This window comes from Mustelus asterias, chromosome 2 (assembly GCF_964213995.1).
Source record: "Mustelus asterias chromosome 2, sMusAst1.hap1.1, whole genome shotgun sequence".
Classification (NCBI taxonomy): Eukaryota; Metazoa; Chordata; class Chondrichthyes; order Carcharhiniformes; family Triakidae; genus Mustelus; species Mustelus asterias.
In genome coordinates this window covers 109,853,742-110,142,099 of record NC_135802.1, presented here as the reverse complement: position 1 = coordinate 110,142,099, position 288,358 = coordinate 109,853,742, and the positions used below count along the sequence as shown (strand labels likewise).

Genomic DNA, 288,358 nt, shown 5'->3' with positions numbered 1-288,358 from the left:
GCTAGACCTTTGAAACGGAAGAGTTGAACTCTCTAGTGGGGGAGACAGAATTTGTATGAGATTTTGTGACTCACAGTGGTCACTGACATCAGGGTAGGTTACTGAAAAATCCATGGGATCTGTCTCAGTAACATCTGTCATTCAATGTACAGTGTGGTGTGTTCAACTACATTGGCCTTTTAATTCATATTATTCTGAATGTTGGAGTATAAGATAGATACTGTAAATTGTTTTACTTTTCTGACTTTGTATGCTAAAGTTTATTTTGTTGCTTTAATCTCCTAAGATAGCTAGGGTTTCAAAATGTGTTTACAGTATTTAAATAAAATGTTACTAGTCCTTAATCAAATTGTAACAAATTATTCCCATCATCTAAACAGTGAATCTTCTCAGGAGCAGGTGTGGCATTTCCTGTGAACAGACCCTTACAGGGCATTATCATGGAGGAGAAGGAAAATAAGAACAAGCTGGAGGAAAATACAGTTGTGCAGCATTTAAAGGAGGATGGACCCATTCACATCAATGTCCAGTCTCTTCCTCACCCCCCAAGATATTAGACCACTGCATAGAATATGCAGAACATTTATGGTCCATTGGAAGACTGTCCAGGTGATAATATTAAGAAGTCTCACAACACCAGGTTAAAGTCCAACAGGTTTATTTGGAATCACGAGCTTTCAGAGTGCTGCTCCTTCATCAGGTGATAAATCAAGGTATATATGCCGTGTTTGTGAAGTAACCTCCGCTCACCTGATGAAGGAGCAGCACTCCGAAAGCTCATGATTCCAAATAAACCTGTTGGATTTTAACCTGGTGTTGTGAGACTTCTTACTGTGCCCACCCCAGTCCAATGTCGGCATCTCCACATCAGGTGATAATAAGGAGGTTTGTCACTTATTACACAAGAACTTGTAGAGAAAAATCATCTGGCCATTCTCTGCATTGCTAAAGCTGATACCTAATCATCATTTATAGCACAGGTTTAGTTTCCTTGTCTGGACATGTCATGCAGTTTCTGCAGTATGCTGCACACGTGTCAACAGCCAGAACATTCTATACTTTCCAACAGGGAGTGTTTCTGCCACAAATATTCCCCTGTGCAAAATAATCCATTTCCCAACATCCCATTGCATAAATAAATTTTAACTAACCTCTCTCCTCATTCCTGTTATAAAAGTTTTTAAAAATACGACCTATCAAAAGAATTCATAAATACCAAAGAAGTTCCTACAATTCAAGATCTTGTGGGCACCATGGATACAAATCTTATTTTTGATCCACAGCAACTTCTGAAGTCTATTCTCCTGCTAGACCTAGCCCAAACCCTTTGCTCATCCATTTCTTTGTTCACTTAAATATTTCAACGCTTTACTAACATGTCTCACAACTTTTTTCTTCTGTAAACGTGACCTTATCTAATGCTCAGCTTCCCATATCTGAACTCATACCGAGGCCTGTTCACCCATCGTTACTGTCACTACATTGGCAGCAGTCCACCAACTTTAAAATTCTCATCCTTATGTTCAAGTCCTTCCATAGCCTCATTCCTTCTTACCTCTCGAACACTCCCCGATCTTTGCAGCCCTCCCAGATCTTTGAGCTCCTCAAATTATGACCTCATCCTTTCTTTGTTCTTTTTTTCTTGCAGAGCCCTGATTTTAATTGCTCACAGTAAGGAGTCTAACAACACCAGGTTAAAGTCCAGCAGGTTTATTTAATTGCTCCACCATTGTTGCCTGGGCCTTGAGCTGACTAGGCCTTAATCCCTTAAAGTTCCTCAACAACAGTTTACAGTATGGTTAAGTAAAGCTCTCTACCTTTCTTCCTTTAAGACACTTCATAAAAGCTATCTATTGACCAGGCTTTTGGTCACCTGTCTTAATGTCTCCTTAATGTAGCTTTATGTCAAAGTTTGATTGATAAATCTCCTGTCAAGAGTCTTGCGATGATTTACTATATAGGCAATAATGACAGTGGTCAGCCAACTGCAGAAATAGGTATATTTAAGATTTTCATATTTTCAAATTATGCAAGATTATCCTTGTGCAATGTACTGTCACTACAAGGGGAAATTATGACTGAATGAAATCCAGATATGACTAGAACAGCTAACCAAAAACAGTGAAATATTTAAAGATGACTTTTTTTAATATAAGAAAATACATTAACCAAAGATGGCTTCCACTTCAAAAAGGAACTATTGAAATGATGGTAGTAAAAATGCAAGGCCTTTAATCAACGATAATTTCATCAATTCAATGGGAACTGCTAATTAGCCAGATATATAACCGACACTCAGAAAGCCCCTGTGGAGGACAAAATGACCCCATCTCCTGTTGGTTTCCACCATCTCAAATGTGTCAAATGTTTTGGCAATGAAAGGTCAAAATGCAATTACGTGTTTGACAACAACGACCACGAGATATGTTCATCAAATTATTTTGTGGAATATATAGACAGATGGTTCAAAAATTGGTTTTGCCAATCTAGACACAGCTACTCGGTCTCTCCCTCTCTCTCTGAAGCCAAGAATGTCTCCAGTAAAATGCAGTTACCTGAACTTCAATTCAACTCCAGGATTTTAAAGGAAACCAGTTAACTTCAAATGATCACAATGTTCAACAGACTACAGCTAAAGGATAAGGGAAGGACTGAATCATTTATTCTTTTAACTTTTATTTGAACTCTAACTTTTCTTACTTCTGAGATCTCTGTGTGCGTAAATCACATCTTTTATTTTTTGGGGGGTTTAGAAACTAATAAAATTACTCTTTCTCTGGCTCAAGAATGTCTGTTTTGATTGGCTTATTAAAAAGTAAATATATTTGAATTGCAAAAGACACCTATGGGAAAATAAATTTATATTAACAACCCTTGTTGCAGCTAACTGAGGGGGCTGAATAAAGGGGAATGAGTTCACTTCTCCTCACTCATTTGTAACAAAATTGAAAGCCGTTATCCAGAAATGTTTATTTATTAGTGTCGCAAGTAGGCTTACATTAACATTGTAATGAAGTTATTGTGAAAATCTCTTAGTTGCCACACTCCAGCACCTGTTCGGGTACACTGAGGGAGAATTTAGCATGGCAAATGCACCTAACCAGCATGTCTTTTGGACTGTGGGAGGAAACTGGAGCACCCGGAGGAAACCCACGCAGACACGGGGAGGATGTGCAAACTCCGCACAGACAATGACCCAAGCCAGAATCGAACCCTGGTCCCTGGCACTGTGAGGCAGCAGTGCTATCCACTGTGCCATCATGCCATTCCCACAGATGAAAGAATTAGAACTGGCTGCAGGATGACAAGGATTGAGTCCTGAATATTAAGGGGTACATGAAATTCAAGAAGAATAGGAAGCTAGGTAAAGGTGCATCAATAGCACTGTTGATCAAAATGGCATTGATGTAACAGTTAGAGATGACCTGGGTTCAGGAGATCAGGATGTAGAATTGGATTGGGTGGAGATGAGGAATAGTAGGGAAAAGAAGTCACGAGTGGGAGTGGTCCACAGAGCCCCCTAACTGTAACCACAATGTTGGACAAAGTATAGAAGAAACTTTGGGAGTTTGTGATAAAAGGATGGCAATTATCATGGATGACTTTAATCTACATAGAAACTGGAAAATCAGATTGGCAGTAGTAGCCTGGATAAGGAGTTTATAGAGTGCTTTCGAGATAGTTTCTGGAACCATCCAGAGAACAGATTATATTAGACTTGGTATTGTGTAAAATGACAGGATTAATGATCTCAGAGTAAAAGCACCCCAAGGTATCAGCAACCACAATATGATTGAATTCTACATCCAGTTTGAAAGGGAAAAGAGTTGATCTAAGATTAGTGTCCTAAACTTAAATAAGGACTACTATGTGGTCTTGAAAGCTGAGCCAGCTGAGACTAACTGGGATACTAGGCTAGGGGATAGTTCAATTGAGAAGGAATGACAGACACTGAAGCAGACATTTCAGAATACTCAGAATAAATATATTCCTCTATAAAAAAAGTCCTAAGGGGAAGACCACACCCCTGGTTAAAAATGTTAAGAAAAGCATCAAACTTAAGAAAAAAGCACACAACTGTGCAAAGATGAATGGCAGGCCAGGTGATTAGTCAGAATATAAAGAATGACAGAGAATAACTAAAATAGAAGCTAGCTAGAAATATAAAAACATAGCAAGAGTTTCCAGGAAAAGAGTAAAGTGAATGTTGGCTATCTAGAGAGCGAGAATGAGGAGTTAAAATAGATAATAAAGAATGGCAGATGAAATGAACAAACATTTTGTTTCCTTCTGTGTTCACGATAGATGACACAAGAAACTTTCCAGTAACAGCTGTAAATCAGAAGATAGAAGGGAGAGAGGAGCTTGTTGAAATTACAATCACTAGGGAAGTGGTACTGAGTAAAATGATGGAGTTGTGGGCTGACAAATCTCCAGGTCCTGATGGACTTCATCCTAGGATCTTAAAAGAGGTGGCTAATGAGGTAACAGTGTTGTTGTCAATTTGCTGAAATTTGCTTGATTCTGGAAAGGTTCCAGCAGGCTGGAAAGTATTAAATATAATTGAAGGGAGGGAGGTGGAAAACAGGAAACTATAGGCCAGTTAGCTTGACATCTGTCACGAAGAAGCTGTTAGAATCAATCATTAAGGAGGTAATACTTGGGCACTTAGCAAAACTCAAGATAATCGGGAAGAGTCAGCATGGTTTTGTGTAAAGGAAATCATGTTTAATCAATCACAACTCATCATCTCAATTACTCTCACATCGGTGGGTCCAGTTAGTGGTGAGACTTCTGGGTCACTCTCTGGTGAGCGCAAGACATCTGATAATGTACATCGGGTGGAGGAGGGAACATCCGAGGCCTCTGGCATGCGGGGGCCTGCCGGAGGCAAGGACACAGCTGGCCCCAGGCTACACGCTGGGCCTTTGAGATCACTTCTCCCGCACCTGCTGGAGATGCAGCAATAGAGCCAGGGAATGCAGGAGGGGCTGACGTCAACACTAGACCAACTGAGAGGCTGTTGGGAGGAGTCCCAAAGCTTTCAGGCAGACCAGCTATTGCCTGTCTTGCGTGGTTCCCAGGTCAATACTGCAAGCGTGGCGTCTGCAGTGGAAAGCCTGGGGCAGGAGATCCTCACTATGACTGGCAGGCTCCAAGCAATGGCTGAGCCACAGTGGGCCACAGCTGAGAGACTCAACAGACTTCTCGAGGATCTGTGGCCCATGGTTGAGGGGCTCAGGAGCTTGCACGAGACAGTGCTGACACACATCGGGCTATGGCAGCAGCCTTTGAGAAGGTGGCCCAGTCTCAGAGGGTCATGGCTGAGGGGCTGCAGAGTGTGGCCCAGTCACAGAGGGCACTTGCTGCTGCCATTGACAGGTGGCCACCAACTCAGGTGGCCATCGCAGAGGGCTCAACCAACATGGGTAGGACGCAAATGGTCCCCCAGGACTGGTAGTGTCAGGTGATGCCAGAACTTCTGGAGCTCACTGCAGAAGCACTGCCGTGCCATGGAGTGACCCAGGGGCCCACAGGAACCCTGAGGGAGGAGGAAGGGCTCGAGCACATGCCAGGCCCTTCCAGCCAGGAGACTGTGGGTGTGGCTACACCTTCTGATTCCCTCCTTCCTGACACTGGGGCATCTCAGGGCCAGCAGGATGAAGAGGGTGTCATGGAAACGTCCCAGACACTTTGAAACTGGCAGGGCCCGCAAGGTCCAGACCCTCCAGAGGACACCCGCCAAAGGCATCATAGGCCACAGGGCAAGGTAGGCAGTTGGCCCCCCTCCACCTCTGATGTATATTTTGGGGAGACACCAAGACGTAGTGATAGGCCACATAAGGTTAGGAAGTTGTAGTTGCACAAAAATGGCACGGTTGAAAGACTATACTAGTTAGATAGATTTTTAAGCACCTTAATGTTTTCTGTTCACACTTTTTAGGTTAGCATTTACTATTTAGACACTTTTATTGGAAACAATAAATGTTTTTTCACCACCCACCTGTGACTAATTTGTCTCAGATTTGCCTCGAACAGGAATGCTGTTACCCTGACGGTCGCCTGAGGGATCCTTCATGTTGATGTCAGTTGAGGAGGCCCCTCAACGCTGTGTCACTGGGAAAATGAAGCCATTAGTTCCCCAGAACCTGTGAGTGATTCCCTCCCCTGCCCACGCCACCCACTCCTGGGCCCTGTTTGAGGGTTCACTGATCCCTTACCCACTACACAGACGTGGGCCCAGGTGCCAGCGAGCATGTGGAGCTCAGGTAGGAGCCGTTTGCACCAGGGCATCATCATAACGGCGCTTAGCGAGTCATCATCACCCTGCCAAAGAAACTCGCTAACACAGAGTACCCAGGCCAATCACTCTGGTGTTACAATGCTGCAGGAGATAATCGGACTTTGGGGAGGGAGGGGGGGGAATGGAACCCATGTGCAGAAACACAGGCCCCAGTGAGCAAAGCGCCTGGTGATCAGGGCCTCCCTCGCATGCCTGATTCTTGTTGCCAGCCCTGGGTAGTGTTGCTTGGCGTGGTCCTCTTCTTCTTCCCCCTTCTCTTCCTCCGCCTCCTGCTGGGCGGCCTCCTCCCCAGTGACACCCGGCTGGTCGGCCTCCACATCCTCCTGCTCCTCCAAAAGGTCACCTCTCTGCTGCGCCAGGTTGCGAAGGACACAGCACACGACCACAATGTGGAAAGAAATCAGGGGGCTATATTGTAGGGCCCCGCCAGAGCAGTCCAGACACCTGAACCGCATTTTCAGGAGCCCTATGCATCTTTCCACTATAGAGCGGGTGGCAACATGGGCCTCATTATACCGGGTCTCCGCCTCAGTCTCAAGCCTCCGCACAGGTGGCATCAGCGGGTAACCCATGTCACCCACGAGCCATCCCTGCACCCTGGGCTCCTCCTCAAAGGTTTCTGGTATGACTGAGCTCCTCAGGATAAAACTGTCATGCTCGCTGCCGGGGTGTCTGGCGCAGACATGCATGATGTTCATCTTATGGTCACAAACCAATTGCACATTTAGGGAGTGGAACGCCTTTCTATTGATGGATCTTTGTGGATTCTGATGCAGAGCCTGGAGGGCGATGTGGGTGCAGTCTATAGCCCTCTGCATATTCGGCATCCCTGCAATAGCCATGAATCCTGCAGCCTGGACTACCTGCTGGGCCTGGTCCAGGTGAAACTTGATACACTGGCCAGCTTGGGCATACGGGGCATCCGTGACCTCCTTGACACAGGCATGGACAGTTGACTGGGAAATGCCACATACATCTCCGCTGGGGGTCTGGAAGGAACCAGTGGCATAAAAGTCTAAAGCGGCCATCAATTTGACAGCCTCCGAGAGTGGGTGTCCCCGTGCCCATCCCCCCTGCCCACAGGCACCAGGTCCTGCAACAAATGGCACAGGTGTTGCACTGTCTCCTTTCAGAGCCGGAGCTGTCGGTGGCACATGGTGTTCAACATTTGTTCAAATGAGACTCATGTGGGGAACCGCTGGGGTCTCCGCTCTCTCCTTCTCCTATGCCCCTTCCCCCTCTGGGCGAATGGCAGCCACTTCCTGCCTCGACTGAACGTCTCCCTCTACTCCTGCGAATGGTATGGCCTGGGCCTCCTGTGCCCGCAATTCATACTTCTGCTCCTCCTCCTGAGCTCCAGCAGCAACCAAAAGAACAGCAAGATCGATTGGTTGCATCGCAAAAGCCACCTCATCAATCTGAATGGGGGAGGGGTGTGGATTTGGAGAAGGGGAGAGACAGATGGAGAGGTTAAGGAACATTGCTTGCTTCCAGCCCAGCGACACACACTGCCCATACTGCCCTCACCTCCTTCCCACCCCCCCCCCCCCCAACACAACCCCTCCATTTCCACCCACAGGTCCCATGGCAACACAGCCCCCCATCCCCCAGCAACACACACCCAGACTCACGCAGTAGTGAGCGCAAACACTACTGCTTGAAAAGTCCTGAGGCTGCAGCCCTGCCATTTCAAAGGGCTTCCAGCACATCCCCCACCTGGAAGAGTGCCGTGTGCACTAGGATCCAGTAGCATCCCCAAGACCCAAGGTCAGTGCTGAGACCCAGGTCGGTGCTGCAAATTGGACATTGGACACAGTCATGGGCAACAGCCCCCCACTCACTCGCAGAGCCCTCCCGACCCAAAACACAACATGGCCGCCACAAAATGACCCCCTGTGACTAGCACAGAGCCGTCCGACCGTAGGCACTTACCTCCTCACTGATGGAACACCAGAATCAAACTTTTATTGAGCATGTCTGTTTCAGACCCATCTGGATTGGGCGAACACAATGGTAAAGGCAGATGCACTGGTAAAGTGGGGCGTGCAACTCACTAATTGGATTATGAATGCAAAATTATTTAAATTGACGTCATGCCTGTTTTGGGTAGGTTCCCAATCGTGCTGATTTTTTGGGCTTTGGTAAAGTGGGAACTGGTGTAAAAAAAATGGCCTCATGCCTGACTTTACCAAATTTTCACGCCTGAAAACGCGATGGTAAAATATCTCCCCACATCCCTGTTGGGAGCACCAGAACCCAGACTGAACCCTCACCTTGCCTTTATCTTTGCTTCAGAAATCCACACACAAACACTCTTATTAGATATTACTGAAAAATAAACAGGAGTGAGAGCCCGGCTGATTTATTATCCTTCAGCAGCCTAAAAATCATTCTTAATATTGATCCTGGCTGAGATCAGCTAAGGTAACACAGGCCAAGAATGCAACACCAAGCTTTACTCGTGTTGCATCTTCAGACTTTAATTACTGTCATGGCTTGAAGCAAAATGGAGCAACTACTTTTTCTCTTGTGTGAAGCAGCCAACTTCCACTTCACGTCTCCTCCAACTCTGTTAATCACTGGAATAAATCCACATCCCATCACATGCAATATATTGCCACACTTGTTCTATATGCCACTTGTCTATTGAATATTTCAATGATGAAAAATACCATTGGAGTGGGATTGAGTCTTTTAAATAATTTTTCAGGCAATAATATTGACTGCCAGTGTGAAGGATGATGCCACATAATAACGGCCAGGTTCAGCAATTATCTTAACACCATTTTCTTCAGGAAAGTAAATGTCCAGTGCAGGATTGATCACCGCTGTTCCCTGAAACAGGTAAAATATTAAGAGGCGAATGTCAGATAGCTAGCACTTTAATTTTAAGTGAAGTAGTTTGGAGAGTATGCACATTGATAAAGTTCTCATGTGATTTGATGATACATAATAGACTAATATATTCATTATTAATAATTATTAGCATGTTGTCCTGAAGAGTATGATGTGGGCGGCATGGTGACACAGTGGTTAGCACTGCTGCCTCACAGCACCAGGGACCCAGGTTTGATTCCAGCCTTGGGTCACTGTCTGAGCAGAGTTTGCATGGTTCTCCCCATGTCTGCAGAGGTTTCCTCTGGGTCCTCTGGTTTCCTCTCTCAGACCAAAAGACGTGCTGGTTAGGTGCATTAGCCATGCTAAATTCTCCCTCAGTGTACCGAACAGGTGCTGGAGTGAGGCGACCAGGGGATTTTCACAGTAACTTCATTGCAGTGTTAATGTAAGTCTACTTGTGACACTAATGAATAAATTATATAAAAGTGAGGAGTGATCACATACCTGTTGAGAATACTCAGCAGGAGAGGCAGAATATGTGGACAGATTAACAAAACAAATAAGAAATGTAATTGACCCGAAACAATGGATTATAGAATCATAGAATCTCTACAGTGCCCATCGAGTCTGCACCGACCACAATCCCACCCAGGCCCTATCGCCATAATCCCATGCATTTACCCTAGCTAGTCCCCCTGATACGAAGGGTCAATTTAGCATGGCCAATCCACCTAACCTGCACATCTTTGGACTGTAGGAGGAAACCGGAGCACCCGGAGGAAACCCACGCAGACACTAAGAGAATGTGCAAACTTCACAATCAGTGACCCAAGCCGGGAATTGAACCTGGCTCCCTTGCATTGTGAGACAGCAGTGCTAACCACTGTGCCACGATCTTATTAGAATTTGGCCGAGTATTGGATCCGGTGAGAAAAACAATGTGTTTCTCCAGCTTGTGTGGCTTTTGCTACCAAATAAACCTGTTGGACTTTAACCTGGTGTTGTTAAACTTCTTACTGTGTTTACCCCAGTCCAACGCCGGCATCTCCACATCATTTCTCCAGAGAAACAGGGTGGCTTTCTCTCCGTATCTTACCACAGTCAAAAAAAACAGCTGGGCAAGTTTGACTTTGTCATGTGGGAGGGTGGGGCCTAGATATGCCAGCAAAGCCCGGTTATACGGAATTCAGGCCGCCATATTTGAAGGGCATCCCAATCAGAACATGAATGATCCTCCCCACAGCCCACCATGGAGTGTTCAGGGGGACCTCCCCCACTCCGATTGGAGTCGGCACTTCCTGCCCCAACTGTCAGTGTCAGCATGTCCCACCTGAACATTGGGCCCTTTCTCCGCCCCCCGACTCCCCACCCACAGTCAATGCCAACATCCCCCTCCCCAAATGGCTATTGCCAGCATCCCCAGCTTCCACATCTGCTCACGGTCACCACCACATACAAATGAAGCCCCCACCCCCATGAGGGTCCCACTAGGGTCTGCTAGGTTGGCATGGTGGCAACCTGTGCCAAGGGCCAGTGCCAGGGGGCATTGCCTGGCCATGTCCCTCTCTCCCCAGGGCTATACTCATCCCCCTGGTAGATCCCCAGGACAGGTTCACTTTGGGGTGAAATGGTTGTAAACCTCACTGACCTGACGTGACTTCAAGTCGGCACGGGTACGAATACACAGCGGGGTGGGGGGAGGCCGTCTGATCAATTAAATATTTCCAGCAACTTTTGTTTTTATTTCAGGTTTCCATTGACAGGGAGGATGATCAATTGGGCTGGGTGTGCATGTGTCATGTCCGAATCCAATGCCTTTGTTGATGCTGACTGGTTTGTGCAACAGCAAACAGGTCCCCTCACTGAATGTGACCCAGCGAGAAAAATGGTTCACTGAAGCAAAACGCTGCAGCTGCTGAAAACCTGAAACCAAAGTAAAACTGCTGGAAATAATCACCAGGTCAAGCATCAGAATGTACAAAAGTAGTTTGCACAGTTCTTTTACTTGTTTGTGTCCAAAAATCACTTCCCTATACGTTCACAAACATTGAATTCCAGATGTTAAAGAACATTCATACGTCCTCAACAATGACTTTAATTCATTTCACGCTACCTCTTCAAATGTGAAACTGTCATGTCCAGATGGTGGAAAACCACCTCCAATGTCAAGTACATCCATCTGAAATCAGAGGTGAATCTGTAAAATTCAGGAAAAGAAATGCAATTTTGGCATCATGTGTAGCATCACCAGCTGGAACGTGGTTCCTTATTCTGCTTTTTACCGGGGTACTTGGAGTTGCACAATGCTCTTATTCCAACCATCATTTAACTTTCATGTGGCAGGTGATTTTAACAGCCCCTTCTGCTGCAATAACTGCCACCCCGCGCACCCCCCCCCCCACCTCCACCCATGCTCTCCCACCCCCACCGCCCCAATCAAGTGCTAGAATGTAACTACCTGCAGTTATCTTTGATGTAAAACTTACTGCTTTTTTGAAACCACCAAGGGCGGAATTTTCCCGTACTTCCCGCCACAGGAATCTTAGTGGGTGGGATGGGAAAATTCAGCGGACCAATCAAAGGTCGGTTGCTCTCGGGCAGGAATTTCCGGTCTTGGGGCGAGCGTGGCCGGAACATTCTGCGTAGTAGCCTGCTCAATATTCCACTTACACCATCCAATGACATGCCAGATTTTACTCAGTTATACAGAATAAATCACATTCTAAGTGCTTCATATATTTTTGGAAAAACATTATTGGAAAAGGAGGGCCAACCAGAAGTTGTCCCAAAAAGAACACCATTGGTCACAGAATATGTCAACAGAGTTAAAGGTGATCCATGCAAATATTCGTCATGAACATTTTAACATGTCCATATGAAATTCTGTGTCCACTGTTTTAACAAAACAAGGCCAAGATTTTTCAGATGACAGGGTTTCCCTTCCTGCCATCCAAGGTCTCATCAGTGAGCACATTGCCACTGATACTAGCTACCCTGCAGCCATCAACTGGGGTGAGTCCCTCATTTGGAAGGCAGTCCTGCCACAGAGAACTGTACACAAATCTTATTGATTGGCAGTTCTCCATAATCCCAGACCGAAGCTACAGTAGCCAGAACTGGGACTTTCCAAAAATTCATTTATGGCATGTGGGCATTGCTGGTTAGACGATAATTAATTGCCCATTCCTAGTTGCCCATGAGAAGGTGGCAGTGAGCTGCTTTCTTGAACCACTGCAGTCCCTGATGTGTAGGTACACCTGGTGGCATTTGCTACCAAATAAACCTGCTGGACTTTAACCTGGCTTCTTACTGTGTAGGTACACCCACAGTGCTGTTAGGAAGGGAGTTACAGGATTTTGACCAGCAACAGTGAAGAAACGGTGATATATTTAGAAATCAGGATGGTGAGTGACTTGGAGGGAAACCTCCGGGTAGTGCTGTTCCCAGGTATCTGCTGCTCTTGTCCTTATTGATGGTTGTGGATTTGGAAGGCGTTTCCTGAAGAAACTTGGCGAGTTCCTGCAGTGCATCTTGTAGATGGTTCAAATGGCTGCCATTGTTCATCAGTGGTGGAGGAATTGAATGTTTGTGGAAGGGGCACCAATCAAGCGGGCTGCTTTATCTGGATGGTGTCAAGCTATTTGAGTGTTCCTGAAGCTGTCCTCATCCAAGCACGTGGAGTGTATTCCATCACACCCCGGACTTGTGTCTTGTAGATGATACATGTTTTGGGGAGTCAGGCGAGTTAGTCCCACAGGATTCCTAGCCTTTGGCCTGCTCTGGTAGCCACAGTATTTATGTGGCTAGTCTTCAGATCCTGGTCAATGGTAACACCCAGGATATTGATGGTGGGGGATTCAGTGATGGTAAAGCCATTGAATGTCATGGGGTGATGCTTAGATCCTCTCTTGTTGGAGATGGCCATTGCCTAGCATTTGTGTGTCACAAATGTTCCTTGTCACTAGCCCAGGTCTTGCTGCATTTGAACAGGGGCTGCTTCAGTATCTGAGGAGTTGTGAATGGTGTGGAATATTGTGTGATTATCAGCGAACATCACCACATCTGACCTTGTGATGGAAGTAAGGTCATTGCTGACATAGCCGAAGATAGTTGGGCCTAGGACTCTATCCTGAGGAACTCCTGGAGCTGAGATTGACCTCCAATCACCACAACCATCTTCTTTTGTGCCAAGTATGACTCCAACCAGCAGAGGGTTTTCCCACAGATTCCCATTGACTCCAGTTTTGCTAGGGCCCCTTCAAGCCACACTCTGTTGAATGCGGCCTTGATGTCAAGGGCTGTCACTTTCACCTCATGTCTGTCATTCAGCACTTTTGTCCATATTTGAACCGAGGCTGAAATGAAGTCAGGAGTTGAGTGACTCTGACAGAACACAAACTGAGCATTTGTGAGCAGGTTATTGTTGAGTAAATGCTGCATGATCACATTGCTGATGACCCCTTCCATCACTTTATTGATGTTCAAGAATGGACTGATGTTGCGGTAATTGGCCGAGTTGGATTTGTCCTATTTTTTGCACACATTACATACCTGGGCAATTTTCCAGGTGGATGGCAGTGTTGTAGCTGTAATGGAAGAGCTTGGCTAGGGGTGCAGCAAGTTCTGGAGCACAAATCTTCAGTACTATTGTGGAATATAGTCAGGGCCCATAGCCTTTGCTGTATCCAGTGCCTTCAGCCATTTCTTGATATCATATGGAGTGAATCGAATTGGCTGAATGTCGCTGGAGAGGAGGATGACCAGCAGGAGGAGGGGGAAGAAGAGGAAGAGCCTGTTGAGGAACACCAACCAGACGCTGGAGGGCTGGCAGCTCAAATGAGGCATGCGAGGATGGCAAGGGAGGCCCTGATCACCAGGTGGTTCAGTCGCTAGGGGTACGTGTCTGTGGGCTCCATCCCCCCCTCCCCCAAAATTCCTTCTATCTCCTGCAACATTGTCACATCAGTGATTGGCCTGGGTACTCGGAGTTAGTGAGTTTTTTGGCAGGCAGGAGGGTGATGACAACTCACTAAGCACCATTATGATGATGCCCTGGTACAAACTAGTCTGACTCCTACCTGAGCTCCGCATGTATGCTGGCACCTGGGCCCGCGTCTGTGTAGTGGGTAGGGGATCTGAAACCCCCACACAGGGCCCTGGGGTGGGTGGGGTGGGGTGGGGGAGGGAAGGGAATCGCTCGGGGGGTCTGGGGAACCAATGCCTTCCTTTCCTCAGTTTCTCAGCATTGAGGGGCCTCCCCAACTGACACCAACAGGAAGCATCATTCTGACGATCATCAGTGGAAGAGGATTCCTATTCGAGACAAATCTGAGACAAATTAGTCACAGGTGGGTGGGGAAAAAACACTTAATTGCAATAAAGGTGTTTAAATCAGACGTTCTAACATGTGAACAGAAAACGTTAAGGTGCTGAAATATCTTTCTAACTAGTGCAGCCTTTCACCCGTGCCATCTCAGTGCAACTTCCTAACCGTACGTGGTCAACCACTACATCTCAGTGACTCACCAGAATGTACATCGGAGGTGGAGGGGGCCAGCTGCCTACCTCGCCCCGTTGTCTGTGATGCCCATGGCGGGCGTCCTCTGGAGGCCTTGGACCTTGAGAACCCTGGCCTGCTTCCAGGTATCTGGGATGTTTCCATGACACCCTCTTCATCCCGCTGCCCCTGAGATGCCCCGGTGTCAGGAAGGGGGGAGTCAGAAGGTGTAGCCACAGCCACCGTCTCCTGGCTGGAAGACCCCGGCATGGGCTCGAGCCCTTCCTCCTCCCTCGGGGTTCCTGTGGTCCCCTGGGTCACTAAATGGGACAGCGGTGCTTCTGCAGTGAGTTCCAGAAGCTCCGGCATCACCTGACACTGCCAGTCCTGGAGGACCACCTGCGTCCTACCCATGGTGGCCGAGCCCGCTGTGATGGCCACTTGAGTAGGGGGCCACCTGTCAATGGCCGCAGCAAGTGCCCTCTGAGACTGGGCCATGCTCTGCAAACCCTCAGCCATGACCCTGTGTGACTGGGCCATGTTCTCAAGGGCTGCTGCCATGGCCCACTGTGTCTCAGCGCTGTCCCCCTGGGTCTCCTGCAAGCTCTCGAGCCTCTCAGCCATGGGCCGCAGAATCTCGAGAATCCTGTTCAGTCCCTCAGCTGTGGTCAGCTATGACTCAGCTGCTGCCCTCTGGGACTCTGCTGTGACTCGGCCAGCACTTGGAGCCTGCCACTCATGGTGAGGATCCCCTGCTCCAGGCTTTCCACTGCAGACGCCATCCTTGCAGTGTTGACCTGGGAAGCACGCAAAACAGTCAATAGCTAATCCACCTGAAAGCTTGGGGCTCCTCCCAGCAGCCTCGCAGTTGGTCCAGTGTGGCCGTCAGCCCCTCCTGCATTCCCTGGTTCTGTTGCTGCATCTCCAGCAGCTGAGGGAGAAGTGATCTGAGGCCCAACGTGTAGCCTGGAGCCAGCTGAGTCCTCACCTCCAGCAGGCCCCTGCATGCCAGATGCCTCGGACGTTCCCTCCTCCACCCGATGTATGTCAGCAGATGTGTCGTGCTCACCAGAGAGTGACCCAGAAGCCTCACCACCAGCTGAACCCACTGAAATATCAGTATCTGGGATGGTGAGTTGTGAGTTGGCAGCTGATGCCAAAACGGTGCCACCCTCGGAGGTCCCTTCACCCATATCCTCCGAGGACTCATCCAAGCTGTCCTGAACAGGATAGGCAGGAGCTGCGGTACGGACCTGGAGTCCAGAAGGCTCGGGCGTCCGGATCTGTCCCTGCAACACAGGACGCAAGGTTAAGTGCAAGGGAGGGAGAGGAATCCGGGATGCCAAATACATGATTCACAGTTCTCCATTGAACATAGAACAAAGCACCAAGAAAATTACATCACAGGAATAGGCCCTTTGGCCCTCCAAGCTTGAAGAGACCAGACAGATTTGTAACCCACTTCCCTTCCAGGGACCATATGCCTCTATTCCCATCCCATTCACATAGCTGTAAAGACGCCCCTTAAAGGTCACTTTCGTATCTGCATCCACGACCTTCCCCGGTAGTGAGTTCCAGGCACCCACTACCCTCTCTGTGCAAATAAACATGCCTCGTACATCTCCTTTAAACCTTGCCCCTTGCACCCAAAACTCATGCCCCCGAGAAGTTGCCTCAAAGTGAGTGGAGGAATGGCAGGTGCTCACGTCTTGACGGCAGCCCGACCAAGCTGTCGCTGACAGGCCGCATCTCCCCTTCTCTGGAGAGCTCCGGCACCCGCTCCTCAAAGGTGGTGAGGACCCAGAGGTCTGGCTCACCACCCACTGTCTTCACTCTCTCACAGGTGTTATGGTCGGTCTTCTCCTGTGGAGACAGAAGGAGCCGTGAAAGAAATGGTGGCGTGAATACTACGGAATATCAGGTGGTGGCCCTTAGAGGGCAAGCGCAGTGGGGCTCTTGAGGGGGGATAAGGAGGTGGTGCTTGGGGGTCAGGGGCTGAAAACATGCAGGGTGCTGGGATGGGAGGATCTAGGAGAGATTTGGGGGAAGATGCAAGATGGGGTTCAGCGCTCATCCTTGCTGCATGGATGAGGTCATTAACTTTTTCCCAGCACTGCTTCCCAGTTTGGGGGGCCAGTACCCTGGCACTGACCAAGGCGGCGACTTCCTCCCAGGCTGCATTGCCATCAGAGCCCCTGGGTCTGTGTCCTCCTCTGGGGGGGAAAGAGGGTGTCCCGCCACGCCTCTGTTGCAGCCAGCAGCCTGCCGAGGTAGCCCTCAGTAAATCGGGGGGGGCTGGTCATGCGCACATTGTCCTGCACTGCATGCCTGCCTGTCTGTCCATTCTGGAGTTTTTTATGGAGCTGCCCCTCGTTAGGGCAGATCAGCTGCATTCCAGCAAGTTCCATGCAGTTTGCTTGTTAGCATTGAGGGGAAGGGAAGTGAACACTTGCAGGTGTGCTGAATGGGGAGTGGGGGGGGGGGGGGGGGGGGGCGGTGTGGAGTAGATCAGTGCCTCAATGATTAGGGGCAGGGTAGAGAGAGGGAGGTGTCACACAGCCATCGGAGTCCGGAGGAGATGGGGGCCTTGTGTGGGAGGGTCCGGGGTGGGGATGAGGGGGAAATCACTCTGCAGGGTGGCCGGGGGGGGGGGGGGGGGGGGGGGGGGGGCGGGGGGGGGGGGGGAGGATGGATCTTTCTGCCTGAGATCAGGGGGTGGAAGGGGGGAGGAGCCTCTGATCAGTCTGTGTGGCGTTGGGTGAGGCAATGTCTGTGGGGGCCAGGGGGAGGCATTATCCAGCCCAGGAGGGATGTGGCAGGAGAGCTTTATTCTATCATTATTTTTCTTCACATGCGCAGCTGGAGGTGTCAATCGGAGCTGCAGGATTTTGGATGTTAAGCCCCACCCACAGGCTTGTGCAGCGCAATTCGGAATCACTGATATTTTTTCAGGCAGAGTGTGTATGGGGGCGCCTGAGAACGGGTCTAAAAATCGGATCTGAAACACTCCCAGTTTCAAGTCCGCCCAGCACTTAGAATCAAAATGGTAAAATAGGGCCCCTCATGTCATTTGGCCCACATCTCTCTCTACTGGATCATTGCTTCTAGTTTACCTGCATATGAAAAACTGTCACGTACCAACTGACTCAAGAACAGCTTCTTCCCTGCTGCCATCAAACTTTTGAATGGACCCATCTTGCACTAAGTTGCTCTTTCAGTGGTTAGCACTGCTGCCTCAGCGTCAAGGACCCGAGTTCAGTTCTGGCTTTGGTCACTGTCTGTGTGAAGTTTGCACATTCTCCCCGTGTCTGCGTGGGTTTCCTCCGGGTGCTTTGGCTTCCTCCTTCAGTCCAAAGATGTGCAGATTAGGTTGATTAGCTATGCTAAATTGCCCCACAGTGTCAGGGGGACTAGCAGGGTAAAGGCATGGTGTTAAGGGGTTATGGTCTGAGTGGGATTGTGGTCAGTGCAGACTCGATGGGCCGAAAGGCCTCCTTCTGCACTGTAAGGATTCTATAGCGTCTGGACTGCTGCAGGAACTGAACTCAATGACTTCAGTGGGTTGTGAAATTCAAATGATCAGTCAAATCAGAGAGGAAAGAATCATGAAAGAAAATTAATTACCTTATTTGGGCAGCAACTGAGAGTGTCCATCCCGTGCTGGCACCAGCCCCACGTCATACCTGCAATGTTGGGCCATGGCGGAGGGGTTCGGGAGCATCCTGGAGTCACAGCGAGTCACAGAATAAGTAGTCAGAAAAGGAAAGCCCTTTAAATAGTGAACATAATTTGGCTGTTACATGCAACCTGGGAGATAAGAACATAAGAACTAGGAGTCGGCCATCTGGCCCCTCGAGCCTGCTCAGCCATTCAATAAGATCATGGCTGATCTTTTTGTGGATTCAGCTCCACTTACCCGCCCGCTCACCATAACCCTTAATTCCTTTACTGTTCAAAAATGTAAGTATCCTTGCCTTAAAAACATTCAACGAGGCAGATAACAGCAATGCAAAAAACCAATGGCACTATTTTACAACTTTTTGTCCAAGTGTCAGGCAGGCATGGAACTGGCAGAGTTCCAGATCCATTGTTTGGGCTGTTTTCAGCCCCTCCCCCAAATAGGCACTCTGGCTGCAAAATGTTGAGCGAGTCCGTTGCTTGCTGCAGAAGCTTGTGGGAGGGGCTTAATGCGACCAAGAGCCTGTAGAGGGAGACCTCTGAGGCTGCATGTGCACATTAACAGTAGCAGCGGCCTGACAGACAAAGAGCATTGTCAGGCCCCTGCTAATGCAGGCTGCCTCAAGTAACCCACCCCCCGCCACAATCGCGGGGGCTCTCGGTCCAAGATGCAGCCGGCACTGCCCCTCCACCGCCCAGACCAATCATGGACCCCCATCCTCCCGCCCACCAATCGCTGCAGAGAGGCAGCGGGCCCCCTCCCCTCATTAACCCCCTCTCCCCCCTATTGCCCACATCCCCAATATCCCCCCCCCCCGGCACTGCCCTCCCCCCCCCGGCACCACCCAGTGGGCTTTGTCCAGGTGCCCAATGGACATTGCTAGCCTGGCAGCTAGGCAGTGTTAAGGGGCACCCCCACCTTGCCTTCGGTCTCCCCGGGGGTCTGAATGGCCTCCGTTTCCACCGGCGAGGCCAACACGACTGCTCTCCTTTCATAGGGAGGTGTTTTCCTCGCCAGAGAGAACCTCTCCCGGCGAGGCCATAAAGGCAAGCGAGCCTGGATGATTGAGCACTAGACTCACTAAACACATTGAAATGATCATATACATAAATTTAAATAAATTAACCAGAAAAAATCCGGAAATCCTGGGGTTGTAAAACCGCGCTGGTTGTGAAAACCGGAGCCAATCATGCTAATCGCTTCAAACCCCAAAGAGGGGCGCAACGCAGTCTTAATATTCCACCCCAAATCCTTCAGCTGATATCCAATCAAAACAAATACAAGGCTGACCTTTTTGTAACCACCACTTGAAAGCAATGCCACAGCATGCCATCCAGAATCTAACTCAGTTTAGAATTATTTGGGTACCAAAACCAATTGAATATAATTGATTCAATTAGCCTTTTGGAACATTTTTTAAAAACACCATCCCAGCCTTTTGGCTGATATGAAGCTTAGATCTAGCCCAGGAGGGGGTGTAATGCCTCATCCTATCAGCTTGGATCTGGTTTTGATCAAGTCCAAGACAGGAATATGGACTGTTGTGTCAGCTTGGATCTGTAATGTCTCTCATGTAGGGACTCTGTTGGGGCCAAAGTAGATTTTTGATTGGAAATAAAGCACAAAAAATTAGACTAAAAGTGTGAATGGCTGTGCACGTGTTGCTTTTAATTTTATTAGGATTTCTTAAATGAAATGAATTTGCATTTCATTCCTCATGAGGGGTGGAGGTGTCATGATGATTTGACACATGCATGTGGAATATTAATCTTTAATTTAATTGGCTGGTCAGATATATATTGAACTTGTTTAAAAAGGACTCTTGTCAAGTTAAAAACATTGCCGCCCCCACCCACCACCCCAAACAGTCAATACCAACACCACCCTCCAGCAGTCAACCTCACCTTTAAAAAGAACTTCTGCCAAATAAAAACATTGGACCCCCAACAGTCAATGCCGGCAATCCTACCCCCAAAGCAGTCAATGCTGGCACCCCCAAACATCACTGGCATTGGATCCTTTCCCCAACACTCCCTCCCACCCAAACAGCAATCACTGGCATCCCCAGCTCCAATGTCCACTCTCCCCTACCACCACAAATAAACTAATTCCCCACTCCCCCATGAGGCTTTCACTGGGGTTCTTGGCATTGCCCCTTGCACAAGTTGACACAACTCAGCATTGTTAATAGACCACCTTGGCCAAGTTTTACCAAGGTCCATTTCTTTAAAAAATCTTGATTTTATTCATTATCAAATCTTCCTTTTACTCCAATATCTTAGCAAGTGGCAAAGAAAACAGGGAACGAGATCAGTGTTGTGTTTTCTGCCTTTGTTCAGTTTAAAGCAGGCAGTCTCCTGGGACATATCAGTGTCATCACATACATTGAAACTGCATCTGCAGATGTGCAGGTAATGCTCCTCCTGATGCTGTAGCATAAATAGACTTGGGGTGCGATTTTATGGCCTCGCTCGCCCCGAAATTGGAAAATCCCTCCGAGGTCAACAGACCTTCCCATGGTCCGCCTCTTGCCCACTCCAACTCCCGTGGCAGGTGGGACGGTAAAATTTGCCCCACAGACTTCATTTAGCATAATCAGAGAATCATCAAACCATTGTGAAATTGTTCCAAGGAACTCACCAACAGCTTTCCAAACCGGGGAGAAATGAGGCAGCAAGAGAGATCAGATGGACATTTTGGCAACATTTTGAAATAGTCTGAGATTTTCAAACAACATTCTTATAAGAACTCAACAATTTTTAATTTGCAAGGAACAAAACAGCAATACAGATATTTTTAAATGATTCCGCTTTTGAACAATTCACTCCTCATTTAGACAGGTAAACTGCTAAAAACAATTGTGGCATGACAAATCAGCCTAAATATTGGGATAGATTGGCATCAATCAGTACAATGCACAATAATCATTTAATAAAACATTTCTGTTTTAAGGAAAGTTAGTTTTTAATTTCTTTTGACAAAATCTGGACTTCCACTCAGTGGGAAATCCATACAACCGCAGTAAACATCAAGCCAAGTCAAATTCACGGGATTAGGCTCACACAAAGTACTGTACTCCAGTAAAAGGTTTTAAACAGATCAAAATTAATGATCTCAAAATGCTTTGATCTGTCTGATATTAATCGGATTACAATATACAAAACTGACAAGCAATTTGACTTTATGTTGAATACAAATTACAATTAGTTTTTCAAAACATGAAAATTTAATTTTGTAATATATTCATGCAGAGTTAAAAAACTGCTGTTCAATACTTACTTTAAAATCTTTTTAGAAATCCACATTTACTACTAATAGAATTATACTTTATCATTTAAAATTGGTCAGAAATTCAGATTTGTATTAGGTGAATGTAAGCAAAGGAATATTCAGATAATCAAACATTGTGACTTTCAACTGACGCTCATTTCCTTTTCCTTTGTGGAAATATGGGACATAGATTGGTGTTCCAGGTTTTGAACTTGGAGTAAATGAAGTCATTCAGATTACAATGGTGTTCAGTTTTTGTTTAGATAATGGTATAGGTTTACATTGAAAACTGAATGAGAAGTTAATACCTTTGTTTTAAGTAAACTACCTACCAGAAAATTGACATCATTTGTGGTTAAAAGCATTCAATATTTGTTCATTCGACATTTCAAGTTATCAGCTGTCATCAATTTACATCAAATGAAATCACAATGCACTTCAATATCATTTACCATTGTTTATCATCGAGTTTCCACAGAAACAAAGGGGGCGATCTTACCAAAAAGATTCTAAGTGTCGAACGAGGGTGAACACCACCCCCACCACAGGATAGGCTGCTTAATTCCCTCCACCCCATTGTGGTTGCGGAGTGCACAGCCTCCCCCCACCTACCTCCCTTCAGGCCCCACCCCTCCCCTCAGGCCCTTTCCAGTGAGCACTGCCAGTGTGCGCGAGGCAGGTAATGCCCAAGGGACACCTACACTTGGCCCCAACCTCGCAGGGGCTTTAATGGCCCCTGGCCCTGCCGGCGAGACCACCACACCGGTTCCAATTGATGAGGACCATACGTGATCCTTGCCGGTGAGGCCACTATGGCAAGTGTCCGGATAATTGCGCCCTGGACTCACTTGTAATAATCAAATTTTACGTACCATTGATTTTAAATATTATAATCAGTCTCATACCCTTTTCGGGTGCGAGACTGATCTAGCCAGATATCTGGCCCCAGTAAGATCGCAAGTGGTGAGAAATCAGGCATGAATCCGATTTTTCCGTTCTCTTGCGATCTTACCGGCTCATCCCACCCAGCGAGTGGTGGGGCGAGAAGGTAAGATTGCCCAAGACAAAATCTAACTAAGTTTATGTATCAGCAATATTACGCCTTCTAAGTCCCAGCAGACGCAGTATGTCAATTGTTAAATAGGGTCAGTACACAAATTACAGAGGTGTAAAAAGTGCTCAGTTCCTACACACAAGTGACCACTGATGACCCCTCATTGCATTTTGCACAGAGGAAAATGCACCGGAAATTATGTAGTTATGCACATGGGAGTTATTTTGCATGTTCCTATGGTTTTGTTTTTCATGTCACAAGCAGTTTGGTCACAAGGCACATACTTAAAACTAGGTTCGATGCATAGATGAACTTACACAACTCAGCACTGTCGAGTTGTGTAAGTTTACAACTCGACAAAACTGACCATTTCGGCCAAGTTCTGTGAAAGTCAACTTGTGCGAAAAAATTGGTTTACAGTAAATCAGGACTTCAACATTGTAACTCAAACTTATGAGCTCAAAGTGCCAACTTTCATCCAAAATTATGATATCCTGTTCCTTTGGACTCATGCCTTCAAAACTCTGCAGGGCAACAACTCTTCAAAGTAGATGTCTTATAGTTGGGCAGAATTTGGTGATGCCAGTGCTGTTGTAATACATTTCCAATCCCCTTCAACTTGGCAAGGGGACAAAAATATAAATTCAAGATTAGGCAAATTGCCTCTGGCCATACCAACACTAAAGTATGCACACCTTTCTCAACGACCTTACGGGAATTGCTGCAGCCTGACCAGATTTCCTTTGCACTAAACACATCTAAAGTTTAATTCCTTTTAACACACCATTGCAGAATCCATCTTCTGTACATCATACAACAGCTAAGCTCCCTACCACAACACAGTGTTTACCCAGTCATATTCTTGGGCACTGACCCATAAGCATCTTACACATCTCAAAAATAATTCTACCATGGCAAAGTTAACATCTTCTTAAAATGATTAATGATATCCTGCTCTTTTAGTGTCGAATACCAAAGACCACACACAATCAAACTATGAATGTTGGCACGGAGAAGTGAGAACAGGGCTTTTGGAGCCAGCCCTTACCAGTTACAGATGTCATGTTCCCTATTGTGTAAATGTCCTCTGCAATGGCAGTTCCACTTGATGATTGGTTCCTCAATTTAACAAGTATTGGGGAATGCCTTGGTACCTTGGAATTAAGAGGCAATTTATTTACCTTGCTGGTCCCTCTGACATCAAGCGTCAATTGAGCATGGCCAATCAACCTTACCTGCATACCTTTGGACTGTGGGAGAAAACTGGAGTACCCGGAGGAAACCCACACAGACATGAGGAGAACATGCAAACTCCACACTGTCACCTGGGTTCCTGGTGCTGAAAGACAGTGGTGCTAACCACTATGCCACAAAATAAATAGCCCATTAAGTCCCTTAGCTAGACTGGAATGCCCACTGTTCTATCAGCATATGACAAGAAATGTGATTTTGTTTGGGCAAGAATCGAGAAGGCTGAAAATGTTGCTGTTGGAGTATCATCATACATGTTTTGGAAGGATTTTTTTCCAGTAGTGAACCTGCAGAAGGAGAGCCTCTTCTTTTACTGGGACTTCAATAAAGAATGGCAGCTGCTCTGGAATCTTAGCTGAGTTTCTGGATTAATAGTCTAGCGCTAAAACCACAAGCCATCACTTCCCCCTAAAGTGGTTTTGTAACAAGTACAGAGATATATTGCATGAGCTCCGGGAAGGACACCAACTCAAATCAGGCGTAGCTAATCACCCAGATATTCTCCAGGAAGACCCTGCTTGAGTGTAAAGGTTCATGTCAATAATGCACATCCTGAGACTATAATGTGGGCATCTACACAGAGAAATGGGTCACTGTGCAGTTGGAGAACTTTCAACTGTGGGAACTTTCAAATTTTCTTCTAGCAAAGAAAAGTTGTCGCATACTCCACTAAACTTGCTCATCATAAAAGAATTGGTTGATAGTAAGCACATGAACACATGTATATATTCAGATAATCTGTACTGGTTATTAGCTGCCATGTTTCTGCCAGAAAAATTGTCAAGGGCATAGATCTTATTCAAGAAAGAAACCTCGTGCACCAGAAATTCACACTTTCCTTGTTTAGAAAAATATTTCATTGCCAGCCATGGTATGATCCCAAACTCAAGATGGGATTTTAAGATTACTGAATTGTATGATACATGTCAGTGTATGACAACAGTCTGACATTGTTCCCAGAAAAATAGAGGTGACACAGCATGTTCTTCAACGTCTTTCATTCCAAGTGCCTTTGGGAGTGGGCTACAAGGGTTTGACCCAAAGTCTTTCAGCTGTGGTATTCATCTCTTCTCCATGAAGTGGCAGTGTTTCCCTGGCAGGTGATTGAGCAAAGGAATCTGCCTGATCTCAAATACCACAAGAGAATCTATCAATCTGCAAGCAAAGGGCATGAGTCAATGCAATCCATTCATAACAAGGGGCACACAGGATAATGATTGTGCGTGTGATTCATATGGTCAAGGACCAGCCAACTTACCTTTTTAAATGCACTCTCTTTACGTCACCAGACAGATGGGCATCATAAATGTTGGCCAGTTCTGGGGCCAATCTCACCTTCACTAGCAGCTTCTGGTTCATGAGGAGTCTTCATCATTGTTACCAATGTCCTCCATTACATTTTTTGCATCCATGGATATACACCTGGAAACCGTAAACCTGACAAAAGTTGAAACCGAATCTGCAGTCGTGGCAGAGTTTCAGGTCATCACACTCCGAGCTGCATGATTCACAGAGCTATAAGCAGCCTGAGAAGGCAGGGAAGTACTGAGCACAACGCTCAGCCCTGCCATTACAGTCTGTGTCCTGTCAGTGCTCATCAGAATCACCAGACTTGTTCACATGAAATAAGAGACGCTTGATGCCTTATGTTATGATCTAGGCATAAGCTCATGTCTTCACCAGTATCACCAGCTGCGGGCCAACTAGCATCTTCATGTCTAAAGTTAGTTAGAAAATCCTCTTGGCTTCCTTTTGGACTTGCTTCCTCAGTCACTGAACCAGGCAGATCAGATTGGTGCACTATAAATATGGCCTATAGCAGGGAATAAAGATTTCCTCCAGAGTCCAACTTTTCAGATCATGAAGTCTCACCATTTTAGATTTTTTGCCCAAGCTCAGGGGAACTCCTGAAAGGCCCCTCCCAATTTCTTCCACCACCATTTTGATCTGCCCTTAGCTTCCTTAGCATGCTGGGAGGTGCCAAGGCCACACCCCCAGTAGCTGCTGCTCCGACATGCAGAAATAAATGACTAATTGCATCTGTCAGCCCCCCTGGACCTAGCCAAGATGATCCAAATGTTGTTTCTAAATTACAATTTTTGATGTTAAATGATCACTGATCGTTTGAGTGCATTTAAACACAATGTCAAACTTTTCTGGTAGGGTAACTAGTAATATTGGTCTCTTCCTAACAGACAAGTTTCAATCTCTCCATTTCTACAGAGCTAGTCTCCAAAACCTGTGCATACCTTTCTGTAATTTTCTAAAGGATAGACACGACATATCTTATTCTGATATTGACTAGAATTCACAACTTGAACTTTCCATCAAGCTCCTTCATGAAATATTAATTATATACCAGTTATTTTTACAATACATAAACTACTGAATATTACTAAATTATTAAAACAGTAAATGAGGCCCAACGTTTCTTTCAAACTCCATTTAAGCCTGCAGATTTGGATTGCTTATATTCCTCTTTGGATTCCACTTAGAGTAGCAAATCCCTGCAGAACTACGCAGAGGCAGACTGGAAGCATACCAGGCTGTTTACCAGTCACAACTTTGATGGAACTTTCTTCCTTTTCAAGGCAAACATTTGATAAAGCAAATAGACGCTGCGCTATGTAAAAGTGATCTTCTTCTTGTAAGAGGTGCAGGTCTGGATTATCGACAGGAAGCATTCCATCATCAGGGATGTTATTAATCTGCAAAGAGGAAACAGTCAATCAACAAGATGTGCATTTTAGACAACCTCTATGCCCTTATACAGAGCAATAGGCTGAAAATACAATTGGCAATCTGACCTCGACGTAATCAGTGTACAAAACGGAAGAATTATGATCCATTCTGGAGAAGGCATTTCTGATTGTAGCAAATGGCCAATTAATGAGACGGAACTTCAAAAACAATTACAAACACTAAAAATAGGTGCACTTTAATATGCTGAAGCACTGAAGGAGATGCCAGCCCAACAACTGCCTCTTCAAGTCAGTTCTAATCAGTTCAGCAACTTGTATTTATGCAGCACTTAATATCCCAAGGTGATCCAGAGGGACATTACAAAACAAAATCTGACACTAGATCACAAAAGGTGATATTAGGTCAGATGACCAGAAGCTCAGTCAAAGGGGCTGGTTTTAATGCAAGCCTAGGCAAAAAAAGGGTTGAGGGAGTGAATTCCAGAGCTCAGGATGGAGGCATTTCCACCAATTATGGAGCCATTAAATCAGAGGTAACAAAGTTGTGGGGCTCGAGGAGGTTACAGAAATAGGGAAGAGCAAGACTATGGAGAGATTTGCAAACAAAATGAGAATTTAAAAATCAAAAATGTAACTTGATCAGGAGCCAGTCCAGGTCAGTGATCACAGGTGTGATGGGTGAACAAAACTTGGCACTAGTTAGGACACAGGTGGAGCTCAAGTTTGTGAAGAGCAGGGAGGCCAACCAGGGTTACATCCTTAGCTCTAAATTTGAGCATTCTAAAGTATGCACATACTCAAAACAAATAAACATAGGACAAAGCTGTGCCAGGCTTTTCATTTAACCTTGCTAAGTTAAAATGCTTGCTGAAGTACAGGAGTTCATTAGCATGTACAAGTAGAATAGTAGAGGTTATTTTACTGACAAACACTACAGTAAGTTAAAACAAAACATGAACAGAATGGTCATATTGAACAACTTATCAGGTCTTACACACAGCCTTAGGCATAAATAACCGATATGGAGTAGATACAAATAATGAAACTTTTTGGGAGTTAGCTTGATGCTAGAGATGGAATGTTACTGGGAGAAGAACACTAGTCAGAGAGAACAGCTCGAGATGTGATAAGGAAGAGGAGGCAAGAGTGATTGATCAAGGTCAGAAGGTAAATGCAAAGGCTTAAGTAGTTAATGGCAGGAGTTTCAATCCAAGGTTGAGTCATAGAACTCAACTCTTCATATGGTATTTTGAACCAAAGTAAATCTTTATAGGAGCATAAGGCCTTGTCAATAATCCAACCAGGTATCTACCATTGGAAAAGCGTAAAAAGTAAGAGACTTTGGGAGCGTTGAGTGCAGCAGGCAGTAGTAAAGAACTCTCTCTGGTCAAATACGGCTGAAGACTTTGAGAAGTCTAGAAGCCTTGGCACTAAGAAGATGAAAAAAAGTGGTTCACACAATCCAATCACCCAGCCCAATCTGGACTGGGATACTCACTATTTTCATGGCTATAGATTTTCCCTGTACACCAACATATCAAATCCAGTCTTAAACTCAATATCCCACTAATTGGTTGCACTCAATCTTAACTGGTTGATTAGGTAGTGACAACTCTCAACAAGTATCTTTTAAAGATTGGTCCCATTTCACGTGCTAATTTGTATTTTTCTGAACTCAAGAGGAGGGAGAGCAATAGGAGTTGATAAGCTTGATGATACAAACTGCATAAGTCATCGTTTGGTGCAGAGCCAAGGGCAGAAAGCAGGGAAAATGTTTTGTGTACTTGGTTCAGTCAGTCATTGTTCCTTTGTGCTAAGCAAAGGAAAATAAAATAGTCCAGATCACAAAGAGATGCTGCTGTTACACTTCAGAGTTATACAGACATACAAGTAAATACTGGACAGTATGAATCAAGTCCCATAAAGCCAATATGTTCACACTTTACAGGAGCAATTGACATAACTGAACCAAAGAAAACATAAAGGCATCAAAAGCTGGTGTAGTGGACAGTGAAGGTTATCCAAGACTTCAACGGGACCTTGATAACTGGGCCAGTGGGTTGAAGAATGGCAAATGGAGTTTAATTCAGACAAACGTGAGGTGTTGCATTTTGGAAGACAATTCAGGGCAGGACTTACACAGTTAATGGTAGGGCCCTGGAGAGTGTTGTCAAACAGAGACACCTAGGGGTGCAGGTACATAGTTCCTTGAAAGTGGGGTAGACAGGGTGGTGAAAAAGGCGTTTGGCACACTTGCCTTCATTAGTCAGAGCACTGAGTACAGGAGTCGGGACGTTATGTTACAATTGTACAAGACATTAGTAAGGCCACATTTGGAGTACTGCTTACAATTCTGGTCACCCTGCTATAGGAAGGATGTTATTAAACTGGAAAGGATGAAGAAAAGATTTACAAGGATGTTACTGGAATTGGAAGGTTTGAATTACGAGGAGAGACTGGATTGGCTGGAACTTTTTTCCCCTGGAGAGTAGGAGGATGAGGGGTTACCTTATAGATGTTTATAAAATCATGAGGGGCATAGATAAGGTGAACAGCCAAGGTTTTTTTCCCCCCCAGGGTAGGGGAGTCTAAAACTAGAGGGCATAGGTTTCAGATGAGAGGGGAAAAGATTTAAAAGGGACCCGAGGGGCAACTCTTTCACACAGAGGGTGATGCGTATATAGAATGAGCTGCCAGAGGCAGGTATAACATTTAAAAGACATTTGGACAGGTATATGGATGCGTGGTGAACCATAGTTGGTTACCACTATGAGTGCTGAGCCATGGATGGTCAGCACTATGGGGTTTGTAGATATGGTTACTGTAATTACTGTTGGTGTTAGGGTTGGGCTGTTCTACCTGTTGATATTGTTCTGTGGTACACTCCAGTTGGCTCCGCCTACCAGGGGAAGTATAAAGGTCACTGCACTGCCTGGAGACCCTTTAGTCTGGGATTGTATTGTATATAGTGTGCTCCATTCTTGTCAGTCATAAAAGCCTTTATTTCCCGGGTACAATCTAGCCTCCCGAGTGATTTAATCACGCATCAGGATGGGAAAGGTTTAGAGGGATATGGGCCAAACGCAGGCAAATGGGACTAGTTCAGTTTAGGAAACCTGGTCGGTGTGGACAAGTTGGGCCAAAGGGCCTGTTTCCGTGCCGTATATCGCTATGACTCTACGACTCAGAGGGACTGAAAGTATGAAGATATTTGAAGGAACAGTGACTTCACCGAGTCCAAGACTAAGAGGGAAAAAAGCTAAAACAAAAAGATTAGGGAGTAGATTGGAAGCCATCAATCGTTATGGGAACTTACCAAATAAAGCAATGTTGGGAGAATTTGAATCTCACAGCAAATACCCAAAACTGCAAGACTTTCTTCAGACAGACCTGAACAAATAAAAAGGTACATTTGACATAAAACAACATTTGGATTGCTTTGACCACAGATTTAAATCAATGGCAATTACAAAACTTGATAAATTTGACAAAAGTAAAGATTACTTTAAGAAAATACTGTTCCCATACTGATTATTCCATAGAAACATTAATTTGGTTGAAAATAGAGACAAGTCTTTGAATTTTCGCTTAAAGTTTAAACCAATTTCACTTACATAATTACATGTTTATCACGAACACCTAAAGAAATATTTAACTAAAGACCTACTGGTTCTGACAGTAAACAAAATTCAAATTATGGCAACTTGTCATGTACAAAGTTATTTATGGCCATGAATGTCTGCAGTTCTCCCATTCTCCCAATGTAACTTCCACAGAACCCCAGGAGAAATGGATCATCGGATAATTGCATCTTTTCCCCAGGGCTCCTTTTAATTTCTAGCCAGAGAATCGTCAAGAGAACTTCCAGGCAAATATGCCGGGAAAAATATTAATAATGAGGATGTTTTTTTATTTACTGATTTAATATTTCAAAAACATTTTAGGGCATAAAATTAATTGCCTTCTTACCATCTAAAGCACCAAAAAGGCAAAAGGCAGCTGTAAAAAGCTCTCGTCTCGGAGCATCTTTGTCCTTTGAAGAGTCATCATCATTTGGGCAGTCATAGCCTAAAATGTGCAGCAGGTCCTTAGCTTTTTGTGCCTGTGTTGACTCCAGCTCTTGCAGTGCTATCAGATTTGGCTGCTCTGCTGAAGAAAGCTTATCCAGCTGCAGAATACCAAACAAATAACACTGTTACGTGAAGGAGAGCACTTTCTGACCTCTGATAGGTACAACCATTCTCCTCATTATAAAGAGGTGGTTCAGTCTCACATCAAATGGGGCACAATAGAATTCACCTTTTCACCTGTCTTCAGATCCAGCATTTTTGGTCCGAAGTTTTAAGAGGACAAGGAAAAATGACCAATATTATCCACTCAAGACCATTTATCATGCAGTTCTCACTGACATCAGCAAAATGACATATACTGGCTCGCTCTCTCCTACGATAAACGTGAGAAAGGCACATCCAGTATTTTCGAGCTGGTACAGTTACTATTTGGAAGCCAACATATTTATGGTTACGTTCCAATCAAGTCTCCTGCCCATTAGGTTAAATGAGCATTCATGCCGAACTGAGAAATATCAACAAAACCTCTAAAGGAGCAGAATGCCGTCAACTACAGACCACATGCCACTGATGATCTATCCCCAATTTGGTATGCCCAGTAAATGGTATACTCCACTCCTGTTGGCCCCTATCACACCTTGTGAAAATCATCATTTCCACCTTCGTCATGTGCTGCATCACTGGATATTGCCATGGAGACAGGAGAGCGGTGTGCCAGTTGCCTGATGCATTGCCGCGTCTGCATAATTTTTCCCCGGAGTCGGGGTGGGGAGGGAGCGGAGGCTTCACAAACACCCGCTGTAGGCTGCAAGGCCAGAATAAGAGCCTGTGGGTCCTCGGTTTGCAGCTCTGGGGATTTTTTCTCAGAGCAAGCTCAGATTAATTGCCGCCATCTTGGTCCAGCAGGGAGCCGAGCGCATGCATGGTCCTGTTGGTGATGCAACAAAGAGGAGGCGGGCCTTCAGGGTCCTGGTGGTTAGGGGAGAAAATCATTGTGTCATTGATTGACAGGCCCTGGTTAACGCCAAGGCCATCCCCACACCCCCACTTGCCTTCAACAACCGTACAACCTCAAGCAAACCATTGTCCATAGCAAACTACCCAGCCTTCAGGAGAACAGTGACCATGACACCACACAACCCTGCCACATCAACCTCTGCAAGACATGCCGGATCATCGACACGGATGCCATTATCTCACGTGAGAACACCATCCACCAGGTACATGGTACATACTCTTGCGACTCGACCAATGTTGTCTACCTGATACACTGCAGGAAAGGATGTCCCGAGGCATGGTACATTGGGGAGACCATGCAGATGCTACGACAACGGATGAATGAACACCGCTCGACAATCACCAGGCAGGAGTGTTCTCTTCCTGTCAGGGAACACTTCAGCAGTCACGGGCATTCAGCCTCCAATCTTCGGGTAAGAGTTCTCCAAGGCGGCCTTCACGACACATGACAATGCAGAATCGCTGAGCAGAGACCTGATAGTCAAGTTCCGCACACATGAGGACGGCCTCAACCGGGATCTTGGGTTCATGTCACACTATCTGTAACCCCCACAACTTACCCGGGCTTGCAAAATCTCTAACTGACCAGGCTGGAGACAATACACATCTCTTTAACCTGTGCTTAACCCTCTCTCCACTCACCATGGCTGTACCTTTAAGACTTGATTACCTGTAAAAACTCGCATTCCAACCATTATCTTGTAAATTGAGTTTGTGTCTTTATATGCCCTGTTTGTGAACAGAACTCCCACTTACCTGACGAAGGGGCAGTGCTCCGAAAGCTGGTGCTGCCAAATAAACCTGTTGGACTTTAATTTGATGTGAGACTTCTTACTGTAATTTTTCCCCCCACAGGCAGCACCCCATGGAGGGCAGTTACCCACTGCAGAGTGGCAGGATATCAATAAGTTTCATTATTAGTCCAACTGAATGGTCCATTTCCTCAAAGAGACAATTGTTCCTTTGACCAATTGCCCCAAACCCCCACCCTGACATTGAAGCCCAGCTGTTGCCTTGAGGCCACCTCACAGGGATCATCTGGACACACCTGCGAATGAATTTCCCACTCCACAATTATGCCTGACAGCTGTGCCCAAAATGTTAGAAAGCATCAGAGGATGTCACCATCTGGCAGCACCTGTTGATTTGTTCCCCACCCACATCAACACTGTCCATGTCTCCTCTGGGGCATCTGCCCACTGACAACCTGGGGCACTCCAACTGGTCCTCCTGCCTGCCCAGCGCACACTAGGTCCTGAATTGGACATGGTTCCCAGAGGCACCCTGTTAGTTGGTCACTTCCAGGAAAGTTGTACAGGTTGGGGAGGGCTCAGACATCTCCAGAGTCGGGACCTGCATCTGGTTCAGATGCTCATCAGAATATTCAGCCCATACATTCGACTACAACAGAACCAAATATGGACTGTGTTTCATCGAGATATTCAAACTACAATTCATAAACACATCTATATAGTAAACAATTCTCTTCAAGTCATTGTGCTCAAAAAGAAATGAGAAAGCTGCAGTTAGGGTGCGACATGGTGAGAAATTCAGGTTAGCTCTGATAAATAACACAAGAACATAAATACGGAGTGGGCCATTCAGCCCTTCAAGACAGCTTCACCATTCAACAAGATCACAGCTAAGCTCTACCTCAACTCCACCCCCATATCACTTCTCCCCATTAAACTGGAAAACTATCGACCTTGAATTTACCTGATGACTGATCATCTACAGCTTAAAGTAGAGAATGCAAAAGATTTCCAATCTTTGAGTGAAAAAATTTCTCCTCATCTCATTCTTAAATGACGACCCTTTTTCTAAGACAGTGACCCACACTTTTTAAATTCCTCACATTCTAGATTCCTCAAACGTTGGGACCATGTTTTTCTAGAATCTACTCTTTAAGCCACTGAACAAATTTAGGTTTCAATGTGATCATCTCTAATGCTTCTAAATTCAGAGGGCTGAATTTTCAGGGTCACCCATGGGTGGAAAAACAGACGGGTGTACCCCATAAATTCGGCTGCCATGTCATCGACAGCATGCCTGCCATCAGCCAGCCCACTCACAGCCCCATCATGATCTTGTGGGGAAAATTAACACCTGATTAATGGTCTCATCCCACCACTGCTCCAATTTAATGAGTGGCAGAGGAGGCCTGCGCCAAACGTGTGGCCGGAAGGTTTAACCCTGCTAGTCAGTGAAGTTCAGGGGGTTAGGTGGTTCTTCCTGAGCCTCCTGCCCCAATCGGAGATTCCTGGTCCACACTTTTGCCTCCCTATGTCCAACAACCTCTTCTGCGTGGTCCAAGATGCCTCCACACCTCATCAGGGTCTGCCAACACAGCCTTAGCGAGATCCGAGACTTTCCTGTGTATCTGCTTTCTCTTGGGCATCCTGCAATACTGTCAGTGGCCATTCATCCTAGTGTGGCACAGAGCTGCTGGCCTTCAATTATCTGGCAGCTGAGGCAGGAATTCCTCTTGGAGACTGATGGAAGTCCTGCCCCATACTAATTAAAGGGCCATTGTCTGAGCCAGCCAAGTGATGCTGGGGTGAGTAGAGCTGCCCCAAGGCATACAAGTCACCCTCTATAATCATAGAATTGTGACAGCACAGGAGGCAGTCATTTGGCCCCTTGTATCTGTTCCAACTCTCTGCAAGAGCCACAGTGCCATTTCCCCGTAGCCCTGAACATACTTCCTCTTCAGACAATGATCCAATTTCCTTTTGAATGCCACAAATGAATCTGCCTCCACCACACTTGCAGGCAATGCATTCCAGATCCAAATTACTCACTGCGTGAAACAGTTTCTCCTCATGTCGTTGTCACTTCTTTTGCCAATCACCTTAAAATTGGTGACCTTGTTCTTTACACCAATGCAAATAGCTTTTTCCCCCCTATCTAGTCAATCCAGACTCTCTTTAAATCTTTTCTCCTCCAAGGAGAACAGCCTTTCCATACAAGTTCCTCATCCCAGGGAATATTCTTGTGAATCATTTCTGCACTCTCTTTAATATCTTCAAAATCTTCCTAAAGTGTGGTGCCAGAACTGGATATAGTTCAAGGGCAAACCGGCACTCTATACAAATTAACATTACTTTTCTTGCTTTCGTACTCTATGCCCCTATTAATAAAGCCCACCGTATACTTTATTAACCTCTCTCAACCTGCCTTGCCACCTTCGATAGCTTATGCATACCCCCAAGTTCCTCTGCTTCGGCATCCCTTTTAGAATTGTAACCTTTTGTTTTATATCGTCTCTTCACATCCTTCCTACCAAAATAAATCACTTCTGTATTAAATTACATCTGCCATGTGTCTGCCCATTCCACCAACCTATGTGGGCCGAAGGACCTGTTCTGTGCTGTACTGTTCTATGTCCTTTTGAAGTTTAAAACCTTCCTCCTCACAATACCTCAGGTTTTTACAAATTTGGAAATAATGCCCTGTACAAAGTCTAAATCATTAATATGTATTAGAAGAGCAGGGGTACTATATATAGATCCCCGAGGAACCCCACTATAATCATTTCACCAGGGCAAAAAGACAACAATTTACCATTCCCCTATTTCCTGTCACTCAGCCAATTTTGCATCAATGTTTTTACCATCTCTTTTATTCCATGAGCTGCAACTTTGCAGGCCTGCAATGTGGCACTTTATCAAATACCTTTTGGAATTCCACATCAACCACATTACCCTCGTTAACCCTCTGTTGGCTCTAAAACTCAAGCAAGTGAGTTTAAACAAAATTTGCCCTTAACAAACCCATGCCAGCTTTTCTTAATTAATCCACATTGACCCAAGTGGCTATTAATCGTATCCATCATTATTGTTTCTGAAAGCTTCCCCACCATTGAGGTTAAACATGGAAATCTGCAATCTTTACTTGTCTGGCCTACATGTGACTCCAGATCCACAGCAATGTGGTTGACTCTTAAATGCCCTCCAAAATGCTTGGGGAAAATATCACCACCACTGAAGGGTAACTGCTCAGATTAATGCGCTGACTCATTAGCAACATGTTCCACTATTCCTAATTATTCGCAAAAACAATAATAAAAGTTTTTCTCTAAAGCAGCATACAATTCAGCCAAAATAATTTACTCACAACATTTTCAAGAAGGGAAATCACATCTTCATGGTACAAGAAATCACAGTAAAATTTAAACAGTTGTTGAGACTTTTCCTCTGGAAGTTCAGTGAATGGCTGGAACTGCTGGTTAGCCTCTTCAATAGCTGCAGAAAGATACATGAATGCTAATTCCACCATCGAGTCAATGTTAATCCAATTTAAATAGAATAGCTGTAGTCAATTCATAATTACTTAGATTTGTCTAGAAAGTATTTCAAATCGTTATATTGATTGATAGCATCCTTTGTAAGCAGGATCGAGAATCCCACATGTTGCCTGCTCGTTGCCAGGGTGAGGGCCGTCTCTGACAGGCTTGAAAGAGCATGGAGTGGGAGGGGGGAGGATCCAGTTGTTGTGGTACACGTTGGGACAAAAATAAAACACAGGCAAGACTAGGAAAGAGGACCTATTTGGGGATTATCGCGCACTAGGAACTAAATTAAAGAACAGGTCCTTTAGGATTATATTCTCTGGATTAATACCAAAGCCTCGTGCGAATTTGGAGGGTTCAAAGACATGGAAAATTATGAAAAAAGTTAAAACGAAGGAGAACTCAGGAGGTGTTAGGATTCAAAAAGGTATAAAAACTAGCATAAGGGCACTTTACCTTGTTTCGAATGCCAAGAGCATTTAGGTAAATGAGTTGACGGCACAAATCATCGCGAATGAGTATGATTTAGTGGCCATTACAGAGACATGGTTGTAGGGTGGTCACGACTGGGAGTTAAATATCCAGGGGTATCAGACTGTTTGGAGGGACCGACAGGAAGGTAAGGGAGGTGGTGCAGCTCTGATATTTAAGGATGATATCAGGGCAGTAGTGAGAGATGATATAGGTTCTATGGAGAAAAAGGTTGAATCCATTTGGGTGGAAATTAAAAATAGTGAGGAGAAAAAGTCACTGATAGGCGTAGTCTATAGACCACCAAATAATATCACAGTGGGACGAGAAATAAACAAAGAAATAACTGATGCATGTAAAAATGGTATGGCAATTATCATGGGAGACTTTAATCTACATGTTGATTGGTCAAACCAGGTCGGTCAAGGCAGCCTTGAGGAGTTCATAGAATGTATCTGGGATAGTCTCCTCGAACAGTATGTAATGGAACCTACAAGGGAGCAAGCTATCCTAGATCTGATCCTGTGTAATGAGACAGGTATAATTAATGATCTCACAGTGAGGGATCCTCTCAGAATGAGTGATCATAGTATGGTTGAATTTAAAATACAGATGGAGGGTGAGAAGGTAAAATCCAATACCAGTGTCTTGTGCTTAAACAAAGGAGACTACAATGGGATGAGGAAGCAGTTTGCCAAGGTAGACTGGGAGTAAAGACTTTATGGTGGGCAATTGAGGAACAGTGGAAGACTTTCAAAGCGATTTTTCAGTGCTCAGCAAGAGTATAAAGCAATGAAAAGGAAGGACCATAGGAAAAGGGTTAATCAGCCATGGACATCCAAGGAAATAAAGGAGGGTTTCAAATTGAAAGATAATGCATACAAAATGGCAAAGATTAGTGGGAAACTGGAGGATTGGGAAATCTTTAAAAGTCAATAGAAAGCCACGAGAAAAGCTAAAAAGCGAGATGAGTAAACTAGCTCAGAATATAAAAACAGATAGCAAAGGTTTCTACAAATAAAAAAAGCAAAAAAGAGTGGTTAAGGTAAACATTGTCCTTTAGAGAATGAGAAGGGAGATTTAATAACGGGAAATGAGGAAAAGGCCGAGGCATTGAACAGATATTTTATGTCGGTCTTCAGAGTGGAAGACACAAATAACATGCCAAAAATTGACGACAAAGAGGCTATGGCAGTTGAGGATCTGGAAACGATTATCACTAAAGAGGTAGTGTTAGGCAAGCTAATGGGGCTAAAGATAGACAAGTCTCCTGATAGAATGCATCCCAGGGTACCAAACGAGATGGCAGGGGAAACAGCAAATGCACTTGCGGCAATTTACCAAAATTCACTGGACTCTGGGGTGGTTCCAGCAGATTGGAAAGCAGCAAGTGTGACGCCACTGTTTAAAAAAGGAGGTAGTCAAAAGACGGGTAACTATAGACTGGTTAGCTTAACTTTGGGGCAGCATGGTGGCACAGTGGTTAGCACTGCTGCCTCACTGCATCAGGCAGGAAATCCGGTTGACAGCTGCGGGACTGGAAGATCCCACCCCCGGCCAATGCGGCGAAACATGCCGTTCTGCTCATTGTCTTAAAGTTACACAGACAATTTGCTCACCATACTTGTCAAAGGTTAAAAGATCATGCTAAAAGTTGCAGGTGTAGTTGAAGAATATATTAGGTTAAATATCAGAGATTAGAGAGAAGTGTGAAATCTGTACAAAAATACTGAAGAATGGTGTAATGCCTTATGGATCCAAATTCATGGGTCAAAAACAGATATTTCATTTACTAATCTTTAGACTTGACGACCAGATTTGGTCTTCCTAAATAAAACCTAGTAAGGATAAAAGACAAAAGTTAGAGAGAAATGGAAATGGACCAGACTAATGGCGAGTTCAGAGACAAGTCTGAAAATAACAACAAAGTCGTGAATACGGCAGCGGAAACTACTTTCATCAATGGACTCTATGTAAGGAAATGTGGTGATTGATGAAAAGGTTTTATAGCATTAATATTTGCATGCAGTTTTACCTGCAATTAAACATCTTGCTCACCTTTGTTGAGGCCTTAAGTATTGTGCTATTCTGTATGTGGCTGCTGCTGATAATCTCTCCAATTTTAAAAACAAATTGGAGTCCCATTCTCATGAATTGAGCATTAATTAAACTGCCAGCTACACACAAAGTGATGATGACAGGCCAGAAAAAGAACTAGGATTGAGGAATAAATTGACAGCAATGGCCATCTACAGATTGAACTGGTAAACAGCTGGTCCACAGCAAATATCAGCCAGAAACAAAGAGGGACAGTTTATCCTTCTCTCTCAAAAGCAGCAAAAGGAGAAGAACGAGTGGACACAAAAAAGGAATGTTGTGGCAAACATGAGTAATTAGGAGTCATGGTAACAAAGAGTACAAGATGACGTATCTAAGGAGATGATACACAATGAAGGAAGAATTTCACTCAAGCCAAAGGTAGAATGAGATATGAAGACACAAGGCAAGAATGACAAAAGGAAGCAGCAGTTAGATAGCTAGTAGGATTGCAATAGCTCACATAGAAACTGGAACATACAGTCTGGATGGCTGGCATGATAACAGTATAAATAAAAGGGGCAAATACAAACAATGAAGCTGATGAAAGTGGGTTTGCAGGACAGAGGTGAGGTGTTTTGAAGGAATTGTGAAATCAATCATGGGGAATAGTGGGGGAAGAGATAAAGGAAGATGCTCAAGGGTATCATTGATCAAGGACAGGATGTATGTGCAATGGGAATATCTATAGAAGCTGGTGGATGATAACCTAAGGATGGGCTTTTACTCCACAGTTTAGACAGAGAACTTGACATACTTAATGAACATATTATTTGTAAAGGAACATTTATAGGATGATAAAATTGCTTCAGTTAATGAACTCCTGAATAAAGGTGTTAAGGATAAGATTTGGAAGAGCTTCAGTGCAGGAAATAATGGAATGGAAGCCAAGGCAATTCCATGCTGACTTGGATTTAAAGCTCTTGGGTAGTTCAAGAATTTTTTTTTTTTAAGAAAAAGCAAGATATCAACAAAGAGAAAAAAAAGAACTGTTCGTGCACATCACCTATCCGGCCCAGTCTGAAACAATCCTCACTACTTGTCACAGTCATTGGTTTTTGCTGTAGAATTAGTTTGTTAACTATCTGGGTGGCATAGTGGTTCCTGGACAGCACCGTGGCAGTGGCTAGTACTGCTACCTCACAGCGCCAGAGACCTGTATTCGATTCCAGCCTTGGGTAACTGTGTGGAGTTTGCACAATCTCCCTGTGTCTGCACGCTCCATTTTCCCCCCACAGTTCAAAGACATGTAGGTTTGGTGGATTAACCATGGTAAATGAGTGGGGTTACGGGATTAGGGCAGGGGAATGGGTCTGGGTAAGAGGCTCTTTCAGAGATTTGGTGCAGACCTCAATAGGCCAAATGGCCTCCTTGTGCACTGTAAGGATTCTATTCTTCTTTGAAACATGCCAACCATATTCAAACAACAAATGCTGCTAAATTAAAATCTCAACACAACAGAAGATTCATAGTATCCCAAAAAAATGCTAAAACAGCAACAGAATTTGACAAGTGTTGCCACTGACACAAAGCTCTGAAATGCAACACTTGATTGGACAAATATATCAAATTGTCAAATGATGTGATGGTGATATTCATTTACCTGGTTTTAAAACACTTAGAGAAGTTTCACTAGGAACATCCATCACCACCCCACACTCCTGGCTTTTATTTGCTCCATCAACACAGGTCAAAGAGGAACATGCGATGCTTTTTTTATTTTTGCCGAGCAGGACTTTATCAAAGCCTCCACATTTGTCTGAAAGCAGGCATATCTCTGGCATAAAAATAAAGTGTAAAACAATTAACAACAGTTATATCAGCATCAGAACTGTATCAGCTGCAACAGCACAATAAATGATATAAAATTGATATAGCCAATTAATAGCGCTGTAAATTATTAAAGTCAGACTGGAATCAACTAAGGACTGAATATTATTGTATCAGCTACATTCAGATTCCACAGATTAGCTACATGCTCCAACTCAATTGAAGGCAAGTGGATTTGAATTCATCCCAAAGTCTACGGTGGTGAACGTGCTGGCTTGTCACACTGGTTGATCGATGTAACGAGCTGGTAAGAGGGGTGAAAAATCGTGCTCGTGTCTGGTTTTTAACCTCTCGCAATGTTACTGGCCCCATTCTGTCAACAAAATCAGCCTTGTGCCTGGGAAGGATTTCCCAGTGCAACAATGTACTGGGAGATCAGGTGCCTATATAATGGCACCCCTACAGCTCAGCAGCTGGCTTCCCGGTGTAAGTAGGCTCCGCCCACTCTCCCCTACTGGTAAGAATTACATTTTACCTCATTTTCTTTTCCTTACATTTTACCTCATTTCCTTTTCCTAAGTGCCATACAATTGTGTGTGGGAGCTCGCTCAAAAAAATGGGTGTGATTCTCCTATTTTCACAGTCATTCAGCAGAATTTTTTTTTGGTAAGATTACTCCCTATGATTTACACCTCTGCTTATCCTTTCAGCTGTTGATTTCGCTATGGTAGCATCCTTAGTAATGCCCTTATAAAATTTATGTTTTGAAAGAAGTTAAACATCCCAACTAGTGTTCCAACTAACTTTTCAAAATACATTTTCCATTTCCTTGGAGGCTATTCTTTGAAAGCATTCTAAATGTGCAAGAGGATGAAAAAACCTCCACAATTTATTAAATGTTAAATCAGTAATGAGGTCAGAATTGTAACATTTTGGCAGTACAGAAACAAGCTATATGCCAATATAATTTGCAGTGGCATGTTCCAGCTAACCGGTCACCATTTTAGTCCTACCTTTCAACTTGCTCCTCAAACTCGGCTATACTGTCTTTGTCAACAAACCATTCAATTTTCTTTTAAAAAAAGAAAACTTATGAAATTGACCTTGAAGTTGTGGTTGGGACTGTCACATTCTCTAATTCAACTTTTGATTTATTCATGTTCACTCCTAATTACTTCATCTGACCAATGCAAACACTCCTACTCTAATCAAAATCTACTTTGTAATATCAGTAATTAGAAGTATGATTGACTGCATAAACATCTTGAAAGTTAAAATCAATGCATACCAAACTGCCCATTCTGGTTTATAAAAAGTTCTGTGACGCTGTATGCAATAACAGTGCGAGGTGGGATCTCCAACACAACGTTAACATCTTTGGTGATAGTACCAGCATCACTAGCGGACACCTACAAAACAAAACCAGCTTAGAAATTTGCTCCAATTCACATACATTGGAGACGGCAAAGTTGTTCAACAAAAAAATAGTTCAGAACAAGGCTGCAAGATGCCATGCAGAAAATAATTTCAAATCCATTGTATTTCTATGCTATTTTCCTTCAGACCCATTTTGGAGCGAGTGTCATATTGCATTTTCTGCTGTAACCCCTTCCCTCAATCAACAGACTGCACTGAGGTTTCTCCATAGCTAAAGGTGACCAGTTTCCGTCCTTGACATGTATTGTATTAGAACATTGTGGCTCAGGCAGCAATGTGGCACAAGTATTTCTCTCTACTACCTCGCATCAAGTTGATCTTTCTCTACACCCTAGTTTTGACTGTAACACTACATTCTGCACTCTCCCTTTTCCTTCTCTATGAACGGTATGCTTTGTCTGTATAGTGCGCAAGAAACAATATTTTTCACTGTATACCAATACATGTGACAATAATAAATCAAATCAAATCACTGTTTTAGGCTTTAGGAAAACAAAACCCTGGCTCCTGATTACTATCTAGTGAATCTTGATGAAAAAGTCATACAAGGGGATGACACTTCAGGCATGAATACTGATAATTTAATTATACGTGTGACAACTTTCAGGAGTAAGAAGTAATGGAGGCGGGGGGCCACGTTGGAAGCCACATACACCCGATGATATAGATATGCATAAGCATTTCTCTGCTGCTGCTGCTATGTGACTTTCACCGATTGAAGTAGCCACCTTATGTCAGAAATCTTCTGGTTCTAATATTCTTTAATTCTGGAGGTTTGCATTTAAAGCTTGATTGCATTTCAGCTTGGCTATACCAGAAATTCAAAGAGTCCTTTAATTAACAAGAGCTTGAACTTTCAGACAACATCCAGAATATCAAATTCTGCTGAAGGAGATGTTTCCTTCACTCCTGCTTGTTGTAAGACCTAAAACTAAATTGCCCGAATGCAAAACTACCCTCCAGGAACCTACTTACTCTAAAATTAATTTGCTGACCTTTTTATTCTATTGCCCATCTCTTCTAGGCAACCTGATCACACGATCATACAATGAATATCAGTCGTCATTCACCACAAGTCAAATCGTAGAGCAATCTAGGTCTTAAAGGGACCATCATCCTAAGGTGAAATAGTTTTTTTCCCCTTCCAAAAACACATGGGCCATCATAAGATCTACAAAATTACTATCCAAGTCTTCTTGTATAAAGGGTAGCAATAAATATATTTTCAAGATACACCAGCCAAAAGACCAGCCAGCATTCACTTTCCATGTTAACAGTAAAAGCACACCCGATAAGTCTGCCAATCTCAGATTTAAAAAAAAATGCGGCTCCTTGTTGAGTAAGTGATCGCCCGTTTATAAGGCCATTTCCTCTCCAAGGACCAAATGTGACTTTGCACGTTGATGCAACAAATGATAGAAAATGCATCTACAATGCTTGATACCTTGCTTTTAGACCATGGCAAACAAAAAAAGGATCAACATACCTACTCCACTACTAAATAAATTGAAAGACCTTGTAGATGTAGTACTATTCTACATAGGTTGGATCAACAAAGTGTAACCTATTATATTTCTTACCCAGGCTTTCCACTGCTCTATGAATTCACAAAGAAGCCGATTCTAGATTTAAAAAAAAATTAATGCAGAGAGAAAAATATTGGACAAGCTCCCAAGATCCATGTTATGTTTGGCAAAAATGTTATGACAGCTACAATGCAAAATAAATTTGTATTTATGAAGATACGCACGCACCTTCAATATTTTGGTTTTAAGTCCCAGCATGCCACCACACTTTTCTTCAATCTGCAAATGTTCAGAAATGGAGCACTTTTGTGACGTGATGATCTTTTCGTGTACTACGCACAAAATTTCATTTCTTTCTTCACAAGTTTGCTGGACAAATGGGTGATCCAACTTTATAACCCTAGAAAAGCGAGCAGTTAGATGAGATGGCTGTTTAACCCCATTTATCGCAGTAACCTTTTACATAGAGTTGACTAGATACGATCAGGACGCCATTAACCTATTGGGCATTCTGGAAAATGGTCAGTTATTGCAGTCGGCAGGCATGGCTGCAAGAACAGGGCAAAGGCTGGAGATTCTGTGGTGAGCAATTCATCTTCGGACCCTGCTGACCATACAGTCAAGACACTAGTCAGGAGTATTGTTGCCTGAGAATGCAGCTTCGATAACACTCGCACAAGAATCTTGGTATCACTCGGGTGGAACACAGTGGCATCCTGCACACCACTTTAAACATTAACTCCCTCCTTCACCAGTGCACAGTGTGTACTATCCACCAGATAAACCTTGTTAAGGTTCCTTACACATCATTCCTTTTCTTGTCACTGCAGATATAAATACCAAACGGACTGCAGTCCTCACCACGACTTTATCCAGGTGTAATTTGGGATGGATAACAAATGCTCGCCTTGTTAGCAAAGCTCACATCCCAGACAATTAAAGGTAAAAATTTGTCCGAAACACATACAGCTAACAAGTTCTTTTCCAGGTTGCAAAATGCCCAATGGGGTTTGTTAGCTGAGGGCAGTGTAGCAAAACAATAAGAACACCTTTAGTAGCCTTAAGATGCCTCAAAGTACTTAAAGGCGGGATTTTCCGGCCGTGCTCACCCCAAAACTGGAAAATCTCACCTCAGGTCAGCAGACCTTTGCATGGTCTGCCCCGACTGCCTCTCGCTCGCTATGATTCCCGTGGCAGGCAGGATGGGAACATTTCCCTTGTGCACAGCAAACTCTCACATACAGAATGAAATAAATGATCAGATCATCTGTTTCGACGAGCTGGTTGAGGGATAAATATTGACTAGAATATTGGAGAACTTCCCTGCTCATCTTCAAATAGTGCAATGTGATCTTTTACATCCACACAAGGGGGAAAGAAGGGACCACAGTTCAATATCTAAAACATTACACCTCCAACCGCACAGCACTCCCTCAGCACTGCACTACAGAATTAACCTCGGGGCTGAGTCAAAAGGAGAGTGTGCCAACATCGAGCCAAGTCAAGACAGGCAGATAAGCCAAAATCTGATGGAACGTCACAATGAATGGTCATCAGAATCTAGAAAAATAAAATGTGCAGCTAAATCCTGCCTTTATTCATTTAAATATTTGTTCGCCAAAAGGAACTAAATTAAGACTAAAAAGGATAACACAATAGACTAATACTTGTTGCAAATATCAGCTTTAAAAGATAATTATGTAAAATGAAAACAGCCATGTGACCTACTCTGAAGTCTGCCTAACAGGCCTGGGTGCTGTGGCTTTTAAGGATTAAAGGGAGGTCCAGATGGTTTTGTTGGAAAGTAGGTGTTTACACTTCAACGTCACGTGTTTTACAATGATTAGACCACTAGCCACCAAAGCCGTGTTCTGTCATTTAAAGTACAAGTTGCCTATAAAATAGTATTTAGTCAGTGTTGCTTTTAGTGTGATTGTTGCAGTAAAAATCTTACAACATGAAATCTTATCAGGTCATCCATTCAGCTATTAACTGGAACTTCAAATTTATTTGGGATTACAGGGATCACAACACTTACTTTTAGGACCAGTCTATTACATTTTTGACCTTTCCTGGAAAGTTTGGGGAAATATTATTTCAAATCCAGCATTAAAATCATTGAAGTTAAAGTTATTTCAAAAAGGAAAAGACGGAATCCAGACAAAAGGTGGTGAAGTATGCTAATCAGCACACTTCTCTCACAGACTAAACAATAAGTGATTCATTAGTATATACGGGGGGGTAGTTGGAAAGACTACCCTCATTGTGAGAGAAAGTCATTCGGTATCAGTTGGTCTGTGACAGGGACAGGGTTCCCTGACACTGATTGTGAAGCTTTAGAAATAGAATACACACAAAAAACTGTTGGACTGGGAAATAAGAGTGTACAGGCAGGCACAGTCGATAGCTGTGATAAACATGGGGATGCAGGGAGTGTTTCTAGTCAGTCTGTTGGACAGGATGCAGAAGGTTTATTTGATTTAAACAGTATAAGGTTACCCACAGATGGGGGATAACTGCATGTTACTTATTTTGCACCATTTCAGAAATGCAAGTTGTATCACTTGAACTAACTGACTCTGCTCTCATCTGTTGCTCAGAATATTTTATGGTTGAAATCAAGCTTCATAATATCTGATGTTAATTTTGCCCAGCTTTAGAGAGATTGAAGAGAAAAACCTGAGACATCATGCATTCAGAGTCAGTGAGTTGCTATTCTTATATTTTGTCATGCTATCGCACAAGCAGGTAAGGAGAGGTGCGGAGGTGCAAGGCACAACATAGGGGAGTGACAACTACCATTGAAACTGAAAAGGGTATCCATGAAAGACCTATTCCAATGGTAGGCAACTACAATTTAACCACATTTGAATCCAACATTACAGAATTGTGAAATTCAAATAATTACTGACCCAATCGACTAGGACCAAGTTCAATCTCATTAAACACTGCAAAACAAAAGAGCCAGTGAATTAAATTCACTAATAAAATCTTCCCAAGGACAAAAATAACCACTTTCTAACTAATGTGTGAAGGTATTGCTTGATTTTTTTTAAGGAAAGCCAAAATATTATTTCTGATAGCAAGTAAAATTGCTTTTGCAGATATAGAACACTTGGAAGGAATGCTTTTTTTAATGGCTGCATTAAGTTAGTGCTTTAATAATGTCTGATAAGTTTAGAAATAAGAAAATGGGGTAAATCTCATATCATTGAACATTAATGAGTGGTAACAACTGGATGTGTAAATTATTGATTGAAATTTGGAAATAAACATTTGTTTGTTTCTTAACTGGGTCATGCTATATCATTTCACCTGCAAAATAAATTAATGTTATTTCTGCCTGTTAAGTGAGCTTTGTTTGACCCTGTACAAAGTCCATGAAAAACATCAATGTGCACTTGCTGTAATCTACCTTTTCTCAGCTACTTTCAAAAGCTGATGCAAATCAAATTCTTGTTTCTTCAGATTTCCAAAGGAAGATTCTAGAGCCACTGAGTCCTGCCCTTCCAGGTTAAAGCTTAAATTTGCAACCTCAGCTCCCGTCCCTGCCTGCAGATTGTCTCCAAATTTTCCTTCATACTTGAGAAAGTCCGATTCAGTGACAGCTGCAAAACAAAAACCTTTTCAGCTCAACTACTGAAAGGAACATTGTAACAGTTACTAACACGTGACTGGTTGCCAGCATGCTTCAAGTCAATCGTACTTAAGCCAATTGTTCTACTGAGGTCTGATGAACAAGTTTGTGGTGATAATATAAAAGTATCGCCAGATAAATACACAATCATCAATGCAATAATTCTGTTTTCTATAGGTAGAGGACATGATGGGAGAATCTTATATCAAGGTTGAGATAAATATAATGAACATTCAGGCTTTTCCATAAATTATAGAGTACAGAAAGCCATTGTGCATGTCTGCCACTTCCCCATAGCCCTACACATAGTTTCTTTTCAGGTAATGAAAGTCATAATCCAACCTGCTTCCTCCACGCTCATGCAGTGCATTCCAGATCCTAACCACACTGCGTAAAAAAATGCTTTTTCTCAGTCACCTTTGTTTTGCCAATCACCTTAAATCTGTGCCCTTTGGTTCTTTGTCCTTTCATCAATGGCAAGTTTCTCCCGTCCAATTCCTTCATGATTTTGAATACTTCTATCAACCTATCTGGAATTATTCCTGTGAATCATATCTACAAATGCCACTTTGTTACTGGCCACTAGGTGGCAAGCAAAAGTAGTTCAAGAGTCCTCATACTCAGATATACTCACACATCCCTGTGGAATTTAAATTCAATTAATAAATCTGGAATATAAAGCTCACCTCAGGAAAAGTTACCATGACAACTATTGCTGACTGTTGTAAAAACCCATCTGGTTCACTAATATTCTTTAAAGGGTGGAAATCTGCCATCTTTACCTGGTGTGGCCTGCTGGTGATACAAAATCCACAACAATGTGGTTGACTCTTAGCTGCCCTATGAAATGGCCTAGGTAGCCACGCAGTTCAAGAGCAATATGGGCAACAAATGCTGGCCCCGCCAGTGACACCCACATTCATAGAACCATTGGATCCCTACAGTGCAGAGGCGGCTTTTTGGACCATTGAGTCTGCACCAACACTCTCCAAACAAGCATCCCAACCAGGCCCTCCCTTCTGCCATACCCCCATAACTCCGCGCATTTACCATGGCTAATCCACGAACCTACACATCTTGGGGTGCTGAGGAGCAATTTAGCATGGCCAATCCACCTAACCTGCACATCTTTGGGAGGAAACTGGAGCAGCCGGAGGAAACCCATGCAGACATGGGAAGAATGTGCAAACTCTGCACAGACAGTCACTCCAGGCCGGAATTGAACCCGGGTCCCTGGTGCTGTGAGACAGCAGTGCTAACCACTGTTCCCAAGAAATAATAATGAGCTTGATCACAGGAAATATTCAAAGATTTGTTACTCAATTTGTATGTAATTCAGCAAAATAGGGTACAAAGGGAACTCCCGGCATGTGCTATTTTCCAGATAAAGCGTTGAACAAAATATCTTAAATCCTGTGAAACTTTAAAACAAATTGGCTTTAAATTAAGCCCTTTGATCTATCCAATTTAATCTTTTCAGAATATTAACTTTACCATCATCCTGCTATAATGTAAGGATAGGGCTATTTTTTATTAGTTTTCCTGCTTTTGTTGGCCACGTTCAGTGAGTAAAGGGGTTCGTCATCAGGCAGCGTTTTAGATGAATAAGCAGAGGTCACAAACTATCTTGTTCATGCAGCCTGAAGAGTGGTCATAGATCTCAGAGCGGTCATAGATCTCAGAGCAACTTGAACATCAATTCAAGATGATATGGCACTAGATCGGGATTCTTTGGAGGGCAGCTGTGTACCATGGCTAAAGAGGGCCTTTGTCCTCTGTAACTACTTTCAGTTGAATGATTTGACTGACCGTTCAGTTAAATTGAAGGTTTGAGGTGTTACTCTTGTGAAAACTACAGTGAACAATGGGATTAAGTAATTATTTGATAACATACAAATCTGCATCGGCTGAAATCAAGGCAGAAAAAGGGTTAAAATCAATGCTTTAGAACTCAAAAGAAAGCTTAGCCAGCCTATACTGTTGAGCTCAATGTTTGTAACACAGTGAGTCCTCCAGCACTTAGTAGTCTTAAGTGTCTCGAGCATGCGTAACTATATAGTTATAATTGTACGTGTATGATGTGGAGATACTGGTGTTGGACTTGGGTGGGCAGGACGAGAGGTCACACCACACCTGGTGAAGTGGGCCTGATGAAGGAGCAGCACTCCAAAAGCTTGTGATTTCAAATGAACATGTTGGACTATAACCTGGTGTCATGTGACCTTTCATATTGTATATATGTAGTTATAGTTAACATTGCGTGCTTAATTCCACAAGAGCCAATAAATGCCTTACAAATCTATTGTGGAGTAACTTATAAACAGAAAGAAGAACATCCGTCCCCTAACAATAACACTCAGCAGTTTGTTTTAATCCTGGGCTTCTCATTTCCGTGAAGAAATTAGTCTTGAATTTAGTCCTGAAACTTGGTGTAAATAACCATCTGGTGTCCACTTGTTCTGCCATATCTGAAAGTATTATTCTAGGTTTACTTTCTTGGTTTTGTTAAGTATCTTATATATGTCTAAGCTCAGCTGCAATATCATATAAATTCATTTTATTGAGGCTGAACAGCTGTTTCTCCATAACTCATCGTACAAACTTGAAGAATCAAACTGATACGTTAAGCACCAGCCCTAGGCCTAGTGTCTTGGCTAGCACTGGAAGCAAGTCTAGGAACCCCATCATTCGCCCTTCCACAATGTTCAACTTATTCCTAATGTGTCTTTCGTGGCACAAATGCAACCCAAACATGGAAATCAACCAAGAAAAGCTGTCCACAACTTCTCTTCACTACAGAGTACCTCCAGGTGACAGCCTAATATTCCTGTTTAAATTGTATTTGCGTCTATCCATTTTAAGCTTTGAGCCTCCCATTACAACCATCTCTTCACATCTGTCCCAACCTAGCCATCTTATAAGACAGGAACCTGCATCGATATAGTATTCATATCCTCTAGATACCCTGTTTCACTGATCTTGTGGAGAGAAACAGTAGCCAAATTGCACACTAAGATCACAAAACAGCATTGAGATAGATGTCCAAAGGATCTCATTTTGGTTGTGATGAATTGGGAGATAAATATTGACCAGAAGCCTAAAAAAGAGCTCCCCAATCTTCACTAAATAACAAAAATACATTTCTATCCAAAAAAACAGCCAAGGATCAGAAAGACAGCAGTTGAGAGATGCAGCAGTCCCACTGCCCAAGTCCTGGAGTCATACCCATGATCTTCAACTTAAAAGGAAATAGTACAAATATTGAGTCAAGATGATTGCGCACAACACACAAACATTTCCATATAGACAAGAGTTGGACTTTCTTCCAAGTATAACTTCTTATCCATTACCAACTTTTATATATCTATTTCCAGTCATCCAACTACTGACTCCACGTGGTGCTATGTGTCTTTTAAATTTGTCACACTATCTCTGCTTGCATGCCCCACAATATTTCTTGTGACTCAACTGAAGCATATTTATCCATTACTATCCTATTTATATAATCTTGTGTTGATCATTCCTCATTTCCTATACCTGTTGCTCCACAGCAATTCCTCCCTTTCTGACCACTGCCCCAGCCCATTTTTCAATCTGCATCATTCTTCTCCAAAGTTACCATTTCAGATGACCTCTAGTTGATCCTTTTTCCTCACCGTCAATGTCTCCCAAGATTGCAGTCCAGCTAACGAGAATAAACCTTTCAGACACCAGCCCTTCCCTTCAGAGCACCTTCTGTCCTTATTATGTAACACCAGTTACATTGGACTTTGCCTGCATGCCTCAATAGTTGTAACTATTTCATAATACCATTGAGAAACACAATAACATTGTCTTTACTTAGTTTGAGTTTTAACAACACCAGGTTAAAGTCCAACAGGTTTATTTGGTAGCAAATACCATTAGCTTTCGGAGCGCTGCTCCTTCGTCAGATGGAGTGGAAATCTGCTCTCAAACAGGGCACAGAGACACATCTTACTTAGTTTTTCACATCTTTACTTAGTTTTCCATTCCTTTTGTGGCTTACCCTAGACCTAAATGATCACAGAAATGAACAAATTAGGAGGATGAACCAGCCTTGAATATGAAATATCTTTTATAACTAAAGCATCTTAAATACTAGCTGAACACAACTTTATACCCAACTTAAATACCTGAAGGTGGTTATTGGGAAATATTACTGCAGGATAGGTAAATATTTTTGGTAAAGTCAGTGAATCTTTGCTGATTGAGAAACAGACTGAACATTTTTTGTTTAAAAGTCTATCACTTTCAGCTACAGCATGGGAAATGGGTTATTTGCAGGTACAGGGGCTGCCATACATCAATCACCTGTCAACTCATTTACTGGAACAGAATTCAAATGTAAGTGGCATGTCTAATCACATCCATACATTAATTCAATTCCTTCTTGCTCCTCATTCAAGTACCAGAAAGGGAAAAACAAATCAATTATTTGCACACTTCAAATTAGTTTACCAAATCATTTTCACCCTTTCTCAGAATCATCGATTCCCTACAGCAGAAGGAGGCCATTTGGCCCATCGGGTCTGCACTGACCATCCGACAGAACATCCCACCCAGGCCCTATCCCCCTAACCCCATATATTTACCCCACTATTCCCCTACCCTACACATCCTGGAACAGTAAGGAGCAATTTAGCATAACCGATCTACCTAACCTGCACATCTTTGGACTGTGGGAGGAAACTGGAGCACTCGAAGGAAACCTACAGAGACATGGGAAGAATGTGCAAACTCCACACAGTTGCCTCACAGAACAATATTCATAAAGTTAAGTTATTCAGTCAGCATTTAATCTATTTTTGCTTTGAATAAATTGAAGGATTCCAATTATTTTGTTCAAATTAGAAAATCTGCAGTCATAGAAATGTCTCACTACCCTCATGCTTGATATTTTACTAAGTTTCTGCAGTTAATACTTAGAAATGAACAAAAATCCATACCAGCTTTGATGGGACTGTCATCAGTCAATATGTCTTGGAGGCTAAATGAAGAAGGATGATATTTTGGTTTCTGCCAGAACCATCCTTTCTTTCTCTTTGTTACCAGGCTCAGAAGCTGCAGTTTATCAGAATCATTCAGGCTGCGAATAGAGATCAGGTCACCACTACTTTCAATCTGTTTCACAAAACTGCTGGTTGCCTTTGCAAACATCTTCAGAGCTCAACCATAAACCTAAGAAATAAACATGATTAAGTCTATAGTGATAAGAACTTAATGTTATAAGTTGCTTTACAATGGTAATGCTATAAAAACTGCATCCGTTTGCAAAATACACCACAGTTCAAGATGAATCCTATACAAAAGGCTGAAATACAACCAACTTATTTACGACCTTGCTCAGGCAAGATCGTAAAAGCCTACCCGAGGCCAACGGAGGTTTTCATTCTACGAACCTCGCCCGCACCAATTCCATGGCAGGCGAGCTGGTAGAGCTCCGGCCATTTATGTCATAGAATTCCTACAGTGCAGAAGGAGGTTATTCGGCCCATCGAGTCTGCACTGACCACAATCCCACCCAGGCCCTATTCCCGTAACCCCACATCTTTACCCTCCGAATCTCCCAGACACTAGGGTCTATTTAGCATGGCCAACCAACCTAACCTGGATTGTGGGAGGAAACCGGAGCACCCGGAGAAAACCCAAGCAGAGGGAGAATGTGCAAACTCCACACAGACAGTGATCCGAGGCTGGAATTGAACCTGGGTCCCTGGCGCTGAGGCAGCAGTGCTAACCACTGTGCCACCCTAATGTGGATATAACAGCTTACAAAAAGCAGTATCAATATAACAAATATGCTTAAAATGCATCATGCGACATAAGATTGTGTCATCTGAGTACAGATGGTTAAAAGAGCTTCCTGTTGCTTGGAACACATTTTTCCTATTTATATAAACAAAGAACAGAGCCTAAAATAGAACATTTGGGACTAAGTAGAAACAGGTTTGCTGAAATAAAATTAGAAGCTTAAGTATGCATCGTCTTAACTGATAATTTCTTCATTTTGCTTTAATCAATCCAATCCCACATGTATAAGCGTTTTGTCTACACTGGATTATGTTAGCAAAGATCAACAATAGTTACCATTATGCAGTCAGTTAGCTACATAGCAAATCCTTTTCTGTACCACAGTTAAGGAGAACATGAGTAATAAAAAAAGCTAAATGGCAGTTGCTTAAATTGGTAATGTGGGCAGTGCCAGGCATATTTAATTATAATAGAACTGCTTTTCCTCTCAAAACACATTTACATAGCAAGTCATCTGTCTTCTAGGATAATGTTCAATCTTTCATGACCTTATTTAGAGATTTAAAATAGCATACTGGAAACTATTTTACAAAGTTTCAATTATATTCAATGCAAATTCTGACTTGTACTAACTAAATATATAGTTACTGTTTATACAATCAAGGCTTGTAAATTACATCCAATGCAATCAAGCTTGTTTAACCCCCATCGCTCTTCCCATTACTAATTTGTGGCCCCTGTTTACAGAAATCTAGCACAAAAGTGGCTTCAGGCTCAAGTAACTAAGCCTCAATGACGACAAAACAAAGTGGAATCTCACACTCCTCCGCTCCTGTGTCACTTGCTTGTTATTCAGGCTGCATGACCAAATGTGCAAAGCAAAAACATATCGCCAACATTTTAAGCTGCTTTAAGTGTAACCACATTCAAAGAATATCCAGGTGTGTTGCATCGTGGTGGTGTTATAATTTAGGTTACTAGACCACAGTTACATTCAATAAATGTGAAATATGATGTTACATTTTAAACTTTTAATTGTCCAATTTTTTCCCCAAGCAGAAGTTCATGTTAGAAACTGTAAGTGAACAAGGCTTGAATTGCACTTTTAACATGAAACGGTTCTGATGAAGGAATCATTCCACAATGACAACACAAAAGGCTGGGGGGGGGGGGGGAGGAGGGAACAAATAAAACCAGAAACTCAGCGGCTCACACTACAACATCTGTTGAGAGAAACAGTTAAATCATTAAGGTCCATGACTTTATATCAGATTTTCAACATTCTCATTTGCCACAAGGGTTAGTACAAAATGCTTCAAGTACAGATCGTGTGGAGGTTGTATTTAGATTTTTCCTCTGGTTTTGCTTGGTAATCTGTTGCAGTACAGCTAAATAACAATCTTAATGTTAAACTTATCTTCTGGACAACATCTGCCCAGATTCAGGGTGGGGCCATGAAGCGCTGCACAAGGGAGGAGGGAAACATACAAAACTCCCTGAAATACACAAGACCTCTCAGATAGGAAATTAACTACGGGCAGATGTCAGACCCGGAAATAAACCGCTCTGCATATCGTACATCCCAGTTCAATAGCTCCAGAAAGAATAATACCCAAGGAGAAGATGGAAATCTCTAATGAAGCAATTCTCCGCCAGATACGCACAGCAGGCTCGACATCCTGCTCACTGCTCCGTCGCTAATGCTTCATGCAAAATGAAAACCTGTCCCCACAAACCTACAGAGTGTAGTTTTGATATAGAAACAGGGTACAGCAAAATGCGGCCACAGCAACAAACAGACAAGACCCACAACCGATAAACTTTGGAAACTGGGACAGCAATAGCAGCATCCTTCCCCAAACCTACCTGAACACAGCTCAACTGCCTGCACTAAAGAAAGTGAACCGACTGCTGCCAGTGTCCCGGCTAACTGCAGTCTAGAGGCGGGATTCACTCGTGGTTAAGGCAGTGGGCGTGCCCTTTGAGTAAGAGCAACTGAGATCACCCCCACTCTGCTACCGTGCATTCTTATTTCTATTCAGATAACTACCCATTTCTCCTTGGAAAGCCATGACTGAGTCTCCCTCTACCACACTATCTTCCACATCCTAACCACTCCATCAGAAAAACAGCCCACTCCAACTTTCCATAGTTGGGGAAAGGTTTGGGTCAGGCTCTAGTTGTTACGCCGTATACATCATCTATTTGATTTGATTTATTATTGTCACATGTATTAGTATACAGTGAAAAGTATTGTTTCTTGTGCACTATACAGACAAAGCATACCATTCATAGAGAAGGAAAGGAGAAGGTGCAGAATGTAGTGTTAGTCATAGCTGGTTGGGGTTAGCACAGTAAGAAGTCTCACAACACCAGGTTAAAGTCCAACAGGTTTATTTGGTAGCAAATACCATAAGCTTTCGGAGCACAGCTCCTTCGTCCCATCTCCACACCATGGTTAGCACTGGCAGACCAAGGGAAAATTTACTCCCTCCAGTATTTTCATTGAGTCACAGGCAGGTCTTGGAAGGCTTCTGATTGCCTTATTGTTTAACAGCTTGTGAACCTTGGCAGAGTAGGAGGATGCCTCCTGAGGAGTTGGGAACATTCTGACAAGTGCTAAATCTGTTACCAATTTTGATTGCCATTATTAGATGCTGTATTATAAGTTAGAAGTATTTGTCTAATTGTTGAAATACATTAAAGTACTTTGGGAAAAGTGTTAAAAACCAAATAAAACCGTGCTTGCAAACTCCATGCCATGACCTGAAGCTATTTAAGGCCTGGCTGCACTGAGATCTTTTTAAAGTGTACCCAGATCAGAGGAGAAAACCTCTCCCCGACATCGTGGAAGTCTTAGGGGCTTCCTCCCCTGTAATCAATGCTGGCATCACACCTCCAACCAACAGTTATCGCTGGCATCAGACCCCTTCACCACCCCCCCCCCCCCCCCCATAGAGAGTGCCAGCATCAGCCCCCTTTCCCCCAGGAAACATTCATCACTGGCACCAGTCTCCTTCCCCCAGCTAGCCCACACATCACTGGAGTGTGGGAGGAAACTGGAGCGCCCGGAAGAAACCCATGCAGACACATGGAGAATGTGCAAACTTCACACAGGCAGTAACCTCACGGAGTAATATTCATGAAACTAAGTTCTTCACACAGCATTTATTCTATTTTTGCGGTGAATAAATTGAAGGCTTCCAATTCTTCTGTTCAAATCAGAAAATCTGCAGACATAGAAATGTCACACTGCCCTCATGCTCCTTCTGCCCCACCTCAAACAACCATCACCAGCATCGTTCCCCCACACCACCAAATAGTCAACACCAGCATCTCCAACACTCTCACATCTGCCAACCAGTGCCAGGGGACAGTGTCAGGGCACTGCCTGGCCAAGACCCTCTCCCCCCCCCCCCCCCCCCCCCCCCCCCCAATGGCTATACTCACCTTTACACCCCTGGGGCATTTCCTCGACAGGTTCATGTCTGGGTGAATCTGTTGTAAACCTCACACCTGGGGGAGGGGGGTGAAATATGCTGTGTGGGGGGGGGGGGTGTTAATTATATTTAAATATGTAAAAATGCATTTAAATGAGGTTCTCACTCGATGTTTTCATCCCACGATACCTTTCCTTCTGGTGGTGAACACGGGCTGAAAATTCCCCTTCCCCCAATAGTTCTCCAGCTTTCTCTTCGAGAAACAGATACCTGTGCTGCAGAGACTGATTTGATTTACAGGCCATTTGGTATAACATAGAAAAAGCAGCCATCTGTTTTTGCAGTTTCAATGGGTTCAATTGTCTGCTGCTGTAATGGCCTGTTTTGACAGCTGAGGCCATTATGAATGCTTGGGTGATCCAGAGAACCATTTATTTCAAGGTTGTGTAGACAGTTTGACAGCTTTAAGAGGCCGCTGTCCCACTGCTGTCAATGGGATTTCCCCTTAAACCACCCTCTGCCACTGGGGCAAACCCGCAGCAGGGTGTGCCATCGGTGGGACTAGAAGATCCCATCAGCGGGAAAATCTCACCCTATATGTAGGCATGTGAGTTTAAGAGGGCATGGAGATGTCATGGAGAAAATGAGAGGGAATGAGGAATGTGAGGGGGCGTGGGGATGAGTGGGAGGTGAAGAGTGAGGGGTGACGATGTGGGGACACAAGAACAATTTGGAGAATTGGCAAATCCCAATGAATCAAGGTGGGTCTTCTTACCAGTCTGCTTTGGCACGTGCATTTTCCTAATGCTGCCGCTGTACTCAGGAAAACTCGAACCTGCCCAACCATGTATCCAGGAGATGAAAAGCTGCTGGGTATGGGCACAGATGACAGGCATGGATTTCCAAAGCTGGGAAATGGCCCAACGTATAATCCCCATGACCAACACAAAACTCCAGCCTGATAAACAACTGCTTATCACTACTCTGTGTTTCCTGCCACTTGTTCAGCTTTGTATCCATGCTACACCTGTCCCTTTTTTACTTCCTGGGCTTTAACTTTACTAACAAGTCCATTATGTGGCACTTTCTCAAGCGCCTTTTGGAAGTCTGTGTGATGTGAACCCCATCAACAGCATTACCTCATTACTACTCCATCAAAAAACTCAATCAAATCAGTTCAACATAATTTGCCTTTTAACAGATTGGTGATGACTTTCCTTCTTTAATTCACATTTGTTCAGGTGACTGTTAATTTGATCCCAATTATTGTTTCTATAAGCGCATTACCAAGGTTACTCTGACTGGCCTGTAGCTGCAGCACTTATGCTGGCAGCTTTTATTTTGAACAAGGGTAAAATATTTTGTCAGGATATAGAAACTTAACAGGCTCCAGGTGGAAGCCCATTTCCTGCAGGCCCCAGGCTTCTGCACATGTGCAGTTCGGGAGCAGACCATGCATGTGCAGTTCAGCATTGTGAGCTCTTTGGGCAGCAACATGTGCCCAGGGCACTTGCATGCAATAAAAAACAGCATGAAAGCCTGATCACTGGATCCAAGGTGTGGCTTAATAATCAGAGGAGAACTTGGACAGGGGATGGGGAGAGGTCCCAAAGAGAGAGAGAGGATCAGGGAAGAAGCCATTGGGAGAAGGAGGCCAGTAGGAAGAGGGGATCACCAGGGGGGAAGAGGCGACCCTAGAAGGAAGAGGCCACAAGTAGGAACCACTTGGGTGGCACGGTGGCACAGTGGTTGGCACTGCTGCCTCACAATGCCAGGGACCCGGGTTCAGTTCCAGCCTCGGGTTACTGTCTGTGTGGAGTTTGCATATTCTCCCCGTGTCTGCGTGGGTTTCCTCCGGGTGCTCCAGTTTCCTCCCACAGTCCAAAGATGTGCAGGTTAGGCTGATTGGCCATGCTAAATTGTCCCTAGCATCAGGGGATTAGCAGGGTAAATATGTTGGGTTGTGGGAATAGGGACTGGATGGGATTGTGGTCGGTGCAGACTTGATGGGCCAAATGGCCTCCTTCTGCACTGGAGGGGTTCTATAATTCTAATTCACCGGGGAGAGAAGCCACTGGGGGAGGAGAAAAGAAAGGCTTCAAGAGACAAAGTTGGAAGACTCCAAGTAGTCTGGGCTAGGGGGGAGCCCTGGAGAGCTGAAAAGGCAGCAGAGGGTTTGTGACTCTGGTACGGGACATTGGGGCAGGGGTATTCTGCTTAATGTGGCTGACAAGCTGAAATTGCCCCAATAATTAAAGGTTGGATTTCACACTTGGGAATCTGGGGGAACGTAGTCTCAGGAGAGGAGATTGAAACCCTGGGAGGTAAGCTGCCTGAATCAGAATGGCTTTGAAGGAATTCAGACACTTGATCTACGAAAGTGAAAAGGTTAGAAAGCCTCATGCAAGAGACAGAGTTTTGATATGATTGTGTAATTCACAACAGATACCGGCATCTGGGCGGGTTGCTGAGAAATCCCTGGCATCTTTCTTGGCTATGTTTGCTATTCAGTGTGTCGTGTGGAGTTTGACCACAGTTTTCCTGTTAATTCACATGTACCTCATGTACCTTCTGAATATTGCAGTACAAGATAGATATAGGAAATTGTTTTACTTTTTCAACTTTCTATAGTAACATTTTTTTTGTTTGTTGAAAAACTCAGACTTTGTCTACTTTAAACCGAAGGTTCCTGATCCCTAAACATATCAAAAATTTCAGGGTCTGGCATAGGCTCAGATTTCCAGTCCTCTGGCTCCATCCCTCTATCAGGCAGATTGGAAATTTATGACCAGTGCCTCCACAATTTTCATTCACACTTCCCTCTGTATCCCCGATGCTTCTGATGTGGCCCTGATGAATAATTCACTTTGAGTGCAATTGTCCCTTCTAATAGCTCCTCTTAGTGAAGTGTTAGTCCTGCCAGTATTTCAACTACCTTTTCTTTCACCATCGCTTTGGCAGCAGCTTCATCTTTAGTGATGACAAATGCAAAGTAATAATTTGGAATCAGCTATGTCCTCGGTCTCCAGACATAAGTCCTTTTTTGGTCCCTGCTCAGCCCCACTCCTTCTTTTACTCTTGTTTGACTTACTACTGTTACATGTATTGGAATACAATGAAAAGTATTGTTTCTTGTGCGCTATACAGACAAACATACCGTTCATAGTGTACATAGGGGAGAAGGAAAGGAGAGGATGCAGAATGTAGTGTTACAGTCATAGCTAGGGTGTAGAGAAAGATCAATTTAATATGTGGTAGGTCCATTCAAAAGTCTGATGGCAGTGGGGAAGAAGCTGTTCTTGAGTCAGTTGGTACGTGTCCTCAGATTTTTATACCTTTTTCCCAATGGAAGAATGTGGAAGAGAGTATGTTTGGGATGCGTGGGTCCTTAATTATGTTGGCTGTTTTTCCGAGGCAGCGGGAAGTGTAGACAGAGTCAATGGATGGGGGGCTGGTTAGAGTGAAGGACTGGGCTTCGTTCACAACTCTTTGTAGTTTCTTGCGGTCTTGGTCAGAGCAGGAGCCATACCAAGCTGTGATACATCTGGAAAGGATGCTATCTATGGTGCATCTTTAAAAATTGGTGAGAGTCATAGCACACATGCCGAATTTCCTTAGCCTCCTGAGCAAGTAGAGGCGTTGGTGGGCTTTCTTAACTATAGTGTCGGCATGGAGGGACCAGGACAGGTTGTTGGTAATCTGGACACTTAGAAACTTGAAGCTCTCGACCATTTCCACCTAGTAATTGTTGATGTAGACAGGGGGATGTCCTCCGCTACGTTTCTTGAAGTTGATGACCATATCTTCATTTTACTGACATTGTGAGAGAAATTATTATCGTTGCACCAGTTCACCAGATTCTCAATCCCTTTCCTGTACTCTGTCTCATCATTGTTTGAGATCTGACCCACTATGGTGGTGCCATCAGCAAACTTGAAAATCGTGTTGGAGGGTAATTTGGCCACAGTCATAGCTGTATAAGGAGTATAGTAAGGGGCTGAGGACACAGTCTTGCAGGTCACTGGTGTTGAAGATAATCGTAGAAGAGGTGCCATTGCCTATCCTTACAGATTGCGGCCTGTGGCTTGCGGTGTCTATAGAAGAATTTGGATTCTGTTTTATATTAACGGCGAGTCTACTCTCATGCTTTCTTTGCTTCTCTTAGTTTGTTTTCACTTCTCCTTTGAACTTCCTATATTCAGCCTGGGTTTTCACTTGATTTATCAACTGACATCTGCTTTGTGGGAAGATACCTTGACTGTACCCAAATCATTTCCTCTCTAACGGTTCACTACATTCCATTACATTCGTTGTTCCATTACATTTTTGCCTCCCATCTTCGATTCCAGTTATCTGAACCAGATCCGTTCTCACCTCATTACAATTGGCCCTCTCCCAGTTAATTAGATGGCTCTTCATTTTTGATTGCTAACCTAAGCCTGATGACGCAATGACCATTGTTCCTTAAATGTTTCCCAACTACTGACAGTTGGTACACTTGGCCCATCTCATTCTCCGTAAGCAGATCCCGCAACGCTCCCATCCTTGTTGGGCCAGAAACACACTGGTTGAGAAAATTCTGTTGAACACACTTCAGAAATTGTTTCCCCTTCCCTTCCTTTTACACTATTACCATCCCAGTCTGTAAAGGGATGATTAACATCCCCTCTTTATAGTTTTTCACCTCTATGCAATTTCCCTGCATATTTGTTCTTCCACATTTTTCCCACTAGGTGATCGCCCATTGAATGCACTCAGTAATGTTAAATGGTTATTACTGTTATGATTTTTTTCAGCATTAACCAAACACATTCGCTCTGTGACCCCTGTGAGACACCCAGGCCCCTATTTTACCATTTTGATTCTAAGTGCTGGGCGGACTTGAAACGGGGAGTGTTTCAGATCCGACTTTTAGACCCGTTCTCAAGTGTCACCATACACACTCTGCCTGCAAAAATATCAGCGATTCCGAATCGCGCTGCAGAAGCCTGTGGGCGGGGCTTAACGGGCCTGAAATCCTGCAGCTCCAATCAGCATCTCCAACTGCGCATGCGCAGAAAAAAAAAGGATAGAATGCGGCTCCCCTGCCACATCCCTCCTGGGCCAGATAATGCCCTCCCCCTGGTCCCCACAGACATTGCCTCACCCCCACAACATTACCGACCCCCTTATTCCCCCACGCCCCCACCACCCAGACTGATCACGGCCCCCTCCGCCCTTTCTCCCCAACGATCTCAGGCAGAGTGGTAGTGGACCCCCCTTTCCCCCCACTGATAACAGGCAGAGAGATCCGCCCCTCACCCCCACCCCCGACCCTCCCACACAAGGCCCACATCTCCTCCGGACTCCGATGGCTGTGTGACACCTCCCTCTCTCTACCCTGCCCCCAATCATTGAGGCACTGATCCACCATCCCCCCCCCTCCCAATCAGCACACCTGCAAGTGCTCACTTGCCTTCCCCTCAATGCTAACAAGCAAACTGCATGGAATTTGCTGGAATGCTCTGCCAACCTGCCTGCAGCTGATCTGCCCTAATGAACGGCAGCTCAATTAAAAACCCAAGAATGGACAGGCAGGCATTCCTGCACAAAATGTTCGCACAACCAGCCCCCCGATTTACTGAGGGTGACCTCGGGAGGCTGCTGGATGCAGCAGAGGCGAGGCAGGACACCCTCTTTCCCCCCAGAGGATGTAGATCCAGGGGCTCTGATGGCAATGCAGCCTGGGAGGAAGTCACCGCCTCAGTCAGTGCCAGGGTACTGGCCCCCCAAACCGGGAAGCAGTGCTGGGAAAAAGTCAAGGACCTCATCCGTGCAGCAAGAATGAGTGCTGAACCCCATCTTGCATCTTCCCCCAAATCTCCCCCAGATCCTCCTATCCCCAGCACCCTGCATACTTCGAGCCCCTGACCCCCAAGCACCTCCTTCCTATCCCCCCAATGAGCCCCACTGCACTTGCCCTCTAAGGGTCACCACCTGATACTCTGCAGTAGTCATGCCATTGTTTCTTTCATGGCTCCCTCTGTCTCGATGTGGAGATGCTGGCGTTGGACTGAGGTAAACACAATAAGAAGTCTCACAACACCAGGTTAAAGTCCAACAGGTTTATTTGGTAGCACAAGCCACTAGCTTTCGGAGCGCTGCTCCTTCATCAGGTGAGTGGGATTTCAGTTCACAAACAGGGCATATAAAGACACAAACTCAATTTACAAAATAATGGTTGGAATGCGAGTCTTTACAGGTAATCAAGTCTTAAGGGTACAGACAATGTGAGTGGAGAGAGGGTTAAGCACAGGTTAAAGAGATGTGTGTTGTCTCCAGTCAGGACAGTTGGTGAGATTTTGCAAGCCCAGGCAAGTCATGGGGGTTACAGATAGTGTGACATGAACTCAAGATCCCGGTTGAGGCCATCCTCATGTGTGCGGAACTTGAGTCCAAAGGAAGAAAATGTCATCGGTGTATCCAGTGTTTAGCATCGGTTGAAGGTCCTGTGCGGTGAAGAGGTCTTGTTCGAACCTGTGCATGAAGATGTTGGCATATTGAGGTGCGAATTTGGTCCCCATGGCTGTTCCGTGTGTCTGGATGAAGAGATCTCTACTGCCTCCTGAAGATACACAAGGCAAACACACCCGGCCGTCCCATCGTATCGGGCAATGGGACCCTGTGCGAGAACCTCTCTGACTACGTCGAGGGCATCCTGAAACCCATTGTACAAAGAACCCCCAGCTTTTGTCGCGACACTATGGACTTCCTACAGAAACTCAGCACACATGGAGCAGTTGAACCAGGAGCACTCCTCGTCACAAAGGATGTCGCGGCACTCTACACCAGCACCCCCCACGACGATGGCATTGCTGCAGCGGCCTCAGTGCTCAGCGCCAACAACTGCCAATTTCCAGATGCAATTTTACAACTCATCCGCTTCATCCTGGACCACAATGTCTTCAACTTCAACAACCAATTCTTCATCCAGACACACGGAACAGCCCAAGGGACCAAATTCGCACCTCAATATGCCAACATCTTCATGTACAGGTTCGAACAAGAGTTCTGCACCGCACAGGAACTTCAACCGATGCTATACACTCGATACATCAATGACATTTTCTTCCTTTGGACTCATGGTGAACAATCACTGAAACAACTATATGATGACATCAACAAGTTCCATCCCACCATCAGACTCACCATGGACTACTCTCCGGAATCGGTTGCATTCTTGGACACACGCATCTCCATCAAGGACGGTCACCTCAGCACCTCACTGTACCGCAAGCCCACGGATAACCTCACGATGCTCCACTTCTCCAGCTTCCACCCTAAACACGTTAAAGAAGCCATCCCCTACGGACAAGCCCTCCGTATACACAGGATCTGCTCAGATGAGGAGGATCGCAACAGACACCTCCAGATGCCGAAAGATTCCCTCATAAGAACAGGATATGGCGCTTGACTCATCGATCGACAGTTCCGATGCACCACAGCGAAAAACTGCACCAACCTCCTCAGAAGACAAACACGGGACACGGTGGACAGAGTACCCTTCGTCGTCCAGTACTTCCCCGGAGCGGAGAAGCTACGACATCTTCTTCGGAGCCTTCAACATGTCATTGATTAGACGAACATCTCGCCAAAGCCATCCCCACACCCCCACTTCTTGCCTTCAAACAACCGCACAGCCTCAAATAGACCATTGTCCGCAGCAAACTACCCAGCCTTCAGGAGAACAGTGACCACGACACCACACAACCCTGCCACAGCAACCTCTGCAAGACATGCCGGATCATCGACACGGATGCCATCATCTCATGTGAGAATACCATTCACCAGGTACGGTACATACACTTGCAACTCGGCCAATGTTATCTACCTGATACGCTGCAGGAAAGGATGTCCCGAGGCATGGTACATTGGGGAGACCATGCAGACGCTACGACAACGGATGAATGAACACCGCTCGACAATCACCAGGCAAGAGTGTTCTCTTCCTGTTGGGGAGCGCTTCAGCGGTCACGGGCATTCAGCCTCTGATCTCCAGGTAAGCGTTCTCCAAGGCGGCCTTCACGACACACGACAATGCAGAGTCGCTGAACAGAGACTGATAGCCAAGTTCCACACACATGAGGACGGCCTCACCCGGGATCTTGGGTTCATGTCACACTATCTGTAACCCCCACGACTTGCCTGGACTTGCAAAATCTCACCAACTGTCCTGACTGGCGACAACACACATCTCTTTAACCTGTGCTTAACCCTCTCTCCACTCACATTGTCTGTACCCTTGAGACTTGATTACCTGTAAAGACTCGCATTCCAATCATTATTTTGTAAATTGAGTTTGTGTCTTTATATGCCCTGTTTGTGAACGGAACTCCCACTCACCTGATGAAGGAGCAGCACTCCGAAAGCCAGTGGCTTGTGCTACCAAATAAACCTGTTGGACTTTAACCTGGTGTTGTGAGACTTCTTACTGTCCTTCTGTCTCCACAGGAGAACACTGACCATAACACCCGTGAGAGGGCGAAGACAGGAGGTCGTGAGCCAGACCTCCAGGTCTTCATCATCTTTGAGGAGCGGGTGCTGGAGCTCTCCAGAGAAAGGGAGATGTGGGCTGTCAGCGACAGCTTGGTCGGGCTGCCAGCAAGACGTGAGCACCTGTCATTCCTCCACTCACTGTGAGGCAACTTCTCGGCACGAGTTTTGGGTGCGAGGGGCAAGGTTTAAAGGAGATGTGTGAGACATGTTTATTTGCGTAGAGAGGGTACTGGGTGCCTATAACTCGCTGCCGGGGAAGGTCATGGATGCAGATATGAAAGTGACCTTTAAACAACTTTAAACAATGTCTTTACCTTTAAACAATGTCTTTACAGCTATGTGAATGGGATGAGAATAGAGGCATATGGTCCCTGGAAGGGTAGGGGGTTACAAATCAGATAAGCAGCCTGGTCGCTACAGGTTTGGAGGGCCAAAGGGCCTGTTCCTGTGATGTAAGTTTCTTGGTGCTTTGTTCTATGTTCAATGGAGAAATGTGAATCATATGCTTGGCGTCCCGGATTCCGCTCCCTCCCTTGCACTTAACCTTGCGTCCTGTGTTGCACGGACAGATCCGGATGCCCAGAGCCTTCTGGACTACAGGCCCCTGCTGCAGCTTCCACGCCTCCTGGTCCAGACAGCTCAGACGAGTCCTCGGCGGATATGGCTGAAGTGACCTCCGAGGGTGGCGCCATTTTGGCGTCAGCTGCTACCTCACATCTCACCATCCCAGATACTGACACGTCAGTGGGTCCAGTTAGTGGTGAGGCTTCTGGGTCACTCTCTGGTGAGCGCGACACATCTGATAATGTACATCAGGTGAAGGAGGGAACATCTGAGACCTCTGACATGCGGGGGCCTGCCGGAGGTGAGGACTCAGCTGGCCCCAGGCTACACGCTGGGCCTCTGAGATCACTTCTCCCTCAGCTGCTGGAGATGCAGCAACAGAGCCAGGGAATGCAGGAGGGGCTGACGGCCACACTGGACCAACTGCGAGGCTGCTGGAAGGAGCCCCAAAGCTTTCAGGCCGACCAGCTATTGCCTGTCTTGCGTGCTTCCCAGGCCAACACTGCAAGGATGGCGTCTGCAGTGGAAAGCCTGGGGCAGGGGATCCATGAGTGGCAGGCTCCAAGCGATGGCTGAGTCACAACAGGCCACGGCTGAAGAACTGAACAGGCTTCTCAAGATTCTGCACCCATGGTTGAGAGGCTCGAGAGCTTGCAGGAGACCCAGCTGGACAGCGCTGAGACACAGCGGGCTACGGCAGCAGCCCTTGAGAATGTGGCCAGAGGGTCATGGCTGAGGGGCTGGAGAGTGTGGCCCAGTCTCAGAGAGCACTTGCTGTGGCCATTGACAGGTGGCCCCCAACTCAGGTGGCCATCGCAGAGGGCTTGAACACCATGGGTAGGATGCAGTGGGTCATCCAGGACTGGCAGTGCCAGGTGATGCCGGAGCTTCTGGAGCTCACTGCAGAAGCACCACTGTCCCATGGAGTGACCCAGGGGACCACAGGAACCCCAAGGGAGGAGGAAGGGTTTGAGCACATGCCGGGGCCTTCCGGCCAGGTGACTGTGGCTGTGGCTACACCTTCTGACTCCCCCCTTTCCTGACACTGGGGCATTTCAGGGGCAGCAGGATGAAGAGGGTGTCATGGAAACATCCCAGACACCTGGAAGTAGGCCAGGGCCCTCAAGGTCCAGGGCCTCCAGAGGATGCCCACCCCGCGCATCATAGGCAACGAGGCAACATAAGCAGCTGGCCCCCTCCACCTCCGATGTACTGTCTGGGGAGTCACTGAGATGTAGTTGTCGTTGCACTGAGATGGCACGGGTGAAGGGCTGCATTAGTTGGAAAGATATTTAAGCACCTTAATGTTTTTCATTCACAAGTTTTTAAATTAGAACTTATTATTTAAACATCTTTATTGCAATTATTAAATGTTTTTGCCCCACCCACTTGTGACTGATTTGTCTCGAACAGGAATCTTCTTCCACAATGCTTTATGTTGATGTCAGTTGGGGAGGCCCCTCAATGCTGTGTCACTGAGGAAAGGAAGCCTTTGGTTCCCCAGACCCCCCGAGCAATTCCCTTCCCTCCCCAACCCCACCTGCCCCGTGTGAGGGTTTCAGATCCCCTACCCACTACACAGACGTGGGCCCAGGTGCCAGTGTGCATGTGGAGTTCAGGTAGGAGTCAGACTAGTTTGCACCAGGGCATCATCATAATGGTGCTTAGCGAGTTGTCATCATCCTCCTGCTTGCTACAAACTCGCTAACACAGAGTACCCAGGCCCACCATTCTGATGTGACAATGTTGCAGGGTATAGAAGGAATTTTGGGGTGGAAGGTGTGCGGGGGATGGAACCCACAGACACAAACCCCTAGCGGCTGAACCGCCTGGTGATCAGGGCCTCCCTTGCCGCCCTCGCATGCCTCCTTTGAGCTGCCAGCCCTCCAATGCCTGGGTGGTGTTCCTCAACATGCTCTTCCTCTTCTTCCCCCTCTTCTTCCCCATCCTCCTGCTGGTCCTCCTCCCCAGCAACGCCTGGCTAATCAGCCTCCATGTCCTCCTCCTCCTCCTCCAATATGTCATTGCTCTGTAGAGCCAAGTTGTGCAAGGCACAGCACACGACAACTATGTGGGAAGAGATCACTGGGCTGTATTGGAGGCCCCGCCAGATCGCTCCAGGCACCGGAATCTCATTTTGAGGAGCCCAATGCACCTCTCCACTATCGCGTGGGTGGCTACATGGGCCTCATTATAGCAGGTCTCCACCTCAGACACAGGCCTCCGCACAGGCGTCATCAGCCATGTCTGAAACGGGTAACCCATATCACCCAAGAACCACCCCCGCGGCCTGGGCTCCTCCTCAAATACCTCCGGGATGTCCGAGCTCCTGACAATGAAGCTGTCATGCACACTGCCTGGGTGTCTTGCGCAGACATGCATAATGTTGATGTTATGGTCACACACCAGTTGAACATTCAGGGAGTGGAACCCTTTCCTGTTGATGAATCTCCGCAGATTCTGTAGGGGGGCCTTGAGGGTGACGTGTGTTCGGTCGATGGCCCCCTGTATGTTAGGCATCCCCGCAATGGCTGCGAACCCTGCAGCCCGGGCTTCCTGATGGGCCTGGTCAGGTTAAATTTGATGTACTGCCCAGCCCGGGCATACAGGGCTTCTGTGACCTGCTTCATACAGGTGTGGACGGCTGATTGGGAGATGCCACAGACGTCTCCACTAGGAAGGAACCAGTCGCATAGAAGTTCAGAGCGGCCGTCAAATTTGACAGCCACCTGCCTCTAGGTGCCAGGTCCTGCAACACGTTGCACTGTCGCCTTTCGGAGGCGGGGACGTCGGTGGTACATGGTGTCCGACATCTGTTCAAATGACACTTGTGCACGGAACTGCCAGGGTCTCTGCTCCCTCCTTCTCCTTCTTTTGGGCGGCACGGTAGCACAGTGGTTAGCACTGCTGCTTCACAGCTCCGGGGACCTGGGTTCGATTCCCGGCTTGGGTCACTGTCTGTGTGGAGTTTGCACATTCTCCTCGTGTCTGCGTGGGTTTCCTCCGGGTGCTCCGGTTTCCTCCCACAGTCCAAAGATGTGCGGGTTAGGTTGAGTGGCCATGCTAAAAAATTGCCCTTAGTGTCCTGGGATGCGTAGGTTAGAGGGATTAGTGGGTAAATATGTAAGGATATGGGGATAGGTGGGATTGTGGTCGGTGCAGACTCGATGGGCCGAATGGCCTCTTTCTGTGCTGTAGGGTTTCTAAGTTTCTAAGTTTCTCCTGTGCCCCCCTTCTGGGCGAATGGTGGCCAGCTCCTGCCTTTGGTGGTCGACTCCCTCTACTCCCCCAAGTGGTAAGGCCCAGGCCTCTGTGTCCGCAATTCTTCCTCCAGCTCCTCCTCCTCAGCTCCAGCAGCAACCAAAAGAACAGCAAGATTGATTGGTGCATTGCAAAAGCCATCTCGTCACTCTGAAGGCAGGGGTGGAGGGAGATGGAGAGGAACACGTGTAGAGGTTGTGGAATGCTGCTTGCCCCTAACACATCAACAGTCACTGTCCATACCCTCCCAATTCCCCCAGCCACATGCTCCCCACAATCACAGCCCCCCCAATTCCCCCAGCCACATACTCCCCACAATCACAGACCCCCCACAGTTCCCCCAGCCACATGCTCCCCAAAATCACAGCCCCCCCAATTCCCCCAGCCACATGCTCCCCACAATCTCAGCTGCTTGAAAAGTTGAGAGCTGCAGCAGTGCAATTTGCAAGGGCTTTGTGCACATCCTTCAGCTCGAAGTGAGCTGAGTGCACTAGGACCCAGCAGCACCGCAAGACCCGAGGTCAATGCTGTGACCCGGGTCCGTGCTGCAAGTCAGACATCAGAGACCCTGCAGAGCAGCAGCCCTCCCTCTCCCCCCACACACACTCGCAGAGCCACCGTTGACCTGAGAAAGAAAATGGCCACAACAAAAGGACACCTGTGAGCAGCAGAGAGCCGTCAGACGTTATACACTTAGCTCCTCACTAACCCTCACTAATGGAGCGCCCGAATTGGACTTTTATGGATCATATTTGTTTCACGCTGATTCTGGATGGGCGAACGCGGTGGTAAAGGGGGAAGTGCCGGTAAAGTTGGGCGTGCAGCCCATTAAGTCAATTTAAATGATCGTCACACCTGTTTCAGGTGCGGTCCCGATTGCGTCCATTTTTGGGCCTTTGTAAAGGGGGAACCGGTGCGGAGGCAGGTGTGGATCGCGCTACTCACCTCACGCCCGACTTTACTAAGTTTTCGCACCCGAAAACAGGTGCAACTTGAAGATAAAATTGGGTCTCCTCTGTCTCCAGCACTATAATATTCTCCTTAATCAACTCTTCCTCTTCTCTCTCATTCCTTGTCTTTCTTGAACACCTAAGGCAGAATTTCACACTGTCCCTGTGATGAGTTCTGAGGTGGGGGTGAGGGGGTAAAATTGATTGGATGGGACTCCACCTCCCCCCTCCCCACCTCCCCCCCCCCCCACCTCCCCCCCCCCACCTCCCCCCCCCCCACCTCCCCCCCCCCCCCACCTCCCCCCCCCCCACCTTCCCCAACCCCCACCCCCCTCCCCCCCACCAAATCCCAGGAACCCCCGTGTCCAACCCTTGATGCAATTTCACATTTGGTCAGGCAGGGGCCCAGGTGGGAAATCCATCAAATCACCCATTCAGGCCCTTAAATGGCCACTTAATAACCTTTCTTGCCCAGCCTCAGTTTTTGGTCTGGTGGGAGTGGGCATGGGTAGGGTGGGGAAGTGACATTTACACCTTTCCACATCTTAAATGGGAAAGGGGGGGTGGTGCCTCATTCTGAAGGCTCCCTCAGAGCAATGTGACTGGTTGGGTTGAAGAGCTGTCGGCCAATCTGATTGGCCAGTCGCTCTCATGGGCGGGACTTCCTTCCAAAAGCAGACGGAAGTCTGGTCCTCTGCCAATCAATGCTCAGCTGATGTGTTAAATGGTAGCAGGGGTTTGAAAGTTGGCGGCTGAGTGTTAGGTGCCCCGTCTCAGGATGGCAAACGCCAATTGTTTGCAGTCCTTAAAATTCTACCTCTTGTATCCGGGGAAATTTAGTCCCCAAGTCCTGCCCGGTCTCCGTTAGCATCACCTCATTTTCCCACTTGGTTATGTTTGTCCGCAGCTTGCCAACCTTATTTATTACACTTTGTGTTCACTACATGCACTGTAAACCGTATTACATTCTTTTTAACTCTTTTTAACCTAATGTCTCACTTTTTTATATAAGTGCTAATTGCTTCACTCAATTCTTTGTGCATCCTGCCCCAACTCTCCAGCCACATGTTGATTTGCTCTTTCCTCCTATATCCATACTAGAAGTAATTGACGATTACAACCTTTGAGGTCCTACTTGCCAGTTTCTTTTCTAGTTTCTTAAAGACTGGCTGCAGGGCCTCCTCTCCTTCTACCTATTGGTACTGATACGGGCCATGATCACTGGGTGTTTACTCATCCCCTCAGTGCAGCTGCTCAGTGACATCCTGACCCTCACACTAGGGACTGTCACCGTCTTGGATTCTTGGATTCACATCTGTGGCTGCACAAACACCTGGGGGAGAGTGAGCTCTTTGTTTTAGAGCGACAGGGATGCATCCACAGGCTGAGGGCAAGTTTCCGGATCTGGTAAAGTCGCATCTTAAGGATGTGCCGGCAGCGAGAAAATGGTGACCACCAGGGAGGGCCAGACAAGTAAGATAAAGTTCCTGGAGTGCATCTCATTCTCCAACTGGTATTCCATTCCGATGTTTCATCGAGGGAATAGAGACAGAGTCAAATCCATAGCACCATGGCTGGCTCAGCTGTACGGGGAGGGCAGGAGGAAGATTAGGAAATTAATAGTGAGAGGAGGCTCAATAGAAAGGGAATAGACTGGTCTCCCACTCTGTGAGTGTCTGGGGCCCTGCCTCCCATTCTGTGTGTGTCCGGAGTCCTGTCTCCCACTGTGTGTGTCCGGGGTCCTGTCTCCCACTGTGCATTGTCCGAGGCCCTGTCTCCCACTGTGTGTGCGTGTCCGGGGCCCTGTCTCCCACCCTGTGTCCAGGGCCCTGTCTCCCACTATGTGTGTCTGGGGCCATGTCTCCTACTGTGTGTGGGTGTCCGGGGCCCTATCTCCCACTCTGTGTGTCCGGGGCCCTGTCTCCCATTCTGTGTGTATCCGGGTCCCTGCCTCCCACTGTGTGTGTGTGTCTGGGGCCCTATCTCCCACCCTGTGTGTCCGGGGCCCTGTCTCCCACCCTGTGTGTCCGGGGCCCTGTCTCCTGCTCTATTTATCGCTGGTGCTGGTGAGCAGCTTCTCCATGTGTTGCGGTGGGCTGAAGGAATACACTTCAGCCAAACAATCCGAGCTTTTCCCCAGCCAAGATTTGCCACTTTTCTGGAATTACCACCCATCATTCAGGGCACTGAGACGGGGGAATATATAGTCACAGGCACACTGGAGATTCTGTAAGGGTACAAAGTGGTTCTAAACATATTCCCAGGATTTTACCCCCTCCTTGGAATGCCACCTTTTGCTGGAGGAATGGCAGGGTCTTGATGACATGGTATTCTGCCTTTCTAATCAGATGTGATGATTGGATGTTATTGGATTTACCTTGTAAGAGTTGAGAGTGCTGTGGCTGAGCATCTTTATGGTTTGGTGCTAACAGCTGTTGTATCGGATGTACCGTGTGCCAGAAGACTAGCAGATTAACACAAGAAACTGAGGGCCAGAAACAATTTCAGAGGAGAAAGCAGAGCCGCGAGAATCTTTGATTTTACCACTGGCTAACAGTAGCACTGAAATTGTACTGATAACGTGTAGTGATACTGCTAAACACACAGACAGGTTAATCTGGCTGGTTCAGCATCTCTCATGATCTCATAAGAGCGCTCTGAAATCTACTCCTCTTTACAAATGTGCACTCAATCAGTTGCTCCTGTACATGTCAGGCCTCGGTACCAGAGAGCAGAATGTGGAGCAAACAAGAATTGGAGCCTGCTAAAACATATTCGACTGTGGCTGGGATTCTCCGGTCCCGCTGCAGGGAACGGGGATTAGGCTGAGTACCAAATTCTCCGTTCTCACTGGCAGCGGCGACAGGGCGTGAATGGCCAGAGAATTCCAGCTGTTGCTTTGCCAGACCAGAATCTTGAAGCTGCTATAGATGTGGGGTTAGCATTCACAATTTGCCACATTCAGATTAGGAGAAATTTCTGTCAATTATTGCACCATTTAATAAGCTTTGGGTCACTGTCAGCTATTAAGCAATCGTGACAAAGCCAAGCCTTTCTCTCACCATCAGTGTTATGGGGAAATGGAAGATGAATGGCATTAAGTCTAATGCTCATTTGGAGAGCTGGTGCAGATATGATGGGCCAAATGGCCTCCTTCTGTGCTGTAACGATTCTGTGATATATTATCCTATTGTAAATAATATGTTTTTAATTATTTTATGGGATGTGGGTGTCGCTGGCCAGATGAGCATTTATTGTCCATCCTTAATTGCCCTCGAGAAGGTAGTGGTGAGTGCCTCCTTGAACCATTGCAGTCCATGAGGTGTAGGTAAACCCACAATGCTGTTAGGAAGGGAGTTTCAGGATTTTGACCCGGAGATAGTGATATATTTCCAAGTTGGGATGGTGAGTGACTTGAAGTAAAACCTTCAGATGTTGGTGTTACCAGGTATCTGCTGCACTTGTTCTTCCAGATACCTGTGGTCGTGGGTTTGGAAGGTGCTGCCTAAGGAATCTCAGTGAGTTCCTGCAATGCATCTTGCAGAATATTTGTGGATGGGGTGCTAATTAAGTTAGCTACTTTGTCCTTGATAGTGTTGAGCTTCTTGAGTATTGTTGGAGCTACACTTATTCAGGCAAGGGGAGAGTATTCCTTCGCAATCCTGATTGGTGCCTTGTATATGGTGGCCAGGTGTTGGGGAGTTACTCATCGCAGAATTCCTAGCCTCTGACCTGCCCTTGCCACATTATTTCTATGACAGGTCCAGTTAAGTTGCTGGTCAATGACAGAGCAGCACGGTGGCACAGTGATTGGCACTGCTGCCCCACAGCGCCTGGGATCCAGGTTCAATTCTGGTCTTAGATCACTGTCTGTGTGGAGTTTGCAGATTCTTCCCGTGTCTGCATGTGAATCATAGAAACCCTACAGTGCAGAAGGAGGCCATTCGGCCCATCGAGTCTGCACCGACCACAATCCCACCCAGCCCCTACCCCTATATCCTGACACATTTACCCGCTAATCCCTCTAACCTACACATCTCAGGACACTAAGGGGCAATTTTAGCATGGCCAATCAACCTAACCCGCACATCTTTGGACTGTGGGAGGAAACCGGAGCACCCGGAGGAAACCCACGCAGACACGAGAAGAATGTGCAAACTCCACACAGACAGTGACCCAAGCCGGGGATCGAACCCAGGTCCCTGGAGCTGTGAAGCAGCAGTGCTAACCACTGTGCTACCGTGCCACCCAATTGTTTCCTCCAGGTGCTCCAGCTTCCTCCCACAGTCCAAGGATAGGCGGGTTAAGTGGATTGGCCATGCTAAATTGCCTCTTAGTGTCCAAAGATGTACAGGTTATGTGGCTTGGCCATTATCAATGCGTGGTAATGCAATTGAATGGCAAGAGGAGATGGTTTGATGCTCTCTTGTTGAAGGTGGTCATTGCCTGGCAATTATGGGATCAAGCTGGCATTATCCATGTCTTGTTGCATATGGAGATGGACTTTTCCAGTATATGAGGAGTTGCGAATGATGCTGAACATTACGCAAACATCAACAAACATCCCTACTTCTGACCTTATGATGGAAGTAAGGTCATTGCCGACACAGCTGAAGATGTTGGGCCTCGAATGCTACCTTGAGGAACTCCTGCAGTGATGTCCTGGAGCTGAGCTTGACCTCCAACCACCACAACCATCTTCCTTTGTGCCAGGTATGACTCCAACCAGTTTGAGAGTTTTCCCCTGATTCCCTTTGACTCCAGTTTTGCTGGAGGGCTCCTTTTTGCCACATTCAGTCCAATGTATCAATGAGCAGGTTATTGCTAAGCAACGGCCACTTGCTTGATGACTCCTTCCATCATTTTACTGAAAATCAAAATTAGAATGATGGCGTGGTAATTGGCCAGGTTCGATTTGTTCTGTTTTTTTTATGTACAGGACATACCTGGGCAATATTTCACATTGTTGGGTAGATGTCAGTGTTATAGCTGTAGTGGAACAGCTTGGCTAGGGATGTGGCAAGTTTTGGAGAACAAGGCTTCAGTACTATTGCTGGAATAAAGTCAGAGTCCATAGTCTTTGCTGTATCCAGTGCTTCAGCCATTTCTTGATATCATGTGGAGTGAATCAAATTGGCTGAAGACTGGCACCTGTGATTCTGGGGACTTCTGGTGTCACTCCGAGCATGTCCCCCTGCACTCTACATTGAACCAGGGTTGATCCCCTGGCTTGGTGGTAACATAGAGGGGGGGATATGTGGGGCCATGATGTTACAGATTGTGATCGAGTACAATTCTGCTGTTGCTGATGGTCCGCAGCGTCTCATGTTATCCCAGTCCTGAGTTGCTGGATGTGTTTCAAATCTATCCCATTTAGCACGATGATAGCGCACACAACACACATTTGACTGGCTGATCCCTGCAGCCTTGCGAAACCTCTCTCTTCAGGCGTTTATCCAATTCCTCTTGAAACTACGACTGCTCCTGCATCCTCTCAGGCAGTGGATTCAGAATCTAACCACTCACTGCTCCAAAAGCTTTTTCCTTAAGTTGCTCTTGGTTCCTTTGCCTATCAGTTTAAATCTACATTCTCTGGTTCTCAACCAATAGGATCAGTTCATCTCTACTCTGCTGTTCCTCATCACACGATTCTGAATGATTCTGTCAAACCTTCTCTTCTAAAGAAAACAACCCAACTTCACCAATCAGCCAACAAAACTGAAGACTTTCAACCCTGAAACCATTCCCTCTGTGTCTTCACAGCCTCCAAAGTGCAGTGCCTAGAATTGAACACAGTACTCTAGTTGAGGTTGAACCAGTGTTTTATAAAAGTTCTTTGGAACTCCCTTGCTTTTGTACTCCATGTCCCTATTTGTAAACCTAGGATCTGATATGCTTTTTCATTCAGCCCCGACACCCTCAACAATCTTTACACAAAATCTCCAGATCCCTCTCTTCCTCTTTGGAGGCATGCCACACGTGGAAGGGTTAGGGACCCACAGTAACCTCTCCACCTGCAGACTGGATGGACTGCAGTGGGGCTATGAGGCAGTAGCCCTTTTGTGCTAGGGCCACACAAATGGTGCACTTGTCACTGAGGTTCAGTGAGGTGAGTAGTTGAGGGTTCACTGACCCTGCTGGAGTGGATGAGGTCATTTATCTGTTTACAGAATTGCGGAGCAGTCCTCTGGAGGCAGCGCTGGGTATGGACTACCCTGGAGTTTATTTCTATGCTGGGTTGGTGTGACAGCTCAGCCTCCTCCTTCCTCTTGTGGATAGAGGACAGCCCTCCTGGCCTCCACTACATTAAGAGGATTTCCAGGGATGCATCGCTGATTCTGGGGCTCTGAGGTGCGTCACCACCACGTTCAAAGGGAGTCGGCAACTCCTGCTTTCAGCTAGATAAATGTGCCTGAACTTTAACTTTACATGAAGGAATCCTCACTGGACTCTGACATTCACATGAATAAATATTCCTATCTTTGTTTTTTTTATTCTATATTATTCTTAGTTGTAAAACTCAAAAGAACATAGATTAGTGGGCCATCCAACTGATGTCTAGGTTCCATTTAAGTACAGTGCCTGGATATGACAGTAGGCCGCATGCCATCCAATCTGTCCCACCACAATAAATGTCGGGAAACCCCCAAATACATAATTAATTCAGCAGCATTGCGCATTATGACACAAATTCCAACCAGCCTTCATGGCAGGAAACGCATTCTATTCCCGATTCCTGCCTCCACCACAGGACTTAGTCCCAGAGTGGAAAATTCCACCCACTGAAACAGATTGCTGTCCGGAACTGACCCATCAATGGACAACATCACATGAACTAAACTCCTTTGGCCCATGGAAAGTTTTAACATTCGATTCCCAAATTCCCAAGGCAGTTGGCTGTTAACATCCAGCTTGCCAACACCAAAGCAGGACTCCAGGCTGACAAAGTCTGCTTCAAGTCTAAACCTCTTTGAAGCCTGGTGCTCTAGAAGATTCCTGCCATTGCCTGTAGTGGAAATTGTCTCTGTATACCAACCTCATCTTGCTGTGTCATCACCAACTTTGAAGGGAATTGGCAACTCCTGCTTTCAGCCAGATGAATATGCCTGAACTTTAACTTCTCCGTGAACAAATCCTCACTGGATTCTGACAATATTCCTGTCTTTGTTTTTTTTTGTTCTATATTATTCCTAGTTGTAAAACTCTTTTCTTTCTGATTCCTATCTTCTGTGTATGTGCGCGCATGTGTGTGTGTGCGCGCGTGTGTTTGTTAGGTAATTGCGATGACCAAGCCTTGGGTTTGAATGTATGGATCAAAAATATTTTGGATTTAACCCTAAAGAGTTTGCTGCCAGTCTCTTTAAAACTTCACAAGCACAGGGTTTGGGGAAATGTGCCAAAGCCTATTTTAAACATTAAATTGTCTCTATTTATGGACAGGTGGCAAGAAAAATAAAAGGAGTTCAGTTTGCCTCTCTCCCCCCCTCACTCCTGAAGAAGGGGCTTGCAGCTCCGAAAGCTTGTGTTGCTTTTGCTACCAAATAATCTTATTCCTTAGCCAATTACTTATCCAAGTTCCTGCCTTCATTTTGATTCCATGTGCTTCTATTTTCTGAACAAGGCTGTTATATGGTACTTTTACAGTCAATGTATACAAGTACAGAACCACCTCCATTAAACCCTGTTACTACAAAAGAGCTCAAGAAATTCACCAGGCATTATTTGTCTTTACTATTCTCTGATTCTATGAACCAGCAGAGATTTGTTATAGCACAGGAGACCATTTAGCCCACCACGTCTGTGATGGCTCTGAAAAAGGGCATTCTAGTTAGTCGCACTGCTCCGATCTTTACCGATATTTCTGCTATTTCTTCCTCTTCTAATCTCATTAATGTAGATAAACAGAAGAAACATGATAATTAAGGGTTCAGGTCTTCCAGTCACCACTTTGTTGGAGACTGGATGTATGACACAAGATGTGTGTTGGGTCCCCGCCAAAGTCCTGACGTGCTGACCTCCGTGGGAATTGCCTTGGAATTTTGAATTTCTGCTGGCATATCCCCTGCTTCCCAGGACCTTCTGCAACAGCCTCCAACTCTGACCTAGAGTCAGAGCCTTGGAACAGTGCCAACGTACTTGCCTGGATAGTTATACTTGAAATGTCACAGATTAAAACCTAGTCTAACCTAACTCATTAATCACTTACACCGACTCCTGACTACTCCCTCCCAACTACCCAGTGACCGCCTGCCTACCCCTGGCTCCCTCTTCCGACCATGCTAACACCTGACTAACTCCCAACCAAACATCTTTGCCCCAGCAATACAATAACAGCAAGACAATTTTATTCCTGTACTCAAATTCTCTTGCAATTAAGGCCAATATAGCATTTTCCTTTTTAATTGCTTGTTACATCTACATATTAGTTTTCAGTGACTTGTGAACAAGGTCCCTTGGGGCATTAGCACTTCCCAATTTCACACCATTTAAGAAATACTCTGCATTATAACTTCATATTTTTCCACATTATATTCCATCTGCCATGTTCTTGCAGACTCAATCTGCATGATGGCACAATGGCTAACACTGCTACCTCATAATGCCAGGGACCTAGTTTCGATTCAGAGCTTGGGTCACTGTCCGTGCGGAGTTTGCATGTTCTCCCCATGTCTGCATGGGTTTCCTCCAGGTGCTCCAGTTTCCTCCCAGAGTCCAAAAGACATGCTGGTTAGGTGTATTAACTATGCTAAATTCTCCCTCAGTGTACCCAAACAGGCACTAGAGTGCGGCGTCTAGGAGATTTTCACAGTAACTTCATTGCAGTGTTAATGTAAGTCTACTTGTGACTAATAAATTTTTAAATCCCCTTGAAACCTCTTTGTATCCTCCTCACAACTTGCATTCTCATGTAGTTTTGAGTCATCAGGAAACTCCCATCTTTTAGCAGCTTGTACTAATAAACACCTTTAATATAGAAACCATCACAAAGTGCTTCACAAATGCATAAGGAAAAACTGAATGCCAGGCCAAAGAGAGATATTGGAAAGGATTGCCACTATTTTGACTGAAGAGGTAGCATTGAACAGTCTCTATAGAGTAGTTGTTTTGGGATGAGGCCATGTAAATTGAAAGCATGACTGCACTCAGAGGTACACAGATATTGTTTCAAGGGGCTTGAAAAACTTAGAGCATCGAGACCAAATAGATTTTAAACACCTTGATAAGAATTTTAAATTTTAAGCAATGGAGGACTATAAGCCAATATAGATCAGTTCCAATGGGGGTGACAGACAGGAGTTAGTGCAGGATAGGAAATTAGTTTTGATTGAACTGAAATTAACAGAGGGCGGTGGACTGCATTCTAGCCAGTGAGTACTGGAATAATTGAGTCTGGATGATGACCTCAGTGGTAGAAGTAGGAGCAAAGTTGATAATGTTTATATACATCATCTTTGTGCTGAGGATAAGACTCTCACTTGAGGACTAAATTTTCTAAATCCACGTCTGTAGTAAGGTAATTCATCCCAACCATTATTCCTAGATGGAAAATTGGAAGCAACATTCCTGAGATTTTCCAACAATCCGGTACGGGCATGAATTTAGAAAATTTAGACAATTATGAATGCATAAGGTTACAATGGCCCATAAATTCTGCCCTTAATCACGATTTAAATGGATTGTGCACATACTTGCCTGTTGGGACAATATGGAAGTCCTGGCACATGAACATCCACGTAGAAAGAACAGCAAATTGAAACCTTCGATTTTGGGTTTTAAAGAAAATAGCATTGAAACACTGAGCTGCAGTCTCACCCTAACTCCCATCACTTGCACTGATGATAGGTGAGTTTTTGCCCGTATTTATTTGCACACTTTTTTTGGGTCTGTCGGGGTAGCAGACATTCTTTGGGTGGGTTAATTTTTTTTGTAAATGCTTTATAAAGATGTTCAACATATGTATAATACACAAAGTGAAAGAAAGATTTACTAAATACAACTTTGTCATGACATACTAATGCCATATATAACAAGGTGGATGTTAGCTGGAATAAGGCTCGGCTGAAGTTCATTTGGATTTTGCTAGGGATTTGGTTTATCCCAATTTTAAGGGTCTCCCTGATGCAGTGTCGATCCTTAGAAGCCTCTTGGTGAAATGAGTTCTACATTTCCAGTGGGAAGTATGCAACTTGGCTAGTTCAAATGCTTTAGGAAAGCGTATTCCTTAAGATGACATATGCAAGTCTCCTGTAGGCTGATGTGAACACACTCATTGATAGGTATTGCAGAATCCATTTCAGGTTGAATTTCCAGATCTAGGCTATGGGCCAAGTGCTGGCAAGTGGGATTAGGTGGGTAGGTCAGGACATTTCATGCATCAGTGCAGACTCGATGGGCTGAAGGGCCTCTTCTGCAACTAGTATTCTGTGACTCTATGATGTTCCACCACCGTGGGTACATCACACTTTTAGCTTGGCTTCTTAACTGAAGTTCTTTTTGAGGCTTTGGTGTAGGCGCAGAAGAGTCAGGCTACATGTAAAATGTACAATTTTATGTCCAAACCCTCCCCTCTCTCCCTTACCTCTTTGTTTAGAGACAACAGAACTGTGTTAACGTATAAAAATATTTTATTGATCATTTATGCTGGACAAAAATATATTTTGAGAACTTTGAAAAGATGAGGCAATTAAACAAAATGTCAGTGCAGCTGCTAAAGTAAAGTGTTTAGTTAAATGTTAACATAGTATCGAAGTTTGTATTTAACATTTTTGTTAATAAATGTTTCCCATTAAACTTTACAAAATTCTACTACTGCTTTATTGAAACATTTAAACAAAATATTCAAATATGAAATTATACAAATGCTTTATTGAAACATCAAAACAGAAGTTAAATATGAGAATTATAAACGAAGTAAGCAAGGCAAAAGAATACTCGTGAAAAACAGGTTTAGATCTTCCACAGCCCAAAATGTGAACTCTCCTTTGCTCAACCTCATGCAATAAGGCATCCAAATCATGGTCCAAGAATTTCTGACCTCTCTTCTTCCCAATTACATTTTCAGTTTCCGTATTCTAAAATAAAACATACGAACACTTATAAGCATGCTACACGTAAAGTTACATAATATAATGCAGATTTAAATAGAAGTTTCACAGATCTAAAACAAACAACAAAACCGATGTTCATTTACACATAATAAAAAATACTTTCAATCATAAAAATAAAAAACTAAAAATCACACTTTAAATGAGCCAATATCAATAGGATTAACTACTTAAAATAAATAGCAAGAAAAGAATTAAAAAAGCTTAAACATACCTTTTATAACAGCAGGGAAATCCTTCTGCTCCATTTTCAATACAAAACTGCTCTTTCCAAGCTGGACCTCAATGGTCATTCCCAATCTGGCCCCATCATAAGGGGGCCTGGCTAGAGTCTTCCTGTGTCGTGCTGGGGCCTGCGGAGATTGTCGCACTGAAGGCTAAAGGCTGCTGCTCCTATCAGGAGTTTGGTTGCAATTTTTGAATATGGGTAAGTGCGCAAAGAATTATTTTTTGGCAGCCCATGGCTTTCATCGCTAATCAGAAGTTATTGGTCCATACCTATATCAACAATATATAACCCAGAAAAAATCTACAAAATAATTATGCAAGAGTGATATACCTAGAAGTGATAATTTGCAGACTGAACCCTGTGTATATTAACATTGTGTGTGCTCAGCGCCTTGTTTATAGTTAGAAAATGCGTAACTGGTGTGTTCCCATTGGCTGAGGTCAATTGGATGGCAGAATTCAGTCCATTACTGCATCTTGGCATACATGATAGCATGTTAACATTCTCGAGTAGTAACGCCTGCAATGGCCTCTCTGGCCTGCCACGTACTCTAGAGACCACAAGGAAAGAGTGGGCTCTTTTCCCAGCAGCAAAACACACAAAACAACAAGGAAGTGACCTGTAGAACTTCTCTTGGTGCTCATGGGCAGTCTCTGATGTTCTGATCTTTATTACCCACTCCTGCCGGCTAGCTACAGCCTCCTGTCCAAAACAGGCAAGGAGCTGACTGGCAGCATTCAGGTATGAGCTGGCAGCTGAAGTCTGTCAGGCCTCATACGAATAGGATTGTTGTCTACTCCAATGAGCCATCTGCTAGGAGTTGCATTTTCTAAACTAATTGCGTTAGTTCCTTTCCAGTTCTCATGAACTTCTCAAGAATCTAGAAAGTTTACAAAATTGTTAGTTTCGTTAATCTCAGTGCCGATCTCAAACCTGAGTGCAAGTTATCTGGAACAGTTTAAGAACAGAGCTTTTCGAAACCATAGAAAACCTTTGTTACCTGTAATTTCTAGCTCCTTTCCTGCAATGCTATTTCCCATTCAATGAGAGCAATACTTTTTCCATACATTGTTTACTATATAAATATTATTTTTAATCTGTTTACTAATCTTTTGTTTGCATTGGCTTTTCTTGTTATTTTTCCAGTTGCTTTTGTTTGTCTTTATCAGATTGTTAAAGGCCCATAGCCTTTGCAGTATCTCTGCCTTCAGCCTGTATTGCAGAGGACAGGGTACTGAGGAGATTTACGAGGATGTTCCCAGGACTGGAAAATTGCACTTGAGGAAAAATTGGATAATCAGGAGTTGTTCTCCTTGGAACAGAAGAGGTTGAGGTCTGATTTGACTGGGATGTACAAAGATTGTGAGGCGTCTGCATACAGTGAATGGGAAGGGCCTATTTACCTTAACAGAGAGGTCAGTGACTAGAGGGCATTGATTTAAAGTGATTGGCAGAAAGATGTTTTCATCCTGAAGATTGTGGGTTCTGCAATTCTCCCTGAATGAGTTGTGGAGGCAGAAACCCTCAACTCATTTAAGATTCTGAATATGTACCTCAAGTGCTGTAACATGCAGGGCTACTGACCAAATGCTGAAGTTTTAAAGTTTATTTATTAGTGTCACAAATAGGCTAACACTGCAATGAAGTTACTGTGAAAATCCCCTAGTCGCCACACTCTGACGCCTGTTCGGGTACACTGAAGGAGAATTTAGCATGGCCAATGCACCTAACCAGCACATCTTTCGGACTGTGGGAGTAAGCTGCAGCACCAGGAGGAAACCCACACAGACACGGGGAGAACATGCAGACTCCACACGGACAGTGACCCAAGCTAGGAATCGAACCCAAGTCCCTGGTGTGTGGGGCACAGTAATAGCCACTGTGCCGTCCGTGGGATTAGGCTGGGTGTCTCCGTTTTTGGCTGGTGCAGACATGGGCCAAATAGCCTCCTTTCTGTCCCATAAACTAAGATTCTATAAATGATTGTGCCAATTTAATAAGTTGCACCCCATTAAAAAACATGACACACAAAAAGTCTCATTCACACAGATCACATTAGATGATATATCAGTCAAACAAATTTATTCTTTTAAATATTTTTTTTAGATATAGAGTACATAGTGAATTGTAGCAGGCTTCGCCTTACAAAAACAATGAATTAAACATACAAATACACTGAGTTTCTGGATTTTAGCTCAAACAGAATCACTGTGTACAACTCCCTTCTCCCTCCCCTGACAAGCTTCAAGTTACAAACATGTTTATTGGTGCTTATAACATCTGGAAAGGAAATGTTGGCATACAAATTGTAAAAACATGTAAAACCTTACTTTAGACGAACAACAGGTTGATATTACATTGACAGATCCCGGAATTTCAAATTGGAGTTTTAAATGCATTCAATACTATTTAATGGGTTAAATTCTACAATAAAATGTTGAGATCACCCAACACAGATCTATGGTATTATTATAAACTTTACAAATCAGAACCATGAATTCCTTGAAACAAGCTACAAGATTTAAAACCAAAATCACAATGGAAATAATAAAATGCAATGGCCTTATTCTCCAGATTAAATTCTTTGGCTAAGCACAGAACATTGACAGTTTTTGGGTTTGCCAATAGTCTCCGCAATTGACTGCCATGTTGAAAATTCCTCTGTAAGTTGGTCAAAGCAAGCACAAAATAACTCAAGTGTCAGTTAGCTCCAGGAAATGGTTTTGTGTTCACCAGATTTAACTCAAAAATGATGAGTTTAGTTTGAATGTACTTTTTAAAATTAATTTGCGACGGTAAATTTTCTTTAGATTCTGGAAGCAGTTATAAAGTTATCTGATCTTGGGGCTAGTGACAATCCAATTTAACCTAAAGACCTGCTATTTTGGAATATCTTGGCCACACATCTGTGGAAGCACACGACTCTTCAAATGTAGAAAGCATCCTTTGTCACTTTAATCATAGGAATTCCTACCATGCAGACAGAGGCCATTCAACCCATCAAGTCTACACCAACTCTTCAACAGAGCATCCTATCCAGGCCCTATTCCCATGTATTTACCCTGCCAATTCTCCCTAACCCACACATCCTTGGACACTAAGGGGCAATTTAGCATGCCCAATCCACCTAACTTGCACACTTTTGGACTGTGGAAGGAAACTGGAGCACTCGGAGGAAATCCATGCAGACACACAGAATGTGCAAACTCCACACAGTCACCGAAGACTGGAATTGAACCTGGGTCCTTGGCTCTGTGAGGCAATAGTGCTAAGCACTGTGCCACCTTCCGCTGATGATTAATGAGCCAATTAACAAAAATAAATAGATGCTATTAAACTATTCAATGGATAGGATGGATGGATATTATTTTTACCCTATGAGGGATAGCTTCACAGTGGACTTGTTACTGCCGCACATGTACAGTGTTTCTCAGTCATGGTAAAAATAGCCCAATTACCTGTAGTGTTCCCTAAAATGACAATGGAATTCCCATACTAGATGTTTCTGAAAATGACGATATGTATCTGTGAATTATTTCTAATCTAGGTATGCAAACAATCGAGAGTTCAGAAGATATGGAACTCAATATTTTTATTACAGCAGATGTGTTGTTTATTTTTCGAGAAAATTCAAATGCCTGGCACACACTACTGTGGTGAAAACCTTTATGCGTTCACAAAATTTCTCCAAAACTGGTTACATCATGTTTATGTTTAGGATAGCAATGAGAGAGACTAATAAGTGAGAGCGAGAAAAACAAAAATCTTTGTAGCAAATGAATTCTGGCAGTGATCAGCCAACATCCTATAAAATGACACACGCTGCAAATTTAACTGTTGTCCAGTGAAACATCAACTTTTTGAACTGAGAATGCAACAAAGCCGTTAAATTCTACTTTGCTGAGACAGAACTGAACATGTTCCTCTTTGAATGAAATTACATTTCAAACAGAAACATTTTAATCCTATATCAGTACTGAATACCTAAAAAAGTCTACCCCCAGGGCCTAGTGCATGTCCTTGATATCTGTAAGCGAAACACAAGGCAAAGTTTCTTGAGGGAGGATGAACAAAACAAAAATAGAAGCCAAATGATGGTGTTTAAAAACAGAGCTTTTGGGGAATAGTGTATCGTGCAAGAAACATTTAAAACCATAAAAAGTACCATGTTTAAGAGATGACCAGACTTCAGATGGCCATCATGATTCATATCATGCACTGATTTGTCTAAAAAAACAATTAATTTTTCCAGGAAAAATGACACCAGACTTTTTTTTAAGAAATGAGTTGATGTACTGGAGTGATAAGAGAGAGTGATCTCCTTACTGAATGCTCACAATTTTCTGATTTGTCCTCTCAGGTGATTGCCTGTTAGAACAAATTACAGGGTTACTAATACAACAAATGGATTAATCAAAATATTTCAAAACCAATCGGACATTTAACTGTAGCCACTTGCACTAATATTTCCATATTATCCTGTAATGAAAAAAAACAACTAGTCTTTAAAAGGCAAATAGAGAAAAGTGAAAATTGCCTAATTATTGTTTAGTCAAAGTCATTGTGCTCTTTATCCGTTGGAAAAACCTACCAATATCTCCTAGGTGATTAAACTCAACATATGATGGAGAAAAGCAGTGTCATTGGATTCTTGTAAACATAAAGACTTTACGAATGTATAAAGTTATCTGCGCCAATACACTCAAATGATCAGTTTCAAGTGCATATTTCAGCTCATTCATCATGCTGTAAAACTCCGCATTTTTGATAAGGTGCTGTTTAATCTTTAATTACACAGAACAGAAGGGACAAAATGCTCAGTTAAACACCTTAAAAAAACACTTGCATCCCATTCCTTTCAATCTAATGATTGTAGTCTGTGGTTTAAATGTTGTATAAAACTCAGAATTATTGCCCAAGAATTCTTGGCGACACTTGATCAGGTTGCATTTATGCCACTAGGTGGCATGTGACTCAAAATTATCACATACTGCAATTCTGTTTTTGGGAAGTGGGAAGAAGTTAAATCAGGAGTTGAAATATATTTAAAGTACCTATCCTGCTAACAAATCATGCCGCTACCAATGACAGCATCCTGCTGATGGCAAATTGCAGCTTAGTTCACAGCTAAAGTGACAGTAAATTGAGATAGGTAGAAATGGTTTCCACTTCTGACAATGTGGGAATCTCGAGGACCTGCCCTGTCATCAAAAAGGCCACGTTTTCTTCCAAGAGCGTTTTACGTTAAGGCAAAAAGGATTCACATGCAGCATAAAGAGCCAATGAGGATACAATTATTTGCTTTATTGAAAGAGGTAGAATGTGTACAAAAGAATCCTGCACATTTTTAGTACGGTGAAACCTGTTATACAACTTCCCAGGACTACTCCAAGTGCTAACGGACAAGTGACACAGGATCAAATGTACATCAACAATATTAAAGACTAGTGATTGTTACCAAGTGGAAGAATGTACAAAAATAAGGGAAAATCTACTACAATCTGAGCCTGCATTTTATAATGGTATTTTCACCTCTGCATTTGGTGGGTATAGACATTTCTTAAACTGAGTGCGCATTCTGCAAATCACAATAAAGTATATATATATTTTTAAAAAGTATCTCCACTCACTGGCAAAGATTCTGACAGGGCAAGATCACATTTGCCAAGGCCAAAATAGACTTTGGTGCAAACTGAACCTATCTGCAGTTACTAGGTAAGAGTAAAAACTGTCGACCTTGTTTCTTTTTAACTGGCCTGCATTCTTCCACAAGCCCATGTACATTTCTGAACAAAAAAATGGCAATTGGATAGGGGAGGGAAAGTAACAGACAACGGAACAGAAAAAAAAAGTTTGCTGCAATTGTATTTTTATGCTGATGTCAACATTTGGTCTGAATCTAACAGGAGGTTCATGATCTTCATGACAAATTTCACTGTAGAAATATTTTATTTGAAGGATCTTAGCGTGTTCTACTCTCAAAGCAGATGCATTATTTAAATACATACACCTGACTATTAATGTATCTTGAATACATGCCACAACCATTCAAACATTCTGTATGGAGCTTTGAATAAATTCAATATTGGAAGCATTCTACGTGCCTTAGTTAAAGGGATTCAAAGGCATATATCATAATCTCTGGATACTAGTTTATTTAAAGATATCTGTTCATTCTCTTTGCAAGCAATAAATACATTATATAGTTGCATATATTATACATCTATGTTTGTATGTGTTTGTGCTATGTTTTTGGTAAATAACCAAATTTTGCAGTGTTTAAAGTGATATTTCATGGGTTTTAGAATCCAGTTTTGTTAAGGCATCAACCTAGTCAGTACACGATCTAATACCTTTACAATTTTAGAATAAATAAAGAGAAATAACCAATTAGATATGAAGATTACACATGTTCTAGAGATGATTATAATAAATAAACGATAAAAGACATGGATCAAAGAACGAAAGAAAGTGTTGCAATGTCACCAAAGTATTGGATTGTCAAGCTTGTCGAAGCCTGGATCTTTGCGAAGTTCCCAGTAGGTTCCTGTGCTCACCCACGATTCCTTTTCACCTTCACAAGATTGTCTGTAAATAAAATATTGTATTGCCTTTGAATGCGTGCAATTGAACAGTGCACAGAAATACATGCATTATTGGGAAATAGTAGCTTTTTATGGAGCCGAGCTTTCAACCACGGCTTCAAATCCCAAGGCAAGTTGCAAAAACTGACTTTAATAATCTAGTAATTGTGGGCTACCCCCAAAAATGGGCTGAGAGAGGGGACATCCATTGTAATTCAATCACTGTTCAACATGGAACTGCCTTAGGATAGAACAAACAGACCAAACAATGGTCTGAACAATCACCACACAACTGGTAACCCCAGGCTCCAAAATGTCCCTTCACCTTTTCATTGCCATCACCTACAAGTGAGTAGAGCAACCTTGCTCAATGGGGAGCAGCACCAGACAAACTTTAGAAAATAGCACCTATAATATAAGGCCTCGGCAACAACAAACAGTCCCAAAGTTTTATAACCCAATAACATCTAATCCAATCCATGGCTCATAAGCCATGCCATACCATCCTCAACCATGGCGGAGTTACACCTGATACACAAGACGATAGTTGTGGCTGCCTGAGGCTGATCGTCACTATGGCAGTACGTTGCCAGGGTTCCTCAGCAGGATTCTCTTGACCCGTAACATCTTCAGGTTACTTCATCAATGACGTTCTGTCATAGATCTGGAGTGGAGCTGTTCATAAATGATTCTACAGTGTTTAGATTCATTCACGACTCCTCAGTTAATGAAGCAGCTCACATCAACTGCCAGCAGGACTGGTACAACATCCAGGATTGGGCTAGCAATATGCATGCCATGTTAATTGATCATCTCCAATAAGAAAAAGAAAAGATTCTGCAACCACCCTTGGTTTTCAACCACAACACCATTCCCATCTTCCTACTCCAGCATCCTGGGGGGTCACCAATGACCAGAACTTTATTCAATCAGCCAGATTAACTGTAGCTACAAGAGCAAGGCAGAGGCGGAGTACTCTGTGATGAGTGGCCTATCTCTTGACCTCTCAATGTCTCAGTCCACAAGGTTTAAGTCAGGAGCATGATTGAGTATTTACTATTCACCTGGATGATTTTGTATTTGTCTCTATGTTAGAAGATGCAAAAAGGACCCCAGGAACAGTAGAGAATTCAAGGGGCAAAATGCAGGAAGGAAACTGAACACCACTAGAGCAAAAACTTATTAGGAAAACTAATGGGACTAACAGTTGACATGTCACCTGGACCTAATGGTCTGCATTCTAAGTATTACAGAGATAGTGGATGCATTAGCTGTATTCTTCCAAATTTCCTGGATTCTGTAAAGCCCCAGCAGGTTGGCAAACCACGAATCTATATTCAACATCTCTATTTAAGAAAGAAGGGTAACAGAAAGTAGGAAATTTAGCCTAACATCTGTCACTGGGAAAAATGCTAGAATCCACTATAAATGATGTAGGAGCAAGGCATTTAGAAAATCATAATACAATCAAGTAGAATCAATAGTTTTGTGAAAAGGAAATCATGTTTGACAAATTTATTAGAGTTCTTTGAGAATGTAACAAGCAGGGTGCATAAAGGTGAACCAGTAGATCTGGTGCATTTGGATTTTCAAAAGACAACTGATAAGATGTTACATAAAAGGATACTCCACAAGGTAAGAGCAGCTAATTGTGTTAGGGTTTATTAGCATGGATAGGGGATTGGTTAGCCAACAGGGAACAGTCGGGGGGTTAATGGGTCATTTACAACAGCTTTGCAAATTATAACTATGAGTCTCAACCATTTACAATCTACATTAATGACCTGGATGAAGATACCAATTGTATTGTAGCCAAATTTGATGATACAGGAAGCAAGTTGTAAGGAAGAGTCTTCAAAGGGATATAGATAAGTTAAATGAGCAGGGAGAAAATTGGCAGTGAAGTAATGTGAGGTTGTCCACTTTGATGGGAAGGATAGAAAAGTGGAATATTATTTAAATAGAGAGGCAGCAGAATGTTGTGGCACTGAGGTATGTGGCATCCTCACACAAAACTTTAGCATGTAGGTACAGCAAATAATTAGGAAGGCAAATGGAAAGTTGTTCTTTATTGTATGGGGGTGGAGTATAAAAGCAAGAAAGTCTTGTTACTACTGTACAGGGCATTGGTGTAATTACATCCAGAGTATCGTGTACAGTTTTGGTCTCCTTATTTAAGGCGGGATTTACATGCATTGTAGATTGGTTAGAGAATCTTCACTAGCTTGACTCCTGTGATGAAGGGGTTGTTTTATGAGGAAATGTTGAGCTGGTTGGGCCTATACTCATTGGAGTTCAGAATAAGAAGTGTGATTTTATGAAACATAAGATTCTGAGGGGGGTTTGACAGTGTAGGTGCTGAGAGGCTGTTTCCCTCATTGCAGAATCTAGAACTACTTTCAAAATAAGGGATCTCTTATTTAGAATGGAGATGGGGATGCATTTACTCCCAAGGGGCTGTTAATCTTTGAATTCCTATCTCCTGAAAATGTTTTAAATCAAATATCTGTTGTGCTTGAATTTATTTTAAAATGATGATCTTGGACTCTCTCTGAAAAGCAATGGAGCCTTGGTCATTGAATATAGTTCAGGCTGAGTTAGACAGATTTGTGACAAACAAGGGAATCAAGGGTTATGGGAAGCAAGCAGGATTAGAGTTAAGGCCACATTCAGCTCAGCTAAAGCAGGTTTGAGGGGCCAAATGGCCTACTCCCGCTCCTATTTATGTTCTTATGAATGCAGCTGCAACATCATCCAGGATACAGTAGCCTGCTTGATCAATACTCCACCACTGAGCTGAATAGAGCATTTTAACACTGATCCACTTTGGCTGGTGTGTACTATATCTCCTGGATATACTGCAGCAGCAGTTTCCAGTCCCTCTGACCACAAAAGAATGATAAAAATAGCAACATCATGGAAATATATCAAGTCAAACACCACCTTGACTTGGATATGTGTTGACATTCCTGTACAGCTGCTTGGGGAAGAATAATCCTGAACATCTCCATTTAACAGCATTACTACAAGGGTCTGCAAAAGCTCCAAGGATATAGGTAGAGGAAGACTGCAGTAGCTCAAAGTCTACCATCAGCTCATTTTCAGAGTAATAAACGTGGCCTGGCCAGCAAAACCTACATTCTGAAAATAAATAAAAGCTAAGCATATGAGAAATACTTTTACAAATTTGATTAAGAAGCTATATTAAATTTCACACCATTTCTTCACACAATAATCAAAACTACCTCTTTTGAACAGGCAGCATAACATTTTCAATAATCACACTCTTCACAATGACTGTACCATTTGCTGTGTGGAATTGAAGTGTCACAAGCAACTTCTTTTCCACATAATAGTAAATGGCAAAACTTTTGCACATTAAAACAATTTGACCATAAGAGAATTATCGACACCACTTTACTGAATTGTTTGCGATAGTAGTACTTGTTAGTAAGGCCACCTCATAAATAGCTTACTTTATGACTTAAAGGTTTTTAATTTGGAAACGGTCTGAGAGTGAAGAAAGGACAGCTCATCTTGGTATTATGAGTCTTTAACCAGCTTCTTGAAAATGAATGAAATACCTTTGTTAAAACAGTAAACAGAGAAACTCTTGAGAACATGTTAATCTGCTGCAATTTCAACCCAAATAAAGTATGGTTAGCATTTGGCTACAAATAAAGTTTTCAACAAATTCCTTTGCTTAATAAAAAGTCTTGGAATTGTGTAACTTTCTGTAGTTACCAAGAAAAAGGCAAATTAGTATAGTCTTCCTAATTTCACAGCTCATTAGGATAGAGATTACAAAGTGGTCTTACTGTTCAAAATTTATTTCAAGTAAATCCTGTGATAATGTTTTCTGTAGATGGTGTGAAAGATTCATTAACAAATAGTGCCAATCTCACTTACAATGCACTTAAACCAAAATGGCCAACATACCTAAAAAATTGAGGCTGATGCACCATGTTGTTTTCTTCAAGAATTCTCCTCCTCTCTCTTTGAAGTTGTTCAATTCTTTCCTTTTGAGATTCTGCAGCCTCTATATTACCTTCTTCCAGATATCTAGTGACATTTCAAACAAAATGTTTACAATGCAACTCAAGAATTGTTTTGAGAAAGTATAACAGAATAAAAATTGAGACAATCTAATGATCTTTTGTGAGTAAGACATTGCTGTAAAGAGTTGCACAAGGAGCCTCCTTACATGTTGCAATTTCGAAGATTCAATTAGAGACACAAAATTACCGTGTAAATATCTTCAAGTACTTCAACATTTATCACTATCATTAGCTGGTGGTCAAATTTTTTCTCAGATATTAAAACTTATTTGTGTAGCACTGAACCAATTGATCCTCAAAGAACAATAATGAATTGTGAGATACCTAGATCAGATTGAAGCAATACATTCTAAATGAACTATCATTTGAACACAAAGATGATCGTAATCATTTGGAATAACTTTATAATTTTATGACAAAAATCTATTATTTTCTGAGGAAAGTATTTGCTATGCTTGATGTTTATTATTTCCTCATGTCTTCGTGATCTCAAAAGAGGAAAAGTGGCAAAAATATCAACTCTGGCAAAGACAGCAAATGTGCTGCCTGCGCTCTACTGAGAACAAGATGTCAATTCTATTGTGGGGAAACTAGAAAAATGGACTATAAAAATGTAGGGTTATCACTATTTTTTAAACTCCCTCATTAACTAGCATTCCAGCCTTGGTTCAAGCATAGTCAAAAGAGCTACTTAATTCCAAAGGTGAGGTGAGATGACAATGACTGCCTTTAATACCAAAGCAACATTTGATCAAGTGTGGCATTAAGGAGCACTGGCAAAGCTGAAGTGACATTGTCACCGGACTAGTTGTTTAGAAACCCAGAGTAATGCTCTGGGAACTGGGTTCAAATCCCACCATGGCAGATTAAAAATCTGGAACTAAAAATCTAATGATGACCATTAAATCATTGTCAATTGTGGTAACAACCCATCTGGTTCACTAATGTCCGTTTTGGCAAGGATATTTGCTGTCTTCATCTGGTCTGGACTACATGCGACTCCAGACCCACAGCAACGTGGTTGACTCCCAAATAGGGAGTTCCTCATTTTTAAAAATTCTTTAATGAAAGAATGGGAATCACTGGCGAGGCCTGCATTTGTTGCCCATCCCTATTGCCCTTGAACTGAGTGGCTTGCTTGGCCATTTCAGAGGGCATTTAGGAATCAATCACATTGTTGTGGGTTTGGAGTCGCATGTAGTCCAGACCAGGGGAAGGTGGCAAATGTCCTTCTCTAAGGGACATTAGTGAACCAGATGGGTTTTTACAACAATTGACAATGATTTAATGGTCATCACTGTAGGAGTTCCTCAGGGTATGCAAGGCCCAACCATCTTCAGCTGCTTCAATGACCTTCCTCCTATCAGGTGGTTAGAAATGAGGATGCTTGCTGATGCTCACACAATGTTCAACACGATTCACTACTCCTCAGATACTGAAGCAGTCCACATCTAAATGCAGCAAGACCTGGACAATATCCAAGCTTGGGCTGACAACTGGGCAAGTAACAATCATGTCACACAAGTGCCAGGCAATGACCATTTCCAACAAGAGAGAATTCAATGATCATCCCATGACATTCAATGGCATTACCACCACTGAATGCCCCACTATCAATCCTGGGGGTTACTACTAACCAGAAACTGAATTGGACTAGCCATATAAATACCGTGGGCTACAAGAAAGGTCAGAGGCTAGGAATCCTTTGGTGAGTAACTCATCTCCTGACTCCCAAAACCCTGTCCAATTCATCTACAAGGCACAATTCAGGAGTGTGATAGCATGCTCTTCTCTTGTTGGATATGTGTGGCTCTAACAACACAGGAAGCATGACACCATCCAGGACAAAACAGCCAAATTGTTTGGCATCCCATCCACAAACACTCACTCCCTCCATCAATGATGCACAGAAGCAGCAGTATTACAAAATGCACTGCAAGAACACACCTAGGCTCTTTCGGCAGCACATTCCAAACCCACAACCACTACCACCTAGAAGGACAAAGTCAGGCAAACAAAGTCGGGAACACCATCACCTGGAAGTTCCCCTCCAAGCCACTCACCATTCTGACTTGTAAAGATGTAGTTGGGTTAAAATCCTGGAACTTCTTCCCTAAAAGCACTGTGTAGTACCTACAACCAGTGACTACAGCTGTTCAAGGCAGCTCACCACCACCCTCTCAAGGGGCAATTAGGCAAGGGCAATAAATTCTGTCCTAGGCAGCGACTCTCACACCCAGTAAATAAAAAAGGTGAAAGCTTATTGGGAATAGGTGGGAGGTCACAGTCAGATCAACAATGACCTTACTGAATGCTGGAACAGGCCCGAGTGGCCTACTCCTGTTTCTAACTTGTATGTTCGTAGGTGTGAATTATTTGAAGTACAGTTGGCAATTATCATACAAATGGACTTTGTGCTCCAGATAACTAAAACCTTTGCAATTTGAAGACATTGTGATGGTTTAAAGCCCAATCTACACAGCCCTTTCCATAGTATTTCTACAACTTTCCCCTCCCAGACCCCAGGTACCTGCGTACCAATTGCTCCAGATTACAATTCACTCACTAAACTGATGTGCCAGTATTCTTAAGGCTAAGAACCACTCAAGCCATTGTTATAATTACCATCCTGCTGGTCTGACAGCAAATTGAACCTCAGAATCCAAATGGCATACAAATTCAAAAACTGAGAGGAAACTAAACATGGTCCCATATAAAATATATAATAGAATGGCAAAATTGTGTACAGTTACAGCTCAGCTCCACTTTGTACTAACTGCTAATAATTTTGTGCTTCAGGACATTCGCTCTGAGGCAGTTTTCCATTAGTTCTGATCATCCCCTTTAAGTTTGTAGAACAGTTTTGCACAATGCCTGTATCCTGAACACAGTTTTTAAAAAAAAACTTCCTGGAAAATTTCAGCAGGTGGAGCTAAACAACAGAGAAGCAAGACCTTTTAAAAAGGTCGATTCTGTCATCTGGGTTCTGCTTTCCAATACGTTCTCTGTGTCCTAAAGGGAGGTGTGCGTGCTTCTGGGCTTACTCCCAGATACTGAATGAAGCTAATTTTTAAAAAAATGATTCACACCAATGAAATTCCAACTAAATATTCCCAAAAGGTTTCACTCTTTTTCAATCCATCATGCACAATCTTAGGTGCAGTTTGACAGCATTCAAAGAAGTCAATAAATACAAGCAACATCCAAACAAAACAGCTTCAGTTTCGCTAACACCCTATCTAATCCTCTTCATCCAATTCCCCTCAATTGTCAATGGTTGAGAGTTTCTGCCATGGATTTTCACGGAGCTTAATAGACGGATTCTCAACCCGCAAACCTTTGGGAACATGGGGGAGGACATCCCATGAGGTAGTGGGACCGAGAGTGCAGGACTTGCTTTCTTTGTCGCCGCTCTGCCTCATCATCAGGAGTTAATTGTGATACAGCTTGATGGACAAGTTGTCGCTGTTCTGAATGACTATTAGCAAGCCCCTCCAAGTCATTAATGTCAATATGGCCACATTTCAAGGAGAGCTTCAGAGCATCTTTAAAACATTTCCTTTGCCCTCCCCTAAAATGTTGGTCATTTGAGAATTGAGAAAACAAGGCATGGCTGGAAGACAGTTTTCAGCCATCCAGATAGTTTCCAGTCCACTGAAGTTGATTTTGCCCTAATGCTTGAAGAGAACAACAATTGAATTTGTTCAAAAGTCCTTCCATTGAACCTGGAGGATGTAGCAAAGGCATGGTTGTTGAGATTTCTTAGCACTCGTGTGTGTCACTGATGCAGTCTAGGTCTCACTGCAGTACAGGAATGTGTTGCTGACAACTGCTCTGTATATTGGGATATTTGTTGATTTGCAGAAGTCTTTGTTGTCAAACACTTGCTGATCTAGGGTTGGATCTCCTTGTCAATGGTTTCCTTTTGAGACACATGATTGCCAAGATGCTCGACATATTCCAGAATCTCTCCTTCAATACATCTGTAAGGTGGCTGACCAGGTGTGAGTTAATGAGTTTTGTTTTGGGAATATTCAAAGACAGGCTGAGTTTTTCCTACTAGAATTGAAGAGATCGAGATAGGCTTGCAAATTTATTGCAAAGTGGTCATCCGTAAACTAGATCATGTACATTTATAGTGGTCAGTTTAATTTTGGCATGGAGGCAGCTGAGATTAAAGATGAAGCAATTGCAGGATTGCAATGAAGTTTCTTGGACATCCATATCTTAGGAGCACAATCCACAGAGCCTTGTGATTTACTGAGTCAAATGTTTGATCAGGTCGATGAATGCAATGAGGGGTTTCTCTCAACATTTTGCTTATTTTCGTTGGGCAACAAAGACCACGTCAGAGGTTCCTCTGCAAGGTCTAAACCACACCATCTTCAGGAGGATTTCCTTAGCTACTCTCCAGGCTGTAATTGAAAAAGCATTTGTTTCCGGTGGTGGTGACATGATGATTCATAAGGTGTGGGTCTAGCAAGTGGGTGTTGCAAAGAAACAAGGAGCAGAACACCATCTTTGCTGCCCATCCCCCGAAGCCTCATCAAAAACAGCCTTGCTGGAAACACCCACATTCCAGGCTGAATTCTGTTTTATAAAACTCTTCGTTGGTAGACTCGACAAACAAAAAGAAATACAGTAAATGTTACAGTATAAACTTAAAGTACAAGTGTGAAAAAATATGGGGTGAGTTTTGTTATTGATAAACTTGTTTCTTGGTGTATTGGATACTGGAGTGGACAGAAAATCCACAAAAGAGAAAAAGTGATGTGGGAACAGTAACATTATCAAAGTTATTTTATTTATCAAAGAAACCAGATTTTAAAAATAAATAAAATCTGTAAGTGCATTCAGTCTTTCCCAGGATATTATAGATTACTATTACCGCGGTGTTTTCTCTGCTGGAACTGGCAACACAACACATCACAATGATTTGCCTAAGAGAAGTCTTTCACAAATATCTCTAAATTTCAATTTAAGACATCTACTCAGACACAATCATGGTACTTAACTTTCACAAATTAAAATGGTTGCTATTGTGCGTAACATTACAGACTGTATGAGTCATAGTAATTGTGGGATAAAGCAAAGCATGCGCCTCAAATGTAAATAAAATGTATTAGTAACAGTTATAGAGAAATCTGTATTTGGGTGGATCTGTATTAACAAGCTTGGGGAACAAACAAATTGCACACTTTTTCTTGATATAAAATGTTTATATGCAGTTGCTACAACATCATCATTTATGTCCACCAATGTTATGTGGTGGAACTGGTATTTCTAGACAACGCCTGTATGAAGGGATGTTCAAACATGCAAGAGGTTTTAAAAAACCAAACTATTGAATTATTTTGTAACATCTGTTGTGGGGAAGTGACTATAATCAGAGTGTGATTCAACACTTGAAAAAATATGTCTGAATCAGAAAACTAGAATGAATCAGGTCAGACTAATCTGGTTGATTTCTTTAAACTGATGAATAAGCTAGACAGGGAGTGTCTAAAGGTGATAATTATATGGACTTCAAGGCGGCATGTAATCAGGTTCCAACACCAAGATTAGCAAAAATGCACTAAATTGGAGGTAGTTTTTTGACTTGGGTTGGAAATTAGTTGGGAGGTAAGAGCCAGAGAATGGGGATAAAGGGTATTTGTGCGTTTTAGTTGATGGGATGAGACAAGTGACCCCATAGCACAAAAACAGAAAATGCTGGAAAATCTCAGCAGGTCTGACAGCATCTGTGGGGAGAAAATAGAGCCAATGTTTTGAGTCTAGATGACCCCTCGTCAGGAGCTTCAACTTTTCACTATATTTATTAATAACTGAAGAAATAATAGTGAGTTATATATCTAAGTTTGCAGATGACCCTATTTTTGAAGGGTGAGGGAGGAGGGGGGTGCTGTACTGTAGTGGCAATAGTAGGTATTGCCATTGGGAGCAGGAAATTACAAACAGATAAATTAGGTGAGGGGGCAGCATAATAGCTGAAGAAGTTCAATTGGAGCAAATGTAAGACTATTTGTTTTGGACTCAAGAAGATAATTCTGTGTTTCTTGTTATTGGTAAGGATCTAGAAACCGTAAAAGACCAAGGAGAACCAACAGACAGGTACTAAAAGCAATCAGAAAGGGTAATGAAACATTGACCCTTATCTCAAGGAGTCTGATATGGAAAGGGGCAGAGGTTATGCTTCAGTTGTATAGAGCCTTGGTCACACCACATCTGGAGAACTACATTCTGTTTAGGACATTGCACCCATATTGGCCTCAGAGGGTGCAGTGCAGATTCACCAGAATGATACTGGGCCTTACAGGGTTAAATTATAAGGACATGTTGCATAAACATGGTTTGATTCCTTTGCCTATAGAAGTGAGTGGTAATCTAACTGAGGTCGATATGGAGAAATTAATTATTGGGGCAGGGGAATCAAGAACAATGGGTTACAATCTTAAAATTAGAGTTAGAACAGGAGGCTTTTGTGTGCGAGTGAGGGAGGTGCCAGTGGGAGCGTGAAGAGATGACCCAGGTTTCCCCCTGGCCTTTTCCCTTCAAACACATGTGGTCCAATGATTTTCAAACAAAGGAAAATATTTCATTGCTGAGCAGACCAATTAACTTATTTTTAAAAGTGTGCACGCTTGCAGCGTGTGTGGGGTTGGTGGTGGGAGCATGAAGAGAGGATCCATGTTTCCCCCTGGCCTTTTCCTTTCAAGCACATGTAGTTCAGTGGCAGTTTGTCTGCCTTTCATCCTCTGGTTTATTGGTTTCCAGCATGACACCAGGTCTCTTCAGAACCAGGGATATGGGAGCTCCCAGGACAGGTTGTCCATTTAGTGTTAGCAGTCTTGAATGGGGTTGAAGGTAATAGGGAATGCTCAGCCTGAGCAAGGACTTGAACAACTGGATTTCCACTGCTTTTCTCTTGTACATTCCACTGGGCCCTATGCAGGGAACCTCCTAGAATTCAAATAATAATTAGGGTCCGCACTTCAATACTCAATCCTACTATTTATTAAAAAGCATTAGTGATGTGATATCAGAGGAAAAAGGTTACTTCAGCAACTTGGATTCAGAAACAATGAAGACGGAGATCGTAAATTGGGAGTTAATCACTTCTAATAAAATTTAATACAAAATAACCCTTGTTTAGTATAGTACTAATACTCAATATTTGGGATAAATTTGGAGAAAAAAGCTTTCTGTAAGGGCTTAACTTGAAAGTTTCCCAAAATTGATACTTTGGCTTTAGACAAGTGTTCTAAAAACTTTGCAATAATTATTACTCAAAACAAGTTTATGAAAGATTAATTCTGCCAATTAATTCTTTCTGGTTTTATCATAGCTTGGTATGGCTCCTGCTCTGACCAAGACCGCCATAAACTACAAAGGGTCGTGAATGAAGCCCAGTCCATCACGCAAACCAGCCTCCCATCCACTGACTCTGTTTACACTTCCCGGTGCCTCGGAAAAGCAGCCAGCATAATCAAGGACCCCATGCACCCCAGACATACTCTCTACTACCTTCTTCAGTCAGGAAAAAGATACAAAAGCCTGAGGTCACAAACCAATCAACTTGAGAACAGCTTTGTCCCTGCTGCCATCAGCCTTTTGAATGGACCTATCTCGCATTAAGTTGATCTTTCTCTACATCCTAGCTAAGAATGTAACACTACATTCTGCATTCTCTCCTTTCCTTCTCTATGAATGGTATGCTTTCTCTATATAGCGCACAAGAAACAATACTTTTGCTAATACATGTGACAATAATAAATCAAATCAATTACCAAAACTGCTCAGGTAAAGTCAGGTCCGTGACTAATTCATCACCATCCCCAGGCACCTGTGTGTGTAATTGCTTCTTCAAAGCTCTTGTGGCAGAAATGGTAGATGATTGCAAATTTCTCACAAACCTGACCACCCTAAATAACTGCTACAAGCTTCATCATAACTTGTTTATAAATATTTCCCTCGGTGAAAAAGAGTACTGTACTTCACTTTGCCTTCCCATGAGGGGCTCTTAAAACAAATAATTCAAACTGCTCTATTATAATATACATCATAAAATCATAGATTGGTTACAGCACAGCTATTCAGATAGTGCCAGCTCTCTGCAAAAACAATTCAACTAGTCACATTCCCCGTGCCCTAAGCCTGCAAATATTTTCTCCTGAAGTACCAATTCCCCTCTGAAAGCAATGATTAAAACACCACCACCACGTTTTCAAGCAGCGAATTCCAGATTATATCCACTCATATCATTAAAATAGTTCTCTCCGATGTTAACACTATTTTTTTGTCAAATCACCTTAAATCTGTGCCCTCTGGTTCGTGGGTAGCAGTTGGCCACCATTTATACCTAAAGAACTTTTCCAAAAGTGCAAGCTGTTCAGAATCACAAGAAATAGATTACATTTTTTAAAAATGAGGCAAATAAATAATCATAGAATCATAGAAACCCTACAGTGCAGAAGGAGGCCATTCGGCCCATCGAGTCTGCACCGACCACAATCCCACCCAGGCCCTACCCCCACATATTTACCCACTAATCCCTCTAACCTACACATCTCAGGACTCTAAGGGACAATTTTTAACCTGGCCAATCAACCTAACCCGCACATCTTTGAAGGGGATAAAATTCTTCATCATTAATGGAATGAATATTAAACGTTATCTAGTTCTGGTAAACCTGTTCCATGTTGTCATAGGATCCCTACAGTACAGGAGGAGGCCATTCGGCCCATCGAGTCTGTATCGACCACAATCTCCACCCAAGCCCTAATCCCATAATCCCACACATTTACCCTGTTAATTCTCCTGACACGAGGGTCAATTTAGCATGGCCAATCAACTTAACCCGCACATCTTTGGACCGTGGGAGGAAACCGAAGCACCCAGAGGAAGCCCACACAGACACAGGGAGAAAATGCAAACTCCACAGACTGACCGAGATCGGAATTGAACCTGGGTCCCTTGCGCTGTGAGGCAGCAGTGCTAACCACTGTGCTACCGTGACATTTCCCAACTTTTAATGCTGCCTGTAAGAAAATAATTTAGAATTTCATTTACCTAAAAAAAAACGAAGACTTTTCATTTTATGTATTACTTTTTCAAAAATGCTTTTAATTGGTGCATTTTAAAACTTTTTAGTGGAAAACTTGCCAAAACAACCTCCCCTTTATTTTTCACAAATAATTTAGATTTTTGCTTCTTCCAAAAGTAGATTGGTTTGAGTTCCCTTCCCTTGTAGCTAAATGGTCAGTGAAATCAACCATCAAATAAAACATCTGTTACCAATCAGGATCCATTAGTTCACCAGATTCCTGTTTCCTTGCATGCAAAAACATCTCTACTTCTACATGTGCTGCAGATCAAGTTAAAACATTTCCCCATGATAATGACAGTACTTTTATAAAAGAATAATATTGCCATATTAACATTCACCTCAGTTAAAAATTTGCAGCATTATCTGAGAACTGGCTGGTAGAGATTGGGAGTTGCAAATGAGAAGCTATGGAGAAGCATGCAACTCCAGATCCCACAAGGTGATGATTTGTTTTAGATCGTTCTGCCAATAGGACCAGTTTCTCCTTAACTACTCTGACTAGACCTCATGATTTGAATATCTCCATCCATCAAATCTCTTCTCAAACATTTCAGCTCAAAGGAGAATGACGCCAACCTTTCCATCTTATTGAAATCCTTCATCCCTGGGATTATTCTCTGACATTTTTCTGCACCTGCTCGAAGGTCTTCACATCTTTCCTGAAGCATTCTGCCCAGTATTGAACACAATATCATTGAAATTTATTACAAAGCAGCAAATTAACTTCTGGATAGTGTGTTGGAAACAAAAACCTTGGAATCATTTAAGCAACAAATAGATGCTACAAAAGGGATAAACTTTGGAAATGCTCTGGATTTATCAAAAATGGGCTGAATGGCCATCCTTATCCATAATTATCTAGGAACTGTGCAACCTGTGCTCTAGTTGTGAAGTTGCAGTTAGGAAAGTAAACACAGCTGATTGAGGTGTTGCATTCATTAAACAAGTACCTTTGATCAGGTCGAAATCTTGTGTCAGTGCGCGGCAGGTACAACCTTTCATCAGCTTCCATTTCATTTAATCCTAGTGCAAATTTGGTGAGACCATAGTACTGGTCAAAGTCTTTCGGCATGGCATCTACAAAGAGGAACGAGTACATTAACTTTGGTGGCAACACAACACAAACCTCAATGAAAAATCAAGGCTCACATCAACAGCTGCCCAAATGATAATCAACTGCATGGTTCAAAGAAACTTCGAAGAATAATGCTCAGCAAATCCACTAAAAGGTAGAGAAGACCATGCAATTACATTTTCAATTATCCCCAGACTTTTCTAACTTGAAGCATTGCATTATTAAAATCTGAATTTTTTTAGGGTATTGCTTCCAAAAGTAACATTGATTTATCTCCCCCCTCCGCTTCCATTTCCCTAGGCAAATTATTTACTCAATACAAATCTAATTAACAAGGCTCTTTTAATTTCTAGAAATCTTATACATTAACCATCAAAACTTCTAAATGTGACTGGAAATATTATGACTCAACCAATATTTGATTCTAATTACACAACTGCAGGCATTAATTCAGCAGTGTTGCCAAAAACTAAAGGGTGATTTGACTTGAATTTTGTGTTGCTATCTCCTGGAATACAATTGATTTAAATTGCATAATCTTCCTACCTAGGAAGAGCAATTTCCCAGATGGCAACTCTCCCAATGGGCTCTTCAGTAGAAATGCAGAAAGCTGAGTCTCAAAGCTTAGTTTCCCACAACAAGCTTCATTAAACCAAAGGCACGTTCATAGACATGCACTTTCAAATGCCAGGAAGATTTGTTTCCCAAGCATGGGCGCACAGATATTACAGTGCAGGAGGCCGGTTAGCCCGACATCTGTCATAGGGAAAATGTTAGAAACTATTATTAAAGATGTTTTAGGAAGGTATTTAGAAAAAGTCAATCAGGCAGAGTCAATGTGGCTTTATAAAAGGAAAGTCACGTTTAACCAATTTATTGGACTTCTTTGAAGGAGTCACATTTGCTGTGAATAAAGGGATGTACAGTACTTAGATTTCCAGATTTCCATAAGACATTTTGACAACGTGCCACACCAAAAACAATTGCGGAAAATAAAAACTCATGGTTTAGAGGGTTATACATAAGCATGGACTGAAGATTAGTTAGCTAACAGGAAACAGTTGGCATAATTGGGTATTCTTTTGGTTGGCAGGATGTGATGAATGGTGTGCCACAGGGATCGGTACGAAAGCTTCTGACTTGGATGAAGTGACTGAAGGTATGGTTGTTAAATTCGCTGATGACACAAAGATAGGTAGGAAAGTAAATTATTGAAGAGGACAGAAGGAGGCTACAAAGGAACATAGATAAGTTAAGTGAGTGGGCACAGATCTGGAAGAAAGGAGTATAATGTGGGCAAATGTGAAATCATCCATTTTGGCAGGAAAAATAAAAAAGCTTATTACTTAAATAGTGAGAACTTGCAGAGCTCTGAGGCGCAGAGACATCTGGGTGTCCCAGTACATGAATCTCAAAACGCTAGTATGCAGTAACAGCAAATAATTAGGAAAGCTAATACAATATTATGACTTATTGCAAAGGAAATTATTTACAAAAGTAGGGAGGTTATGGCAGTTATACAGGGCATTGGTGAGACTACATCTGGAGGTGTACAGTATTGTTTCCCTATTTAAGGAAAAAGGTGAATGCATTGAAAACTGTTCAGAGAAGGTTTACCAGAATAATAACTGGAAGGGATGAGTTGTCTTAGGAGGAAAGGTTAGACCACTGAAGCTCAGAAGAGTAAGAGGTAACTTGATCAAAACCTTTAAGATCCTGAGGGGGTCTTGACAGTGTGGATGTAGAGAGGATGTTTCCACTTGGAGAATTTTGAACTAGGAGTCATTGTTTAAAACTAAAGGATCGCTCATTTAAGACAGAGGTAAGGAGAAATTTATTCCTCAAGAGGGTTGAGCGTCTCTGGACTCTGTTCCTCAAAAAAGGCAGTGGAAACAGAACCTTTGAACATTTTTAGGGTTCTTGATTAACAAGGGGATAAAAAGGTTATTGGGAGTTGGCAGGAATTTGGGGGTGAGGTTACAATCAGATCAGCCATGATCTTATTGAATGACAGAGAGACTCGAGGGGCTGAGTGACCTACTTCTGTTCCTAATTCATATGTTCGTAAATTAAGGCTGCACATCTCTTGTCTTCACCTCAGCTTTAATTATAATAGCTGAATAATTGAAATGTTCTGCTCATTTATCAAACAAACTACTTCAGCTCTTTATTTAGTTATGAGCACACCATTAAAAAATGTAGATAAAATTGTCTTAACGTGCACTGAATATCTACTGCAACACATCTGTCATTCATGTAGGCCCTACAAGTTTTTTTCCTCACAGTGTCTGAAATTCAGGATCTGTAGCTGTCATCTGCCATCACAAACCAGTTAAAAAAGTCCAGATATAAATCACAGTTCATACATTTAGCAGTAAAAGATTAAACTTGACCCTAAATAATTTTCAAGTTGCAGTAAGGAAGAATAGCTAAGGACAAATATAAAAACAGGATAAGGATTCAAAACATTGCACCATCTTCCCACAACTCAGCAAGTGGTCCCATAATGACACATCATGTGCATCAATTACAGGCCACGACCTTCAGAACAATATTGCAGTTAAAAAAAGTGGCACTTTGCTTCAGATTCAGCAACTGTGAAATTAAACCCCCAGAGCCTTGAACACGTGCTACAAATGCAGCAGAGATGTCAACTTACCAAATTTAGCACAGAAATACAAAACACTAAGTGCTCTGATTTTTTTCTATTGAAACTAGAAATGCATCATTGAATCCCTACAGTGCAGGCCATTCAGGGCATTGAGCTTGCACAACAATAATCCTACCCAGGCCCTATTCCTGGAACCCCCATGTATTCACCCTGCTAATCCTCCTGACATTAAGGGGTAATTTAGCATGGCCAACCCACCTAACCCGCACATCTTTGGACTGTTGGAGGAAACCGGAGCACCAAGAGGAAATCCACGCAGGCACGGGGAGAATTTGCAAACTCCACAGTCACCCAAGGCTGTAAGTGAACCCAGGTCCCTGGCACTGAGGCAGCAGTGTTAACCATTGAGCAACTGTGCTGCTCTATAACGATTAAATACTGTAAACACCTTGCAGAGGCTGAGCGCCAACTCTAAGTTAATTCCTCCTACCTCCCCTCGGACCATGACCACACCACTGAACATCAAGCCATTATCTCCAACACCATTACCGACCTAATTTCCTCTGGATGCCTTCCCCCCACTGCTTCCAACCTCAGTCTCCCAATCCCGGACAGCCCGCTTCTACCTACTTCCCAAAATCCACAAAAAGGACTGCCCTGGTAGGCTCATTGTGTCCACATGCTCCTGCCTCATCGAATTGATTTCCTCTCATCTTGACTCCATCCTCACTCCCTCCCCACCTACATCCAGGATTCCTCTGATACCCTGCGTCACATTGACAACTTCCAGTTCGCAAGCCCTAACTGTCCCCTATTCACCTTGGATGTGCAATCTCTCTACACCTCCATCCACACCAGGATGGCCTGAGAGCTCTTTGCTTCTTTCTTGAAAAGAAGCCTGAACAATTCACATCCACCATCACTCTCCTCCGCCTGGCTCAACTCGTTCTCTCTCTCAACAACTTCTCCTTTAACTCATCCCACTTTCTCCAAATCAAAGGTATAGCAATGGGTACTGGCTACACTTGCCTTTTTATGGGGTATGTGGAACATTCCTTGCTCCAGGCCTACCCAGGTCCCCTCCCACAACTCCTTTACCGGTCCATCGATGACTATTTTGGTGCCACTTCATGCTCTCGTCCAGACCTGGAAAAATTCATCAACTTCGCTTCCAGTTTCCACCCCTCCATTACCTTCATTGGTCCACCTCAGACATTTCCCTTCCCTTCCTTGACCTTTCTGTCTCCATTTCCAGCAATAGACTATCTACCAATATCCATTACAAGCCTACTGACTCCCACAGCTATCTGGAATACCACTCTTCGCACCCCATATCCTGTAAAGACTCCATCCCTTTCTCCCAGCTCATTCTCCTCCTTCGCATTTGTTCCGATGATGCCACTTTCCAAAGTGGTGCTTCTAATATGTGCTTTGTCCTCAACCATAGTTTCTTACCTACAGTTGTCAACAGGGCCCTCAACAGCGTGCAGTCCATCTCCTGTGCCACGACCCTCACCCCCTCCCCTCCCTCCCAGAACAAGGATAGAGTCTTCCTTGTTCTCACATTTTACCCCACCAGCCTTCGTGTGCAAAGCATAATCTTCCACCATCACCAACTGTAGCTTGATGCCACCACCAAACACATCTTCCCTCCATTCCCTCTGTCAGCATTGCGCAGAGACTGTTCCCTCCGTGATGACCTAGTCCACTCTTCCACTATACCCAACACCTCTCCCATCACACACGGCACTTTCCCATGCAATCGCAGGTGTAACACTTGCCCCTTCCATTCTCACCATCCAAGGTTCGAAACACTCATTCCAGGTTAGGCAGTGTTTCACTTGCACTTTTTTCCAATTTGGTGTATTGCATTCACTGCTACCAATGTGGTATCCTCCATTACTGAGACATCAAATGTAGACTGGGTGATCACTTTGCTGAGCACCTTCGATCTGTGCGCAATCAGGACCCTGACCTTCCCGTTGCTTGCCATTTTAACACACGATCTTGCTCCCATGTCCACATGTCTGTCCGTGGCCTGCTGCAACGTTCCAGTGAAGCTCAATGCAAACTGGAGGAACAGCATCTCATCTTCCGGCTAGGCACTTTACAGCCTTCCAGCATCGAATTCCGCAACTTCAAACGATTAGCTCTACCCCACCTTGACCTCTTTGTTCTCATTTCATTTTTTTTGGTCTTTATTTTTCTTTCCCCCCACACTCTTTCCTTCCCCTTTCTCCATTTTATCCCTCCCACCCACCCCCCGCCTCCCCCCACATCATCTGTCACACCTTTTCCTTTGATTTCAGTTTCTCTGCCATTTGGCCATTCAGACCTTTTATTCTCTCTGTGGACTGCCATTAGCAGCCTTTCCCCTTGTTTTTGTGGCTATGATTCATTTTTTATTCCCTCATCCTCCAGTACAAATATTTCCCACTTTCTATCCTTTTAGCTTTGACAAAGGGTCATCTGGATTCGAAACGTCAGCTCTTTCCTCTCCTTACAGATGCTGCCAGACCAGCTGAGATTTTCCAGCATTTTCTCTTTTGATTTCAGCATCTGCAGTAATTTGCCTTTATCCACTATAAAGACCTTGCTGGGGTTTTGCCTGTAATATTGTTAAAGACAGAGGAGGTTTCTAATACTTGACTTTTAAAATCACCTCTGGCACAAGCATACTGTTGTAGTCTTTCAGTAGAGGATCTGGTTGGAAAAAATAGCTGGCATGGTGGAATGACAAAGTTGCAGCTCAAACTTATTGAGCAACAAGCAAGTTAATACAAAATATAAGTGATGCTAAAATCTGAAATAAAAACCAAAGTAATAGAAAAACTCAGCAGATCTGGAAGCATCTGTGGAAAAAGAATCGAGAGATAACATTTAGAGTCAAATATGACTTATTTGAAACTGGAGAGAGGTTTAAATGTGATGGTGAGTATGCTGTTGGGGGGGGGGGGGGGGGGGAGGTTGTGGTGAGATGGAATAAAAAGGAAAAAATTCTTGGGGTGAGCGCAGCTGGAAAATCTCACCCACTGTCTCTGGAGCAACAGCAAGGGTGGGAGTGAGTAATGACTAACAGAAAACACAATCTTCTTGACTTATCTCATTGTGGTTTCCCAATAGAATGATTTCAACAAGTTTTAGCAACTGCAAGGGAAGATAAAATGAAAGGGTTGAAAGAAGGTGCTCAGGAATACAATCACACCTGTAGATGTGCTCTGCATTATAACACACACAGCTTTTAAACTGCTGATTGAAATACCTCTCCATTAAATCAAACATCATGACTCTTCTTTGGAACTGCAGAGGTTCTGGAGAAGTCACATTGGACTGGAAACATGAACTCTTTCTCTCTCCACTATTGCTGCCAGACCTGTTCAGTTCTTTCAGCACTCTCTGCTTTGGTGTCATTATGTGTGGGTTTTCTAACCTTTTCAAACTACTACGACAAAAATGTATCCCTTTTACAATAGAAACGGCTCATCAGAAAAAAAAAGAAATAAAAATACAACAATTTAAAGCATTGGCGCTTTCTAATGAATACCATTACTAATACAGCAAATGTTCTTTTTGCTGTTGCAGAATGCATTATCTTAAACTTCCCAAAGAAATTAATATTGTTATAATGGAGAGTAGAAGCTTTGATAAATGTTAGTTGCTGCAAAAAAGGTTAGATTAAAATTCTGCAACATATAAAAAAAAGGCCATTAGAAATGACAGTTGTTAAATTTAACAGATTCACTGCATGCAGTTGGAGTGTTTCTGCTTTGTTACATACATTTTAGCTAAAAAGAGCAGAGTAAAATCTTAACCTTTTTAGGCTGGTGAATTTGTGCTGCTGAAAACCCTAATGATTTAGAATAAGTGTCCAAACAATGACTTATGCCAACAGAAGTGCCATTGAGGATGTCATCTGATACTGTTCACTGAAGATTATTAGTTCTATTTTAACTTAAAATTAAGTTCAAAAATGTGACTATTTATCTGATTCTGTTTCTATTGGAACATTAACAGACCAGTTTCTATTGCAGCAGTTTTAACCACTCTCCTCCCCCCACCACTCCTCAAAGGGTAGCTGTGCAATTTGAGAGCCCAAGAAATCTTTGCTGCTTTACCTCTTGTCCCTGTAGACATCTCCATATTAACCTTCATCCACCTCTAGCTCACTATGGCTGATATAATTACAGACAAAAACCCTTTTTTCCCCTCGAGTTGAATAAATAAATCCTGTGGTAATTAATTTTTAAAAATAAGTTATATTCAATGAAGGTTATTAGAACAATTTAGAGGCCATTACACAAATGGGAGAAGCAGGGTCTGTCATTGGAGGAGCAGATCTGTCTTTCCCACACCTGCTGCTCCTCCAATTACTGCTCTGCTGCAGCTGACCTTCAGGCAACTTTGTGTTTGATTCGTTTAAAAAAGGAGAAATCAGAATCACGAGGCTGCCCAAAGATCGGAGGCGGCAGTGCAGAAAGTGACCTAAAGATTGGCTTTTAAAAAATTGTAACCGTCAGCCTGACAGCAGGTCAGCCCCTGGCTGCATAGGCTGGATGAACTCAACATCGAACCATGACCTCCCCTAGACCCTGATGATTTGTACTGGGCACACCTCTCCCTTGCTAGGCAATGTGTGAAAATTATGCTTACGGCTTTGCTGTCATTATGCAAGAACCTGTTGATATTTTTTTTTGTTTTTAAATGATTCTATTTGTATCAATATCAATTCTTTTAAGCAGACTTCATATCTCCTAAAACAGGATTTCCTACAATACACAAAGAATTGATAAGTAACCTATGAAGTTGGACAGAAAGAAAAACCTGAAAAACCACTTCAATATTCAACCTTCATACAACAAAAACACACATTTTAAATCAGAAATATAATTTAACACATTCTCAAAATATTACAGTGTGAAATGATAAGTGATTCTGCTTGATGCTTGCAAAAGTATCACTTTAGCCAACTGGGAGAAAAAGATTACTCAGACTTTTAGAAGAATTTAAATTTACTATTTAGATGTAGAGTTTGTAATGTGAAGAACTTAACTATTTACATCAGTTGTATGCAAGTACAGATCATTGGGTACAAGTAAAGCTATAGCTTCAGTACATACAGTACTATTAGCAACACGGGGAAAAAAGCCCTTGAGGTATAAAGTAGCCATCAAAATAACCTGCCCATCTGCTACCATTCTTATTATAAAGATACATTCACTTAATGTTAAATACAAATATTTACAATAATAGTGGTAAGGTTAACTACTGTGAAATATTCATAGAACCCCTATCGTGCAGGAGGCCAATCAAGTTTGCACCAACTTTCCGAAAGAGCATCTTACCCAGTTATTAAGCATCAAGTTAGAATATCTAGAACCCTTCCAAGTTATATCAGGTGTGCAGCATTTCAACATCCCTACACTACTCACATGGTATATAAGCAGCTAAAACAATTAGCAAAGATAGATATGATCGTTAATTCTTCAAATCTCCAGAGGTTCAGATCAATGACTACCTTATTCCCTGGTGCTTTTCGTAATACCAAAGAAAGAATTCAGTTGGAAGCACATTTGGCTCTTAAGTCATAAGTTTACGGACTTAAGCACACAACCGCAACTGAAATTTTAATGCAGTACTGAGGAATGCAGCTTTGCCAGAGCTGTCAGAGGATCCCTTATGTTAGATCTTGAACAACCTTCTCAACTTGTCCAGCTAGCACTTTCAAAGATTCACTGCAGATTCCTGTAAGATCGTACTATTTATACTGCCTCTCCTCTTACTTCCTACCAAAATCCATCACTACACAATTCACTGCAGCAAATTCCTGTCTCTGGCCAATTCATGTCATTCTGATATGAAAGCAAAATACTGCAGATGCTGAAAAACAAATAAAAACCAAAAAATGGTGGAAATATTCAGGTCTGGCAGCATGTGTAGAGAAACAAAGTTTCCATTTCAGGTCGAGATGACCTTTCATCAGATGAGAAATTGGGTGAAAGGTCATCTTGACCTGAAATGTTGGGTGGAATTGCCTAGCCCCACCAGAAGGGGGAAGCTTGGCAGGCAGTGAACTTAATTCGGTATGAGGCCAAAAATCAGATTCCCAACAGTGGAATGAACCTTTGCAATATGTTCTCCTGACTTTAAAGGAGGGTCATGCTTCCTGAAGCCCTCTGCATGCATTAGCATGTCATGCACTCATTAAAAGGGCTCCTCACCAGAATTAAGGTCCCCGCCAGTGAGAAATTTGAATGTTCACATTTCTCAAATGTGGAGTGGAGGATGACCAAGGGGGAAGGGAAGGAGTCCGGGTTGCTCCGGGGAGGGCAGATTAGTTGATCTGCTCAAGCAGGTGTTGGTCATGTTTTTTGTTCGGGCAGTGCCTGTCTAGGTAATGATCGCAGACGGAAGCCTCAGAGGGTAGGGCTATGGGTGTCGAGGTTTGGATCCTGACGGTTATGGTTAGAGTATTGATGATGGTGACAAGGAGGAGTGGATCCAGTAGAGCGGAAAGGCCTTGCTTAGGTTCTGTAGAGTTTCATGGGGCTTGTCATAAAGTCAGGCCTAGAGGATAGGAGGGATCAGTTCCAGAATGAGCACTTGAATTTGCATGGTTAAGGTTTTAGGGAGGAGAGCAGAGATAAAGCCATGAAGTTTTTTATGGTCCGGGTAATGGGGAAGAAATACAAAGTGAATAGTGGGGAGATGTGGTGTTGAAGGAAGATGGAGGAGCTTGATGATGACAAGGAGAGAGTTAAATGTACTGGAATATTCTTGATAAGAAATGTGCACTATTGTTTAACTTGCACTGTCGCAACACAGTGCAGAGAGAGAGCCAGGAACCCAAGCAAGAGTTATTGCTGTGCTCAGTTAAGAGCACCCTAATAATCAGGAATCAACAGGGTGGAGAACCATGCTCCGTTTCATTCTCATTTCTCAGCAGCCTTCCTCCATAACTCATGGGTCTCATTTCGGCATCAATCCAGCAAGGTCAGGAACATCAGTGAAAACTGAGCTGAAGGCCAAACTCCTCTTGACTGGGGCAGGGGTGGCCAGAGTGGGAGGGGGAAGTGAGGTTCCAATATGCTGAGTTGGAAGTTTGAAGTATCTGGTAAATGATAATATCAGATAACGAGGTGGGTGTTACATCTATGAAGGCATAGACGGCTTCGACCAAATGTGTCTGAAGGATTTAGGAGAGATGCTCAATTGCATTCAAAGGAGGGTGCAGTGCCAGAGGTTAATGGATGCTAGGTACAGGTCTTCCTAGTGACTGAATTGATCAGGGAAGGAGAGAAAATTTGAAACAATGTGATAACTGTGTGGGTCAATGTAGTGTGTTCACAGAGCACCTCAGACGTAAATGAAGAATGCTGAAGACGACCTTACTGTTTTACTAGCCATGATGCAACTGAGAAGGAATTGGCATAGGGTGGCCCAGCACCAAGAGGCAGAGGCTGCTCAGAAAGCGTTCTCAGAGGGATCTTAATTGGATCACCAGTACCTGCTGGCTGCCCAGTTTCACACCAAGGCCTCAAGATCAACAGTGATGCCCAAGGATCACAGTTCAAGATCCTTAGTGTAAATGATGATCTGAATAGGCCCACATCATCATAAGAGTGCTCAGCAATAAATGCGATCCCCATAAATGCACGTCATCATTCCAGCAATCAACAGCACAATAATGAGACTACCACAAGCACAAAACGTGGTCTAATCTTTTCTATTACTACATCTAGGTGCAGCCCCGAAAGAATATAGGAGTCATATAGCACAGAAAAGGCCCTTCAGCCCATCGAGTCGGTATCAACAATAACTACCAATAAAGTCGCACTAATTCCATTTTCCAGCAATTGTCTTATATCCTTAAATGTTATGATGTTTCAAGTGCTCATCCAAATACTTTTTGAAGGTTGTAAGGTTTCTGGCCTCCACTATCTCCCTATGCATTCCAGATGCCCACCACCCTCAGAGAAAAGATGCTTTCTCAAATCCCCGGTGAATCTCCTGTCCCTTACCTGAAAACTATGTCCCCTCATGATTGACCCCTGAACCAAGGGGAACAGCTACTTCCTATTCACCCTGTCCATATCCATCACAATCTTATACACCTCAATTATGTCACCCCTCAGCCTTCTCTGTTCTAGAGAAAACAATGCAAGCCTATGCAGCCTTTCCTTATAGCTCAAATGTTCCATCCCAGGCAACATCCTGGTGAATCTCCCGTGTACCCCCCCCCCCCACTCTAGTGCAATCACATCCTTCCTACAGTGAGATGATCAGAGATGAGGCAAGGTGGAGGCAGCCTGCTGACTGCCATGCCCTGCTTACTGTGATGACTTTGGTGGGATTATCTCATGGTCTGAGGCCTAGATGCCCTGGCCTAAGGGTCTCCAATTGGGTGCAGCTGTATCTTTCTCAGCCAACTTGCTGGAGGTGATGGGTTGACTGGCAGAGGGCAGGTGGAGCAGCAGAACACACTTGGGTGTCCTGGGATGAAGTCCCTGGACCGTTTGAAGGTACCTCCCTGATTCCTTGAGGGGGACACCTGGAGGTAGGTAGAGGTGCTCCATTGCCCCTTCGTCTTGCCACCGCTGTATGGCTAGAGCGATAGAGTACAGGTTTTGAATATATATTTGGCAGCTACTGTGTGTTCTGCTGCATGTGGGTCTCCAAGGCAGCCACCATTCTTTCCATGGAGGCAGCCAAGCACTTGCATGCTGGAGATACATCAGACAGAATATGGACAGACTCCTCAGCCTTTGGTCCAGTGCGTGCATGGGCTATGGCATCTCAATGTTGCCCTGCGCAAGTCCACATCTCGTTATAGCCAGGTCCAGAGGCTCACCATCAGCATAGGACTGGTCACCAACAAACCTCAGTTTCAGCAACCTTAAATGTCACCTTTTCCACCAGCTGTGGATCTGCCAGTGTGGTTGTGACTCCAAACCTACTCTAGGATGTGCACCCACCAAAGTGAATGTCTCTGTGCTGGTGGAGGGTGCAGGTGAATGCCATGATGGTGCATCTTCTGAGGCATCCTCCTCAGAAGTAGTTTTGAAGCTTAAGCTGTGGATGGTCTTGCTGGTACCTGGAATAGAGAAAGGAAAGATTTAGTAGATGCATCTGGCAACTGCAAACTGGAGGCATCCTCACAGGCTTGCTGATGGAGTGCTGTCTCACTTTCAGTGCAGGACTGGTCCCTATTTCTGAAGCCTCCCCCTTGAAAGTTGTTAGCATTCTAATATTGGGCATGGTCTTGACCCACCACCTCTATTGTGGTCATTCTCATACTGCAGACTAACAGAAGGATCGAGTGCCATTCCAATGGTGCTCGAGCAGTTTAGGAGCATGTAAACTTTAATCACTTGTCACACTCACTATCACACATGCAAATATTAGATACAGATTAAGATAAAACCATAATTATTAAAATGGAATTGATAACCCAGCATTCTCTGTCAAAGTAGACCTGTCTTCATAGTTGAGTTGAGACTTTTGTTGGCATGATGATCTTTAGAAACAAAGGATTCACATGAACCTGTGAAGCTGGTTGTAGATGAATAGTGTGGCTCTGCTGTGGACTTGGAAGCTGGAGCCAGTTCAGTACTTTGGCTGCATCAAGAGGACTTTCAGCTCTGTTGGTTCAGCCATCTCTGATGTTTCTGACCTCTCTTGGTGTTTCAGATTTTGGCTTTGCTTTGTTCAGGTTGTTTCATACTAGAAATCCTGAAAATGAGTTTTAGTCACATAACTGTGGGCTTAGCACTTCTGGCATCCAGACCACCACAATACAATAGTTTTTCACTCTCATTTCTGCCCAACTTGAGCTCAAATATTCTCCTTTGTTCAATATGGCATTCGGAGACCAAGACTCTACAGATCCCACCTTTCTCAAAAGTTAATCCTTAAACAATGAGATGTTTAAACTTCACAGGGGGCTTGATCATTAACCAAATATTGGCCACAAGAATCAAATACTGTCTACAGTTTAAATGTCCATAGTCATATGTTAAGGTGCATTCATTTGAATTTGCGGCCATGTTCACAAAGTCATATCTTATAGTCTGTAATATCCAATATCCTCATGATTGCACAGAGCTTGGCACAATGATTAACTCATGTCTGAATATGCTACAGTAAAGTCATTAAAATGTAAACATACTTGTGGAGGACTTTCCAACGAAGAGAGTCAGGATGCAACAAGATCACTTGGGGAATTTACAGGTACTATTGTCTAGTGTTTCAATCCCAGTTGATATTACTACTGGGCGGTCAGAGTGAAACCCCAGCTCTATTGATCGTAACTTTTACTTTTATTTAATGACGTAAATGGGCAGAGTCGCAGGACTGATGATTAACTTTTAACGACAGGTTAAAACATGTATTAAAGAAGATTAGCTACAATACATTACTCCTTCACCTCAGTTATACCATTACAGATTTATAATGATAACACAAGTCACAAAATAAATCTTAAGCTCATGTTCTCTGTAGATACACAGTCCACGTAAACCAATAGGCAAAATGTGGCCAGACATGCCACACTCTGAAACCAAGTGACAGTTGCCACCCAATACAATTTCTGTGGACTTCTCAAAAGTCAGTGAGAGCCAACTGGTCTCACTGAAGCTCTGACTTCCACATGAATGTTTCCATACTCAAAAAACATGCTTGGAATCTTCCCCAAAACAAAGCTCCCTCTTGGATGCCTTCAAGGATCCACCTCCAGGATTTCAACCTCTTCTTTTGGTATTCCTCTATCTTGGATTGCCATGTGCATTCAAGCTTCCCCACAATCTCTCAAGTACCTATCCATGCCAACAGAACATCACTGCTTTAAGGGTGTATGAAGATGTCACCAAACTTTTGATTTACATCTGATGTCTGGGCTTCTCAGTTAGCTGACTATAAATCTGGCTCTTGCAGCTATCTCTTTAATTCAGGGCACTTTCTCTGTTTCTTACTTGAACTCTCCTGAATTGGACCTTGTTCAGCTATTTGTTATTTTAACTGTCTTCAACTCTTTGTTTTGGTACTTTCTTTTCTTCTTTTGAAAAGTCTGCTTCCTACAGCTCCCTTGTCCTGTCCAGTTTCTCCTGGCTCTACAACTAACTCAAAAGTTATTTGTCTTAGGCTGGCCCCTGGTTGCTAAGTAAAAGTCGAATTTTCCTTTAAACCCTGTTTATTTTAAAGTTTCAAATTCTTATAACTATGCATGCACCGAAGCCAAACTGAAGTCACTAACCCTTTCAAATACAGACTGACAAAACTAACCATATTTAAAGCTATATCCTCTTTCTAACACCCACAAGTACAAATTATTTAAAACTACCTTTGTTGCCTGACAAAACGCAAACACAATGCTAATCCAAGACTTGGTGTTCTAAACTTAAAATCTAAAAAAGCAGATGTGAACAGCTGCTTTTTATTCCCTGTTATGTGACAATGGCTTATGACATTGAATCATTTGTGTGATTAATTAAGTATTGATTCTGTGGCCACATGATCAAAGCTGGCTTGAGACAGCAAATATCTTATTCTGCGAACAGCCTAGAAGGGTCAGTCTGGGATTCAAGTCGAGAAGGAAGCCATATCTTGCCCAATACAGGGAACAGCCTGCCTCAGAAGTCACCTTTAGGAGAGAATTAGGTTTATTCATTTAACCTGCAGTTCTTCACCATAGGAGTCTCACCACCCTCGACTGAAAAGCCATAAACTTGCTATTGTTTGGGGTGAACTAGTGTGAATTAATGACCAGAAATCTCCAACCTTTATTTTCCTTCAATACATCGGGAGAGAATCCTTTCAGTCTGCAGCATTACAACTACCATCTTGTGCATGGATTAGAATTACCTTTTGTTTCCTCTTTTAAGGTGAACGTGCTATATGTTTGAAAATTCTCGCGTGTGCATCTTTGTGCGAGTGTGTCCGAGCGTGCATTTGGTTGAATGCGAGGAGTGTTTGTTGTGTTTACACCTTGGGTGTTGTGAAAAATGTTTATCCTTTCCATTGATTTAAACTCACAATAAATCCTGTTTGTATCTGACCTTAGAAGTGAGTGCACTCAAGTGGTTCAACCTTGCCTGTAAAATTTATCTTGTTTTGGTCAGCTGAGAGATGAGAAAAGGGTGAAATTACCACACATCTCTCCTCATCTGTAACAATAAGCAATATTTTTACAACTTATATAAAATACATGGATGAATGTACCAAAATATGGTTGCTAAATTTGCTGATGACACTAAGATAGGTAGGATGATAAGATGTGAAGATGACATAAAGGAAAAAGCTACAAAGGAATTTGGATAGGGTGAGTGGGCAGAGATCTAGCAAATGGGTTATGTGGGAAAATGTGAAATTGTCCAATTTGGCAGGGAGAATAAAAAACCATATTATGAAAAAGTGAGTGATCACAGAATTCTGAGATGCAGAAGGATCTGGGTGTCCGAGTGCATGAATGGCAAAAATGGTTACAGATACAGCAAGTAATTAGAAAAGCTAATATATCATTTATTTAAGAGGGAGTTGAATTCAAAAGTAGGGAGGTTATGCAGGGTAGGGCATTGCTGAGACCACATCTGGAGTACTATGTAAAGTTTTGGTCTCTATTTAAGGAAAGTTGCAAATGCATTGGAAGCAATTTAGGAAAGGTTTACTAATGCCTGGAATGGGCGGGTTGTCTTATGAGGAAAGTTTGGACAGGCTATGCTCACATCTGTGAGAGTTTAGAAGTGCAAGAGGCAACTTGATTGAAACAAATAAGATGCTGAGGGTTCTTGACAGAGTGGATGGAGAGGAGGCTTCCTCTTGTGGGAGAATCTAGAACTAAGGGTCACTGTTTAAGAATAAGAGGTTGTCCATATAGGACAGAGATGAAGGAAAGCGTCCTCTCTCATGGGATCAAGTATCTTTGGAACTCTTCCTCAAAAGGCAGTGGAAGCCGTGTCTTTGAATATTTTTCAAGGCAGAGGTGGATAGTTTCTTTATAAGCAGTAAGATAGGAGGGTAGGCGGAAATGTGGAGTTGAGATTACAATCAGATCAGTCATGGTCTTATTGAATGGCAGAGCAGGCTTGAAGGGCTAGGTGGCCTACTCCTGCTTCTAATTCGTATGCTTGTAAGCAATATTAACAAATTTTCAAGCCATAATGCTGAAACACCTTTTCTTTTAAGACCATTATTTTTGCCAGCAGCAGAATTAAATTTAACTGGAAATGCAAATAGATCATATTATGCCGCATTATTGATTACCATAAAATCTTCAAAAAGGCAAAATTCCTTTCTCTGAAAGATATAAAATTACCTTTCTTCAAAATCCAGGTGTTAATGCATTTTTATGTTTGTCAAACACGGCTTTGTAAAAGAAACACACAAAACAGCTTTATAATAAAACTTAGTGTGCCCAATATTAAAAGTTGTCCGACACAAGTCACTTACTCGGTCTCCAGATGCAGGTTGCTGATGGGGGTGGTCCATAGTATATACCCTCGTGCCATCTCCCAAAAAGACGATTTACTACTTTTCCATTTTGGTCCATTATTGTCCCTTCCACCTCATTAACATTTGAATTCCAATATTTTGCCTAAAATAAAGGAAATTGCATGCAAGCCTTTTAACACAGAATCGTGAACATCTGTCAAGAATCATTCAAGTATTAAATGTAGCAGTAACTGTTGAAAATGAATCTTCCACAAATCAGAAAATTTACATTAATTTACTGGTTTGGGAAGTAACTTTAACTTAAATGGCTCTTAAATTAATCTCAGGCTTAAAATGCCCATGCAGCATCGGCTTTGATTTATCCCACATGTATCTAAGCAAATGCAATAAAGTTACAATTCACTGCCTTATGACTGATAACCCTTACAAAATGTAGTTTCTATAATTGCAAGTACTTCAGAGATCTATTCCTCAGCCTTCCTGCTAAACAGCTCTGGTCATACTAAATTAATTCAAAACAGATCACATAGTTGTGAAAATCTTAAGGTTGTTTCAACAAATGTTATGAGTTTGAAATTCAAACGTTTCATGTCTTTCTGGTTAATAGCCGCAAGTTACACTCTCCACCATTGTCTGGATAATCCACACTTTATCATCCTACAAAAAACAAGTTTAATACTCTGATGTCTAGAATCAACTGGCATTCTCCTGCAATTATCTAGTATGAAGCAGCTGACTAACACCCTGAATTTTCTTGACAGCCTCAGGAAATACAGGTGGACTCACATGTGGACAGGCATCATGTGGGGTAGGGCCTGGGTGGGATTGTGGTCGGTGCAGACTCGATGGGCCGAATGGCCTCCTTCTGCACTGTAGGGTTTCTATGATTTCTATGATGATGATCACATTATTTCAGATTCAATGCTTTTGTACAAGGAAGATTAGACCATAAGACATAGGAGCAGAATTAGGCCACTCGGCCCATCGAGTCTGCTCCGCCATTCAATCATGGCTGATATTTTTCTCATCGCCATTCTCCTGCCTTTTTCCCGTAATCCCTGATCCCCTTAAATCAAGAACCTATCTCTGTCTTAAAGACACTCGATGACCTGGCCTCCACAACCTTCTGTGGCAAAGAGTAGATCCACCACGCCCTATTATTTTTTTATTGTGGAAAAGGAATAATCAAGACTGCTAATGACAAGAAATTAAGATTTAAGCTGGTGATTCTGTTCAGTCCTTCATTTGGCCAAGACCTCTCTGCACATAGAATAGAGTTCTTGAGGGTTCAAGTGATTTTTCTTCTCCACAATTTCTAATTTACTTTAAGGTTATTTAATAAGGAAAAACTCTCTTTTTACACTTCTATCCCTCATGAAAAGCTGCACCATTTTCTAACAAAGTCAGATTTGTACAAAATTAGGTCAATGTCATCTGATGTGGTTAGGTTTGACCCAGTAAACGCTCTTGGCTGACATTCACAGTTTACTCATATCTGATAGAGCACAATTTAAAAAAAAAAAAATAGTGCAAGCAAGATTCATGGGAATGCAAGACTGCTTTCAGAAAACTTTAGTTTGTCCCTATTTGAAATAGAAAAATTGATCCTTCTTACCTTTACAAATGTCAACTTGCATTGGCATATGCTGTTATTTCTATTTTTTATGAGAATCTCTCCATAATGTTCTATCCACCTCTGCCCACTCAAAATATTGTGTACACAAGAGGTTACTTTATTCCACTCATAATGGTCTCGGTACCTGAGGAGCGAAGGTACTGATCAGTTAACAGATTTTCTTTTTTGCATGTGTACAGAAATATGTGTAGTAAATTTATTTTATATGTGCTTACTTAAAGACACAATCAATTTAATGATAACAAGTGCTATTACATGTTGAGAATTGACAGAAGAGTATAAACAACTGCAACCAATTTTAAATAAATTTGAGCTGGGCCACTGTAAACATCTTGGCTATGTTTTAAGCACAGAATCTGTAAACATCATGCTGGTCCACAGAATCCTGGGTTCGTCCTGAAAAGTATCCAAGTTGCAGTTCTTGTAACTTCTACCCAATACTGGTTCTAAGTCCAAGGTGCCAAATGTTACTCCTGGCTACTGGAATTCTAGAACTGGCAAGAGTCACTGGATGTCAGGGATTTCTGCCCACTGCATGCAGTGATAGTTGACCATTAGCAGATAGGAGACAATGCATTTTGGAAGGTCTAATACAGATAGGAAATATACAGTAAATGGCAGAACCCCTAAGAGTATTGATAGGCAAAGGGATCTGGGTGTACAGGTACACAGGTCACTGAAAGTGGCAATGCAGGTGGAGAAGGTGGTCAAGAAGGCATACGGCATGCGTGCCTTCAATCGGCTGGGGTATTGAGTTTAAAAATTGGCAAGTCATGTTGCAGCTTTATAGAACCTTAGTTAGGCCGCACTTAGAATATAGTGTTCAATTCTGGTCGCCACACTACCAGAAGGATGTGGAGGCTTTGGAGAGGGTACAGAAAAGATTTACCAGGATGTTGCCTGGTATGGAGGGCATTAGCTATGAGGAGAGGTTGGAGAAACTTGGTTTGTTCTCACTGGAGCGACGGAGGTTGAGGAGAGACCTGATAGAAATCTACAAGATTATGAGGGGCATGGACAGAGTGGATAGTCAGAAGCTTTTTCCCAGGTTGGAAGAGTCAATTACTAGGGGCATAGGTTTAAGGAATGCCGGGCAAAGTTTAAAAGGAGATGTACGAGGCAGATTTTTTACACAGAGTAGTGGGTGCCTGGAACTCGTTGCCGGGGGAGGTAGTGGATATAGTAGTGACTTTTAAGGGGCGTCTTGACAAGTACATGAATAGGATGGGAATAGAGGGATATGGTCCCCGGAAGGGTTGGGGGATTTAGTTAAGTCGGGCAGCATGGTCGGTGCAGGCTTAGGGAGCCGAAGGGCCTGTTCCTGTGCTGTAATTTTCTTTGTTCTAGGAGTCAGTAGTGGCTGGGAGGATTAAATCTATGATACCAATTTCATACACTGCATGAAGAGGGAGAAGTAGTGCAGGCATGGCAGGGAAGGGAATAGAGAAGAATGATGAACAAAGTAGTAAACAAGTCAAACTTTTCAACAGACTTAAATCTGTAGCAGCTCACAATAATAGTCGCAATTATAATAGCAGCAACAGGTCAAAGACCACCTTTTGTGTTATAATTTGATACAATTCTGTAATGTCCTAACTATGTTAGGGGTTGTGGGTTTTAACAAAACAAAAATGTGGTTTTTACATGTTGTTTCAAACTAACAAGGTTTGTTGAAAAAGATATTCTCTGTTCTGCAGAGGACAGGCTGAAAGTAAAACTGCAGCCTCTGAAAACACACTGATGATTTCACCATCAAATCATGTGATCGGTTCTTAAAACAATCTGCAAACATTTTAATATATAATATCCCTCCCCTTTTACTTCTGTGATCTTGACAACAAATTAATATGACATAGGATCAATAATACTCTAGACAATAGTGCAAATAATAAAAGTTGATCAGGAGGATGTCTATTTTTCTTTGGTTGTATACAATGTTCTGGAATGTGGCTGCCCTTGACACCAAAAGTAGAATTTGGAATTTGACTTCAGTGGACACTTCTCTTGAAACTAATTCTGCATCATTCACATGTTGTATAATACCCAAGACACAATCAGGCAACTTAGATTCAACTAAGTCTTCATTAGTAGTATTCACAACACCAGGGATTAAAGAAGTTGGTACTTCTGGAAATGATTGTGAGAAATAATTTCAAGATGACATTTGGTTAGCATGGCATTGTCAAACAAGTTCAGCTTCAGTTTGAACCCAGTAAGAAATTGGACCTTTTTTGGTAAAATAAATTTTGGCTGGTACCCAATTCTCACTTGTGGCATAATTACGTGCTAACACTATCTCCTTGTTGAAACGGGTATGGTTATACCCTCACTAGTTATCTAGCAACTTATTATTGTTTACGCTCTACTATCTATGAAATGTCTGGTGGTAATAACAAATCAAATGTAGTTCTCAATTTAAGAGAAGTAATGCAGGTGAATTTGGCAGTCACGAGTAGTGTTTCTATCAGATGCAAAAAGTTATTCACATGACCTTGCTCTTTTGAAACTTTTAAAGAATATTTCAAGAATTGTACGATTTCAGCTAATCTACTGATTGATGGATGATAAGGTGTGGATTTTTATTTGCTGAATACAATTGTCAAGCTCGAAGAAAACTATGAACCATTATCGCCAACAATCTGATCGGTTTACCAAATCTTGCAAAAATTTCATCAAAAGTTTCAATGGTTTGTGCAGATGTAGTAGATCGCATGAAGGCCAGAAGTACCAAGAACATGTAACCCTCAAACGGACCAGCAAAACTGATATGCAATCATTGCCATGGCATTTTAGGCCACACCCAAGGGTGTGGAGAGGACAACAGTGGTGTATTTCTTATTCGTGCACAGGATTGACACTGTCCCACATTTCTTTCAGTCTGAGCATTAATATGCGGCCACCAAAAGTAACTATGTGCCAATTCCTTCATCTTCTTTCAGGATGACCTCATGTAGTTGTTCCAGAACTCTTCCACGCAGGCTAGGAGGAATGATCATTTGGATTCCCCACAATAGATATACAATTGGATAGTCAATTCAAGCTTTCTTGAAACAAATGGTTTAAAATCAGGACGCGGGCGATGCATTCCAGCTATTGTTCCTTTCAATTCCACACCCATCACCTTTCACATCACATGATTATTTCTGCTACGTCTCTGAACTGGAGAAGCTGTCACAGGAAAGTGATCTACTAGTGAAAACTAAAGATTGGCAAAACTAGTTGGTGGTGCTTCTAAAATGGCATCCATCCTTTTAGCTGCTTTATGTAGGCCTTTGGAGTGATGTCTGGGAAAAGTCACATTTTTCTTTCTTGATACACAGACCATGCACAAGATGATGTTCCAATCAAGCGTGCTTATTCACTGGACTCTAACTAGAATAAATATCATCCAGGTAACAATGTACACCAAGAGACCACTTAAAACTAGGCAACTCCACTGTTTGTCCATTCAACTCTACGTTGACCATGTTGTAATCTTTTAACAGCACAATCTTTTCTTGTATGTCCTTAAATTCACATCAGCAGGTTTTAAAGGAAGATGCTTCAGCTTTTATTCATATTAAAGATACAGCAGTACCAGTATCATTCTCCATTGCTATCCACTTAACTTCAGAATTACTCAAAATCTGAGAAATCTACCCTGTATGGATAAGACATTCAGTGGAAATCTTTCATTATATTTCTGGACATTGTATTCACAGTTGTAATTCTTTTCTTTCATGTTGCAAGTTCTTTTTGCAGAATGCAACTTGTTCTTCCTCTTGAAGGTAACCAGATCCTTCATCCGAATATTCTTTTCTGGGATAAGCTGATCTAGTCCAAGCAAGCTGTTGCCACGTGAAGCATTTTGTCACAATTGTTGCATTGACTAACCTTCACTCATTTTGGCACATCTGTGACATGTTTGTTGTTATTTTGGCTTCTTATGAGTAGTTCCCAATTTGTGGATCTTAATTCCTGCACCAAATTGTGAAGCCTCTTTCACAGTCAGTTCCATCGACACTGCAATTTCTACTGCTGTCCTTAAAGTCATAGCATGTTCAGTAAGCAATCTGCTTTGGATAGCCTCATTTTCGACACCACAAACACCTCAAAGAGCATATTCCAATAACTCACCAAACTTACAATATTGTGCCAGACTTTTTAAGGTTGCCACAAACTGAGCAATGATTTCACCTTCCACTTGATTCCTTTGGTGGAATCTGAACCATTCCGTGATGATCAGTGACTTTGGAGAGTAATGCTCTTCAAGGATGTTGGTCAACTCATTGTAACATTTGGTTCCTGGCTTTGCTGGGTGAACCAAGCACCTGAGCAAATTGTAGGTTTTATTTCCTATTGTACTGAAAAGCAGATACGAGAAACTCAGTTGCAATTTCATTTCCTTGTACAAAGTATTGAAAACGCTCAGCTTAGGAACTCCATGCTCACTTTCTTCATTGAAGGGGGCCCATGGATCCTAATTGTTCTATGATTTCTCTTGCAGGCACTTGAGGCTGCCCAGTATATTTTGTCTTTCCAGTACTCCCCTTTTTTCCCTTAGAGACCATTAACTTGATGTATTTCTTTTTCCAAACAACCCCAGCTGCATAGCAAAGCATCCCTTTTTATCCAAAGATGCCAGATAATGCCTAGAATCTCGCCCTTCTCTGTTTGAAATATCTCCTCATTTAAAACCAACCAAAGAGCTTTCTGTTTCTTGGCCTTCCTGCACTGGAACTTCAATCTTTAACCCCGTTATTGCTTCTCCTCAGCCTTCTAAAATTTGAAGTTTGAGGATCACCAATTTTTATCTTAGGATCTTTTCTCAATGTTCTCGATGCAACAAAATCCCGACTTGTCGCCAATTTTCTTTTTGTAGTGTCCTAATGCTGGTTGTGGGTTTTAACAAAAAGAACGCGGTTTGCAGAAGATTCAAGCTGACAACATTTATTGAAAAAGATGTTCTTTGTACCTCACAGGGCATAAACAAAGTAAAAGAGCAGCCTCTGAAAACACCTTAATGTGTTAAAGCAACCTGCAACTCTTTTAAATATATACAGGTTTGACAAAGTTCGGTGAAACTATTGCCACAATTTCCCAGTGGGAATGGCTGGTTTATTTTTTAATCCAAATACACTGGCAGAATATGTGGAGGGAAATTCAGAATAGATTCCAAAATATTTATCTAATTTTAGTGACACTAGAGTTGTTAAATTGAAGTAAAATAAAGTACAGCACATTGCTGAGGGACAGGTTAAAATTTGCATCAAGAATCTTGAACAATAATTTAACAGTTTCACACAAATATGGACAAGATTTGATCTTCAAAACATGAGGGATAATCCCAGTATCAGATGCTGTACAAAAAAAGTGCTGGAAAAACTCAGCAGGTATACAAGTAAGCCAAAGAAAATTTGACTTCATGTCCCTCATGGAGTCAGCACTTCCAGGCACAGCATACATTCTGTCCAGAATCAATGAACCACATAGTAACAATTGCGTGTGGGGAAACATTTAAAAAGCCAATAATAACTTCCTTAAAAAAAACTGCTGCTGCAATAGTGTTAATTAACCAGAAATTTGAAGTATTAGCACTTGACATTTCTTTAGCTTTTGAAGGTAAATACTGAGTCAATGACAAAATAGATTACAGAAAAAGCTCAATCAAGCAATGTTTTCCCCTCTATCCACCTGTTGCAACAAAGATAGCCTTTTTGCAAATCTGGCTCTCAGCCAAGCATGGATAATGCACCCATCCTTCCATTGCAAAAATCATACCATCTGGGGCATTTCTTCCCAAAGGCGGGTGCATTGAGCTGGAAAATATCTTGACTTTTCACTTCAAGGTGAAAATCTGGCCCTGTGTGTCTACTCAATTCAAGTGCTTTAAGGAACTTAATGTTTTACCTTTGGATACACTGTGTTTCTCCGTATTTTGTACTATTGAGATCTTTCAATGTACACTTTTCTCTTGGCTATAATTATTTATAAATTAATGAAGAACAGCCCAAAGTGACAGAGCCCTTATTCAAATATGCTGATTGGGGTTCATGACATTATCAGACACGGGCAACAATTTTATGCTTGACCTGAACAGGAATCTGTCATTCCAGTGGGACTTGCAAGAAATGTTGAGGCCTCTCCACCCTTTGACTCCTTCCCTGCCGCAAGAACCCTCACTCTTGAATTCCCTTGCCCTACACCTATCTAAAAGCTGCCTGGTAGACAAGGGCCACAAAACTATCTGGAAGCTGGCAGCCATTTCATGCATACTTCCCAACCATGCCTCATATAATGTGATCCAGAGGCTAGTTAAAGTTGCCAAGGAATCCTAATACAGTTGGCAAATAGAAAAGTAATTGAAACCAGCAGGCACCCACCAGAAATCCACTGGCTGCCAACGTTCTACCTTTTGCTTTGGCACTGGCATTTGTACACAATCCTAGGCTATGGTAATGCTGTGCTTGTTGTGTAACTGGAACATTAATTAATCCAAAGACTCATACCACTAATCCAGAACAAAAGTTCAAATTTCAATTTAAACATAGTTTTAAGTTGGGAAATAAATTAGACTAAATGAGAAGTCAGGTGGTGAAATGTTGTTTTTGCGCTGTTTACAGAGCAATGACACATCTCACACAGAAACTTATGATCTTCATGTATGCACTCTAGAATTTGTTGTCCACTTTGCGCATAAATAAGGTTAGTATTGTCAGCCTCACCATTACCCTCGACAGCAAAATCTGACCAAAAATGTTTTTTGCTTTGTTTTGCTTATATTCTTTTGAAAGGAAATATTGCTTAATTGCTCACACAAGTGTAAGTTTCATATGTAAGACTGGGTAATTTGTACATAGACAAATAACTCTCCTCTGAAATGCTTCAGGACATGTTTCTACATTATATGGACTGAATGAATGAGTTGTTGTTGCAGATGGGCAGTATTCATAATACTTTGCATTATTCCATAAATAAAATATCTGAGAAAGATGTAATTAAGTATATGTACTACTTCTAAGAAAACATTATCTGGTTATCTAGCAGTGTTCTAAAGAGCTACATTAAGTTGATCGATAGAATGTTGGTATAAGATGGGCTGGTAAACAGTGAGTAATCAGGAGATGTAAATGATGCATCAGCCCAGTACACCCACTGTGCATATGCTTATGGATGAGGTGTGCAATTAGGCAAGCAACCTGTATTATATAAGGTTGATCCTTTGTCCAATAATATTCTAATTACAGAACAAAAACACTTAGCTTGATTAACTTTAAAGTGAAACAAATGGAACTTGAATGAAAGAACTCTTCCGATAAAGCAAACTGGTATACTAAAATATAAAGGATTAATGATGACTTCATTATCCATCTTGCTGAAGACTGAAAATAAATTTTAGTCAATTCTTAGCAGATTTTCCAGGTTTTAAGGAAACCATACATATGGCACGAATATCCTGAAAAAGCCAGTTAAACATTACTAGAAGAATGCCACTTTAGTAAGTTTAAGCAAGATCTGCCAACTATTTATTAGTTGCACAATTTAAGGGATAAAATGAAACAAGTTATTCTTCAAAACACACAAACCACCTTAAATCTTCAGGTGCCACACTAAGGATGGCATAAAGTTAAAAGTTGCTGAACATATTTCTGGCACAGAGAAAAACTGCCTCTAGACTGAGAGTTCATGTCGCCAATTCTAAGTGCCCAAGTCTTGCATTTCCCCATTAATAATGTCCTTGATGATCAGATTATATCAAATTGTTCAACTGTTTCTATGTTTCTAATGAATCGATTTTTAATCCAATGTAGATTACTTCTAAATTTGAATCAGTATTCATCCATAATTGACAAAGCGAATAGCCACTAGAGTGCAGGTATATGCCAAGGTTGATGGCAAAGCAGCTACACCTTCATCTGCATTGCCCAAAGTGGGAAGTTAGGAAGTAGTTGTTAGAAAAGAGGTCGTCGCTGTTGGATTCTAAGGAAATGTGGCTAGAATTCAGCTACGTGAATTCTAGCCTCAGTCGATGAGGATGACGGATTGTGCATCCTGGAAGAGAAACTATATATATATTTTTTAAAAGACATTTTAGGCATCTTCTGGCTCCTGTTCCTATTATTGCTAAGCTGGTTTGTTAAAATAGTAAATTGGGGCCTTAAGCACGTCACCAGAGTTCAATATTCATATTTATGGAAGTACCCAGCTACTTTACGGCAGGTATCGCGCTTGCTTGATAAGAGGACATCAATCCACAGGAAGGTTCGTAAGTTCAACAAGCCATTTTACACTTGCCAAATTCCAATGAGGACAAAGGAAAAACTGGCGTTGAAGTAAGTGATGTCCCTTTCCTCCTTCACATTTGTTGCATTCTTCAACCTGCATGCAATGTATACAAGCCATTTTATGGCTACACACCGTATAAAGTTTGGTGGATCAATTTAGTCAATTATTTATCAAGTTAGCCCTTCCAAAAGTGCATTCAATAGGGTAAGAGGGAAAGTAGACATAAAAGCTTTCCTGGAACAAGTCTTCTTAGCATCATCAGACTCAATTTTAAATCAATGCAAACTTGCTTAGTTGTTTTTTTTCCCCTGCAGCAGGATTCATTCGATAATGGTACTTACGATGGTAGAGTTACATGAATTGTGCCAACTGGAACAATCTCCATTGATTTACCCCAGAACTTGTTCTTCCACCTTACATCTAATAATACAGGAGGTAAATAAAGACTCCATAAATACAAAATGGCCCTTGTACACATCAGAAATGATTTTATATGTGCATATGAACATTATTCTGCAATTAAAGTTTCTATTAATTGAACTGCTTTTCCGATTGCCTCTCAATATAGATCATTCGGCTGCAAGCATTCTGCTTAATCGTGGAATTTACAAAACATCATAATCGGTTTCTGCTTGCTGACCAATTCATTTCATTACTGTTGTTCAAGGGCTGCCTACCTATTCAAGTCAATGGCAATATGTTCTTGATGGCATTGTAAGGACTTCTAGGATTTGTTCTTCCTATTTCGGAAATAAATGATTGGAACTTTTTGAAGAGCATTTGTGTTCATAGAATCTTACTCTTTTAGAGAAGCAACACAGATACAATGAGTCAAATGACCTCCTTTGTGCTGTGAAATATGATCCTATTCATCAACTTCCCTTTTAAAAGCTATCACCAACTCGGAATGCCTCATCAGAAAGGGATGGAGGTAACGTCAACTAACACTGCTTAAAAACAAAATCTGATATTAAATGTCACCTTCCATTGAAAAGTCCTATAATAGCTAAATCATCTGGAATATTTTTTCTGAAATGTATGTTATAATTATTGGCTCTGGCCAGAGGATAGGCTTGTGAAGCAGGTTTTTAAATTTTCTAAACTTCCAGTTTGTCAGTTCTGTTGATTTGCTGCTGTGCATGATGAGTAACAAGGTAAGCATTTCCTTTTGGACATTTAATCCCCTCCCAGATTACTTGGGGGGGGGGGGTTGAAATACAGGCGAAATCAACAGAGAGAAATATGAGTGCACCAAAACAGAAGAGCTAAATAAGGGTGAATGGGGTACTGAGTCAGGAATGTCAGGACAGGGAGGAATACGTAAAATGGGAATAGTGAGGCCAATATGGATAGCAACACAGCAAGATACAGAAAGAAGGGATGCATTATCAGCAACAGTGGAAAACATAAGAGTTACAAGGTTGCAACTCCCACAAATCAGTCTATAAGAGATTAACTGGTGATTCTAAATTGAAGTCCTCTAATTAAGCTCATTGGCAACTGAAAATAGTAATGCATTAGTTAACTCAACAAAATGACAGTTTTTTTGCCTCTATTAGATCTGCTAATAATCTTCTCAATTATTGTATAGAATCATAGAACCCTTATAGTGCAGAACATTCCGCCCATCAAGTCTGCACCGACTCTCCAAAACAGCATCTTACCCAGGCCCTATCCCTGCAACCCCACATATTTGCCCCACTAATCCTCCTAACCCACATATCCTGGGACAGTAAGGAGCAATTTAGCATGGTCGCTTCACCTAAGCTGAAGATTTAACTTAGACCTGGTGCACTTTACTCAGCAGCCAGCTAGCAGATGGTGTAGATACTCAAATGTAACATTATGATAGCATTGATGCAAAGACGTCCTAATTGTCAATTCATACTGGAATGCCAACTTAGCCCTAGAAACTAGTCATTCAGGGCCATGCTGAGATGGGGTGAATGACATTTAGTTCTTTCAATTAAAAGTTCTGATAAAAGGTTGAGGTTATTGTCTCCCAGGGTGGAATTTTTCAGCCCTTCTCCCAGCAGGATCTTCAGGTCCCAGCAAAGGCAAACCCCCCCACGACAGGTTCCTCAACAGTGTGGCCAGTAAGCAGCACAAATGGGACACTGACTTATGTGGGACAGAAGATCCCACTGGAGGTCAATGCCAAGCAGCCTGCATTGCTGGAAACCCTGCCATGGGGAGGGGTGTCGTTCTTCACTGTTCAGGACACCTAGACATGTAGCCTATGTACAGTATTTAGAACCAAGCGTCCAGTTGGATTTAAGGCAGAAGATGGTAGGGGCTCTAATACAGTATGACCTAGAGAGAAAATCAGTCTCAAAATAGATACATCTCTTTGCCAAGACTGCACCATAGAATCTAAATTAAACGATTTGTAACAAATAATGTTGCCAATTCTATGTAAGGTGTACCCCTACATAGTGGGTAAATGGAAACACTCCTAGGTCGAATTCTCTTTTCAATATGATAGCAGGTTTCTGTGCATATTCACACCCAGCTAAATAATGGATGGCAAAGATGTACATCCCTAACCCTGGTCAAAACAGAAGGACAAGCAGTCCAATCTATTCTGTAGATCAATAAAAACACTTCCCCATTTCCTAACCTAGTAGGAATAAAAATCCCCTCTCTGACTATGACTCCATGATGAAATGTGCAAACTGCAACTTTTCCAAGAACTACAATGCCTTTGTTTGAGAGAAAAACTCAATTTGGACTCTCATAACAAACTTCCCCCATTCAAGCAGACACCTACCTTGCCAGAAAGCAAAGTTTTTGGATTCAGCATGGCATGCAGATATTGGAGGATGATGGCTGACCTAAAAAAAATTGTGTTTAAAAAAAATACATCAAGGTTTTCATCAATGAATTTGCTATTTAAGAATTAAATTTATTTTTCATCTTAAATTGCATTAAAAGGTCTAAAATGGAAAAAAATACATTTATTTAATGGCCAGTTTTGTGTGTTTTTGTTACTACTAGAACCTTCGGCTGCCAGCCAAACACATGTAAAATTCTGAGTTTGTTGGCCACAGTTATCCACCTATCCATTCTGATGGGTGGAGGAGAGTAGCACACTAATGACTTGCCAAAAGTTAAGCCCTGCCTGCATTCATGACTCTTCTCATTGACATGTTTGCTTACTTTCATAACCTAGTTCTTAAATCCTCAGTAGGACAAGGTCCCAAGTATAGAGGACTGGATAACTGAACAGAGCCCTGTTCCACCACGATTCTGCCACATTCAGATGAATTAAACAAGGGATAATGTCTTTCTGGCCTACCCTGGGAATTTCAGACAGCATGCACTTTGAAGTACCTATGCAGAGCTCCCAACATCGGAGAATCTGCTGGCAGAAGCCCTAAGATCAAATAGTTCTTCCCGCTTAAGATAAGCTGATATCTATGGGACCAATTACCTTTCAATGATGCACTTCTAGTTCTATTTGGAATTTAATATTTGCCAAAATGCATATTCATTAGGACCTTTGTGCCACTGGGGCAGCATGGTATCACTAACTTACCTGTTGCAGGTATTCAAATAATCCTGTCTGCTATTTTTAGATGCAGTCTGAAACTCCTAACTGGATGGACTTCTAGCCCGTACTGCAATACTGCTGCTGGTGGAGCAGACCAATTGCAATTTAATGGCTTGACAGAATAAGACACAACTGACACAAAAACAGTCAAGATGAGTGTCATTGTTGAAAAATGCAGTTTTAATGCACATAGAATTAACTCGACCCTTAGCAATTAGAGCTTGTGGCAGAAAAACCTTCAATATAATTAAAAATGCAATTTTACTTAGCTATAAATTCTTTGCAACCAATTCTCAATACAACTCGGACCTATGTGGGAAACCCAGTTACTCACCGACTTACACTGTATATATATTATGCTGCAAGAGCCATTACCTGTTCAGCAATAAACCGGAAGCCTTGCTCTTTTCTCACACATTCATACGTCTCCCCTAGAACTGGGTTAAATGGCTTACTTCCAGCTCTGTAATATGAAGATGCATATGCTGAAACTGCAAAGGCTGCTACAAAAACCTGTGGGAATACAAGAGATAAATGACTGTTCTTATTCTATCACTTTAAATGCTTACGGGAACACAAGGCCATTAGGTTATAAAAACCGAAACAATTTCTAATTCATTACTTCTATGGCAAACTTAGAAATGTTCACTAAACAAATGCTCTGCCAATTGAAAATTAAACTTAAATACTATAAACTTAAATCTGTGATTTGACTTTACAAACCTTATACATACAAAATCCGATGTTCCAAAATGGTATTTTTGCTTTTGTTTGACAAAGCAAACAAAATGCACGTCAAATATAGATTTCAATGTTATCTTTTCGTTGTTTACAAAAGCCAACAAAAAAGAAACATATTTCACAATCACAGCCATCAGAACAATTTAAAATGTGCGTAATTCTATCCTCCAATGTAATTTTATTCTGATTGCTAAATTAGGGGCAACTGATTTGCTATCTCACAGATGGACCCAAATCAGAATCTTAATTCCATCTAGGAATTTTAATGCAAACTCAGGCAGAGATAAGCCCAGAAACTAATGTCTGTCAAATGAATGGTTGCCTCACTCCATCACTACCCTGGCCAGGGTTAAAGGAAGCAAACATGTCAGTAATAGTTAAGTGCAGCCAAAGAAAATAAACACTTTTCAGTAAAAAAAATCTAGTATTTATTTCAATTTGTAAGTAACTTCTATCATGTAAGCGAGTGAAAACAGAAAGATAGGAGAGGGGAAAGTAGTTCAAGTTATTCTTTTTCAGCACATTGTCACAAAAAGGTGTTTGGTGCAGTTCTTCCTTTAACCTAGCAATAATAAAAATGAATTTCCATCCCAATGCTGATTTTCCTCCTCCACAGATAGCAATACCATCTGTATTTTTGTAAAATAGGTTTGGTGCCTTTGTTGAGATTACAGGAGCCCGAGGACCCAGTTACAAAAGGGATGTTACATCAACCAATTAACAGACACAAGGCCAGGCAAGCGATGTGTGCCATTATCTGCAAGAAGCAGATAAAATAACTTGAGTTACCAATTGGAACTATTACACGCAAGTTGCAATTTGTATCATATCATGGGTGGAATTTTCCAGCCCTTCCCACTGGTAGGACCTTCCGGTCCTGCCAAAGTCAACCCCTGCCACGGGTCCTCTAATGGTGGCATGGGCAATGAATGTAAATCGCTATAGACTTCAGCAGCACAAGAGGCCACTGGTGGCCGATGGCAAGCCACTTCTATCGCTGGAAAACCACTGTGGGAGGCCTTGAGAAATCCATCCTACATTGCAGCACTTCAGCATTTAGAGATCAGCAATTCCTGTTCATTTGATGTTATAATTCATCATCTCAAACATTTGCATGGCATCCTATTCTGCAAAACTTCAGCCATTTTTGTACAGCTGTACTGCACTCAAACAATAGCATGCATCATTAAATAAAATTCAAACACAGCAATACCTTTGTTGCAATCTATTATAATCACTAAAATACCTCAAATTACTTTAAAAATTCTACTATTTTTGCTTTTGTAACATGTTATAAATGATGGACTTTAAAAGACAGTGAATATCTTAAAATGTCCCCTTTAACGTGAAGGAAAATTGAGGAATTGTGGATAACAATGCTCAACGATAGGTTCATGTGATCTCAAAATGATGCGATAATTTTCGCACCTTCACAGTACCTTACAGCAAGCTGCTCACTTTTTGTATAATACATCAAAAAATAAGGTAGCCCTTAGACAAATCATACCGTCATATGAATGAGTAGGCCACTCTGCCCTTCAAGTCTGCTCTGCCATTTAATCAGACCATGGTTGATCTGATTTTAACCTCAACTGTACATTCCTGACTACCCTCAATAACATTTCACCATTTGCTGATCAATAATCTATCTAGCTCTGCCTTAAAATGATTCAAAGATTCTGCCTCCATTGCCTTTTGAGAAAGAGTTCCAAAGACTCACGACCCTCAGAAACTAATTCTCCCCATCTCAATTTTAAATGGGCAACCTCCTATTTTTCAAAGTGACCCTTAAATTTTTCCCACGAGGGGAAACATCTATTCCACATCCACCCTGTCAAATCCACCCCTCCCCCATTTCTTATATATTCCAGTCAAGTCATTTCTTAGTCTTCCAAATGCCAATGGATAAAAGCCTAGCGTGTCAAGCCTTTCCTCAAAAGACAACCCATCCATTCCTGGTATTAGTCTATTAAACCTTCTCCACGAATGGGAGGGCAGATGGAAGGAGAGAAGAAAACTAATCCTAACGTACAATCCCTTCGGTGAGATCATTATAATTTTTCATAGACACCTTGTAAATTGTAGAATCTGTCAGAGAATATATTATAATTCCTGGGGTGCCCTAATTATCATGTTATGATTCAGCTTCTCTTTTATGTTTAGCAAAGCCACAGTACGAGAAGGTTGCCTCAGTATGAGAAGGTTGTCTGCACCACTCCCCTCAGCACAATCCACCACCGACTCCCTACTCTTCTTCAGCTGTACCCAGTAATTTTTAAAAAGCACCCAGTTTGAAACAGATCATTACTAAATTGCACAACATTCAAAAACAAATTGTTGTAAACCAGGTCAGAAACTCCAAAGTGTTTTATGAAGCCCACTTGGATCATAAATTTTGCACTTTGATTTAGCTAGGGTAAGCGAGAGATATTTCACTTCAGGTATGATTCAAGTGACCTACTAAGGAGCTTTTATCAAAGTTTATTTAAGAATACAGTTAACATGTATGGAAAGAAAATTAGCAATATCTTTTACCAATTACAAACAAGGAAAAAACAATCATAATATTGTATCAACCCTAACAGCTGAACACATTCCAACAAAATGAATCTCAGAAACAAAACCTTTATCACAGGTTTAACACAGCAAGACTAATGCTCATGTGATATTGAAATTTAGCCTTTTGGTTGAATGCAGCAAATCTAGAGGCAAACACAGACACGCTTGGAGTCAGAACAGCTTCAGTCCCTTGGGTTGGAGAATAGAAACCCTCACTTTTCAGCCTTGTAACTTCTAGCAGCTCTCTGGATACACCCAGAACAGTTCGAAGTCAGAACAGCTTCCCAAAACACCAGCGAGACACACTCTAGGCAAGCCAACCACCAGCAGTAGATTTTCCACTCCAGGAAGGAGTGGAAGCCTTGCTTTCAGCTAACCAACAGAATTTCTAATACCCAGGGACAGAGAGAAACACTGCTTTTCGTCTGATGTCAACTCCCTTCTAAACTAAAACTGCAGCCAGCCAAATTAAAAGTGAAACCTTGAATTCACTATGAAGAAAAACTGTCCAAAACACATGACCTGCCATCAGTCTTCCTCCTAATAATGCAGGTCATACAACAACTCCCAAACAGTAACTGAAAATACCCCATTTAAGCCACTGAAGTAGCAATAAAAAGACTTCTAGCAGATGGCCTGGCAACAATGAAACCAAAACAGCTTATAGCTGCAGAGAACATGATTTAAAAAAAACATTTCCTAAAGATACAGTAACATCACAAAATATATATTCACTCAAATATCAGAAATATAGGCAGAGAATGTTAGAGTGCTTAGGCAAGAGATTAGGGAATTATTTTAGTTAAGGAAACAGTAACCAGACAGAAAGCAAAGGCCAAATGAAAACAAAAGTGTTGGAAATACTCAGCAGGTCAGACAGCCGCTGAAATCTTGCTGGCATTTATGCCAGTGGGATCTTACAGTGCCCCCCTCCCCCCCCACTGCAGGCTTCCTGGTGATGAGGGGGTGCATTCAATGGGAAACCTCATTTGCAATGGCAGAACCATAAGATCCTGCCACCTGCAAGTAGCACACCGCCATCCGTCAGAGAGTGGGAGGAAAATCCCATCCAGCATCTCTGCAGACAGCAAGAGAGTTAACATCACTAAACACCCGACTGAATGTTTTAGAACCCCGAAGAGAATGGGACCAAGACGCCAATCCCAGCACCAACAACAGTAAGAAGTGGGGAGGGTGGTACAGGGACCCAGCTCTCCCTCTAACTCAGACCAATTAAGGTTGTTGAAAAGATCATTAAGGGTTTGTAAATATTGGAAGTTTTAACTCGTTTTAAAAAAGTGCCGGACATGTCCCCACTTCCATTGGAATCTGGCCAGCTGAAGACAGTTGGGTGAAGATGGAAAGACAATCGTGGCTGCCCTAAGCTATCATCTAAGGGAGACTCGGAACCGAGTAAGGGCATTCCCTTGGTGCTGCACAGGGAGGGTAGACACTCTGCTCCTGGGCTTTGAATGAGGTCAGTAGCCCCCGGCAGCGGGCAATGCGACCAAGGACAATTGTTAGTTACCTGGCCGAAAGGAAGGCTCCAGTTGGCAATGAGGGCTGGCTATCAGACCTTGGGTCCTGTGGTGATGAGGTGATACCCTTCATAGGATGGGCTGGACAGGAGGGCACAGGCAAGGACAGGAGGGTAGGAAGGTGACAGAGGCCAAACACTCAATGTGGGATCTCCTGCTGAAAATGGAACTACCTGCAGACAGCCTAGTGTCACAGGTGCCTGCGCTTCTCCAGCAGGTGGTCACAGATATCTGTGCCCTTACTGAAGGTCTCCTTGCAGGAGTGGTCACCATCCCTGCCACTGGCAGCCAAAGTCTCGAACTTCTTCACTTCTGGTTTCTCCCATGGATTAGCAGACCTTAGGGGCAGATCAGAAGTGGTAGCATACTAGTCCATCGCACAGCTAACTGATGCCCTATTTTGCTTTCCCGACAGCCGTCACGAGTCCTTCACCCTTTGCCAGAAAAGACTGCTTCAGAACTTCGGTCCAAACCCAAAGAATATGGATTGATTTCAGGAGAGAAGGGAAATCTCATGTAGGAATGGTAACCACTCCCTTTAAGAGAACCCAGACAGATCTAGAGACAATATAGCTAATACCACTGACTCAGAAGGACAACCACCAGGCTTCTATAGAGCGATTCCAGTGCCTGAACCGGCCACATGGTAGTCTCCAGTCTCAGTCAGTGTGTGTGGTTATCTGTGCTCTCCAGAACATGACTTTCCAGAGGAGTATGGGAATGAAGGACAGCAAGACTCTGGACAAGGACAGCCTATCAGGGAGGAGTAGGAAATTAGAGGGGAAGAGACAGCATTGGGAGGGGATGCTGAACAAAGATGCCCCTGCTGCACCATGAGGTGGCCTCCTCTTGTCACCGCCGAGGAAGAGGACCGCCCTCATGGCCTCCAGCAGTAGATCCAGGTCAACACAAAGAAACCAGGGTCTGCCCATTCCTGGCTTCCAAAACTCTCCCATAACATCAGGCTTCCCTTTAGTAAAGTGGGGAAGCCTGTGGCACAAACTGTGGATCCTTCCCTTAGAACAACCAGTAGCCTCAGCGGTGGCTGTTGGGCTGAGGGGGGGGGAATGGGTCAGTGTTTAAGTCAGTCGCAGACGTCATCTGACCCACCTCTATTCCCATCCCCCCACATTCCAAATGGAAACCCATCTCCATATTAATTAAGGGTTCACCCCTGTGAAAATCTGAACTTTATCTCCCACTGGCAACTGACTTATGACTCAAAGATACACGGTTCCTGCTTCCCACCTAATGAAAATTCAGCCCTCAGTTTCCCTCTCCACGACTGCTACCTGGGTAGGTACAGACATCCAGCATTTTCTGTTTTATTTACAGGGCTAAATAAAAAAAGTGTAGATCAACTCAAAGAAAGGCACACATCAAGGGAAGAAACTTGAAATGCAAGAGACAAAGCAAAGACAGAGAGAACCACATCGACCCACAGTTACAGATTATTGCCTTGCAGGCACAAGAAAACTCCACTGTCAAGTCCCTCTGATTTATCATGAGCGATAATGGAGAATCAATATCTCCTCATCTCTCTCTATCTAAACTATACATACACAGTCAAATACACATCCTAGCTTAACTGTAGACAGTCATTGTGCAGATGAAAACAAAATGTTTAATTACCATTCGTTCAAATGGGTCATCTGTCTGAGATGCCTTATCCAGTAGCTCACTGTATTCCAGCTCTTCACAAAGGCGCTGCAGTGTGTTCACTGGTTCATTTAACTGAACTGGCATGGAGACCTTAGAAAGATCTTTCCCTATGTTATTCCTTAGAATATTCCACAAGCTTATGTTACTATTATTTGGTCCTGGAGCTGGCAGACATGATCTTCTTCGCGTAAGGTGACCTGTACCATTTTGGGCATTGCCTGTGTTTTAAGAAAATGAAATGTTGCTTAGGCTCGTACCAGTACTTTCATCATTGAACCACTTGATAAAAACATTTGTCTTGCCAGCAGACAGTACATTAGTTCTCATTACTTGGCTCAAATGGTATACACACTAGGAAATGGCACATTGAACCATCTAGGCCATCATTATTCCAAAGTATAGTCTTTGCTCTGTGCAGATTTTGATTATCTTAGCCAAGCTGGTTCTCAAGGTAATACAACAAGCTTTAGTATTCTCTGGAAGTGAAGAGGGGGGGAGGAAGGAAATTTATAAAGGTTCCTATTTCTAATTGCCAACTTGCCTGAAATGTGCTTGTGACAGCACTGCCTAGGTTGACATGTGCAGTACTGAACCTTTGGCCACTTGAAGGTTGCCAATATTCACAGAATCATGTCCCAGTGTGATTCACTGTTTTCAGGATCAACACTGGTATAAAAATTGGAAGAGAAAAAATTACAAACTGCACAGTCTCACCTTATTCCATCAGACAGGACAAATTACATTCCAAACATTCTGTAAAGAAAGGAGCTGTTTGCAGCTTGTATAATAGATTAGGATTGAAAAAGTGTCCTCCTCAATTACATATTTTGACGAAAATAAAACACCAGGGGTTAATCCCTATCTTCAGGAGGGAATTTGCCCACCAGCATCCTCTATAATTATCTGGGTTGCACTAAGCGCCTGCTAGAAAAGAAGCCAAGAGCTGAAGTACCAAAGAATCTTACATATATTCTGAGCGTTCGTCTCTGCGTCGGTGCTTAAGTTATCCTCTGAAATATTGTCACTTATGTCACTGACATATGAATCATCATCTGAGGCCTACAACAGAAAAAGCAGATTATTCACTCTTCTCAAAATAATATCCACCAAAATAGCAAGCATCAGTATTGATACAGGACAACAGAGTAATGTTGTCAGAATGCAAACACAATAGAATAGCAATCGGAGCAAAAGTCCTGTGCTGACACATTCATCACGAGAGAGGTCATGGTGACATGCAGAATATCTTGGTGCCTCCTTTCTGGCATTTGAACAGTGAATCCCAGGTCATTCTTCTGCAGAGGAGTTGATACTGTCTCAAAAGATATCCACTATGCAGAGCTCCCATGCACCTCCAAGCAGATATTGAAAGGCAGACACTAAAGATAAGGCCTCCTATTCATTATTCTAAGATACAGGATTGAAATTCAACTTTACCAGTGGCACAAAATAGTTGGTAGTGAATAGGACATCTATTTGGAATCATAGAATAGAATCCCAACAGGGCAGGAGGCGGCCATTCGGCCCAGCGAGTCTGCACCGACCACAATCCCATCTGGGCCCTATCCCCGTAACCTCACATATTTACCCTACTAATCCCCTGACACTAGGGTCAATTTAGCATGGACAATCAACCTAACCCGCACATCTTTGGACTCTGGAAGGAAACCCGAGCACCCGGAGGAAACCCACGCAGACACGGGGAGAATGCGCAAATTCCACACAGACAGTGACCCAAGGCCGGAATTGAACCTGGGCCCCTGGTGCTATGAGACAGCAGTGCTAACCACCATGCCGCCCCAAATTTGTTCTTCTGAAATCAACATGGGATGCACCCATGAGAAACGATGAAACCAAAATGTCTCTGCAATTATATGCAAAAACCACAGACATATCTCATCAAATTTATACAGATCCAATCTAGGTATTAAAATTTGATCTTCTTTCCAAACTAACTACGAAGGAAATGTATCAGACCAAGAGAAACATTATAACAAGTCATGTCTCAGTAGACTGTAATGGTGAAATGGTTAGTTAGACCATATTGAAGGATACTGACTGCAGAGTGTTTATTATGATACCATTGGGTGTTTGACACATATAACCATAGAATCTCTACAGTGCAGGAGGCCATTCAGCCCATTGAGTCTGCACCGACTCTCTGATAGAGCATTTTACCCATGCCCAGCCCCTGCCCTATCCCCATAACCCCATGCATTTACGCCATTAATCCCCTTAACCTACACATCTTGGGACACTAAAAGGCAATTTAGCAAAGCCAATCCACCTAACCTCTGGTTTCCTCTCACATTTTTGGACTGTGGGAGGAAACCGGAGCACCCAGAGGAAACTCATCCAGATTCAGGGAGAACGTGCAAACTCCACAAAGTAACTCAAGGCCGGGTCCCTGGTGTTGAGGCAGCAGTGCTAACCACTGTGCCTGCCATACAGCTGGAGTACATGGAATTTAATGAGAATTGTGGAATTGACATTCTTTATTCAATCCAATACCTGCAACTGCACATATTAGTGACTGAGGTATCTACTTGCATCGATAATATTTTCATTGCTTATCGGGCGGCACGGTAGCAGTGGTTAGCACTGCTGCTTCACAGCTCCAGGGACCTGGGTTCGATTCCCAGCTTAGGTCACTGTCTGTGTGGAGTTTGCACATTCTCCCTGTGTCTGCATGGGTTTCGGTTTCCTCCCACAGTCCAAAGAGGTGCGGGCTAGGTTGATTGGCCATTCTAAAAATTGCCCCTTAGTGTCCTGGGATGCATAGGTTAGAGGGGTTAGTGGGTAAATATGTAGGGATATGGGGTTAGAGCCTGGGTGGGATTGTGGTTGGTGCAGACTCAAAAGGCCAAGTGGCCTCTTTCTGCACTGTAGGGTTTCTACGATTGCTGACCACTCAAATTTACCTTCCTGGTTCCCACATTAGCTTATATGTTAAAGGTACCCCCTCCCTCTTTACTGTCTGCCATCCTTGCCCCCCTTCAAAAAAAAAATCCCTTGACCCCCCTCCCCCACTTTCTTGTAAACTTTCCTTTCCTCTCCAAAGGCTTTCAATGTGATGGTGCCTCCCAAGCCTGTGCCCATCTTCCCCAGAACTCAGTTTGAATCACTCCAATCAGGTTTCTGCCCCCTCCAAGATACGAAAACTGTTCTTGTTCAGCTATAAACTTCATTCCCTATCTATTGATCCGATCCCTTCTCCAGCTAATTCTGAGAACTATCAGACTGGTTGCAAGCTTTGAAAGCAACCCTGAAATGAACTCAAGACCACATAACAGCTCAGTCATCAAAACTGCCTTACTTTCATCTCCATGACAATGGCCAACTCCACCCTGCCTCAGCTTCTCTGAAACCCGGATTCAGGCTTGTGTGGCCTCTGGACCCGACTATTCCAATGCACGCCTGGCTGGTCTCCCACAGAGGTTAACTGGAGGTTATTCAAAACTCTGCTGCCTGTGTCATTATTCCCTCCAATTCCTGTTTACTCATCCTCCCTGTTCTCACTTACATTAGCTCCTGGGTCAAGCAATACCTACATTTTAAATTTCTCAGATACTACAGCGCAGAAGAGGCCCTTCGGTCCATCAAGTCTGCACTGAAAGACCCGAACAGCTTCTTTCCTGCTGCTGTCAGACTTTTGAACGGACTTACCTTGCATTAGGTTGATCTTTCCCTACACCCTAGCTATGACTGTAATACTACATTTTGCACTCTCTCGTTTCCTTCTTTATGAATAATATGTTTTGTCTGCATAGAACGCAAGAAACAAAACTTTTCACTATATTAATACATGTGACAATAATAAATCAAATCAAATCAAGAGACCTGCCCACCTAATTCCACTTGCCAGCACTTGGCCCATAGCCTTGAATGTTATAGCGTGCCAAGTACTCATCCAAATACTTTTTGAAGGATGAGAGATATCCCACCTCCACAGACAGTGCACCACCTTCTGGGTAAAAACGTTTTTCCTCAAATCCCCCCTAAACCTCTCACCCCTCACTTTTAATTTGTGTCCCCTTGTAACTGACCCTTCAGCTAAGGGGAACAGCTGCTTCCGATCCACCCTGTCCATGCACCTCATAATCTTGAACGCCTCAATCAGGTCGCCCCCCAGTCTTCTCTGTTCCAGAGAAAACAACCCAAGTCTATTCAACTTCTCTTTATAACTTAAATTGCTCCACCACTTACCCTGTAAGATGAGGTAAATCCACCTTTTTATGGACATTAATACCATATGTGGAATATGGACAAAATTGGCTGAACTACGGACAAACTTAAAATTCTGTGTTTCAAAACACATGAACTTAAAATGGCTGCAAACAAGACATCAATAGACAAAGAGATACACAGCCTTATCAAATCCATCTGGCAGTTGCTTGAGCTGACAAAGGACAATGAATCATGGCAAAACTAGCCTGCTAGTTATGCAAAAATGAGCCCAGCTAGACCTGGCTGACAATGCCACCCATTACATCATCTATGGACAGTACACATTATAGACTCCAAGTTATCTGTGAAATCCAACAGGTTTGGGTCCAGGCTGTGTCTTGCAAAACCATCTCGATGGGAAAGCGATCAACACCTCCTGAGGACCATCAAAAATCATTTCACTCCTCATCAGCACTCTCATCAAAATTCAACCGACTGTTGGGAGAAGCTGCCAGAAATTCAAAGGCTGCATCTTTTAAAATACGGAACTCTTAGCCGGAGCACACAGGTTGCTCACTACTCCACAACTACAGCCAGGGACTCTTCCCTGAGCAGAACCAAACAACTTTGAGCCGCAACTTTGTTCCTTAGCGGCTCCAACAACTGAGAAAGACTCGAAAATTACTCTTCAACCACCAAAGAAAGAAATTCAAAAAGTACTTACTCAAAGATCCAAGACACAAGAAACCGCATTTGCAGACAACTCGAGACTGAAGGCCTGGGTTGCACAGCAAAGAATTTTATACCTACCTGACCATGCGACTAAGGTGCATGTCTCTTGAAGGCAAGACAGCCCTGACCTTTTCTTAAAGGCAGTACTGCCCCTCTGACCCCAGAAGTGGTGAGTATAATCTACAGTCCCCAGAAATCCCCAATTAGCCAAGTGTTAAGGAAAGGTGGTTGGGAATTGTGTAAAATTGTGTAAACCTAAAGATAGCCATTGTGTTGTTATAGTCTCTTCCTTCCATAGCATAGTAACTGGTTGTGTGCGCATGTTGACAGGTCTGGTTAATTTTATTCCTTCCTAAATAAAATTTGGTCTTTTGTGTCACCCACTCATCCCTTTCCATTCTGGTGGATTACTGAGCGAGAACATAATTCTGAAATCAGGCGCCTCGAAACCACAAGTGAATTCACTGGTCAGGCATAAACAGTGTCCCACTTTCTCTCTCCTGCGAAGTCGCCCCAGTGTGACACTTCTGCTGTTTCCTCCACCTACAGGAGAGAGACACACATCCAAGAGTGATAGCTGAGACCACCACTTGGAGTAAAAGACCCCCTACAGCGCTCTGCTCTAGAATTCTCTCCTTAAAGCTCCCTGCCCCAATTTCCTCTTTTCCCTGATTTTTTCTGTGATGGCATGCACCTTACTACCTCTTTGACCAAGCCTTTGGCCATCTGCCCTAATATTTATGCGGTTCAGTCTCAAATTTTGCTTTATAATGTTCCTGTGAAGTTTTATTTTAAAAGTATCAGAAAATACAAGATGATGTATTCTTGTTAATATAACTAAAGTGTACAAAATTTCAGCAGTTATTAACAATATATTTCCCCTTGCCAAATTGCTATCAACTTTCCTCTCACTATTCTGATGTAATCAGTTCCAACATGTTAGTATCTCAAAGTGGACTTTTCTCATGTGTAAACAGTGATATTATACATCAGAAGGCTTTTTCATTGTGTGGGCCACAATAGCCAAGCCCGAATGTGTTGTCAACGATATCCAATTTAGTTTTGTAGCCAGCAAGCCATACAAGTTTGTTTAAACTTGAAATGAGTAGGTGCTACATTGAATCACTGGTTACTGCAATAAAAAAAATTTATCCTCTCCTCAATAAGAAATCAGAAAACACAGACATATCTATAGAAAATACCAATATCACACTTGGATTGACTTGCCACATGTCCGTCCGATGGCTAAAATGGAAAAATTTCAGAGTTTTCATTTTCACCTATTAGGCCCAGTCAAAATGTAAATAACTCACCATTTTCTGCAGAAATATTGGTTGAGAACAGAATTCATACTCAGGTCAAATCACATTCCAGTAGCTGCTCCTTACTGATAACCCACAATGCATCATTAACCTGTATATAGGTCATAAGTGAACCATTTCTGCAGCAAGCACACTGACCTCATTCTCAGAAGAGCTTGCAGACAACAAGACTTCCTGTGCATCGAAGAATTCAGAGAGTGAGTCTGCTCGAGAAACCCTGCTTTCATTTGAGAGTTGATGGACCAAAGGGTTAGTTACTTGAACAAGGTCTTGCTGCTGCAGGATAAGAAAATAAATTGAATTGATTACGAGTTGCATTCCTATGCGTCAAAAATTGGTAATATAAACATTTTAAAACGGTTCCTGTCTGTGCCAAAAAACTCCTCAAATATATTTGTAGAAGTAGTTAGTTTTAAAAACCTAGATCAAGCATTTAGATTTAGTACGTCAGAGATGACAACATGTTTTAGCAACTGCAGCACCTGCTGTTATTGACAATGTAACCGTGGTAATGCTACATTCAAATCTGACTGTAAATTGCCAGCAGCAAGGACATGTGCAAGATGTGAAAAAATTCTTTGCATTCAATTCTGCCATTTTAACCTTGAAGCCTGAAAAGTAATGGTTCCCACACCAGGCAAATTAGCCGGGAAGAGTCAGGGCCAGGAGAGGTACATTTTAATTGCAGTAAAATTGATTTCCATGCAAAGTAAGTGTACTCCTCCAGACCCAAAGGAAACCTTAGGGCATCCCTGCCCTGGTCCCTCCCCGTCTCCCACCCTCAATGGGGATTCTCTCCTCCTGACCACGTGCTTTGTGCTTGGGACATTGCTCACAGGTCCCCGCTGCAACGACTGCCAATCTGTATTACTTTTAATGGACAGGAAGCCACTTCCAGCGACTTCCCAGCCGTCGTAGTCAGAAAATGACAGCTAATGAGGCTCAGACACAACCTCAAGTCTCATTCGCTGTTTTGGCAAGGGAGCTGATCTCATTGAGACAGTGGCCAGGATTCCACAACTGGTTTGGGACCGACAGTGGATAGATACACAGAAAACCTTACTGCAAGTGGGAGAGTGAGAACAGAAATGAAAATTGGTTAAGCATGGGATGGGACTGGACTGCAGTAGACCACTGTAGTCAAACAGTCTGCAAATACAGAACGTCTAGGCTCACATAACATAAATGGTCACTCGGGCAAAGAGCACTCGAAGGTGACCACCAGATTTGAAGCTCAACAATAAAGTCAAATGCGCCCAAGGGAATGAAAAAACTTGAAAGAGTAGTGTATTAGTTTATATACTCAGTGATTAAATAATTAACTTTTACCTTTGAATTATGTTTGAATTGACCATACGGAACTAATTAATACAAAATCTACTTATATGCATAAATAATCAAATAGAAATGCAATTACTACTCCAGTAAATGTTATGATTGCGATATTAAGGGTAAATATTTTTCCCATTTGCTTGACGCAACTTAACTTTTATTTGCATAATTCTCTACGATTTTGAAAATACAATAGAAATTAAAGCAAACTGACAATGAATGCTGAATTTTTAAAACAAATCACAATTCATTATGTAAGATTAGTGAAGAAATGCCTTGAGAGCACAAGTTAAGGTCTACAATTAGTGCATAAAAATTTTGAATTAATTAGTAAAACAAACTTGTGCTGTTAAGAAAGCTCACTAACACCTCGACTTTCTCAAGAGGCTAAGAAAATTTGGCATCTTCACTACAACTCTTAGCAATTTTTTTTTTACAGATGCACCATAGAAAGCATCCTATCCGGATGTATCACAGCTTGGTATGGCTCCTGCTCTTACCAAGTCCGCAAAAAACTACAAAAGAGTTGTGAACGAAGCCCAGTCCATCAGCAAACCAGCCTCGGGAAAACAGCTAGCATAATCAGGGACCCCACGCGCTCTGGACATACTCTCTTCCACCTTCTTCCATCGGGAAAAAGGTACAAAAGTCTGAAAACACGTAACAGCAGACTCAAGAACAGCTTCTTCCCTGCTGCCATCAGACTTTTGAATGGTCCTATCGTATATTAAGCTGATCTTTCTCTTAACACTACCTGTAACTGTAACACTATATTCTGCACCCTATCCTTTCCTTCTCCCCATGCACTCTATGAGTGATATGTTTTGCCTGTATATCATGCAAGAAACGATACTTTTCACTGTATCCCAATACATATGATAATAAATCAAATGAAAATTCATGCACGTCCAAGAACTAGCCTCTGAGGCTATACACATTACAAAAAAACAAATCAAACATTGCTGAAAGAGAATCATGTGGCTGAAGCTTTCATTCATCAGGAAGAACACCAGAATGTAAAATTTGCCTTGCACCTTTTCTGCATTACCTGGGAGCCTGGAGTATAATTTCTCATTGCTTTTTCTGTGGCAATGCCTCACCCACAGTTGACTTGCCAACCAATCAGCACCCTAATTTCCTGAAGAATAAATTGTGATTGTTTGAAATTTGGCATTCTTGTGTTTGTCCTGATTAGTGAGGATGAAAAGATTTGGCAACATCTCTTTTCAGCAGAAAAATAGTGTATTATTTAAAGTTAATCTTTTCCATAGTTGGTTTAAAACAACTCTCAAGAATTAGGTTGCTGAGAGGCGGTGGAGGGGCGGGGGGGGGGGGGGGGGGTGTGAAGTTGTCTTCCAGATGGCTGGGCTTCACTGGAAGGGACATGTGGCTTGCACCATTTTGAGTCCGTTTCTGTCAATGCACAATAATATATTGTCTGTAATCAAATGTTCTTTGATTTAGACATTCTGAAAAACACCCTTCAAAAGCATGATGAATGATTTCTCAAGTTAATGTAATTTATATTGATCAATAACAAATTATATGCCACATAGTTCATCACTGAATTATAATATGCTTGCCAACATTAGTTCCAAAATCAACAAATAATTGACGGGCCTCTGAAGTACACATTTTACAAAACAAATACTTGGGCCCAGATTTTGCTACCGAGTCAGAGAGTTGGAGTCAGGAAATCTGGCAGCTCACCACACCTTCCTCAGTAGCAAGTGCTCTACACAGCTCTGTTGTCACTCTGGCTGAGGAAGAATGGGGGGGGGGGGGGCGGGCATTTATGGCCATAGCAACTGGTTAAAAGACCTGTGTTCGGTTCTCTGGGACATTGTCCCAAATACATGTTTGCATTTTATGCACCTTTTACACCACTTCAGCTCCATGTCCCCATGCCAAATCATTCCCCCCAACCACTCCCATGGCCATTTATAACCCCAAGCCAACAGTGAAAATTGCCCCCCACGCATCCGTGCGCACGGACAGTGGCCCATTCATCGCGCCAGATGCCCGTCCTACAAAGAACAAAGAAAATTACAGCACAGGAACAGGCCCTTTGGCCCTCCAAGCCTGCACCGACCAGGCTGCCTGACTGAACTAAAACACCCGACCCTTCCGGGGACCATATCCCTCTATTCCCATCCGATTCATCTATTTGTCAAGACGCCCCTTAAAAGTCACTACTGAATCCACTTCCACTACCTCACCCGGCAACGAGTTCCAGGCACCCACTACACTGTGTAAAAAATCTGCCTCGTCCATCTCCTTTAAACCTTGCCCCTCGCACCTTAAACCTGTGCCGGCTAGTAATTGACTCTTCCACCCTGGGAAAAAGCTTCTGACTACCCACTCTGTCCATGCCTCTCATAATCTTGTAGACTTCTATCAGGTCGCCCCTCAACCTCCGTCGCTCCAGTGAGAACAAACCAAGTTTCTCCAACCTCTCCTCATAGCTAATGCCCTCCATGCCAGGCAACATCCTGGTAAATCTTTTCTGCACCCTCTCCAAAGCCTCCCCATCCTTCTGGTAGTGTGGCGACCAGCATTGAACACTATATTCCAAGTGCAGCCTAACTAGGGTTCTATAAAGCTGCAACATGACTTGCCAATTTTTAAACTCAATGCCCCGGCCAATGAAGGCAAGCATGCCCTATGCCTTCTTAACTACCTTCTCCACCTGCATTGCCACTTTCAGTGACCTGTGTACCTGTACACCCAGATCCCTTTGCCTCTCAATACTCTAAAGGGTTCTGCCATTTACTGTATATTTCTTATCTGTATTAGACCTTCCAAAATGCATTACCTCACATTTGTTCGGATTAAACTCTTGGGCGGGATTCAGTCCCGTCCTCCCCCTTACCGGCGTGAATCCGCTAAGACTATGATGCACAGAGTGCCAGAAATTCACCCAAGTGCGGTCAAAAAATGGGAGATTTAACCACCTGTTGGGCACTTAATTAGTTTGGGAAAATCACCCCCAATAAGTTCATTATAGCTTCATATAGCTATCAGTACATTATTCTACCTCCTGCAAACACAAATATCTTCCTCGGTACTAGGTATGACTCCAGCCAATGGAGTGTATCTACCACCCCAACCCAAACCAAACCCGTCCAACTCCCCATTCCCACTGACTTTAATTTTAATGCAGCTCCTTGATACTCTGTCAAATGCTGCCTACGTGTCAAAGCAGTCACTCGGACCTCAAATGGTAAGTGGATGGAGTGTGGCCTATGGACATGGTAGCAATGCAATGATCTCACATGGATGAAGATGTGTGTATGCATTCCAACAACTTCTTACTCCGTTCTAAGCAACATGCCCCCCCAGCAGTATTCTCTGCACTCGGTACTTATCCTAACATTCATATACTGCTCTCTTTCACACATCCACCAATACTCCCAACATAATAACCACATTCCCCTCCTCTCCATATCCCAGCATTTACTATTGCAGACATTTCAACCAAGCAGTGTCACTCACTACTGACACACTACCTTCTCTCTCTTGTAGAAGGTTGCCCTTAGCAGGCACATGTAACCGATACATGGAGGGGGATCTCCATTTCTCCATCCTATAAAACCTCTGCAGAGATGTTGCTCCACATCATGGGCCCAGAGACAACGCATGTAGCGCTGCGGAGGTTGTCTAGAAGTCACAAGCTTTTTCAACTCTATCCTCACCCTCATCCTGAGACATGGCCTTAATTGAAAATGGAAGATGTGACCATGAACCTCCTGCTTTCCTTCCCACTACAAGTTTCTGTTTGTAGCTTTCCAATGTAGGCGAGCTGCCACCGAACCAGCCTCAGCAGAGGCTGGAGGAAAAGGAGAATCGACCATTTGAAAGTGATGAGGAGGCACAGTTACTTATTCTTATACTCTGTGCCCACAGCTCAGATACTGACACTGCCCATTGCAGAAGTTAGTTTAGAATCAGGAGCAAGGCATGGTAAGTCAGCAGGCACAACGGGGCTACAGCAAAGCCAGAGGGAAAGGATAACTCATGTGCCTGCTCCCCGAGGGCAAGGCAGCAGCTGAGTTCTGCTGCACAGGACGCAGATGTGAAGTTCATTGGGATAGTGTACAGGAGACTGCTGAAGAAGATGCACATGCTGATGTTTGACGCATAGGCAGCCTGCGAGTCAGTTTGCTGTCTATGTCTAGCAGCATGGATGAGTCTAGCTTAAATGTGGCAGAGGCCATCCTGCAGAGCTTGAAATGCATCATTTTCACCAGTGGTTAACTCCATGGAGCATTGCCTCACCAAGCTACAAATATTGGTCAAGATATCAGCTCCCAGTGCAGCACAGGCTGCATCTTCCAATGTCTCACTGCTGCAGAAGAAACTCAAACAGAAGTCATGAGATCCATGGTTGCTGCAATGCAGCTTCAGACAGCTGCTCTCGTGGATATGGATCTCCGTCTGTAGAGGGGTATGCCAGCTGTATGCGTTCTAGCAGATTGTAAGAAGTCTCACAACACCAGGTTAAAGTCCAACAGGTTTATTTGGTAGCAAATACCATTAGAAGTGACCAGTTCTAGCAGATTACCAGCAATCATGTGTCACCCCATAGGAATGGCAGTGGCTCTTTGGAGCATAAACCTCTGGTTCAAGGTGATAACATTCATGCTTCCAACATCATCACTCCACCAGGTCCCTCACTATTGCCCATCAACCAGCCAAACCAGCCTGCTGCCATCCACAGCAAGGTAGGTCAAACTGAAGCTGGATCTTCCAGGGCCATATCTATCTGAGGGCATCTGCATAACCATCTGCAGCTTCCCACGGTGCTCCAGCAGCCTTTCACCAGCCATGCTACAGTCACAGGGGTGATACAGAGTAGGAGCACAAGAACAGGCAAAAGTATCTGCAAGACGGGCACTATAGAATGTTGAAGGAGCCTTGGTTCATTGTTGTTTATAACATTAGATAGGTTGCTCGTTACAGATATTTTGCGAAGATTTCAATTGATGGCTGTTCAATGTTGGCCGTTGTGAAGTTGTACGAACTGAGCAATGGCATGATGGGAAAATTGGTCAACTATTTGGTACAATATAAGAAAGGCAGACACCCAATAACTTAAGACGCGATTAAGACCAGAAAAGGTCAAGATATTCCAAAATGCCTGACCTCTAAGGCCTGATAAGATTGACTCCTCATAACCTAGGGCTGTATGAGTAAATAAAACAAGATAAGGTCAGGGATGAAGGAGTCACTAACCTTCTTCTGTTATATCAAAGGGCAAGATAAGGGTATGAATGAGACGACAAAAAGAGTTCTAGGAGGTCAGTAGGTTGTGCCATGATTAATGACATTGCTTATGATTCTATTACTGATTGAAATTCCTGAATATGCTCTGGTCACACAAACTGATAATGATTTAGTATAAATATGGAACTGATTCTTTGTGTAAGCGCAGACTTGAGGAGGAATTAGCAAGTTGTACCAACTGCTCTCTGAACTCAAGTTGCAGCCAATACTGCATGCAGTCTTTCGTAAATAAAGGCTAGTTATTTTGTCGGAACGAACTTTGTTGAGTTTTTCTATCACAGTCAAAAAGCAGGAAAATTTCCACTTCAACATTTGGCACTGCAAAGCAGAAACCAATACCCTGGGTGAATTCCGTGGGGGACTGAAGAAGTGATCGAGCCACGACCCGGAGGGAAGAGACGGATGCCGGCACAAGGTAAGATTCACCTTGGTCTCGCGCTCTCAGATCGGTGCTACAACCCCTCGTCCCTGACGGAGAACACTAACAGGTGACGGTATTCGAATCTAAATTGGACTGTGAGTAGAGCATTTAGGGTCAGGGACCCGATTGTGGCTAGCCTAAGGTCAGGGACCCCTTGATCTCATTTTACATCAGGATCAGGGTTACACAGGCTTAGTGTGGGTCAGGGACCCTGTGATTTGACTTTGGTACCAGGAATTCCTTTTTATTTAACGTTTTTGCCAGGGGCACAGTATACTGACGTTATGGGACAAAGTTTAGACAAAACAGGGGGTAATTCTCCTTTGCTTTTTGTGTGTTCTGAGTCCCCTACTCAGGAACGTAATTTACGTCGATTATCTGCTGCAGTAAATAGTAAATTGGGTAAAGATATTTGGCCACTAGGCAGCGCATGGAACTTGGAAAATTGCACTGCAGCAGAAAAAGCTATTTGGACGAAAAATGCAGGTTCCAAGTGGAAAACTTTAATTTCAAAAAAAAAAGTCGACTAGGCGCCACGAACAATCGCTATTAATGAGTTGGAGGGATAACGCCCGTAAAAAAGGGATTGATGAATGTGTGGCCAGGAAATCAAAGGATTGGGAAACTTTAAAATTGGAATGTGAATTTGGGATAGGAAGCATCATGAGACGAAACGACAGAGTAGGGATAAGAAAGCATCGGGTGATGGGCTAGCCCAACCTGCCTATCAGGTTAAACAACAGGAGGATCCTCCCAGTTGCTCTGGCATGCCGCTGTTTCCCTATTCAGGCGATACGGAGGAAGAGGAGGAGTTGACCCCTCGACCCTCCCTTTATCCACTGCTCCATTGCCACCGTCCCAATCCCAGCCTCCCCCTTATGATCCCGTGCCACTGATCCCCCTGCTGCCGCTGATCCCATAGCATCACGCACCCGTTCATGAACACAAGTCCCATATATGGAACAACCCTTCACTTCTCTCAATCAGGCTCTTAATGATATATCCCTCCAACCAAAGGAGGAGGAGGCTTTTCCGCCACCACCGCCCCCTGCAAATTATCCTATTAGGAGTCTCATCAACCCCCGAGCATGTGCTGCCGACAACCAATTCATTGAGGTGTAGCAGGCCTTTAAACCCCAGGAACTATGTTTGATCATGGCCCACTGTCCATCCTGTAAAGATGACCCAGAAGGGTTTACTGAATATTTGAGACGAACGGCGACCATGTACGGTGCTACCGCACGGGATCAGTATGCACTGATTTATTCCTCACTTCCCCCGGAGTTAGGGGAGAAGTGGAAAAAGGAATTAGGAACTCGCAGGGATACGTGGGTGGCATTTAGCACCGCACACCAGACGGAGGAGGATCAGCGCACTTTAATGTTCCCGGCGCTGAAATGGGCTCTCCGTAAGCCCGTAGACATCTCCAAACTCCTTGACGGTAGACCCACTCCTAAGGAAGATGGTACAGAATTTTTTGACCGCTTCTGTGGCACCTACACTCTTTACTCTGGGGATGATGCTTTTAATGACGAGAGACAGTCTCCCCAATTTAATGCGCTACTAATGCGGGTTTTGCCTGACCGCATAGCATCCAGTATTAAAACTAATAACATGAACTGGTCTGACAGTTCTAAATCTCAAATGAAACGTGCTGTTTCTTATTACTGGAGCAATGGCCGCGAACGTGAGGCCTGTCATAAAGACACTACGCCTAGAATTAAGTCAGATTTGTCCAACGGCCCTCTCAAAGGAAACCTAAATATTCTGCAGGTCAAGGATCTCAGACGGGTTCACATCACTATCGCCCAGGTTGCACTGACCCTACGGGATTTGGTTGCCGCTCGCATGCTGATAGCCCCTGCACACGGAGGATTTTGACTGCGCTCCGCCACTTCATCCTGTAGCCAAAAATAATGTCACTTGCTTTAACTGTCATCGAACGGGTCACTATGCTAGGGATTGTCCGGCTTCCCGCCAACACGGTAGATCTCATCCCCGTCGACAGACGCCCTTCACTGCCTCTCGCCCCTACTGACTGACCCGCTCGAACTTTCTAGTCCTCTCGGGGGACCACTCTGACGAGTCCACGGCTACGATTTACATCGAAGGCTTGATTGACACTGGTGCGACTAATTCTACGTTAGACTTGACATTAATTCAGATGCATAAATTTCCCCTTTCTGGTAAGCATGTGGAACTTACTGGTTTCATGGGTGCAGGTGCTGTTTATCCACTTACGAAGCCGTTCTCTGTTCAATTTGAGGGTCGAGGATGTTGCATCCCTTTCACGGTCACCCAGGCCCTCGGTGTCAACCTGGCCGGACGGGATTTGCTGTGTCCCTTGCAGGTGGAAATTGTTTGCCTTGATAACGGCATCACAATATCAGTTATCCCGCAAGCCCAGCTTCGAAATTTCCCACTTTTTAACTACTCCACAATGGTGATCGGTTGATTTTGATCCCTCCCACTTTTCCCCTCCCTTCGATATTCCTAATCCACATGTAACTCTTTGCTATGATCACACGGGATGCTCGACTGAGTTGGAGGCTATTTACCGGGACGCCCTTGGAACTCTACTAACCATTACCTTTGTTGGCCTGGCTAAGGAGAAGGAAGGTTCTGCCTTTCTTGTTGAAGTACCCCAGGTACTCTGGCATCAGTCCGGACTCGTGTCACCTCACGTGACTCTTACTGTCAATGAGGGCTACAGTGCCAAATTCTTGGGATTTTTGGTAGCCGCCCTGCGAGGAAAGGCCGATCCTTTCTTTACCGGGTGACAAACCTTCCCCGAGGGCACTTCAGAATATTTTCCCCAACTGTTTTGTCTAACTGGTACATTGGACCACCATCGAGCCACCCAGTCTCCGATTTCGGGAGTCCCCGCGGATTTATGGGTGGCTTCCAGACACGAAGTTGGTCTTACCAATGTAGCTCCCATCGTTATTAAAGTCAAGTCTGGTATGCCCTTGCCCTCCATTGCGCAGTACCCTTTACGCCCCGAAGCGGAAGGAGGAGTCTCGATCATGATCCAATCTTTCCTTCAACAGGGAATTTTGGTGCCATGCCAATCGCCCTGTAACACCCCGATTCTCCCAGTTCCAAAGATAGGAAGACCGTCCGAATGGCGTTTGGTCCAAGACCTCCACCGTATCAATCAGATCGTGGAACCCTTACATCCTATTGTCCCGAACCCAGCTACAATCCTTAGTAATATCCCACCTGAAGCGACTGTTTTTACCCTTGTGGATTTACAACATGCCTTTTTTGCGATACCCCTCGCCCCTGAATCACAGTATTTGTTTGCCTTTACATTTAAGGGGAACCAGTACACTTGGACTAGGCTCCCTCAGGGCTTATTCATTCTCCAACCCTATTCTCACAGGCACTGCACTCCCAGTTAGCGACATTAACACCCCCTAGGGGATCCACTATCATACAATATGATGATTTACTCCTTGCCAGCCCTGACTTCGTCGCTAAACAGCACGACACCGTTTACCTGCTCACCCGTCTCCATTCGTGGGGATATGTGATCCCGCCCACTAAAGTTCATAAAGGCCAACAGCAGGTCAAATTTTTGGGTGTTCTGATAAGTGCGACTGAACGTTCCCTTACTCAGGAACGTATTACTCCCATATTGCAGACCCCACTTCCTACCACGCCTAAGCAGATGAGAGCCTTCTTAGGACTAGTGAACTTTTGTAGACAATGGATTCCGAATGTTACTGCCCATACTAAAGAACTTACTCCTTACTCCTCTCAAAATGCCCCTCTTAAGTTTGAACAACCCGATTCGGCAAAGCAATCTTTTGCCACTCTCAAGGACGCCCTGGCTACTGCCCCAGTGCTCGGGCGACCTCTGTATGACAGACCCTTCCAGTTGTATGTTAATGTTTTTGATGAATGTGCCACTGGTGTTCTGACACAAGAGCACGGTGACCAGCGTCGCCCGGTCGCCTATTACTCTACTAAATTGGATCCTGTAGCTTGCGGTCTGCCTCCCTGCACCCAAATTCTTACGGCTGTCCATTTGTTAGTGCAGGCAGCCTCTAATCTAACCCTTTACCGACCCGTACAAATGTATACCTCGCACTCTATTGTGGCTCCCCTAACGTCTCAGCAGACCCAGCATCTGATTCAAGCCCGCTTGAGCCGCTATGAGGTCTCACTATTGCAGAACCCCTACCTGTCATTTCATTACTGTTCTACTTTAAATCCTGCCGTGTTCCTCGAGCAGCCCCCCCGATAACCTTGCTGACCCACCGCACGACTGTTTGCCAAGGAATCACTTCCTTACCGCGCCTCGCCCGGATTTGACGGACCGGCCTATTGAAAATCCAGACCTCATTTTTTATGTTGATTGCAGTTCCTCCATTTCTCTAACTTGTATCCCACAGTCGGGATATGCCGTTGTAACAGACACTGAAATTAGGGAAGTAGCTGCCTTCCAGACCACTGTCTCTGCACAAAAGCTGAGTTATTCGCCCTTACCAGAGCGTGTATTCTGGCCGCAGATAAAAGCGCCAATGTGTACACCGATTCTAGGTATGCCTTTGGCGTGACCCATGATTTTGGCCGCCTCTGGCAACGACGAGGTTTTCTCACCTCTGCAGGAACTCCCATTCAAAATGCTTTTTGGGTTAAAAATCTCCTCGCGCTGTTCAGCTTCCTCGTCAATTGGCTGTTATTAAATGTGCTGCGCACACGAAGGGGGACACTCCTGTGCAATTAGGGAATGCCCGTGCTGATCCAGCTGCCAAGGCGGCAGCTGTATCGGCCTCTGTGATTATTCCCACTGGGGGTAATCAGGCTCTAAATCGGGTACCTGCATTGGGAACGAAGGGCACGCCAGAGATAACTGAGGTTCAACATTTACAGAGGGATGCCTCCGATTCTGAGCGCACGCTATGGAAGTCAATGGGGTGTTCGCACTCCTTGGCACAGGACCTCTGGCTTACTCCAGTTGGTCACGTTTGTATTCTGGATTCTTTATTGCCGGTACTTATTGACTATTTGCATTCTTGTACCCATCTCGGCAAGGAGGGAATGGTACAGCTACTTCTAAAGACTTGGTGGCACCCAGATTTGAGCAGCAATACAGCAGCGCAAACGCGGCTGGATCGATGCCTCATTTGTATGAGAAATAATAAGGGTAAAGGCACTAAATGCCCTCCCGGAACCACTCCCTTGCCAGATGTCCCCTTTGCCTGTATACAGCTTGATTTTATTGAATTACCAAAAGTAAATTGCTATAAATATTGTTGAGTAATAATCAATGTGTTTAGTAAATGGATTGAAGCCTTCCCCACCACGAATTGTACTGCACATACGGTGGTGAAGTTATTGTTGACAGAAGTTATTCCCCGTTTTGGGGTACCCAAAATGGTGAGCTCAGACAATGGACCACATTTTGTGGCTCGGATCAATACTGAGTTGTGCGAAGCACTCGTAATTAAACAACAACTGCACTGCACGTATCATCCGCAGGCAGCAGGAATTGTGGAAAGAGCCAACGGGACTTTAAAAGAAAAATTATCTAAATTAACTGAAGAAACTGGGTGACTCCACATTCGCGGACCGGCCTGTCAACTGCAGAGATAGTCTACGGTCGGCCAATGAGGACTCCCTGGGATGCCCATGAAAAACCCCTGGAGGGAGTAGACCTCCATGTGATGGGGGAAACAGATGCAGAATTATTTGAAGCAATTAACACTTTCTCTGAAGCTTCTCCACTCAGGTGAAACAGGCTAATCTCCCCATGACAGCAGGGACAGTCACCCCTCGATATCCAGTGATCGAACCCGGAGACTACGTATTGGTGAAGAACTGGGACAGAAAGAAGCTAGGACAACGCTGGAGTGGACCTTTTCAAGTACTACTGACCACACCGACTTCCGTCAAGCTTGAAGGACATCCAAGTTGGATACACCTATCCAACTGCAAGAAGATAGTCTCCAACCCAGATACGAACACAGGATGAAGATCTTCATTATTTTTTTGGACTTTCTGGACTATTTGGCCTTAATGGCCACTCGGTAGTAAAAAAAGCGAACTACCCGGGGACTGCATGCCAATACCTATTTATACATGTCATATATTTATGCTGAAAAATTGAATGTAAGCAAGTGTTAGGTTTGTACCCACATCCCCATCCATTCGAGGGAAGGAATACCTCTCCAATCCCTCCCTTTCCATATCGAAGAGACAGTTGAATGGATTCTACATCAAAACCGAACAGGGAGCGGGGGAGATATGAAACAGTGGTAATCGACTGGCTTTGGATTATCTGTTAGCCTCGCAGGGACGAACATGCGCCATTGTAGGTCAGGAATGCTGTACTTGTATCCCAGATGCCTCTGAAAATATCCCCAACCTGGCCGACCATATTAAGAGACAGGCTGATCAAATTCAAGATATTCGCTGTGAATTTCATGATTATGCCCCACCGGGTTGGTTAGGATGGCTGGGTCACGGATTACTTGATTGGATCTTTAAGGCCTTCATGTTACTACCACTACTGCTACTGGGGATAGGATTTCTTGGCTGCTTGTGTAAATGCATTTTCAATCGGGTCATGGATTATACCTATTTAATTAGTTGTCATGGGGCGGCACGGTAGCACAGTGGTTAGCACTGCTGCTTCACAGCTCCAGGGACCTGGGTTCGATTCCTGACTTGGGTCACTGTCTGTGTGCAGTTTGCACATTCTCCTCGTGTCTGCGTGGGTTTCCTCCGGGTGCTCCGGTTTCCTCCCATGGTCCAAAGATGTGCGGGTTAGGTTGATTGGCCATGCTAAAAATTACCCTTCGTGTCCGGAGATGCGTAGGCTAGAGGGATTAGTGGGTAAATCTGTAGGGATATGGGGGTAGGGCCTGGGTGGGATTGTGGTTGGTGCAGACTCGATGGGCTGAATGGCCTCTTTCTGTACTGTAGGGTTTCTATGATTTCATGATATGACAAAAGGAGGGAATGTGAAGTTGTACGAACTGAGCAATGACACGATGGGAAAATTGGTCAACTATTTGGTACAATATAAGAAAGGCTGACTCCGCATAACTTAAGAGGCGAATAAGATCAGAGAAGGTCAAGCCATTCCAAAATGCCTGACCTCTAAGGCCTGATAAGATTGACTCCTCATAACCTAGGGCTGTATGAGTAAATAAAACAAGGTAAGGTCAGGGATGAAGGAGTCACCGACCTTCTTCTGTTATATCAAAGGGCAAGATAAGGGTATGAATGACAAGACAAAAAGAGTTCTAGGAGGTCAGCAGGTTGTGCCATGATTAATGACATTGCTTATGATTCTATTACTGATTGAAATTCCTGAATATGCTCTGGTCACGTAAACTGATAATGATTAAGTATAAATACGGAACTGATTCTTTGTGTAAGCGCGGACTTGAGGAGGAATTAGCAAGTTGTACCAACTGCTCTCTGAACTCAAGTTTCAGCCAATACTGCATGCAGTCTTTCGTAAATAAAGGCTAGTTATTTTGTCGGAACGAACTTTGTTGAGTTTTTCTATCACAGTCAAGCAGGAAAATTTCCACTTCAACACGTGGGGACATTGAAGGGGAGTGTCAAATGGAGGTGAGGATGGTGAAAGTGGAGACCTACAGTGAACTGTCTGACAATCTATCCAGTTACACAAGTTCCGGGATGCTTCCTTCCTGCCTTCCCTTGATGCTCCTTCTTGTGCCTCTCGCCTCGTGGAGCTTGGCTGATCTGCTTTCACCATCCCGTTCCCTTCCCTGGTGTTGCTGCAAACAAAGAGGCAATAACAGGACTGCCCCATGGCTGGATCAGATGGTCAGTCTTTCATCATCTTGTACAGTGGTTGGAAGGATTTCCAAGTCCATGCAAGGAAAAGTTACTGAAAACCATCACCTACAAGTTGTAAAGTGGCTCTTTAATTTTCACAGCTTCAATTTCCATCTTGCACTCACACTCCTCATCTTTAGAACATAGAACATAGAACATTACAGCGCAGAACAGGCCCTTCGGCCCACGATGTTGCACCGACCAGTTAAAAAAAAACTGTGACCCTCCAACCTAAACCAATTTCTTTTCGTCCATGAACCTATCTACGGATCTCTTAAACGCCCCCAAACTAGGCGCATTTACTACTGATGCTGGCAGGGCATTCCAATCCCTCACCACCCTCTGGGTAAAGAACCTACCCCTGACATCGGTTCTATAACTACCCCCCCTCAATTTAAAGCCATGCCCCCTCGTGCTGGATTTCTCCATCAGAGGAAAAAGGCTATCACTATCCACCCTATCTAAACCTCTAATCATCTTATATGTTTCAATAAGATCCCCTCTTAGCCGCCGCCTTTCCAGCGAAAACAATCCCAAATCCCTCAGCCTCTCCTCATAGGATCTCCCCTCCATACCAGGCAACATCCTGGTAAACCTCCTCTGCACCCTCTCCAAAGCCTCCACATCCTTCCTGTAATGTGGGGACCAGAACTGCACACAGTACTCCAAGTGCGGCCGCACCAGAGTTGTGTACAGTTGCAACATAACGCTACGACTCCTAAATTCAATCCCCCTACCAATAAACGCCAAGACACCATATGCCTTCTTAACAACCTTATCTACTTGATTCCCAACTTTCAGGGATCTATGCACACATACACCTAGATCCCTCTGCTCCTCCACACTATTCAAAGTCCTCCCGTTAGCCCTATACTCAACACATCTGTTATTCCTACCAAAGTGAATTACCTCACACTTCTCCGCATTAAACTCCATCCGCCACCTCTCGGCCCAACTTTGCAACCTGTCTAAGTCTTCCTGCAAACTACGACACCCTTCCTCACTGTCTACCACACCACCGACTTTGGTGTCATCAGCAAATTTGCTAATCCACCCAACTATACCCTCATCCAGATCATTAATAAATATTACAAACAGCAGTGGCCCCAAAACAGATCCCTGAGGTACACCACTTGTAACCGCACTCCATGATGAATATTTACTATCAACCACCACCCTCTGTTTCCTATCCGCTAGCCAATTCCTGATCCAATTTCCTAGATCACCCCCAATCCCATACATCTGCATTTTCTGCAGAAGCCTACCATGGTGAACCTTATCAAACGCCTTACTAAAATCCATATATACCACGTCCACTGCCTTGCCCCCATCCACCTCCTTGGTCACTTTCTCAAAAAACTCAATAAGGTTAGTAAGGCACGACCTACCTGCCACAAAACCATGCTGACTATCACCTATCAATTCATTACTCTCCAAATAACTATAAATTAGGGGAGTGATGTGTGAAATCAGGAGCTGAAATTTTGTGAATAAAGTTTCCAGTCCTGGGTGTGCAGCTTCAGGTTAGTGTCGAATCTGTTGTGACATAGGGAGGGGGTGCACCTGAGCATGCTATACCTCTGCCTTCATGATAAGTGGGCAGCACATGCCATGGAAACAGGCCCTTCGGCCCAACTTGTCCATGCTGCCCTTTTTTTTAAACCCGAGCTAATCCCAATGGCTAATCCCTCTATACCCATCTTATCCATGCAACTATCTAAATGCTTTGTAAATGACAAAATTGTACCCGCCTCTACTACTACCTCTGGCAGCTGGTTCCAGACACTCACGACCGTGTGAAAAAATTGCCCCTCTGGACACTTTTGTATCTCTCCCCTCTCACCTTAAACCTATGCCCTCCAATTTTAGACTCCCTTACCTTTGGGAAAAGATATTGATTATCTAGCTGATCTGTGCCCCTCATTATTTTATAGACCTCTATAAGATCACCCCTCAGTCTTCTACGCTCCAGAGAAAAAAGTCCCAGTCTATTCAGCCTCTCCTCATAACTCAAACCATCAAGTCCGGATAGCATCCTAGTAAATCTTTTCTGCATTCTTTCTAGTTTAATAATATCCTTTCTATAATAGGGTGACCAGAACGGCACACAGTATTCCAAGTGCGGCCTTACCAATGTCTTGTACAACCTCAACAAGGCGTTCCAACTCCTGTATTCAATGTTCTGACCAATGAAACCAAGCATGTCAAATGCCTTCTTCACCACTCTGTCCATCTGTGGCTCCAGTTTCAAGGAGCTATGAACATGTACCCCTAGATCTCTTTGTTCTGTAACTCTCCCCAATACCCTACCATTAACTGAATAAGTCTCTGGTTCAATCTACCAAATCTACCAAAATGCACCACCTCGCATTTGTCTAAATTAAACTCCATCTGCCGTTCGCAGCCCAGTGGCCCAATTGATCAAGATCCCGTTGCAATTGGAGATAACTTTCTTCACTGTCCACTACGCCACCAATCTTGGTGTCATCTGCAAACTTACTAACCATGCCTCCTATCTTCTCATCCAAATCATTAATATAAATGACAAATAACAGTGGACCCAGCACTGATCCCTGAGGCACACCGCTGGTCACAGGCCTCCAGTTTGAAAAACAACCCTCGACAACCACCCTCTGGCTTCTGTCAAGTTTGTGAACATGACTCCCACTCACCTAGTGAAGGAGCAGCGCTCCGGAAGCTTGTGCTACCAAATAAACCTGTTGGACTTTAACCTGGTGTTGTGAGACTTCTTACTGTGCTTACCTCAGTCCAACGCAGGCATTTCCACATTCTGTCAAAAAGCCAATTTTGTATCCATTTAGATACCTCATCCTGGATCCCGTGAGATTTAACCTTATGCAACAACCTACCATGTGGTACCTTGTCAAAGGAAACCAAAGGATGCCAGAGACCCAATAATTGACACAATGCCTTTCTGGCACCAATACTGTCATGACAGATGCATCTGTGACAGATTGACTGGCTAAGACCTTGGTATGTGATCATTTCATGTTCATTTTTGGTCCCCTTGTATGAGGGGTGATCAAAGCCTTGGAGAAGTCCAGAGAAGGAATACTGGACCACTAGGTCTCAGGGCTATTGGCGATCAAGACTGATTAACAACCAATCAGCACCATCATCTCAGTTCCACTTTCCATTGATGATGCCAGGCCTGCTGAGTATTTCCAGCATTTTCTGTTTTCCTTAGAACCATAGAAAAGCTATAGCACATCTTGTCCATGACAGCTCCCTTTCTAATCTCACCGTCCTGCACCCAGCCTATAGCCCTGTAGCTTACAGCACTTAAGGTGCAGATCCAGGCATTTTAAAAAAAAAAAAAGAGTTTAGGGTCTCTGCCTCGCTCCTCCGGGTGCTCCGGTTTCCTCCCACATTCTGAAAGACGTGCTGGTTAGGTGCATTGACCCGAACAGGTGCCGGACTGTGGCGACTGGGGGAATTTCACAGTAACTTCATCGCAGTGTTAATATAAGTCTTTCTTGTGACTAATAAATAAACTTTTCTTTAATTTCCTTCCCAAACTTGCCCCTCTTTAAGGAGCATTAGGTAAACATGAAACTCAGCCATATAAAGTTCTCCTTGTACGGCTAAGTTTCATATTTTGTTAATGCTCCTATGAAGCACCTTGTGGCATTTTGAGGTGTTAAAGGTGTTGTTGAAATGCACATTATTGTTATATCTGAAATGGTGTAATGTACAATTGAAGTTATTTTGACCTTTTGAAAGAGACAAAGTTGATCATGTAAATTGTTCGTGGAACTCCAGTGTATTATGGTCACTTGGTAGCCAGTGGATTTTTTTTAAGGAAAATTGTGGCAATCACTAAGCAACATAATAGTACATCACATGATTCAGACTTTGAAGTGGCATGATTTAGTACAAGGTTAAATTTGAGAATAGCTGTCATTAGCTATTTAAAAAAAAAAAGAGTTTAGGGTCTCTGCCTCCACCACCAACTCAGACAGCGAATTCCAGACATCCACCACCCTTTACGTTAAAAAGTTCTTCCTCATGTTCCCTCTACACCTACTGCCATTTACCTTGAATCCATGTCCCTGGTTCTAGAATTCCTCAACAAGGGAACCAATTTTCCAATCGTGTCCCCACGTTCATGTCCAAACCTTACACATTTCCAGCAACTACAGTATTTTGCTTTTGAATTACTTTTTTGCCTTGCGTAGCTGACCTTGCTGCTGGCTAACAATTTGCCTCATGCAAGAAAAATTCAAATCAAATTGGCTGAATTGAATTTCTCCATCTAAATGTAGAACCATTATCGACACACATTTAGCAGCACCTACAACTTAGGAGCACACACTAAATTCCCTATGCTATTAAACTTTTCCAATTAAAAAATGATAAAACGTTTAGCAAAAATGCATTATGAAAGACACATACAATTTCATTTTAAGTTTTCCAAAACATGGTAACTTAAGCAAAATCAGAAACTAATAATTACAGTGTTCCCTAGATTCTAAAACAAAGAATTTGTTAATATAAATACACAATTGTTAGAAACAGTCTGACTTCCTTTCAAACTATTTGGAATAGTACTGTGTGGTCTAAATGAGTTAGGACTCAAAAAGGTGGGAGAGGTGACTTAAGTGAAATTTAGCATTATGTGGAAATTCATCTTGTGTTACATGGCTTCCACGTTAGCAGCTTTAACCCAAAGCTATTCTCAAATTTAACCTTGTACTAAATCATGCCACTTCAAAGTCTGAATCATGTGATGTACTATTATGTTGCTTAGTGATTGCCACAATTTTCCTTAAAAAAAATCCACTGGCTACCAAGTGACCATAATACACTGGAGTTCCACGAACAATTTACATGATCAACTTTGTCTCTTTCAAAAGGTCAAAATAACTTCAATTGTACATTACACCATTTCAGATATAACAATAATGTGCATTTCAACAACACCTTTAACACCTCAAAATGCCACAAGGTGCTTCATAGGAGCATTAACAAAATATGAAACTTAGCCATACAAGGAGAACTTTATATGGCTGAGTTTCATATTTACCTAATGCTCCTTAAAGAGGGGCAAGTTTGGGAAGGAAATTAAAGAAAAGTTTATTTATTAGTCACAAGAAAGACTTATATTAACACTGCGATGAAGTTACTGTGAAATTCCCCCAGTCGCCACAGTCCGGCACCTGTTCGGGTCAATGCACCTAACCAGCACGTCTTTCAGAATGTGGGAAGAAACCGGAGCACCCGGAGGAAACCCACACAGACACGGGGAGAACATGCAACCTCCACACAGACAGTGATCCAAACTGGGAATCAAACCCAGGTCCCTGGCGCTGCGAAGCAGCAGTGCTAACAACTGTACTACCGTCCCGTCCAGCGTTTACAGTCAAAGCTGCTAACAACATAGCTGTCAAGTCTGCAGTGATGAAGATGTGGGATGTGCAAGATGTCAAAATTGGAGAAGCACAATGAGGATTGCCGAGCTGAAGAGGGATAGGGATATGGTGGGGCAAAAGAATGGAGCAACTTGGTTTATTATTGAATTTGCAGCATGCCCAAAGTAAGGAAGCAAAAGTTAGTGCTGAAATACCTCCATGAAAATTCATTCAGCATTTATTTTGGGATTCTGACACCCTTGGGTATATCAAATATACCCAAGGGAAAAGAAAGCAGGTAGCAGATCATAATACTACACCATTAAATGGCACTAGTGCAAATGTTCATTATTGCAGAGTGCAACTTTACCTTCAAAGTTAAGGAAACAAAATTGGAATCAAGCAGGGGCTCCTTCAGCAAGAGAAGGACCAAGAACTATGGGCTCGGGGCGGCAGTATGGAAGGTGCTGCTGAGAGAAAAGAACCCAACGACCCATGTTTAATTGAACAGGTTACCAGCTACAGTAGAAAATAAGGGATCTAACCTGCAGCAGTTAACAGAATTGTGGCAAATATCACCACTATCACTTCATACTTGCACTGAAAATTTAGCAATTCTTGCACTTCCTAAAATAAGGACCAACAGTGGCACACAAGCAGGCTGCTTTTAGTTCACGTTGGTTTCTCCTTAGCACAAAATGTTTTGTGCAACTAAATTTCTCATGCCATATTTTTTTAACTAAAAGCACGCTTGTTGTAATAGAATCAAAGATACGATTCATTAATCTACCTTTTGCATCTGTTGCAGTGTCAGATCATCATAACATACTTCTGGGAATGGAGCCAAATAAAATTGCAAGATAGATTTATAATTTGCTGCACTAAGCAATAATTGAAAATTAGTTTAGGAGCTTTAGAAAATAAATTCATGCTTGCAATCAGAGTACTTTTAATGGTTGTAATTTTGTCCATTTAAAGTTTCAATGTCTATTATGTGGATCATAAAGCAGGCATTAAACTTCGCATACTGCACCCTGCTCTTCGCTACAAGAGCAAGATCTTAGCAAGGCAATGCCCTCAATGGATTAGTGCTGTCAGCAGCAGTCTGTCTCTGAAGGTTGGTACAATTCCCCAGAAGTCACCAACAGACATCATTACAATTTGACTCCAGTTAGACTTAGTGGTGCTAACTTCAAAAGGAACTGGAGAGAAGCCCACACTCTCCCATGAATGATTAACATTCACACTTGCAAACATTCAGGTGTATTTCAGAAAATATCATTCTGAAGGAGAATGGTACAGGCTTGAGATCTGTTGGCAAGAAAATCAGAACCTATTATCACTAAAACTAATCTCTGGTAATGTGAATTAAATTTGTAGGCATCACACTTTGAGCTTCAGTATGTTGCCAACTTCTAAAGTGTGGGGTTCCTAGACTTCAAAGGAAACTTCAGATTTTCGACAAAAACCCTGCTGCACAATCTTAAAATGGAGAAACTGATTTCAAAATTGGGAATGGGCAAGATATTGACTGAAAGAGAGAGGGGAAAAACGTGTGTTAGAGAGTGGGGGAGGAACACGATGAATCCTGACCGGAATTCAGTATGCTCCATGTTGGGATTCCTGCTGCTTCTAATTTACATTAATTTAATATTAACCAAATTCGTACACAGTTGCAAGACTGAGTCATATAAAATATGCAAGAGAGTGGGCCAGTGCCAGATAAAATAAAAAACCAAATGTTTTTGCACATAGGAAGAAAATGGACAACAGAAGTATGCTCAGGAGGGTGTGAAAACCAAAAGACAGTAAAATATCTGGTAGTAGGACACCACGCTGAACATGTCCAGCAACAGGCAATAAACTGAAAGGTATTGCGCAGGCCTTGTTCCACTTAAATACTGTACTTGAGTGACTTTCCAAAAAAAAATTTAAACCACCAGTGATTGAAAAAAATATCGGCCACACACAACAAATGGAATTTGAAAGGGAAAACTGATGTTCAGTCAGTGCTGAGCAACAATGAACAAACCGAATACAATTCTGCACTAAGTCAGCAGGACAAATGTGCAATTGCTGAGGGGGAAGATTTGTTCACGTAGTTCTACCTCTAGCTTTGTAAACAGTGATGCATTCTTCAATGATAATTAATTAAGAGATGTTTGTGGACAAAGAACCGCTGACCCATAAAACCTCTACGGTCTAGAGAGAGGCAATTTGGCCCATCGAGTCTGCACCAACTCTCCAAAAGAACAACCCACCCAGCACCCCTGCCTCTGGCCTAACCTCGCAACGATGTGGAGATGCCCGCGTAGGACTGGGGTAAACACAGTAAGAAGTCTCACAACACCAGGTTAAAGTCCAACAGGTTTATTTGGTAGCAAACGCCACTAGCTTTCGGAGCGCTGCTCCTTCGTCAGGTGAGTGGGAGTTCTGTTCACAAACAGCAAGACACAAACTCAATTTACAGAATAATGATTGGAATGCGAGTCTTTACAGCTAATCAAGTCTTAAAGGTACAGACAATGTGAGTGGAGAGAGCGTTAAGCACAGGTTAAAGAGATGTGTATTGTCTCCAGACAGGATAGTTAGAGAGATCTTTAACCTGTGCTTAATGCTGTCTCCACTCACATTGTCTGTACCTTTAAGACTTGGTTAGCTGTAAAGACTCTCATTCCAATCATTATTCTGTAAATTGAGTTTGTGTCTTTATATGCCCTGTTTGCTGTTTGCGAACAGATCTCCCACTCACCTGACGAAGGAGCAGCGCTCTGAAAGCCAGTGGCTTTTGCTACCAAATAAACCTGTTGGACTTTAACCTGGTGTTGTGAGACTTCTTACTGTGCTAACCTCGCAACCCCAGGCATTTACCATGGCTAATCCACCTAACCCGCACATCTTGGGACTGTGGGAGGCAACCAAAGCACTCGGAGAAAGCCCACACAGACATGGGGAGAATGTGCAAACTCTACAGGCAGTCACCTACGGTCAGAATTGAACCCCGGTCCCTGGTGCTGGGAGACAGCAGTGCTAACCAAATAGAGATTTTCTTTTTTTTAAAAAAATAAGTCACTAGAAGTAAAATAAAATCCATATCCCCTTATTCGAATTTAAAATTGGTGCGAGGAGGCGGGCAGTGCGTGCACACACGCACAAGTGATAGTGGCACGCGCGCAAGAGAGGGGTGCGTGCGCATGAAAGAGTGAAGCGTGTGCGAGGGAGAGAGACATGCAAGATGGAGGTCTGTGTAAGAGAGATTGAGGTGTGTGTGCGCAAGAGAGGCGAGAGCCTGTGAGTGCGAGCGAGATGGTGAAGAGAGCAAATATGTTCGTGTGTCAGAGAGGTAACAGGCTGCAAAGTGTCACAAAACCCAGGCTAATACAGCTAAGGGGCAATGGAGGAATTTAAGTAGGGATAGTGATTTACTTTGATGCAAACTGGATAATAGAGAATAAAAACATTTTGTTGGGTTACCTGGATAATGCGCTTGTTGGCACAGTATACAATATTTAGGGGAGGCGATGGCCTAGTGGTATTATTGCTAGACTATTACTCCAGAAACTCAGATAATACTCTGGGGACCCAGGTTCGAATCCTGCCATGGCAGATGGTGGAATTTGAATTCCATAAAAAATATCTGGAATTAAAAGTCTACCGATGACCATGAAACCACTGTCAATTGTCGGAAAGACCCAACTGGTTCACTAATGTCTTTTAGGGAAGGAAATCTGCTGTCCTTACCTGGTCTGGCCTATGTGACTCCAGAGCCACAGCAACGTGGTTGACTCAACTGCCCTCGGGCAGCTGGGGATGGCAATAAATGCTGGTCCAGCGACACCCATGTCCCACGAATGAATTTTTTAAAAAATTGCTTCTTTACTCAAGGTTGAGTAAATAGTCCAGACTTCAGAAACCATTGAACTTCAAGTACCAAAAAAAATATTGTGCTTCCTTTTGTGATGATTTTTGACTCTGAGCCGACATTTACTGGAAATTTACACCATCTGCCCACAATAATACTTTCTGAAGGACAATGGAAGACTTTCAGTCAAATGCTCAGTCATATATCATGCTGTGCAAGAAAGCGGTTCTTTTATAAAAAGGGACAATTAAATCCCTTGTGGGCTTAATCTATTTGCTATTATTTGGTTTTGGTATCTTGCTGGATTTATTAGTACTCAACACAAATAAGTCTGCCTTAGTTCAACCTGTACATGTTGGCTTTATGGGATAAAGCCCAAGCTGAAACAATAAGTCAATGGTAAATATAAACACTGCTCTGGTTAGATCAAACTCTACTCTGTCCAGTTTTGATAACTAAGACCGACACAATGCAGATAAGGACCATGAGGTCTGTGGCTTTTAGGACAAATGTCTTGGGAGAAAGCATCAAAGGAACTTTATTACTGAGGCATATCAAGAACCACAGAATTGGCTCTGCATGTATACTGCTACTGGTCCTTTTAATCCACGTGTCATAACTTCACTCAAGTTTATTGCACATAATTCTATCAAATATCTTTTGGAAATCCTTGTAACACCACACCACCACCATTGCCCTCATCAAACCCCACTAATGCCTCTTCCAGAAACTACAGTAAGTTAGTTGAACACAATTTTCCCTTAACAATATAGGTAGGCCTAGAAGGTAGGGATATGTTCGGCACAACTTGTGGGGCCGAAGGGCCTGTTTGTGCTGTAGTCTTTCTATGTTTCTAAATCCATACAAGATTTCCTTAATTAACTCACATTTGTCCACATGACTACTCATTGTTTTGAATTACTATTTCTAGAATTTTCACGACCAAAGTTAAACTGACTGGCACCACCCACTAGCCTAAGGACGACTGAAAAGTTAAGGCCAGTGCCTCTGCAATCTCCACTCTCATTTCCCTCAGTATCCTTGGATGCATCGTTTCTGCTCCTAGTGACTGCTTAGAATTCCTACAGTGCAGAAGGAGTCAACTTTTAAATACAGTCAACCTTTCTAATAGCAGCTCAACAATTTTAAATCAATCTAGTATATGAATTATCTCCTCTTTTACCATTGCCTGTGTCGCATTTTGTTCCTTGCTAAGAACAGGTGTAAGCTTTCATTTAATAGCTCAGCTATGCCCCCTGCCTCCATATGTAAATCCCTTAATCAGCCCTACTCATCTTTTTATCACCCTCTTATTATTTATAAGTCTAAAGACTTGGGATTTCCATTTATGTCTGCTGCCAATTTCATACCATACTCTCTCTTTGCTTCTGTTACTTGCTTTTTTTCACTTCCCCTCTGAACGTTCTGTATTCAGCCTGGTTCTCCATTGTGACATCTGTCATAAGCACACTTTCTTCTTCATCCTAAACTCCATGGCCTCATTTAGCAGCCCCGTTAGCCACGGGTGCAAACCTGTAATGTTTTCTAAATCTCATGGACGGCCAAATATTGGATTTGCACTAGTGAGGTCTGTTTGAGATCTTCCCCACCTCTGCCAGACTGGCATGCTCAGTGAGGGCATGAATTTGATTTCCATATATTCAAATAAATTTTAATATAATTAATGGGCTTGACACCATCGCGTCCACCATGAAGTATCCTCCCCACCGGTGGTACGACAGCACATGGGCATCAGTCACTACTGGCTTTCAATAGTGAAAACCAGTTGTGATAACCATGCCGGGAGTTGAAAGGCAAGGTTGGGCATTGCCCCATTGCAGTGCCAAGGGGGTACACGAAGAGGGCAGTACAATTAGTACAATAGGGCTCTGGCGGTGGGGGGTTTGGAGTAACCCTCCTCCATGTATGGTGGGGGGGGGGGGAGAAAAAAAGAGCTCTGCTGAATGCGGGGGACGTTGCCCCAATGTTGGCATTGTGGTTGGGGAGGGTTGGGTGCCCTTATATGCAACTTTGGGGTGCTCTTTATCTTAGAAGTTCAGCTTTATCACTGAGCTTACAATGCCCCTCCTCCTCCCCACCCCACTCCAAGCTGGCTGAGAGATCCTCGCCAGCACTTTGAAGTTGCACAAAGTGCTTTTAAATCAGGCCAGGAAAGGCACATGCGAGTTTCACACAGCTTTTCTCACTTGATCCAACATTCTGGGAAAATTGCACCCTATATCTTTGTCATCCCGGGAGCTCTGGATTGGTTTTCCTCTTCAGGGGGACATACCTTGACTGTGCCTAAGCCATCTCTTCTTTGAAGATGGCTCGTTGTTCAGGTACCTGCTTTTCACACCATACTTTGACTCCAATTTATTCAGCACAGATCCATCCTTACCCCTTTGATAATTTCTTAATTATCTGTTTGAAGTACTGCTTTAAATTCTATCATGGTGAAAAGTAAAAGCTTAAACTACAGAAAGGCAAACGATGATTAACTTGTATTGGGCTTTGTAGTAGTATGGGAAAAATAAAGGAAACAATTGGATTGTATAATCTTGGGATTTGAGAGAGAGGGGAACAGCTGCAGTTCCTTCGTGTTTGAATGAACTGGCATGGTTCAAATGGCCTTCCACAACCAAATCTCAGTCATTAGGATCATTCTCAAACACGAAAAGAGAATAAAAACAGTTGCTACCCAATGTAGCAGAGCCCAGGAATATTTTTAATCAGCAAAAATAAAAGTTTCAGCCAATTCTCATTTAGATTCTAATGCCAATGTTATATTTGTAGGAACCTCATATTTTTAGTCTTTTAATAAAAGTTAACATGCTAAAGGTTAAGATTTATTAAAATCTATTGCTGCAGAGATATATTCAAACAGTTAGGCTGATATTATCCCAGAGCAAATATATTTAATTACAAACTTGCTGAAACCAGAGGCAAAAAGAGAAAACAGAAAACTGATTTTTACCCAACTTCCTGTCCTTATTGACCTGGTTATAGAGTCCTTTCCCTCCAAATGAACCTCATTACTTTTTTGACCATTATTTTTATGGCCTGAGATTGTTACTTTAAAAAAAAATAGCTTCAAAACTAGATTTGCAATGCCAAAAATACGGAAGAACGTACGAAACAGGGAGCACAGTAGGCCATTTAGCCCTTCAAGTCTACTCTGCTATTCACCAAGACCATGGCAGATCTATCTCCATATCCCTTGGTATCCAATGACTTTTATACATAGGTCCCCAGCATTTAGAAATTATTAGCTTGGAAAAGTATACCAGCCATCACATTCTTTTTCACTGATGAATTAATAAGGTTACTAGGCTGTCAGAGAACCAGTAATCATTTCATTGTCAAAGAACAATGCTAGAACACGGTTTGTCCCGTCACTCAACTGATTAAAATCTATTTCCTTGATCTGTTTCAGATAAACCACACCCGATCTCCTTGTCACATCTACATTCTTCCCTTCACTCCAAATCAAGTATTTACCACTCTTAAAGCAGTCTTTAAAGTTAACAATTTATGATAAATTTATAATGCAACATTTGTTTCTGCATTTGGATTTTAACTCAATAGTTTATGGTTGCCCACTGCGGGCTTAATTTTCTTCTCAACAACAACCTTTGCAGTTCAAGGAGCATTCTTGTCAACTTTTGCATAGTGGCATAGTGCTCCTGTTCCATAAATATGGTTAGTTTCTAAAATGCATAACACCCAGACCTATCTCACTGTCACAATCCTCAATCTTCCAATTGCTGAACTATTCAAATAATCTGACATTTTATCTGAGGCACAAACAACACTGAAGCTAATTTCTATCATTAGATCTCAGTTTATTATTTAGTAAGTTCTGAAATATTAACTAAAATGCACTGATAAAATTGCAAAAATGATTTCATATCCATATATCAGTCAGGACGATAGGAATTGAAACAAATCTGAGCACTGTAAGAGTCAGTTCCTTTTATTGTCTTTTGCTCCCCATTACAAAAATAAAATCTGGTTAGGCCACAGCTAGAATATTGCATGAAGTTCTGGTCACCACACTTCATGAAGAATGTGAGGGTCCTTGGAAGGGTGCAGAGGAAGTTTACCAGAATAGTTTGGGGATGTGGGAGGTTGGTGACGTCAGGGTTGTTCTCCTTGGTGCACAGGAGATTTATGGAGAGATTAGGAAAAACCATTCCCATCTGCTGATTGCACAAGGACTATGGGACACGGATTTTAAAGTGTTGGGCAAGAGATACAAGGGAGATGTGAGGAAGAATTTTGCTTACACTTGAATGGTGATGAGCTGGAACTCATTGCTGACGAGGGTGGTGGTGCAGAGACAACCGATGATTTCAAAAGGAAATTGGATGGGCACTTGAAGAAAATAAACTCGCAGGGCAATGCCAATAATCAGCAAGGGAATGGATCTGACTGGATTGCTCTACTGAGAGCTGACATAGACTCTGTGGGCCAAATGGCTTCCTTCTGTGCTGTAAATGGCAATGATAAAGCACCATACCTTCAAATTCAACATTAAGAAACAGAAGCCATCTTTTCTGGCCCTCAAGAAATTCTTCCACCAGTCTCTTGATAATCCTTGGTGGCTGATTGTTTCTGGAGGAGATGTATTAACAAAGCACTGTTCATCTATAACTTATCTAAAATTCTGTTGTCTCTCTCATTCATTAGCTTGTTCCTTGCCAAGCACCAATAACTCCTTGCTCTACCAATGTACTATCTTCAAGATCCTTGTTCTCATGTACAACCTTGTCCAATCTACAACCCTGCGCTAACTCTGGCTACTGTACTCATCTGTTCCCTCAACCCCAAAGCAAAGCCTAAATCTCTCCACCATCTTACATCACATGCCATCTTAAAGCACTTTCTCAAAACATTCTGATTATCTATCAAATCTTTTCTTGTAACATCTCAATATTCCTGTTTTCCCCTGAAAAGTGCCTTAAGTTTTATGTTAATTGTGCAAGTTGTTGGTATTATTCTTCATCACATAATCACACAAGTATCATGCGCTTCATTGCAGGATGACTGAGATCTATCGGCATATGATAAAATTTTGCCGTTTAATTGGAATGGAAGAGTTTACTACGAGCAGAGTGGAAAAGCGTTCTTCATCCTGCAACAATGACAATTTCAACTTGATCCCACAGTTAGTATTGAGCCAGTGCTAAATAAAATATGGAAGACATGCTCCATGCTTAAAATCACCAGCACTTAAAACTCAATTTAAAAATACAAGCCTCAAGCGACTGAGCTAAAATTACTTCTCCAATAATCACTTTTTTAATGGTACAACTGAGTTTATAAAAAGCCAAAATCTTTTTATTTGATGTTTGGCAATTGCTTCAATTGATATTATTGAGTTTTAAGCAGTCCTTCATATTTAGAAGGATCACCAACATTTAATGAAGTGTGAAGTGGATTTTTTCCCATGGAAGAATAGTACATACAGCAGGAACTATGAAATTACATGCATCCCATTTATGAGGATTTTTACAACACACTTATCACTTAATGTTTCATCACTTGTGGGAATTAATAACTGTACTCCAGTGATGCTTAATGAACAATCCACATAAATACTATGGATATAGTTGACAACATTTTCATAGACCCACCTTAACTGAACCTGGACTTGAATATATAGTGACAGCTGGGTCTACCAGCCTAGACTCAGCATGTATCCTGCACAGCCGGCCTTTGAGCTCTGCATTCTGAGCCAAAGCCTAATAAAAGGCATTAAGGAAACACAGAGCATTAATTATTAAATGCAGACAAGCTGTACTACACAAACAGACTGAGCATGTTAACGGCTTACAGAAATTATCCCCATAAAATGTAACATTGTTCTAATCTTAATACACTCAACCACGACTTAAAAATCCATAATGCAGAACTGTGGTATGGGTTAGAAAATGCAACCTGAAAATCTTGAATTATTATTGGTGCCGTACACAATAGAAGCTGCTGACAGTGAAAACTTGCTCATAACGTTACACTTCAATATTTTACATTCTCCAAAGGTGCGTTTTTGTTTAGTCCTTCGTGATAGTGCTCGGAGAAGGCACCAGGACAAATGTGGAATGGTGCTTCACTGAAAGAGAGCATGCAGTCAGGGCTCAAGTATTACAGAGACTTGCAATTATAGAATGTCTTTAACATGCTAAAAAGTCCAAATACACTTCACAGGAACAACAAAATCTGACACAACCATATTAGGATAGGCGCAGTAAGAAGTCTCACAACACCAGTTAGAGTCCAACAGGTTTATTTGGTACCATGAGCTTTCGGAGCGCTGCTCCTTCATCAGGTAAGTCACCTGATGAAGGGGCAGCGCTCCGAAAGCTCATGCTACCAAATAAACCTGTTGGACTTTAACCTGGTGTTGAGAGACTTCTTACCTGTGCTTATCCCAGTCCAACACCGGCATCTCCGTATTAGGATACGCAACAAAGAAAAAAAGCAAAATACTGTGGATGCCAAAAGTCTTATAGCAAAAACAGAAAAGGCTGGAAACATTCAGCAGGTCTGGCAGCATCTGAGGAGAGAGAAACAGAGTTAATATTTTGAGTCTGAGACACTCCATGGGCGAGATTCTCCGGCCTTCCAGCCACATGCTTACTGCCAGGAGGTGGCGCATTGTTTGCTAGCAGCGGGATTCTCTGGTCCTGCCGCTGTCAATGGAAATTCCCATTGCTTTCACCCCAAGCCAGCGGGAAACTTGCAGGCGGGGGTGCACTGTCGGTGGGACCAGGGAATCCCGCCAGCGTGAATGGCTGGAGAATTCTGGCTCATATGTCCATATGCTCTGAAGAAGTCATACGGACTCAAAACATTGTCTCTGCTTCGCTCTCCAAACCTGCTGAGTTTTCCCAGCACTGTTTCAATTTAGGTAACAAAGTGCTTGCTCAAAAAGGCTGATATGAAGGAGTGAGAAGCAAAATACTCCAAATCTGAAATAGAAACAGAAAATGCTACAAATGTTTATGTGGAGAGAAAATCAGTGATAAACGTTTCAGTCTGATGAAAGTATTTTCTGTTTTTATTTCAGATTTAAAGGAGCATTTTTAATGTGAAAGAGCTGGAGATATGGAAATGTAGGGAGAGAATTCTGCAAATTATAGTCCGACAGCTGTTTTCAGCTACCTACTGGGAGATTGATTAAAGTCAAAGATGCAAGCAGTCAAAATTGGAGACGTGCGGAAGGATTGGGGATGAATAGAGGGATAGGCAGGAGCAAGGTCAGCCATTTTAAAATATTTTTAAAAAGAGATAGAACAGCACAAGACTACATAGTCCCTCGAGCTAGCTCCACCATTCAATACAATTATCACTGATCATCTGTCTCAAACTCCATTTTTCCGTCAATTCTTCATATCTCTTGATTCTCTGAAAGACCAAAAATCTGTTTATTCCAGTGTAAAGGTGCTCGTTCACCAGTTTAGGGAAAATACAACTTATTTATTGACAGGTTAAAACTACACAGAGGCTTGCAGTCTCATGGTTGCAATCAGCTCCTGAGATGACTGGGTACAGCAGGTTGCACTTACCAGGGTGATCCCCCACCATGTCCTCTGGTTGGTTTCCTGGGTTACGTGACCCTTACACAGATTGATCCTGAAAAGGTCAGTCACCACATCCCTCTCCCTCTAAGTCCTTTTGTACAAATGTCAATTCTCAATTTAGATAGAATATAATTAAACATTTAATACACGAATTTGATTAATAAATTAAGTCTTTCAGGGTGTTTTCGAATCCTCGAGTGGTTAACTCCTCTGTCTGGGGCGATTCCACAGGATTGCTGTCAGCAAAAACCACAATGACAGGTGCTTCTTTCAGACACAGGCAGTTCCATTCTCTTTCCATGGAGACACCAGTTGTGCCTGCCACAGGACAACCAGGTATTTCAGTTCTAAAATTATCGGCAATATTTCCTGATAGCAATCAACTCATGGCAGCCCCTGCAGCAGACTCTCCATTGTCCTCTGGAAAATTGCACATGCTGAAGACACACCAAAAGGCAGATGTGTGTGCTGGATCACCCCTTTGTGTGTTTATCATGACATAACCTTAGGAAGCATAGTCTCATGAGAATTTCAGATATGAATGACTCAGATCCAGGTTTGTATAAGGTTGACCTCCAGCCAGTCTTGCAGGTCTTCAATCTTCGGGATTGAACACTGTTCCAATTAGGCAGCTTGATTAACTGTTAGCTTGTAATCACAAACGCAGACGGTCGTGTTCAGTTTCAATACAGAAACTATTGGTGTTGACCATTCCAAGAATTGAACTGGCTGGATAATGCCCAGTTCTTCCAACTGTTTTAATTCAGTATCTACATTTTTCTCAAAGCATATGGCATTTGTCTTGCCCTAAAGAATTGAGGTATCATCTCTGGATCCACATAGATCTTCACTTGCAGGCCTTATATTTTGCCCAAGATTCACCCATATTTCTTCATCAGTTCGAGCTGTCCTCCTTCCCACACCTGGAAAATCATGGTCCAATTTAACTTGCACCAATCGAGGCTGAGAAGGCATGCTCCTTCGCCTGTCACTATGATCACTGGGATTTGGGTAGACTGTTACCAATAGCTTACATGTACCATTATAGTGGCCACGATTTTTAATCGCTTCTTCAGCACAAGTTAACTTGGCCGCAGTACTCTTCAAATTCAATGGTTGAACTCCTTCTCTCAAGCACCGATATGTATGCTCACATATCACAGAAGGTGGAAGTAGATACTGGGGCATCAGCTAAATAAACCTTCCCATTTACTTAGAGCATTACAGCAGTAGGGGCTAGCTTGCCCACTTTTATATTTAACAAGTGTGTGAATATTCAAATCATTGGCGCTGGATTCTTCCATATTGTATACTGGTGATGCGGTATTTAATCAGCTACTCGGTAGGCTGGATTCGACTCTGCACCTTGGTCTTAAATGGCTTCGCCTATGACCAAAATAAATTCCATCTCTTTATACCTGCAGGATTCAGTGGACTGACTACCTCCACAATCGGGAACATTCCACTTCAAACTTTGCTGATTGATTGCCTCTTCTAAATCATCTGGTCTTATTTGTGGCTGAACTAGTTTCCCTTCTCGAGGCAACTTCTTCAGTTTTGGCACCACTGTTGACTCAAGGTTCCAGTCCTAACTGGTGAATGGTACCATTTTGCACACATTGACATTCCTGTGCAGCTTTTTCAGTGCTTTCCATTGCCTCTTCCAACTCCATTGTTTATTTTGAAATTTATATTGACCTCTGCAACTAATCTCCTTTGAATTGCCTCATTATTCACTCTGCAGACTAATCTGCCCCATAACATTTCACTCAAGGTGACTTTAGATTTGCAATACTCTGATACGAGTTTCAATTTAGTGAAGGAAGTCACAATCATTTCACCTTGGGCTCTCCCCTTGAATTAAACTTGAATCTCTCGAGTATGATTGATGGTTTAGGTTGGAAATGTGACTTCACCAATTCTACGAGCTCAATGAATGATTTGGAGTCACCCACTCTTGGGTATGTGAGGCTGTGAATCAGATAATAAGTTTTAAGTTCCACATACACACAGGAGAATTGCCTTGCGCTTTGCCTCTTTCCTTATTTATGCACTTGGAATTAATACCCAAAGCGTGTCCAGTCCTCTGCAGAGGAGTCAAATGGATCTCTCCAAAGAGGGGCATCTTGATAAGTACTCTTTCCTCTTAACTTCAAAGTAAACTGGACACTCAGTTTGAGGATTTTTTTTATCTTAGTCGCCCAATGCAAAGATGCTCATTCACCAGTATAGGGAAAACACAACTCATTTAATTACAGGTTAAAACTATACTGAGTCTTGCAGCCTCGTGGCCGATATCAGCTCCCGAGATGGCTCGAGTACAGCAGGCTACACAGGGTGATCCCCCACCCTGTTCTCTCATTGATTTCCCGGGTCATATGACCTTAACTCTGCAGATTGATTTTCAAAAGGGACAAAAACCAAGTTTAAATATATTCAGTGATGGATCAGCTGGGGTAGAGAATTCCAAAGATTCACAACCCTTTGAGTGAATACGTTTTTCATCTCATTCCTGAACAATCAACTCCTTATCCCGAGACTATGCCCCCAGTGTTCTAGATTCCCAAGCCAGGGAATAGAACCTCCGAGTGCCTACTCTGTCAAGCTCTTTCAGGATCTTAAACGTTTCAATAAGAGCACCTCTCTTTCTTCTAAACTCAAACGTAAATGCCCAATTTATCATAGAAACCCTACAGTGCAGAAAGAGGCCATTTGGCCCATCGGGTCTGCACCGAACACAATCCCACCCAGGCCCTACCCCCATATCCCTACATATTTACCCGCTAATCCCTCTAACCTACGCATCTCAGGACACTAAGGGGCAATTTTAGCATGGCCAATCAACCTAACCCGCACATCTTTGGACTGTGGGAGGAAACCGGAGCACCTGGAGGAAACCCACGCAGACACGAGGAGAATGTGCAAACTCCACACAGAGTGACCTAAGCCGGGATTCGAACCCAGGTCCCTGGAGCTGTGAAGCAGCAGTGCTAACCACTGTGCTACCGTGCCGCCCTTTCACTCAGCCTTTCATCCACTCTTCCCAGTATCCAATCTAAGTTATGGATGATGTAACTACATGTCTTCCGAGAATATTGTCAAGAAGCAGCATGTACATGAGAAATAGGAGGGGGACCAAGACAATGCTTGACGAGCCTCATCTCTGACTAGCACATCCATCTAGTAAAGGTCCCTCCTGGGGGCATAGTGTCATTGAATTTGTCCTATAACCTTTCTGTCTTGTAAGAAAATGTCAATTAATGGAGATGATTTCTATTGTGTTACACACAAGTTTAGTGAAGATATTTGAGTGTTTTTAATACAAATTATTTTACATAGGAAGGTATATAAAATTGATGATGAAGTGTTCACATACACCGTGATAATAAAATTAATGAAGTTAAACAGAACCTGGGCGACTTGATAGATTCAATGCTTGTGTTGGAAAAATTTCAATGTTCAATTTTGAACAGTAGTAAAATAATTCTGAATTATATAGCTGAAGCAGCGGAATGCAAGGCAGAGGAAATCATGGATCAAACTGCATGGTGCTCCAGTGAGACCATAACTTGAGTATATCTTCCAGTTCTGATTGACTAGATGGAGAGATATTAAAGTGCTGGAGAGCCAGGAGGCCCTTCCATATCAAAGGTCTGGGTATGATTAAAAAGAGAGAAGTGGGCCTGTTTGGTCCAGACGGGGTGGTGGAGAGTTCTTTAAAAAATTGATATGTAAAAGGTACAATAAGAAATAAACCTCGAACACAAAAAAAATGAGTAATAGAATTTATTGCAAAACTTCACATCATCCAGAATCAATCATACCCTGACCTGGCAAATAATCCAATTGTCACCTGCCATATGCATTTTTGGGCAGTGGACTGACAGGACCCTCAATAACACTAAAAGAAACCAGATACAAAAGAATGGACTGCAACTTTCACAGTCACTGGTCATGAACACCAAATCCACCATTTGGATATCCTCGGTGCAGTGCTTGAAAATATTGGCTGCCATGTGATGTGACAATCTTAGCCACTGGAAACACTGCCCTTCTGAGGGGTCAAGGATGCTCAGCCTGTGTGTACAGTGTTAGGCGAGTAGTGCACACAGTGAACCTAATCCCTATATTGCCCATCCACCATTCCCTCCACAGCACACTTGCTGCCGATTTGATGTTTCATTCAAAGTTCTAGGGCAGCCATGACACTTCCCATCCTAGTAAGAAGTCTCACAACACCAGGTTAAAGTCCAACAGGTTTATTTGGTAGCAAAAGCCACTAGCTTTCGGAGCGCTGCTCCTTCATCAGGTAAGTGGGAGTTCTGTTCACAAACAGGGCATATAAAGACACAAACTCAATTTACAAAATAATGGTTGGAATCTGAGTCTTTACAGGTAACCAAGTCTTAAAAGGTACAGACAATGTGAGTGGAGAGAGGGTTAAGCACAGGTTAAAGAGATGTGTATTGTCTCCAGCCAGGACAGTTAGTGAGATTTTGCAAGCCCAGGCAAGTCATGGGGGTTACAGATAGTGTGACATGAACCCAAGATCCCGGTTGAGGCCGTCCTCGTGTGTACGGAACTTGGCTATCAGTCTCTGCTCAGCGACTCTGCGTTGTCGTGTATTGTGAAGGCTGCCTTGGAGAACGCTTACCCGAAGAACAGAGGCCGAATGTCCATGACCGTGAAGTGCTCCCCAACAGGAAGAGAACACTCTTGCCTGGTGATTGTCAAGTGGTGTTCATTCATCCGTTGTCATAGTGTCTACATGGTCTCCCCAATGTACCATGCCTCGAGGCATCCTTTCCTGCAGAGTATCAGGTAGACAACGTTGGCCAAGTTGCAAGTGTATGTACCGTGTACCTGGTGAATGGTGTTTTCACGTGAGATGATGGCATCCGTGTCGATGATCCGGCACGTCTTGCAGAGGTTGCTGTGGCAGGGTTGTGTGGTGTCTTGGTCACTGTTCTCCTGAAGGCTGGGTAGTTTGCAGCAGACAATGGTCTGTTTGAGGCTGTGCGGTTGTTTGAAGGCAAGGTGGCTCTCATCTCACATGAGAACACCATTCACCAGGTACGGTACATACACTTGCAACTCGGCCAATGTTGTCTATCTGATATGCTGCAGGAAAGGATGTCCCGAGGCATGGTACATTGGGGAGACCATGCAGGCGCTGCGACAATGGATGAATGAACACCGCTCAACAATCACCAGGCAAGAGTGTTCTCTTCCTGTTGGGGAACACTTCAGTGGTCATGGACATTCGGCCTCTGATCTTCGGGTAAGCGTTCTCCAAGGCGGCCTTCACGACACACGACAACGCAGAGTCGCTGAGCAGAGACTGATAGCCAAGTTCCGCACACACGAGGACGGCCTCAACCGGGATCTTGGGTTCATGTCACACTATCTGTAACCCCCACAACTTGCCTGGGCTTGCAAAATCTCACTAACTGTCCGGTCTGGAGACAATACACATCTCTTTAACCTGTGCTTAACCCTCTCTCCACTCACATTGTCTGTACCTTTAAGACTTGATTACCTGTAAAGACTCGCATTCCAACCATTATTTTGTAAATTGAGTTTGTGTCTTTATATGCCCCGTTTGTGAACAGAACTCCCACTCACCTGATGAAGGAGCAGCACTCCGAAAGCTAGTGGCTTGTGCTACCAAATAAACCTGTTGGACTTTAACCTGGTGCTGAGACTTCTTACTGTGTTTACCCCAGTCCAACGCCAGCATCTCCACATCATGACTTCCCATCCTGACATCCTCTGTCAAAGTCTCCAAACCATTTTGCAGAGGAGACTAAGAAAATGCTGAGCCCTTCTTCATATTGGGACACATGACATTTAATTATCCCTACAAAGTGCCACCCAATCTGTCCCCAATTTAATGTTGAGTTGTCCAAACACTGGGAAATCTCAACACGCTCACTTATACTCATGAATCTACCTCTTTAGACTCTTCAGAACCTATTACTCACACTCAAATCATAGCAAGTTATAAAATACCGTGGCTGCAAAAGCAGGTCAGAGGCTGTGATTTCTACAGCAAGTAAGTCACCTCTCGACTCCCCAAAACCTGTCCATCTATAATGGTACAGGTAATACTCTCCAATTGCCTCGATGACTGCAGTTCCAACAACACTAAAGAAACACATCATCATCCAACAGAAAGCAGTCTGCTTGACTGGCAGCCCATCCAGCACCTTCAACATTCACTTCTCCACCACTGACACAGTGGCAACAGGGCACAAGATGCACTGCAGCAACTCACCAAGGTTTCTTCGACAGCAACTTCCAAACCCGCAAATTCTACCACTGAGGACAGGGTAGCAGATGAATGGGAACACCACCACCTGCAAATTCCCCTCCTAGCCCCACACGACCCCAACTTGGAACTGTATCGCCATATCATGACTGTCGCTGGGTCAAAATCCTGGAACTACTTCCCTAACAGCACTGTCGGCATACCACACCACAGGATCTGCAGTGGTTCAAGATTTTGGGATACAAAATACAAAATGTATCAATGACAAAATGAAGAGGTTTGGAGCCTCTGAAGAGAACATAGTTTGACTTCAGGAAGATACATATAGGTTACAAAGTTTAGCATTTTAATGTGGAGAAATGCAAAACAATATATTTTAATAAAATGATCAGAAATAGACAGAATGGTAAAAATTTATGAACAGAAGAGCCACTTAGCTCAGATGGACAAGTTGATAATGTTGCATAAAACAAAACCATATTTAGCACAAGTATGATCATATTTCCAGGCATCACACTTGTAGAACAAATTACCATTTGCTTTTTTAAAAAGCCAGCTGTTGATCCTCAATACGAAAGTTACAAGCAGTTACCTTACTAACTGCAGGAGTTTTCTAAGTACATAAAGCTGCTACAATTGCTTAAGAGCAGTGATATTAAAAATAGACTAAGTCAGCAGCTTGGTGTCATGACGGTGTTCCAGTCTACCAGTGAACATCAACAAAAATAATTCAATATATTATATTGGAAATCATTTTGAACTCCAAATGAATTTAACATACACTCAGAACAAAAAGAGTTTATGTAATACATTTTAAAAGTTGAGAAAATAAGGCAGGTTAGTCAAAGAAAAAATTTGCATTCATCATATATCTGAAAAACATCTCAAAGAACTTCACACAAGCTAATTTTTAAATTGCAAACTATGAAACAAATGGAACGCGAGACATAAAAGAAGAAAGGAACATTGGCCAAGATGGCAACTCTTCTTTGAAAAAAGTCACAGAATTGTTTAATGTTCAACTGGAGCAGGTCATCAGTTCAACATCACATCACTATTTCAGATAATGAGTACACTATCCCTACTGTAACGGAGTGTCAAAAATCAAATCTCTTCCCATTCCCAAGAATGCTGCTATGAATTCAACCAAACACTTGTCTCATCATGAGGGAGATGGTGGCATATTGGTCATGCTACTAGACTAGTAATATAGAGGTCCAGGCTAATACTCTGGGAACAAGGGCCCAAATTGCACCTTCCATTAACAAAGTCCAGGTTGGAAACTAGCCACAGTAATGGTGACCATGAAACTATCACCACAAAAACTCATTTGGTGCAACATCTTTGAAGGAATATCCTTACCTGGTCTAGCCTAAAGGTGACTCTAGATCCACAGCAATGTGATCGACTCTTAACTGTCCTCTGAAATGGCCTAGCATACCACTCGGTCCAAGGGCAAGTAGGGATGAGCAACAAATGCTGGCCTTGCTAGTATCACCCACATCCCATGAAAGAATAAAAATAAAAGAAACAATCCTTTTCGCAGTTACCCGAGAAACCAATCATGGCTGATGTATAGACAACAAACTTATAAATGGACTGGGGTGAAACTGCTCCACTTGAAATATTCAAAACAGAAAATCCTTTGAAACATTAAGTTTGTTAACAAAAAGTTAATTCAAATTATTTTTAAGTAGCAAAATGGTGAGAATTTATTCAGTTCACCAACTATAAGCTTGCTATTTGCCAAAATTAATTTCAACCTCAGGCATACAACTATAGCTAAAATTGCAAATCAGCGTCACAACTATATTGTTTTGGAATGCTTCAAATCTAATCGAATGCATTGTCTCTGAACTTACCGAGGCTAAGGCAGTCTTCAGGCCAATGATCTGTGGAGATGGCGAGTGGCAAACATCATGTTCTGATATGAACTGTTTGAATTTTTCCTTTTCAATTACCAATGAATTGAACACCGACTTCAAGGCAGAGTGAACTATCAAATAAGAAAGTTATCAAGTAACTACACAGAATTGGACTGCAGGAAACGCAGAACATGTAGTTGTACTTAAATCAGTTTTCAAATAATGATACTATGTTTTTACATGGAACCCAAGGTTGCAATCTAATTTGTAGATTCAGAGGATTCACATCCTCTTGGAAGGGTGTGAATGCATTGGAGTGTGTGAAGGGGTTTACAAGAATTGTTTCACAGATGAGAAACTTCAGTTATGAATATGGATTAGAGAAATTGGGCTTGTTCTCCTTGGAGAGGAGAGGCTAAGAGGAGATTTGATAGAGGTGCTCAAAATCATGAGGCGGCTGGACAGAGTAGATGGGGAAAAACTGTTCCTGCTTGTAAAAGGATCGAGAAGAAAAGGGCACAGATTTAAAGTGATTTGCAAAAGAAGCAAACGTGATGAGAAAAATATCTTTGGGTCCAGGTCTGGAGTGCACTACTTGGCAGTATGGTGGGGTTAGGTTCAAGGCGAGGCATCCAAAAGGAGATTTGATGATTATTTGAATAAAAAACAAATGTGTAGGGGTTCTGGGAAAAGGCAGGAGAATGGCACTATGTCAATGCTCAGATGGAGAGCAGACACGATGGGCTGAATGGCCTTCTATTGTATCGTAACAATTATGCAACTCCAGAGAACAAAAGAATGAAAACTTGAGTGGGTCTTAGTGGAGCTTGTACTGGAGGGCACAACTGCAGCCTCAGCCTCTCCTTTGCTTAAATATAAAGATTTAGCAAGTGGGTGCTTCAGAGGAGCACACATTCAATAATGTAAATCTTTATCAACTGAATGCATATATTAACTGTTCATAAAATTCCTATCTGATGCAAAACAACTTGTAAATTAGGGTGTTAATTTTATATCATTTTGTTTCTAGATAAATCTGCAGCTTACAGGAAGTAATCTGCTATAGGATTGATTCAACAAGAAATTCCCAGTGCTGAACACCATGCCAGGAATGTATATTGGAAACTGGGTGAAGAATTCAGAAGTTATCATAGGACAGAATTATCGAACAGATATCCAGCAGGCCTCTTGACTTTCATACACAAACTCCAAATGTATCTTCCCACTGAGAAATGTTCTGCAACTCAATTTTATAAAACCTCTGCTTACATATATAAATAATAAATGATCATTGGAGCTGTACCAAATATTAAGAGTGTCTTTGGTTCCCCAATAGAGTGCAAACAGTAGTTGCCTCATTATTTGATAGCGCATAATATGTAAATGCAGTCACAACCCACATCATAGCTTATTAACATAGACTACAAACAGCAGTGGCTTTTGTGGACTAGTTTGCAGGGAATGCTACATTGTGGAAGGACAGTTTATTATCGAAAACATCTAGACTATTATGCGGCAAAACCAGCAGCACCTATTAAAAACCATGCTCATCAACCACACGTTTCTGCACAACTCTGAGCAAATTAGCCGACCTTGACCACTGAATAACAATTTCCCCCACGACTCAGACTTGAGACCATCACTTTTTTATATTAACATTAGTGGCACTCCACTGACTCAGTAAAGGAAGTCTGCATATGAGGTAACCCTGTGATAACCATCCAAGTGAGAACCTTAACCCAAGTGGATCACGTGCATTCACAAGACTTCAAATATTTGGATTATTGGTGGATTTGTTTAGATGCTTGTTTTCACACTTCATTTGTACAGTGCTACCTTCTGTGACATCAAGTTCAGACAAGAGAACCTCCCTGATTGCCATGGAGTGGGTTCCAGGTCACAGTGTCACATATCACCAACATCTGATAAAACTGAAATCAAGAGGAAGACTAGAATCAATTTACTCACCACTTATCTGGGACCAGCTGGGAAGGAAAGGCTCAAACTCTGCTGAAGCCACGCTGGCCCTTGTTTTCGCAGTAATTGGATACTGCACACCAGCACGGGCAGGAAGTGCGCAGACAAATCTCAGGGGCATGTAATTGAACACTACTATGAGAACTATCACAAGTACTGAAATCAACACCGAACTGTTTGCCTCACTGTCTCACACAGTTCTTGCTAACACCTCTCAGAAGAGAAGCAGCAATAATCAGAAAACAACCAGGTCTGAAGAAATTCAGATCCGCCATTAATGAAGGTATCCAGAAGCTCATAAGATGCAAGTCTTGGGATACCTTTCTAGTTAAGAGTCAAAACTCCGAAAACCTCAGAACTCTCATTTGAAGGCAATTAAGTGATGGTGAAGTGGAAACCAGCCAGGTTAAGAATCAACCACCTATTCCATTTAAATAACTACATCAGAACTTACATGGCCACTACAAAAACCGTTGTCCAAAGAGGAGAAGAGGCTGGTGTGAGATTGCGGGAAGACTACCTACATCATTGAACATCTCATCAACCACTGTTTGCCAAGATCCTTTCCTGAAGGAAAAGCTCCGTGTCACAAAAAAGCATTGGGCAAGGCAAACTTGAATGCTGAAAGAAGTTTAACAACACCAGGTTAAAGTCCAACAGGTTTAACCTGGTGTTGTTAAACTCCTCACTGTGTTTACCCCAGTCTAACGCCGGCATCTCCACATCGTAACTTGAATACTGACAGACGTTTCATGCTTTTTCTCCACCAAGTTAACTGCTATGTTGCACAGAAAATCTGATCCAATCCATGTAAAATGCCATTCAGTCTGTTGTTTTCCTGTCACTTCTCTTTCCACTATTTTGCAACAAAGACATCTGGCATTTTTAAAACCAACAGTACATATTCCAGTAATGAACCTCAGATTTAATCTGATTTGAGGTATTTCTAAGTCATTGCACCATCCGGGCAATGTTGTCTCTTTTTATGGTTATCTGTTCAGTTCAAAACTGGGACAAGCGTTCTGAGAGGAGCACTTAGACTCGAGACAACAAGTCATTGATTCCCCATCATATATTTTAATCATACTTTGAGACCAAATTAGATGGAGAACAAAATTCAGCCAGTCAAATCACCGCACCGAGCAGACTTTTCCCTGTCCTAGATTGGCAAGTTAGTGGGGGACGGCAAAAAATAGTAGGAAGCTGGGCCAAGATTACTCCTCAATGCATTCCCACCACTTGGGAGGTTTCGGAGGTGGGCCAGCAGGTGGATTAGCTGCATGTCCGACAAAGATAGGCAGCAAGTGGAACCCACTAAGGCCTCAATTAGGAGCAGCATTGGCAGCTGGTTGATAGCACCAGAACAGACCCTGCCACATGCCAACTACTTGGAGGCGACCTCCCAGCAGTTCAGGGAGTCATTGGAGCCAGACGGCGCACCCTGCTTGGCCTCTATGAATTTTTATTTTTAATTAAACTCTCTGGGGGCACTTTCATACTGATCTCTGACTTACCTCAGGAGTTACCTCGTCTACCAGTGGGTCTGTCAAGGTTTCAAAGCTGCTGACAATCTGATGAGACTAGCAGCATTGGGAGGTCACCTGCTATCTTAAATCAGACAGCGAGCTCGAAGGTAGGCAATTAGGAGACCAGCTCTGGACCAGCTCCCTTCGTCTAGCTCCTGATAAAAGTGGACTCAAGATCCCTATTCGGTCTCTACGTTGGGGTTCCAAAGTCCACAGTAACATTCCATCCACTGTCAAAACTGATGCAACTCGAATGAAATCTCATCAAGTCCATCCTTCTCCTGTCTCTTCCCCCTTCACCATTTTGCAATAGAGACATGTGGCACTTACAAAACCAACAGTATGTATTCCAGTGATAAGCATCTGATTTAATTCAGTCCCAGGTTAGTTCTAAGCTATTGCTTCATCTGGGCAATACTACGTCTTCAAATTATACCAACCACTACTTGGACCCATCTTACAAAATAAATTTGTATTATCATGGTGTAAACCTATCAGAATGTAGCATTAACTTTCATTTCTGTATGATAAAATGTATCTTGGTAAAATGTGTAACAGATCAGTATCTTGTCGGTTTTTTTTAAGAAACACATGGTCTTTTTACTGGTGCTGGTGATCTAATGTATGAACGAAAGAGTCATTTTCACATTTTAACATCATGCAATTACAGAAAGCCATTACTACCTTCTTGGGCAATGTGGCAGAAATCTTCCTGCAGCTTTGAATAATCTGAAGGCAGGTCTGAACCATCTGAAAAAGGTTTTGTATCTGCAGTAAACACCTCAGAAAGGTTAGGATTTGATGCATGCAGTCGCATTGGACTGGCAGAAATGGAAGGAACCTAATGAAAAACAAGAAAAAGTAATGACCTCTCACTGAAAGCATTTTGGTTATGACTTTTCTTCAGAACTTGAAGATCAGCTTTATGGAGCTGGAAACATCAACTCTCAGTGGAATTCTCCCATTTTGAGACTAAGTGTTGTGGTGGAGGGAGGCAGGAAAACACACCAAATCTTCCAGCCCTGACCTCATTAATTATGCACCCAGGTTTTTGACACCACACTCAGTGGTGGAGCAGGCCTGGATGGTGCATATTCCACTGTTGTGTCTGGGTGCCATATTGAAAAGGCGCCCCAACATCAATGGCCCACAATAGAAGAACAAACATGGAGTGTGTGAAACTGAAGGTAGATCTCCAGGAGCAGGCACAGACCAGATGATGGACCTCCTGAGAATGAAGATACACCTCCTGAAAAGGTTGAGGTTGAAAGATGGACCCCCTCCAGGACACAGAATCTGGAAGAACCACCTGTAGATGAACCCCCGACCCGCTGCAGTGGTGTTCTGGAGGCCAGGTATGGTTACTCGCCAGTATTGCGGAGCATCTGATATGGGAATGATCTGGCCTTCATCTGCATCCCATTAACGGGATGCAAATGAAGCTCCCGCCAGCCTCTGGTGGATTTTATAAAATATATAACGTAGCTCAATCTCAGTCAAAGTTCCAACACTTAGAATGGGTTTAAGCATTGAAATAGACACATGGGCAGTAACAACATACAAATAAGTCCTATGCAGCAATGCTAGGTCACTGTTTTGAATAACAATTATCACAGAATAACTGAGATCGTGCACGCTTGTGGTGGTGGGTGGGATGGGAATAGAAAGTTAAACTTCAACATAATTAACCCAATACAGAGGCATGTAGACTGAAAAGTGATTTTATTTATTTTTAATAGACACTACCTTTTTTCTTCCAAGATCAGTAATGGCAAAGCTGTTAATGATTAGATCCACAGTTCAAAACAATTGCATTATAATGTCTAACATTACATCCATTTTAAAGGGAGCATTACCTGTAGTGTTGATTTAGCGTCTTTGCCAAAACTTTTGGTGCGCCACCTTCTCGGAACACGTTTTTCCTTTTTGGGACTTTCAAAGACATATCCCTTCAGCAAAGGAGAAACAAATTGCAATTTTATCAGCAAACCATCCATTTAAACACAAGAGTTTATTTTATTTGGTTCCCTGGCTCATATCTTGAAATCAAAAGCAATATACACTTGTGTTTGATACAGTTTCATTCAGGAAAGCAACAATATCTGACTGGCATACCTGCAAAGCATTTATAGTTGGTGCTGAGTACGTCCTATGAATAATCTCCATGTTGTGTAAAAGTTTGGTCATTTCTGTTAAACTGGAATGACACTGAGAAAGATCTAGAAGATTTTAAAAAATCAGAACACACTTCATTGATTCATCATGTGCAAAGGACCAAGAGAAACACATTACTTCTGGAGGTGACAGACGTGGCTAAATCTTTTAGTCTCCACATCAGAGATGAGACATAATGAAAATGCACATCAGGAACCTGTGGAAGTTCTGAGGGATGATTCTCCCATTGCGACCCACTAATATTTTGACGCGTCGGGTTGGGAGATGCACGCGTATGCCGATTTGCAGGATTCACGCATGCGTTCCTGACCCACGCGCTTCTCCCACCGCCAGAGAGCAGGCACGGTCAAGACCACACTGGAAACCAGCGGGAAGACAGATAAGTGATTTTAATCTATTTGTAGTGTAATTTAAATGTCATTATCGGGCCCGATAGCATCTCCCACCCCGCCAGGAATGTTTCACTCCAGCGGGGTAGAGCAGCTTCCCACATTCAGGGAACTAGCGGGAGACCCTGCTGGAGTGAAGGGGGGGTCAATCGGGCCCCCCACCCCACCCCACCCCCCCAGGGGTCAGGCGGTGGGAGGGATGGTGCCCCAGGGCATGGGCACCCTGACAGTGCCAGCCTCTGCCCAAGGGGCAAAGTGCCTAATGCCCAGAGGGCACCTTGGCACAGCCCACCAGCATCAGGCAGTGCCAAGGGATGGGGCCGATGGGCAATCAGTGGGGTTGGAGGATCCTGCAGCCACTCTGCATGGGGATCGGTTGGGGCTGGAGAGAGGCTGAAGGGGGGGGGGGGGAAGAGACCGTCAGACTCCAGCGTGAACAAGTCCCGCCCCTCCTGACCTTTTAATGACATTCACGATTGTACAATGCAGAAGGTCACAGAATGTGGAAGATTCAAGTCTGAACTCCCACTGGAAAAACAATCGTGAATTACACAATTTTTCCCGTCAATTCAGCACTTAGATTTTTTTTTAGGAGAATCGATCCCCAAGATGTACGTACAGACCTATGTGGGAACTACCTCAAAAGTTTAAACTTCCAAAGGGCAGTTCCCCTGCTCCCCAGGACCATCCACAAATATCGCTGACTCTGAGCTGGTGAGGTTAAAAGGGGGCACAGTTTGTTTTCCCCCCTGATTCCACTCCAATTGAGTTCACCAAGGAATGCCGCACTGTGTATTTCATTTGACTGCCAGGATTGGCGATCCTGGAATACAGGTGCAACAGCACACGGGATAACCTTCACGCTTAGCAACAATCCACTCGACAGTGTCGCGACTGGGAAGACTCCGGTCGAGGTGTTTTGTTTTATGAATGCATTCCCACAAGACACTACAGTAAAACACATTTCAGTCTGTGTTCAAAAGGTTGGCTCCAAAAGCAAGGAGGATAGAGCTACAACACATTCAACACGGTACGGTAGCACAGTGGTTAGCACTGCTGCCTCACAGCTCCAGGGACCCGGGTTCGATTCCCGGCTTGGGTCACTGTCTGTGTGGAGTTTGCACATTCTCCTCGTGTCTGCGTGGGTTTACTCCGGGTGCTCCGGTTTCCTCCCACAGTCCAAAGATGTGCGGGTTAGGTTGATTGGCCATGCTAAAAATTGCCCTTAGTGTCCTGAGATGTGTAGGTTAGAGGGATTAGTGGGTAAATATATAAGGATATGGGGGTAGGGCCTGGGTGGGATTGTGGTCGGTGCAGACTCGATGGGCCGAATGGCCTCTTTCTGTACTGTAGGGTTTCTATGATTTCTATGAACTGGCATAAATACACTTGGCATACGTGTGGGAATGGTGGTTGTTACAGGGAGAGATAAGGGAGAGCGAAGCAAAGTCCTGCAAAAAGGACAATTTAAAGTGCATTCTTAATAACTTTAATATTTTGTAAGAATAAAAACATTTTCACCTTTTGAGCATTTATCTATATCTTCGGAACTTTGTAACCATGCTGCCACCTTAGACTGGCTGCTGGTATAAGCCAGAGGAAATGTTGGGCCACTTTGGAATGACATTTGTTTGGTTAGACTTCCCCTCTGCAACTGGAAAAAATTAAATTCATTACTACTCTGAAAATGAAGATGTAGCATTTTTGGTACTTGTACAACAATTGGAATTATAAATTAAATCATAATAAATTGTCCACAACACGGAGTAAAATTTGCATATGCACGTTATGAATATATGGACCTGGGCGACACGGTGGCACAGTGGTTAGCACTGCTGTCTCAGCGCCAGGGACCTGGGTTCAATTCTGGCCTTGGGTGACTGTGTGGAGTTTACACATTCTCCCCCTGCCTGCGTGGGTTTCCTCTGGGTGCTAGGGTTTCCTCCCACAGTCCAAAGATGTATGGGTTAGGTTGATTGGCCATGCTAAATTGACCCTAGTGTCAGGGGATGAGGGGTTACGCGAATAGGGCCTGGGTGAGGTTGTGGCCAGTGCAGACTTGATGGGCCAAATGGCAACCTCCTGCACTGTAGGGATTCTATGAAGTATTTGTGCATTTTTTAAAAAATGACGCTTAAAAACACACCAGGTTTGGCACATGCAAAATATCAAAGTATTCTTATCAGAGCAAAAATTCAATATTGCTAGGGAATGGATTTTATTTTTCAAGAAAAGCGTAAGCTATTGGTGTATTGGAAATTGGTGTACAGTTTCCATAAATTATTTTGGTTCAATCTGTACTTCAGTGCTTTTGGCATTTTCCTGAACTTGGCCTCTCCATTTGTGGAGCACCCAAATTCTCTTTGATGTGTTCTCGTAAGACTATTGAAATCTGGAGCTCATTCTGTGAAGTGCACATCTTCACACCCACATTTTGTGATGCCAAGTGCTGCTAATGCGCAACATCTTTTACTAACCTTCAACTTTTAGCTTTGTTTCCTCCTGTTATCATATTTTCTTTACAAGGTTGACAGAAGAGACAGATTTCTTGATCTACCAAAGAAAATGCACTACAGCGCTTCTTTCTCGATGGATGGAAAAATTCATTGCTGTCTAGAAGTGAATGAAAAATATACATCCAATGCTCCAGGCCAGAAACTGAACCAAGGGGACGGCACGGTAGCACAGTGGTTGGCACTGCTGCTTCACAGCTCCAGGTTCGATTCCCGACTCGGGTCACTGTCTGTGTGGAGTTTGCACATTCTCCTCGTGTCTGCGTGGGTTTCCTCCGGGTGCTCCGGTTTCTTCCCACAGTCCAAAGATGTGCGGGTTAGTTTGGTTGGCCAGGTTAAAAATTGCCCCTTAGTGTCCTGAGATTCGTAGGTTAGAGGGATTAGCAGGTAAATATGTGGGGGTAGGGCCTGGGTGGGATTGTGGTCGGTGCAGACTCAATGGGCCGAATGGCCTCCTTCTGCACTGTAGGGTTTCTATGATTTCTATGATTCAAACACTTTTCTCAAGTTCAACTACAATGTCACACCTTCAGTATTTGTTTAGACAAGAAGGATATCTTGGTCGCACTGTTCAACATTTTCTCCATCCAAACTGCTTTGAAGATACAAAATAACATCTCGTTCTGTCCCTTTAGTCCTTTGGCACTTTCTCACCCTGTTCCCTCTCCTGCCTCTCATTTAAAATCCTCATTCTCTACTACTGACCCAAGTACCATGCCAAGCTCCTTACCGAGATACCTTCATTGATTTCCTCTCCCAAACTCTTTTGCAGTACAGAGCATGAGAATTGCTGAAACAAAGAGATCTTGAAGCGGTTCGTCTCACACTCAGTGTCACTTTGTAAGAATACCAAGTGCTGATTGGCTGACAAGTGCATCTGATTAGTACAGGCGTTGCCATGGAGAATGCATCTGTTGATGGTGACTGACAGTTAACTACCAAGCATTATTTGAAATTTAAACCAGGCAGCTTGACCCTGATTTGTCAAGGCATTGCCCTGGTGAATGAATCAGCAAATGGCTGTTCCTATTTTGTTTAGCTGAAACAGCTGCAATACGTGTACATGTTCTTTCTGTCTGCAAAGAACAGGGTCCTGTGTAATAATATAAGCAACTTCCAGTACACACAGATGCGCCACACTGCGAGCCCAACTGATAATCTTAAATTGGTTGTCAGCATAATTCTTATCACACTGAGGATTATTCAGCAAATGTTGTTCAATTGCAGAATCATACCTAATGTCAGTTACTGTGGTTTGAGTTTAGCAAGCAATTGCTGATTGGGTGCAGTCTGTAACTTGCCCATTGCAACCAGTGGCTGGGGCATGCTGTTTGACATAATCTACCAGTCCATGGGACATATGGCCTACAGACCAGCATCACACTGGCACTGAAATTCATCTCCCACTTTATTTGTTTCATAGGCAAAACGTCTTTTTGGTTTGATGGCAACATCATGTTAAGTAGCAACTACCAGCTGTGTTGCTTTGCATAGTAACATGAAACAGCTAGCTTCACCTATTGCTCAAAAACGTTGAGATACCTTGCCCTTCCGGGGTAATCTGAGGTAGACTGGGCACTTTTAAAGGCCAAAAAGTGGCAGCCTATGGCCCTTTCATGTGTTTGCATGATATGATCTGTTCAGGGTAGCCATTATCCCTCAGGATGCCTTTGATCGGCCCCATTTCAGCATCAAATTTGAATTGTGAACAAATGATTAGGGCCCTCTTAACAAGATTGCAGGTGCTTAAAATTACACCAGTTATCCTGGGAAAGTAGCTAATATCCATGCAACTGGCAGTAACCTGCTATCCAGATGGGCAGAATTGTGGGACACAAGCAGTGCAAAGACCCACTACCTAATCACTGATTCAACAGCAAAGATCCTCAAATAAGTTGAAGTCCAACTGAACTTTCACAGGGCATGCAAATTGCAGCCACCTACTCTATAAGCAGAAGATGAGGGATGACCGAATGTGTGATTGTGGCTATGAGCTACAGACCATAGAAACATAGAAAACTACAGCACAAAACAGGCCCTTCGGCCCCACAAGTTGTGCCGAACATATCCCTACCTTTTAGGCCTACCTATAACCCTCCATCCTATTAAGTCCCATGTACCCATCCAGGAGTCTCTTAAAAGATCCTATTGAGTTTGCCTCCACCACCACTGACGGCAGCCGATTCCACTCGCCCACCACCGTGTGTGTGAAAAACTTCCCCCTAACATTTCCCCTGTACCTACTCCCCAGCACCTTAAACCTGTGTCCTCTCGTAGCAGACATTTCCACCCTGGGAAAAAGCCTCTGAGAGTCCACCTAATCTATGCCTCTCAACATCTTATACACCTCTATTAGGTCTCCTCTCATCCTACGTCTCTCCAAGGAGAAAAGACCGAGCTCCCTCAGCCTATCCTCATAAGGCATGCCACTCAATCCAGGCAACATCCTTGTAAATCGCCTCTGCACCCTTTCAATCTTTTCCACATCCTTCCTGTACTAAGGCGACCAGAACTGAGCACAGTACTCCAAGTGGGGTCTGACGAGGGTCTTATATAGCTGCATCATTATCCCCGGACTCCTAAACTCAATCCCTCGATTGATACACCATACGCCTTCTTAACCACCTCCTCCACCTGCGGGGCCGATTTTAGAGTCCTATGGACCCGGACCTCAAGGTCCTTCTGATCCTCTAAGAGTCTTTCCCTTTATATTGTACTCCTTCATCCCATTCGACCTACCAAAATGGACCACTACGCATTTATCTGGGTTGAAGCCCATCTGCCACTTCTCCGCCCAGTCTTGCATCCTATCTATGTCCCTGTGTAACTTCTGACATCCCTCCAGACTATCCACAACCCCACCAACCTTTGTGTCGTCGGCAAACTTACCAACCCATCCCTCCACTTCCTCATCCAGGTCATTTATGAAAATGACAAACAGCAAGGGTCCCAGAACAGATCCCTGGGGCACACCACTGGTGACCGACCTCCAATTAGAAAAAGACCCATCTATACACACTCTCTGCCTCCTTTGGGCAAGCCAGTTCTGGATCCACAGGGCAGCATCCCCTTGGATCCCATGCCCTCTCACTTTTTCGAGAAGCCTTGCATGAGGGACCTTATCGAACGCCTTGCTAAAATCCATATAAACCACATCTACCGCTTTCCCTTCGTCAATGTGTTTAGTCACATTTTCGAAGAACTCCACCAGGCTCGTAAGGCACGATCTGCATTTGACAAAGCCATGCTGAGTATTCTTGAGCATACTAAACCTCTCTAAATGCTCATAAATCTTGTCCCTCAGGATCTTCTCCATCAGCTTACCAACCACTGAGGTTAGACTCACCGGTCGGTAATTTCCTGGGCTATCCCTATTCCCCTTCTTGAAAATAGGAACCACATCTGCAATCCGCCAATCCTCCGGCACCTCTCCTGTCTCCATCGATGACGCAAAGATCATCGCCAGAGGCTCTGCAATCTCTTCCCTCGCCTCCCACAGTAACCTGGGGTACATCCCATCCGGACCCAGCGACTTATCTATCTTGACGCCATTCAAAGATTCCAGCACAACCTCTTTGCTAAAGTCCACATACTCAATCTTTTCAGTCCACCACAAGCCCACAGTACATCCACCCATGTCCTTCTCCTCTGTGAAAACCGAGGCAAAATACTCATTAAGCACCTCTGCCATTTCTACCAGTTCCGTACAGATTTTCCCACCTTCACCTTTTATAGGCCCTATTCCTTCACGTTTCATCCTTTTACTCTTCACATATTTATAGAACGCCTTAGGGTTCTCCTTAATTCTACTTGCCAAGGCCTTCTCGTGACTCCTTCTGGCTCTCCTAATTTCCTTCTTTAGTCCCTTCCTACAAGCCGTATACTCATCTAGATCCCTATCTTCGCCAAGCTCTCTGAACCTTTTGTACGTTTTCCTTTTCTTCTCGACTAGGTCCCACACAGCTTTCGTGTACCACGGTTCCTTTAACCTACCAACTCCTCCCTGTCTGCTCGGAACATTGTCCTGTAGAACCCTAGACAGATATTCCTTGAAAAACTGCCACCTCTCTTCAGTACATATTCCCGAGAATACCTCCTTCCAATTTACTCCTCTAATTTGCTGCCTTATGTCTTCATATTTCCCCTTACTCCATATAAACACTTTCCAAGCTTGCCTGATCCTCTCTTTTTCCAATGCAAGCATAAAGGAGATAGAGTTAGGATCGCTATCCCCAAGATGCTCTCCCACTGAGAGATCTGACACCTGTCCAGGCTCATTGGTCAGTATCAGATCAAGTACAGCCTCTCCTCTTGTAGGCTTGTCCACATGCTGTGTCAGGAAACCCTCCTGAACACACCTAACGAACTCCTCCCCATCCAATCCCCTTACCGTAGGGTTATTCCAATCTATGTTTGGGAAATTAAAGTCTCCCATCACAACAACTCTGCTATTATTGCAACTCTCCAGGATCTGTTTCCCGATCTGCTCCTCCACCTCCCTGTCACTATTGGATCACATCACATGGATCACATCACATCAACCTGCCCACTAAGATCTGTGTGGGAGATAACTCATTTTGCTACATAGCATTCTAAAAGACCCATTAAGTAAATAACCAGACTACACCTCCCATAAGTTTTCCCCATCATATGAAAGTGGTATCAACTCTATGTCCATACAACCATCAAATTGCAACAGATGGAACCCAAAGTCTCTGCACTTATTCTACAGTAGCTCATTAAATATTTAGTAAATTATAATGCAAGTTCCCTACTGCTTGCAAAAGACAACTATTTATCTTACCCTTGGGTGTATATCGTGACTAATAAGGAATTCAAATCAATAATTTAATAAAGGCAGAGAATAATTTGTCTCACACTGACAAATACCTTTTGTCCTTCATCTGTTCTTCCAATTACATCATTTATTCTTTAATACAATAATGTTTTTTAAAATTAGGTAGAGTCCAAAATACATCACGATAAATGCTTGACAACTATTGAAACTAAAGCCTCTAAAGGTTTTTTTTAAAAAACAGAACCAGTTATCAGTGGTAATTGCCATGGTAATAAACAACCATTTGAAACAAAAGAGAGGATCATACATTTAACATCACATATAGGGAAAGGCTTAAGTGACAGTCAAAGATTTCCTTTTCATAAAATATTAATTTATGGAACGTCAACATCCCTGGCAAAGTCAGCATTTGTTGCCCATCATTAATGGCACTGAGCAGGTGATAGTGAACTACCTTCTTGAACCCTGGCTGATCACCAGGTGTAGGTACAACAACAGGACTTTTATACAATACAGGAATGGCAACATAGTTCCAAGTCAGGATGGTGTGAGACTTAATGGGGAACTTGATGATATTTCCATGTGGCTGCTGCACTAATGGTAAAGGTCACAGGTTTGGAAGATGTTGTTGAAGGAGGTTTGGTGCTGCAGTGCACCCTGTAGATGGTATGTCATTGTACACCAGTGGTAGAGGGTATGAATTCTGAAGGTGGTGGATGGGTGCCATTCATGCAGGCTACTTCATTTTAGGTGGTGTCAAACTTCTTGAATATTGTTGGGAGTCGCACTCACCCAGGCAAGTGGAGAATAATCTGTCACACTCCTAGTTTGTGCTGTGTAGATGGTGGACTGACTGTGTGGAGTCTGGAAGTGAGCTCTCACTGCAGAACCCAACCTTTGACCTGCTCTTGAAGCCACAGTAGTCATATGGCTGGTCCATTTATGTTTCCAGTCAATGTTAAACCCCAGGATGTTGATTCGGTGATGGCAACAGCACAATGTCAAGGGAGATAATTGGATTCTCACTTTTTGATGATCATTGACTGTACTTGTTTGGCATGATTATTACTTGCTATTTATCAGCCCAAGCCTGGATGCTGTCCAGCTCTTACTGCATATGTGTATGGAATATTCCAGGGGAGCCAATCTAGACCCTGGTTTGAATCCCACCATGTTAAGTAGTAGAATTTGAATTCAACCAAAAATCTGCAATTAAAAGTCTAGTGACGACAATGAAACCATTGTCAATTGTTGGGAAAACCCATCTGGTTCACTAAGGTCTTTTATGGAAAGTGAGCTAGACCCATAGCAAAATGGTGGACTCCTAACCACTCTCCAAAATGACTCAGTTGTCCGAATTGCTATGAAGAAATGAAACTGGATGGACTGCCCAGCATCAGAAACAACAGCAACAAACCCAGCCCTATTGACCTGACTAACATCTAGGGGCTTGTGCCAAAACTGGGAGAGCTGTTTTACAGACTAGTTAAACAACAGCTTGACACAGTCATACTGACAGAATCACACTTGACAGAAAATGTCCTAAACACCACCATCCCCATTCCTGGATATGTTCTGTCCCACCAGCAAGGCAGAGCCAGCAGTAGTGGTGACATAATGGTATACGCTCAAAGAGGACATTGCCCTGGGAGTCCTCAACATCAAACCTCATGAAGTCTCAAACATGGGCAAGGAAACCTCCCGCTGATTACCGCATATTGCTCCCTCTGATGAGTCAGTGCACCTCAATGTTGGAGGAAGGACTGAGGGTAGCAAGGGTGCAGAATGTACTCCGGATGGACAACTTCAGGAGTGGCTCAGTAGTACCGCCGCAGATTGAGCTGGTCAAGCCCTAAAAGGACTGCTAGACAGGGTGATGGAACCAACATACATGGCCTCATCCTCACCAATCTGCCTGCCGCAGACACATCTGTCCATGGCATGACAGTGGCCACTGCACAGCCCTTGTGGAGATGAAGTCCCATCTTGCGCTGTTGCATGGCACTACTGCTGTACTAAATGGAATAAACTTGGAACAAATCTATCAACTCAAGACCGAGTACAGTGGGCCATCATCAGCAACAGAATTGTACTCAACCACAATCTCATGGCCCAGCATATCTGCAATTCTACCAAGCCAGAGGATCAGCCCTGGTTCCACGAGGAGGGCAGGACATGACAGAGATACCTAAAAATGAGGTGCCAACCTGGTGAAACTACAACTCAGGAGTACTTGTGTGCCGAGCAGCATAAGCAGCAAGTGAGAGACAGAGCCAAGCAATTCTACAACCAGCAGATCAGATCTAAGCTCTGCAGTCCCCTCATATCCAGTTGTGAATGGTGGTGGACAATGAAACAACTCACTGGAGGAGACTCCACAAATATCCCCATCCTCAATGATGGGTGAGCCCAGCACATCAGTGCAAAAGTCAAGGCATTCGCAACAATCTTTGGCCACAGGAACCAAGTGGATGATCCATTTCGGCCTCCTCCGAAAGTCCCCAGAGTCACAGATTCCAGTCTTCAATCAATTTGATTCACTCCACATGGTATCAAGAATGACACTGTATACTGCAAAGGCTATGGGCCCTGGCCATAATAGTACCGAAGACTTGTGCTCCAGAATTTGCTGCACCCCTAACCAAGCTGTTCCAGTATAGCTGCAACATTGGCATCTACCCCCGCAGTGTGGAAAATTGCTCAAGTAATCCCTGTACACAAAAGCAGAACAATCCAACACAGCAATACCTGCCCCGTCAGCCTACTCCCAATTCTCAGTAGTGATGGAAGGGGTCATCAATAGTGCTATCAAGCAGCACTTACTTAGCAATAACCTGCTCAGTGGCATGATTTTATGAAAGTGAGATCATGTTTAAACAAGTTACTGGGGTTCTTTGAGGAAATAACCCATGTTAGAGAAAGGGAGAAAGTGGAGAAAGGGAAACCAGCAGCACTTAAACTTGTTAAGTGCCATATCAAAAGCTATTGTGGAAAACAATACCTCATGGTATATGGAGTAACATATTGGCACGGATAGAAGATTGGCTGGCTGACAGGAAGCAGAAATAAGCATAAATGGATCTTCTTCAGGTTGGCAAAATGTAATGAGTGGTGTGTCACAAGAATCAATGCTGGGTCCACAATTGTTTACAATTTATATAAATGACTTGGAGGTGGTTGCCAAATTTGCTTTTGACACAAAGATAGATAGGAAAGTAAGTTGTGAAGAGGTTACAAGGAGGCTACAAAAATATATAGATAGATTACACAAGTGAGCAAAGATCTGGCGAATGGAGTGTAATGTTGGGAAATTTGAAATTGTCTATTTGGTAGGAAGAATGAAAAAGCTTACTATCCAAATGGAGAGATATTTCAGAGCTTTGAGGTGCAGAGGGGTCTGGATGTTCTGGTGCATGAGCCACAAAAGGCTTGTATACAGCTACAACAAGTCATTAGGAAGGCTAAAGAACATCATTTCTTGCGAGAGGAATCAAAAGTAGGGAGGTTATTCTTCACTTGTACAAGGCACTTGAGACCACATTTGGAGCACGGTGTACAGTATTGGTCACTTTACTTAAAGGATGCAAGTGTGTTAGGAGCAGTTCAGGGAATGTTCACCAATCTAATACCTGGAATGAGTAGGTTGTCTTTTGAGGAAAGGTTAGACAGACTTGGCTTCTATCCATTGAAGTTTAGAAGAGTATGAGGCACCTTGATTGAAACACAAAAGATCCCCAGGGGTCTTGATAGGGCAGATGTGGAGAGGATGAGAGAGGAACTAGGGGGTCACTATTTAACACCAAGGGGTCACCCATTTAAAAAGAGATGAGGTGATTTTTTTTCCCCAATCAGGGCATTCGGTGTCTTTGGGACTTTCTTCCTGAAAAGGTGGCGAAAGCAGAGTCTTGGAATATTTTTAAGGCAGAGCTGGAAATATTTTTGATAAGCAATAGAGTGATAGGTTATTGGGAGTAGGCAAAGTTCAGATTTGAGATTACGATCAGATCAGCCATGCTCTTATTAAATGGAGGAGCAGGCTCAAGGTGCTGAATAACCCATTACATGTCCGTATGCTCATATGGAAATGAATGTTGGTTTTGCCTTGAATGAAAAAAAACAATGAGGAATTGTAGCTGATTTATAGATGGGTTTGCAACAAATCTTTTATTGCAGAGTAATGGTGGCAGCAAGATGGCATGGAATAAAAGTAAAGCATCACATTTGATGAATAATTTAATTAAAATCAGGTACCACTGAATGCAGAGAAGCCTGAAGCACCAGACAATGGGAGTTATTAATGACTTGGAAAGGGATATCATTAGTCAAATTCGAAGTTTGCAGTGACAAGAGGCTACTCAAATACTGCAGAAAAATCTTTGGGTCTTTGTTGTTTTCTAGTCAAGAGTTGACATCATAGGATATGAACTGAAGCTTTGCCTTGATTTTAATTAATTCCATAATAGATACATTACAAAGCAGTTGAACTTCACCTATTCAAACACGTTGAAGTTTACACAGTACTAAAAAGTGTTATCCCAATATCAACAATTTTAAATTTTCCTGTGGCATAGTGGATAGCACTACTGCCTCACAGCACCAGGGACCTAGGTTCAATTCTGGTCTTGGGGGACTGTGGGTGGAGTTTGCACATTCTCCCCATGTCTGCGTGGGTTTCCTCCGGGCGCTCTGGTTTCCTCCCACAGTTCAAAGATGTGCAGGTTAGGTGGATTGCCAAGCTAAATTGCCCCTTAAGTGTCCCATGATATGCAGGTTAGATGTATTAGCAGGGTAAATACATGGGTTTGGGGATGGGATGGGGGTGTGGACTCAATGGGCTGAATGGCCTTCTTCTGCACAGTAAGGATTCTATCCTATTCAGAGTCTAGAATTAGTTATTTGGAATTAAGCAAAAGTTAATTCAATGATCCTGTTTTGTCAAGTTAAAAACTCCAAAGTCTAAACTTTAATTATGATTCAATGGCAGCCCACATGATAAGTCAATAGCCCACGAAAAACAGGATGTGCATCATCTATTTAGATTCAAGATTCTAAACTTTTCAAATATAATTTTATATTTTTTGCTAATTAGAGGTGACCAGGTCCTAAAGTAGAAGCTTCCATCCTTCAGTATGTGTCCACAGCAGTCGTACACAAAAGAGGAACAGTATAATCCTGGTTCAAAGTGAAGTCTATTTACTCTGCACTATCGTGGGAATTTCTCAGATTTCAATACCAGCTGAGTGGGATTGCCAATTTGTGCAGAACTAAGAGTGTTGTTTTCATCAACAGGAGCAGGGTTTAAAAATTGTTCATTCCATTATCTTTGGCTGAGGAGGCTTTTGTCCCAGCCATTGAGTTTGAATTCAATGCCAGCTTGCACAGTGGAAAGGTTAGTATAGTAATTAAAAACTTAATGTGCAATTCGATTTCCAGCTAAAACTTTTACAAAGGATGACTGTTTGTCAAAATTTACAGGAGTTTGTCTTTAGTTGTTTCAATTTATTCTAATATGGACTTAGATGTCTAATAAGCACTTGCTACAGTTTATTTTCAAAACACCAAATAGTATTTTTCCAACAATATTAACGAGTGCATAATAAGAAACTGATAAAGTTGCAGTCATCCCTTACCTCTGCTAATGCTTCCACTGTTACCTAGATTGTTCTCCAATTCCTAATACACTAGCTGATTTGAGTAACTGCTCATATACAGTATGTAGATAGTCCAACTAGGGAAGGGGCCATACTGGACCTGGTATTGGGGAATGAGCCCGGCCAGGTGGTCGATGTTTCAGTAGGGGAGTAGTTCGGAAACAGTGATCACAGTTCAGTAACCTTTGAGGTACTGATGGATAAAGATAAGTGTAGTCCTCAAGTTAAGGTGCTAAATTGGGGGAAGGCTAATTACAACATTATTAGGCAGGAACTGAAGAATGTAGATTGGGGGCAGATGTTTGAGGGCAAATCAACATCTGGCATGTGGGAGGCTTTCGAATTTAAGTTGATAGGGATTCAGGACCAGCACATTCCTGCAAGGATGAAGGATAAGTATGGCAAGGTTTAGGAACCTTGGATAACGAGAGATATTGTGAGCCTAGTCAAAGAGAAAAAGGGAGCATTTGTCAAGGCTGGGAACACACGAGGCAAGTGTGGAATACAAGGAAAGTAGAAAGAAACTTAAGCAAGGAGTAAGGAGAGCTAAAAAGGGTCATGAAAAAGCATTGGCCAGCAGGATTAAGAAAAATCCCAAGGCTTTTTATACCTATATAAAGAGCAAGAAGGTAGCCAGGGAGAGGGTTGGCCCACTCAAGGACAAGAGAGGGAATCTATGCGTGGAGCCAGAGGAAATGGGTGAGGTATTAAATGAGTACTTTCTGTCAGTATTCACCAAAGAGAAGGACTTGGTGGATGATGAGTCTGGGAAAGAATGTGTAGATAGCTTGAGTCATGTTGAGATCAAAAAGGGGGAGGTATTGCGGTTCTTGAGAAACATTAAGGCAGACAAGTCCCCAGGGCCTGATGGGATATACCCCAGAATTCTGAGAGAGGCAAGGGAGGAAATTGCTGGGGCCTTGAGAGAAATCTTTGTATCCTCACTGGCTACAGGGGAGGTCACAGTAAGAAGTCTCACAACACCAGGTTAAAGTCCAACAGGTTTATTTGGTAGCAAATACCATAAGCTTTCGGAAAACTGCTCCTTCGTCAGATGGAGTGGAAATGTGCTCTCAAACAGTGCAAACAGACACAAAATCAAGTTGCAGAATACTGATTAGAATGCGAATCCTACAGCCAGCCAGGTCTTAAAGGTACAGACAATGTGGGTGGAGGGAACATTAAACACAGGTTAAAGAGATGTGTATTGTCTCCAGACAGAACAGTTAGTGAGATTCTGCAAGCCCAGGAGGCAAGCTGTGGGGGTTACTGATAATGTGACATAAATCCAACATCCCGGTTGAGGCCGTCCTCATGTGTGCGGAACTTGGCTATCAGTTTCTGCTCAGCGACTCTGTGTCGTGAAGGCCACCTTGGAGAACGCTTACCTGAAGATCCAAGGCTGAATGCCCGTGACTGCCGAAGTGCTCCCCCACAGGAAGAGAACAGTCTTGCCTGGTGATTGTCAAGCGGTGTTCATTCATCCGTTGTCGTAGCGTCTGCATGGTTTCCCCAATGTACCATGCCTCGGGACATCCTTTCCTGCAGCGTATCAGGTAGACAATGTTGGCCGAGTTGCAAGAGTAGGTACCGTGTACCTGGTAGATGGTGTTCTCACGTTAGATGATGGCATCCGTGTCGATGATCCGGCACGTCTTGCAGAGGTTGCTGTGGCAGGGTTGTGTGGTGTCGTGGTCACTGTTCTCCTGAAGGCTGGGTAGTTTGCTGCGGACAATGGTCTGTTTGAGGTTGCGTGGTTGTTTGAAGGCAAGAAGTGGGGGTGTGGGGATGGCCTTGGCGAGATGTTCGTCTTCATCAATGACATGTTGAAGGCTCCGGAGGAGATGCCGTTGCTTCTCCGCTCCGGGGAAGTACTGGACGACGAAGGGTACTCTGTCCACTGTGTCCCATGTTTGTCTTCGGAGGAGGTCAGTGCGGTTTTTCACTGTGGCGCGTCGGAACTGTTGATCGATGAGTCGAGCGCCATATCCTGTTCTTATGAGGGCATCTTTCAGCGTCTGGAGGTGTCTATTGCGATCCCCCTCATCCGAGCAGATCCTGTGTATTCGGAGGGCTTGTCCGTAGGGGATGGCTTCTTTAATGTGTTTAGGGTGGAAGCTGGAGAAGTGGAGCATCATGAGGTTATCCGTGGGCTTGCGGTACAGTGAGGTGCTGAGGTGACCGTCCTTAATGGAGATGCGTGTGTCCAAGAATGCAACCGATTCCGGAGAGTAGTCCATGGTGAGTCTGATGGTGGGATGGAACTTGTTGATGTCATCATGTAGTTGTTTCAGTGATTGCTCACCATGACTCCAAAGGAAGAAAATATCATCGATGTATCTAGTGTATAGCATCGGTTGAAGGTCCTGTGCGGTGAAGAAGTCTTGTTTGAACCTGTGCATGAAGATGTTGGCATATTGAGGTGCAAATTTGGTCCCCATGGCTGTTCCGTGTGTCTGGATGAAGAACTGGTTGTTGAAGGTGAAGACATTGTGGTCCAGGATGAAGCGGATGAGTTGTAAAATTGCATCTGGAAATTGGCAGTTGATGGCATTGAGTACTGAGGCCGTTGCAGCAATGCCATCATCGTGGGGGATGCTGGTGTAGAGTGCCGAGACATCCATTGTGACGAGGAGTGCTCCTGGTTCAACTGCTCCATGTGTGCTGTCTGGAGACAATACACATCTCTTTAACCTGTGTTTAATGTTCCCTCCACCCACATTGTCTGTACCTTTAAGACCTGGCTGGCTGTAGGATTCGCATTCTAATCAGTATTCTGCAACTTGATTTTGTGTCTGTTTGCACTGTTTGAGAGCACATTTCCACTCCATCTGACGAAGGAGCAGTGCTCCAAAAGCTTATGGTATTTGCTACCAAATAAACCTGTTGGACTTTAACCTGGTGTTGTGAGACTTCTTACTGTGTTCACCCCAGTCCAACGCCGGCATCTCCACTACAGGGGAGGTCCCAGAGGATTGGAGAATAGCCAATGTTGTTCCTTTGCTTAAGAAGGGTAGCAAGAATAATCCAGGTAATTACAGGCCAGTGAGCCTTACATCAGTGGTAGGGAAATTATTGGAGAGGATTCTTCGAGACAGGATTTATTCCCACTTGGAAATAAGTGGACATATTAGTGAGAGGCAATATGGTTTGTGAAGGGGAGGTCATGTCTCACGAACTTGATCGAGTTTTTTGAGGAAGTGACGAAGATGATTGATGAGGGTAGGGCAGTAGATGTTGTCTACATGGACTTCAGTAAGGCCTTTGACAAGGTCCCTCATGGCAGACTGGTGCAAAGGGTGAAGTCGCATGGGATCAGAGGTGAGCTGGCAAGGTGGATACAAAACTGGCTCGGTCAAAGAAGACAGCGGGTAGCAGTGGAAGGGTGTGTTTCTGAATGGAGGGCTGTGTCAAGTGGTGTTCCTTAGGGATCAGTGCTGGGACCTTTGCTGTTTGTAATATATATATTTGGAGGAAAATGTAACTGGATTGATTAATAAGTTTGCGGACGACACAAAGGTTGGTGGGTTTGCGGATAGCGATGAGGACCAGTGGATACAGCAGGATATAGATCAGTTGGAGACTCGGGCGGAGAGATGGCAGATGGAGTTTAATCTGGACAAATATGTGAGGTAATTCATTTTGGAAAGTCTAATACAGATAGGAAATATACAGTAAATGGCAGAACCCTTTAGAGTATTGATAGGCAAAGGGATCTGGGTGTACAGGTACACAGGTCACTGAAAGTGGCAATGCAGGTGGAGAAGGTAGTCAAGAAGGCATACGGCATGCCTGCCTTCATCGGCCGGGGTATCAAGTTTAAAAATTGGCAAGTCATGTTGCAACTTTATAGAACCTTAGTTAGGCCGCACTTAGAATATAGTGTTCAATTCTGGTCGCCACACTACCAGAAGGATGTGGAGGCTTTGGAGAGGGTACAGAAAAGATTTACCAGGATGTTGCCTGGTATGGAGGGCATTAGCTATGAGGAAAGGTTGGAGAAACTTGGTTTGTTCTCACTGGAGCGACGGACGTTGAAGAGAGACCTGACAGAAATCTACAAGATTATGAGAGGCATGGACAGAGTGGATAGTCAGAAGCTTTTTCCCCAGGGTGGAAGAGTCAATTACTAGGGGGCATAGGTTTAAGGTGCGAGGGGCAAGGTTTAAAGGAGATGTACGAGGCAGATTTTTTTTACAGAGAGTAGTGGGTGCCTGGAACTCGTTGCTGGGGGAAGTAGTGAAAACTGATACAGTAGTGACTTTTAAGGGGCTTCTTGACAAGCACATAAATAGGATGGGAATAGAGGGATATGGTCCCCGGAAGGGTAGAGGGTTTTAGTTACGTCGGGCAGCATGGTCGGTGCAGGCTTGGAGGGCCGAAGGGCCTGTTCCTGTGCTGTAATTTTCTTTGTACACTATTGTATTAAAAGTTTGAAAAAAATCAGATATGAATTATACTAATTCACCAAAGCAAAATGATCAGATAACAGCTTTACCATAAGCTGGGAAAGCAGAAACATCAGATAGGGTTGGGATAGTGAAGCAGAGATGGGAGCATTACAGGCCCAGGATTTGAAAAAACATTGCTGCTCTTATTTTAATTGACACAGTTTCTTTCTTACAATGTTAAAAATAAAATTTCAAAGCTATAGTTCAAGTCTTTCCAGCTGACTACTACTTACCTAGTTTTAGTTTTAAGTGCTGCACTTTTCACTTCATTAGTGCTCCCATGTTAAAGAGTGTTTCACGATCTTATCTTGTGTTTACGTAAATCAAAAGCTATTTGCATCAGAGATAGGGAAAAACATAACTGCAGCTCATACCTTAAACAGATCTCCTAATTTTCAAAAAGTAATTCTGGATGTTAAGGCGGCTCATGTTCGGCTCAGATAAATGCATCAATATCGTTCCACAGAACCTTGAAGGAATGCCCTGTTTTGCATAAAGTGCTTCTTTATCCTATTGTTTTTAATCTCAAACAGCATGCAAAACTAACACCTCAGACTCACTCATAATAATGATAAACACAAGGGTAAGATTAATTAACTACATACGCCTCCAGAACACAAATGGTACACCTCCAATTGGGTCTACCATACAATTAACACACAGCTAAAGAAAATCTCCTGAAGAGCAATCTTCGAGAAAACGCTAGCTTGCACTCATCCAGTGAATCACTTAACTACACATCAACGGTTTTGCTCAAAATACTTTTACCGCTCACTAATAATGGGGACATTAGAGCACACGTTCAAAATCATATTTCCATCTCTAATTGCCTTCTCGAAGGTGGTGGTGGAGCTGCCTTCTTGAACCATGGCAGCCCACGTGGAGTATTACACCAACAGTGCTGTCAAGGAGGGAGTTCCAGGACCAGTGACAGTGAAGGAACAGCATATATTTCCAAGTCAAGGTGGTGAGTGGCTTGGAAGGGAACTTCAAGGTGGTGATTCCCACATGTCTGTTGCCCTTGTCCTTCTATATGGTAGCAGTCACGGGTTTGGAAGTTGCTTCTCAGGTGTTTTGGTGAGCTCTTTGACATAATGCACACTTCCTTAATATATTATTTCTGCAAGTGCCAGTCCTGTCTTAGATAGTCTTTTAGCCTGTAAGCAGTCTGACTGTCTTACTTTGAGTAAATCTTACTGCCCAATATCTAGTTATACACCCAGGGGATTAAACAACAGAATTTCCTCATGATCTGAACTGAATATTTGCCATTTTCCTGTGTCTTTATGTATACTTCACCAATTTTTCCAGAGATAAACTGAGAAACAAAGAGATGAGGCTAGACTGGAATTAATAAATTTAAAAAAATCTACAGATAGCAAATGAATACAACAAACACAACGGAAATACCATTAATTCATTCAATCTCATTCTTCCTCTTGAAAATTAGAAAATAAACAATAATCCCCACACGCTATTCCTCCAATGGACTGATTTACTTATCTTTGCCATTTTCCTCCATTCCAGGCAATTCTTAACCCCAAAAGCTGAACACTTATTTCAGTTGGTAGCTTTGGACCTGTCATTTTTAAAACCTCAATGACAGCTCGTGTCCTTTAGTTCATTTCTCTCTCCCCTCAGCTAGTGAGAGGGCTTCAACTCTATGTCCTCCACTAGAATGATACTAGCTGATCCAACAATTACATTTTAGAAGCACCTATTCTTGCAGGAGCAGTTTCATGGAAGATGATAGCACTTTAATCTGACTCTCAGTAGGCTAGTCAATAAAATTGGCTACCCCTCTTCCCTGCCATAAGTGCAGGTTTACTGATATCTGTTGTTACCTGAATGAATTAGCACCATTCTGGCCAATAGGTTTAGGATGAGATAATCAACTTTCATTACATCAAACTTGAAATACACAGGGAGCTGTGATGTTCTGCAAGCTAGTTAATTTGGTTTGTTTTTAAAAAAGACTAACCGTGTAAATTAACTTTGCTTTAAAAGAGAAAATTTAAATATAACACAACAACCAAAAGCTTTCCATCATCAAATGTTAACTTTGTTTCTCCCTCCACAGACTTTGCCTGATCTGCTGAGTTATTTATAGCATTTTCTGTTTTGACTATGATCAGGTTAAACATGGTTAAAAATAAATATTAGGCAGGACAGCAGATGAAATTCACTCCTCTTCAAATAATGTCAGGGGTTTTTCTTTACTTCCATCTCATTTGAAAGACTGAATCACCAAAAAGACAACACACTCACAGCACCATTCCAAAGAATCAACCTAGATTACACACTCCAGTCTCTGGAGTAGAATTTGAATCCACAGACTATTCATACAAGAAAGATACTAGCTGATCCAATGACATTTTAGAAGCACCTATTCTTGCAGAAGCAGTTTCATGGAAGATGATAGCACTTCAATCTTAATCAAAGTGACCATTCTATCTGTATATGTTCAGACATCAAAGTTTGAATCTGTTCAACATTAATGCACACAATTAAGAATTAGTCATGTGGATGGTTAGCAATTAAGAATTAGTCATGTGGATGGTTTTTCATTTTACTCGCCCAAGTAGTTGAGTATTCTAAATGTTCTGAAGTACTAGAGGGGAACCACTTCATTCCTTTTGTTTGAGGTTTTAATTTTGTTATCCAGTTTGTATATTCAGAGTTCTATGTTGGGAACCATAAGCAGAAAGAAGGGCCAACTGGTAACCTTAACGAAGAACAGCTAACTCAGCATCGACTCAACACTGAATCTGAGACCTCTGGAGTTTGCACAACCAAGTGTAAATTTATAATCAAGGACCCAAAAGCTTGGGTCCAACATCTGATTCTAAATGCATGGTTAAATTCAGTCAATTTTCAGCTGATTGGTTATATGGAGCACCATGTGGAATGGCAAGAAAACATCATGATCACAATTTCAAAATCACATCCCGCAGGATCCAAAGCAGTGTCATCTGTAGCATTTTCTGCTGAAACTGGATTGAACAAAGTTTTAGTTATTGGGATACCTTTCTGAAAGAAGGGGAGTCCAAAGAGCTCGGTGACGAGTCTGCGGCAGACGAGATTGTGAAGAAGTGATTCGTCACATCGTGTGGAAACTTGGCAATTTCATTCTGGCGGTATAGTCTGTGATGACGCAACTTTGCTACCCAATCATCAAAAGACTCCTGGAATTTTACCTAGCAAAGATAACATTTCATTCAAGTGTTTGAGTTATCATAGTTTTTTTAAAAAGTGGTCAGTGTAGATCCAGCAAACAGAATACTGCGAGTACCTTCAAATGATATATATGTTCTTCTGTATCTAGATCAATGCGTTTTGCTCTCTTCTTTATTGACATCACAGACAACCCAACATCAATGCATCCATGAAGTTTTCCTTTCTCAATCTTAAAAAAAAAACATGTTTTTAAACTCACCCTCTGCAGACATAGGTACAGCATTAGCAGATCTCCATCTGATGTCCCAGATATTAAACCACAACAATGCCAAATGTTAAACCACAATAACTTTCATTCAAATAGCACCTTTTATATGTCAAGACACTTCAAAGGAACAGAAACAAAACTTCTCACCAAGTCAGAGGAGACAGTAGGACATTAAGCTTGGTCAATCAGTAAGGTTTCAAGGAGAGGCTTGAAGGAGGAGAGAGATATGGAGAGATTTTGCGAGAGAAATTCCAAAGTTTAAGATTACAGACTGCTGAACGACAGCTGGCAATGGTGAGGAGAAAGAACTGAGGGATACACATGGAGGTCAGAGTTGGAGGGACAGAATTATCAGAGGAGCTTAATGAGAAAAGAAGGGCAAAGACAGAGGGAATTGAACACAAGGATCACTGTTTTAAAATCAAAGTGGGCCAAGAGCCAGTGAGAGTCAGGAAGCACAGAGATGATGGGTGAACAGTACTTGCTGAGAGTTAGAAAATAGGAAGCAAAGTTTCTGATGAACTCTGGTTTAGAGCAGATGGAAAACAAGAGGTTAGCCAGGAGAGCATTCAAATAGTTGAGTATTCGAAATGTTCTGAAATACTAGTGGGGAACCACTTCATTCCTTTTGTTTGAGGTTTTAATTTTGTTATCCAGTTTGTATATTCAGAGTTCGATGTTGGGAACCATAAGAAGGAGGGCACATTTCTTGAAGAATTTTAATGTAGTTATTCAAAAAAAAACTAGCAAATTTAAAGATGATCCTATATAGCTTTCAGCTGGGACAGTAGGAGAAAAATACTCCTTCAAATTATTATTCTTCTATACTTACGTCAGCCTGAGATTTTGAGTACTTCATAATCCCTTTGTCTAAAAAGAAGTATCGCTGGAAATGAAAATAAGAATATTTACTCAAGGTTTATCCATTTGGGGAAAAAAGTGGTTAATGTGTTTGGATAACTGCACAACAAACCGTGAATTCATATCCCTATAAAACAGTACAAAAAAAGCAACCTTGCAGCAAACCGCAGGAGCTCTCAAACTAATACAGACAATTCATAAAAAGTGAATCTATATATCTGTTACTAACCACGATTCTTACAACAACACTCACTTTATGAAGGTTTAAGCAAATGATGTGCCTTAGCTGGGAAGAGAGTTAGAAATAATCCTCATTTCCATTTTGATGGTGATATTGTTTAACTGAGTTTCTAAAGCATTCCTTATATCAACTGAGGTATACAATTGGGATACCTGCTTGGAAGTAGGAATTTGCAGGAAGTAGTAGAATAAGGAATCATTAAAGAATGCAACACTGGATTTAGTATTAAAACACTAACTACCTATATTCTAACTATTTGTGGCAAAATGGGAGTAGGATTTGTAAGGGACCTTAAGAGAACATACACTGTTCAAACAGCGAGCAAATGAAATTTATCACAGAAAAGTGTGAAGTGATTCACTCACTTTTGGTAGGAATAATAATGAGACGCAATATAACAAACAATACAATTCTGAAGTGGCTGCAGGAGCTGAGATCAGAGACACCTTGGGGTACAAGTCTTTGAAGGTGGAAGGGCAAGTTGAGAAGGATGGCTAAAAAAAAAAACCATACGGGATCCTTGACTTTATAAATACTGGCACAGATCAGGATTGTGTGGTCGGAATTGAAAAGAAGAATGGTTATCATGTGGTGAGGTGGAACTCCTTCCCCCAAGTCCACATTTGGCTATTTTCAGCAGAGTAGGAAAGGTAGTAGGTTGGGAACTCCACATGCTGCAATTTAGAACTTACCCACTTTCAGAAATGTGCTACATTTCAGAACTTCCAGAATCATCAAGATGGCTGTGTGTTTTGGAAGCCTTTCTAAATCATATCTGCAGAGCGAAGGAGGTGTGAACCATGGATTGCAGGGGAGAAGCATATCAAATATAGTGATGGGGAACCTGCAGCCCACATCCCACGAGACATTTTGTTGACTGTTGCCGCGCGCAGGGTTGCCACATTCCACTGATTTCCATCCATTTCGTTTTTTTCCTGTCAGTTTGATGAAGTGATTCTCACGTAAAGTAAGGACCAGTGAAATGAGGTGCATGCTGACTGCACACAGCATCGACTGTGAGAGCCATGCACTCCCACTGTGTCCAAAGTGGGAATAATTTATTTTGTTTTATCATTTGAAGTTCATTGTTCTGAAGTTAACATATAAATGATTAAGCATTTTCTATAATAATATTATTAAATATTCAGCTTGCATTAAATGTATTTAATTTTATTCATGGGGTCATGGTCCGTGAACAAGCCCCTTGAGATGAAGGAGGGCCACTCACTCACCTAGGTTGCCCATCATTGGTATAAAAGGTGACTAAAAATGGTGTTGCTTCCTTTACAATTCATCATGAAATGCTGCAGCTTATGCTATATCTGTGTTTACTAAAGTGAGTTATGACAGTGTTGTGATTGGTAAAGGCAAGTAGCCATTAAATAACATGGCTGGCAACTGGCAATTGTACGAACACCACTGTAAATAGATGCAATAGAATAGATTATCTCTTGGGGTAAAGTTAAATTTTGCATTGTGCAATAATGAAAAGCTAGCCCAGTTGGAGATTCAGAGCTAATTAATTAAACTCGCCCCATTATTTTAATTCATTATTTCAAGAACTCAGCCATCTGGCTTGGCTGTTTCAAAACTTTGACAGATGTTTAAGCTTTTAGCTGGTCAAGCATCATCTGGAATATTGTGGTGAATTCTGGGCACCTCAATTTAGGAAGGATGTCAAAGTTTTAGATGAACTGCACGGTGGCACAGTGGTTAGCACTCCTGCCTCACAGCTCCAAGGACCTGTATTCAATCCTCATCTTGGGTGACCATCTGTGTGGAGTTTGCACATTCTCCCCGTGTCAACATAGGTTTCCTCCACAATCCAAAGATATATAGGTTGGATGGATTGGCCATGCTAAATTGTCCCTTAGTGTCTCAAGATGTGATGGTTAGATGGATTAGCCATGGTAAATGTGTGGGTTGGATATGGTGGGGGAGAGAGACTGGGTACAATATTCTGTCAGAGTCGGTGTAGACTTGATGGCCGAATGGTCTTTTGCGCACTGTAGGGAATCTATGAGGCCGCAGAGATGTATTAGAATAGTACCAGAATTGAAATACTTCACTTACACAGAAAACTGAGATGAACCAGAGTTCTTCTCATTACATAGGAGAAGCTTAGTGGGAAATTTGACAGGGGTGTTCAAAATATTGAAGTGTTTGATAAAGTAAACAAGAAAAAAACTACTTCATGTTAGGATGACACCAAACAAGACAAGATGTCATGAAGACTGGTTACCATGGCCAGGCAGATATATTTGAAGTGTGAGAGAGAGGCAAATAGATTCATGGAGCATATTCCAGAATCTCAGGCCCTGCCAACTGAAGACATAGTTCTCAATGGATTAAAATCAAGTCTACAAATAAGAAGGTTAAATTTTAAAACTGATTTTTAGATTACAAGAGAATGCGTGGGAATGGTAAAATGGGACAATATCCCAGAAAGAAAATTGGAATCATTTCAAAAGGAAAGAACTTAAGGTGCAACAAGAATTCATCTTTGAAATAGGTCAAAGACAGAATAAAAATAGTAAGGCCAGTTAACTTGCTAACCAGGTTGTGAAAAGCATTAGGAAGAAATAGGAAGCATACAATGGCCTGAATTTTGCAATCAATGATGAGGGGGTGTGTTCACCACTGACCTGAAGAAAGTTGCCCACAAAGTTGTTGCAATCTGTGTGGCATAGATATCACCTTTCTCAACGATACTTCTGACATCAAGTATGGAGGGTCACCAAGAAAAGTCATGCCATTAAGCAGGGTAAACAGCCAATCACATTTGAGCATATTTACAGTCAACATACCTGGAAGTAGCACTGATTTGTAGAATCCTGTCAGTGCAGAAGGAAGCTATTCAGCCCATTGAATGTGCACTGACTCTCCAAGAGAGACTCTTACTCAGGTCCACTCCCAGCCTATCCCCGTAACCTCATGCATTTACCCCGCTAATCCCCCTTACCGACACATCCTCAAACATTAGCATGGCCAATCCACTTGACCTGCACATCTTTGCAATGTGGGAGGAAACTGGAGCACCTGGAGGAAACCCACACAGACACAAATGTACAGATAGTGACCAAGGCCGGAATTGAACCCGGGTCCCTAGTGCACTAACCACTGTGCCACCCCTTATTATCCTTCAATTTTTATTACTTTTTTTTAAACAAAGCAAAATAAAGATTGGGAAATGCATATTAGAAGCAGAAGTATCAAACTTTAAAAAATGTTATGAGAATATGGAACTGTCACTGGAAAATGTTAACATTATGCAAATAAAATATTAGTTTTCCATACACGTTGTCTAGCAGCAGCTATTTCCCATTAACAAGGTGGAACTATTTTTAAACAGTGATATTACAATGTAAAGGGGAACTTCTTGCCAGCTCAGTGAATTCTAATTGATTGCCAGCTGCAAAGACTTCAGAAGCACACTCATGGTGGATTTCCTCACTCAGTAACACACACACACAGACTCCAGAAACTGCTGTCAGTTTCAGACAAGTAATAACAGCAAATGCTGACAATTTCCTGTCATTACAACTGCAAAATCAGGCCAAAATGTTTCAATGGTGAGATCATGAGATCTGCAAAGATTGTCTGGAGAATCGCAAGGAAAGCAAAGCTGGAAATATAAATCAGAAGTCAAGAGTAAAGAGTGCAAAAAGACTTTGGCCTATTAAAAATGGACAGTGTGGAAATGATGCCCTGAGATAAAAACATTGCTGCAGAACAATTGCTGGAGTACTTAACTGCTGCTTTTCTAAACTGTTCACAAAAGAAATGCCAAACTATGCGAATGTTGACTGAATTTTTTTTAAAATCACAGATCAGTCAATTTGTGGAGGTTGTTGAAGTTCAAGGGAGATTAGACTCCCAGTTTGACAGATCTCACCCCTGGGGTTCCGAAGGAATTTGGTCAAACATTTAATTGTGAATGCTTCAGCGGATACTTTTTCAGAATTGAATGCACTCGAGCCAAATAATCCCAGTGGACCATTAAACAGTTTCAAAAAGTGTGCATCTGTTGTGGGGGTGAACTATCAAATTAAAGATCTGTAAGCTTTATTTCCATTATTGAGAAACAGTGTGAAGCTCAGAAAAAGGGAGCATCTTGAGGGGCATGAGCTAACATGGGACAGTCAGCTGGGTTTCAAAAGTAGGAGATCATAGTCGTGTCATTTATTGGATTTCTTTGAGATGACAGAGTGAGTAGATAGAGGAGAGATGGCAGATGTTAGCTACCTAGATTTTGATAAGGTATCAGATACGAGAACAGTGCATAGACATATCTGGTTGGTCGTCAGTCACTGAGTGTCACAAAGTTTGCTTTGGGCCCACTGCTTCATGTAATTTTAATGGTGATTTACAGGTAAGTATTGTCCAAATTTGCAGATAATCTCAAACTGGACAAGTACCAAAAGATGAATGTCAATTCACACAAATTAAAATAAGTTCCAGAAAATTGGAGCCAAGTAAGTGTTTATGCTATGTACCAGCTTTAAGCATAAGGGGATCAACTTACAGAAGAAAATTGGAAGTGTAGGAGGATTCTTTTTGGGATGGCAAATACGGGTGGGGGAATAAGAACCTATAATGAGTTTAAAAGGAAATGCAGCTCTTTTGTTAACAACTGTGATTCCAAATTATCAGTAATGCACCAAATCAGTGGATCAATGTCTCACACTGCTGGGGGGAAAGGGGGGAGGCGCGCATACTACATAAAAAACTGGCATTGCAAAGTGGACAATGTAGGCAGCCAAATGAGCTTCATATTGGCAAGGAGATGGGAACAAAGTGAAACGGCACAAGTGCAGCACGAAGTGTGTTGGCTCTTCACCTCAATGCAGCAGACGAGAGCAGCATGAAGATCACTATGTCTATTAGTAATCTGTAATTAAATACAAGTAAATACCTATTTCCTTAAAAGCACTATTAAGATACACTTGACATGAAGCAGTTTCATATTTCAATTATATGGTATAATTTGGTTGGGGGAGAGGGGGGGTACAAATCGTGGTCCTTCAACTAAAAAGGTTCAAAATCACTTGGTAAAATAGACCAAATGGGATTTCCTACCTGAAACTGATACTGTGTTGCCCATAATGTCATGCAGAAATGATTTAAAATATATCGCTCAGAGACATGCACCAAAAATGAAAATACATCAATTGAGTATGATATCTCAATGCTTATTTTTAGAACTTTATATATGCTTTGAGTACTCAATTACCATACCACAGAGCTGCCTTATAGACAATACATACCTTATGCCAGCCTTTGAGAGGCCACTTTCTCTTCTTCAGCAAGTAGCCTTCCTGCTTCTGTGGTTCTTGGATATTACTCACGCTTTCTCGAAGTCCTTCCACAATCTCCCAGCTATCCTGTTCAAGGAAAGAAAAATCAAAGCCTTTAGGATATTTTTGTACAATACACATTTCACAGGGGCTGCAGAGGCACATTTCAGTCGCTCCTAATAATTTATTCACCTGTGAACTCAGTTGATCTCCATTACCCCCCCCCCCCCCCCCCCAAAGATGTTTTAAAGATAGCACATTTTAAATAACCTCAGTGGGGTCTATTGTTCTGTGACACATTTAGAATCATAGAATCCCTACAGTGCAGAAGGAGACCATTCAGCCTGCACTGACATAATCCCCACCCAGCCCCCATCCATGTAACCCCACGTATTTATCTTGCTGGTCCCCGTGATACTAAGGGCAAATTTTACATGGCCAATCAGCCTAATCTGCACATCTTTGGAGTGTGGGAGGAAATTGGAGCAACCAGATGTAACCAGAGGTTGGAACTGAACCCGGATCCCTGGTGCTGTGAGGCAGCAGTGCCAACCACTGTGCCACCATATTTAAGCTGTATATATTTTCTACTGTGAACCAATGCAGAGCCAAGTATGAAGGGTTGGATGACCACATTCACTCAGCTAGCAATCACCTTCATTACAGCCTGAATCATTATTTTCATTGGAGTATGGCTTTCATTCCTAAGTACCACCCCTTCCATTGGGCATCTGAGCAGCAGAATCACCAACCTTTTCAATTGGAAAGGACAGTGCTGTGCACATCTTTCTTGTACTATTGTGAACACAATCTCTAGCCTATAATGAACAAGTAATCTCTAGCCTATCATAGAATAATGCGTCATTCAATAGCAACTGCAACCTCAATGGATTTCCTGCTCTCCAACTATGTGCAGATCATGCTCTTCAAGCAAGTTTTAATTTGCTAGTAGCCTACTAAATTATTAAAAAGAACTCCAGTCAGAAAATTTATCCACCTCATCCTTCTACTCCTGACCTGAACAGGTGGCCTAACCCATATCATCTTGGTCAACTTAAATTTACTTTACATCACTTAAAATCGCATCTGTTGAGGTATTGGGAGATCAAACACTTTTGTTTTACATATCTTAATGACTCATTACTAATAGGGAACAGAAGAAATCGCCCCCTTTGCTTATTAGGCCTCATTTAATCATGAAGTGTTACATCATTATCTATTTTAGTGTTAAATCTCGCAGAGAGAATCATCTGAAGTAATCCTTTGGTGGGCTGTTATACAAAGATTTATATTTAAAAGATAGATAAATTCATAACATTCAGAGCTATTTGTAAAGACATTCCTTATTAAACTACATCATCTTAAAAAGCAGGCTAAAATGATCAATTAAGAACTTTGCATAATCTCAAATACCTCAGCAATCTCCACTTCGTTTCCAAATAAAATACTAGAATTCATGGTGTAGTCTCAACGAAAATGCAAGTTGCACAAAACACTAACTTCAATTTTAGTTGAATGTTTGATTTCGAATAATTACTAGAAAAATACCTGTGTACAATATAGACCGGTATACCTAAAATACACAGATACCAGAACAGTTCTGGTGTAAAGTTAATCTCAAATATTAATTGTTTCTCACTCCACAGATGCTACCACACCTGCTTTTATTTCATTTATTTAGTATTCTGTTACACAAGACTAACAGACCACTACACCAAAACAACATTCTATTACACAGAGTTAATGTTTAGTTAATGTTTCTATTCCATTAATATTGTGCAAAAAGAAAATGGCTAAAATCAAACATTTGTGGGCAACTAATTTTAGGCGCCATGAGAGTTTTAGGCATGGTCTGAAACATCCATTCACTTTGTTTTTTTGTTAAGGGCACGTGGCTGCAGGCTGCAGGTATGACTTTGTCATGCATGTTAATTTACATACACTAAGGGTAAACGACACAGAAATGTGGTGTACCTGTCGAATATCCGGTCTGAATGAGCTGCTGGAACTCCGGCTGGGGCTTGATAATTTCTGTGGCACTGTAATGCTTTGCTCATCACTGTTCATGATGGCGTGGGTCTGGATGTTCTCTGGAACCACTAAATTAGCAATTCAAATCGAAATACTTTTGGTTCCTTTCACATCAACAGCAAGCATTGCCTCAGGTTAAGTGAGGGGGAGTCCTTTTTCAGTGGTTTTTAATCAGCATTTCATCCTATAAAACAATAATGGGCAGATTAAATACACACTTTTATAAACTAAAAAAAAATCAAAACTACACACTAAGTTATATATCTAAATATCAGTCGGTAGTATGTAGACATTGAACAACTAATATTTCAAAACCATTTTACAATCTATACAATCAATCACAATGTCAGTTTTCCAAGAATGAATGAGGCCAACTTAATTGGTGCAAACTCTGATGGACCATCAAAACCCTGGTGTTTCTCAATTACCATAAACAGTACAATCCTTTTGCAGAGAATGTGGACAGTGTACAGTTTTTAACCAACAGACTGTTCTAGAAGGCCAAATCCACACAAAAACGAGGCCTAAATGTTGAGCTGCACTAGCCTAAGTTAGGTGTTGCAAATCTTTTGCATCAACTAGAACACAAAGTACATGGCAGACTGGTGCAGAAGGTGAAGTCGCATAGGATCAGAGGTGAGCTGGCAAGGTGGATACAAAACTGGCTCAGTCAAAGGAGTTTTAACAACATCAGGTTAAAGTCCAACAGGTTTATTTGGAGCTAATGCCATTAGCTTTCGAAAGCTAGTTTGCTACCAAATAAACCTGTTGGACTTTAACCTGGTGTTGTTAAAACTCTTACTTGGTCAAAGGAAACAGAGGGTAGCAGTGGAAGGGTGCGTTTCTGAATGGAGGGCTGTGACAAGTGGTGTTCCTCAGGGATCAGTGCTGGGACCTTTGCTGTTTGTAATATATATAAAATATAAAATTCATTTTGGAAGGTCTAATACAGATGGGAAATATACAGTGAATGGCAGAACCCTTAAGAGTATTGATAGGCAAAGGGATCTGGGTGTACAGGTACACAGGTCACTGAAAGTGGCAATGCAGGTGGAGAAGGTGGTCAAGAAGGCATACGGTATGCTTGCCTTCATCGGCCAGGGTATTGAGTTTAAAAATTGGCAAGAAATGTTGCAGCTTTATAGAACCTTAATTAGGCCGCACTTGGAATATAGTGTTCAATTCTGGTCGCCACACTACCAGAAGGATGTGGAGGCTTTGAAGAGGGTACAGAAAAGATTTACCAGGATGTTGCCTGGCATGGAGGGCATTAACTATGGAGGAGAGATTGGAGAAACTTGGTTTGTTCTCACTGGAGCGACGGAGGTGGAGGGGAGACCTGATAGAAGTCTACAAGATTATGAGAGACATGGACAGAGTGGATAGTCAGAAGCTTTTTCCCAGGGCGGAAGAGTCAATAACTAGGGGACACCGGTTTAAGGTGCGAGGGACAAGGTTTAACAGAGATGTACAAGGCAGATTTTCTTTTTAAACACAGTAGTGGATGCCTGGAACTCGCTGTCGGGGGAGGTAGTGGAAGCGGATACGGTAGTGACTTTTAATGGGCGTCTTGACAAGTACATGAATGAGATGGGAATAGAGAGATATGGTTCCCGGAAGGGTAGGGGGTTTTAGCTAAGTCGGACAGCATGGTCGGTGCAGGCTTGGAGGGCCGAAGGGCCTGTTCATGTGCTGTAATTTTCTTTCTTCTTTGTTCTATCATTCACAACATCAGAACAAACCCACTTTTAATCTGAAAATGGATTTCTGAAATTCAAGGAGGTGCATATTCTGCACTGAGCCTGATTTTTCTATATTAAGGGCATTACGCCAAGAGCTTTTGGCGTAAATAAATTAACATTCTTTTGGTCAGCTTGCAAATTCCAAACATTCCTGCTCAGCAGGCAACCATTATTATTGGAATAACAGCTTCAGAATTGATATTGCCTTTGTCATTATATATCCACAGACTTTCTTTCTAACCACCTTTCACCTCTGCTGCCTCAGTCTAGCTCAGATGGGTAAAAATTTCATGGGCATCTTTTACTTGGAAGAAGTGGTTCAAATCTAGCATGGATTTGAACGTTGGTATTATTGGAACAATGTGGAAATGAATAATGTTGAGAGAAGGGCACCAATGAATCATAGAATCCCTACAGGGCAGGAGGCCATTAGGCTTAGAGTCTGTACTGACCCTCCGAAAGAGCATCCTCCCAGGCCCTATCCCCGTAACCCCTCATATTTACCCCACTAATCCCCAATGTACACATTCTGGGACATCAAGAGGCAATTTGACATGGCCAATCCACCTAATCTGCACATCTTTGGACTGCAGGTGGAAACTGGAGGACCTGGAGGAAACCCACGCAGACATAAGGAGAACATGCAAACTCCACACAGTCATCCAGTATCACATTTAAGACAGTTATGTCAGGTCAAAAGGATGCAGTGGATTTTGAGTGCTCCAAGGATCTTTGGAACAGACTTACAATTTATCTTCGACATAAACAACTCCACTGTTACTTGTCATTTATATTAATGATTTGGATGAAAATATAGGAGGCATGGCTAGTAAGTTTGCAGATGACACCAAGATTGGTGGCGTAGTGGACAGTGAAAGTATCTTGGATTGCAACGGGATCTTGATCAATTGGGCCAGTGGGCTGACGAATGGTAGCTGGAGTTTAATTTAGATAAATGCAAGGTGATGCATTTTGGTAGATCGAACCAGGGCAGAACTTACTCAGTTAATGGTAGGATGTTGGGGAGAGTTTCAGAACAAAGATCTAGGGGTGCATGTTCATAGCTCCTTGAAAGTGGAGTCACAGGTGGACAGAGTGGTGAAGGCGTTCAGCATGCTTGGTTTCATTGTTCAGAACATTGAATACAGGAGTTGGGACGTCTTACTGAAATTGTACAAGACATTGGTAAGGCCACACTTGGAATACTGTGTAGAGTTCCGGTCACCCTATTATAGAAAGGATATTATTAAACCAGAAAGAGTGCAGAAGAGATTTACGAGGATGCTACTGGGACTTGATGGTTTGAGTTATATGGAGAGGCTGGATAGGCTGGGACTTTCTCTGGAGCGTAGGAGGCTGAGGAGTGATCTTATAGAGGTCTATAAAATAATGAGGGGCATAGATCAGCTAGATAGTCAATATCTTTTCCCAAAGGTAGGGTAGGCTATAACTAGAGGGCATAGGTTTCAGGTGAGGTGAGAGAGATACAAAAGGGTCCAGAGGGACAATTTTTTCACAGAGGGTGGTGAGTATCTGGAACAAGCTGCCAGAGGTAGCAATAGAGGCCGGTAGAATTTGGTCTTTTAAAAAAAGGGTTTAGACAGTTACACGGGTAAGATGGATATCGAGGGATATGGGCCAAATGCGGGCAATTGGGACTAGCTTAGGGGTTTAAAAAAATGGCAGCATGGACAAATTGGGCCGAAGGGCCTGTTTTCATGCTGTAAATCTCTATGACTCTATGACAACTTGAATTCAAAATTACAATGTTGTTCAAATTTATGGATAATACTAACCTGGAAGATGGTGGGCAGAAGAGGGTGATGAAATAGCAAAGGAATGCAGGAGGAGCTAGGAAATATTCACAAGCATGATAAATCTTTTGTCCATGAAGCTAAAGCCAGCCAAATGTTAGATTTTACAGAATGAGGACTATCTACTTCCAAATAGCGCTCGACCACATCTACTTCCAAATAGCGTTTGAATATATCTACTTACAAATAGCGCTCGGCTAATAGCTTGCTAAATTTCCCCTTACTGTCAGGGGGACTAGCAAGGATAAATAGGGATTAAGGGGATAGGGCCTGGGTGGGTTTGTGGTTGGTGCAGACTTGATGGGTCGAATGGAGGGATCCTATGCACTGCATTGGAGGGATTCTATGACTAGTTAAAGGGTTAAGTTGGAAGATTATAGACCCAGCAGTGACTTCTATATTGCCCATCATCACCAAAGTAGAATACCTGATCATTTATCATTGTGCTGTTTATGAAACTGCAGCAGTATTTCCACCATTACAGCAGTGACGATACTTCTAAAATACTTCATTAGTTGTAAAACGCTTTGGGGCCATGAAAAGTACTATATAAATATATGCCCTTACTTTTGTCCAGCAACAAACAAACAATAATCTCTACAGGAAAATACATGACAGCCGTAAGATTTCCAGTTCAGACAGATGTGGAACATTAACTCCCTTTCTCTCTCCTCAGATGCTGCCTTATCCACGTATTCCCAGTCCCTTGGATCTATAACCAGGTAAAACCTGGTCATGCAGAGGCTATATTGTGTTCAGTAAGCTACACCGAGTTCTGTATTTGGTTCTCACCAATAAATCACAATCAAGTACAGCATTTTGCCTGCCATTTCTGTGCTAGTTCTCTAAAGGAACAATCCACCTAGTGCCACTTCCCTGCCTTTCCCTGGTAACCCTGCAATTTTTTTCCCTTTTCAGATAATGACCCACTTTCCTCTTGAAAGACCGCAGAGATTAAAGGAAAATATCCAGCCCGATGTCAGAGGACTGAATTGAGGGAGAAAGAGATAAATTTGAATACTTCAAAATTAGGCAAATGAAAGTAAACCTTGGAATAAATAAAATAAAAAACATGAATCCTGAGCATTGATAAAATTAAAGAGCAACTGCAATGCAAGAGGATGTAGATGCCAATTGGCAGAAATAATGTGGAGGACTGATCTGAAAGCGATCCACACTAAATAATTTAATTATAATTGTTCTCCTGGTGAGATAACAGAAGCAAAAATTATGGTCAGATCGCACATCTTTCTCCATTTCTTACAAAGCAATATCTTATACTTTCATACTTTCTTTGCATTTCAATCACAAATTCTCATTTTTAAAAAATATTTACAGCAATGCCCTACATCTTATTGGGGTCAGGTGCCAAATAACTATCTACAAGGCAGAGCATGATTTATAGTTTTAAGCACAGTATGCAAACTTTTAGATGTGGAATCTATGTTCCAATACGTTGTGTACATAATGTAGAATTGACAAACACAGCTGAGATTAACACAGTCAACATTACTACGGAGAGGCTTTACAAACCATTAACAATTATGGCTTCTTTTAAAAAAACATTATTCCTAACTATATTCCCCAGTGTCAGAAATATTCTGAAGGAATGATATTGCAAGAATCTCAGATTAACATTTTTTATTACCTCCCCACCCAACTTCAAAAGGCAGAAGTGTCTTTTCTGAGTATAACACAAGCAACAATTTAACCCCTCTGTACAGTTGGCAATGTGCCATATTCCTGTAAATGGTATCTGCAGTATTTCCCACTTTTTGAACATGGTACTTTAAAATTAAGCCAACAGTGTTCAGCATGGTTCAAAACTAAACTGAATATCCAATCAACAAGAACTTCATTTATATTATACCTTTACCATAGTAAAAGTCAAAAGAATGTGATATGATCAACTCAATGGTTTGTCGTCTTGACTCTGCCAGGTTGTATAAATGACAGATGATTCTCGGTTGAATTTTCCTCAAATTATTCTTCTAGCAGTGTATTGGCCTTTCAGCTCAAGAAAGTCATTCGGTTAATGCATTTGTATATTGTGCCTGGAGACGAGAATGACATTCAGTTGAAATACTGATGAAAATGTGCTGAACAAGGTTAGCTTGATAGCAACTTCCTTTGTTGAAAGTCAAAGCCATCAGGAATGAATTCAGAGGATCACTGTTTTAACACTGATATTTTTGAATAAATCACAATTATATCTTTCAATAAGAAGGCACAAATAAATGCCTAATCAGCAGTATGTTCCTTCTCAAGCAGATTTTCCACTAAGTGAATTTTCTCTATATTTATTGCTTCTGCTTGTTTAGCACAAAATCCTTTGCAAACTCAAAACCACTGCAATTTACATCTTTTAATTCTACAGCCATATGAAATAGGAGTGGGCCATTTGACACCTCAAACTTGCTCTGCCATTCAGTAAAGTCATGGCTGATTTGTTTGTGTTGTGCTACACAGTCCCCATCTACCCCTGATGACCTTTGATTCCCTTGTCTAACAAGAATCTACCTATCTCTGCCTTATTCAGTGACCCCACTTGCACTGCCTTCAGAGGCAAAATTCCAAAGTCACACAACCTCAGACAGAAAAAAATTCTCCTCCCCTGCCCAATCAGGGTGTCCCTAATTTTAAGACAGTCCCCAAGTCCGGCCCCCTACCAAGTTCTGTAGTAATTGATTGCAAATCTTTTTCTCTCATTTACACAAATATTTTCAAGACGACATGATCCTCTGAAAATGGATGAAAGTAGTGTCCAATACCATCAACACATAGCTACTATACCATTCTTCCAGGTCAAATAACTGGTAGATTGTGATAAGCAACTCAGGTGGTTATCCTCAATAGTAAAGCATTCAAGGCATCACCAAAACATATGATAAACAAGCACCCAACCCTCACTGTTTTTAAACACATTTCTATTATTGCCACAACTTCATATTCCCACACAGCTATTTTAGTTTGTCAGCCTTATTTATCATATGTTTTGGTGATGCCTTGAATGCTTTACTATTGAGAGGATACCCACCTGAGTTGCTTATCACAATCTACCAGTTATTTGATCTGGAAGCTATGTACAGTTATTTGATCTGGTAGCTATGTGCTGGTGGTATTGGACGCTACTTTTATCAATTTTAAGAGGATCATATCTTCATGCAAGTGCCTATGCAGCAAGTTATGGGTGATCATCATATCATAAGTAATGGAGGAGAAAAAGGAGAATCTAAAGTAGAACTCCTAAGTTGGAAGAGATCCAACTTCAATGAGGGAGGTGATTCCTTGATTAAGGATCTAGCCAGGTTAATATGGAGTCAAAGACTGACAGGAAAACTATGGTAATCTTTAAAAAAATGTTTCAGGTACAGGCTAGGTGCATTTCAACAAGGGAGAAAGGTAGAGGAACCTGCAAGAGGGGATAGAGAATGTAAAGAAACAAAATTAGAAAAGTGATTAGATGATACATATGATGAAGAATTTTTCCAGTGAGAACCAGGTCAAATACAATAAAGAACAGAATGGCAGTTAACACAAAAGGAAACCCCTACTAATATGGCAGTAGTGAAGGGGTAGTAGGATGTGGATTTGGGCATATTAGGGACAATGGTGATGATCAATATGCGAGGCTCAGGGCAAAGCTTGAAAATGTAATAAGTACTTTGCATCAGTATTTGCCGAGAGAGAGAATGCCAACAAAATATCAGGAGGAGTGGAGGCAATAGACGTAATGGATGAATGGAAACTGATAGGGTGTACTGCATTTGAAAGGCTGGCTATGCTTAAGAATGCTATATTACCATTGATGGCTGGTATGCATTCGAAGTTAAGGGAAGGTGGAGATAATAGAAGAACTTGCCACAATACTTAGGAAGGATGAGACAGTCGGAACAGTTATGCACAAGGTTAAGCTGGACAAGTTGTGTTTGCTCTCCTTGGAGCAAAAAGATTGAGGGAAGATCTGATAGAGGTGTACAAAATTATGACAGGTTTCAATAAAGTAAACAAAGAAAAGCTGTTCTCATTTGCTGACAGTCTGAGGACCAGAGAACACAGATTTAAGGTTTCGAGCAAGAGATATGGGAAAGATACAAAGAAGAACTTTTCTAAACTCAGCAAGTGGTAATGACCTGGCGTTTGCTGCATATGACATAAGTGGGGGCAATAAACGTACAGGGTTACTAAGACAGAATGGACAAATAGCTCTGAGGGTTAACTTGCAGAGAGTTGGAATGGATTCAATGGCCTGAATATCCTCGAGTGTCAGACTCTAAGACATCACTAGCTCAATTTTGGAAGGAACTGGACATTAAAATGTCCCCATCACTACAGCACAAAGGCTGCCATGCTCTAAGAATATGGAGCTGGAGTAAGCAAAATGGATCGCCAAGCTTGGTCTGCCATCCAAAGAAATTTATGGTTAAACTTGTACATCAACTCCACTTGCCCATTAATATCCTTATACCCAAAATTTATTGATCTGTTTCAAATATACTTCAATTGTGCATCCACAGCCCTCTGGGGTAGAGAATTCCAACAATTCATAATCCTTTAAGTGAAGAAATTTCTCCTCCTTTCACTGCAAATTGACCAACCCGTTATCCTGTAATTATGACCCTTACCTTAAGATGTTTCAGTCTACAACATCCACCCTTTGAAACCCTTTAAAAAGTGTTATAAATTTCAATGATATTGTCTCTAATTCTTCTAAACTGCAGAGAATCCAGAGGGGGCAGCACAGTAGCACTGCTGCCTCAGTGCCAGCGGCCCAGGTTCGATTCCCATCTTGGGTCACTGTGCGGAGTCTGCACATTCTCCCAGTGCCTGCGTGGATTTCCTCTGGGTGCTCCGGTTTCCTCCCACAGTTCAAAAGATGTGCCGGTTAGGTGCATTGGCCATGCTAAATTCTCCCTGTGTACCCGAACAAGCGCCGGAGTGTGGCGACAAGGGGATTTTCACAGCAATTTCATTGCAGTTACTTGTGACTAATAAATAAACATTAGAATCTTGGCCCACAGAAACTCTTAAAATTTCCGAACAAAGAAAAAGTCCTGCAAGGCATAGAAGTATTACATTTTGTCCCCCTCAATTATAGTATTAACTGATATTAATACCAGAAAACATTTGCTTCCTGAAACTAACTGCATATTAACATTCAATAAAATTACATTACTATCCTAACAAAAATGGGAAGCTGATGTAACGTACAGACTCACTGTGTAGTCCTACACTGCCAGCCACCAAACAAGCATATTATAGACAACAATGGAACACACGTCATTCTACTGCAGTTTGGGTTTGAAGTCGCTTGAACCTACAGCGCACTGTCATTGCAAGGAGGTCATGGCACCAAGCTTCAGCTCCATACCAACTACAGTACAAGCACATCCAGTACAAAGCAAACCTTTAAATGCCATTTTAAAAGGAGAGTTTGGAACGCGGTCATTTTTTCACTATTAAAATTTAATCAGAGAGCCAAGCTCTGCATGTGTTGCCTTTCACCATCCAAAAAGCTCAACTTACCTCAAAGTAATCTGGCAGAGTGACTTGGCCTCTTTGATCTCATATCACAAAGTAGGTATTAGTCTCAAATTCATATCTGCAGTATGAGCTGCCATCTTAATTACGACTTGGCTTTGGAGACATTGAGAGCTTGTTCAGGAACATACATTTCAAACAGACCGGCCCTCCTGTCAGGACTGCAAGTTAAATTTCACCCAAACTCTGCCTTCTTTAGGGTTTTTAAACATTTGTGGACAAATAACAAAACTACCTATTAATTTGAGTGAGCGAGCAATAGATTCTGCAATTCTACAGAAGCGGAGAGAAAATTAACAATATTCAGAACGCACCGCAACAACCTACATAACTTGACAACCACATAGAAAAGAGTTGGAGGTAAATGGCTCCTGGTTACAGTGAGATCATGTGGAATTATAATAGTTGCAGTTATCAATCTTTTCCTTTACTTTATCCTTCAACAGGTTGTAGTCATTACTAGCAGGACCAGCATTAATTGTCCACTCCTAACTGTCCTTGAGGGGGTGACAGTGAGCCATCTTCTTGAACCTCTGCAGTTCAGGGCAGCACGGGCAGCACGGTAGCACAGTGGTTAGCACTGCTGCTTCACAGCTCCAGGGACCTGGGTTCGATTCCCGGCTTGAGTCACTGTCTGTGTGGAGTTTGCACTGTCTCCTCGTGTCTGCGTGGGTTTCCTCCGGGTGCTCCGGTTTCCTCCCACAGTCCAAAGATGTGCAAGTTAGGTTGATTGGCTATGCTAAAAATTGCCCTTAGTGTTCTGAGATGCGTAGGTTAGAGGGATTAGTGGGTAAAATCTGTCAGGATATGGTGGTAGGGCCTGGGTGGGACTGTGGTCGGTGCAGACTTGATGGGCCGAATGGCCTCTGTCTGTACTGTAGGGTTTCTATGATTTCATGGGGTAAAGGTACTTCCACAGTGCTGTTAGATTGGGAATTCCAGGATTTTGCCACAACAATGACAAAGACAAGGTAATAGGTTTCCAAGTCGAGGGAAACATGCACTTGGTGATGTTCCAAAAGATGTTCCATCTTTTGCCCTTGTTCTTCTGGGTGATAGTGGCCACAGTTTGAAAGATGCTGTTGAAAATGTCCTGGCAATTTGCTGCGGTGCATTTTGTAGGTATGTGCGCTGCTATCATTGTGTGATGGTGGTGGAGGCAATGAATGCTTAAGGTGGTGGATGGGGTGCTAATCAAGTGGGCTGGTTGCCTTGGATGAGCTTCAATTCTGTCCAACGCCGGCATCTCCACATCATGAGTTGCACTCACCCAGGCAAATGGAGAGGATTCCCATCACTAACTTGCGTCTTATAGATGGCTGATAGGCTTTAGGACGTCATGTGGTTAAGCCACTCACTACTCAGATTTCCACACTGGAGGTGGGCATCAGGCCAAATCCGGTCATTATAAGATTGCCAGCTGGCAGGACCATCTGGTTTTGGGGCACCAAGTGGCCTGAAGGTAGCAGGCACGAGACATTAGTGGAGGCAGGCTGAATCCAGAGTGGGCAAGTTAAGCCCATCTTTTCCCCCCCCCCCCTCATAACTCACCTTAATGAAGAGAGATAAATTCATGCTGTAGCATTTCACATTAAACTGTAAAATGAGCAAAAATCATTTTACTCACCTTTACCATGCCTCCAATCCATGGCCCACACCTCCATGCAAATGCTGTAAAACCCAACAGCTGGCTCCATTAAAAATAAAAGAAAATCTTTGGCGACCTCTCAATGAGCCCACAACGCTATTAGTTTCCTCCTTTATATGAGTGAGCAGGTTCCAGTGTCACCCTTGTGAAAATGGCTGAGGGCAGAGGCGGGTATTTCTGCCAGCCTCTCAGTAGCCATTTTTTCTGGTACCACCTCTGTTTGGTCCCAATCAGGATCATGAAAATCAAGGCTCCACACACTGACCTGCTGCTGTATCCACACAGTGTTAATTTGATTGTGAACCCAGGATGTCAATGCAAAATGAATCAAACCTGGGTACACTGTTGAACCTCCAGGGCAGTTGGTTATACTCTCCCTTCTCGGGTGTGGTCACTTATTGGTAAATGTGGAATGAATATTTCTCACTGTTTAGCGGCCCTAGCTGAATTGTTTGGATCTTGTTACATGCAGAAAAATACCAATTATCTGAGGATTTCAGCCTGGAACTAAACACAGTGCAATCATCAGCGACCGTGCCCACTTCTGACCTTAGGAAGAAGGGCAGGACAATGAAGAAACAGTTGAAGATAGCCAGGCTGAGGACACTGCCCTGAGGAACTCCTGCAGCAATGCCCCGAGGTTGGGATGATTGGCATCCAATGTCAACCATCTTCCTTTGCGACAAGCACAGCAAGCAGTGTAAGGTTTTTCCTGATACCCATCAACTTCAATTTTATTAGGGATTCGTGATTCCACAGTTGGGCCATGACAACAGATCAGCTCCTCACTCGTTGCTCATTGGAGACAAGACATTAGAAAAATATTCTGTAATGTTACATCAGTTCCAGCAATAACTTAGTCATTCATTGGAGAGGAGCAGGAGAAAGTACCTCTCGAATGAAAAAATAGTAACAAAAATCAAATATTGCAAGTCCACTATGAAACAAAAATGCAAATTGCTGAAAATAAAAACAAAAGATCATATTAAGCAGGTTTCATAAAATGGTATGCAAGTGGTACATAGTACCTTCCAGTATTCAATTTGGGAAGATACTTGATGCGCGATATAACACACGAGAGGCTGGATATACTCGGGAAATAAAGGCTTTTATTGCCAACAATAACAGAGCTACTATATACAGTATACGATCCCAGATTAAAGGGTCACCAGGCAGAGCAGTGACCTTTATACCTCTCCCAGGAGGCGGAGCCAACTGGGGTGTACCATAGGACTATATTAACAGGTAGAACAGCCCAACCCTAACCCCAACAGTAACATATCTACAGACTCATAGTACTGGCCAGACCATGGCTCAGCACTACCTGGTGGGAACCAACAATGGTTCACCACATTCACCCCTCCTTTGAAAACAAAGGCCGGCGGGGTACAAAACACAGAACAATTGTTCATCTGTCGATAAGTTCAAACGGTCTGGGGGACCGCACCGTCACTGTGACCTCCTCAACACCGGCGATGACACCGGTTTAGGCAATCGCGGTGACGTTCTCTCCAAGGCAGTGTCCAGCGACTCCTCCAGTGCCTCACGGGCCGGTAGACCACGAGGTGGTGACAATCCGCTGAACTCGGGCACGCCTTGAAGTGGCGACCATCTCCTGGACTCAGGCAAGCTGTACACGGGAGTAAGAGGGTTAAGTGGTGGTCCCGATACTGCCCGCGCCATGTCAGGAGGGGAAATAATGGTTGGGGGGGTCCCTAACAGGAGGTGTGGGAGCGACAGGGGTTTCCAAGCCCCCTGCTGGCGCCAGATCTCGAATCGAGACCGTGTCCTCTCGCAGGATATGCCACGTAGGCATACTGAGGGTTGGCGTGGAGGAGATGGACCTGTTCAACCAAAGGGTCGGACTTGCGTCCTAACATGCCGCTGCAGGAGGACAGGTCCTGAGTACGTCAACCAAGACGGTAATGAGGTCCCAGAGGAAGACTTCCTAGGGAATGAAAACAGCCTTTCATGAGGAGTAGCGTTGGTTGCCGTACACAGGAGTGAGCGTATGGAGTGGAGCGCATCAGGGAGTACCTCTTGCCAACGGGAGACTGGAAGACCTTTAGACCTCAACGCCAGTAAGACAGCCTTCCAGACTGTAGCATTCTCTCGTTCGACCTGTCCGTTACCCCTTGGGTTGTAGCTCGTGGTTCTACTAGAGGCAATCCCATATGAGAGCAGGTATTGCCTCAAGTCATCGCTCATGAACGACGAGCCCCTATCGCTGTGGATATAACAGGGGTAACCGAACAGGGTGAAAAGATCACGAAATGCCTTGATAACCGTGGCAGCGGTCATATCAGAACATGGAATGACAAAAGGAAATCGTGAGTACTCGTCAACCACATTGAGGAAGTACACGTTCCGATCTGTCGAGGGAAGGGGGCCCTTAAAGTCCACACTCAGTCTTTCGAAGGGACGAGTGGCCTTAACGAGGTGTGCCCTGTCAGGTCGGTAGAAGTGCGGTTTGCATTCCGCGCATACCCGGCAGCTTCTGGTTATGGACCTGACATCTTCCACCGAGTAGAATAGATTCCGGGCCTTTATGAAGTGGAAGAACCGAGTGACCCCCGGATGGCAGAGGTCATTGTGGAGAGCCTGCAATCGATTCTCCTGCATACTAGCGCATGTTCCACGCGACAGGGCATCCGAGGGCTCATTGAGCTTCCCTGGACGGTACATGATATCATAATTGTAGGTGGAGAGTTCGATTCTCCACCTCAAGATTTTATCATTCTTGATCTTGCCCCGTAACGTGTTGTTGAACATGAACGCCACGGACCGCTGGTCCGTGAGTAGAGTGAACCGTTTTCCCGCCAAGTAATGGCGCCAATGCCGAACGGCCTCCCCAATGGCCTGGGCCTCCTTTTCCACCGCCACATGTCGAATTTCAGGGCCTTGGAGGGTGCGAGAGAAAAAGGCAACGGGCCTGCCCGCCTGGTTAAGTGTGGCGGCCAGGGCGAAATCAGATGCATCACTCTCCACCTGAAAGGGGATGGACTCATCGATAGCGTGCATCGTGGCTTTCGCGATGTCGGCTTTTATTCTTGCAAAGGCTAAGCGAGCCTCTGTTGCTAGGGGAAAAGAGGTAGACTTGATGAGCGGACAGGCTTTGTCCGCGTAATTGGGAACCCACTGTGCATCGTATGAGAAGAAGCCTAAACATCTTCTCAGTGCTTTGACGCTAGTGGGCAGGGGAAGTTCGAGGAGGGGACGCATACGGTCTGGATCAGGGCCAAGGACCCCGTTTTCCACCACATATCTGAGGATAGCTAGGCGGCGCGTGCGAAATACACACTTCTCCCTGTTGTAGGTCAGATTCAGGCGAGATGCAGTGCATAAGAATCTAAGAAGGTTGGCATCGTGGTCCTGCTGGTCATGGCCGCAGATGGTGACGTTATCCAGGTACGGGAAGGTAGCCCGCAGCCCGTTCTGGTCCACCATTCGGTCCATAGCACGCTGGAAGACCGAGACCCCATTCGTGACACCAAAAGGAACCCGTAAAAAATGGTACAGGCGACCATCCGCCTCAAAGGCCGTGTATTGTCGGTCCTCTGGGCGAATGGGGAGCTGGTGATAAGCAGATTTTAAGTCGATGGTGTAGAACACCCGGTACTGCGCAATCTGGTTGACCATGTCAGATATGCACGGGAGGGGATACGCATCCAGCTGCGTGTATCTGTTAATGGTCTGACTATAGTCTATGACCATCCGGGGTTTGTTCCCATTCTTAACCACCACGACTTGCGCTCTCCAAGGACTAGCGCTAGGTTGGATGACCCCTTCCTTGAGGAGCCGCTGAACTTCAGATCGAATGAAGATCCGATCCTCAGCGCTGTAACGCCTGCTCTTTGTTGCGATGGGCTTGCAGCCTGGCACGAGATTCTGGAATAGGGAGGCTGTGGTAATCCCAAGCGTTGAGAGACTACATGTGGAGCGCGTTGGGCAATTTAGAGGCTGTGGGTCTCCCACTGAAAGCGGAGGGAGTGGCCCATCGTACTGCAGGGTTACACTCTTCAAGTGGACCATAAAATCTAGTCCTAGGAGTATTGGCGCGCAAAGGTGCGGTAACACAAGGAGCCTGAAGTTCTCGTAAACCGTGCCCTGCACCGTCAGATTGACCACGCAGCTCCCTAGTACGGTGACAGACCGGGACCTTGACGCCATCGAAATTGTCTGCTTGACAGTCCAAATCTGAAGACCACACCGCTTCACGGTGTCCGGGTGAATGAAGCTCTCCGTGCTCCCGCTGTCAAACAAACAATAAATCGGGCGTCTGTTTACCTGTATGTCCATCATGGACTTGTCGAGTCTGTGAGGCTTGGCCTGGTCCAGGATGATCGACGCCACCGTTGGTTCGTGGGTGCAACTGCAGGCAGCTGAGATGGTTGATGACGACTCCTGCTGGTCATTCGCGGTCAGTGCCGACCAAAATGGCTGCCCCCATAGGTCGCACGTGGACGATGGCGCCAAAACCTGCGGCCCCTGCAGGTCGCACGTGTCTTGCGACTCCGTCGTTCGGAATGACGACGTCCTGGAATCGCACGTGGTAGAAGACCTTGAAGACGCAGAAGACAAGGAGGTCGGCTCCGGGGAGTCACACGCTGCACTGCTGTTCTTGGATGGAGGTTTAGACCGGCATACTTTGGAATAATGTCCCTTCTTGCCGCAGGCGGAGCACAACACCGCTTTAGCTGGACATCGCTGCCGAGGGTGTTTCACCCCCCCACAGAAGTAACACCGCGGGCCACCTGGAGCTGCTGCCGTCGTCAGGTCCGAGGCTGGGAACACAATCGCGCAATTTTTCGGTCCCGCTGAATGAAGTGGAGTCTGCGACTGCCCCACTGTCTCCACGCGGTCGTTGGGGTACATCGCCAGACTTTTGGAGGCTGTTTCTAGAGCGTCAGCTAACTCTATGGTTTTAGTGAGATCGAGGTTACCTTGCTCCAACAGCCGAAGGCGGATGTACAACGAGCCGATTCCCGCCACAAACGCATCTCGAGCTAGGTCGCTCATGTACTGTCTGCCGTCACTGACTTGCAGTTGCAGGCTCTGGCTAGCTGCTGAAGCTCGCACGCGTACCGTTCCGTCGTTTCGCCGGGCTGCCGCCGTCGAGTGGCTAGAAGGTATCGAGCATGGATCTCATTCGGCGGTTTGTTGTATCGCTTCTTGAGAAGCTCGAGGGCCCCTTTGTAGTCGGTGGCCCCACGGATCGCTAAGTATACAGCGTCGCTTACCCTCGCGTGGAGGACCCGGAGTCTGTCGGCGTCGTCGGTGACCGCTGTGGAGGCGTCGAGGTAATCTTGGAAACACTTCAACCAGTGGTCGAAAGTGTTCGATGCTCCCGCCGCACGTGGGTCCAACGTAAGCCGTTCGGGTTTAAGCATTTGCTCCGTGTTTTCTTTTGTCGTTTTTTTTTCAAAAAAAAGAATTTGTTGGCAATAAAATTGATGCGCGATATAACATATGAGAGGCTGGATGTACTCGGGAAATAAAGGCTTTTATTGCCAACAATAACAGAGCTACTATATACAGTATACGATCCCAGATGAAAGGGTCACCAGGCAGAGCAGTGACCTTTATACCTCTCCCAGGAGGCGGAGCCAACTGGGGTGTACCATAGGACTATATTAACAGGTAGAACAGCCCAACCCTAACCCCAACAGTAACATATCTACAGACTCATAGTACTGGCCAGACCATGGCTCAGCACTCCTGGTTTCAACCAACAATGGTTCACCACAATACTTTTCACGGTTCCATTTTTAAAAATTTATTCTCGAGTGTGCCTGAATTTAAAAAAACCCTCAGCTCTCCTGTGATTTGTCACCATGCACAATGAATTTCATTCAAACCCAAGTTGCATGACGCTCAGTAAAAGGTCAGTGCCATCGTGGTTGGGTTCATATTGGCAACACCTTGCTCCAAATATTGAAATGAATCCATCTTTCTCCTCTCCCTACTGTTTTTCTTAAAAGAAAAAGCATGTTGTATGAAGAGATACAATGTGCATTAACTGCCTTTAATGCAAGATGATGTACTCGGTCATTTCATAGGAGAATTAACAAAATGTGACACTGAAGATATTATGTCAGGTAACCAAAGCTCAGTCACAGAGGTGGGTTTTAATGAGGGTCTTTGAGGAAGAAAGGTAGAGAGTCGTAGGGAAAGATTTCTACAATTTAGGGCAGAGGCATCTGAAGGCGTGACCACCAATATTGGAGTGAGTAAAATGGGGCATGCTCATGAGTCAAGAATTAGATGAGTGCAAATATCAGAGGTGGTGGGGCTGGAGGCAATTACAGAAACAGGGAGGGGGCAAGGTCATGGCAGGATTTGGAAACAAGGATGGGAATTTTAAAATTAACATGTTGCTTGATTGGGAGCCAATATGTCAGCAAGCACAGGGGCGATAGGGGAACCAGACTTTGCTCGAGTTAAGGTATAGGCAGCAGAGTTTTGGATGACTTCAAGTTTACAGAGTGCAAACAATGGGAGGCCCACCGGAAGGGCATGGGAATAGTCCATTCGAGGTGTGACAAAGGCATTAAGGAGGGTTTCAGCAGCAGCTGAGCTGAGGCCAAGTTATGCAGTCTTTGTGGCAGCATAAACAGGTTTTCAGAAGCTTGTCTTGTGTTCAAAATTGACATCAAGATTGTCAACAGACTGATTTTGTCTCAGACTGTTGCCAAGGAGAGGGGAGGAGACAGCAGCTTGCAAATGGAATTTGGAGCAGGAGCCAAAAACAAGGCTTCAGTCTTCCCAATATGTAATTTAAGGAAGTTTTTGTCCTTCTGGTAATTAATGTCAGACAGGTAGTCTGGTAACTTAGCAAAAAGGTGGAGTCGTCAAGAGCTGCTGCGGTGAAGTCAAGCTGCATGTTGTCAGAGTACATATAATCCTAGATCGTCATCCCATAACACTACTAGCATGCCTGTACACTCCCAAATATGTCAGACACACCCAGGGTTGTGTGCATTTATTGTGTATGCACCCAATATTATAGTAATTGAATAGCCAAGCTGTACCTCTTGCCTACAAATTGCTGCTAATAGGTGTATTTACTTTTATCTCAACGAATACTGAGCCAGTCATGCATCACATTGAGAACAGCAAGATTAACAGTAGAAGGTCACTGCATGGCATCTTGCAGCATGACCAGGAGTTGGGTCCTTTTCCTCACCTTTCAGTTCAAAAAAACGTTTGTACCACCAACTGCCAGAAGTGAGCCCTGATAACGGCACAATTAGATCACCTGGACAATAGAATCAACAGTGAATGGCTGGCAGGGCATCAGGTATCTCTTTTGCATACCAAACAAATAAACTAACTCAAATTAACTTCGGGGATTTCCATTACTTGCAGGAAAGAGACTCCAGTTTCATGCGTTCCCTTTCTAGGCCTTCACTGTCAAATAGCATTGCAGTGCTTTTAAACGCTCCATTAATCAGGTTCTTGCACCATGGAATCCCAGGTCTAACTTCCTGTAGTGAATTTTATTTGTATTTATGGAGTAAATGCAGCAATTTCTTGAAAGTCACATGGGGTTGACAGCGAGCTTTATTTTTTGCAGGGTTAACATTAGAACATGGTGAAAAATTGTGCTGATTCCCAACTCCGGCTGTGTCTCTTTCCACACTACTAATGGTTGGAATTATTTTCTGATAAATGTACTAATGATGTCATGCACAATCAACTCATTGTTATGTCCCCAGCAAATCCTGGGACTTTAAAACATACGCCATTTGCTCCTCCAATGGCTGCACAATGTCAAGTGAATAACTGGGCCAAGCAGATCTGGAAATCCATAGAATCCATTTCCAGCGCGTGCTGAGCAAATTAATCTCCACCATGTTGGCAGTGGAGATTCCACAATTATCTACAGCATCTCTTTAACGGGACAAAGAAAGCTAACATTCCTCTCTCCGATTGCTATCTAATAACTTCACTGATAAAAGTGCACTTGTGGACATCAGGCACAACCTCCTTATTCAAAACGATGTGTACCCCACGTGATTGTATTATGATTTTCTACATGTCGTTCTATTACTTCCTTAAATTGCAAGGTCCTCCAAATCCAGTAGCAAGAAAGACAGTCCAACAGCAGCATCCTCTCCAAGCCAAGATGCCAGGCATTGAGATGTTAATCTCACTGACATGCCTGCAGTCTCCTGAAGCAACTGCTCTTCCTAGAATTCGACTGACAGGAGATTCCCAGGTAGACAGTGGAAATGTTTTAGGGATGTCCTCAAAGCATCTCAGAAGAGGTCAAACATACCCTCATGGGAAACCCTGCTTGTGACTGACCAAAATGGAGGTGGTTTATTTACGAAGGCAACAAACAAATCAAGAGACTTCACCAGGAAAATGCATAGGGAATGAGGCATCAGAGAGCGCACAAAACTCCAAACAACTCATCTACCAAACTCTTCATGAGCCAATAAACCAAGACTCTTTCTACCCTCAAGATTATTTTTATTTTTCTTTCTTGGGATGCGAGCATGGTTTCCTGGGCCAACATTCCTTACCCACCCTTAACAGTCCTTGATCCGAATGGCTTGCAAGGTCATTTCGGAGGGCAGTTAAGAATCAACCACATTTCAGTGGGTCTGGAGTCCCATGTAGGCCATATTGGACAATGATAGCAGATTTCCTTCCCTAAAGAACATTAGTGAACCCTAATCAATGATAGTCACCATCCCGGAAACTAGCTTTCACATTTACTATTTGAATTGCTGCTGTGGTGGCACTTGAACCAATGACCCTAGGGTATTGGCCAGGACCTCTGGATTACTAGCCCAGTGACATTACAACTACACCACCATCGCCCTCATGAAGTGGACATAAAAGGTCCACTATTTTTCAAAAAGATAAGGGATTTATCCCCAGTGTCCTCATCAATATTCATATCTCAATCAACATCACAAAAACAACTTACCAGATCATTATCACATTGTTCTGAGAGCTTGCTGTGCAAAATTGGTTGGCACACTTACTCAATTACACTTCAAAAGTACATCACTGCGTGTAAAGCACTTTGGGACCCCTGAAGTCACAAAGGGTACATGTATAAATTAAAATCTCTTTCCGAGCTAATTTTAAATATTTTAATCAAAAAGTTGCATAACATACACTGACAGCTACAGCAACCTCACGAGATCTTTATCAGGCAAAAAACAGATTAATTACTTCTTACTGTAATTATTAATTCAGCTTTTCTTCTGAAGTGACTCATCAGATGAACTGATCAGTTTGAGCAATAACTGATCCAATTTTCAAAAACATAGGTTAGCTTCATGGGGAACATCTTTAATTGTTTTAACGTCCTCCTTTAAATGTCATGAGTTTCTTCAGAATTCAATGCATAAACCACTTCCAAAAAAACCTTCCAATTGTGACAATACTATTTCTGTGCAGGATGCTTTGAGCAGTCCCTTCCATTTAATTAGTGCCACTGTCTATAACCGGTATCCTCTACTGTTACTGCAGCAATATAATCGATCTTAATTGCTTCAATGTTTTAATCTACATGTTTTTTTGTGTTCTCCTGGGGTTTTGCAGAATAGGAGTTGATTAGATTGATTGATAGGTAGGGTCATGTGATTAATTGGAGCTAGGCTTACACAGAATTCAAGCTTACTTCTGTTTAGATGGTAATTGGAGGAATTGAGAGAGAGTAGTGCCTCTTTTTTCCCCTCTGAAATCTGGAGATTGGCAGCTGCCAGAGACTAGGTTTACTTCACTGAAGTGCTACTGTTTGAGGATATATCCTTCTCTGGAAACTGTTATCTGGATCTCTGTCCAGAAGTGTTAAAGGGATGGAAATCTAGCACCATGTGAACATACTTGTTTTTTGTGCTAACTAATTCTGAAGGGTGTACGTCTGTGGGGATATTGCTTTAAATTGGAACAATAGATAAACATGATAAAGTATAAGCTTTAACAGCTGAGTGTTTTAATTGGTAAAAGTTATGCTAATTCTTGTTATATTCTAACTATGTTCTTAAATAAAGTTTGTTTTGATAAAAGCTTGCAAGTGGGTCAATTGCACCATACTTGGAGAGAAATATCTTGTGCTTGCACCCGGGTCACTGTCACTGTGTGGAATTTGTATGTTCTCCCAGTGTTTGAACGCCCAGGGTTTCCTGTGGGTGCTCCAGTTTCCTCCCACAGTCCAAAGGTGTGCAGGTTAGGTTGATTGGCCATGCTAAATTGCCCATGCTAAATTGCCCCTTAGTGTCAGGGGGACAGAGTAGGGCAAATGCATGGGGTTGCGGGATAGGGTCTGGGTGGGATTGTTGCCAGTGCAGGTTTGTGAGCCAAATGGCCTCCTTCTGCACTGTAGGGATTCTATAGTGCCAAAATCAAAAACACTTGGGGTCTAGGCTAAATGCATAACATACCTTGGAGTTTCTGATCTGATCCCCAACACAATTCCTTATTCTTAATACTTCTTTTGTATGAATGTACATCCTTTTTGTAAATTCAATGACAAAGCATTTAAGTGCATGAATTATATTGTATTCATTGGATGTGGGTGCTAATAACGGGCCACTCTAATTATCCCTGAACAAAGTGGCTTGCAAGACACTTTCAGAGACATTTAAAAGTCACATGTAGACCAGACTAAATAAGCATTGGCTAACGACCACACAAAAAAAAGTGGTGTCTTTATGACAATCAACAACAGTTTCATGGTCAGCATTAGACTTTTACCTCTAGATTTTTATCAAGTTCAAATTTCACCATCTACTATAGTGTATTTCAAACCCAGGACCCTGGGTCTCTGGGTAAGTAGTCCAGTAACAACACAACTACACCAGCACCTCCTGATTCTAAATGTACAAGACATTTTAGTCAGTTGGATTTAGACTAAAATCAATTATAGAATGAATACTTTGTGAAGAGATGCTTGTATTTATACAGTGGTTTGTCATATTATCAAAGTGATGGTGGAGTAGGAAAAAAATAGTACTATCCTATCTCTGGTGGTGTTGCAGAGTCAAGACCAAGTAAGGGCTTCAGATGACAAGAAGCTAAATGTACCTATGTATACTGATAAAAGTTATGGCGAATATATTTTTAAAATCTGAACTTTTCTGAAATACAATCTGCACTTGGAAGATGCAAAACTGAGGTGCTACAACACAGTTACTGGCCGGAGAATGTAATTACAACTTTTTCTATATAAACTGGCAGTTAAAAGGAAGTTAACATACAAACAACAGAACTATAAGGCAACAGAAATAAAGCTCTTTAGTCAGAAAGTGCACACACAACTAAGATCAACAACAAGAAAAGAGCTACTTCTGAGAGAATAGCTAGGCTGTGACAAGTCCATGTGATATTTGGCCACAAAAGGAAATTTGGCTTTTTGGAATAGCTATAAATCCATAAAACAAAAGAAAATGTTATCACGAGGCATTAATATTCTTCTCTTTCTAATACAAGATTATACTCCCAAGAGCTCAACTACCTTCCACAGCAAATAGTGCATTATCTTTAAGGGTGGCATGATGGCACTGCTGCCTCATAGCGCCAGGGACCCGGTTCGATTCCAGCCTTGGATGATTGTCTGTGTGGAATTTGGATGTTCTCCCAGTGTTTGCCTGGGATTCCTCCCACTGTCCAAAGATAGGCAGGTAGGTGGATTGGCCATGGTAAATACACAGGGTTACGGGGATAGGGCAGTGGTGGTGCTGGGTGGGATGCTCCGCATCGAGTTGGTGCAGACTCAATGGGCCAAATAGCCTCTTTCTGCACTGTAGGGATTCTACTTTAATCCCTTAATAATTTTCTTTCTCTGGGCAATCAAACTCTTAAAGTAAAGGCAAAATACTGCCGATGCTGGAATCTGAAACAAAAACAGAAAATGCTGGAGAAACTCTGCAGGTCTGACAGCATCTGGGGAGAGAAAGGAGAGCCTATTTTTCGTCCACAGATGCTGTCAGACCTGCTGAGTTTCTCCAGCATTCGCTGCCTTTGTAAACTATTAAAGTAATGCTGGGATTTTTAAAATTATAGTTGTGTGTGAAAAGGATGGGAAAGATTAGGAGGGGACAAGAAAGAGATTGGGTTGGTTTTAGGATTGGTCACTGGCCAATGCTTAGTTCAACCCCAGTCTAGATTTACAGGATGAAAGCAGAGTCAGATGAATGGCTGCAGTCTAATTCCTGTTGGGCACTGATCCACAGCACAAAATAGCCCCCCCACCCCCCAAGTGAGTAATCGTCATTATCAAAGCTGCATGTGGCTGATGTGGGAAATGGGAAATGTTCATTTGTACGAGATGCTCTTCAGATAGTAGGGTTCCATTGTTTGCACTATTTCATTTCACAATCCAAACTCTGGCTTGGAGCACGCATTAAAAAAAGTTTTATTTTAAAAATTCACAGTCTACGCTGCTGCCAACATAATGTTTACACATTATTTAGTTGCAGCAAGTTTTGATCTGAACTGACTTTGGCAGTCGTACACACTGGGAGGTGAAAGGGAAGATGAAAACTGAAAATAATTAGATGATCCATAGACAGCCCTGTACTTCTTCCCCTGAAGAACTGTGCAGCACTATTAATAACACACATTTAATGGAGTCTACATAATTACTTGCAACTAAAAACAACAGCAGTTACTTATTCAATTCAACTTACCCATGTATTTTTTTGAAGCAGTAAACTGCAGCACGGATCAATGGTTAATAATTAGAGGCAAGAGCACCAACTGAGGTTTTTCCCTCGCTCAGCCAAGCCATTTGCAGTGCCGCCACCACGACAGCCAAAATACTAATTCAGTTTTCATTGAGAATGAAGCAAAACAAAGATCTGCACGGTTTACAATCACATTACATAGTCAAGGAATTCAGTGGGTTATTAGGAAAGTTAGAAGAAAATTCTGTGCAATGTACGACCTTATAAAAAGTGAGATATGTGAATGTGCCCCTCCCCACAAGAGGAATGCACAAAAGCAATCACGCGTAAAACTGAAATGTTTAACTAGACAGATGAAGATAATTTACTTTCCAACCTTGCCAATGCTCTTGGGAATGCTGCTGTTCTGAGCACCACTTCCCACCCACCCAGCCCAAGATAAGCTCCTGACAACGTATTCTGAACCATCACCAAAGCTGCATTTGTCCTTCCCTAACATCATGCCTTTATCTCCCCTCTTGACTATTCCAGTGCACTCCTGTCTGCTCTCCCACATTCTCCCTGCATACATTTGTCATCCAAAACACTGCTACGCATATCCTTAATCAGACACGGTCCCATTCACTGGTTCTCAATTAGACAATGCCTCCATTTTAAAAATTCTAATCCTTCATTTCAAATCCCTCCATGGTCTTGTCCCTCCCCATCTCCATAGCTCTTCAGGCCCCAAAACCCTTCAAAGTATCCATTCAAATCCAATTCTGAGCAATCAATTTTAATTCCTCTAACATTGGTGGCTGTACCTTCAATTGTGAAGGCCTAAAGATCTGGATTTCCCTCCTTAAACCCAATTGCTTTACTTCTCTTTCCTCCTGTAAGAGGCTATTAAAACTTTGCTGTTTGAACGAAGATTTTTGATTATTGGCTCCAATATCTCTTTGTATGACTTGGTGTCAAATTTTGCTTCATAACACTCCCACGAAGTACCTTGGGAAGTTTTATTGCATTAAAGACATCTTATGAATACAAGTCACGGTATGATATTTACGGGTATTTGCTGTAATCAAAAATAAACTTTTAGTGAAAGCCATTCCACTGATAACAGATTTAAGAAATCCATTATGTTACGTACGGGGAGAGATGGTGGGATAATTTCTCCCTTTCCTTCACACCTCTCGGTTATCTGCAACAAGGTATGTTTTAGAGGGGACATTTGAAACCTTGTTGATTTTAAGGACAATCATGAAACAGGTGTTTGGGCAAGTTTAAAAATCAGAAGAATGTTTATTTACTCATGTCACACATTGAAATGTAAAGGAAACCTCTGAGTTTCCCGACAAAGTCATACTCAGTTTCTGTTGACATCAATTTTTGCAGGCAAGAACAAATTAGCCTCTCTTTCTCACTGACTGGATTGACTGTTGTCCAAACAGGAATTTTGTCTTCTTCCTGGAGGAATGGTCCCTCAGTTGTCCTGCTGGTTTCCAGATTGACAGTTTTCCCCTGGTTCTTGAGCAATAAGATTTATCTGAAGTCAGTTTTGATCATATGTCCACATGATCAATACTTCAATGGCTCACACAAATGATTCAAAGTTAAGAGCTGTTGCTGTACAATGGGAAAGGGTGGGGGGGTTAATGGTGACTGTTCACACCTTCTTGGGTTAAACTGGCTTCTCTGTATCTCTCTTTGCTAAATGTCAAGCTTGGAGACACTGCCTCCGGTGTCGACGGATTTTGAGTTTTGGCAAATACCCAGGAGTTATCGCCGACTTTCCAAAAGCATGTTCAGATGGGAGTTAATCCGTTGCTGTGCAGAAATCGGAGATCACCTGATCTTTATAAAAACCCTACAGTGCAGAAATGAGGCCATTCGGCCCATCGAGTCTGCACCGACAACAACCCCTACTCAGACCCTATCCCCGTAACCCCACATATTTACCCAGCTAAATCCTTCTAACCTGCGCATCCCGGGACACTAAGGGGCAATTTAGCATGGCCATTCAACATAACCCACACATCTTTGGACTATGAGGAAGAAACTGGAGCACCGGTGGAGACCCACGTAGACAGGGGGAGAATGTGTAAACTCCACACAGACAGTAATCCAAGCCGAGAATCGAACCCAGGTCCCTGGAGCTGTGAGGCAGCAGTGCTGACCACTGTAGTTATCTTTGATAGATGTTGCCTACTTTTGAAGTCAATTTTTAAACATTAGAAAGATCTATATCTTGAAAGTTAGGAATATGATATCTTTACTGGGAATGAGAATAATCACAAAATTAGCTCTTGTACACTTACTACACAAATGACAGGATGGTTCATGCCAAATAGGCTACAACTATTGAGTAAAACATATTTTCCTGAGAAAGGCATTAAACTGTTTCTCCACAGATGCTTCCTGAGTATTTTCAGTTTTTAGGTCTGACCACAATGACTAACAGATCATTTCAACATCTCACAGATACAAGATTCTAATCTCTCAAGAAGGGAGGGAAAATTGATTGAGATGTGCTTTAGCAAATCACTCAGAGTTCCTTATGGGTCAATCACAAAATGACACCGATATAGTAGCAACAAAAAGCAAGCAAGACACATGATACATCTGACCCATTGTTTCGGCTGATCAGATATAACAAATATCTACTGTATTTTGCAATTCATCCCGAAAAGTGGTTCTCCTTGACTCTACTCCTAAAATGAAATCAAGCAAGTCTCGTGAATAGCCAACAGCAACTTGCATTTATATAGCACCAACTTCAAAGGCACATTACAGGAGCAATTATCAAATAAAATTTGACAGAGCCAATATGAGTTATTAGAACTGTTGATCCAAAGCTTGGTCATGGAGATAGGTTTGAAAGGAACATCGTAAAATGAGAGTGAGGTATGAGGGGTTCAGGAAGAGAACTGCAGAAATTTAGGGCCTGGGCAGCTGGAGGTACACCTTTCAATGTTCGAGTGATGAAAAAAATCTGGGCTGCACAAGAGACCAAATGGAAGGAGTGCAGAGATCTCAGAATCGTCAGGCTGGAGGAGTCTATAAAGATAAGGAATGCAATACTTTTATTTATGGTCTTTACTTGGCATCGCATTTCCATGGATGAAGCATTTCTGGCACCATTACATTTGGCATGTGATTATCTAGACCCGTACTTGTGGCAACTCTCAATCTTGTTACAACCAGACATTCAATTTGTTCATAATCAAATATTCATCTAGCTTTTTGATTTAAGTCAACTACAACATCTGTTCTGACTCAACCAATTCCAAACAGCTGTTCCCCATTGCAGAGAAGGGCAAGAGAATCCCTCAAGTCTTGTTTAAAGTGAATGCTTTTTTACTCATTATCACAAACCTGTTGCATAATTTGCTTGCATTCACTTTATCCACTCATCCCAGATTTGCTGTGTAGACTGAGTTCAAAGTTGCCCATTAATCTTACCCATTTGACAAAAACATTACAATATGGTTGGGACATGGGTTGAAGGTAGAAATATCCCCTCTCCAAAAGGCAGAACACTGCACGCACACCACAGTAAAACGACCTTTAGAAACTTGTAACAGCAATGATGGCGTTGAAAACTTCACTGTTAGAACAAAGAACAGTACAGCAGGAACAGGCCCTTCGGCCCTCCAAGCCTGCACCAATCATGATGCCTGCCTAAACTAAAACCATATGCACTCAGAGGTAATTGGAACAATCATAATTTAAAACTCATTCACAGCCAAGCAACAAACATTTTTGGATTTATTAAATCTAGAAAGTCAACCACTGATCATCAAGTTGCTAACTTACCATCGCCAGTGTACTGCAGTTATAAATATAAACCAATGGTATTTCTGATTAACAGTTTATTACTAAATAATAGATGTTAGCAAATATAAGACAATATTGTGACAGGATGCAATGTGTTCAGCTGCCACTTCAGTTTCATTTAAAGAAAGCAAATGCAGTTAGAATAATTGGACGAAAAGTACTCCAGGTAAATAATCTCCTTTAGTTCAAACAGACAGCAATTTGCACATTTATGGTTTTTGCTGGCAGGAGCAGTTATATTGCAACAGTTAACTTGTTAGTTTCACAGCTGTCCAATGCACCTGCCAACAGCTAGACAATATGCACAAATATTCTTCAGTATCACTGAACATTTTGATTCAGAACCCCTACTGGGAATACTGAGGACCATTACCATCAGCTGAACTCTGAATAACACATTCAGGCGGCAATGCAGCAACAATCAGAACTCCCATGTTTCTATCACCAACTGATCCATGCTTCTATTTATAAAAACTTGACAGCAGTTTATGGATCTTGCATGTACCAGCTGCCCTCAGAAAAATACTTTTGACTCTTGTACGCTTCTCAACTTTTCCACCAATTTATTCCCGTCTTATCTGCCACCCATTGCCTGCCCCACCCAGCCAATCCCCCTACACTGGGTCTCTTCTTGTTTCTCCCTACCTCACCCACAGATTGCAAAGTAGAAAGTTTTATTTGTCCTATCATCTTCTTTTGTCTTGCACCATCAATACTTTTGTCATACAATCTCTCCCACCTTCCACTCAGACTCTTATTCTATCCCTTTTTCACTTGTCTTTGAACTTGCTTGAAACTTGACACGTTGCAAACCTTTTCCAGTTCTGAGGAGAGGTCATCGATTTAAAAAGTTAACTCTTTCTCTCTCCATAGATGTAGTCAGACCTGATTATTTCCAATATTTTGTTGCAAAGGGAAGAAAAGCATCAGGTTATGGACAACATCGACATTGCTGCCTTTATTGTCTAGTTGCGATGAGTTCGCTGTTGATCATGAACCACCACAGTCTCAGTAACAATATTACTACTATACTTTGTAGCAATTATACTTGCAATCAAGTGTCCTGATAGATTTTTAATGCTTTGTGAAGTGACCTATCTTTCCATAAACTAGACCCACATGTAAGGTGGGGATAGCAGACTGCCTTCCCTGAAGAGCTCTAGTGAATTAATTGCTTTTATAACAATCTTTTGCACATTAATCTGACATATTATCAGATTTATTGACTGTAATCTCAATCTACCATGTTGGGCTTTGAACTAAGATTTGCAGAACTTGTTCAATGCCATGCTTACTATGTTACTGTACCTTTGGCAAATGGGAGAAAAAAAGGGAGAATTCTTCAGGTTAATAAAGCCATCAGTGTTGCTAATCACATACATTTAACACATTCCCCCTTATTAAACCAAGAATAATGCCTTTGCACACCAGCCTCAAATCATGGGCTGCAACTCAGCAGGGAAAGCACGAATGGCTCTCTGCACAGGGATTTATTCAACTTCAGCAATTTTTTCCACGGTCAGGAAATTGTACAGATGAATTCTAAATGCAGCTCCCAGTATGGGGAAAAATCCCATAATTAGATACTCGAGTGCAGTACTCTGGAGTATATATGATGATGCAGAAGGAAGTGGAGAGAAAAGGTCATCCTTTTAACTCTGTTGCAAGTCTGCTTCCATGTGTGAAGTCTCCTACTGTCTCCTGTCAGATAAAATAAACTCAATTCAAAAGCTACTGTGGAATCCTATTGCTAGTAATCGAGCAGGATGGAGTGGAAGATTATTTAAAGACAAAGGTTTAATATTAATGGAACTGTGTAACTTCTACATGTGGATTTTTACCAATATGTAACAGAATGACAGTATTTTCTCCCTCTCAGCAAGTTAATTCTACTAATGCTTTACTACAGTATATTCACAGAATCATATAATAGAATCGTAGAATCCCAACAGTACAGAATTAGGCCTTTTAGCCCATCAATCCTGCACTGACAACAATCCCATCCAGGCCCTATCTCCGTGTATTTACCCTGCTAATCCCATTGGCACTAAGGGGCAATTTAGCATGGCCAATCAACCTAACCTATACACCCTTGGATTGTAGAAGGAAACCGGAGTACCCAAAGGTCACCCACGCAGACACATGGAGAACATGTAAACTCCACACAGAGACAGTCACCCAAGAACAGAATTGAACTTGGGTCCTTGGTGCTAACCATCGTGCCACCCCATATTCATTGAATTCAATCATTAGTACAGGAACAGAATCAGACGAACTTCAAACTTTTAAAAAAAAAGATGTGGTCTTAATTTTTATCAAGACATTGCTATAATCTACAAGTTTGATAAAATACAACCATGTCATTTGGTATTACACAATGGTTAGTCATTACAGAGTTGACAATTATACTGCTGCGATCAGAATTTGAGACAAATAAATTATCAAAAAGAAAATGACAATTGCACTGAAGCAGTTTACAAAATAAGTGGATCGGACCATCAAGTTCAGCAAGTTCTGTTTCATTTACTACAAAGACTATGGGCACTGACAACATTCTGGCAATAGGGCTGAAGACTCATGTTCTAAACTGGCCACGTCCCTAGCTAAGCTGTTCCAGTACAGCTACAACACTGGTATCTACCCGGCAACGTGGAAAATTGCCCAGTTACGTTATGTCCACAACAAGCAGGACAAATCTAATTTGGCCAATCATCCTATCAGTCTACTATCGATCATCACCAAACTGATTGAAGAGGTCTCAACAGTACTATCAAGTGGAACTTAATCAGCAAAAACCTACTCACCGATGCTCAGTTTGTTCTACTGGGGCCAAATAGTACCTGACCGCATCGTAGTCTTGACCCAAATATGGACAGGAGAGCTGAAATCAAAGGCAAGGAGAGAGTGAATGCCTTTGACATCAAGGCAACATTCGACAAAGTGTGGCATCATGGAGACCTAGCAAAACTGGAGTCAATGGGAATCAGGAAACTCTCCACTGATTGGAGTCTTACATAGCACAACGAAGATGGGCGTAATAGTTAATGGTCAATCACCGCAGTCCCAGGGCATCAATGCAAAAGTCACTCAGGTTAGTGCCCAGGCCCAACCATCTTCAGATGAACTTCCTTCCATCATAAAGGTCAGAAGTGGGGGTGTTCGCCAATACACCACCATTCACAACTTCTCAGACACTGAGAAGCAGTCCATATGCAAAATTCAAGCAATATTCAACCTTGAGCTAACAAAAAGTAACATTTGCATCACACAAGTGCCAGGCAACAACTATCTCCAGCAACTGAAACAGGACCAGCCACATAAATGGCGTGTCTACAAGAGCAGGTCAAAAGGCTGGGAATTCTATAGTGAGTAACTCACTTCCTGACTTCCCAAAATTTGTCCATCTACAAGGTACAACTTGCATGTGTGATGGAATATTCTCCACTTGTAGCTCCAACAACATTCAAGAGGCTTCGACACCTTCCAGGATAAAGCAACCTGCTTGACTGGCATCTTGAGGCATAATGGCAGCAGTGTACCACCTACAAGATGCACGGCAGCAACTCACTAAAGCCCCTTTGATGTTACTGTGGTGAACCATAGATGGTTACCACTATGGGTACTTGTACATATGTTACTCTTGTTACTGTTGGGGTTAGGGTTGGGGTGTTCCACCTGTTAGCATTGTTCTGTGGTACACTCCGTTTGGCTCCGTCTTCTTACAGGAGTATAAAGGTCACTGCTACTTCCTAATAGCCCTTAGTCTGGGATAGTATTGTTATGATGTGGAGATGCCGGCGTTGGACTGGGGTAAACACAGTAAGAAGTTTAACAACACCAGGTTAAAGTCCAACAGGTTTATTTGGTAGCAAAAGCCACACAAGCTTTCAGAGCTCCAAGCCCCTTCTTCAGGTGAGTGGGAATTCTGTTCACAAACAGAGCATATAAAGACACAAACTCAATTTACATGAATAATGATTGGAATGCGAATACTTACAACTAATCAAGTCTTTAAGAAACAAAACAACGTGAGTGGAGAGAGCATCAAAACAGGCTAAAAAGATGTGTTTTTATCTTTTTAGCCTGTCTTGATGCTCTCTCCACTCACGTTGTTTTGTTTCTTAAAGACTTGATTAGTTGTAAGTATTCGCATTCCAACCATTATTCATGTAAATTGAGTTTGTGTCTTTATATGCTCTGTTTGTGAACAGAATTCCCACTCACCTGAAGAAGGGGCTTGGAGCTCCGAAAGCTTGTGTGGCTTTTGCTACCAAATAAACCTGTTGGACTTTAACCTGGTGTTGTTAAACTTCTTATAGTATTGTTAAGCAGTATGCTCTATTCTTGTTGTGAATAAAAGCCTTTATTCCCGTGTACGTCCTAGCCTCCCGAGTGAATTAATCGCACATCAATTTTATTCACAACAAAATACCAAAAATTTTGTTCGAAGAAAAATGGAGCAGATGCTGAAACCCGATCAGCTAACCTTGGATCCACGTGCCGCGGGAGCGTCGAATACTTTCGACCATTGGTTGAAGTGTTTCGAGGATTACATTGACGTCTCGACAGCAGTCCAGACCGACGCCGACAGATTGCGGGTCCTCCACGCAAGGGTGAGCGACACTGTGTATGCAACAATCCGTGATTCCCAAAATTACAAAGAGGCCATCGAATTACTCAAGAAGCTGTACCATAAACAGCCAAACGAAATTCATGCTCGTCACCTATTAGCCACTCGACGGTGGCAGCCCGGCGAAACTACGGGACAGTACCTGCGCGAACTTCAACAGCTAGCCAGAGCCTGCAATTGCAAGGAGGTGTCGGCTACTCAATACACCAACGATCTTATCAGAGATGCGTTCGTGGCGGGAATCGGCTCATCCTATATTCGCCTGCGGCTGCTAGAGCAGGGTAACTTGGACCTGGCTAAGACAGTAGAATTGGCCGATGCAATGGAAACGGCCTCCAGAAGTCTTGAAGCCTACCCCACCGACTACGTGGGAACATCGTGGCAAGTACAGCCACCGCCTCAACTGTACCCGGCGGCTCCTCGGAACTGCGCGATAATGCTCTCAACTTGAGACCTGACAGCTGCGGCAGCTCCTGGAGGCCCACGGTGCTATTTCTGCGGATTGGCGAAGCACCCTCGTCTGAGATGTCCGGCCAGGATGGTGTTTTGCTCCGCCTGTGGGAAGAAAGGGCACTATGCAAAAGTGTGCCGAGCAAAGACCTCTTCCAAGCCCAACAGTGCTGCGTGTGACACCCCAGGATCAATCTCCTCATCTCCGAACTCGATGTCTTCAGCCACGTGCGATTCACGGGCGCCGCCATTTCCTACGACGACGACGCAAGCCACGTGCGACCTGCGGGTGCCGCCGTTTTCAACATCATCGACCACGTGCGATTCATGGGCGCAGCCATTTTGGTCGACACCGGCCGCAGAAGACCAGCAGGGGTCCTCGTCGTCGGCTATCTCAGCTGCCTGCAGTTACACTCAGGATCCAACAGTGGCGTCAATCATCCTGGACCAGGCCAAGCCTCACAGACTCGACAAGTCCATGATGGACATAGAGGTAAACGGGCGCCTGACGCATTGCCTGTTTGACAGCGGGAGCACAGAGAGCTTCATCCATCCGGATACAGTGAAACGGTGCGCTCTCCGTGTGCAAACTGTCAGGCAGACACTCTCCATGGCGTCGAGGTCTCGATCTGTTATCGTTCTTGGGAGCTGCGTGGTAACCTTAGCGGTGCGGGGCACAGTTTACGAGAACTTCAGGCTCCTCGTGTTACCGCACCTTTGCGCTCCGGTACACCTGGGGCTAGACTTTATGGTCCACCTGAAGAGTGTGACCCTGCAGTACGATGGGCCACTCCCTCCACTTTCAGTGGGAGAACAGCAGCCTCCAAATTGTCCAGCGCGCTCCACATGCGGTCTCTCAACACTCAAAACTACCCCGCCTTCCCTATTCGAAAATCTCGTGCCAGGCTGCAAGCCCATCGCAACTAAGAGCGGGCGTTACAGCGCTGAGGATCGGATCTTTATTAGATCTGAGGTTCAGCGGCTCCTCCGGGAAGGGGTCATTCAACCTAGCACTAGCCCATGGAGAGCACAAGTCGTGGTGGTTAAGACTGGAGACAAGCCCCGGATGGTCATAGACTATAGTCAGACCATTAATAGGTACACGCAGCTGGACGCGTACCCTCTCCCACGCATATCTGACATGGTCAACCAGATTGCGCAGTACCGGGTGTTCTCCACCATCGACTTGAAGTCAGCCTACCACCAGCTCCCCATTCGCCCAGAGGACCGCAAATACACGGCCTTTGAGGCGGATGGCCGTCTCTACCACTTTTTAAGAGTCCCTTTCGGCGTCACTAATGGGGTCTCGGTCTTCCAGCGTGAGATGGACCGAATGGTGGACCAAAACGGGCTACCTTCCCATACCTGGACAACGTCACTATCTGCAGCCATGACCAGCAGGAACACGACGCCAACCTCCAGAAGTTTTTACGCACTGCGACTCTCCTGAACCTGACCTATAACAAGAAGTGCGTATTCAGCAAGCACCGCCTAGCAATCCTCGGATACGTGGTGGAAAACGGGGTCATCAGCCCCGATCCAGACCGTATGCGTCCCCTCCTTGAACTTCCCCTACCCACTAGCATCAAAGCACTGAGAAGATGCTTAGGCTTCTTCTCGTACTGTGCACAGTGGGTTCCCAATTACACGGACAAAGCCCGCCCGCTCATAAAATCTACCTCTTTTCCTCTGACAGCAGAGGCTCGCCTAGCCTTTGAAAGGATAAAAGCCGACATCGCGAAAGCCACGATGCACGCTGTCGATGAGTCCATCCCCTTTCAGGTGGAGAGTGATGCATCTGATTTCGCTCTGGCTGCCACACTTAACCAGGCGGGCAGGCCCGTCGCCTTTTTCTCTCGCACCCTCCAAGGCCCTGAAATTCGGCACTCCTCTGGAGAAAGGGGCTCAGGCCATTGTGGAGGCCGTACGGCATTGGCGCCATTATTTGGCTGGCAAACGGTTTACCCTGCTCACGGACCAGCGGTCCGTGGCCTTCATGTTCAACAACACGTTAAGGGGTAAAATTAAGAATGATAAAATCTTGAGGTGGAGAATCGAACTCTCCACCTACAACTATGATATCATGTACCGTCCGCGGAAGCTCAATGAGCCCTCAGATGCCCTGTCGCGTGGAACATGTGCCAGTGTGCAGGAGGACCGGTTACAGGCCCTCCACAATGATCTCTGCCATCCGGGGATCACTCGGCTCTTCCATTTTGTAAAGGCTCGGAATCTGCCCTACTCCATAGAGGATGTCAGGTCGATAACTCAAAGCTGCCAGGTATGTGCAGAGTGCAAGCCGCACTTCTATCGGCCTGACAGGGCACACCTCATTAAGGCCACTCGCCCTTTTGAACGACTGAGTGTCGACTTCAAGGGCCCCCTTCCTTCGACAGATCGGAATGTGTATTTCCTCAACGTGGTTGACGAATACTCCCGATTCCCCTTTGCCATCCCCTGTTCTGATATGTCCTCTGCCACAGTCATCAAAGCCCTGCGGAGTCTTTTTACCCTGTTCGGCTACCCCAGTTATATCCACAGTGATAGGGGTTCGTCGTTTATGAGCGACGACTTGAGGCAATACCTGCTCTCTAAAGGAATTGCCTCAAGTAGGACGACGAGTTATAACCCCAGGGGTAACGGACAGGTCGAGAGAGAATACGCTACAGTCTGGAAGGCTGTTTTACTGGCGTTAAGGTCTAGGGGTCTTCCAGTCTCCCGTTGGCAAGCGGTACTTTCTGATGCACTCCATTCAATCCGGTCCCTCCTGTGTACGGCAACCAACGCTACCCCACATGAGCGGATGTTTACCTTCCCTAGGAAGTCTTCCTCTGGGACCTCACTGCCGTCTTGGTTGACGTACTCAGGACCTGTCCTCCTGTGGCGGCATGTTAGGGCCCGCAAGTCCGACCCTTTGGTTGAACAGGTCCACCTCCTCCACGCCAACCCTCAATATGCCTATGTGGCATATCCTGACGGGCGAGAGGACACAGTCTATCAGAGATCTGGCGCCTGCAGGGGACCTGGAAACCCCCGTCACTCCCGCACCCCTGGTTAGGATTCCTTTGCCCATTCTCTCCTCTCCTGACACGGCGCGGGCAGCATCGGGACCTCAACTTAATCCTCTTACTCCCGTGTACAGCTTGCCTGAGTCCAGGAGATTGTCGCCACCTCGAGGTCCACAGGCATGTGAGGAACTGGAGGAGTCAGTGGACACCACCTCGGAGAGAGGGTCGTCACCACGGTCACCAGAACCGGCACTGGAGCCAGTGCTGCGGAGGTCGCAGAGACGTTGCGGACCTCCGATACGGCTGAACTTGTGAACATATGGACCGTTCGTATTGTCTCCTTACCCCACCGGCCTTTGTTTTTAAAGGAGGGGTGAATGTGGTGAACCATAGCTGGTTACCACTATGGGTATTTGTACATATGTTACTCTTGTTACTGTTGGGGTGTTCCACCTGTTAGCATTGTTCTGTGGTACACTCAGTTTGGCTCCGCCTTCTTACAGGAGTATAAAGGTCACTGCTACTTCCTAGTAGCCCTTAGTCTGGGATAGTATTGTTAAGCAGTATGCTCTATTCTTGTTGTGAATAAAAGCCTTTATTCCCGGGTACGTCGTAGCCTCCCGAGTGAATTAATCGCGCATCAGTTACCTTCCAAACTCATGATCTCCATCACCTAGAAGGACAAAGACCGCAGATGGGAACACCATCGACTCGGAAATATATCACTGTTCCTTCATTGTTCCTGGGTCAAAATCCTGGACGTCCCTCCTTAACAGCACTTTGGGTGTACCTATAGCACATGGTCTGTGGCAGTTCAAGGCAGCTCATCACCACCTTCTCAAAGGCAAACAAGGATGTGTAGTAAATATTGGCCTAGCATTTCATGAGCGAATACATTTTTAAAATTTGCATTAGCCATCAGGTGGTCAATACAAGACCCCATCAGAAAGACAACTAATATTGCAATCCTATTCTGTAATTTATAATGCATATAGATCCTGCATAAACCTCCAGAGAAGAAACAAACTCCACTATCCCTGATTATCCAACATAGCACTTAAAGGATTTGCTTTTTGCTTTTCCCCCTGCAACTCCCTCATGACTGAGTGTTTTCCTCCTTTATGAGTTAAATATTCAACATAGCATTTTTATCTATGGTTATCCCTATTCAAAAATAAAAAAAAATACGCTAATCTATATTATGGAAACAAAGTGTCCGCATCTGAATATATTTACAGGCACGGCCTACTAATGTAAACTAACAGAGTACCTAGTTATTTTTTTTAAAGTTTTAAATGGAATCTTTCCAATGCTCCCACAGAATCAACTACTTGTTAAAATTTTGGTTAATCTTCAAATTTTTCAAACAGAACTTGCCTTTCAGATTCGAAGGACAATGCTCGGGCTGCCGGCCTTTAATCATTCTCGGTGATCAAGCTCTAACCAATGCATACAATAAACCCAAGATTTTAGAGATCTACGAAATCACTCATTATCCTACTCTGATACTTTAACTGCATTTCAATTTAAATGGATCATTTCCTCCTTGAGCTGTATGGCATTAAAAAGTGATTATGCTTTCAGATCAGGAAATATGGCTAAGTAAAGCAAAATTTTCACATAAATGTCCCGAAGGACACGATAGCAATGTCATTTACCTTGTGTATTATATAAGGCTGTTGCCAAGCACATCAATCTTGAGGTTGGCTTAAAATTACAGTTTAAGTGTCCATTTAGAGCTTTCAGTTCTTGTTGGCAGAGGACAGAACGGCACACGGAGTTGTGCGTTACTTTGAATGTCCTAATGCGCCATGTTGAAGCACCGTTGTGGATCAAATATCACACCAGTTACAGCAAAATCAGCAACTTCATCAAGAAGGATAAACTCTTCTTCCAAGTTACCTTGAAGACTTTCCCATTTCTAAAGACGTTTAAATTGTGGGTTGGTGAAGCCCCACAAGTTATATTAAAATAATTTACTGTGCAGTTAATTCATAGTACAAGCTCATAGCTTCATCAATAATCATATACTGTGATGTTATAGTATAAACAATCTCTTTTTTCCTATGATAAATAGTCCCTCAACAAAATGTAAAGTTAGCATGAAATTGGTGTGCATCATCCAGCAACCAATGTTTACAACAGCATCACAAAGATAGAGAAGGTGACCCACATGGCAAAGGAAAATGAATCATGTAGCTGAAATGCAAAAATGAGGAAGGATGCAGCTTTTTTCTAAACCAAGTGTCATATTTCAAAAGATTTATCTTTTTCAGTTAAACTTCCCAGTTATCTTTGTAAACTATTACTAATGTCATTGTTTACTTAGTTTACTTATGACTGTGTGTATATTACGCATCTTGATTACTGATCAGAAACTTCCTCAACTTTTTTAAATGTTAGAACAGCCTTTTTCATAGAATCCTACAGTGCAGGAGGTCCATTCCACCCATTTTTTCCCCAAAAGAGTTTCTTCTCTCCACACTAGTCATCATTTCTGTTGCTTTTCTCCACACACTTAATAAATACGCCCCTCTTGAAGAGTCTAGCCCAAAGGGTACACATATAACTTGATCAACCAGTGCCTTAGCATGATCTCTGAAATACAGTACATCACAGGTTGGCTATGTACCATATTATTTTTACTGTTGCCAATTCCAGATACTGAAGATGGGACACAAAAATGCCAACCGGAAAAATTAGCAAAATAAGTCATGTTATAGGCAGTGCAACTGAATCCCATAATTTCAATGTGAAAGCATGAAAGGGGAAGCACAAATGTTGGAAAATCCAAAATTGGTATTCCATTCCAGAGAAACTGAGGTCTAGAACAAATGTGAATAATTACATTAAAAATGTTGCCTTCTGCTTAACTTCAAACACTTTTATATTTCACAATTGATACAGTTAACACAAAGGGAAAACAAGGCAGCATTTCGATTTCACAAACCATCTGGAGCATCACTTTCCTAAGTGTTGGCTCAATTGTTAACCTTCCATATGAAACTTTCTACCCTTCAACAAACACTCTCCTACATTTCCCCGTTTCATCCTCACCAACCAGCCTGCCACAGATGCATCTGTCCATGACAATATCGGAAGGAGTGAGCACCATACAGTCCTTGTGGAGACAAAGTCCCATCTTCACATTGAGGATACCTTCCGTCGTGCTGTGTGGCACTGCCACTGTGCTAAATGGAATAGACTTTGAACAGCTCTCAGCAGCTTAAAACTGGCCATCCATAAGGCACTGTGGGCCATCAGCAGAATTGTATACAACCACAATCTTTAATTTCATGGCCCAGCATATCCCCCACCCCACCATTACCATCTAGCCATGGGATAAAACCCTGGTTCAATGTAGAGTGCAGGACCAACACCAGGCATACCTAAAAATGAGATGTCTACCTGGTGAAGCTTCCAGAAGTGGAAAGCTTCTGACATTCCATAATGTCAGAAGTGGGAATGTTTGCAGATGACTACACAATATTCAACACCTCAAGGACTGCAGCGGTTCAGGAATGCAGTTCACCACCACCTTCCCAGGGGCAACCTGGAATGTGCAATGAACACTGATGTAACCAGCAACATCCACATCCCATAAATGAATATTTTTTAAATACACATTTCAAATGGAATTTCATTTCTTCCAAATCCACTTCACAATAGCACACTTCTACTGTTCTACTTCATTGCACATCTTGCCCCACCTCCAAACTTCATTCTGGTACTCTCTTTAGATATGCGTACAATATCTGAACATAACTGAGGGAAACAGTCTTTATTGCATTTAGCATTTCCTGCACTGTTTAAACATTGGGTGCAAAAGCCCACAGTTTGGTCCAGGCAGTATTTAACAATAGGAGTAGGAAAATGGATGTCACTGTCTTCAACAGGTTCAAGAATCAATTAATAAATTTTGCTTCCAATTTCCACCCCTCTACCTTCACATGGTCCTTCCTTAACACTACCTCCATTTCTGGCAATAGACTGTGTAGTAATATTTATTTCAATTTCTCCCCATGGCAACCTTAACTACATCTCCTCAAACCCTACTTCCTGCAAGGACTCCAATCAATTCTCCCACTCCTCCATCACATCTGTTCTGATGATGCTATCTCCCAAAACAATGCTACCATCAGGACTTCAGTTTTACTCAGTGGAAGATTCCCCCCTCCCCTTCCACTGTTGCTGACAGGTCACTCAATGGTGTCCAACCCATTTCCTGCACTCACCCCTTCTCCTCCTCCCAGTAACACAAAAGTATCCCCTTGGCCTTCACTTTCCACCCTGCCAGGCTCGGTATTCAAAGATTATTTTCTGCCATTTCCATCAATGCCACCACCAAACATACCTTCCCGTCCCCTATCAGCATTCCAAAAGGGACTGTTCCTTCTGACACCTTCGTTCATTCCGTCACCTCATCCACTTCCCACTGCACCTACCCTTGCAACTGCAGGAGATGCAACACCTGCTACATTACCTCCTCTCTCCTCACTGGCCAAGACCCCAAACTTTCCAGGTGAAGCAGCAATTTACTTATACTTCTTTTAATTTAACATACTTTATTGGCAGCTCACATACATAGACTGGGTGATGAATTTGCAGATCACCTTCGCTCAGGCCGCAAGCATGATCGCGGCCTTCTGGTCACATGCCGTTTCAATTCACCATCGTACGCTCGTGCTCACATTGGTCCTCAGCCTGCTACAACATTCTAGTGCAGCCCAATGCAAGCTGGGGAACAGCACCTCATCTTCCGAATAGGCACTTCACAGCATTCCGCACTCAGGATCAAGTTCAACAACTGGACCATGAATTCTGTCCTCCAATTAAAACATTCCCCACCTTATTCACATTTTTGCCTTCAGACACCACTGATCTTAATTTTAACACATACTACTTTGCTTTCAGACAGTGCTATTCCCCCCTACTTGGACCAATCTTTTGTTTCTTCAATATCATTACCATTCCCTTTGATTCCAGGACATCTGTGTCATTTAATCTCCCCTACACCCTTTTGCTCTATGTGCCCCTCCCCATATAATCTGACAACATAAAACCCACATTTTTACCTCTCTTCCATTCTGAAGAGTCACATTGGATTTTGAAACATTGGCTGGAATTTTACTGTGCCGCCCGCAACGGGAATCACAGCAGGCAAGGGGTGGACCATGGAAAGGTCCATTGATCTCAGGTGGGATTTTACAGTTTTGGGACGAGTGAGGTCATAAAATCCCGCCCATTAACTGTTTTTCTCTCTCCACAGATGCTGCCAGACCTGACGACTTTTTCCAGCACTGTTTTGATTTGAGAACAGGACTCAACATTTTTCAGCAAACATTGCCATTTTGCAGGCAGTCTGGATCTTTCTGTGTTAAACCCCCAAACTCCTTTTACCAGGACCCTCAGGTAGAATCCATCTCGAACCCATTGATTGCCCAAGACCAGAAAAGCCAGTGACTGGAAATCCTATTCTGCCCAGTGCACCACATTATTTGCTCTATAATTAGGGAGGGGAGATGGGGAGGTAGGACAAATGGTGAAAAGTCAAGGTCAGAGTTTCCAAGTTCTATCAAGTCTCAACTTTTATAGATGACCATCTGCAAAATAAATTTCACAATGGATTATGATCTTTCTTGATGCCCTAGCTGTGACTGTAGCACTATGTTCTGCACTCGCTCCTTTCCTTCTCTATGAACGGTATGATTTGTCTGTATAGCGCACAAGAAACAATACCTTTCATTATATGCTAATACATGTGACAATAATAAATCAAAAATCAGCCTCACAAAGAAACTATGGTTTTATCCACATTGACGTGACAAAAGAAAGCATGGATTACCTACTGCACAACGTGGGCCAGAACCTGCTTCATGCATTAGTCACAATTCTGGAATTTAGAAATTTGCCTCCTTCCCAATTTTCTTTTTGGTTGAATAAAAATTGAAAAAAATGTTAACATTTATATATTTAAATATCAATTTTGAACTTCCAACTTTAAAAAACCCCTCACGATACATTTTCAATTATTTCACAGTAGTGTGCACAGAGATCCATTCACTCCCATTGTTTCCTCAAACAAAGCATTCAGTAACCCCAATGGTTTTTTTCAAATGTTCTGATGATGGTTCAGATTTTATCCAGTGAGCAGCTGAGACATACAGACCAGAAGGTTCCAGAGTCAGTCCTTGGTTTCTGCCAAGTGAATAAAATCAACCAGGATGAAAATAGGTTTGCTACAATTGGCCTTAAGCCCCTTTAGCTATGTGGCGGATAGAGAAAAGAAAGGTTTCCTGCTGCAGATCACTATGCAATGACACTAATTTCCTGCCGGATGTGTGTGCGTGTGTGCAGATATTGTCGAGATGTGAATTACTCTTTGACTCCCGGTAAACAGAAATATCAGCAGGTAAGCTGGTTCACCATTAGCTACTTGCAAGAAAGAGAAATCACATAATTAAAACAGACCCTTAGGGCCAGATTTTCAGAGTTTTTCTGACCCTGCAAATCTTTAAAAGTGGAAGGCAGGAGATGCAAATGTCCCCATTTCCAACAGATCCAATTTTTGTCAGCAGGAGCAAAAGGCTGGGACATGAATCACACTAAGCAGGAAATCCAAATCCAGCAGTGATATGATCTTAGTGCTGAGTTCCAATAGATCACATTCTGGCTGGTCCAGAGGCCTTAATCACAATGTGGGAGTCACGAAATGGAAGGACAGATAAAGCCTGTTTAAGTATCAAGATTGGAAGTTTAAAAATCCCCTGCTCTTTAAACTTGGAAGAAAAACTTAATCGGTCAGTGAAAGTTAAAAACATTGTCCGCTGGATGACTTTGATTGACAGGCCATTTGGTTTATGTTAGAAAAAAATTAACATCTGTTTGTGCAGTTTCAAGAGTCCTTTGTTGACATTTTCCAAGGGCTATATAATTACAAATGTTTGACGGAGTTTCAAAAAACTACAATTATCTCAGGAGGGAGATTGATTTTGTAACTGGATTAACAGTTTAAAAAGACTGAATATTAGCTATCTTTGATGCGAAGTCCTAATAGAAGTCTGTTTGTATAAGGACATTCAACATTTCACGAGATTTAAAAGCTTTGAACAGGTTTCATGAAAGGGAATTTCTTCACCATCAAGAACATAGAAGTGAAAGCTCTTTAAAAAAAAACTTCCAACAATCTCCACATGGCTCCTGAGGTCCGATAGGTTGAAAGAGGGTGAGGAGAAGGCTGATAGGTCTAACAGCTTCTAAAATAAGTTTGTGAATGGATATTAGCCTTCGAACCAGCCCAACCTGGCACTTGACCATCCCTGCGGCAGTCAAAGCCCAACACAATCCTGCCCCACCTTGCTGGAGTGAAAATTGGGTCTAAGAGCCTCGTTAAACAGAGATGGGTGTGCCAAGTTGGGAAATTTCCTGACTATGCTTTCTGCCTCACTTCTACTTATCTCCAGACTTAGTCAAAATCTTTTAAATAACTACACAACCTTTACAAACCCTTGTTCCTCTAAACAAAAAGAAAATTACATCATTTGGTATTGGGAGATGATTTAGCAGGAAAATGTTTTTATTTACTTTAAAAACACTTATTGCAATGAATGCAATTTTTGCTTTTTCCTTGCTTAATCTACATACTGCTAAATTAAACAAAATCACCATCATTAGCACACTTTATGAACATGACGGAGATTTTAAAAAATAGACATCCTTACTTTAGGACTGGAGACCAATGTAAAAGCCAGCAACTCACATCCCAAGGGAAGAACTATGGCAAAATATTACATAAAAGAAAGCCCTCAGCTTGGTTATTCTATAACGACTTTTAAACAGCTCATCAGGGATGACAGGCAAGTGTTCAGTTACAACAACGGCAGCAAAATTAGTCAAACTTCTCAACACGAATACCACTTTTGTCTTAAGAACCTATGAATACGGATGTGGAAAAGATGCAAAGTAAATAAAAGCACAACTTAGTACAATGTCAGGTCACTTGCAAGTTCCACTTTGAGCTGTTATGGCAAATAAGTATTCAAGTAACGTGCAGATAGACGACCAGTAATACATTTGTCACACGTATGTCAGTAACAGAACCTGCATCTATACGAGGGAAAGCAAAGAGATAGGGATGTACAATCATCAACTTGAGAGGTGGTGTGGTGCCTGGCCTCTGGAAACAGATCACAATAAACATATGTACCAGACTAGCAACTTTTCTCACAGGACTTGGATGGTCTGAGTTTTTTGGACATTTCAACATCCTGGACTTGAGCGGAGCACCCCACCGTCAGGTCAGGAACAAAACAACAAATGCTGCTCTTCAACTGTGCAACTTTTGCCCATGCAGTCATTGTGGTGTGGTTGCTGACGCTCCATATCGGCCCCCTATTATGAATGAAGCAAATAAGCCCCATTTTTTCCTTCATTTTGGGATGTAAACTACCATCAGTATAATGGAGGTGAACTCCCATGGAGGGTAGCTTGCCAAAGAAGCAAATCCGTGTGTTCCCCAACCAGAAACCATGGATGAACACTATTTGCTGAAGTCCAGGTCGGAGGCATTCAAGTCAGGCGACACTTACCTATACAAGGCTGCCAGATACGATCTAAGGAGATCCATCAAAGATGCCAAAAGACAACACCGGACCAAGTTAGAGACCCAGCTAGCCACACCGACCCCAGCACGTTCTGCAATACACAACAAGCTACAAGATGAAGGCATGTAAAATCGCCGGCTCCAATGCATCCCCCCCTGATGAGCTCAATGCATTCTCACCCGTTTTGAGCGAGAGGTCAGCGAGAGCATGTCTTCTACTCTGGATGAACCAGTATCTGAGGTCACCATCTCAGATGTCAGAGCAGCTTTCTCAAAGGTCAGCCCACAGAAAACGACTGACTCGGATGGGGTACCCGGATGAGCACTCAGATCCTGTGCGGATCAGCTGATGGGAGTATTCACAGACATCTTCAACCTCTCTTTACAACAATCTGAGGTCCCTATCTGCTTCAAGACGACGACCATCATCCCAGTAGCTAAGAAAACCCAAGCAGCGTGCCTTAATGACTATCGGCCAGTGGGTCTGACATCCATCATTATGAAGTGCTTCGAAAAGCTAGTCATGGCACCAATCAATTCCCGCCTCCGGGACTACCTGGATCCACTACAGTTTGCCTACCACCACAACAGGTCCACAGCAGACGCCACCTCCCCGGCCCTGCACTCAACCCTGGAACACCAAGATAACAAGGACACCTATGTCAGACTCCTATTTATTGACTACAGCTCAACCTTCAATACCATTATTCCCATGAATCTCATCTCCAAACTCCGTGGCCTGGGCTTCGGCACCTCCCTCTGCGACCGGATCCTGAACTTCCCAACTCTCAGACCACCATCAGTAAGGATAGGCAACAACACCTCCTCCACGATCATCCTCAAGTCCGGTGCCCCACAAGGTTGTGTTCTCAGCCCCCTATGATCCTCCTTATACACCTAGGACTGTGCGACCAAATTCCGCTCCAATTCGATTTTCAAGTTTGCTGACGACATCACCATAGCGGGTCAGATCTCAAACAATGACGAGACAGAGTACAGGAATGAGATATAGAAACTGGTGAACTGGTCCAGCTTACCAACAACCTGCCCTGGTTCCCCCCCCTGCCAATACTATCGTTAAGAAAGCCCAACAATGCCTCTACTTTCTCCGAAGACTAAGGAAATCTGGCATGTCAGCTACGACTCTCACCAACTTTTACAGATGTACCATAGAAAGCACTCTTTCTGGTTGTATCACAGATTGGTATGGCTCCTGCTCTGCCCAGGACCGCAAGGAACTACAAAAGGTCGTGAATGTAGCCCAATCCATCACGCAAACTAGCCTCCCATCCATTGACTCTGTCTACACTTGCCGCTGCCTCGGCAAAGCAGCCAGCATAATTAACGACTCCACGCACCCCGGACATTCTTTCTTCCACCTTCTTCCTTCGGGAAAAGGATACTAAAGTCTGAGGCCACGTACCAACTGACTCAAGAACAGCTTCTTCCCTGCTCCTTTTGAATGGACTTCCCTTGCATTAAGTTGATCTTTCTCTACACCCTAGCTATGACTGTAACACTACATTCTGCACTCTCTCCTTTCCTTCTCTATGAATGGTATGCTTTGTCTGTATAGTGCGCAAGAAACAATACTTTTCACTATGTTAATACATGTGACAATATTAAATCAAATGAAAACAAGTGTTCAGATGTATTAACAGACATTTTGCTCAGGAGAACTATTTTACTGAAGTCAATGTTGTACAACAGTCTGCTTCAGGTCTATTCTCACCTGAAGGTCAAGACTGTAAGCTTCAGAACAAAAGACAGCATGTTAAATTAGGCGACACAGCTACTTGCAGAAGCCATGACACAAGGAATCTTGCCAAAAATCAAGGGACAATTTTGACTTTCAAAAAATTACACTAAAGTTGAAGTATGCAAAACAAGATAAAATATATTTAAAGTTCATATTAAAGAAAGAATATTGTGCACGGTAGAAATCTGAAATATCAAAACTGCAGAAACATCACCAACAGCTGTGAGCTCAGATGAATGGAAATCAGCATGAAGCTGTGCTCTTTTTCTATCACCTGTGCCACCACTTCGGTCAAGAGTCTTCTCCCACCTCCCCCAAACACAATAGATCCCTCCTCCTCTCCAGAATTTTCTTTCAACTGGAACCCCTCTCTGGCCTTTTACTCTCCAAATCTTGAGAACTTCCAGCAGGACAGAAGCCGTCTCAATCTGTACTCCTCTCAATTGCTCTAAATGCCTGAACCTGCAACACTCCGTCACTCAAGTCCAAGCGAAAAAACATCAAACCTTCTGGCAGGGTGAGGTTGTCTGGCAAACCCAACCCTCATGACATCTCCTCATATCTCCCAATAGATCATGGTCCTACCAATGAACATCAAGCCTTTTTCTTTTGCAAGTTTGGCACTGACCTCATCTCCTCTAGAGATCCCCCTCCAAGGTCTCCAACATCAAAACCCCCCAAATCCCAAAAAGCCTGCTTCTATCTCCTTCCAAGATGCACTAACAAGACTATCCAGGCATTGGTGGACCAATAGGAGTTCCCATAGCATATTTGGAAGAAATAATTCTTTCATGGGACATGGGCGTCACTGACAAGCGCCAACATTTGCTGCCCATCCCTAATTACCCTTTAACTGAATGCCATTTTAGAGGGCTTTAATACCATTGCTGTAGGTCTGGAGTCACATGTAGCCCACACCAAGTAAAGATGACAGATTTCGTCCCTAAAAGGACATTAGTGATCCAGATGGGTTTTTCCTGACAAACAACAACAACTTCATGGTCATCGTTAAATTTTAATTCCAGATTTTTATTGAATTCAAATTCCACCATCTACCCAGGTTGCCAGAGCATTACCCTGCGGCCTCTGGATTACAGTGCCCATATCACTGCACCAAGATATTTTCGATATCTTGTGGTATCAAAGGAGCAGCTGCTCAATGTCAGAACAAGTTCAGCCAGGCAGAGGAGGATGGAGATTGAAAACTGTTTGAATCTCCATTCAGAAAGAAGCAGAGAGCTCGGTGTCCATTTTGACAGAAGTTGGAAGTGCAGAGAGATTGGAGACCCCAGGGTAAAAAGGTGATGGTTAGGGCCACGAGACTGTTAAAAGTGGCAGAGGACTGAAATGATTTTGACTTGATTTGTCACACGTAAAGTATACAGTGAAAAGTATTGTTTCTTGCACTCTACAGACAAAGCATACCATACATCAGGAAGGAAACGAGAGAGTGCAGAATGTAGTGTTACAGTCATAGCTAAGGTGTAGAGAAAGATCAACTTAATACCAGGTAGGTTCATTCAAAAGTCTGATGGCAGCAGGGAAGAAGCTGTTCGAGTCAGTTGGTACATGACCTCAGACTTTTGTATCTTTTTCCTGACGGAAGATGATGGAAGAGAGAATGTCTGATGCATGGGTCCTTGATGCTTACTGCTTTTCTGACGCAGCGGGAAGTATAAACAGAGTCAATGGATGGGAGGCTGGTTTGCGTGATGGACTGGGCTTCGTTCACAACCCTTTGTAGTTTCTTGCAGTCTTGGACAGAGCAAGAGACATACCAAGCTGTGGTACATTCAGAAAGAATGCACTCTACGGTGCATCTGTAAAAGGTGGTGAGATCGTAGTGGATCAGCCAGGGCAGTCCTGTTTGAGCATCTTAAAAGAGGTACAAGCAGACTATTGAGGATTGGGGGGATTAAGTTGGAGGTTTTGAAGGGAAGATCTCCAGAAGAGATAAGGTCAGTGAAAGTCTTGCTAACAATGGCTTAATGTTCAGTGGTGGGGTCATGGTTTTGTAGAGGAGATGTCAGAGTTTGTGTTAAGCCTTGGCCAGCAAGAGGTTGGTTCATCAAACAACCATAGCATCATCCTCATCTGCAGGTTTAACAAAAACATTAGGGTTGGACCTGGGAGAATAGAGTGCTGCAAATTCAGAGGGAGATGGGTTGGAGAAAAGAGAAATCAAGACGGCTAATATCACACCAACAGTTGTCAATGAAAAGAGCGCAAGAGGATAGAGGGAGGGGTCCGGATGGAATACGAGTTCTAAAGACAAGAGAACAGGTTTGTGTGCAGGTGGGGGTTTCTTAGCCAAAGCAGCAGACACAGAGGTGATGGAAGAAGAGTTAAGCATCAAGTTAAATTCAAAATTCATTGAGTTGAGGGAGTCAGGGGATGAGGCTGAAACATTTGCTAAGGATGAATCATTTGATATCAAAAATTAATAGATCAAAAGGGACATTGAAAAAACAGCAAGGATGAGATGGGAAGAAGGAATGCAGTCCGAAGAAAGTGAATACCCAGAGTGATATTGGAATCCACAGGGTAATATGTTGCCTTCTCCAAACAGTGGCGATCGCATTCATAACACTTCATTCAAACCTCTCAACTTCTGGTCACCTTTGGTGTTAATTCTCTGCTTCTTCTCACCCTGACCTCTTTGTCCTTTGCCTTGGACACTGTGCAAGGTCAAGGAATATCTCATCTTGCGACCAGACACTTTAACAGCCTTCCTGACTCAACATTGAACTCAAGAGTTTCACATCAGGATCTCTGCCCCCCACTTTCTTGCGTGTGCGTGGAAGGGGGTAAGGGGAAGAGGGGAAATGGCTGTTTGAGAAGATTCTGATGTTTTCCCCTTTACACCTCATGCAGACCAATCTTGTGTTCCATTACCATCATCTTTGCATCCCTGGTTAAAAACTGTTAAAGAGTGGTAACTTATTCCAGTTCTGGCAAAAGGTTGTCAAACCAAAATGTTAATTCTGTTCCTCTCTGCACAGATGCTGTCATACCAACTGAGTATTTCCACATTTTTCATTCATAGATTTAATGTTCAAGTTTATAGTCTGACTGTATCAACTGAGAATTTACACCAACCGTTGCAACTGTAAAAAAAATCAGAGTGGATAAAAACACACGTCATGTAAAAAAGAAAACCACCACAGGATTGCCAACTGGAATGTATTACAGTTTTTATGATGTGGAGATGCCGGCGTTGGACTGGGGTAAACACAGTAAGAAGTTTAACAACACCAGGTTAAAGTCCAACAGGTTTATTTGGTAGCAAAAGCCACACAAGCTTTCGAGGCTCTGAGCCCCTTCTTCAGGTGAGTGGGAATTCTGTTCACAAACAGAACTTATAAGACACAGACTCAATTTACATGAATAATTATTCATGTTTCATTTCATGTTTACATTATTCATGTAAATTGAGTCTGTGTCTTATAAGTTCTGTTTGTGAACAGAATTCCCACTCACCTGAAGAAGGGGCTCAGAGCCTCGAAAGCTTGTGTGACTTTTGCTACCAAATAAACCTGTTGGACTTTAACCTGGTGTTGTTAAACTTCTTACAGTTTTTAGCCATGCAGGCTACCACCACAGATCCTATCTGGTGTTACTCTATTGTCCTCGAGACAACATTACTGCTGACAACAATGGGGTTGGCCTTCTCAGAAGTAACCACGTTGTCTGGCTGCTGATGAGGCAAGCACACAGATGGCAAATCAGATTTACTCATGCTGGCCAATACGACTTTCCTCAGTTACTCACAACAACACAGTTGCCAGCTAAGAGTTTTGACTACTGGTTCAAAACAGCAGGATATTTGCAATTATTTTTAGATTGTTTGGGCAGTGAGTAATCAGTCACGTATCATTAATGAGCTCACTGTAACAAAACTGTAACGAAGCCAATAGCTTTTGCCAGGACAGCAGAGCCACTTCCGAAAACAGCTGTGCAATATAAACATAGTAAGAAGTTTAACAACACCAGGTTAAAGTCCAACAGGTTTATTTGGTAGCAAAAGCCACACAAGCTTTCGAGGCTCTGAGCCCCTTCTTCAGGTGAGTGGGAATTCTGTTCACAAACAGAACTTATAAGACACAGACTCAATTTACATGAATAATGGTTGGAATGCGAATACTTACAACTAATCCAGTCTTTAAGAAACAAAACAATGGGAGTGGAGAGAGCATCAAGACAGGCTAAAAAGATGTGTATTGTCTCCAGACAAGACAGCCAGTGAAACTCTGCAGGTCCACGCAACTGTGGGAGTTACAAATAGTGTGACATAAATTCTGATTCTAGGATCGCATGATAAAGACTCAGGAGGAAAAAAGCAGAAATATTTATGTGAAATAGTGTGACATAAACCCAATATCCCGGTTGAGGCCGTCCTTGTGTGTGCGGAACCTGGCTATCAGTTTCTGCTCCGCGACTCTGCGCTGTCGTGTGTCGCGAAGGCCGCCTTGGAGAACGCTTACCCGAATATCAGAGGCCGAATGCCCGTGACCGCTGAAGTGCTCCCCAACAGGAAGAGAACAGTCTTGCCTGGTGATTGTCGAGCGGTGTTCATTCATCCGTTGTCGCAGCGTCTGCATAGTTTCCCCAATGTACCATGCCTCGGGACATCCTTTCTTGCAGCGTATCAGGTAGACAACGTTGGCCGAGTTGCAAGAGTATGTACCGTGTACCTGGTGGATGGTGTTCTCACGTGAGATGATGGCATCTGTGTCGATGATCCGGCACGTCTTGCAGAGGTTGCTGTGGCAGGGTTGTGTGGTGTCTTGGTCACTGTTCTCCTGAAGGCTGGGTAGTTTGCTGCGGACAATGGTCTGTTTGAGGTTGTGCGGTTGTTTGAAGGCAAGAAGTGGGGGTGTGGGGATGGCCTTGGCGAGAACATCTCGCCAAGGCCATCCCCACACCCCCACTTCTTGCCTTCAAACAACCGCACAACCTCAAACAGACCATTGTCCGCAGCAAACTACCCAGCCTTCAGGAGAACAGTGACCAAGACACCACACAACCCTGCCACAGCAACCTCTGCAAGACGTGCCGGATCATCGACACAGATGCCATCATCTCACGTGAGAACACCATCCACCAGGTACACGGTACATACTCTTGCAACTCGGCCAACGTTGTCTACCTGATACGCTGCAAGAAAGGATGTCCCGAGGCATGGTACATTGGGGAAACTATGCAGACGCTGCGACAACGGATGAATGAACACCGCTCGACAATCACCAGGCAAGACTGTTCTCTTCCTGTTGGGGAGCACTTCAGCGGTCACGGGCATTCGGCCTCTGATATTCGGGTAAGCGTTCTCCAAGGCGGCCTTCGCGACACACGACAGCGCAGAGTCGCGGAGCAGAAACTGATAGCCAGGTTCCGCACACACAAGGACGGCCTCAACCGGGATATTGGGTTTATGTCACACTATTTCACATAAATATTTCTGCTTTTTTCCTCCTGAGTCTTTATCATGCGATCCTAGAATCAGAATTTATGTCACACTATTTGTAACTCCCACAGTTGCGTGGACCTGCAGAGTTTCACTGGCTGTCTTGTCTGGAGACAATACACATCTTTTTAGCCTGTCTTGATGCTCTCTCCACTCCCATTGTTTTGTTTCTTAAAGACTGGATTAGTTGTAAGTATTCGCATTCCAACCATTATTCATGTAAATTGAGTCTGTGTCTTATAAGTTCTGTTTGTGAACAGAATTCCCACTCACCTGAAGAAGGGGCTCAGAGCCTCGAAAGCTTGTGTGGCTTTTGCTACCAAATAAACCTGTTGGACTTTAACCTGGTGTTGTTAAACTTCTTACTGTGTTTACCCCAGTCCAACGCCGGCATCTCCACATCAATATAAACATCCCAAGGATCAGTAAGGCAACATGCATTCCCTGAACTTCATATATTCTCCCATTCTTCCCCATCAACAAGCTATTTCTTTTTTTCTATAAATAGTATAATTTTCTATACAAAATCAATGGGAGAAGAATAAAGGCAGTCTCCTTTCCAAGAAAGCACGTTAATGTCTCATTGGTGTAATTCTGCTGAAAATCTTATACATTTGAACTGTTCATAGAAATTTCCAATAAAAAATCATATTCGGATGTGATGCACTTGCTTAAAATTGAAAACATTAGTTAATAAGCTTTTCACAAAAATATTAAGGAAACACCAACCACAACAGGATTTTAAAGTTCACTGTCTTTCTCAGTCACTGATTTAAAAATGCTCAACCACTTCTGCCCCCAAGAAGAACAGCAAACAATGGGCAGCACAATGGTTAGCACAGCTGCCTCCCAGCACCAGGGTCCCGGGTTCAATTCTTGGGTCACCTGTCTGTGGAGTTTGTACGCTTTCCCTGTGTCTGCGTGGGTTTCCCTCCCACAATCCAAAGATGAGTAGGTTAGGTTGATTGGCCATGCTATATTGTTCCTTAGTGTCCAAAGGTATATAGCTTAGTGGGTATATTAGTGGGTAAATACGTGGGGTTACGGGATAAGCCTAGATACGAGTTGGTGCAGACTCGATGGGCCGAATGACCTCCTCCTGCACTGTAGGGATTCTATGATTCTAATGCAAAAGTCCCAAAGAAGTAATCTTTTCAGCAGAGTTATTGCTGGTGTGGACCATGGAGCAAAGGAAAAGAAACGGACAACTTAAACATCTGCACTGGTGCCACAACTTCTAAAATGGAATGCAGGAGCAGCCGTCAAAGCTGAAGAGGTAGAAAATAAAAGCCTGTATTCAGGTCGAATTTTCCCGATGGATCATCTGCCAGATTATTGCAAACTGAAGCAGGGTTGGTATCGCAGTGGAAATCTAAGTTTGGGGAATTCAACAAATTGGGATTAACAGAACGATTGTACAAATACTGCAAAGCAGCAATTGAGACACTGACCATCAACATCAATGCACTAAAAATTCAGAATACTAGTCAAAACGCTGATAATGCACTCCTCTTAATGGAGCAGCAGCAACAGCTTTTCTTTACATAATACTTCTTAAAGTGCTTTAAATGACAGTAATGGAAAAGAGTCAATAGAATGTACTTAGGGTGATTGAAGGTTTGAGTGAAAAGGAGCACAGGTCGAGTATAAACTTAGCCTAAGATACCTACAGTCCTAAGTGAATAAAATAGTTAGCAAAGCAAGATGTATCACTGAATAATTAAAAAAGGGAATCTGCAATAAGTTTCTTTTTGACATGTTCATCACAAAAATCACAAGGTGAACAATGCCGGTAAACAACTAGAGTTCTGCGCTAAAGGTCACGAGGTTCAAAAAAAGTGCAATTTTTAGATGTTTGGTTTTTTGGATTTACAGATAAATGATACTGAACCTGTAATGAGCTTTTAGTGGAGGAGCAAGAAGTGGAAAGAGTTCAGTGCATCAGTTGGACCCAAACTGAAGATGAAGCAGTAAACCATTCCTTGATCTTCAGCTGAATGCTTCCTGGACTGTGGAGGCTTATGGTCAACGGCTAAAGTGATTCTGGTTTTAACAACTTTTCAGTGTCTGACAGACACTGGAGCAAGCATTTCAATTCGAACTTGTGTTCCATTGACCACAAAAACTACACACCAATAGTTCCCATATTCTCCCAACAATGGCACAATGGGTTTTTTCTTCAACTTCCCAAATGTCTTCAATTTCATGAACGGTACATGACCTTGGCTGTTTCTCCTTTAATTGTATGAGAAAGAGCACACAGATTGAATATACGAGGATGTTGCCAGAACTGGAAAATTGCAACTATGAAAAAAAAATTGGATAAGCTAGGGTTGTTCCCCTTGGAACAGATGTTGGAGGGAAGATTTGATTGAGATGTACAAAATTGTGATGTTGTGGGGTCTGGATCGAATGGATGGGAAAGGCCTATTACCTTTAGCATAGATATCAGTAATGAGAGGGCATGGATTCAGTGATCAGCAGAAGGATTCAAAGGGAGTTGAGGAAACATATTTTCACCCAGTTGATGGTAGTGGTCTGGAATTCATTGCCTGAAAGGTAGTAAAAGGCAGGAAGACACAACTCATACAAAAAAGGTGTCTGGATGTGCATCTGAAGTGCTGTAACCTGCAGGGTTACAGGCTAAATGTTGGAAAATGGGATTAGACTGGGTGGTTCATTTTTTGGCTAGCGCAGACATGGGCCAAGTGGCCTCTTTCTGTGCCAAAAAATAAGATTCTAAGAACTGTTTGCTGTGGCAAACAGATTAAGAAGTCTCACAACACCAGGTTAAAGTCCAATAGGTTTATTTGGTAGCACAAGCCATTAGCTTTCGGAGCGCTACTCCTTCATCAGGTGAGTGACTATGTTTACCCAAGTCCAACGCCGGCATCTCCACATCATGGCAAATAGATTCAACATGGCCCTTCTTGCAGGAGTAGCACGCTCCATTCTTGATAAGTCATTCTTCATGCCAGGGCAGCCATTTTCCCGCAACAATGCAAACACTGAACAATGGTGCCTGCTGCACTTTTTTTTCTTGCCGTGCGGTTGAGTATGCTGCAATTTCTACAAGTTTTAAACTAGACCATAGCAGCAGCTTCCCTCAGTCTTTTTTTCCACCATGAACATTTAAATTAAATCTCCCTTTGACTGCAAAATGTCTAATCGTGTCACTTGTAAGACCCCACAACAATGCAATCCCAAATTAATTTGTCTTTCACAATTTTGAGCTGTAATCTATGCCCTCTCCCAGTCGTCGGCTGTCCCTATTGAATTTGGCTCAGTCTATAATAGTGCTTTTCCAAGGAGTACAGCAAGGATCAGAGGCTCTGATAACTTCTTCATATGATGCCGTCTTCATTTATGCCCTGTCTGTATAACGTTGTCTGCACACTATGACGTCGAGCAAGTTACTAACCTGCTCCTTGTTAGTCCCGATGCAGATTTACCAGGTACAGAACTACAACGCCAACTCTGCCACTTCTCAGCTTGATCTTGCCTTCCATGTGGTCAAAGCACTGTGGTAAAGCTAGAATTTTTTTTGTGTCTTCCTTTTACTGTCGGCTTCTCTGGAGTTTGGCTAAAGATTTTCCTGTGCTGTAGTAATTTCTGTTGCTGTTTTTTCCAGTCACTGGGCTCATCACCTGTTGCTCCTTTCATTGCACTTTTCTGCCATCACCATCTGTCATCGCCTTTTGGGTCTCAAGTGTGCTAGTATAATCACCGTCCTTTCACTGTCACTGGGTCAAAATCTTAGAACGAACTCCTTAACAGCACTGTGGCTGTACCTATACCATAAGGACTGCAGTGCTTCAAGAAGACAACTCACTGCCACCTTCTCAAGGACAATTGTGGGAAGGCAATGGCCTAGTGTATTGTCACTACACTATTAATCCAGAAACTCAGCTAATGTTCTGAGGACCCGGGTTCAAATCCTGTCACGGCAGATGGTGAAATTTGAATTTAGTAAGAAAAAAAATCTGGAATTAAGAATCTACTGATAGCCATGAAACCATTGTTGATCATCAGAAAAACCCATCTGGTTCACTAATGTCCTTTAGGGAAGGAAATCTGCCATGCTTACCTGGTCTGGCCTACATGTGACTCCAGAGCCACAGCAATATGCCCTCAGGTAACTAGGGATGGGCAATAAATGCTGGCCCAGCCAGCAATGCCCATGTTCCACGAATGAATAAAAATAAATAAATTATGGATGGGCAAAAAATGCTGGCCTAGCCAGCGACGCATAAAAATGAATAGGAACATAGAACATAACAGCGCAGTACAGGCCCTTCGGTCCTCGATGTTGCGCCGACCAGTGAAACCAATCTAAAGCCCATCTAACCTACACTATTCCAATATCATCCATATGTTTATCCAATGACCCTTTAAATGCCCTTGATGTTGCCGAGTCCACTACTGCTGCAGGTAGGGCATTCCACGCCCTTACTACTCTGAGTAAAGAACCTACCTCTGACATCTGTCCTATATCTATCACCCCTCAATTTAAAGCTATGTCCCCTCACGCTAGCCATCACCATCCGAGGAAAAAGGCTCTCACTGTCCACCCTATCTAATCCTCTGATCATCTTGTATGCTTCTATTAAGTCACCTCTTAACCTTTTTCTCTCTAAATGAAAACAACCTCAAGTCCCTCAGCCTTTCCTCATAAGACCTTCCCACCATACCAGGCAACATCCTGGTAAATCTCCTCTGCACCCTTTCCAATGCATCCACATCCTTCCTATAATGTGGTGACCAGAACTGTACGCAATACACCAAGTGCGGCCACACCAGAGTTTTGTACAGCTACAACATGACCTCCTGGCTCCGAAACTCAATCCCTCTACCAAGAAAAGCTAACACTCCGTACGCCTTCTAACTACCCTATCAACCTGGGTGCCAACTTTCAGGGATCTATGCACATGGACAACGACATCTCTCTGCTCATCCACACTACCAAATATCTTACCATTAGCTCAGTACTCTGTAATCCTGTTACTCCTTCCAAAGTGAATCACCTCACACTTTTCCACATTGAACTCCATTTGCCACCTCTCAGCCCAGCACTGCAGCTTATCTATGTCCCTCCGTAACCTGCAACAATCTTCCGCACTGTCCACAACTCCACCGACTTGTGTCATCCGCAAATTTACTAACCCATCCTTCTACGCCCTCATCCAGGTCATTTATAAAAATGACAAACAGCAGTGGCCCCAAAACAGATCCTTGCGGTACACCACTAGTAACTGAACTCCAGGATGAACATTTCCCATCAACCACCACCCTCTGTCTTCTTACAGCTAGCCAATTCCTGATCCAAACCACTAAATCACCCTCAATCCCATGCCTCCGTATCTTCTGCAGTAGCTTACCGTGGGGAACCTTATCAAACACTTTACTGAAATCCACATATACCACATCAACTGCTTTACCCTCATCCACCTCTTTGGTCACCTTCTCAAAGAACTTAATAAGGTTTGTGAGGCATGACCTACCCTTCACAAAACCGTGTTGACTATCCCTAATCAAAGTCCTGTATTTCATTTCAATAGTAGCCAGGTGCAACTGAATGGGCTAAACAGGTACACTTTAAGTCTAGAAAGAACAACTGAGCACAAAAATACTTGTCTACAGAACCTATGCAACAATAAAATTCAACAAAACAATTGCAATATCAAACTTCCACTTGAAAGCAGTCATCATTTCCCAATTTAAAAATGATCCACCTTTAATTTCAAAGAGAGACATGGCTGAGATTTTTTTTAAAACACATAAGAGACATCACTACAAATACAATTCATGTTGGAGTTCTCTAGAACACAATCTAATTTGCTAGGGCCATTTGCTTGTGCTATTGGAGCAAGTTTAAATTAACTTGGCAGGAGTGAGGAAATAGCAAAGAGAAATATCAAGGTGCACAGAAAACTGGAGTATACAGTTCGTAATAGAATAAGAAATAAGTCATTAGGTGGGATCAGAGAAAGGGAAAAAGTAACATCTAAATCAGGTTGACATGCACGTATGTGAAAACACTATGGTTAATAAGATTGGCAAGTTACAGTCTGATTGGCATGGAGAAATATGATGTTGTAGTTAAAACAGAGACTTAATGCAAAGAATGTCAGGACAAGGTGTTAAATATTCCTGGATACAAGGTGTTCAGAAAAGATAAGAGAGGAAGAAAAGGGGGAGTGACAGAGAGGTCAAGAATAGAATCCATTTGGCTCAGGCTAAGGAATAAAGAAGGTGCGATTACATTGCTCAGTGTAGACTATGGACCACCAACAAGTAGAAAGGACATAGGCAAACAAATTGGAAAGGAAATCATACAGAGACAATGGACTTTAATTATCCAAATACAGACTGGATAGTATTGTGTAAAAGGCAGAGAGGAGCATGAGTTCCTAAAATGTGTTAAGGAAAACTTTTGACAGCAGTTTGTTTCCAGTCCAATGAGAAATGAGGCATTGCTGAACCTGGCTCTTGAGTGTCAGTAGGAGAACAGATAGGGGATAGTGATCAGTGAATATAGAAGCTTCAGAGGGTAAGTGAAAAAGCAAATAAGAGAAGCAGAGAGAGGGGGCATGAGCAGCAACTGCAGCTAACATAAAGGGAAATCCCAAACTCAAATAGTAAAACAAAGGCAAAAGGAAGAATAGGGTCAATCAGGCTGATCAAAAAGCAGATTTACATATGGAGACCGGAGGAATACCTTATGTATTAAATAAATACTCTGCATCCATCTTTACCAAGGAAGACAAGGTTACCTTCCCATAGCTCTAGTCAAAGAAGAGACAATCAATACATTGGAATGATTTAAAATTAAAAGGTATTAGAAAGGCCATCTGTACTTAAAAGCATCAGGATTGAATGAGGTATATCCAACGATACGGTGGGAAGTGAGAATAGATATTCCAGAAGCACTGGCCATCATTTTTTATTAAGAGTTTTAACAACACCAGATTAAAGTCCAACAGGTTTATTTGGTAGCAAATACCATTAGCTTTCAGAGCGCTGCTCCTGCGTCAGATGGAGTGGACATCATTTTTTAGTCATCCTTAGATAGAGGGGTGTTGCTAGAGGACTGGAGAATTTCAAATATTACACCCTTGTTCAAAAAAGGGTGTACCGATAAGCCCTGTGTGACGTAACTGCACAAATTGTTCATTAGGGATTTTGCAAGCACTGTCGGTTTAAGGACAGACATGTGAACATGTATACATGGGACAGAAAGCTCGAGGACACCAAAGCTGCAGGACTATGGGCAGCACGCTCCCAGACTAAGTGCATGAGCAAGGAGTGTTTCCCACTGTGGCGACAGGTAGGAAAACACACCAAACCTTCCGGCCCCGACCTCATTAATTTTTCATCCGGGTGTTTCATACTGTATTCAGTGGAAGGGCAGGCCTGGATGGCACATAGTCTGCCATTGTGTCCAAGTGTCATATTGAAAAGACAGCCAAAATCACTGACCCACCATTGAAGAATGAAGATGGGTCTTCTGAAACACTGAGGCTGGAAAATGGAACTCCTCCAGGACACCGAATCTGGAAGATCCACCTGCAGATCCCATTAGTGGATGCAAATGAAGTTCATGCCAGCCTCTAGTGGATTTTCCGACTTGTCATGACGGGCACCAGTGGAAGATCAAGCTGTAAACACATGCCAGCATAGAAAGGTTACGGCACAGGAAAAGGCCATTCAGCCCAGCATGTCTGTGCCGGGCTGATGAAACTAGCCATCCATTCTCATCCCAAGTCCAGCATCCAATTTGTAGCTTTGCAGGTTACAGCACTTCAGAGGCAGATCCAGGTACCTTTTAAATGAGTTCAGGACTTCTGCCTCAACCACCATTCAGGCAGTGAATTCCAGACACCTACCACCCTCCCAATGAAAAGACATCCTAATAACCCCCCCCCATTTAATCCTTCAACCAATCAGATCCCCCTGGTAATTGACCAATCCGGAAAAAAATAAGTCTTTCCTGTCTACTCTATCCAGGCCCTTCATCATTTTGTACATCTCCATCATCAAGTCACACCTCTTCTAAGGGGAGGTGATAATACTATCACTAGACTACTAATCCAGAAACACAGCTAATGTTCTGGGGTCCTGGGTTCAAATTCTGCCACGCCAGATGGTGGAATTTGAATTCAATAAAAAACAACTAGAATTAAGAAGCTACTGATGACCATGAAACCATTGTCGATTATCAGAAAACCCCATCTGGTTCACTAATGACCTTTAGGGAAGGAAATCTGCCATCCTTACCTGGTCTGGCCTACATGTGACTCCAGAGCCACAGCAATGTGATTGACTCTCAACTGCCCTCTGAACAAGGGCAACTAGGGCAGTAAATTCTGGCCAGCGATGCCCGTGTTCCATGAATGAATAAAAAAAAGGAAAACAACGCAGCCCACCCAATCTTTCCTCAAAGTTGCAATTTCCAAGCACTGGCAACATTCTTGTAAATCTCCTCTGTACTCTCTCCAGAGTGATTTGTCCTTTCTTTAATGTGATGACCAGAACTGTACGCAAAACTCCATCTGTGGCCTAACCAGTATTTTATACAATTCCAGCACTACATTCCTGCTTCTGTATTCTTTATCTCAAAGGAAAACATTCCATATGCTGCCTTTACCACCTTATCTACCTGTGCTGCCACCATCAGGGACCTATACACATGTACTCTAAGGTCCCTCACTATCTCTACCCGCTCAATATCCTCCCATTTATTGGGTATTCCCTTGCTTTGTTTAACCTCCCAAAAAGCATTACATCAGACTTCTCTGGGTTGAATTCCATTGTCACTTTTCCGACCACTCAGCAAACCATCGATATCATTCTGGAGTCCACAGATATCCTCTTCATTAACTGCCGATTCACAGCCTGTCTCATTCACAAATTTCCCAATTATGCCTCTCACATACAAGTCCAAATCATTAATACATACAACAAACAGCAAGGGCCTCAACACTGGACCCTGTGGAATGCCACTGCAAACCACTCTCCATTTGCAAAAACATTTGATAATTATCCGTTGTTTTCTGTCACTGAGCCAATTTTGGATTTAACTCGCCACATTCCCCAATACCCCACAGGCATACCTAACTGATCAGTCTGCCATATGGAACTTCACATGTTGACCACAACTCTCATCACTTCCTAAAGAATTCAATTAATTTGGCAGAATTCAGAAGAATGAGGGGAGATCTTATAGAAACTTATAAGATTATGAAGGGAATAGATAAGATAGAAGCAGGGAAGTTGTTTCCACTGGGGGGTGAAACTAGAACTAGGGGGCATAGCCTCAAAATAAGGGGAAGCAGATTTAGGACTGAGTTGAGGAGGAACTTCTTCACCCAAAGTGTTGTGAATCTGTGGAATTCCCTGCCCGGTGAAGCAGTTGAGGCTACCTCATTAAATGTTTTTAAGGCAAGGATAGATATATTTTGAACAGTAAAGGAATTAAGGGTTATGGTTAGCGGGCGGGTAAGTGGAGCTGAGTCCACAAAAAGATCAGCCATGATCTTATTGAATGGCGGAGCAGGCTCGAGGGACCAGATAGCCTACTCCTGCTCCTAGTTCTTATGTTCTAAGTTAGTAAGACTAACTTCCCCCAATAAAACCACACTGATTAACGCATGCCTTTTAAAGTGAGTTTATCCACGGTCTGGTTCTCAGAATTGATTCTAATAATTTACTCACCGATGTCAAACTGACCCACGTATAATTATTTGACCTATCCCTGGCACCCTTTCTAAATAATGGTACAAAGTTTACAGACCACCAATCCTCTGGTACCTTGCCAGCATCCATCAGGATTGGCAAATGATCCCCAGGGCATCCATTATTACCTCCCCGATTGCCTTTAACAGTTTGGGATACAATCCATCCAGCCCTGGTGGTTTATCAACCTTAAAGGATGCCAGTCCCTCCAGTCCTTCCTCTTTCATCATACTTATTGTATCTAATAAATCACACTCTTCACTAACTAGAATATCTGCATCATCCCTCTCTTTTATAGAGAGTACACATTAAGAACCCTGCCCACATCATTTGCATCAACACACAAGTTCCTTGTACATCCCTGATAGGCCCCACCCTTTCCTCTTAAATATACAGATAAAACCTCCTTGGGTTTCCTTGATTTTATCTGCCAATATTTTTTCCCCATTTTCTCTTTGCTTTCACTTTTTATTTCACCCCTGTATTTCCTGTACTCCCCTTGGCTTTCAGCTTTCTAATATATTATTTTTATGACTGTTAGAAGCTTTCTTTTGCTTCTGAATATCTATATTATAGATTTGGCAGTCTCTACCTTTTTCCTTTTGGGGACATGTCTCACTGTGTCCTTAGATTTTGCTTTTGAGTGCCTCCCATTGGTCACTGATTTCCACGTCATCCACTGACCCAACTTCATTTCCGAAGACCAAATCTAAAATTGCACTCCCTCTCTTGTGCTTGTTACATGCTGGTTAAAGTCCCCTTGAATGCAGTTTTGTGCCCTCTGTGCCTTTCGCGTTCCAGCTCATGTTGGGGTGGCTGAAGTTCCCAACTATTACTGCCCTATTGGTTTTGCACTCAGCAATTTACATATATATTTGCTGTTTAACTCGCTCCCAGTATTTGGGGGTCTATAGTACAATCCTAGTAGTGTGGCTGTCCTTAATTCCGACTCATATGGCCTGATTTGATGATTTATTTAGCATATCATCCCACTACACAGTTTTAATTGATTATTTAACCTATAATAATACACCCCCACCTTTTTTGGGCCCCTCTCTATCCTGTGAGAAAACCCTATTTTTTTGCCCCTCTAAGCCAAATTTCCATTACAGCAATGATATTATGCTGTTGTGTGTTATCTGTGCCCTCAGCTCATTGGCTTTACTTACTATGTTCCTTGTTTTTAAACATATATTTTTTAAACATTGCCTTCCTGGGCTATACACTTTTTAACCTTTGCTCCTTCTGCCTTTCAAAGTCACTCACTAACTTTGTCTCCCACTCCCTGCTCTGACTCTGTCTCAGGCTCCCATCCCTCTGCCAATCTATCTTAAACCCTCCTCCAAAAACAAGAGCAAATCTCCTTGAAATGATATTGGTCCCGGTCCAGTTCAGGTGCAGATCCAACTTTCCCCAGAACTGGTCCCAGTGCCCCAGAAATCTGAAGCTCTCCCTGTTGCACAATCTCTCCAGTCAAACTGGTGTATTCTCCTATTCCTATACTCACTAACACATGGCCTTGGGGGTAATCTGGTGATTGCTATCTTTGAGGTCCTCCTCACTAATCTCTTTCCTAACTCCCTAAACACAACCAGCAAGACTTTATCCCTTTTTCAACCTATATGGTTGGTACCAATCCACGACCTCTGCCTGTGCATCCACACCAGAAATGTTCTGCAGTCACTCAGTGATATGCATGACTCTTGCAGCAAAGATGCAACATACTTTCCAGGAACCAGTTTGTTCCCCTAACTATAGAATCACCCACCACTATTGCTCTGGTCTTTTCACCTCCCTCCACAACTGAGCTACCTTTGGTGCTCTGGTCATGACTCTCACTGCTCTCTCCAGAGGAACCCTCTTCCCCTACTGGTACTCAGAACCTGGTAGAAAGTGGGATGTCCTCAGGAGAATGATACACTACCTGCCTTGCCTGTCTGGCAGCAACCCAGTCACCCTCTGCCTGAACTTTTGTAAGCTGCAGGGTGACCACCTCCTGAAGCGTGCTACCCATGTACTTCTCACTCTTGCAAATGCACCTCAATGACACCAGCTGCTCTTCAAGTTCCAAGATATGGTGCTTGGATTTATACACTTGGCAGCACTTTCTTCCCACGTTGTTGACCAGGACAAAGGTAGCATCCTGGAGTCCCCACATGGTACAGGATGTGCCCTCAACAAGTGTGAGTAGCCCTGCCATGTCTCAAATTATTTATTTACTGCACTAAGATTGGAAGTTAGGTATAAAACAATGAAATGTTAACTAATTTACTTTTAATTAGTTTATAATAACCCTCACAACTCCCAATAATAAAGGTATCTCCTGCCCACAAAAAGCAAGACAAACCCAATCCAGCAATGACCATCCCATCAGCCTACTCTCAACCATAAGCAGTGATGGAAGGTACTACCAACAGTGCTACCAAATGGTGCTTACATGGCAATAAACAGTTCATCGGTCCTCAGTTTGAGTTCCACCATAGTCACTCAGCTCTAGACCTCATTACAGCATTAGTTCAAACATGGACAAAAAAGCTGAACTAAGAGCCCTTGACATCAAGGAGCCCTCGCAAAATTGAAGTCAATGGGAATCAGGGGAAAAATTCTCCTCTGGTCAGAGTCTTACCTAGCCCAAAGAAAAATGTTGGAGGTCAATCATCTCAACCCGGACATCACTGCAGGAGTTCCTCAGGGGGATTGTGCCATCAGCCCAATCATCTTCAACTGCTTCAATAATGAGATTCTCTCTGGCATAATGTCAGAGGAAGTTTGCCAAATCAATGATCTGTATCATTCACAGCCCTTCAGATATTGAAGCAATCAGCATCTGCAAGCAGCAAGACTAGGACAACAGAGGTTAGCACTGCGGCCTCACAGTGCCAAGTACCTGGGCTCAATTCCAGCCATGGGTGGCTGTCTGTATGGGATTTGCACATTTGTCGCGAGTCTGTGTTTCCCCCAGATGCTCCGATTTCCTCCCACAGTCCAAAAGATGTGCTGATTAAGGAGTAATTTAGCATAGCCAATCCACCTAGTGTCCCAAGATGCAACGGTTAGATGGATCAGTCGTTGGAAATGTGTGGAGTTACGGGGATAGAATCAGGGAGAGAGACTGGGCAGGATACTCGGTCAGTGAGTCGGTGCAGACTCGTTGGCCTCCTTCTGCACTGTAGGGATTCTATGATCAGGCTCAAGCTGATTAAGTGGCAAATAACAGACTTCTGCTACCCAGTTCCAAGCAATGACCAATTGAGAACCTAACCACACCCCTTGATATTCAATCACATTGCCATCACTGAATCCCCCACCATCAACATTTGGGGGGGGGCTTACCATCGATCAGAAACTGAAGCACTAGTCATAGAAATACTGTGGTTACAAGAGCAAATCAGGGACTAGAAATTCTGGAGCAAGTAACTCAATTATATGGTACAATTCAGGAGTGTGATGGAATACTGTCCACTTGCCTGGATGAATGCGGCTCTGCAACACTCGAAGTTCAACATCATCCTGGACAAAGCTTGATTGGCACCCCACCCACCATCTTAAGACATTCAATCCCTTTACCACTGGCAATGTGTACCATATACAACATGTCATCAGCAACTCACCAAGGCTCCTGTGACAGCATCTTTTAAACCTGCGACCTCTACAACCTAGAAAGGCAAGGCAGCAGACACATGGGAGCACTAGCTGCAAACACCCTTCCAAATCGCCCACCCACCAGGACTTGGAAATACATAGTCATTTCTTCTCTGTCGCTGAGTCAAAGTCATCCCTAAGAACATTGTTCACACCACATGGACTGCAGCAGTTAAAGAAAGTAACTCACCACCACCTTCTCAAGAGCAATTAGGAATGGGCAATAATTTCTGGCCTTGCCAATGATGCTCCAATTCCAAGAGCGTATTATGAAAAACACACAAGTCTGCTATGTGGTACCAATTTGAAAGCCTTCTGAAAACTTCAAATATGTGACATATACACATAATCTTTGACTGCTGTTATTTTTTTCAAAGAACAATTGGTCAAATGGGACCTCCCCTGTGGAAATGCATGCTGTTCACTCTATTTTGTTCTTGGTTTCTAGGTTTTTTTCTGTTACATCTTTAAGTAAGAATTCAATTACTTTGCCTGACAATGCTGATAAGCTAACGCAAGAGTTCAGTGGATTTGTTCTGGCATCCATCTATACCGCACGATAATATATCCTCTCAAGTTTGATTGGGTTAACTTCCCTCTTCCTATATATTTTCTGATCTCTTCTAATATCATGCATACTTTGCACCCTTCCCTGATAAATACAAGGACAAAGTAACAATCTGTCCGTCCTTTCCTGTGCATTCCTTACTGGAACTCATGTAAACAATTCAATTCCCTGGAGCAGAAGCTGCCAAACGTTACTCACTGTATACCACTTCCAGATTTACCAACTACCCACCTGCATCTCCACGGGCTTACTGGTTTAATATTTTAATCTCTTTAATTCTCAAGCTTCATAAAACATTTGCAAATTAGTATAGAGATGTATAACCTAAACAATGTTTTAATCATACTAATAGTCATGAATGTGATGGATGAGGTTGTTTGTTCAAGCACAGGCACATTATGTTTGGAGTGCTAGGTAATATAGTTTCAGTCCAAGTTGTTTTAGACATATTGGGTCCACTCTCCCCACAATCTCCTCTACATGTCCATCAGTCTCTGTCCTTTAAATCTTATCAAAACCTATCTTTTTGATTAGGTGTTGGTGATCCTCTACTAATCACTCCTTATGTGGCTCAATTCCCTACCGGCTTTCATTTGCCAAGTCTCTGGACATTTAAGGTCTCCTGCCATGAGGAAAGTGAAATGGTTTCTCCAGGATCCTGCCATCGCTACTTGGTGCAAAGATGCCAGGAGAAGCCAGCAAGGCTGGATTAGCTCCTGGTATCAAATGACATGGAGCAGGAAACTCTGTTGCGAACATCACTGATTTAGATAAGAAATTCTGAGTGTTCATACCTAAATCTAAAATTTCAAAATAAGAAAATTTACACAATTTATATAGGCTGATCAAAACCTAACCATAAAAATGAGTTTGGAAAAGATTTTAAGGAGCAGAGACTGATGAATATGCCGGGGAGGTTAAAGGAAGTGTGGACCCATTGTGTTGAAAGCAACTTGTGACTCAAGACGATATCAGGCAGTTGAGCTCAGCAATCTGAGCAGTTCAACTCCTTGCAAATCCTTGTCCAGGCAGGTGCCCAATACTTTTGTGAAAGTACCAACTGGGGGGGGGGTGCGCGAGTGGTCATGAAAGGCATTATGTAAAATACAACTTTCTTCAGCATCCAAACAGTAAATAGCATTGAAATATGCCATTATATCATTATGCTACAAGATCAAAAACCACAATCTAACCATACCAATAACTGTACATTACCAGTCGTTTCTCACGTCTCTGTATGTTGTTTTTGTAACTAAGTATTGAGATGTTGATTCGCTTTCACTTGCAATCTATTTTCTATTTTACAAGGCTCTGGGGAGGCAAACAGGAAATAAATCAATTTGCTCCACCATTAGCAGCAAAGCTTTCAGCTGCCTGGGTCCCACTTTCTAGAATGACCTGCGTCAACAATTCCACCTCTCTCTTCCTCTAAAAAGGGGATCTGCTTTAATAAGAGATGGGTTATCTGTTCACATCTTACATATCTGTTTTCCATATGAAGCACTCTGGGTTGGGAAAGACTTTCGTCAAAGAACGAACAAGTTGTTGTTCTCACACCGGGGCTAAAAACTTTCTTCAAATCATATCCGCAGTACTCTGGGCCAATACCTGCTGCACGCACTGAACCTCAACGATAAGAACATTCAACGGCCAATCTCGTAAAACTGAACTGGGGTCACGTTGAAAGTTAAAGCAGCACAGACCACAGCCTCCCGAAAGTGGCGCCACATCGTTGCATTCTGCAGTTAGCTCAGGCGGTGATTAGCAGAATCACTTGCGGATCATCGCTAAGAAGTCACTTTGCAGCAAAGGCCATGCATGACTCCACTTAATGAAATGTTTAACATTGAGGGGATCACCGCTCGCCCAGTTCATCCAACTCGCGGTTCCCAAACCCAAATCATCTCCTTTGAAGTAACTGCCGGCAAACGCCATGAAGCTAAACCCACCCTCAACACTGGCATCAGAAAGGGGGTCGCCATAGTTAGAGGACTTGCTGCCAGAAAGCAGAAAGCTGCTCAGAGCTAACAGCTCGAATCTGAGTGGTGTTTCTAACCACCACAGCTCCAGTTCCGAAGTGATTGAAACATGATTCGTTCCACTAACAGCTCATCCTTACATCTCCAACAGGTTCAGACAAGCCTCTTACAGCGCGACCAGCTAAAAAAAATCTCCTCAGCTTTCCCTTGCAAATTAACTCGAGATTTCCTCCAAACCATCCTTCACTATTAGTCTCATTTTAAACAGCGGAGAGCTACTTTATTACTTAGCGTCAGACTGCTTACAATTATTCTGAACGGCGGGAAATATTTCCAAATCCCCCTTTTGTTTACAACGTCAAAAAGTGATGAAATTAAGCTGTGAAGCGGCGAATCCATGTCCAAATACTGTTTGGTCCGATTCACTCTTGCCGCGCTGAGGAAAAGATCATCAGGCGTCTGCATTTTCAAAGTTCTCCCATTTCCACAAGCTTCATCTTGAGGGGATTATAGCAGATTGTTAAAGGGGCAGAAAGTGCAGATAAAAGGCGGACTCTGTGAAAGTAGCTGCCCCCTTCACAGCCCCTTTCCTCTCCCTGGGATGTCAGTCAGCCCAGCCCAGCCCAGCCGGCTCTCCCCCCTCTCCCCGCCGCCGCTCCCGCACCTGCCTTCACCTCGCCGCTCACCTTCCAGACCTGGAACTTGCTGCAAAAATCGCACCGGAGATGCAGCTCGCCGGCACCGCAGGGACTGACACAGAAATGAGGTCAACTTCGCTTCACAATATGTAGCACAAGCAAAAAGGCCAAGAGTTAAAACAGTGAAGGGAAACGTGAAGCAAAAACTAGTGTAAACGGAACTGGAGCCACAAGCGTCCAGCAGCCGCCAGGGAAGCAGCACCTCAGTGAGAGAGAGACTCAAACCCGCCCTCTACCACAGCATTTCCATGACGCGTCCTTGTCAATCAGCACAGCCAGGAAGATGTGTTTGTTTATTGACGGCAACTTCATGGTAAAGGTACTTGAGGATGCTGCCACTTGTTTTTTTTAAATTCATTCGGGGGATGTGGGCAACAGCAGCATTTATTGGCCTTTGGCACGAATGTTTTCCAAACTACTCCCCATACCAATGGGCCGATGTACTAACTGATCTCCATAACTCCACACATTTCCATTTCTCAGCCCTTTCTTGCAACAAGGCAATTACAGGGGCCTTCTTCGCCCAGGTAGGGGAAAGCACATAAACTTCTCGAAAGATGTGGTGTCACAGACACAAAGGGTCAGGGGTTTTGTGGAATTAGCAGGCTCCCTTCAGGTACAGGGGGCTATCAACTGCACCCACATCTCCTTAAGTGCATCAAGTCATCAAGCACACACCTTAAGAAACTGGAAATCTTCCAGTTCTTGAATGTGCAGTTGGTGTATGGCTTCTCCAAGGTGATCCTGCACATCTGTGCCTGGCTGCCACGATTCTTTTATACTGAGGAATTTGCAGCTGCATCAGCTTTTCACATATCAACACAGGAGAAAGGCCTGGGGGAAGGCCGATCACCCTCTTCAGGCAACTGCACACAGAGCCCGAAAGGCACTACTGCAACGGCCCTGTCCTGACCCACAACGCAATAAAGCAGACTATTACATTTTGAAGATACCTTGGCTATTCTGGAGAATCACTACAGTCTTGGTCTTCAAGGGTCTCCAGAATTGTCGTTGTGTGCTGCATGCTCCACAATATGACTTGAGGCAGAGGCAGACTTACAATGAAACACATAGCGCTGGAGCGTGGGGTTCTAGCCAATAGGGGATCCTCAAACTGAGAGGTGACCGTGCAACAGCAGGCAATAGAGAACAACATCTGATTCTGATTGGTGGAGTCCACTTCGAGTGGGAAAACAGTGTCTGTCCCAGTTGAGAGATAGAACATAGAAAAGCTACAGCACAAACAGGCCCTTTGGCCCACAAGTTGCGCCGAACATGCCCTACCTACTAGGCTGACCTATAACCCTCTATCTTACTAACTTCCATGAACTTATCCAAAAGTCTCTTAAAAGACCCTATCGAATCCGCTTCCACCACCACTACCGATTCCACGCACCCACCACCCTGAGTGAAAAACTTACCCCTATCATCTCCTCCGTACCTACTCCCCAGCACCCTAAACCTGTGACCTCTTGTGGCAACCATTTCAGCCCTGGGTAAAAGCCTCTGAGAATCCACTCTATCAATACCTCTCAACATCTTATACACCTCTATCAGGTCACCTCTCATCCTTCGCTTCTCCAAGGAGAAAAAACCTGGCTTTCTCAACCTATCCT

General features: G+C 43.1%; 2 protein-coding genes across 4 annotated transcripts; both read right to left on the bottom strand.

The window, feature by feature from the left end:
- Positions 1 to 21,059: 21,059 nt before the first annotated feature.
- gsdmeb (gasdermin Eb) lies at positions 21,060 to 54,619 on the bottom strand. Of its 2 annotated transcripts, XR_013500658.1 has the most exons (11): positions 54,550 to 54,619; positions 51,879 to 52,110; positions 46,690 to 46,882; positions 43,503 to 43,674; positions 41,600 to 41,720; positions 40,145 to 40,318; positions 35,799 to 35,926; positions 30,565 to 30,763; positions 29,912 to 29,985; positions 25,152 to 26,601; positions 21,066 to 25,048 (listed from the first exon to the last, which is right to left on the bottom strand). XR_013500658.1 is itself a non-coding variant. In XM_078240244.1 (10 exons), exons 2-10 carry the CDS (start codon positions 52,087 to 52,089, stop codon positions 26,362 to 26,364), a joined length of 1,512 nt encoding a protein of 503 aa, XP_078096370.1. In that variant the 5' UTR covers positions 52,090 to 52,110; positions 54,550 to 54,619; the 3' UTR covers positions 21,060 to 26,361. The 2 variants fall into 2 exon arrangements, 1 of the variants encoding a protein (XP_078096370.1); XM_078240244.1 differs by having other exon boundaries at positions 21,060 to 26,601.
- Positions 54,620 to 82,824: 28,205 nt separating this feature from the next.
- On the bottom strand, positions 82,825 to 286,911 carry osbpl3b (oxysterol binding protein-like 3b). Of its 2 annotated transcripts, XM_078240221.1 has the most exons (24): positions 286,731 to 286,911; positions 249,012 to 249,088; positions 218,937 to 219,177; positions 216,933 to 217,049; positions 211,396 to 211,449; positions 210,411 to 210,524; positions 210,145 to 210,315; positions 191,227 to 191,359; positions 189,257 to 189,360; positions 188,998 to 189,090; positions 187,826 to 187,982; positions 183,636 to 183,769; positions 173,556 to 173,663; positions 143,958 to 144,095; positions 138,564 to 138,657; positions 137,569 to 137,816; positions 131,474 to 131,611; positions 130,316 to 130,379; positions 127,887 to 127,965; positions 119,260 to 119,404; positions 117,642 to 117,786; positions 101,466 to 101,592; positions 91,291 to 91,413; positions 82,825 to 87,355 (listed from the first exon to the last, which is right to left on the bottom strand). In XM_078240221.1, the coding sequence occupies exons 3-24, from the start codon at positions 219,027 to 219,029 to the stop codon at positions 87,250 to 87,252; spliced, it is 2,685 nt and encodes an 894-aa protein (XP_078096347.1). In that variant the 5' UTR covers positions 219,030 to 219,177; positions 249,012 to 249,088; positions 286,731 to 286,911; the 3' UTR covers positions 82,825 to 87,249. The 2 variants fall into 2 exon arrangements, with proteins under 2 accessions (XP_078096347.1, XP_078096356.1); XM_078240230.1 differs by lacking the exon at positions 173,556 to 173,663.
- Positions 286,912 to 288,358: the final 1,447 nt, after the last annotated feature.

What these genes read in the sequence shown, in the direction of transcription:
- gsdmeb (XM_078240244.1), bottom strand. Translation starts at nt 52,089, where the DNA reads ATGTTTGCAAAGGCAACCAGCAGTTTTGTGAAACAGATTGAAAGTAGT. An exon ending in TTGAAAGTAGCTGAGAAAAG is followed by an intron (nt 43,675 to 46,689) that starts GTAGATTACAGC and finishes TCGCTTTTCTAG; the next exon opens with GGTTATAAAGTTGGATCACC. An exon ending in TCTAAGTGTTTTAAAACCAG is followed by an intron (nt 35,927 to 40,144) that starts GTAAATGAATAT and finishes ATCTTTCTGCAG; the next exon opens with CTATTGAAGAGGCTAACCAG.
- osbpl3b (XM_078240221.1), bottom strand. Translation starts at nt 219,029, where the DNA reads ATGAACAGTGATGAGCAAAGCATTACAGTGCCACAGAAATTATCAAGC. An exon ending in TCAGACCGGATATTCGACAG is followed by an intron (nt 217,050 to 218,936) that starts GTACACCACATT and finishes TTCCTTGAACAG; the next exon opens with GATAGCTGGGAGATTGTGGA. An exon ending in CAAGTCCAGGTTCAGTTAAG is followed by an intron (nt 144,096 to 173,555) that starts GTGGGTCTATGA and finishes CTTATCCTGCAG; the next exon opens with CAGCAAGACCTTGTTCAAGT.